At 39.4% G+C, this 241075-nt stretch overlaps 9 protein-coding genes and 2 pseudogenes across 27 annotated transcripts; 10 read left to right on the plus strand and 1 right to left on the minus strand.

Annotated features, from left to right (window-relative positions):
- Positions 1-1329: 1329 nt before the first annotated feature.
- On the plus strand, positions 1330-41939 carry LOC117492943 (interferon-induced protein 44-like). 2 transcript variants are annotated; one of them, XM_034143375.1, is made up of 10 exons: positions 1330-1383; positions 21268-21321; positions 27574-27609; positions 27706-27739; positions 27989-28184; positions 28602-28751; positions 28916-29114; positions 29270-29370; positions 29512-29690; positions 41655-41939. In XM_034143375.1, exons 3-9 carry the CDS (start codon positions 27576-27578, stop codon positions 29671-29673), a joined length of 876 nt encoding a protein of 291 aa, XP_033999266.1. In that variant the 5' UTR covers positions 1330-1383; positions 21268-21321; positions 27574-27575; the 3' UTR covers positions 29674-29690; positions 41655-41939. The 2 variants fall into 2 exon arrangements, with proteins under 2 accessions (XP_033999266.1, XP_033999265.1); XM_034143374.1 differs by lacking the exon at positions 41655-41939 and having other exon boundaries at positions 29512-30540.
- Positions 4234-8826, plus strand: LOC117493465 (interferon-induced protein 44-like; the record flags this gene model as incomplete). Its single annotated transcript, XM_034144029.1, has 4 exons — positions 4234-4359; positions 4568-4736; positions 4886-4986; positions 8282-8826. Coding segments are annotated over 4 exons (558 nt in total), but the record flags the coding sequence as incomplete, so codon positions are not given.
- Positions 11984-16865, minus strand: LOC117493467. The gene is made up of 2 exons (XM_034144033.1): positions 14308-16865; positions 11984-12003 (listed from the first exon to the last, which is right to left on the minus strand). Exons 1-2 carry the CDS (start codon positions 16391-16393, stop codon positions 11984-11986), a joined length of 2106 nt encoding a protein of 701 aa, XP_033999924.1. The 5' UTR covers positions 16394-16865.
- Positions 39865-47114, plus strand: LOC117492947 (interferon-induced protein 44-like). Its single transcript, XM_034143382.1, has 7 exons — positions 39865-40294; positions 44306-44339; positions 44564-44753; positions 45631-45774; positions 45912-46080; positions 46242-46342; positions 46485-47114. Exons 1-7 carry the CDS (start codon positions 40240-40242, stop codon positions 46644-46646), a joined length of 855 nt encoding a protein of 284 aa, XP_033999273.1. The 5' UTR covers positions 39865-40239; the 3' UTR covers positions 46647-47114.
- A 5115-nt stretch (positions 47115-52229) lies between these two features.
- Positions 52230-59137, plus strand: LOC117493469 (interferon-induced protein 44-like). The gene is made up of 4 exons (XM_034144036.1): positions 52230-52259; positions 58118-58289; positions 58559-58659; positions 58792-59137. Exons 1-4 carry the CDS (start codon positions 52230-52232, stop codon positions 58951-58953), a joined length of 465 nt encoding a protein of 154 aa, XP_033999927.1. The 3' UTR covers positions 58954-59137.
- Positions 59138-61159: 2022 nt separating this feature from the next.
- On the plus strand, positions 61160-119051 carry LOC117492942 (interferon-induced protein 44-like). Of its 10 annotated transcripts, XR_004556909.1 has the most exons (13): positions 67335-67383; positions 68446-68481; positions 68578-68611; positions 68869-69064; positions 69480-69629; positions 69793-69991; positions 70129-70229; positions 93385-93452; positions 116230-116263; positions 116511-116706; positions 117122-117271; positions 117790-117890; positions 118032-119051. XR_004556909.1 is itself a non-coding variant. In XM_034143371.1 (10 exons), exons 2-10 carry the CDS (start codon positions 68448-68450, stop codon positions 94506-94508), a joined length of 882 nt encoding a protein of 293 aa, XP_033999262.1. In that variant the 5' UTR covers positions 67324-67383; positions 68446-68447; the 3' UTR covers positions 94509-95229. The 10 variants fall into 10 exon arrangements, 2 of the variants coding, with proteins under 2 accessions (XP_033999262.1, XP_033999263.1); XR_004556908.1 differs by lacking the exons at positions 67335-67383; positions 68446-68481; positions 68578-68611; ... (7 more) ...; positions 117790-117890; positions 118032-119051 and adding exons at positions 61160-61246; positions 61388-61439; positions 62210-62277; ... (5 more) ...; positions 96829-98427; positions 98832-99380; XR_004556907.1 differs by lacking the exons at positions 67335-67383; positions 68446-68481; positions 68578-68611; ... (7 more) ...; positions 117790-117890; positions 118032-119051 and adding exons at positions 61160-61246; positions 61388-61439; positions 62222-62277; ... (5 more) ...; positions 96829-98427; positions 98832-99380.
- Positions 119052-120001: 950 nt separating this feature from the next.
- LOC117492953 (interferon-induced protein 44-like) lies at positions 120002-126273 on the plus strand. Of its 7 annotated transcripts, none has more exons than XM_034143393.1 (7): positions 120002-120346; positions 120780-120836; positions 121312-121345; positions 121691-121801; positions 125036-125082; positions 125174-125207; positions 125436-125987. In XM_034143393.1, the coding sequence occupies exons 2-7, from the start codon at positions 120833-120835 to the stop codon at positions 125647-125649; spliced, it is 444 nt and encodes a 147-aa protein (XP_033999284.1). In that variant the 5' UTR covers positions 120002-120346; positions 120780-120832; the 3' UTR covers positions 125650-125987. The 7 variants fall into 7 exon arrangements, 6 of the variants coding, with proteins under 6 accessions (XP_033999284.1, XP_033999285.1, XP_033999283.1 ...); XM_034143394.1 differs by having other exon boundaries at positions 121694-121801; XM_034143392.1 differs by lacking the exons at positions 120002-120346; positions 120780-120836 and adding an exon at positions 126078-126273 and having other exon boundaries at positions 121229-121345; positions 125436-125631.
- A 5870-nt stretch (positions 126274-132143) lies between these two features.
- On the plus strand, positions 132144-140225 carry LOC117493023 (annotated as a pseudogene).
- Positions 140226-140392: 167 nt separating this feature from the next.
- On the plus strand, positions 140393-142907 carry LOC117493471 (annotated as a pseudogene).
- A 1000-nt stretch (positions 142908-143907) lies between these two features.
- spag9a (sperm associated antigen 9a) lies at positions 143908-170290 on the plus strand. Its single transcript, XM_034143355.1, is given in 33 exon segments — positions 143908-144388; positions 147561-147681; positions 149766-149836; positions 149936-150024; positions 151059-151203; positions 153184-153270; positions 154471-154600; positions 154811-154904; positions 154994-155046; positions 155049-155114; positions 155712-155723; positions 156492-156549; positions 156655-156807; positions 156947-156998; positions 157436-157566; positions 157934-157990; positions 159324-159488; positions 159812-159941; positions 160751-160840; positions 160937-161047; positions 161158-161338; positions 161784-161999; positions 162530-162740; positions 163352-163465; positions 164112-164192; positions 164293-164360; positions 164922-165070; positions 165219-165390; positions 165939-166052; positions 166552-166728; positions 167312-167354; positions 167356-167450; positions 168176-170290. Coding segments are annotated over 33 exon segments (3855 nt in total). The 5' UTR covers positions 143908-144088; the 3' UTR covers positions 168295-170290.
- A 50333-nt stretch (positions 170291-220623) lies between these two features.
- Positions 220624-224606, plus strand: LOC117492940 (protein Tob1-like). Of its 3 annotated transcripts, none has more exons than XR_004556905.1 (3): positions 220624-220899; positions 222386-223707; positions 223743-224606. XR_004556905.1 is itself a non-coding variant. In XM_034143370.1 (2 exons), exon 2 carries the CDS (start codon positions 222602-222604, stop codon positions 223643-223645), a length of 1044 nt encoding a protein of 347 aa, XP_033999261.1. In that variant the 5' UTR covers positions 220624-220895; positions 222386-222601; the 3' UTR covers positions 223646-223724. The 3 variants fall into 3 exon arrangements, 1 of the variants encoding a protein (XP_033999261.1); XR_004556904.1 differs by having other exon boundaries at positions 220624-220895; XM_034143370.1 differs by lacking the exon at positions 223743-224606 and having other exon boundaries at positions 220624-220895; positions 222386-223724.
- The last annotated feature ends 16469 nt before the right edge of the window (positions 224607-241075 follow it).

The following is a 241075-nucleotide window of genomic DNA, read 5'->3' on the forward strand; positions in this document are numbered from 1 at the left end:
TTGATTTTTTACAGAGACCTGTGAAAACACTATTACAGTAGTCAAGTCTGCTAAAAACAAAGGCATGGACTAGTTTTTCGAGGTTGTGTTGGGTCATATGTGATTTCAGTCTGCCTATGTTTTAAAAATAAAATTGATAAAAAGCTGATTTTCTGATTCCTTTGATGTGTTTTTTTAAATTTAAATCAGAGTCCATAACTACACCAAGGTTTCTGACATTGTCTGATGTTTTCAACAGTATTTTTTCTAACTAAGTTCTGATATTGGCCCGATCCTTTTTGGCACCAAAAACTTGACTAACCTTAAAAGTTTATAAAATACAAAAATAGTTCCAATGTAATTGCAAAGGGTTATATGTCATCTGCATAGTCATGGTAGGATATGTTGTATTGTTTCAGGATATGAGCAAGTGGGAGCATGTAAATATTGAACAGAGCTGGACCGAGAATCGAACCTTGAGGAACTCCACATGTCATGGATTTTTTTTGAGATTTGGATACCAAAAACTCTCTGTCCCGCAGATGTGATTCAAACCAGTGAAGGGCTTTGTCAGATAGTCCAAACAAGTTTTCCAATCTGTCCAGTAAAATGTTGTGGTCAACTGTATCGAATGCAGCACTAAGGTCCAGCAATATTAGGACTGATATTTTGCCATTGTCAGTGTTCAAGTAAATGTCATTCAGAACTTTAGTAATAGCCGTCTCAGTGCTGTGATATGGCCGAAATCCAGATTGGAATGTATCATAACAGTTATTCAGTGCAAGGAAGGTGTTGAGCTGATGAAAAACAGCTTTTTCAATGATTTTTCCCAAAAAGGGGAGGTTTGAAATTGGCCTGTAGTTCTGCATGATTGAAGTGTCCAAATTGTTCTTTTTCAGGAGAGGCTTGATTACTGCTGATTTCAGTGATTTGAAATTGCCTGAGATAAGGGATGTGTTAAGCAGCAATGAACTTTACTTAATGAGGTCAGTGAGCACAATGTTGTATATTGATAAAATGCCATTTCTTTTAAACCACATGATTGCTATAACCTGGAAAGAAAGTGATAGCAAGCGGTTAACATATAAAACAGACTTTCTTGAAGTTGAAGGGCATTCGGGCGAGAGGCACATAAGTGGAGGTAAGGACTTTTTATATTTTTTAACAACCAAGTACATTTTCTTTATGCTATCTTAATTTGAGTGTCTTACCAATTTATTGGTAACGTTATTGTTATTATTATAATAAATAAGTAATACACATATACATACACCCAAGAAACTGTGGTCAAGTTCTATTGTCAAAGTAATGAAAAAGAAACTTGAAATACATTATTTTTTTCCATTTCAGAGTCATTACTTGGAGTAAACGTCACCACTTCTTTACACAGACAATTCAGCTGAGGTCATTTATTTGAACTACTTTTTTATAACAATATAATGGTTGTTTTTAAATATAGCCTGATTATAAGGGATAGAACAGGGCACAGAAGGCATTACCGTATAGGGTCTTTTTGCAATGACTGCACTCAAAGAGAACAGCATTAACATGTTTGGGGATAAGTTAAATAATTGATTTTACATTCAATGTCTGTAAAACGTAAGGTGCAGTAAACATGAACAGACTTATACATTTTCACTGAAATTGTAGATAAACTAAATCTTTCAAGTACATTTTAAAACTAGATAGACGTATTTAAAGGGTTTAATATAACACAAAACTGTCCCTATGGCAGTAGTACGCTTATCAAGTATATACTGCAAACTCATAAGCAAGTGCTGTGAGTATTTATTGAGCGGGACAATTTAGCTTTTGATCAAGTGAAAGTAAAAAATGTTTACAGTTTTTAGTTATTTTACCTTTGTACTTTTTAACTTGAACAAACTTTATTTGTTGTATATTTTCTGCAGTAACAATTCAACAGACTTTAAGATATTAATAAATGATAAAAACTTTTCCTGTGCAGCACATTTGAGTCAGTATGAGAAGTTGCCAAACAAAGGGATTTACAATATTATACATAATTATAATAAATACTTTGCTATACATGATGAATGTTGTGAAATATTTGATCTCAAATGATGTATTGATAATGTTTTTACAACAATTTGTTGTGAAAGCCATAGGAAACGACCAATCAAATTCCCCCCCTCCTCGCCCCCCACCTTCTGAAATGTGTAAGTAACTCAACATTTTTCAAAATATTGCCTAATAGAGGTATATAGTGTAAACTGATAAGCAAGTCCTGTGTGGATTTGTTGAGTGGGACAATTTAACTTTTGATCAAGTGAAAGTAAAAAATGTTTACAAGTTTTAGTTATTTTACCTTTGTACTTTTCAAATTGAACAAACTGTATTTGTTGTGTATTTGCTAACAATTCAACAGACTTTAAGATATTAATACATTATAAAAGGTTTTCCTGTCCAGGCTTATGGGATTTGATTAGAGCTCTTGCTGATAGAGAGAAATAATTCTTCCCCACCTCGCGCGGCCACTCCCTCTCTTTTTGTTGAAGCCATGGGAAATTCCGAAAGTTCCCCCGAACCTGCCCCCCCCGAACCTTCCCCAGTGGGACTAATGTTTTACTGCAAATGTTCACTTTACTTTTCAGTTCTGCCTCACGAATGGAGGAACGGTCCTTGGGGGTGAGTTCATTTTTCAGTGTGTGGTGTCTCTGGTGTTTAGTGGCTTTTATTCAAATAACACTTTTGAGCACTTAAAAGCACAACAATGAACCTGCACACTCCTTTGTTGAGACTCACCTTTGTTATGTGGTTCTTTCTATTTGTTGTCACTTTTCATAATCATGTTGGTTTCTTCTCTTGGGTCTCAGTGACACCATTATAGAAAACTGATAATAATTTGATCTAAACTAAAGTCTAATGTTTTTCCATTGAACAGAAACAAAGTGAGAGAGTTGCAGATTGTGAAGGATTACAAGCCTTTTAAAGAGGATGTCCAGCTCAGATTTATGCTTTGTGGATCTGTTGGTGCTGGCAAGTCCAGCTTCATCAACTCTGTGGAAAGTGTTTTACAAGGCAAAATAACTGATCGAGCTAAAACAGATGGGATCTCTGGCAAGAGCTTCACCACAAGTGTAAGAATCCCTTTTCAGTGTTATCATGAATGTCTTACATTGTAACACTTGAAATGTAACAACTCTTTTATCTATTATTTTATTTTAATTTTAAGCAGGAGACAAACTTCTATGATGGCCCTGAAAGTCCAAACATAAAAACCTTTCACAATGTTCAGTTTTGCAAAATGTTTTTGTGTTTTTGTATTGCTAGTTTGTATTTTTTTTAAATGTTGATGTGTCTTGTCATTTATATTTTAATGTTATTGTGTTTTAAAAAATTCCGTAATGTTTTGTTAAATGATGTTATGTTAACTACTAGACTACTGATGTACTGTTTTGACCTTTACGGCAACCTAACTAGCATGTCATTATAATGGCATTTTTTTTGTCTTAGTGGCGAGCCGTCAGGGCCCTCTAGGTCCTCTGTGAGGGCCTAAGATATTCTAAAAAATAATATTTAAAAACATTTAAAAAATATATATTTTTTTTAAATATATATTCTTTTAATATTATTTTTGTTATATTTTTCATTAGTTTTACCGAAAAAAAACTTGATTTAATTGTATTTAAAATAACATTTCCAAAGAAATAAATCCTTCGAATCTGCCTGTTCAGTCTCTGTTGAATGTGAAGGGTTACATGAAAGAAGCTCGTCTGGCCCTCTCTGCGATTCACAGAGGGCCCGTTATAGTAACTCAACGAGAGAGTAATGTCAAATGAGAGTACAATTGACCAATCATATCTTCCCTCTAAATGGGTGGGTTTTATTATCGCGGACTTTATGACAAGTTCCGCCCGCTGTGAAACTTTCTTGTTTCCATAGCAACAACAACTTCCTGTCAACAGCGTGAACTCGCCTTCAAAATAAAAGCATGCCAAATTACACTTAAGACATACAACTGCAACGAAAGTAACAAACACAATGCAATATCATTTTCAATGTCAAAGAACACAAATTGGGTTTACAGGTGTTGTTTTGTGTGGTAGAGGGTCGCTGTCATTGATGCGTTTTGCACCCTGGGCCGTTGTTTTGATATTCCGCTGAAGTATACGCTGTGACGTAATAACTCTTTTTTTTTCTTTTTTTCGAGGGAATTGGTGGGGGTCAGAGGGCCTAGGTATAAAGCTCACGGCTCGCCACTGTGTCTTACAGTACAAAGCCTACAAAATCTAAAAAGGAGTTCCAGGGACACATTACCCTTTTGTCTTCAATGACGTCATGGGCCTTGAGAAGGATGAAGGAGTTTGTGTGGAAGACAGGAAACTGGCCATGAAGGGACACGTGAAGGATGGTTTCAAGGTACAACTGAATTCTTTAACTGAACTTGATTTCTCTTGCAAAAAAATTTGAGCAACACAATCCCTCATTGTGGTCATTTTCTACTATCAATATTATGGATGGAATGTATGAAATGTAAACTATGGAAAACTAACGAGGCTCTATTAGAAACTATTGGATTTGTGCATGCAAATGTCATTTTTTGATATAAGTTAACATTGTTTTCCAGTTCAATCCTCGCTCTTCCTTGTCTGAGAATAACCAATACTACAACAGAGACCCCTCTCTAAATGACAGAGTTCATGTTCTGGTTTGCATCATCCCTGGCAGCATAGCAGTAATGCAGGCTGATTTTGTGAGAAAGTTGAGGGAAGTCAGACTTGCAGCCAGGGACATGGGTAAGGGTTAGGCTTTTACAATAATACATACAATTATAAATGATTAATTATAATTATAAATAATATATTAAGATACATAACATATATAACATTTAAATAACCTGACCAACATGATTTTAACTGATTTTGATTCTGCTCTGTATTGGCAGGGATTCCTGAAATTGCTATTCTCACCAAAATTGATGAAACCTGTCCAGAGGTCGGAAAGGATATACAGAACGTGTATAAGAGCAAGTACCTGAAGAACAAGGTTAGTTTCAATCTGTAATTCAGTTTGTAGAGAGTTGTAATTAAGGTTGGAATATCATTTTGTTTTACTCTGTAATATTGTAACAGCAAAATCTCCTTGGATCATCACTTTTATTTCTTAAATGAAGATCACAGCAGTAGTACGCTTTTTCTAGTATATACTGTAAACTCAAAAGCACGTACTGTGTTAAAATATGTTACATAATTATAATAATAACTACTTTACTATACATGATGAATGTTGTGAAATAATTTATCTAAAATGTTGTATTGATAATGTTTTACAACAATTTCTTGTTGAAGCCATGGGAAACAACCAATCTAATTCCCCCCCCCCATATTCTCCAAGACTTAAGTAACTCCAAATGTTTCAAAACATTGCCTAATAGATTAAATCAATCAAAATGGGACTAATGTTTTACTGCAAATGTTCACTTTACTTTTCAGTTCTGCCTCACGAATGGAGGAACGTTCCTTGGGGGTGAGTTCATTTTTCAGTGTAAGGTGTCTCTGGTGTTTAGTGACTTTTATTCAAATAACACTTTTTAAAAGCACAACAATGAACCTGCACACTCCTTTGTTGAGACTCGCCTTTGTTATGTGATTTTTTCTATTAGTTGTCACTTTTTAGAAACATAATGTTTTTATTTTCTTGGGTCTCAGTGACACCATTATGCAAAACTGATAATAATTTGATCTAAACTAAAGTCTCATGTTTTTCCATTGAACAGAAACAAAGTGAGAGAGTTGCAGATTGTGAAGGAATACCAGCCTTTTAAAGACAAGGTCCAGCTCAGATTTATGCTTTATGGACCTGTTGGTGCTGGCAAGTCCAGCTTCATCAACTCTGTGGAAAGTGTCTTACGAGGGGAAATATGTAATCGTGCTGGCGTAGATGCTATGGTTCGCGAGAGCTTCACCACAAGCGTAAGAATATCTTTTCAGTGTTATCATGAATGTCTTACATTGTAACACTTGCAACTTAACACCTCTTTTACCTATTATTGTATTTAACTTTACTTTTAAGCAGGAGACAAACTTCTACGGTGGCCCTGAAAGTCAAAACATAAAAACATTTGTGACCCGCTCTATCGAAATCAGTCGGATGTTGCAACGGCTCATTTCAAAATAAACGTGGATTTGCGGAAAAAACAATTTTTTCGGGGTTCGGGTGTTTTGTTTGATTTTAAATAAACAAAGTCTTGGCTTTCAGAATATGAAACTTTTATTTCCAAAATCACACGATAAATACATTTGTGAAGCTTGTAAAGGGAAGATGACAGGCACCTCTCAATCGCAATCTGCTGTTCCGTAGCGCAGCTCCCCCTTCCTCCAGCTGAAATTATGAATGTAAGGCATAAGTAATCATAGATAACACGGCAGGGTCCGTTACAGTTTGTTTTCATCTGATTTCAATTAAACAAAGTCTTGGCTTTCAGAATATTAAACTTGTTTCGGCAAATTTAGATGATAAATACAACTATGAAGCTTGTAACGGCATATTTACAAGCGGAGAACGGAGTCATTTAACGTCACAGCAAGCCTAACAACAGCCGGTGTTTCTCGTGAGTGTTTTCCCCGGGAAACAAACACAATATACACAAACGCAAAAATACACAAACACACACACACACATACACTCACACACTCGCGAGCTTCCCCCAGACCAGTAATCCAAACGGAAATATTTTCCCTCCGGACTATTTTGATCATTTGCTCCGCTAATAATCAATCAGATCGATGGATTCCAGAGAAGAGGAAACTTTGAAGGCCTTTTTCTCAAAATGATGACTCGGTAACAGTCATTATATAATGTGACATATTTTGCTTAATATTTGGAGTACAACAAAAATCTTGATATCATTAGAAAGCTAGGAATCTCCTCTTTCCAACAGTGTATACAACTCAAAATGTGTCTTCGGGTCAATGCGACTGATTTCGATAGAGCAGGTCACATTTACACAATGACAATTAATAAACATGAAGAATTTCTTTCTCTGGCTCAGTGGTTAGAGCTGGTGCCCCATGCTCTGAGGCTCAGTCCCTGCTGAGGAAGATGCAAGTTTGAATCTGGCTTGTGGTCTTTTAACACGTCATCCCCTCTTTCTCCCCGTTTCAACACCTGCATTCTCAGATAAAAAGCTAATTTGGCCAAACTGAAATATTTAAACATCACAATGTTGAGCTTTGTAAAACATTTTGTATTTTTTTTGTATTGCTCGTTTGTATTTTTTAAATGTTGATGTGTCTCGTCATTTTTATTTTAATGTTGTTGTATTTTTCAAAATTCCTTAATGTTTTGTTAAATGATGTTATGTGAACTACTAGACTACTGATGTTATGTTCTGACGTCTAGGGCAACCTAACTAGCATTTTTTATGTCTTACAGTACAAAGCCTACAAAATCCAAAAAGGAGGACCAGGGACACATTACCCTTTTGTCTTCAATGACATCATGGGCCTTGAGAAGGATGCAAGTAAAGGAGTTCGTGTGGAAGACATCAAACTGGCCATGAAGGGACACGTGAAGGATGGTTACAATGTACAACTGAATTCTTTAAACTTGATTCCTCTTGCAAAAAATTTGAGTAACACAATCCCTCATTGTGGTCATTTTCTACTTTCAATAATATGGATGGAATGTATGAAATCTGAAATATGAAGAGGCTCCATGAGAAACTATTGTATTTATACCTAAAAATTACATTTTTTAATATAAATTTACCTTGTTTTCCAGTTAAATCCTATCTCTACCTTGTCTGAGAATAACCACGACTACAACAGAGACCCCTCTCTAAAGGACAGAGTTCATGTTCTGGTTTGCATCATCCCTGGCAACATAGCAGAAATGCAGGATGATGATTCTGTGAAAAAGTTGAGGGAAGTCAGACTTGCAGCCAGGGTCATGGGTAAGGGTTAGGCTTTTACAATAATACATACAATTATAAATGATGTATTATACTTTTAAATAATTTACATTATGATACATACCATATGTAATATTAAAATAACCGGACCAACATTATTTTAACTGATTTTGATTCTGCTTTTTCTTGGCAGCGATTCCTGAAATTGCTATTCTCACCAAAATTGATGACATCTGTCCAGAGGTTGGATAGGATATACAGAACGTGTATAAGAGCAAGTACCTGAAGAAAAAGGTAAGTTTATATCTGTAATTCAGTTTGTTTCTATTCAAGTTGGAATATCATTTTGTTTTGCACTGTAATATTGTAACCGCAAAATCTCCTTGGATCAGCACTTTCATTTCTTAAATGTCAAATTCTTAAATGTAGATTGAGGAGGTGAGTGGCATGCTGGGTTTCCCTCCAAGCTGCATCTTTCCTGTGAAGAACTACCACTCAGAGATCGAGACAAGTGATAACACTGATACACTGATACTGAGCGCACTGAGACGGATGATTAAATGTGGAGAAGACTTTGTCAACGACCTGTAAAACTACATTCTGCTGAGGCAGGTCTTTTTTTATAACACTATGTAAAAAGGTCCTGGGAACAAGAATGATAATTACATGAAGTGGGTAATTTAGCTTTTAGCTTTTCATTTGCAGCCTGTAATGCACCATATATATACTATAATAAATGATGGTATCTCTACCATAATGAGTAAATATGAAAAGGCTTTATTTTTTCTTTATGATGTTGTTAGTTTAGTTTTTTTGACTCAAGTGGTAATTTATCCGGCCATCTCCAACTAATCGATAATCTGAATATTAGCAGGTCAAAAGACATAATATTTTTCTAAAGTAAAGCTTTACGTTTAGACTTGTGATTACATAAACTGTACCAGTCACTGATTAAAATATATTTTCCTATTCAATGTTGAAAGAGATTTATGTTTAACATTTTACTACATGGTTCAGATAGAAACACAGTACATCGCAAAAATATTGGAATTAGCTATTTGTCTTCCACACATTACTTTCAAGTAGGTCATTTCACAGCTGTCCACCAGAGAGCGCAATTTGAGAGCAATTTGAGTTGTGTGTCAATGAGGATGCAGATCGAAGCTCCATAAAGGGTCAGATTACAAGGGTCCGATTTGAGTCTTGGGTGCTACAAAATAATAACTTATGAAACCAAAGTATTTCACTAAACAAATGTGAAACGCTTTGTAATGCATTTTAAAGTCTGTAACTCCTTTAAAAAATCTATAAAATAAATAATATATAATCTCTTAGCCCTAACACTAACCATATAGTATATACAAGTGTGAATATAACATATAATTAAAACTACATTTAAGTAAATTAAAGGAGGAAGGCCTTAAACAAGAAGAGACAATCTAACATATTATAGAAAATGAGGACTGTGATATCCACCACTTGCTTTTTTTGTTATAGAAAGGATGATGAGGTTTTGATAGAAAAAATATGGAAGTGTGTCAATACTCTCCTTTTACTGGACCCCTACTGTAACTCTAATCCTCTAATAACTCCTAATATTAACAGTCTCTGTATTGATTTCTAATCTACTGTTCCCAGACCTGCTCTTATAAGTGAAACACTGAGCGGTAAAACACCACAGCAACATGGCAGTCTCTGCTCATGTCACTGCTTAGAGAGAGCGAGGGCTTCATACGTAAGACAATAGAGTGGCGAAGGCACCATGGGACCTTATTTCGGAAAAATAATGTATTGAAGTCAATGGAGAGAGAAAACTTATCTTTCGATCCCGTTTGAATTGTGCCATGAATTACACATATGATGTTTGTCAATCTTAAAAAAGAATTTCCATGTCAAAAAAGTCACAGTTTGTCGTAAAACTGTTGAAATATAAGACTATGAAAAATACGCAACTAGAAAGACTACAAATCCCAGAGTCCTGTAAGTGATGTCACAATAGCTAAGATCAGCGCCATATAGATATAATCTATCTATATGGCGCTGGCTAAGATAAGATAACTTTAACAAGATGCCTGTGTGCTTAGTACCAGGTTGTTATCATACCAGCAATGGGTCTTGCTCATTCTTTCGCTTCCCGTCTGATGAAAGGACTAGGAGTGTCTGGATCAAGCTAGCTAGTAGCTAGCACGTTAGTTAGCATTACAGCCGTGTCATTTTTATTAGCCTTAACATGAAGTAACATGAAGTAACCCAACATGTTAAACAGTATAGTAGTAGTCATATTTCGTGAACCCTTTGAATAGTACTGTCACCGGTGTGATCATTCTATAATACACAATTCAAGCCCGGGGGAGAAATGCTAACGCTAACGCTAGCGATCTTCTCTACTTCATGCTATCTGCACAAATGGTTGACATTAAACATTAAAACGACCAGGCAGTTCAGAGAGAATCGAAGGCAGGCAGGCAGCTTTGCATGACATTCTTCAGGACGTGTTTCATTGTGGTGATAGTGAGGGTAGTCAATTGTTTTGTTGACAGTAGTGACGGCCATCTTGGTGACGTGTGTTGTTCTGTGAGACCAGCGATGTAGTTCATTGAGCGTTTCACACAAACAAATGTGCTACTTCACAGTTTTACGACACATTTTTTTTTTTTTTGACTTGCAAAATTATCTTTTAAATTGACAAACATCATATGTGACCCGCTCTATCGAAATCAGTCGGAAGTCGCAACGGCTCATTTCAAAATAAACGTGGATTTGCGTAAAAAAATATTTTTCGGGTGTTTTGTTTGATTTTAAATAAACAAAGTCTTGGCTTTCAGAATATGAAACTTTTATTTCCAAAATCACACGATAAATACATTTGTGAAGCTTGTGAAGGGAAGATGACAGGCACCTCTCGCTCACAATCTGCTGTTCCGTAGCGCAGCTCCCCCTCCCTCCGGCTGAAATTATGAATGTAAGGCATATAGTAATCATAGATAACACGGCAGGGTCCATTACAGTTTGTTTTCATCTGATTTCAATTAAACAAAGTCTTGGCTTTCAGAATATTAAACTTGTTTCGGCAAATTTAGATGATAAATACAACTATGAAGCTTGTAACGGCATATTTACAAGCGGAGAACGGAGTAATTTAACGTCACAGCAAGCATAACAACAGCCGGTGTTTCTCGTGAGTGTTTTCCCCGGGAAACAAACACAATATACACAAACGCAAAAATACACAAACACACACACACACATACACACACACGCTCGCGAGCTTCCCCCAGACCAGTAATCCAAACGGAAATATTTTCCCTCCGGACTATTTTGATCATTTGCTCCGCTAATAATCAATCAGATCGATGGATTCCAGAGAAGAGGAAACTTTGAAGGCCTTTTTCTCCAAATGATGACTCGGTGATAGTCATTATATAATGTGACATATTTTGCTTAATATTTGGAGTACAAAAACAATCTTGATATCATTAGAAAGCTAGGAATCTCCTCTTTTCAACAGTGTATACAACTCAAAATGTGTCTTCGGGTCAATGCGACTGATTTCGATAGAGCAGGTCACATATGTGTAATTCGTGGCACAATTCAAACGGGATCGAAAGATTATCTTTCTCTCTCCATTGACTTCAATACATAATTTTTCCGAAATAAGGTCCCATGGAGGTCCACCGGAAGGGGAGGGACTTCGCCACTCTATAGGAAGAACACTGTTAAAGCATCAACCAATCAATAACACAGAGACCACAGCCTGTTCCTCTCAGAGGGGATGCAGAGTTGGATGGTGCATGGGTCGAGGACCACATGCAATCACTTGACCCTCTATCTATCTGCAGGAATACTGGTGACATGTTTTGATAAGTCATTGGGTGTGGCTGTGCTAGGCGATAGAGAGAATATATGCAACAGCAGAGTTCAGATAGGCATTGAGCTTCATAGTACTGCAGCAGGTACTGCCACTCTGCTCTCGGAGAAACAAAAATAGCAATCTGCCCGAAAATAGTCACATCAGCATCTATATAGAATTATTTTGGATCCATTGCTAATCCAAAACTGCTAAAACTTTTGAACTGGGGCAATCTGGAGGGTTTTTCTCGCTTATTTTCAACAGGAAGTGTTCATATCCGTTCAATGTGTGCACACCCATCCTGCATCAGATTAAAAAAAATTCAAAAGACAAGAAAAAAAAACTGAAAGGATGTTAAAACATTTATAGCTGCAGGTCCTCACACAAAACATTACAATGTAAATAACACTGAGCAGGATTCAACAACTTACATGTTAAGGTAACTATGTCTCTACATTCACAAGTTTAGGAATGTCAACTTGTGATTATGAACAACTTTTCACTGCTTTTTATTTTCCCCCAAGAAACTGTGGTCAAATGATATTGCCAAAGTAGTGAAAAGGAAACTTAAAAAAATAAATAAAGTGTAATATAGTCATTTGTGAATCACTAAAGATCAATCAGCTTTACCTCAGGAGCTCAGTAAACATAACATTGTACATTGATAAAGGCAATTCCTTTAAGTCACATGTGTGCTATAACCGGGAAATAAAGTGAAAGTGAGCAACTGTTATTATATAAAACAGACTTTCCTGTCGAGTTGAAAGGCACTTGGGTTAGAGGCACAAAACTGAAGGTGAGGATTTTCTATTATTTCCCAATTCAGTATATTCTTGTTATGCTATCATCATTTTGATTATAGTTATCCTTTTTGTGCAGTACAGTTATAGAGATAATTACTGTAAGTATGTTAACATTAGTTTTTATTTCAAACCTTTAATGCTTTGTAGAGCTGCACTTAGAAAAAAGGGAAATATATATAAACCTATATTTGTCTAGCTCTGGGTGTTTATTTGGTTTGATTGAATGTCTTTATAACTTGTACAAAAACTGAATTTGCCAAAAAGCTGCTTCTTTGTAGTGAGCAAGATTAAATTAAATATATTGTGAAGTATATCATTCTCTGGATAAATACAAAATAAGTCATTTTACCAGAGATTGCTGCTTAGTGATTCACTTAGATGTTCGGGTCTTGGTTTGAATATAGCCTGATCATAAGGGATAGAATGCATTATAGGGTATTTGTTCTTGACTGCACTCAAAGAGAAGAGCATTTATGCTGCGTTCACACCGGACGCGATGCGATGTTTGGGGGCGGCGCGATTACATGTAAAGTCAATGCAGAGACGCGGACAGACGTGTAGGCTGTAGGCCGTTGATATGAGTGTGGAATGAGCATATTAGCCTGGTCGACCCGATCTTCATTCAGAAAACAAGCATTTTAAAAGGTTTTTCGCCTGCCGTCTTGTCTGCAGACTTGTCAAGCATTAATTCATGGTTTTTACTAACCGGTATCAGTATGCTGTTACTTCGGCATCATTTAGAAACGTGTATTACAATTTAATCACGGTAAAATATGTTCATGTTGTTGTAGTTGTAGCTCCCGAGCCAGCGCGTCTTGTTTGAATGATGCGAGTAAACACAGCTGTCAGCCGCGGTGAAACTCGAGCGTTTAGAGCGATGCGATAGGAGCGATTAGAGCGAAGCGAATATTCGCATCGCGTCCGGTGTGAACGCAGCATTACACTCTCCTTTATTCTTTAAATAAAAGAAAGGGGATAAGTTACATAATTTATTTGACCTTCAATGTCTGTTAGACATATTGGTGCAGTAAACATAAACAGACTTACACAGTTGCACTGAAATTGTAGATAAACTAAATATTTCAAGTCTATTTTAAAACGACTTATTTAAAAGGTTTAAGATAACACTACCCAGCTAGCGGGGAACGTTCTCACAACTTTGGCTAACGTTACCTATTGGTTCTAATAAGGTTTTAAAGAAACGTTTTAATCTGATGTTCAAAGAACCTTTTTAGGATGTTTATTTTTTCAAATAATGTTCCTATAAGGTTTAAGGTTAACTAAGACATAACGTTTTAACTGCAACATTCAGAGGATGTTTTGAGGATGTTATTAAGGCCTGAGATGACAACGTTTTTTTATAAAACGTTCCTTTAATGTGATATGTTAACAAAGGTGGAACGTTTTGCCTGCAATATTCTAAGGATGTGTTTTGGACGTTGTTGGGGTAACACATTAAAGATGTTCTTTATAAAACATTCCCTCAATGTTACATGATAACCAAAGAAGAACATTTTGAAAGCAACATTTGGATAAGGTTTTCAGGAGGTTATTCTTTTTTTTTAAAACGTTCCTGTGTTGCGAAATATTAACACGGTCATGGTCAACGTCAGATTTATTTGTAGTGCGCTTTAAAATACAAACTTGTTGCATTTGTTTGAAAAGGATGTTTAAAAAAAATCTGATGTCACCACATTTTCCTTTTTAAAAAGCATGTAATTCATGATATTGCATGTTTGCGTAGGCATGTCTGAGTTCCCAGCTAGATATTGTTGGTTCTAAAAACATTCTGAGAATGTTACCATTCATTGTTCTAGGAATGGTTTCATTGAGAAGTTTTATTTTGGTTCCTAGAATGTACTTCTGAAAGGTAGGATAACATTCTCTAAAAACATTCTTAAAATGTTTGGTGATAATATTGTTCGAACAAGGACCAGCGGATGGGGCGGCATCCGTGAAAAGCCTCATTGAGTCTGAGGAGTGCACTATGTCGTTGTAGAAAAAAGTGACACCGTTCCATTGGTCGAGCAGGAGGGACCAGAAGCGTAGGTCTGAGCGGCATCCTTTGTCTAAGGGAACATGATCGTGGAGGTTTTTAACAGCTGATGCTGCGTCCAGGAGGCGGGAGATGAATGAGCGTCCCTGTGGGATGACACGCATGGCGAAATCAAGGTGCCCGAGGAGGGAGAGCAGCTGCTGTTTAGTAATGATGTGTTGTGCACAGTAGGACTTAGTGATGTCGCGTATGCGCTGCAGTTTGTCATTTGGGAGAGACGCTTTCATCTCTATGGAGTTGAGAGTGATGCCCAGAAACTCCAAACTTGTGTCGGGGCCTATGGTTTTCTCCTTGGATAGGGGGACGCCTAGCTCTTGGAAACAGAGTTTCAGTTTAAGCAGTGAAGCGCCTGAGTTGTCCCATGGGGGATCTATGAGGAGAAAATCATCCAGCAGGTGAAGAACGGATGGGATTCTAACAACGTTCAGCAGGATCCAACAAAGAGCCTTGGAGAAGGAATTGAAAATGCATGGGCTACTTCTGCACCCGAAAGTGAGGCGGACGGCGAAGTAGAGCTTGGACTCCCACCTGATGCCGAACATGTTCCACTGGGACGGATGAATGGGAATGATTTTGAAGGCATCGGTGATGTCTGCTTTGGAGAGCCAGGCTCCTTGGCCGGCGAATTTAATTAACTTAATAGCGTTGTCGACCGAGGCGTAGTGAAGGGAGAATGGCTGCGCCATGGGACGGCCGCCGCGCCTGGGGCACACAGACCTCGGGTGCGAGTCCTTGCAGAAACTGCAGAAGTGGAGAAAAGTACAGGCTGAGTAAGTGCAGACATTTTCATTGAAATTATTGCAGATCTGCATCTCACGCCAGCGCTGCACCTGACGGCCTTGTCTGTCATTTGGGGCTTGGAACGCAGAAGGGGCTTTGAAGGCAGAGAGAGGCACTGAAGGGCAGAAAGGGGAGAGGTGGCCCGGGGTCCCGCAGCTGTTGCATGAGATGACTTGGTGGCCGCCTGTAGACAACACGAGCAGCTCGGTGTCCAGCATGGACCAGTCCAGACGAATGTTTGAGTGAGCTATGTGAAGGGCGGCTTTGCTTGAAAAGCTCTTGTGATAAGCGTAGAACACACTTTTCCCGTATTTGAGATTAAGATCGCCGATCAGACCCAGATAAGCGTCTAGTTCTTGCCTCCTTCCCGGGTAGACTGAGCATATTACATCACGATATATGCCGAATGCAACCAGGAACTGGCCTATGGAAAGGTCTCTGTTGAGACGGGGGTCTGATGTTTTGAAAACTGCTGTGATGTTTCCCCCGGTGGCGATGGATTTGTCACACTCAGGGGAAGGTAGGATAAGGCTGACCAGGTTAATATCCTGCCCTTGAAGTATTTTTGCCCTGAGCCGGGGGGAAATATTAGCAGCTTGGGGGATGTAAGGCCTACCTGAAGGAGGGGGTGGGATGGCAGAAGCCAGAGAATGAGGGGAGACATCGGTGTGTGGGACTGAAAGGGCCTGACCCGGCGTGAGCACTGGCTGCGCCATGGCAGAAAGTACGGCCCTGGTGGTTGCTGAAGTGGAGGCTTCGGCTGAAACCCTTTCCAGGGACTGGAGGCGAGTGTCGAGTCTCTGCATGGAATCGGCCAGGGATTGTAGGGTGTTGGCCAAGCTGTTATCCATGTAGGGCTGGTTGAAGGTGCTTACGGGCTGGTCAGCGATGGGGCGAGGCTGGGAAGGAGTTGTCTTCTTTGAGGGAGGAGCTGCTGGAGGGCTCGACTTCCTTGTTCTTTTACCCCTGCGCCCGCGCCCGCGCCCGCGCCCGCGCCCGCGCCCGCGCCCGCGCCCTGGTCTGTCAGAGAGGCCGGCTGGAGCTGCTGGCATGGGCTGGGGAGCGACGAGTGGGACTTGGTCCGAGAGCTCGCGAAGCTGGGAGAGAGGGAGACCTGGGGCTGGTACGATGCCCTGCTGCTGTAGTTGAGAGGTGAGGAGCTCTGCCTCTGCTGTCCGTGAGGCTGCGCCGCTGTGGGCAAGCAAGCGAATGCTCGTGCGCTGTTAGCTTGAGGAAGTAGAAGCTGTGTCAGCCAGCACGTTGGGGCCAGGATCGGGATCGTCCTGAAAGGGATCGTTCTCAGAGAAGTCCGAACTGGACATGTTAAGTTTACTTTTTAGAAGCGCTTTACTTAGAAGGTTTGTTTGCGACTACCAACTACGTAGAGTCACCTGAAATGACAGCTGTCAAAGGGGGAAGAGCAGACTTAAAAGGTTTGACAGAGCGCTATGATAGGCTCTTGGGAATAGAGCGAAGTGATTGGTTAAGCTGAAGAGTGACGCCCCCGGTCACTTATTGAGAGGAGAGAGAGTAGTAACATGGGAATAGAAGTACGTGAATGAGTAAAGACGGTCTTCCTGGTTGAACTTGCGCTGAGCTTCATTTAGTGTTTGTATGTGTTTGTTTCTACTGTGTGTACTACTCTCTCCCCCCACCTGCCTGCTGGTCTGCTCTACACGGCTGGGAGCAATCTCCAATCAACCACACCTGCAAGCTGCTCATCAGCCACACTATGAAAGCCTGCAGCCTGCACTCATTCCCTTCCGGATTGTTGCCGTGAAAGGTTTGTTGCGTGCCGCTCTAGCTTTTTGCCAGCATATTCTTTGACAACTTTGCCTGCTTTTGCCTCACACTCATTTGTATGTCTCTCCCAGGAGGAATCCAAGGCCTTCCACACTCCCAAGACCAGCCAGGCCTCTCCACCCTGGAACAACTGTTTCCCACTGCTGCCATAACCAACCTCCACTCCCAGCTCCCCTTTTCTAATAAACAAATGTTACTTTCACCAGCTGATTCAGAGTCATCCTTTTACATGTGTTAGTCACATTCCAATAGTTAAGTAAACTATCAAAATCATCCTAATGACCACAGTGGTCAGTCCACTTACCCAGGAATTTTGAGTTGAACAATTACAGGAATATTATGTCTTTGTTATAATGTAAACATATTTTAGTAAATTGTTACCACAGAACATTTGCATAATGTTTTAAACATAAAGCATGTTATCCTTCTCTAAACTAATAACATTCTGGCAACATAAACAAATCTAACTTGCAGCTGAAAACGTTTTAAGAACAGTAGGGCATAATGTTCTAACAATGTTATCAAAAACATTTTAAGAATGTTTTTAGAGACCGTTATCCTACCTTTCAGAAGAACATTCTGGGAATCAAAATAAAAGCTTCTGCTGAAAACGTTTTAAGAATAGTAGGGCATAATGTTCTAACAATGTTATCAAAAACATTTTAGGAAGGTTATCACCAAACATTTTAAGAATGTTTTTAGAGAACGTTATCCTACCTTTCAGAAGAACGTTCTGGGAACCAAAAGAAAACTTCCCGCTGAAAACATTCCTAGAACAATGAATGTAACATTCTCAGAATGTTTTTAGAACAAAATAATTCAAGCGGGGAATGCCTCTACTTAAATGTCTTTAGAAATGTCCCTCTAATCACAAATGCTACAAACTCACTCAGATTCATTCCAATTTCATACATTTTCTTTAAGTAGATTTAGAATAAGCAATTTGGAGAAAGATATTATATAACAACTTGTTTTTGTTCAGAAAATGACATCACCTTACTGTAATGCAGCCACAATAACACTGATGCCATATCACAATATTGGGATATGAGATTATACCACTTGGCAATACCATGATATTCTGTGGCAATGAAATATCTTAACTCTCCACTAACACTTTTCCTCCTAAAATATAACTTAATTGACAAGATACATTCCATCAATTATGTTTAGTCTGTAATATTACTTCAATAACATTTCAAACAGTTACATATCTTAATAAAAAACATTGTAATTTAATTTTGATTTATTGCTACATATAAATTATTTGTATTTTTTCCATACTGCTGCTGCCGCTCGAGGTTAAGAGTAATACTACAGCACATAACACAGAATGACTCAGTGCAATGCAGGAAAATAGAACAGGGTCTGTTGAGAAACATCCGTAGCTGCAGCCCTGCAAGCCCGCCCCTCCCTTCTCCCCTGATTCTTTTAAATCACGTGATCTAAAGGAAACTGTAGATACCACCAAACCAGAATCAAACAGCTATACTGGACACACTTCACATTCAAACCATGTTTTTGTATTTCAATAGTATTCTGAGGTAAACTCATGAGAAAGTGTGTTTAAGTTCTAAAGTCACATTCAGATTCAATTTAAAAATGGGTGTAGAGGTCTGCCGTTGGATCTGACACAGACTAAATGCATTCAGTCATTCAGTTGTGACTATTGTCATTTGTGAATGACTAAAGAGAAATCAACTTTACTTTATGAGGTCAGCAAACATTAAGTTGTACATCTATAAAGGCAATTCCTTTAAGCCACATGGTGTGCTATAACTGAACATGAAAGTGAAAGTGAGTAGCTGTTATCATATAAAAGAGACTTTCCTTTTGAGTTGAGAGGCACTTGGGTGAGACATACAGTAACTGAAGGTGAGGATTTCTATCACTTCCCAATTCTTGTTATGCTATCATCATTTTGATTATAGTTATCCTTTTTGTGTAGTACAGTTATAGAGATAGTTACTGTTTGTATGTTAACATTAGTTTTTATCTCAAACCTTTAATGCTTTGTAGAGCTGCACTTAGAAAAAAAAAGTATATAAACCTATATTTTTCTAGCTCTGGGTGTTTATTTCGTTTGATTTAATCTGTTTATAACCTGTACAAAAACAGAATTGGCCAAAACGCTGCTTGTTTGTAGTGAGCAAGATTAAATGAAACATAATTCTCTGGATAAATAAAAGAAAGGGGATAAGTGAAATAATGTATTTGACCTTAAATGTCTGTTAGAAATAAGGTGCAGTAAACATAACTAGACTTACACAGTTTCACTGAAATTGTAGATAAACTAAATATTTCAAGTCTATTTTAAAACTCCATAGACTTATTTAAAGGGTTTAAGATAACACTAAACTGTCCTTAGCAAGGCAGAATTTCGCTTGTTGAAGTATATAGTCAGGGGTGCACATAACTGGTACGCAGGTACGCATGCGCGGCAACAATCTGAAATGCGTAACGTCACTTGTGTCACAACGCGCCTTTGCGTACCTGATAGGTCATCAAAACAAAAACACATATTTCGTCTATACGCAGGGGTGCACATAACTTTTTTAGTGAGTTACTCAGATGAGTACCAGGAGACAGCGTTTGGTACTCACCCCACATGAAGCGTGGTTTTAATAAGTGCAGTCTTCCTCACTGTCCTCCTCAGTGTCTCCTTCACTGTCCTCTATTTACACTTATTGCATGCTAGATGATGAAGATGCACCTCCCTGTCTCTTTTTAAGCCTCCGATTTGCTTTCTCCAAAACTTGTTGCCAAAACTGTGAAGTCCTTGCATTTCCTGAGGCCAAGTTGAAGGATCAAATACTAAGAAATTATCACATGACTTGTAGTTATATCTGATTTCAGAGGAGGGAAGTAACAAAGTACATTTATTCAAGTACTGTACTTAGGTACAATTTATGCTACTTTGTACTTCTACTCCACTACAGTTCAGAGGTAAATCATGTACTTTTCCTCCACTACATGTATTTAATACATTTTAGTTACTTCACAGATCTGGATGAATGATGTGAAATATAATCAAGTCTTAAATCAGACTTTAGTTCCACCTGGAGTAAATTCACAAGCTACCCTGCAGTAGCCTATACAAAGTCATTCAAACTAATTTTTAAAGACTTTAATGATCAATAATTATAAAACATATCATATACATTATTATGAAATGGACCAATCTGCAAAATGACTACTTTTACTGTCGCTACTTTAACTAGGTGTTGATGATAATACTTTTCTAATTTTACTTGAGTAACACTTCATCCACCTAACCCTGTCTGATTTCAAACTCTTCCATTAACAGCCTGAGTAAGTTTGCAGGCAGCTGTGTGTTTTACTCCACTTTGTTGTAAATAAAACTGCAGCAGCTTGACCACAGAGCGTGAACGTTGTGATCAGCTGATTTTGCGCAGTTCTCCAGTGTGTGCGCGGGGCACAGAATGTGCACAGGGGAGTCTCCCACTGCAGCCAGTTGATGTAGTTTTGGTACAATTATGTTGTACACACCGACGTTAACAGCAGCCCCGTCTGTGCACACGGCGACCAACTCTGTCGTCCAGTGATCTAAGCCTCTTTCTCCTGTGAAGCTTCACAGGTCCGTCGGTTATGTCCTGCGCGGCACAGCCAGCACCCAGTTCAATCAGTCATAGAAAGTCCGAAGATTTTTGCAGGGAGCGAAACGGCAAAGTGGCTGCTTAATGTCTTTGTTTTTTTTGGACATGTCTAATAATTTACTCCACTGAGTGTTGACAAGAAACACGTATAGACGAAATATGTGTTTTTGTTTTGATGACCTATCAGGTACGCAAAGGCGCGTTGTGACACAAGTGACGTTACGCATTTCAGATTGTTGCCGCGCATGCGTACCTGCGTACCAGTTATGTGCACCCCTGGTAATGATTATTATTGTTTAACAACTAAGTACATTTTCTTTGCTATCTTCGAGTATGGTTATCATTTTAGTGTCGTACCAATTTTTATGTATGAATCGTTACTGTTATTGTTATTATTATTATAAATAAGTAATACACATATACATACACCCAAGACACTGTGGTCAAGTTCTATTGTCAAAGTAATGAAAAAGAAACTTGAAATATATTATTTTCTTCCATTTCAGAGTCATTACTTGGAGTAAACGTCACCACTTCTTTACACAGACACTTCAGCTGAGGTAATTTATTTTAACAATTTTTTTATACCGATATAATTGTTGTTTTTAAATATAGCCTGATTATAAGGGATAGAACAGGACACAGAAGGCATTACCGTATACAGATGGAGCCTCTTATTTTGGACTCCAGCATACAGCTTCCTGCCGACTGCCAGCCAGTTGCCAGCCAGTTGCCTGCCAAAGACCAGTATTCAGGAATGTTAGGCCCTCCCACTATTCTCCAATTTCAGGGTTTAACCAGGAGATGGCGCTATATATTAAATAACTAAGACTTAGTTTTTCACAATAGAAAATGCAGATATTATATAAAAAACTAAAGTTAAAATCTTGTTTTTAATGCCCCAAGAGCAATAACATCTTGTCACAAGCTTTTTGGAAGAAAAAGACTGACTCAAGAGACCTGTAGTTGACTAATTACAGGCCTCAATAAAGTTCTGCCATTGGTTGTGAAAAACAACGGTGGACATAGTGGAAAGTGAAATTGACATTGTCGAATTTAATAAAAATACAAAATAATGTATCTGTGTACGTGTTTTACTATGTGATCTGCACTTATCAAACATCTAATTAAGGCGAGACACCCCAGGTGAATAGGGTATTTTTAACTTAAAGATATCAGCTAAATATTTCTCCAGTTAATTACTTACAATAAGGCAATTGTTTTTTGTATTACAAGTTTTCTGAAATAGCATGTTTAAATATCCAAATGAACCATTATCTCATGAAATATGCGCATATTTTAACACATTTCAGGAACCGAAATCTGAACTTTGGATAAAGCCAGGATCAAAATTATTGTTTCATTTTGTAGTCATATTAGTATCTAAGGCTTTTACAGAAGGGATTTTGGATATCTCTTTGTATCACTCCATAAATCAGAAAATACTGTCAACAGCCCTAAAATATCAATTTTCACCATGTTTTTAGGTATAAAATGTTATATAATTCAGGCTATGAATTATATATGACCAAACCCTTCTGTAAAAGCCTTCATAATATTGATAGGAATATAACTGGAAGGTTTGGTGTATGTAACTGCTGAGTGATTCTACAATTTAGGGTACATTCCATGTCCATTGATGTCCATTGATGATAATTATAATTATTCTAACTATTTTCTTCAAAAATATCATATTTTGCCTATTATTGGAAAGCATGTTATAATATCACACAAACATTATGTGCATCCTATGCTTTATTTAGCTTGAAATGTGTCATGATGTTCTTAAATTGTCAGTTTTTGCTATGTCCGTTTTTCAGTTGAGGGTGTCTTGGATTCAAAATAATGAATAAAAACCATTAAAGTAAATTTAAAAAATGATTCATTTATTTCAAAAGTCTAAATACTAAAGAATAATAACATATTTTTAATTGATTTCCCCCTTTAAATAATTTAAATATCTTAATATATGAATGTCCGCAAAAGTTCTGTCAACTATGTTTCTAACAGAACTTCCCCCTTTAACTCAAAAATTGTTTGTCCCAATACCATGTCACCAGCATCACATGATGCCATGTTCCTCTTTGGCAGACATTTTGAACACACTGTGGTGATTGTCCTCTACATTTTTACAATATTTTATGTATAATAGCACATGGTCAATTAATATACTCATTGACAATCAACAATGTTACGTACATTGTTATGGTTTACAATTGTTTAATGATTTTAATTCAATTATATGTGCAAATGTGATGTTAACCTGTTCAAGAAAATGACATGTGGTCATCCAGGCAAGGCCTACCATTGAAATGATGGGTCAAAATAGGGAAATTGTCAACTAGGTTACCTGTCAACTGAGTTACCCAGTACTGTAATAACTGTAGTAACTTAGTTGACAGGTAACCTAGTTGACAATTTGTACGACATGTAGACGTCATTACACATCATTATCAATGGAATTTTGCACTTCTGCCTTGAAATTAACATAGTGCTGATGGTTAATAATGTGTCCAGTCAACTATGTTATTTGCGTCAAATGTTTGACTTTCATTGTCAACTATGTTGCACCTCATTTTTTCAAATTTAAAATATCTAAAATAGTGCTTCTGATATCCTTTATAGTATAATGTATATCTACACAGGTTGGAGTTTTACATGACATCTCTTAAAACTATCAAAATGACCTGTATGGTAGTTTTATAATACAAAATATCCCTAAACTTAATGACAGTGCTGAACATATCACATGAAAAAACAAAACTTTAATACAATTATTTTTTAAACTTTAAAAAATCTTTGGATATATGGTAGAATAGACTCAAGAGCCTTTCAAATTTGATTTTACTTGAAGTGCAGGACTTAATCAAATGATTGTAATGACATCAAGTTTGTCCGTAACATAGTTGACAAACTGAGTAGTGAAAACATCCTTTCCCTTAAAATAAAAAAATATATAAAAATGTTTAAGCTTTGCAACTAGTGGATATGTTACACTGAGGAATATACTAACTTGAACCACTGATTGTTCTATCTATACATTTTATTTGGCATTAGTAAATAATTATGCACATTTACAGATATTTTACATGATATGAGTGATAACACGTGTTATAAGGGCTATTTCGCACAATAGGTGTGCCTTGAGATTTTTACTTGTCCTTTGGTGTGCCTTGGGCACAAAAAGTTTGGGAACCACTGCTGTAGAGAAATGTAAACGTTCACCATCCCCCACCCGCCTACTGTATGTTGCTTTTTGACATGTAAATGAGTAACTACCCCCCTCTGAGTGAATACCTGTTGTACCTGTCCGGGGCTAAGCCCATAGGACGATGCTCTGATGTCATCACCCTCGCACATTGGTCATATGTTTACAAAAAACGATGTTAACACTTTCTCGTTCTTAATATATGCTATATTTAGGGTCGATATGTGTTGAATTTACTTTAAAATAGCAGATCACTGTGATTCACTTCTCCGCGGCTCCTCCGTGCAGAGAGGCCCCCCCCCGTTGACAATTCACGAGCGTCTAACTCTCTCCCCCCTGTGAAGAGATATCACAGGGGGGGGTTGGGACACACACATTCCGATGGCCAATTCGTTTTAAACAAAGAGTGGGGTGGGGGCTGGTGAACGGTATGGTCAATGTTTGTAAACACTGTGACATTTTGACTTTATTTGATCATTTCAGTTAAAAACTAACGCTCATATTTCATATTACTGTTTTGCCTGGCTGGACCTGTAATTTACAGGAAAGGAGTGCACGCTACTAAAGAGACACGCTACCATGGAAACCAAACAATGGTGTTGCTGTATTGAAGTCAGAGTGGAAACAGTCATATTTGGAGCGTTATGTTAGAATGAAACAGCGAGGTCGTGACTCACAAAAAAAAAGTGTTACTTCACTAACTGTAAGCTTGTCACTCAGAGTAACCTACAGTTAACTTAACTGTTGGAAAAGAAAGATCAGAGTTAGGAGTGTGAACACACAGCTGAGAGCTGCCGTTTCATTCTGACTGTTTAAAAAACGGTAACAACGGACTATTTTTCTTAGCGGATGCATGTAAATTTAAATCAATACATAGAACTATGTTTTAAATCAATAAAAATATTTTCTAAATCCATAAAAGCATTTTAATTAATATTGGGAGTCATGTCGTTACTTTGTTGAGAATGTGGCCATGTAATAAGCGGGATAATTTGCAGCGACTTGGTCATTATGGGGAAAAATAACACCCAGGGATCAAGATCCCTCCGCGACGCGGAGGGATCAGTAATTTTTAGTGAATTACTGAGTTTAGGCACGTTAATAACATTTTAATGAAGTTGAATACAGTATATTCATATTTGTCAGTGATTTCATGTCAATTCGGCGAACATAAACGATTAAATTAGGATTAAAAATCGAGAGCCGGCTGCTGTTCGTTACGGTAACCCAACTAGGACACTTGACACAGTGGCTTTTGGCAAAGCACACAAAGAAAACAAAAAAAACCGAGAGAGATGAGTTATTGTTATTACAACGTGACTTCACTATTATTTAACAACTATTTTTATTGGGTTCTTTTATTTGGGGTTAAGTACATTGTCAGAATAAGTGAGAAATGGATTTAACTTCTGTTAGACAGCTATCATACTGAATAAATATTTATGCAAAAATGTATGGCATTAATAATGTATATCTAATTACATTTAAAAATGTATGGCATTAATAATGTATATCTAATTACATTAACTGTGAATGTCTTTCATTTTATTTAAAATGAAATAAAATTACATAAAACATTTTCCATAAAAAAGTTGATTCAAGAACAAATCAGTACTTTTCTTATATGACTATTATTGCTAAATTTGAAAGGTCTTTACCAGCTTTGGAATTATATATATATATATATATATAGCACCTTCTGCCATCCCATCTCTACTGACATATGGATCTTAACAAAGATCCGCTATACATTAGTACCAGATATACTGTACACGGACATTTTAGTGAACCAGACCAGCTGTTTCCGCCGGGTCTTCGCTTCCCGGGCATCACGTTGTTTACAAGTGTGTTCAGATGCTAAATGACAAGTGCAAGTGACAATTGTTGTCGTCTTCTCTGTGAACGTTTTTTTCTCCGTTATTTTGCCATTTTCAGATTTAAATTTCGAGCGGAAAGCTAACCAGGAAGTAATAATTACTTAAGCGGAGAACGGAGAAAGTAAACGTTACAGCAGGCATAACAACAGCCGGTGTTTATTTTATTATAATATATATCATTTGTTTTAAAGCTCAATATATAGTTCTGTCCGTGACATATGGATCTTAACAAAGATCCGCTATACATTAGTACCAGATATACTGTACACGGACATTTTAGTGAACCAGACCAGCTGTTTCCGCCGGGTCTTCGCTTCCCGGGCATCACGTTGTTTACAAGTGTGTTCAGATGCTAAATAAAAGTTTAGCTTGTACTTTTGATACCCCGCCTCTCGGCACCACAACATCCAGTTTACTGTATTTCACATGAGCGATGTCGAACATTGAAAAGTCCTTATAAAATCTCTGTTATTAGATCAGTACTTTTCTTATATGACTATTATTGACTTGAACACTGAGAATGTATTTATTAACTTCAGACATTTGAAATATTTGAAATCAGATGAAAACAAACTGTAACGGACCCTGCCGTGTTATCTATGATTACTATGCCTTACTGTACATTCATAATTTCAGCCGGAGGTAGGTGGTAGGCGTTGCGGAGGAGCAGATTGCGAGTGAGGTGCCTGTTCTAAACGAACTATTCCAGCTGTTATAAAGCATTAAATAAAAAGTAAGCAAGGAATACAGAATGTTTCGTTACGTAACTTTGTTGAGAATGTGGCCATGTACATGTAATACATGGGATCATTTGCAGCGACTTGGTCATTGTGGGGAAAAATAACACCCATCCTGATCGTTTCAATGAAGTTGAATACAGAATATTCATATTTGTCAGTGATTTCATGTCAATTCGGCGAACATAAACATCAATGATGATGATTAAATTAGGATTAAAAATCGGGAGAGCCGGCTCGTTCGTTTTTTCCGACTAAACAACATCTATTATTTAGAAGTTGATTTCACATGACTCCAGTGTGGAACCCCACTGCACCCCCTGGTGGATCAATGATCCATTGCAGCTGGCTTCACAATAATTAAATGTATTTATCATGGGGGCGGTATCAAGTCTGACTGGGGGCCGGCCGGCCATCACGGAACGTGCATGAACCGATCACGACCCTCGCACTTTAAACTGTCCAAAATAAGACGCTTCATCTGTAGGGTCTTTTTGCGATGACTGCACTCAAAGAGAACAGCATTAACATGTTTGGGGATAAGTTAAATAATTTATTTTACCTTCAATGTCTGTAAAACGTAAGGTGCAGTAAACATGAACAGACTTATACATTTTCACTGAAATTGTATAAAAACTAAATCTTTCAAGTATATATTAAAACTAGATAGACGTATTTAAAGAGTTTAATATAACACAAAACTGTCCCTATGGAAGTAGTACGCTTATCAAGTATATTCTGCAAACTCATAAGCAAGTACTGTGAGTATTTATTGAGTGGGACAATGTAGCTTTTTATCAAGTGAAAGTGAAAAATGTTTACAGTTTTTAGTTATTTTAACCGTGTACACATTTGAGTCAGTATGAGAAGTTGCAAAGCAAAGGGATTTACAATATTATAATAATACTTTACTATACATGATGAATGTCGTGAAATATTTGATCTCAAATGTTGTATCGATAATGTTTTTACAACAATTTCTTGTTGAAGCCATGGGAAACTCGACCCCCCCACCTTCTCCAAAAGGTAAGTAACTCAACGTTTTTCTAAACATTGCCTAATAGATCAAATCAATCAAAATTAGACTAATGTTTTACTGCAAATGTTCACTTTACTTTTCAGTTCTGCCTCAAGAATGGAGGAAGGGTCCTTGGGGGTGAGTTCATTTTTCAGTGTGTGGTGTCTCTGGTGTTTGGTGGCTTTTATTCAAATAACAATTTTTAAAAGCACAACAATGAACCGACACACTCCTTTGTTGAGACCCACCTTTGTTATGCAATCTTTTCTATTTGTTGTCACTTTTCATAATCATGGTGGTTTCTTTTCTTGGTTCTCAGTGACACCATTATGCAAAACTGATAATAATTTGATCTAAACTAAAGTCTAATGTTTTTCCATTGAACAGAAACAAAGTGAGAGATTTACAGATTGTGAAGGATTACCAGCCTTTTAAAGAGGATGTCCAGCTCAGATGTATGCTTTATGGACCTGTTGGTGCTGGCAATTCCAGCTTCATCAACGCTGTCGACAGTGTTTTACGAGGCAAAATAACTCGTCGAGCTGCTGCAGATTCATTCTTCCAGAGGAGCTTCACCACAAAAGTAAGAATCCCTGAAAGCACAAAAGACACAACAACAATTAAAAACCACAGAACATATTTTTCTCTGGCTCAGTGGTTAGAGCTGGTGCCCCATGTTCTGAGACTCAATCCCTGCTGATGCAAGTTTGAATCTGGCTTGTGGTCCGTTAACACAGTCTTCTTTTTATCTCCCCCCTACCAAGAGGTTGATTCTCAAATAAACCGGATAATCTGGCCCCCCCCCCCAAAAAAATGTTTTGCGTTACAATATTCCGTTTTTTAATTGTAGTTTGAATTTTTTAAATGTGGTTTTTGATTTTAAGTTTTTATTTTTTTATGTTGATTTGTGTTTTTTCTTTTAAATATTTTCTGTTTTGTGAAATTATGTTATGTTTTAAAGGTTAGGGCAACCATAACGGCATTTTTTTTTGTCTTACAGTACAGAGAGTACAAAATCCAAAAAGTACCAGGGACACATTACCCTTTTGTCTTCAATGACATCATGGGCCTTCAGAAGGATGCAGAAAAAGGAGTTTGTGTGGAAGACATCAAACTGGCCATGAAGGGACACGTGAAGAATGGTTACCAGGTACAACTTGGTACAACACAATCCCACATTGTGGTCATTTTCTACTATCAATATTATGGATGGAATGTATGAAATATGAAATATGGAAAACTAACGAGACTCCATTAGAAACTATTGTATTTGTGCATGCAAATTATTATTTTATTATTAACATTTTTTTCCAGTTCAATCCTATCTCTGCCATTTCGGAAGATAACCAACACTACAACAGAGACCCCTCTCTAAATGACAAAGTTCATGTTCTGGTTTGCGTCATCCCTGGCAACACAGCAGGATTGCATAATGATAATAACCCAACACAGTTACTGACTGAGGATTTCGAGACAAAGTTGAGGGAAGTCAGATTTGAAGCCAGGGACATAGGTAAGGGTTGGATAATAAATGAACAAATACAATTATATGCATTGTATTTTAAAAGTATATTTAATGTATCATAATTCTAATAAAATATAATAACACAGTAAAATAACGTGACCAACTTTATTTTAACCGAGTCTGATTCTCCTCTGTATTGGCAGGGATTCCTGAAATTGCTATTCTCACCAAAATTGATGTAACCTGTCCAGAGGTCGGCAAGGATATACAGAACGTGTATAAGAGCAAGTACCTGAAGAAAAAGGTTAGTCTCTATTGGTAATTTAGTTTTAGACAACTGTAATTCAAGTTGGAATATCATTTTCTTTTACACTGTTATATTTTAACAGCAAAATCTCCTTGGATCAGCAGTTTCATTTCTTAAATGTCATATTCTTAAATGTAGATTGAGGAGATGAGTGGCAGGCTGGGTTTTCCACAAAACTGCATCTTTCCTGTGAATAACTACCACTCAGAGCACGAGACAAGTGATAACACAGATACACTGATACTGAGCGCACTGAGAGGGATGATTGAATGTGGAGAAGACTTTGTCAACGACCTGTAAAACTACATTCTGCTGAGGCAGATCTTGTTTTTATAACAACATGTTTTTTACAGGTCCTATTAACAATTATGATAATTACATGAAGTGGGCTAAATGGCTTTTAGTTTTTTTTTTGCAGCCTGTAATGCATCATATCTATACTATAAATGATGGTGTCTCTATGAGTAAAGTATGAAAAGGCTTTATTTTTCCTATATTTGATGTTTTCTTTGCATTATGATATTGTTAGTTATATGCTTTGTTGATTCAGGAGGTAATTTATATTTCCGTCTCAAGGTAATCGAGAATCTGAATATTCGTAGGTCGAAGATGATTTGGTTGAAACGTGTTCAGATTAATGATAACATATGCTGTACCTCTCATTGATTAAAAAGTGTTTTGTATATAATGATAATTTTTTAATATAACCAGATCATATTCATCACATAATGATAACATCAATATTTTTAAATGACATAATAAACATAATTGTTTCAATCAAGACAACAGATCAGAGCAGTTCTGTGATTTGCAGCTCATTCAGATCAAAGCAGCTTCACTTGTCTCTAAGAAAACCCTCGTCAGGTTTTAAAACATGCATGTGATTACACTCTCAAAAACATTACATGGTGTTTCTTATTTTTGCTTGTATTAAATGGTTCAACAATGATGTACATTACTTGTTTAAAATATTTTGTGAATCCATATTTTGTTGTGACATTGGGAGGCTGCAAAGTCATGATAATCAGTGCCTGTTTTATACAGTGTGCCTATTCTAGGATGGTTACATTTTAATGCTTTGATTTCTATGAAGATGAAGCTGTTGATCTACAATCTTTTGATTCTCACCAATAATATTTTGAACAATAAATGCATTCACACATTCAATTGTGACTTAGTGTGTACTGTAGTCGTTTGGTGTAAATCCTCATTGCTGAAAAAGTAAGGTTGAAACATATGTATTCAAACTTTATATGAATGTAAAGGATAGTCAAGGCAGCACATTTATTTGGGTTGTTGACACGCAGCAAATCATTTTTGGGTGGTCTCTGCTGTTTTGCTTCTAACGCTATGGCCTAAAATGAATAATTGTACCGTATGGTTTAACAACAGCAAACTTGACATTTCACTCAGTAACAATGCCTCTACTTAAATGTCTTTAGAAATGTCCCTCTAATCACAAATGCTACAAACTCACTCAGATTCATTCCAATTTCATACATTTTCTTTAAGTAGATTTAGAATAAGCAATTTGGAGAAAAATATTATATAACAACTTGTTTTTGTTCAGAAAATGACATCACCTTACTGTAATGCAGCCACAATAACACTGATGCCATATCACACTATTGCACTGTAAAAATTTACCAGCATTTCACTACATTTAACAGTATTATTTTACAGTGACATATTGTAATCAAGGCCCCCTGTAATATCCCAACAAATACATGTAAAAAGGACTGTATCCTTGGATTTCACAGCATTTAACTATTATTTCACAATAAGATACTGCAATCAAAATCCTCTGTAATATCACAACAACATTGTAAACATTGCAAGGATTTCACAGCATTTAATAATCATATTACAGAGAAATATTGTAATAAAAAGCCCCTGTAATATCACAACAACATTGTAAACATTGCAAGGATTTCACAGCATTTAAGAGTATCATATTACAGAGAAATATTGTAATAAAAAGCCCCTGTAATATCACAACAAAATATCTATAAAACTACAGTAAAATTGGATTTGACATTATTTAACTATTATTTCACAGTAAAGCACTGTACTCAAAATGATCTGTAATAGCACAACCCATTACTGTAAAATTTGAATTGTGCAGCATTGCACATGTGCAGAATAGACTATTCTAACCGGCGTGTGTCCTGCAGCATAGCCTACTTCTCAAACCGTCTGGAAGATTTGAACTGAGACATTCACTGTAAAAAAAGATCCTAATTTTACAGGAAATAATTATTTTTTTATAGTAATTATGTTTTTTTAAATAACTTGCAAAATCCCGTAAAATTATAGATATGAACTATAAATTAACAACCCAAAACATTATTTTAAGTATTTTGACAACAACAAATAACATTTATTTCATTTTTTTTTTAAAGTAAATTTACTATATCATATTTACAGTATTTTTGCACTTTCAGAAAATACATGCAGATGTATGTAAAATTTAAATTATTATCTGCAATTAAATATGTAACTCCTCGTAATATAAAAGTGTATTACTATTATAAGACTTTAAGATATTTCTTTGTAATTTTAAGGTACCTACATATGAAACTGTAAAAAAAAAGTGTCAAACATTTTTACATAAATAATTTTCTCAATATTCGATTGAATCCACCACAAACACAAAATATCCAATGTTGAAACAAAAGTAAAAATAAATATGTTTTCATGAAATTCCTAACTTACTATATTGTAAACATCTACAGTTGACAATATAATTTAAAAAAAAAAAAAATCATAGAAAGTGGAGAAATCTCTGCAGGGAGGACCAAGGTTTAAAACACACACTGTTATTTACTCAACAATAAGTCACAGTTATCCTTATTTTATTTATGTGTTATGTTGCTGTGTTTTTTTTCCCATTGGTCAATATACAGTAATAAGGGTTAGTTATAGTTTTACATGCAGTATAATGTATGGTTTTCGGATTCTGGCCGACAGCCAGAACTACGGCACTTGAAATGGAATTCAGCCATAACACGGCAGACAAGTCAGGTATGTTTGGAATGAGTCCACAACACTCCTGATTGGTTAATATAAACGTCATCGAAGAAACCTGCCAATGAGAACTGTCTGCGCCTGTCGTTCACATTTGAAACATCCACGTCAGTTTGAGCGGGTCTCCTGTATTTCTGCTGCAGGAGTTTATGGATTAATATCGGGATCGTTTTACATCTACACGTTAAATATGAGCATCGGGACGTCGTCAACAAAGAACAGAAGACTTGAGATCTGGTGAGTCCTGCGACTGTAATGGAGTTAAACATGTATTTAGAATATCCTTAGTTTGTGAATGTTTTATTTTTTATTTAAGGTTATGTTTCTTCTTCTGGTTAGCTGAGTTTCTTCCCGTTATGATTAATAGGTTGTTAAATGTTAAGAAGCCCTGAGATGCTGTTTCTTGCAAGATGTTGCGCCCGGGCTTAACAGGTGGCAGCTAACATTAGTTTACAGCTTATTGCAATGCTGCTGCGCCACCCTCTCGTCTCCAACACGGGATAATTACACATAAACATGCAGCGGGGTGTCACAGTGTTGTCGCCAAGTTTATTGTAAAGTTTCACAGCTTTCTTACAGCGGAATCCAGTTAGTTAATGTTCAGTTATAGTTATAGTTATGTTCTAGTTACAGCTAGCATAGCATAAACGGCTAACCGCTAACGTTTAGCTAACTTGCTAGTTAGCTCTGCTCTATATATTACAAGCTAACATGACTAGCTAATGTCACACTGTGAACTAAAATAGTTTTTGTATTACTACATCATACATGCTGGGTCCAAATCACTGCTAAAATTATAGTATGTATTTTTTTTACATGTAACAAATACATGTAAAAAGGACTGTATCCTTGGATTTCACAGCATTTAACTATTATTTCACAATAAAATACTGCAATCAAAATCCTCTGTAATATCACAACAACATTGTAAACATTGCAAGGATTTCACAGCATTTAAGAGTATCATATTACAGAGAAATATTGTAATAAAAAGCCCCTGTAATATCACAACAATATTGTAAACATTGCAAGGATTTCACAGCATTTAAGAGTATCATATTACAGAGAAATATTGTATATATATTACAAGCTAACATGACTAGCTAATGTCACACTGTAAACTAAAATAGTTTTTGTATTACTACATCATACATGCTTGGTCCAAATCACTGCTAAAATTATAGTATGTATTTTTTTACATGTAACAAATACATGTAAAAAGGACTGTATCCTTGGATTTCACAGCATTTAACTATTATTTCACAATAAAATACTGCAATCGAAATCCTCTGTAATATCACAACAACATTGTAAACATTGCAAGGATTTCACAGCAGTAGTGAACTACTACACACTGTGAACTAAAATAGTTTTTGTATTACTACATCATACATGCTTGGTCCAAATCACTGCTAAAATTATAGTATGTATTTTTTTTTTGCATTTTTATCACACTTGGCCTAAACTATTTTAGTTCATCATTTAAGAACGGGAGAATGAAAATAATGATTTGTGGTAATCAAAAACAAGGCATTTAATTAATACTTTGAATATTAATGACTAAAGGAATAGATTTGAAAATGTATAGTAAAGAAACACTCAGCCATGCATGAAATAACATAGCAAAATAATACGGATCATTTTTTACCCATGTTGTGAAGTGTAGTGATACAAACATGATTTGTATTCAAAAAGTAAGAAAGGAAAAATTAAAATTTGGTGTTGATCCAAAACAGGTTAATTAAGGAATACCTGGAATCCTGAATGATTAAAGTAATTTATTGCAAAGATATTTACAATTAAAACTAATTCGGGTCACTTTTGACGCATGTTGGTTGTATGTTGTGTAACAAAGGGTTAACATGACAGCTGTGATGTTCACTCTTTTGACAGAGCACCAGTGGACAGTAAAGACTATGGAAGAGAAGATGTGATGGCTGTGTGGAAAGCTGCTGACGCCAGCCTGTGTTCCTCATCAGTTTCTCCAGGCAGCACCCAGCTATTCTTCCATCTTGCAGATGAAAAGACTTTGATATGTGAGTAATAACTTGTGTCTAACATAATATTCAATGTGGTTTAGTAAAGTATTTAAAAATACCCCACATTGTACATGTACAGGACAATCAGACCTTTTTCAACAAAGATCATCACACTACGGTGGCCCGGAAGTGCAAGACACCACAGCATTTCAGAAAACACAACAGCATTTCAGAAAACACCGCAGCATTTCAGAAAACGCTACAGCATTTCAGAAAACACAACAGCATTTCAGAAAACACAACAGCATTTCAGAAAACACAACAGCATTTCAGAAAACGCAACAGCATTTCAGAAAACGCTACAGCATTTCAGAAAACGCAACAGCATTTCAGAAAACACAACAGCATTTCAGAAAACACAACAGCATTTCAGAAAACTCACAGCATTTCACATTGGACGGAAAGGGTATTCCTTTAGGGAGAACACTTCTTGTTTGTGATTGGACAGAGCCAGCCAGAGAAGCACTGCTGTGATTGGTTGTTTTTGCTGCCAGTCAAGAAATGACACTTCGTGATTGGTCAGCACCCGAGCGCAACATGTCCCAACACATCAGCCGTTAGCTATTTGCACACACTCAGAGCTTACAGCTCCTCATATCTGTTCAGAAACGGGACAAAAGTTAAACAAGTACAAACCACAGACTGTCTGTGTCATGGCGAATACAGTCGCTGCTTTATTTATGTCTGTATGACGCTGTTGTGAGTGTGGACGGAGCAGCTACAGGTTAGTTTAGCCTGATCGATCCGCCCCCTCTCCAGCACGTCTTGTTTGAATGACAGGAGTAAACACTGACAGCTGCGGTGAAACTCGACAACAAAATGAACATATTGACCGTGATTTAATTGTAATACACGTTTCAAAGTGATGCCGAAGTAACTACATACTGATACCGGTTAGTAAAAACCATGAATTAATGCTTTGACAAGTCTGCAGACAAGACGGCAGGCGAAAAGCTTTTAAAATGCGTGTTTTCTGAATGGAATCGGATCCATCAGGCTAAACTAACCTGTAGCTGCTCCGTCCACACTCACAACAACGTCATACAGACAGAAATAAAGCAGCGACTGTATTCGCCATGACACAGACAGTCTGTGGTTTGTACATGTTTAACTTTTGTCCAGTTTCTGAACAGATATGAGGAGCTGTGAGCTCTGAGTGTGTGCTAACAGCTAACGGTTGATGTGTTGGGACATGTTGGCTGTCGGGTGCTGACCGATCACGAAGCGTCATTTCTTGACTGGCAGCAAAAACAACCAATCACAGCAGTGCTTCTCTGGCTGGCTCTGTCCAATCACAAACAAGAAGTGTTCTCCCTAAAGGAATACCCTTTCCGTCCAATGTGAAATGCTGTTGTGTTTTCTGAAATGCTGTGGTGTTTTCTGAAATGGTGTAGCGTTTTCTGAAATGCTGTTGCGTTTTATGAAATGCTGTGGTGTTTTCTGAAATGGTGTAGCGTTTTCTGAAATGCTGTTGCGTTTTCTGAAATGCTGTGGTGTTTTCTGAAATGCTGTGGTGTTTTCTGAAATGCTGTGGTGTCTTGCACTTCCGGGCCACCGTATCAGACAATTGTTTTGTCTTTTGAGGTACAGCCGCAGCAGAGAGTCTGAGTTTGAAGAAAACCCTACAATTGTATTCAGTGTTGTTTAATCAATCAATATTTACTGGTCTTGAATTTCCTCACTGGATTACAAAATGCTCGAATCTTATTGTACAGGGACATTATGCAGATTTCATCAACTGAAGATGAAAATATAGATTCAGCGATATGTACCATTTTAAGGAAATAGACTGTTAGCGGTATTGACCGAAGCTCCGCAGCTGTAGCTAGGCGCTGCTAATGAAAACTCAAGTGCTCAATTTGTTACTTTTGCTTTTTTATTAAGAATTGACCAAGCATATCTTCCTCTTCGAAATCCCAGTTGTACTTCGCTAACACGCAGTGCCTGCGAGAGTGCGTTTGATTGTTCCCACCCTTACCTCATTTATGGACTAGGTCATGGTAGACAAGCAATCCAGTGGTTAGTTTTAGGGTAAGGGTTTTTTTATTTATTCACTTTAAGAGAAAGGGATTTCAGAAACAAGTCTCACAAGTTTGCCTCAAGGTAACATTAACAAAAGCTAACTGTTGTTAGACTATGTTCCCCCCTTCTAAACTTATGAAATGAATGAGAAAAATATGAACAACTCTTCATAGAGCCACATCCACACAGCTTTAAAGTTGTAGGAAGCTGAAGCATTGCATTCGTGCCAGCGCCTAGTTGTAGTTTCTAAGGTATTAGAAAGTTGTTTTTTCTCGAAGGGGTTTAGCATTTGATCAATTTCCTTGGGATGCCATCAAGAACTGTTTTTACAATCAATAGTGTGTTTAAGTTTCCAACCCTGCTTCAAAGGTCCATCATACAAGATGGGGGATCTATTGGCAGCTGCTGATAATAACATTCATCATTATGGTTTACTAATTGTTGTCTTTTTGTCCTCTAGGTTGCACTGCCACATCTACAGTAGCGCAGAATGGACAGAGGAAACATGATTGGGCCTCAAGTTTTTTGCAGCCAATATACATTCTCCTACAAACTTGGGATAGGAGGGTGAGTGAACAAGTTATCCATTGGTTGGAACCTACCATTGTTAGACGTACTAAATCCTGCACACTGCTCCTTCAAATGGACAATGTGAACATATGTCTCCATTTTGTAATTTCTGTTATTTTCAGTTGAGAATGTTTCAAAGTAATCTTAAAAAATTAAACTTACTTTTTGTTTATACTGTTTATAAGTAGATGTTTAAATATTAAATGCTGTATTCATTAATGGTTGTATAATTCTACAAATATTTTTATATTTTAAGTTTTAACATTTTTATAGTAATTGTTCCCTACAGAACATTTTGTGCTGTCTTTTTATTGAACGTCTTTGATTGGAAAATGTTAGAAAAAAGCTGTAAAATAACAGTATTCTACCTGTAGAACTTTAGGTTCTGCATTTACTTTTGTGTTTGATCATAAAAATCTAATAAAAAAAATGTAAAAAACAGTTTTTCTCATCAGAACTTTATTTAAGGTATTTGAATGTAACATTTTAAGACAATGGATTTTGAAAAGAGAGGAAACATCTGTAACACTACAATGTTTTCCTGTAAAATCTTTAAGGACAATTCCTGTTTATTAATTGCTTTAGCACTTTATTTCAGTGAAAGTATTTTACTTTAATTTAAGGGTTTTTGTTTGGCAGTTTTCTTTTTTACAGTGTAGCCTATTTGATTTGACCCAACTGGACTCACGGGTGAGATGCTTTTTGTGCATTTTTGCTTGCTGTATGTGGATGACGTGATTAGTCATGTCATCCAATAGTATTTGACAGGAAACCATTGTATGAGCTTCCTCCAGGAAGGACCGGAGCTGGGGACTACAGTTATGCACGTCTATCATTGTAAATTGATAGTAAATTGCTGGCTACTCATCTGCATTACTTTCACAGTACACATTGTACATTCACAGTAAATTACTGGCAACTCTTTTGCATTACTTTCACAGTACACATTGTACATTCACAGTAAATTACTGGCAACTCTTTTGCATTACTTTCACAGTACACATTGTACATTCACAGTAAATTACTGGCAACTCTTTTGCATTACTTTCACAGTACACATTGTACATTCACAGTAAATTACTGGCAACTATTTTGCATTACTTTCACAGTACACATTGTACATTCACAGTAAATTACTGGCAACTCCTGCATTGCTTTCACAATAGAAATGTAAAAGTACAGGCCCTTGTTGTAATGCATGTACAACAAAATTATGTAATTCCCAGTAACATACTGTAATATCACAGTAATTCCTTAGTCATTGAAGCTGTGAAGTTACAGTATACAGTTTTACCTTTACAACAATGCATTGTAATATCATGGGTGTGAAATTACAATACATTGCTGTGAAGACATTCACAGCAATGTATTGTAATATCATGGGTGTGAAATTACAATACATTACTGTGAAGACATTCACAGCAATGTATTGTAATATCATGGGTGTGAAATTACAATACATTACTGTGAAGACATTCACAGTAAATTGCTGTGAATCTTACTGTGAAAGTCATGCAAAATTTGGCCAAGTATTTATTGTGAATTCACGGTGAATATTTTTACAGTGTGGGATATGAGATTATACCACCTGGCAATACCATGATATTCTGTGGCAATCAAATATCTTAACTCTCCACTAATACTTTTCCTCCTAAAATATAACTTAATTGACAAGATACATTCCATAAATGATGTTTAGTCTGTAATATTACTTAAATAACATTTCAAACAGTTACATATCTTAATAAAACATTGTAATTTAATTTTGATTTATTGCTACATATAAATGATTGGTATTTTTTCCATACTGTTGCTGCCTCTCGAGGTTAAGAGTAATACCACAGCACATAACACAGAATGACTGAGTGCAATGCAGGAAAATAGAACCGGGGCTGTTGAGAAAACATCCGTAGCTGCAGCCCTGCAAGCCCGCCCCTCCCTTCTCCCCTGATTCTTTTAAATCACGTGATCTAAAGGAAACTGTAGATACCACCAAACCAGAATATAACAGCTATACTGGACACACTTCACATTCAAACCATGTTTTTGTATTTCAATAGTATTCTGAGGTAAACTCATGAGAAAGTGTGTTTAAGTTCTAAAGTCACATTCAGATTCAATTTAAAAATGGGTGTCGAGGTCTGCTGTTGGATCTGACACAGACTAAATGCATTCAGTCATTCAGTTGTGACTATTGTCATGTGTGAATGACTAAAGAGAAATCAACTTTACTTTATGAGGTCAGTAAACATGAAGTTGTACATCTATAAAGGCAATTCCTTTAAGCCACATGGTGTGCTATAACTGAACATGAAAGTGAAAGTGAGTAGCTGTTATCATATAAAAGAGACTTTCCTTTCGAGTTGAGAGGCACTTGGGTGAGACATACAGTAACTGAAGGTGAGGATTTCTATCACTTCCCAATTCTTGTTATGCTTTCATCATTTTGATTATAGCTATCCTTTTTGTGTAGTACAGTTATAGAGATAGTTACTGTTTGTATGTTAACATTAGTTTTTATCTCAAACCTTTAAAGGTATTATTTGAGAGGGAGTGAATAAAGTTACATTTTCTTTTCTTTTTTTTTTTACACTTGTACCTTTTAACTTTAACAAACTTTATTTGTTGTATATTTTCTGAAGTAACAATTAATCAGACTTTAAGATATTAATAAACGATAAAAGGTTTTTCCTGTGAAGCACATTTGAGTCAGTATGAGAAGTTGCAAAACAAAGGGATTTACAATATTATTTCACATACATGATGAAGGTTGTGAAATATTTGATTTCAAATGTTGTATTGACAATGTTTTTATAACAATTTCTTGTTAAAGCCATAGGAAACGACCAATTGAATTCCCCCCCACCTTGCTCCCTACATTCTTCAATGGGTAAGTAACGCAACATTTTTCAAAAGATTGCCTAATAGAGGTATAAAAGTATAGTACTGTAAACTAAATGTGTGGGTTTGTTGAGCGGGACAATTTTACTTTTGATCAAGTGAAAGTAAAAGTTTTTAGTTATTTTACCTTTGTACTTTTCAAATTGAACAAACTTTTATTTGTTGTATATTTTCTGCAGTAACAAATCAACAGACTTTAACATAACATGCTTTGATTGTGTTGAATTGAAACCCAAAAAGGCAGACCCAAGAACACTGGCTGAATAACAAAAATATGAACACCATACAAGGGTTAATATATTAATAAATGAAAAAAAATGTTTCCTGTGCAGCTGTTAATCCCCCCCCACCTTCTCCAAAAGGTGAGTAACATGTTTCTAAACATTGCCTAAGATCAAATCAATCAAAATGGGACTAATTTTTTACTGCAAATGTTCACTTTACTTTTTAGTTCTGCTTCAGGAATGGAGGAACGCTCCTTGGGGGTGAGTTCATTTTTCAGTTTGTGGTGTCTCTGGTGTTTAGTGGCTTTTATTCAAATAACAATTTTTAAAAGCACAACAATGAACCTGCACACTCCTTTGTTGAGACTCACCTTTGTTATGCACATTTTTCTATTTGTTGTCACTTTTCATAATCATGGTGGTTTCTTTTCTTGGGTCTCAGTGACACCATTATGCAAAACTGATAATAATCTTAATTAATTAACTTTTCCACGATATTCAAATTTATTGAGATGCACCTGTGGCTTGGCCAAACCAAGTTGAAACCAAGGGATAATTAATAGTAACAGAATACCCAAATCCCCCCTTTAACATGGAAGCAGGTGGTTTGTCCCAATCTGTCCCAATTGGCTCCTTGCAGTATTTATGAGTCCTCAGCGCTCGGCCACACCCTTTGCTGAACCAGGAAGTAACCTCCCCCAACAGCCACGGTAACTCAAGAGACAAAGAAAGTAATTAAAGGTGGGGTAGGTAATTTTGGAGAAACCGGCTCGAGATCGCTAGAATTTGAAAATACACAGCCGGAAGAAATCTGCTACTTCCTTACAGAGCCCCTCCTCCAACACACACGAACGCGCACATGACCAATGAGGGCACGAGATAAGTTTGTGCACAGATGGAAGGCTGACAGGCAGGTAGGCCATCCAGTTATTTTAGCCGGGCCGGCTAAAATGATTGGTCGTACTTTTTACAGTACTACGGCTTCCACAGATGAAATTTTGTATGGATTTTTTGTCAAAGCACTTAAGATATTCATTGCTATCGGGATGTTAAGAGCATTCCATGGAATATAACAAAAAGTGTATCTCGAGCAGGTTTCTCAAACGTACCTACCCCACCTTTAATACAAACAATTTATTCAGTTAATTTATGTAATCAAAATGTCTTACACGTGTAAGGTTTGTAAGTTCAGTACAGGGTCCATTCCTGCATGCATTTGGTTGTTTGTATTCAAAGTGTTTTAAAATATTGTGTATTATCTAAGAATAGTGATAATGTATTTGCCAAACAGTGCCTTTTGTTGTGTCTCATCAAATGTGTTAGTTATGTTTATGTATTATGTCTGTCATTTCATGTTTAGTCAGTTCATGTTTATTCACGTCATGTCAGGTCTGTCTATTTATGTCATTCATCTCTAGTTAACTCCCCGTGTTTCATGTCGTGTCTCGTTTTCCATTTCCTGTTTCATTTTGTACTTACCTCTTGTCTCTCATTTCAGGCCCCGTTACTTCCTCCCTTTGTGTGTTTTCCCGCCTCAGCGTCTGCCCCGCCCCTGATTGTTTCCACCTGTTCCCACTCACCTCATGTTGAAATAGTCCTGTCTCCCCCCTGTCCTGTCAGTTCGTCTTGTTTGTTCCCACGTATGGTCTTGCCAGGCCTCAGCAAAGAGAGGATCGTTTTCACTCATGTCAGGTTTTGTTGTTTTGTTAGTTTAAGTTTATCTTAAGTTCTCTTTTTATTATGCTTAGTTTTTTCCTCCTTGTGAGCGTTTTTTTTGTTATTCCAGTACTTACTCTGTTAAGAGGGATTTTCTGTTCAATGACATTAAAAAGACAATTTGTTACATTCAAGACTGTGTCTCTGGGTCGTGCATTTGGGTTCTCCAGTTTGTGTCGAGGTTGTGACACCTTTTCAACTACAGCACGTCTCTAAAATGGCTTGGCAGAAGAAATGGCTTCATATTTTTTGTGTTGATTTGTTATCGCCACTGTTTTAAAAATGCAATCTCCATGTTTTTGGATATTAATATCGATTGTTTTATGGATGAAAATATTCATCATTTAGCACAAGAAACTACATGGTCTTGATACCGTTCAACAATTAAGAATACATTGTTAAAATGTATTGTTTGCTGTCTCCCTGCAGTTATTGGTGAGCTTTAAATTTGTGTCAAGAATTTCTGGTAATATGTAAATTACCAGCATGACATGAAGTATACAATTATAAATTGTTTTACAGTTACAATACTGATATTGTAACTTAAAATGATGGCATTAAAGTTTCTATTTTACAGTTGAAGCACCATTACCATAAACAAAAATACAGTACTTTTTAAATGGCAGTGTTTTATTTTATAGTTAAAATACTATTACCTTAAACAAAAATACAATGCTTGGAAATTACTGTTTTATTTTACAGCTATAACACTACTGCTGTTACAAAAAATAAAGTAATTAAATATTACTGTTGCATTTTCAGTTAAAACACTATTACCGTAAACATAAATACAGTACTTGGAAGTTACTGTGTTTCATTTTACAGTATTTAACTGGCAACAATTGACAAGTTACTTACTGTAATTCATTTTACAGTAAGTAACTGGCAACAATTGCCAAGTTACTTACTGTAATTCAATTCACAGTAAGTAACTGGCAACAATTGACAAGTTACTTACTGTAATCCATTTTACAGTATTTAACTGGCAACAATTGACAAGTTACTGACTGTAATTCATTTCACAGTAAGTAACTTGTCAATTGCTGCCAGTTAAATACTGTGAATTTTACGGTACGTTTCTTACAGTGTAGATACCACCAAACCAGAATATAACAGCAATACTGGACACACTTCACATTCAAACCATGTTTTTGTATTTCAATAGTATTCTGAGGTAAACTCATGAGAAAGTGTGTTTAAGTTCTAAAGTCACATTCAGATTCAATTAAAAAAAATGGGTGTAGAGGTCTGCTGTTGGATCTGACACAGACTAAATGCATTCAGTCATTCAGTTGTGACTATTGTCATATGTGAATGACTAAAGAGAAATCAACTTTACTTTATGAGGTCAGTAAACATTAAGTTGTACATCTATAAAGGCAATTCCTTTAAGTCACGGTGTGCTATAACTGAACATGAAAGTGAAAGTGCTTATGCTTTCATCATTTTGATTATACAGTAGCTATCCTTTTTGTGTAGTACAGTTATAGAGATAGTTACTGTTTGTATGTTAACATTAGTTTTTATCTCAAACCTTTAATGCTTTGTAGAGCTGCACTTAGAAAAAAGAAAATATATATAAACCTATATGTTTCTAGTTCTGGGTGTTTATTTTGTTTGATTTAATCTGTTTATAACCTGTACAAAAACAGAATTGGCCAAAACGCTGCTTGTTTGTAGTGAGCAAGATTAAATGAAACATAATTCTCTGGATAAATAAAAGAAAGGGGATAAGTGAAATAATGTATTTGACCTTAAATGTCTGTTAGAAATAAGGTGCAGTAAACATAAATAGACTTACACAGTTTCACTGAAATTGTATAAAAACTAAATCTTTCAAGTATATATTAAAACTAGATAGACGTATTTAAAGGGTTTAATATAACACTAAACTGCCCCTATGGCAGTAGTACGCTTATCAAGTATATACTGTAAACTCATAAGCAAGTACTGTGAGTATTTATTGAGCGGGACAATGTAGCTTTTGATCAAGTGAAAGTGAAAAATGTTTACAGTTTTTAGTTATTTTAACCGTGTACTCTTTAACTTGAACAAACTTTATTTGTTGTATATTTTCTGCAATAACAATTTAACCGACTTTAAAATATTAATAAATGATGCAAACTTTTCCTGTGCAGCACATTTGAGTCAGTATGAGAAGTTGCAAAGCAAAGGGATTTACAATATTATACATAATTATAATAATACTTTACTATACATGATGAATGTTGTGAAATATTTGATCTCAAATGTTGTATCGATAATGTTTTTACAACAATTTCTTGTTGAAGCCATGGGAAACTCGACCCCCCCAACCCCCCCCCCCCCACCTTCTCCAAAAGGTGAGTAACATTTTTCTAAACATTGCCTAATAAATCAAATCAATCAAAATGGGACTAATGTTTTACTGCAAATGTTCACTTTACTTTTCAGTTCTGCCTCACGAATGGAGGAACGTTCCTTGGGGGTGAGTTCATTTTTCAGTGTGTGGTGTCTCTGGTGTTTAGTGGCTTTTATTCAAATAACACTTTTTAAAAGCACAACTACTGTATGCACTTGCACACTGCTTTGTTGAGACTCAACTTTGTTATGCAATTGTTTCTATTTGTTGTCACTTCAAAAATAATGGGGTTTTTTCTTGGGTCTCAGTGACACCATTATAATCAACTGATTTTCTTTTCCATTGAACAGAAAAAAAGCAGGAGACTTGCAGATTGTGAAGGAATACCAGCCTTTTAAAGAGGATGTCAGAATTATGCTTTATGGATCTGTTGGTGCTGGCAAGTCCAGCTTCATCAACTCTGTGGAAAGTGTTTTACGAGGCGAAATAACTGATCGAGCTAAAACAGATGCGATCGGTGGCAAGAGCTTCACCACAAAAGTAAGAATCCCTTTTTAGTGTTATCATGAATGTCTTACATTGTAACACTTGAAATGTAACAACTCTTTTATCTATTATATTATTTTACTTTACTTTTAAGCAGGAGACACACTGCTATGATGGCCCTGAAAGTCAAAACATAAAAACCTTTCACAAGACACAACAACAATTAAAAAACATGAAGTATTTATTTCTCTGGCTCAGTGGTTAGAGCTGGTGCCCCATGCTCTGAGGCTTGTGGTCTGTTAACACGTGTCATCACTCTATCCCCCCCTATCAACACTTTCATTCTCAAATAAAATGCTGTCTGGCCCAACAGAAATATTTTTTAAAAGTTGTTTCACATTGTTTTGTTTTGCAAAAATGTACTTTGTTAAAAAAAAGATATTGATTTAAAAAATGTTGTTTTTCATTGTGATGTTTTTTGTTGTTGTTGTTGCGTCCGGCAGTGGCTCAGTCAGTAGGGGCTTGGACTGTGAGCCGTAGGGTCGCCGGTTCAAGTCCCCGAACAGACCTAAATATGGAGTGTGGACTGCTACTTGGAGAGGTCCCAGTTCACCTCCTGGGCCCTGCCGTGGTGCCCTTGAGCAAGGCACCGGACAACCCCCTTCCCCCCCCCACTCCCATTGCTCCCCGGGCGCTGTACAATAGCTGCCCACTGCTCCTAGTACTAGACTCCTGGTACTAGGATGGGTTAAATGCAGAGGCCAAATGTCACTGTGTGCTGTGTGCTCTGCATGTGTGACAATTAAAGAGGGTTTCATCACTCCCATTCTATCTATCTATCTATTATGAAATGATGTAATGTTTTGACCTTTAAGGCAACCTAACTACCATGTCATTATGGTAACGCCCACGGGACTTTCTTGTCTTACAGTACAGAGAGTACACAATCCAAAAAGTTCCAGGGACACATTACCCTTTTGTCTTCAATGACATCATGGGCCTCGAGAAGGATGAAGGAGTTTGTGTGGAAGACATCAAACTGGCCATGAAGGGACACGTGAAGGATGGTTACAATGTACAACTGAATTCTTTAAACCTTATCTCTGTTGCATATATTTGAGTAACACAATCCCACTGCAAGGTTCCAATAGAAACTATTGTATTTCTGATTTCTAATGTTATTTTTTGATTCAATTTAACATTGTTTTTCAGTTCAATCCTCGCTCTTCCTTGTCTGAGAATGATCAAGACTACAACAGAGACCCCTCTCTAAATGACAGAGTTCATGTTCTGGTTTGCGTCATCCCTGGCAGCATTGCAGGAATGCAGGATGATTCTGTGAGAAAGTTGAGGGAAGTCAGACTTGCAGCCAGGGACATGGGTAAGGGTTAGGCTTTTACAATAATGCATAACATTAGATCTGACATAAATTATATATATATTCTATTTTCATATAATAAGAAAAAATATAATAATAATGCAATAAAATAACTGTACCAACATTATTTTTTAACTGATTTTGATTCTGCTCTGTATTGGCAGAAATTCCTGAAATTGCTATTCTCACCAAAATTGATGAAGCCTGTCCAGAGGTTGGCAGGGATATAAGGAACGTGTATAAGAGCAAGTACCTGAAGAAAAAGGTAAGTTTATATCTGTAATTTAGTTTGTAAAGAGCTGTAATTCATTTTGGGATATCATTTTGTTTTACACTGTAATATTGTAACCGCAACATCTCCTTGGATCAGCACTTTCATTTATTAAATGTCAAATTCTTAAATGTAGATTGAGGAGGTGAGTGGCGTGCTGGGTTTCCCACCAAACTGCATCTTTCCTGTGAAGAACTACAACTCAGAGCACGAGACAAGTGATAACACTGACACACTGATACTGAGCGCACTGACACGGATGATTAAATCTGGAGAAGACTTTGTCAACGACCTGTAAAACGACATACAGTACTGCTGAGGCAGGTCTTGTTGTTATGACAACATGTTAAAAGCATGTCTGGAATGATAATTACATAAAGTGGGCAATATGGCTTTTAGGTTTTCATGTGCAGCCTGTAATGCATCATATCTATACTATACCTACATTGCTGAGTTAAGTATGAAAATGATTTATTTCTCATGTATTGGAGTTTTTGCATTATGATGTTGTTATTTGTGCTTTTAATGATTCATGCAGTATTTTATTTTGCCGTCTCCAGGTAATCAAGAATCTGATTATTTGCAGGTCAAGGACTAAATTATGTTGGAAAGTAAAACCTTTTTAGATTAAGGATTACATATGCTGTACCCGTCACTGATTTAAAGGTATTTTCTAGTCAGTGTTGCACTTTATTTATATCAAAATGTTACTACAGTACGGCTGTTCAGGTAAAACCACAATAAATAGCACAAATATTGAAATGTGTATTTGGTCTCCTTTTTCTTAATGACTTTTCTCTAATGCAGGTGCCCCATTTAAGTCTGAGTCTGTAACTTCTTCAAAGTTTTTAGAGATGTGGGTACGGAGGAAAAGAGAAAGGGTTGTATTGTCTGACACTTTGTGAGTCTCCTTACACATCGGTCTCCTTACACATTAGGTCTCCCTTGAAAAAGAGATGAATGATCTCAATGGGATATACCTGGATAAATAAAGGTTTGAAATGAAATGAAATCGGGGACACATATTTATGTATAAAAGACATCAAAAAGTGCATTTTGCATAATAGGAGTCCTTTAACACACATCTTTTATGAATTTCAGCCATTTGCTCTGCAATAATGTCAACATTTTTCTTGAAGATACATTGGGGACAAAAGGTGAACTGCCACTTTAAGGAAAGTCTCACAGTAAGTTCAAAAGCACAGTTTAAAGAGAGAGAAAGAGAAACTGTTGTGGGGTGTGTGATACTTTTGACTTTGAACTTGAGAGGCTGCCACTGACAAACCCCATCAATCAGCCCTTAGTGGGAGGTTATTCTTTAAAATCACATGATCTAAAGGAAACTGTAGATAAGACATAACAAGCAGCAACAACTGCTACTGCACACACTTAGGTAAACAACACATGTATTTGCAACTCAATAGAATATGAACGTCAACTCATGATTATAAACAGACTTATCTGTGGTTATCATCCAGCACAGCTGAGGTAAGTTTTAATGAAAATCACCATCACTACAGCTTTCTACAGGGTGTATAAGATGGTTATACTATAATGCATTTCGTTCTTTATAGGCGTGGAGGCCTGCTGTTGGATCTGCAACTAGACACCTACACTGAACATTAAACTATCCTGTTGTTGTTGGAGGGAACCCTATTGTAACAATTGATGTTCTACATAATTCATGTAATTCTGATTAAAATATTGTCAAGAGTAAATGCTCATTCAGTTGTGACTAAGTGTAAAGTAGTCATTAGGTGTCTCTTTCAGAAATAATTGCAATAGGGCTGTGATCTAAATTCCAGTTTGTAAAAGGCGACAGTTTCAAAGAAAAAAGTAGAGTAAGTGTTCTTGATCAGTCCAAACAGTCCAGTGCAGTTAAAAGTTAAGTTGTTAGGAGAGATGTTGTCAGCAGTTACTCACTGAAAAGCTTATGCAAATGCATTTAAGTAGGTGAACTGTGGTTAATTTTTTTTTTAAATAATGGTGACAACTGCAAATACAATACTGCTTAATCTGAATGTAAAATCTATGTTTTGAAAAAGTTTACTGTTTAGTTGACTGACATGACAGATGCTAAGGTTTGTTATATTATCTGAATTTTTGTGACACTATTCAGCACAAGAAAAGCAATGTCTCACACACACAGCAGGCTGTAAGCAAAAGCCCCTGACATTTCTGGAAGCTTAACGTTTTGCTTTCACTTTGCATTGGTAAGTCCCTCGATGTTCAGTCTTTCCCTCCACAGGAAGATAATGGCCCTTTGAGGAAATTCGTTTTTTTCTCAGCCTGTGGTGAGACCAAGCGGCAAACTCTGGGGAAGAGCCGGGACGCCAATACGGAAGTGCCACAAACTGCAGTTCATATATTGGCCGATAGGCGATGACTGCAGAAAGGAGCAATTTCCATAGACCCCAATGTTAAAATGCCCATTTTCACAGCAGAAAAAAAACGTTTCTAGCCCTGGCTCCAATACATTTTATTATGTATATAGTTAGATTCCACCTTCGTGATTATGAATCTGTGAGTGAATTGTTTTCTAACGCGACCCTTTTATTTATATTAGGTCTTAAAGTCTTTGCATAAATTAGGGCGTGGTCACATTGAGTGACAGCTCTGTCAGGTGACTGCTGCTGTTAGCTTTTTGTCTCTCTGCTAGCTGCTCCGTCCGTGAAGCTACAGGGACACTGCCTGCCCAGTTCATCCAGGGAACACAACTTGATCCCGGCCGTGTTTGTTTGTTCTTCATGCTTATATATCGGACTATTGTGACTCGCTCTGCGGTTAAAACAGACGGTGCATGAATGCCGTTTTGCGGTAAGTGAAATTCGAGTACTTTATTTATGTGTTTATGATACGTAATGAATGTTAAGGCTTGGGTTTGCGTGTAAGCGAGTGGTAGCTATGCTCAAGTATGTAGACAAGCTAACGTCGAAGTAGTGTATGTGAAATCAACCTCACAATAAGATGTGTGTATATTACAATTATTAATGTCATATTTTCAAGATGATTACTTAGATATTACAATATGGTTGGTTGAGCTGGAGTTCATTATTGAGTTTACACATTAACGTCACAGTCATCTGAAGAACGAACCCAAACGTTGTTGTTTTTATTAATTGCATTACCAAATTGGTATCAAATAAACAGTAACACAACAGCATTGGTAACACAACTTCCAAAGTTACAGTAAAATAATAAGAACCCTGACTCGGACAATACACAATCCAACATGTTCAACAGAAGAGAATAAGTTATATTGTTTGTACACATGGTTCTTTACATATATATCTGTTTGTTTAAAGTTTCCAGGTGATGCAGACAGGATGGACCAGAGAGTGAGAGACAGAACTGGACTCCTCACAGCAGTGAACTTCAGCACAGGTACAAATACTCTTTTTTCATACTGTACAAAGAATCAAGAAAGATATTGGTTTAAATAAATGAAGTATTGACTTTAATACACTGATATACATTCCATTAAACAATACTAAATACTAGATCACCTACACATCAGTGAAGTTGAGGGTTTTTTCCATGCAAAGGGTTACATTTAGATGTTAACAAGCAATATGACTGTCAGCTTTCTAATTTAAGGTATTGAAGGCAAAGCTATTTAACGCATAGTGACAACTGCTATTTATCTCGCAATATTGTCTGTAAAAAACGTGGTAAAAGTTATGATTTCAGTGAGAGAACAGAGCAAGCTTCTACAGTTGCACTAAGTTTTGATAACAGTTCAATATTATTTTGATAATAAAATATATTTCAATGTTGATGAATTTCATACTGTTCATTCATAATCTGATTGTCTTTGTAGCTCACTGTTGAAATAAAATAAAACATTACAATTACAAAATAATTATATCTACAGCCCCTAAACACAAACACACCTCTTTCATAAATAACACACTTGTTCTGCAATAATATGTTTTATGTTTCCTGTAATTTTTGTTAGGAAAGGACATGCCTGAAAGACACGACTCAACATTTTCTCCTTCTCTGAGGGTCAAGAAGAACATCCAAGAGGAAAATTAAAAGCTGATGTTATGAGATTTTAAGACCAGTACAGGACATTCACTAAGAAACTACTTTTATTGTGAAGTCAGCTGATCGAATGCACCTATTTCCACATCTACACTCCATCAGCTGATTAATTCTATTTGCCTCACTTTATGAGCTTCACAACATGTACCTTGTACCGCAGAGTTTGCAACGCAAATAAATGGGGCCAATCTTCAGTCGGATGTGAATGTGTAATCTAACATTTTCAGTAAGAATAATGGACAAAAGGAGTGCAAATACAAATTCAATTTATTGAAATCTGAACCAAAAGTTAATCAAACATGTTTTAAATAAAAAAGCACATATGGACAGAAGGTGTAAACCTATTAAATGTATAAGTAAACACATTTAGTCAAATAAAGTGACAGACAAGGCCTGATCAGGTGGTATCAGCTATGCATGGGCTCCTCCATCAGGTCTGATCCTCCTCACAGAGGAAAGCCCCTCAGTCCTCTCCAAACCAACAGACTGGACGTCCATCACACGGAGGTTTCTCCCTGAAGTCTCTGCAGCTCTCTGGACACCACGCTGTCTCAATCCGTCCACACTGAATATGAGAGGGGAAAATGAAAATAATAAATGCTTTAGACAATAAGAAATATAAAGTTGACTGTTGAGTTGCTCAGTTTTTTTAGATTGTCAATACTATTACTGTATAACTAATATCCCAGGTTAAGAGGCACCTTCAAATAAAGATTGGTCTTTAAATACATTTTGTCTTTTGTATTGTTTGTCTAAAGTCAAGGATCTAGAACTGGTACTTATAGTTTTAATGATACAGTCTGGTTATAATGCGGTTTGGAGGAGGCCTCACAGGTAAGAGCACTAACTAGCTACCATCACATGCACCTTAGCTTAACTTAAATGTATTAAACGTATAATTAAGTGATAGCAAAATATAAATAACTAATGTCATACAAACATATTAATATTTGCTTGATTCCAGTGTTGCATTTAGCACATTGCATACAAACGTTAAGGGATTTTAAGATTCTGAAGTATTATGCTAAAAACTCAATAACTTAGATTATTATTTATAGTTTTGCTGAATAGTTTCATGTCCGCTTACCTTAGAAACGTAAAATGTGACGGCAGTGTGCTGATGGGGAAGCATGTTAGCTTAGCTTCTTAGCTTGAGCTAGCTCTGTTACTTCCCAGCTGGAGGCAGGAGGTCCCGCCTCGGCTCCGCCTCTTTGCCCTTATTTGGAGCAGGCTGGAGCAGGCGGGAGTTAGACTCAGACGTCACTGTCGAGCCGTTAGTGGCCGACTCCGCCTACTAAGGGCTTCTCGGCAACTCTGCAGAATCCTATGGGTGACGTCACGGACCCTACGTCCATTTATATATACAGTCTATGGGTGAGACACACTAGGATGGCCTACCTGCCTGTCATATCAGCCTTCCATCTGTGCACAAACTTATCTCGTGCCCTCATTGGTCATGTGCGCGTTCGTGTGTGTTGGAGGAGGGGCTCTGTAAGGAAGTGGCAGATTTTTTCCGGTTTTCAAATTCTAGCGCACTCGAGCTGGTTTCTCCAAAATTACCTACCCCACCTTTAAAGACTATACCTCTTACGATTGGATGGGGGGGAAATAATCTTCACAATGTAACAAGAGATGCACAAAGCCCTATATTAACTGTGAACCATTTCTCTAAATAAAAACATCCCACCCATTTAGATTGGGAGATCCAAAATTAACTCCACGCTCCCCTCTGCTGTCATGAGGTGACATTGCACAACTGCCAAACACACCTCATCACAGATACTAGGATCATTTCACAGAAACTGGTTTTCCAGACGTTAGTAGGGGTAAAACCATGCCGATCCAGGTGGATCCGAGCATGGCGGTAAACTTGCATAGACTCTGTAACTTCTTTTAGCTTAACAAGTAGGTCTAATTAAAAGCCAGAAATTAACTCAGGCCTGCCGACTCCACAATTGTCAGATGAAGAAAAAGAAAAAAAGGGCACAAAACAACAGCAAGCAAACCTATAAAACAGACTAGGACTGTCCAGCTGAAAGGCATTTGAACAAGAGGCACATAACTGAAGGTAATGACTTTCTATTACGTTTTACCAACCAAGTAAATTCTCAATATGCTATCATCATTTTGAGTATCATTTTAGTGTAGTACAGTTATTATGTATGTATAGTTACTGTGATTATTATACTAATCTCTAAATCTTTAATTTACTACAAGAAATACAAATAAATTAAACATTTATTCTTCGAGCTCCAGGTTTCATGTTACTTTATTTATTTATTTGGTTTGATTAAATTATTATTATTATTATACTTTATTTTATTTTACATAACTCAACTATCATTTTATATAGGACTACTGTCTTGTTGTTTAACCTTTGTCTATTGTTAACATTCTGTATGTTTTCTATTAATTGTTGTGTTTTTCATACCATCTGTTCGGTTAGCTTTTGATATTTTTTATGTATTTGTCAATATCCCTTCAAGAAAAAAATAACAATGAACATTTACTGTCTTTACTATAGAAGTCCCTAACTTCAGTTTTTTAATTGGATTTCAGGCAATACAATTATTTCTCTTGAACCCTTTCACGCATAGAGGTCACTACAGTGGACAGCTATTCAAAAGGTGTTTTCTTGTATATGCATGTTGTTTTTGTGCATAGTTGCACCATCAGCCACTACATAGGACCCTATTGCGTCATACCATACACTGCTACTCAGTGGAAAGTCAGTGTAAGTGCATGATACATGTCTCTAAACCAACCAAGATGGACGACAGAAAGCCAGATGGACCAAGTCACCCATCTATATCTTGCCAATCCTTTCATGGAAAGCGCTCCCTGCAGATATAAAACATTTGGTGACATCAAGTAACAACTAAGGAATCATATAATTCATAAATTGTCAAAGTATTGATTTTATGTTTGCAGGAAATCATGATTATTCGCCTGTCCACTACAGTGGACGTCATGCATCACTGGCTATATTTCAACTAAACTTCATACTGTTACTGCTACTGTTCTTCTTGAAAATACTTCATTTGCAATATCTTTTTGGGCCTTATATATACAGGGTGCGTACGGGTGCTGGAAATCCTTGAAAATGCTTGAAATTGTACGAGGTGTTTTCAAGGTTTGAAAAGTGCTGGAATTTTGGGAATGGTGCTTGAATTTGGGATAAAGTGCTTGAAATTGTAAATGCTTTACTTCGCTTTTTAGATTAAAAGAAAATAAAGAAGTCGGAGCGCGCTTAATTGCTTCGCTTTTACATAAAACAGCTCCGCTCCGGCCTTCCCGCGCAATGCGCGTGACCGGCAAGTGTTTTTGTTACGTGTGTGACCTGGGTATTCTGATGAGAGTGATAGATGACAGTATGCCAGGAGGTTGCCGTTTCAACGAGCGTTGGCTAGCAGAAGACAAATACAAGCCATGGCTAAGACGAGGGTCAAGCCCAAGAGTAGCCTCCGGCAAAGTGTGCAACAATAACGATGCGAGAGTCTGCGCTGACGAGCCACACACCACACGAAAGGTACGCTGTAGTAGAACATTTTAGATTAGGCTATCGTTGCATGTAAAATACATGACACTTTTCTCTGTGTGCGGCAAAACAAGCTCGCCAAAATGGCTTCACTAGTCTGGCAGTATTTTAAGTGTCCGAAAATGACAATAAAATAGCGGTATGCAACGTGTGTGTGAAGCAGAAATCCTGCAGCTCCACCCGCTGTGACGGACCGGTGAGCGGAGCAGAACACACATTAAGAGTTAGACCTAACACACTTAGCTATTTTATCTACCTCTGGAACAAGCTAAACTAGTTATAAATATATTTATTCTTCACTGTCGGGTCGCTCATTACTGGATCAGTGAGCTGCAGGAGATACTGACGGGCTGTCAGGAGAGAGAGAGAGGGGGAGAGAGCAATATCGGTATCGGCCGATACTGATTCCGGCGATCGGCTCCAAAATTGGCGATCGGAGCATCCCTAATAATTGTATATGATATGTTTTATAATGATTGATCATGAAAGTGTTATCAAAGCTGGTAAAGGTGCAGCTAGTTTGAATGACTTTGTATACTGCAGGGTAGCTTGTGAATTTACTCCAGGTGGAACTAAAGTCTGATTTAACACTTGATTATATTTCACATCATTCATCCACATCTGTAAAGTAACTAAAGGTATTAAATACATGTAGTGGAGTCAAAGTACACCATTTACCTCTGACTTGTGTTTACTGCCAACCTAAAAGTACCTCAAAAATAGTAATCAATAATATATTGAAAAGTTATTTGGCTGATTGTTTTATATTGGCTCAGCCAGGTTATATGGGATGCCCAGTATACGTACAGATGGGTCACACATTTTGAAATATTAAACTTAGTTTTCTTTTCTAACATTTTTAATTTTTCATCCTCATGTAGAATGCTATTATGAAACACACATTTGGTTGTTTATAGCATAAAGAACATCTGATTTAATGTGAGGTAGGGAAATAATCATTTGAGTATAAGTATGTGTATATAAATATGTAATTTACAACAGCTGTAAGATGCTTGAAAAGCTTGAAAATGCACCTTGAAAATGCTTGAAAAGTGCTTGAATTTGACTTTGGAAAAGGTGTAAGAACCCTGAGTAATGCAAATCACACACTATTTTATTACAATGTTGTTTCTTTGTTTGAAAAGCACCAACAAGGAACATCTTGATTTCATGAAGTGTTACCATCCTCGTAACAAAGAAGTGAAAAATCTCAGAATTCTGCTTCATGGACCAGTCGGTGCTGGCAAGTCGAGCTTCATCAACTCTGTCGAAAGCACTTTACGTGGCAGAGTTACCGGTCGAGTTATGACAGATTCAATCTCTGGAGAGAGCTTTAAAGGTAAGATTGAGATTGAGAAATACATTTTTCCAGGGATGTATTTGTGTGTTTTTTTCATCATCTCTGTCAAATATGATTCCTGCATTCTATAATAATAATAATAATCTTTATTTGTATGCACCTTTCATACAACAAGTGCAGTCCAAAGTGCTTCACATAGACATTTCACGGTTAAAATGCATCGCAATGCATTGAGAAAGTGCAGCAGAGAGCAGGAGTTTGCTTCCTAAAAGGCTAAATTGTACAAATGTGTTTTGAGTTTTTTTTTAAAGACTTCCACCGAGCTGGCTTCCCTGATGTCTACAGGTATTTTGTTCCATAGCTTTGGGGCAAAGTTAATGAAAGCTGCGTTACCAAACTTCTTTTTAACGCTGTTTTTTGGAACTTGTAAAAAACCAGCAGCAGAGGATCGCAGTGTTCTTGATGACTTGTAGCTTACAAGGGAGTTCATAATATAACTTGGACCTTGCCCGTTAAGGGCCTTATATGTCCGGAGGAGGACCTTAAAATCAATCCTAAAAGAAACAGGAAGCCAGTGCGGAGCGGCTAGAACTGGAGTAATGTGTTCTCATACTCTCCTATTAAGCTCTCATAATCCCATACCTGATTTATTGCAAATCATTTACATTACCCAATCAATATTTATTCCTTGTTCTATGTTCATTTTAATCTGTCTTTGTTCTGATTTGTGTTTACTTAGCTTTATGTACATTGCAACCAAGAATAAGATAAGAAGCAAGTACATCTTGCATTGTTATTTTTTGGTAACTGTTCAGGAATAAGGTAGAAACTCAGAATTTAATCCAATATACTATGTTTATACTGTTTATATTGCACAGTTAGCTGTGAATTATAAAAATAATGCAAATAACCACACATTTAGCTTTACAGTACAAAACGTTTAAGATCCGAAAAGACCCTGAGGGATTTTACTCTTTCATTTTCGGTGACATCATGGGCTTGGAAAAGACAGACAAAGGAGTGAATATTGACGACATCACACATGCCCTGAGGGGACATGTGACAGAAGGTTACTGTACAACAGGGTTCCTGCAGGTTTCGCCAACTCAAATTTAAGACTTTTTAAGACCTTTTTAAGACCACTTCGAATAGAATTTAAGACCTATTTCACGGCAAGAAAGTATGAAGGAAAATGGCTATGAAAGAAGAAATACGTCCCATAATTACTTACAAATCAAATGTATTCATGTTCAACATAAGAACAATGACTGAACATAACAGCATAACAGTACAGAACTGTGTTAGCCAAAAAGTGTGTATGTGTCTCTGTGTGTGCTTGTGTGTGTGTTAGGGCTGTGCAATTAATCGTATTTGAATCGCCTTAATCGTGGCCTGCCACAATTACAAAAACAACATAATCGAAAAAAACTATTATTTAGCTTTGCTAGGTTATGACAGTGCACTACAACATATTTGATCTAATTAATTTTAGTCTAATTTATTTTTATTTATCATATTTATATATGTTTAGTAGCTTGTGGAAGTGCGCTCCAAAATATTTGTTGATCTTGTTTATTGGTATTTATTATTTTGATATTATTTATTTAAATATATCATTTATTTAATTTATTTTTGTATTGGTTTTTCAGTTGAATTATACGTTCAGGGTAATCAACAGTTAAAAAGATACTGTTCAAATTATTATTTGTTTTAAAGTTCAATAAATGGATTTTTTCAAAGTCAATGAATAATCTTATTTAATAATCGTGATATCAATTATTGACCACAATAATCGTGATTATGATTTTTGCCATAATCGAGCAGCCCGTGTGTGTGTGTGTGTGTGTGTGTGTGTGTGTGTGTGTGTGTGTGTGTGTGTGTGTGTGTGTGTGTGTGTGTGTGTGAGAGAGAGAGAGAGAGAGAGAGAGAGAGAGAGAGAGAGAGAGAGAGAGAGAGAGAGAGAGAGAGAGAGAGAGAGAGAGAGAGAGTAACAAGAGCTATATTCAGAGCTCTGCTGCCTTGGCTACAATCTTTCATCGTTGCTGTTGTATGATTGGTGTTTAGCTACGGTATTTAGCGTCTACAGCACCTCCGCTTTTAGGGTTGACGTCGAAGACCCAAACGTCGCCCGGAAGTCCAACGGTGTTGTTGCGGGAGCTGCTGCACTAGCTAACGCTGCACTAGCTAACGCTATATTAGCCAAACAAACGCCAATTTCTTTTGCAAAAGGTGCAGCGGGCTTCAAACACGTTCCCCTCCACTGGTTTCAACCAAGCACTAAATTCGATGTTTTCCAACCAAATACGGTTGAACTTACACTTCCCCAAATTTATTTGTAAGTAGATTCGAAGAGACATGAGTTTCTGACTGCCGCTAGCTGAAGCTTGGTTGCTAGGTTACTAGCTGGGTGTTCTCCGTTAAGGGGCCGGGGGAAACAAAGTTAGTGATTACTGGTTCCATGTTGATTTATTTCAATACAAATTGTTGGGGGGAACTGAAAGGCTATTACCGTTACTTTGCAGCCCGGACAAGTCCCCCAAAACACATTTTAGACGCGATCGCAACACAGAAGTACCTTTCAATTCCCATCATTTTTAAGACCTTCTAAATCATATTTAAGACCTTTCTTATTTTTGTTGTCATATTTAAGACCTTTTTAAGGCCTTAAATTCAGATTATCAAATGTAAGACTTTTTAAGACTTTTTAAGACCCCGCGGGAACCCTGTACAAGGTAAAACCCTTTGAACTCTGACATTATTTCACTTTTCTCCTTTATTATTATTATTTTATTCTGTTTGCATTCCACACTTAAAATTAAATAAGTTAAATAAATGTAATTGCATCATTGCTATAATGTAACTGTTAGTATGACTATTTCTTTAGTTTATTCCTGGAAAACCCTTGAACGAGGGTGATAAACACTACATCTCAAGTCCCACTCTGGATGAAAAGGTCCACGCTCTGGTTTGTGTCATCCCTGCCGGCTCAACATCTTTATTAACTGATGAAGTTGTGAAGAAGATCAGAGATGTCAGACTAGTAGCCAGTGATATGGGTAAGAACAGACATCACAGTGGTTTTGACTCTGGAAGTGTTTGGACTGTGTAGATCATTTAAGAGCACAGTGTAGACCTGCTCTATATGAAAAGTGCCCTTAGATAACTTTGTGCTACATACATATTTTTTTTATTCAATTCAATGAAATGTATTTATATGTACTTCATTACGTTATGACTGTGTGGATTTCTGTTGTCATACTGTTAATGATTCAAAATACCAGTAAAACAATTGCTTAAAATACTAATAATGTTTCTGTCTTGACAGGGATTCCACAATTCGCTATTCTCACCAAAGTTGATGAAGCCTGTCCTAAGGTGAAAAAAGACATGAGCAATGTCTATAAGAGCGTGTACCTGAAGGAACAGGTGTGTTTCCATCGAGGATTTTCTAGTTGTTGGACTTGTAATGTTATAGTAGCATTTTCAGAATTTCAGCACAACAATCTCCTTCGGTCACGTATTTGTACTTTACTCATCATCTGAAATTCTGTTTCACAGGTCGATAGGTTCAGCCATTTGCATGGCATTCTACTAAACTGCATCTTTTTGGTGAAGAACTACCAATCAGAGTTCACCACAAATGATGTCATCAATGCGCAGATACTGAGCGCACTGAGACAGATGGTTGACTACGGAGAAGACTTCCTTAACAACCTGTAGTCCCACATACTGCATGAAGCATGATCTAACACACTAACACATGTAACAGTGGAGGGCAGGCAACATTAAAACATGTTATAGATATATCATAGCATTTATATTATAGGAATATAGGCAAAGTGAGACTGTTTGTAGTGTGTATGACTCAATGGAAAATGTTGTGAAATAAATTATCTTAACTTTACATTTGAATTCTACTAACTCATGATTTCTAAGGTTTGCTATTTCAATTAAACAAACTCATTTCTGTTAACTTAGATAATGCTACTACAACACAAAGTAGTTTGTCTGTAAACACAGTGTGTAAACTCTAACAATCCCCCTAAAAATAATGCATTGAAAACACTCATGACTCAGCTGTATTACAACTTTTGTTTTCAAATGCCAAAAAGTAATTAAATAAACATTGAATTTAGAACAGACAGTTTAAGTGAAAAAGTTTTGTTTCCCAGTCCAAGCATTACTGTTTGAATGAATTTGAGTGTATTTGCAATGCATTTTGTGTGATCCAATTGCATGTATATGTAACAGACAAACTGCCTGAGGCAAGTCTTTGTTTCTGTCCATGAGAACACCTCCCTTAAGTACGATGGCAGTGGAGATGGGCTCGAGTTGCATTGTGCTAGGACCCTTCGGAGGACTGTCTTCGCTGAGTCAGCACTCAGCACACCAACAGTGACAGATGCTAGGCCTCATCTCTCACTGTTTTCTGCATAGAAATACACATGTTATTTATAATAGCAAGTTATGTTTGCTACCTATTATATTTGGACTTCCTATGAAAACATTCATGTTGTGTTTTGAAGTATTTGTTAATAATGTTAGCTCCAAGTTTCAAACTGCATTGTAACTTTGTTGCCAAAAATGTTCTGTAAATGTGGTATGAAGAAACCGATGCTATGGATGCATATACAGTTTGGTACGTACATTTCTTTTACACCGACTTTCTGATACACTCCTGGTACTGAAAATGTAGTATACAGTATTTTGAGGAGACCAAATTACTTATTTTTGTTCCAAGAAGGTGTGAGTAGGTATGACTTATCAATAAATGCAAACCAAACTGCTTTTTGTGTCCGAGTTATTACAAAGCATGTCTTGTAGAAATCACTGGATGTTTGAGGTTTGAACACTCAGAGCAGTGGACAGACGATTGGTGTCTAACTTTGATCATGAGCGGCTGCAATTTATATGCGACACACCCAGTCAACCCTTAGTAAGAGATTCATTTTGTTAAATCACATGATCCAAAGGGAACTGGTTTTCTAAACATACAAAGCTACGTGGCCTCACACTATGAACTGTGAAAATAACACCAAACAGGCAGCAACAACTGCAACTGGACACAATTGTAGCAATTGTTTTTCTACTACATAATTCCTTTGATTCTGATCAAAACACTTTGAAGACTAAATGCTTTCACTCACTCTGCTGTTACTTAAGTAATTTGGTGTGTCTTTAAGAAATAATTGCAATGAGGCTGTGATCTAAATTATTGTGTGTAAAAGGCTTTGATTTCAACAAAAACAGCATGAATTTTTAGATTTTCTTTTTCTTTTTTTAAACAGCAACAATTTAAACTGATCAAAGATTCAGAAGAGTTCAAGTTGCAGTTTAAAATGTCAGAGAAAATATTTCATTTTAAGTTTGGAAGTGGAAGCAACAAAGACTTCACATTTGTTGAAGTGGGAGCATTAAAAGTTGAGTTTGTGTACTCACTAAAAAGCAGATGAAACTGCATTTGAACCATGACAGGTAAAAGTAGCAGCATGGTCTTCTCAGAGGTGATGCAGTGTTGGATGGTTGGCAGAGGACAACTTACCATCACTTGACCCTCTGTCTACCTGCAGGAAACTCACTCGTGACATATTTTCCAGGCTTAGTCATTGGGTGTGATAGGTGATGGAAAGAAAATGCAATAGCAGAGTACAGATAGGCATTGTGCCTCATAGTACAGCACTTTCCTCTCGGAGAAACCAAAATAGACATCTGCTCAAAAAAAGTCACCTCAGCATCTTTCTAATTTTCTATTGGATCCATGGCTGATCCAAAACTGCTAAAACGTTTGAACTGGGGCAATGTGGAGGGTTTTTCCATCTGCTTTCGAAAGGATGTGTTATTTTCAATTCAATGTGTGACACACCCGCCCTGCGTCAGGTGCAAATTCTTTCTAAAGAAAGGACAAAAAACAAAACCGAAAGGATGTTACAAGGTTTGTAGCTGCAGGTCCGCACCCAAAACACTTCAATGTAGATAACACCAAACAGGATTCAACAACTACTGACACGTTAAGGTAACTATGTCTCTAAATAAGTGATTAGTGATTATGAACTAATTTTAGCCGCTTCTTATTTTTCCCCAAGAAACTTTGGTCACATTCTATTGCCAAAGGACTGAAAAAGAAACTTGAAAAAAGCATTTTCTTTTATTTCAGTCATTACTTGAGGTAAACCTCACCACTTATTTTCACGGACATTTCAGCCGAGGTAAGAAGTTTTATTATATTTTTTAATATAATATAAGTTATATAAATGTTTGATTATTTCCTAAGGGTGGAAGAAAACAATCAAGGAAATGCAGTCTAACCAATGCAATATTTAAACAATCATATATTGATAAGAGGCAATTTATTTGAATCCACCTGATTGCCTATAACCTGAAAAGAACCGTATAGGGTCTTTTTGCAATGACTGCACTCAAAGAGAACAGCATTAACATGTTTGGGGATAAGTTAAATCATTTATTTTACCTTTGATGTCTGTTAAATGTAAGGTGCAGTAAACATGAACAGACTTATACATTTTCACTGAAATTGAAGATAAACTAAATATTTCAAGTATATTTTAAAACTAGATAGGTATTTAAAGGGTTTAATATAACACAAAACTGTCCCTATGGCAGTAGTACGCTTATCAAGTATATACTGTAAACTCATAAGCAAGTACTGTGAGTATTTATTGAGTGGGACAATTTAGCTTTTGATCAAGTGAAAGTGAAAAATGTTTACAGTTTTTAGTTATTTTACCTTTGTACTTTTTAACTTGAACAACATTTATTTGTTGTATATTTTCTGAAGTAACAATCAAACGGACTTTAAGATTTTCCTATGCAGCACATTTGAGTCAGTATGAGAAGTTGCCAAACAAAGGGATTTATAGTATTATACAACATTGTAATAATAACTACTTACTATACATGATAAATGTTGTGAAATATTTGATCTCAAATGTTGTATTGATAATGTTTTTACAACAAGCTTTTGTTAAAGCCATAGGAAACGACCAATCGAATTCCCCTCACCTCGTCTGCTGACTTCTAAAATGGGTAAGTAACTCAAAATGTTTCAAACATTGCCTAATAGAGGTATACAAGTATATAGTGTAAACTCATAAGCAAGTCATGTGTGGATTTGTTGTGCGGGACAATTTTAATTTTGATCAAGTGAAAGTAATTTTTTACAGTTTTTAGTTATTTTACCTTTGTACTTTTCAAATTGAATGAACTTTATTTGTTGTATATTTGCTGAAGTAACAATTCAACAGACTTTAATATATTAATAAATTATGAAAGGTTTTCCTGTGCAGGCTTATGGAATTGGTTAAAATCTATTTTTCTGGGCGATCCTCCCCCACCTTCTCCAAAAGGTAAGTAACTCAACATTTTTCTAAACATTGCCTAATAGATCAAATCAATCAAAATGGGACTAATGTTTTACTGCAAATGTTCACTTTACTTTTCAGTTCTGCCTCAAGAATGGAGGAACGTTCCTTGGGGGTGAGTTCATTTTTCAGTGTGTGGTGTCTCTGGTGTTTAGTGGCTTTTATTCAAATAACAATTTTTAAAAGCACAACAATGAACCTGCACACTCCTTTGTTGAGACCCACCTTTGTTATGCAAATGTTTCTATTTGTTGTCACTTCTTAGAAACATGATGTGTTTTTTTCTTGGGTCTCAGTGACACCATTGTGCAAAACTGATTTTCTTTTCCATTGAACAGAAAACAAGCAGGAGACTTGCAGATTGTGAAGGAATACCAGCCTTTTAAAGATAATGTCCAGCTCAGATTTATGCTTTATGGATCTGTTGGTGCTGGCAAGTCCAGCTTCATCAACTCTGTGGAAAGTGCTTTACGAGGCGAAATAACTGATCGAGCTAAAACAGATGTGATCGGTGGCAAGAGCTACACCACAAAAGTAAGAATCCCTTTTCAGTGTTATCATGAATGTCTTACATTGTAACACTTGAAATGTAACAACTCTTGTATCTATTATATTATTTTACTTTACTTTTAAGCAGGAGACACACTGCTATGATGGCCCTGAAAGTCCAAACATAAAAACCTTTCACAAGACACAACAACAATTAAAAAACATGAAGTATTTATTTCTCTGGCTCAGTGGTTAGAGCTGGTGCCCCATGCTCTGAGGCTTGTGGTCTGTTAACACGTGTCATCACTCTATCCCCCCCTATCAACACTTTCATTCTCAAATAAAATGCTGTCTGGCCCAACAAAAATATTTAAAAAAAAGTTGTTTCACATTGTTTTGTTTTGTAAAAATGTACTTTGTTAAAAAAAAGATATTGATTCAAAAAATGTTGTTGTTATTGTTGCGTCCGGCAGTGGCTCAGTCAGTAGGGGCTTGGACTGTGAGCCGTAGGGTCGCTGGTTCAAGTCCCCGAACAGACCTAAATATGTAGTGTGGACTGCTACTTGGAGAGTTCCCAGTTCACCTCCTGGGCCCTGCCGTGGTGCCCTTGAGCAAGGCACCGGACAACCCCCTTCCCCCCCACTCCCATTGCTCCCTGGGCGCTGTACAATAGCTGCCCACTGCTCTTAGTACTAGACTCCTGATACTAGGATGGGTTAAATGCAGAGGCCAAATGTCACTGTGTGCTGTGTGCTCTGCATGTGTGACAATTAAAGAGGGTTTCATCCCTCCGATTCTATCTATCTATCTATCTATAAATTATGTAATGTTTTGACCTTCAAGGCAACCTAACTACCATGTCATTATGATTCTATCTATCTATCTATCTATCTATTATGAAATTGTGTAATGTTTTGACCTTCAAGGCAACCTAACTACCATGTCATTATGGTAACGGGACTTTCTTATCTTACAGTACAAAGCCTACAAAATCCAAAAAGGAGGACCAGGGACACATTACCCTTTTGTCTTCAATGACATCATGGGCCTCGAGAAGGATGAAGGAGTTTGTCTGGAAGACATCAAACTGGCCATGAAGGGACACGTGAAGGATGGTTACAAGGTACAACTGAATTCTTTAAACCTTATCTCTGTTGCATATATTTGAGGAACACAATCCCACTGCATGATAAATAGTTTGCACATGAAATATGGAAAACTAACAAGGTTCCAATAGAAACTATTGTATTTCTGATTTCTAATGTTATTTTTTGATTCCATTTAACATTGTTTTTCAGTTCAATCCTCGCTCTTCCTTGTCTGAGAATGATCAATACTACAACAGAGACCCCTCTCTAAATGACAGAGTTCATGTTCTGGTTTGCATCCTCCCTGGCAGCATAGCAGGATTGCAGCATGATTCTGTGAAAAAGTTGAGGGAAGTCAGACTTGCAGCCAGGGACATGGGTAAGGGTTAGGCTTTTACAATAATGCAAAACATTAAATCTGACATAAATCATATATATATTCTATTTGTATATAATAAGAAAAAATATAATAATGCAATAAAATAACTGTACCAACATTATTTTAAACTGATTTTGATTCTGCTCTGTATTGGCAGACATTCCTGAAATTGCTATTCTCACCAAAATTGATGAAGCCTGTCCAGAGGTCGGCAGGGATATACAGAACGTGTATAAGAGCAAGTACCTGAAGAACAAGGTATGTTTCTATCTGTAATTCAGTTTGTAGAGAGCTGTAATTAAGGTTGGAATATCATTTTGTTTTACACTGTAATATTGTAACAGCAACATCTCCTTGGATCACCACTTTCATTTCTTAAATGTCAAATTCTTAAATGTAGATTGAGGAGGTGAGTGGCGTGCTGGGTTTCCCAACAAGCTGCATCTTTCCTGTGAAGAACTACAACTCAGAGCACGAGACAAGTGATAACACTGATACACTGATACTGAGCGCACTGAGACGGATGATTAAATCTGGAGAAGACTTTGTCAACGACCTGTAAAACTACATTCTGCTGAGGCAGGTCTTGTTTTTATAACAACATGTAAAAAGGTCCTGGGAACAAGAATGATAATTACATGAAGTGGGCAATGTAGCTTTTAGGTTTTCCTTTGCAGCCTGTAATGCACCATACAGTATCTATACTATAAATGATGGTATCTGTAATGAGTAAATATGAAAATGCTTTATATTTGCATTGTAATGTTGTTAGTTTTGCTTTTTTGATTCAAGAGCTATTTTATCTTGCCATCTGCAGCTAATCAATAATCTGAACATTAACAGGTCAAAAGACAAAATGTGGTTCTAAAGTAAAGCTTTACGTTTAGACTTGTGATTACATAAGCTGTACCAGTCACTGATTAAAATATATTTTCCTATTCAATGTTGGACGAGATTTATATTTAACATTTTACTACTAGGTTCAGGTAGAAACACAATAAATCGCAAAAATATTGGAATTTGCTATTTGTCCTTTTTTATGAACTTTCTTTCTATTCCACACATTACTTTCAAGTATAATTTCACATCTGTCCACCAGAGAGCGCAATTTGAGTGCAATTTGAGTTGTATGTCAAGGAGGATGCAGATCGAAGCTACAGTATATAAAGGGTCAGAGTACAGGGGTCTGATTTGAGTCTTGGGTGCTACAAAATAATAACTTGATATGACATGAAACCAAAGTATTTTCTCTAAACAAATGTGAAAAGCGTTGTAATGCATTCTTAAGTCTGTAACTCCTTTACACAATCTATACAATATAAAATAATTCATATATAACACCAACCCTATATAGTATATACAAGTGTGAATATAACATATAATTAAAACTACATTTAAGTAAATTAAAAGAGGAAGGCCTTAAACAAGAAGAGACAATCTAACATATTAAAGAAAATGAGGACTGTGATATCCACCACCGGACACCTAACTCTAATCCTCTAATAACTCCTAATATTAACAGCCTCGGTATTTACTCTTATTAGTGAAGCACTGAGCGGTAAAACACCACAGCACCACCTCCCCTCTGTCATGAACCTTGGACTGACCTTTAATAGCGCTTTTAAATTTGATGAGCAGGTCAGCACCGTAGTCAAATCCTGCTTTTTTTAAATACGACTATTAGCTAAAACCAAGTCGTATTTATCTTTTAAAGACCTAGAAAGGGTTATAAACGCCTTTGTTACCTCGAGACTGGATTACTGCAACGCTCTGTACGTGGGTATGGACCAGGCCTCAATTAGACGCCTGCAGCTATTTCAGAACGCAGCTGCACGTCTTCTCACTGGCCATAAAAAGCGTGACCACATCACCCCAATTCTGGCCTCACTGCACTGGCTTCCAGTTCGGTTCAGAATAGATTTTAAACTCCTTTTATTTGTTTTCAAAGCCCTAAATGGGCTGGCTCCGGCCTATATAGCCGAACTCCTCCAGCGCTACACCCCAACAAGAGCTTTAAGGTCTGCTGACCAGTTGCTGTTGATAGTGCCTAAGACCAGGCTTAAAACCCGAGGGCACCGAGCATTCGCAGCAGAGGGCCCCAGGCTCTGGAACATTTTGCCCCTCCATGTGAGGTCGGCCCAGACCCTAGGGGTTTTTAAATCAACACTTAAAACTTACTTCATCTCTCTGGCCTTCACTTAAATCCTAAAATGTGGATCTTACATTGAAAAATAAGAGGGAAACAGGTTTGCAGAGAAGCTCATCTAGGCAGGGGAGTGTTATGATCGTTTTCACAGCTTCCTCCCTACCTCTGCTAAATTCCAACTAAGGCTCCATTCTTTCAAAACAAAAGACAAAAACCGAAAGGATATTAAAGCATATCAAGCTGCAGGTCCTCACACAAAACACTACAATGCAAATAAAACCGAGCAGGATTCAACAACTGACAAGTTAAGGCAACTATGTCTCTACATTCACAAGTTTAGGAACGTCAACTTGTGAATATGAACAACTTTTCATTGCTTTTTATTTTTCCCCAAGAAACTGTGGTCAAATGATATTGCCAAATTAGTGAAAAGGAAACTTAAAAAAAAAAATAAAGTGTAATATAGTCATTTGTGAATCACTAAAGATAAATCAACTTTACTTCAAGAGGTCAGGAAATATAAAATTGTACATCTATAAAGGTAATTCTTTTAAGTCACATGGTGTGCTATAACTGAACATGAAAGTGAAAGTGAGCAACTGTTATTATATAAAACAGACTTTACCTGTTGAGTTGAAAGGCACTTGGGAGAGAGGCACATAACTGAAGGTGAGGATTTATATTATTTCCCAATTCTTGTTATGCTATCATCATTTTGATTATAGTTATCCTTTTTGTGTAGTACAGTTATAGAGATAATTACTGTATGTATGTTAACATTAGTTTTATCGCAAACTTATAATGTTTTGTAGAGCTGCACTTAGAAAAAAAAGAAATGTATATTAACCTATATTTTTCTAGCTCTGTGAGTTTATTTATTTGGTTTCGTTTAATCTCTTTATAACTTGTACAAAAACTGAATTTTCCAAAAAGCTGCTTGTTTGTAGTGAGCAAGAGTAAATGAAACATACTGTGAAGTATATAATTCTCTGGATAAATACAAAATAAGTCATTTTAGATTGCTGCTTAGTGATTCACTTAGATGTTCGGGTCTTGGTTTGAATATAGTCTGATCATAAGGCAAAGAATGCATTATAGGGTATTTGTTCCTGACTGCACTCAAAGAGAAGAGCATTCACACTCTCCTTTATTCTTTAAATAAAAGAAAGGGGATAAGTGAAATCATTTATTTTACCTTCAATGTCTGTTAAACGTAAGGTGCAGTAAACTTAACAGACTTACTCAGTTTCACTGAAATTGTAGATAAACTAAATATTTCAAGTCTATTTTAAAACTGCATAGACTTATTTAAAGGGTTTAAGATAGCACAAAACTGTCACTATGGCAGTAGTACGCTTATCAAGTATATGCTGTAAACTCATAACCAAGTACTGTCAGTATTTATTGAGTGGGACAATTTAGCTTTTGATCAAGTGAAAGTAATTTATTTTTACAGTTTTTAGTCATTTTACCTTTGTACTTTTTAAATTGAACAAACTTTATTTGTTATATATTTTCTGAAGTAACAATTAAACAGACTTTAAGATATTCATAAATGATCAAAGTTTTCCTGTGCAGCACATTTGAGTCAGTATGAGAAGTTGCAAAACTAAGGGATTTATAATATTATACATCATTATAATAATACTTTACTCTACATGATGAATGTTGTGAAATATTTGATCTCAAATGTTGTATTGATAATGTTTTTACAACAATTTTTTGTTGAAGCCATGGGAAACTTCCAATCTAGACCTTCGCCAAAAGGTAAGTAACTCAACATTTTTCTAAACATTGCCTAATAGATTAAATCAATCAAAATGGGACTAATGTTTTACTGCAAATGTTCACTTTACTTTTCAGTTCTGCCTCAAGAATGGAGGAACGGTCCTTGGGGGTGAGTTCATTTTTCAGTGTTTGGTGTCTCTGGTGTTTAGTGGCTTTTATTCAAATAACACTTTTTAAAAGCACAACAAGGAACCTGCACACTCCTTTGTTGAGACGTTGAGACTCACATTTGTTATGTAATCTTTTCTATGTATTGTCACTTCTTAGAAACATGATGGTTTCTTCTCTTGGGTCTCAGTGACACCATTATGCAAAACTGATAATAATTTGATCTAAACTAAAGTCTAATGTTTTTCCATTGAACAGAAACAAAGCGAGAGATTTACAGATTGTGAAGGATTACCAGCCTTTTAAAGAGGATGTCCAGCTCAGATTCATGCTTTATGGACCTGCTGGTGCTGGCAAGTCCAGCTTCATCAACGCTGTCGACAGTGTTTTACGAGGGAAAATAACTAATCGAGCTGCTGCAGATGCACTCTTCCACGGGACTTTCACCAAAAAAGTAAGAATCCCTGAAAGCAGTTCACAACAATTAAAAACCACAGAACATATTTTTCTCTGGCTCAGTGGTTAGAGCTGGTGCCCCATGTTCTGAGGCTCAGTCCCTGAGGTCGATGCAAGTTTGAATCTGGCTTGTGGTCCGTTAACACATGTCTTCTTTTTATCTCCCCCCTACCAAGAGGTTAATTGTCAAATAAACAGGATAATCTGGCCCCGCCCCCCAAAAAAATGTTTTGCGTTACAATATTCAATTTTTTAATTGTAGTTTGGATTTTTTAAATGTGGTATTTGATTTTATGTTTTTTTTGTTTTTTATGTTGATTTGTGGGTTTTTTAATAAATATTTTCTGTTTTGTGAAATGATGTTATGTTTTAAACGTTAGGTTAACCATAACTGCATTTGTTTTGTCTTACAGTACAGAGAGTACAAAATCCCAAAAGTACCAGGGACACAATACCCTTTTGTCTTCAATGACATCATGGGCCTCGAGAAGGATGCAAGTACAGGAGTTTGTGTGGAAGACATCAAACTGGCCATGAAGGGACACGTGAAAAATGGTTACAAGGTACAACTTGGTACAACACAATTCCACATTGTGGTCATTTTCTACTATCAATATTATGGATGGAATGTATGAAATGTGAAATATGGAAAACTAACGAGGCTCCAATAGAAACTATTGGATTTGTGCATGCAAATGTAATTTTTTTATTAACTTTGTTTTCCAGTTCAATCCTATCTCTGTCATCTCTGAAGATAACCAACACTACAACAGAGACCCCTCTCTAAGTGACAAAGTTCATGTTCTGGTTTGCGTCATCCCTGGCAACACAGCAGGATTGAAGGATGATAATAACCCATCACAGTTACTGACTGAGGATTTCGAGACAAAGTTGAGGGAAGTCAGACTTGCAGCCAGTGATATGGGTAAGGGTTGGATATTCAAATAACAAATTCAATTATATATATCGTATTTTATAATTAAGTTTAATATATTATAATTCTAATAAAATAAAAGAACCTGACTAAGATTATTTTTGAATGATTTTGCTCTGTATTGGCAGGGATTCCCGAAATTGCTATTCTCACCAAAATTGATGAAGCCTGTCCAGAGGTCGGCGAGGATATACAGAACGTGTATAAGAGCAAGTACCTGAAGAACAAGGTACGTTTCTATTGGTAATTTAGTTTTAGACAACTGTAATTCAAGTTGGAATATCATTTTGTTTCACACTGTTATATTTGAACAGCAAAATCTCCTTGGATCAGCACTTTCATTTCTTAATTGTCATATTCTTAAATGTAGATTGAGGTGTTGAGTGGCAGGATGGGATTTCCACTAAACTGCATATTTCCTGTGAAGAACTACAACTCAGAGCTTGAGATAAATGATGACACTGATACACTGATACTGAGCGCACTGAGACGGATGATTGAATCTGGAGAAGACTTTGTCAACGACCTGTAAAACTATACTGCTGAGGCAGGTCTTGTTTTTATAACAACTGTGACGACCCCTGCTTTACTGTCTCCTGTGGTGTGTGTATGGCCCTTTAATGTTCTCCCTCTGTTTGTGTCAGCGCTGATTGAGGACACCTGAGGCCAGGGTTGCGGTCGAATAGTCCAAAAATCAGCTCCTAAGTTCTAACCCTATTGTCTATTCCTTGACCTCTGAGTGAAACGTCACGGGGTTAAGGGATAGTGGATAGGAGAATTCAAAAGGACTTAGGAGAAGAGACTGCGGTATCACTGTGTATATCACCATTCAAACATTTTTTTAAAAGTTGAACAAACCCCACACAGCTCAGTAAAGCAGCTTGTTTTTAAAGCACTAAATGGGCTGGCTCCGGCCTATATAGCTGAACTCCTCGAGCGCTACACCCCAGCCAGAGCTTTAAGGTCTGCTGACCAGCTGCTGCTGGTAGTGCCCAAGACCAGGCTTAAAACCCGAGGGCACCGAGCCTTCGCAGCAGCTGGCCCTAGGCTCTGGAACACTCTGCCCCTCCATGTGAGGTCGGCCCAGACCCTAGGGAGTTTTTAAATCTACACTAAAAACACACTTCTTCTCTCTGGCTTTCTAGTTAGAGCGGAGCACGACTCCTGACTTTTCCTTGTGTTTTTATTTTAATTTTGATTTTTATATATATCTGTTGTAATTTATTGTCGTTTATTGTGATTGTAGTAATGTGTTTTTATTACATGTACAGCACTTTGGCTCGACCAAAAATCGCTTTTAAATGTGCTATATAAATAAAACCTGATTTGATTTGATTTAGTAAAGACTGTGAAATGTTGACTGATGAACGTTCAAAACAAAGCACTTTGGCAACTTACCACATACGTTTTGAACCGTAATTTTCATGATATCATTTCTCGTTCATAATCGGTTGTTTCCGTGAACGGCCGACTGTTGTGTGACGGCAAATGCCTGTTTTATACAGTGTGCCTATTCTAGGATGGTTACATTTTAATGCTTTGATTTCTGTAAAGATGAAGATGAAGCTGTTGATCTACAAACATTTGATTCTCACCAATAATATTTTGAGCAATAAATGCATTCACACATTCAATTGTGACTTAGTGTGTACTGTAGTCATTTGGTGTAAATCCTCATTGCTGAAAAAGTAAGGTTGAAACATATGTATTCAAACTTTATATGAATGTAAAGGATAGTCAAGGCAGCACATTTATTTGGGTTGTTGACACGCAGCAAAACATTTTTGGGTGGTCTCTGCTGTTTTGCTTCTAACGCTATGGCCTAAATCAGGGGTATTCAACTAAAATTCAACGAGGTCCAGTTATGGCGCGTTTCCACTACAGCGCGGAGCACGGTTTAAGAGGGCTGTGACGTCAGCGGCCCGTCTTTGGTTGCGTTTCCACTTGGCCTAGTACCGGCCGGCGGGTCCTAATTCACAGTTTTTCTGGCCTCATAAAATCGTGGGTCTAGGGCCAGAGACAACGAGGCTGAGTCGGGCTGAGTATGCTAAACTAGAGAGAGCATCGCTGGCAAGGGGGCTACAACTACAACAAGATGGACATATTTGACCGTGATTTAATTGTAATACACGTTTCAAAATGATGCCGAAGTAACAACATACTGATACCGGTTAGTAAAAACCATGAATTAATGCTTTGTCAAGTCTGCAGACAGACGGCAGGCGAAAAACCTTTTAAAATGCGTGTTTTCTAAATGGAGATTGGCTAAGCTAACGCAGTATATGCTCCGACCGTCCACACTCACAACAACGGCCTATACAGACATAAATAAAGCAGCGACTGTATTCGCCATGACACAGGCAGTCTGTGGTTTGTACTTGTTTAACTTTTGTCTAGTTTCTGAACATATATGAGGAGCTGTGAGCTCTGAGTGCTAACAGCTAACGGCTGTGTTGTTTTTCTGGGGTTCTCATTGAAGATGACGTCACGGCTCCGCCTACACTGCGTTACTATAGATACTACCCCAGTTCCTAAACTGTAATGGAAATGCGCCATAAAGTGAGCCAGTCCTAACGAGGCCTAGCCATACCGAGCGGGGCAGAGCGAGGCCGTGTAGTGGAAACGCGCCATTAGAGAAAACTCCCCATGCAAAGGTCCGGAACATCAAAATGTTTAACTTGCTTTATGAATTAGTGTGATATATATTGAAGTAGCCTGTAGCTTTATCAACGTCTGCATGTAATCAACAACTGACTGCCAATCAAATAAAGAAAGTACAATTCAAAAACAACAATATTTATTGTCAATTAACATTGAACTATACAGATATACACTAAAATACTGTGGATATGTATGTGTAATGTTCCTCTCTGGCTGCATTTAAAAATAAAATAGAGAAAATAAACAAAACAGCTTTTGAAAATATGTGCATCTTAAAAGTGCTTAATTTTAGATAAATAAAATAAAGTGTAGCAGCAGCTTGAGTTTTCCTTTTTCTTTATTAACCGTTTCACATCATGACTTAACAGTTTCAGACGATTATAGAACATATCAGTCTTTACACATCATAACAATTGAACAGTTTTAAAGTTTCTCTTTCTTTCCCTCTTATATCGCAGTCCCTCACTCACTTTGTTTTGTTCAGTGCGAGAATTGAGCTCGAGCTTGTCCTGCCAGGAGTCTAAATCTGGGCTGAAATGGTGTCAGGGCCATTCTCATACACACATGCAGGTGCTCATTGGTTAGCCTGGAACAATATTTAGTTTTAATTTTGATCCTGGTGGACTGATCATATTGGGCTCTGAGACCAATACATATTTAATTTATTGTTTTGGTTGTGTGTGATTTAATTAATTTATTATAATTTAATTAATTTGTTTTATTTATTATATATAATTTATATATTTTAATATTTTTTCACATTTCATTTGCAATGTTGAATGTTCAATAAAATGTTCTGTTTGAAAGGATGTACTTGAGATTACATTTCATTCAGCTGATGCTTTTATCCAAAGCTTTTATCGTGTCATTTCACATTTAACAGCAGTATCTTTACTGAATGCACCAGCTCAGCTTCAACAAAACTCCCCTGCCATGATATTCTGTGGCAATAAAATATCTTAAATTATAGCTCCACTCATACTTTTCCTCCTAAAATATAACTTCATTGACAAGATACATTCCATGAATGATGTTTAGTCTGTAATATTACTTAAATAACATTTCAAACAGTTGCTTATCTTAATAAAAAACATTCTAATTTAATTTTGATTTATTGCTACATATACATTATTTGTATTTGTTTCCATACTGCTGCTGCCTCTCGAGGTTAAGAGTAGTACTACATCACATAACACAGAATGACTGAGTGCAATGCCAAAAATAGAACCGGGCTGTTGAGAAAACATCCGTGGCTGCAGCCCTGCAAGCCCACCCCTCCCTTCTCCCCTGATCCTTTTAAATCACGTGATCTAAAGGAAACTGTAGATACCACCAAACCAGAATCAAACAGCTATACTGGACACACTTCACATTCAAACCATGTTTTTGTATTTCAATAGTATTCTGAGGTAAACTCATGAGAAAGTGTGTTTAAGTTCTAAAGTCACAAAACCCACTTTTTCACGTCTTTTCTACATCAACAGATGTCCCCTCTGTGTAAAGAGATTCTGAACGTTTCAGTAAAAAGCATTCGCTCACTTTTTGTCCTGATCCATTTATATAAAAACCTGTCTGAAAATGAGCCGATCAGATTTTGGCCACTTTATGATGTTATAACGATTTTTTGGCTTGTGTAACCATAAGCCAATCACCAACCAAGGTAACCCCCGCCCACCTTATCACCTGAATCTCCTCCTAGAGCACCATTGTGTTCTTTTTAACCAAATATCTTGCAGAGCGGCGTTGGGAGTGGCTCCTTATTTTCATCTAAAGCAGGGGTCTGCAACCTTTTTGACCAAAAGAGCAATTTTGCCCCCTTTTCCACCAATTGTTTTTGTCTGGAGCCGCAAAACATATTCGATAGCTGGATAGCTTATAAAGTTGTATATGTTGTATCGACAAAAACTACAGTTTTTTTGCATTTATTATTTATTACATTATAGAAAACGGTTTACCTCTAATAATAAACAAATAACTCTTACATGTATAAGGAGAATAAAAAAAAAATACACAGGCCTACTTTAAAATTAATTAAACACAGCACTTGGGGAGTCCTCTGCACATTTGCAGAAAATAAAAATAAATAAAATGGGCCCACTTTAAAATAAATAAAACATATAGCTGCACCCTAAAAAGAGTTAACTGATTGAATTATGACTGAAGATCGTCAGCTGTCTACCTCTTCCGTGTTGTTCCTCGATACGTAAAGGAGCAGAGGGCTTAAAGAGCCGCATGCGGCTCCAGAGCAACGGGTTGTAGACCCCTGATCTAAAGTAACAGACAGAGAATCAGCACTTTTGAAACAGAGCTGAAACAGAGGAGTTTATGGGACGCTACAATGCATGATCTGTTTGGTATTTCGAGCCAAATACTTCAGAGACATGTTTTGTATATATCTGAGACCTATAATATATTGATGAAAAACAGTATAATAGGGGACCTTTAAGTTGTACATCATAAAGGCAATTCCTTTAAGTCACATGGTGTGCTATAACTGAACATGAAAGTGAAAGTGAGCAGCTGTTATCATATAAAACAGACTTTTCCTGTCAGTTGAGAGCAGTTTTTTACTAGATAGGGCTGTGCCACATGCAATCAATTTCAGCAAACATCCCAGTATGACTTAATGCAAAAAAAACAGGAGTTTTCAGTGTTAATTTACCAGTCTTAAATTTGAATGCCTCCATAAACAATTTAAGCATTTGAGACTGAGGACTATATGTACAAAACCTTAAAAACAATGGCATTAGCAATACTGTGGTGAGAAAACGTGGATGTATTTTTGACAGTTTATTTGTAGAGGAATTTTGCTCTTCTCTCCTTCTGGGTGGCAAACCTCTCAATGACCTTCTTATTAAAGTCAGGAATGTCGCTGACAAATTTCTTCTCCATGGAGAGCATAGCCAGAGCATTGAGGCGAACCTTTGACATGGTGTTTCTCAGGAAGGTCTTGCTCCTCTTCCAAGAAGCACCTCTCAGATTCAGCTGTTGTCATGGGTGTGGTGATGAGGATCTTGAGAAGACTGACAGTCTCTGTGAAAGTGCTCTGAAGGTTGTTCTCCATGAAAAACTGGTACAGAGACACTGCACCACTGCAAGCCTTGAACTCGCTGTTATCATAGATGAGGGACAGTTCAGTTTTGAGCTTGGCCTTGTTCAACATGGGGTACACCTGCACGTTTCAAGTGCTACATCAGGGAACTTCACACTGTGTTGTTGGAACAACTCTCCATGCAACAGTGTTGCGCTGATGAGGTGCTGGGTGAAGGAGAACCGCTCCTTGGCGTGCATCAGGATAGTATCACATACCTGTAAAAGATATATCATTATCTAAAATTGCAATAAAGCTGTGAAAGTGATGCTGAACACATACCTATTTCCAAGTCAAGTATATGACTACTAAGGTTTTAACACCATTACTCCTAATCGTACTTCACAGCATGTTTCCTTCTCCTGAACTTTAACTCTCTATTGCTTTCCACAACAAAACAAGGTTTACAGTGGCATTTCAATAAATAAACCACATATTTGCTGTTACATGTGAGGATGCCTTATCCTTTTTGTGACTGCTCTGACATAAACCTGGAATCTACAAGAATAGTAAACAAAAATATGAATGCCAATATATCAATTGCAGACTGCCTGCTGCATCATTCGACCATTGTGGCAATATGCCATCCTGTGTGCAGTGTCGGTTTAGGTTTTATTTTGGCTACATACCACATGCACTGAAAAATATTCTAGGGCAAACACTGACAGATCACAACTTACCTCTGTAGCCAGCCTCTGTTGTTATCCTGCTCCCAGCGTCCTCCGTCTCTTGATGGGCTCCTGCGGCTGGTCAGATGCACTGTCCACACTCAGAGAGGAAATGGAGGCCCTGGTCCAAAACATAAAGTGTAGGTTCGTCATTGTCTTTGTTGTTAAAATGGTGCGCGCAGAAACTGATCCTGGTTATATCAGTTGCTTACTTGGGGCAATATAAGAATCGCCCCTCCGGAAGAAGTTTTGAGGATGCTGATTGGCTACATTTTATGAATCTCGTTCATATCTTGAATCAACAATTGGCTAACATGCTACAGAGACCTGCCCCCGTGGGACGATTTCTCCATCGCCCCAGCACAGTACTTCAGTCATACAGTGTATAGGAAAACCATTTCCTTGTGTGTGTGGTTTAGGGAGGGCGGCGCCCTATCACCCCCTATGGGCCAGTCGCCACTGAACATTCATGAGCCAGATGCAATGAAATGTTGTTCTGCTGTGCACTTGTCCTGTGCAGGGCCGGTTTTTGGCATAGGCGACATAGGCGGTCGCCTAGGGCGCCAGATCTGGGGGGGTGCTGCGCTGGCAGCTCTGGGAGGGAAAAAAACATTTTTGAATGTTGCCGCTCATCCTAATTTTCGGCCTGGATGTAACATTATTCATAATTAAGTAAAGGTTCAAGGTTCAAGGTTCTTTATTGTCAAACTAACATACAGTAGCTACAGAGTAATTATGTCGTTGAAAATCTTAGGTCACAGGCTTCTCCAACAATGCAACATAATAATACAGATAGTAAAAGTAATACAAAAAGAAAAATAGTTCTAAAATAAAGTGGAATAGTGCAGTACGAGTCTATATACAAGTTATTGGAATGATATATATTAGATAGTAGATATATATTACTAAGTAGCAGATGAATGTTATGAAATTGTTTCAGCAGTTCAATTGTTTAACAATCTCACTGCCCGCGGGAAGAAACGCCGGGTTACGTATTGTAACCCTTGTTATATTAACACAGGCGGAGCCCTTTACTGGACTCTATGGGTACTACCTTATCATGCAAGCATTCACCTACTGAGATTTCTATAGACGTAGCCGGCCCCGGGGCGGGCCTACCTGAATGCATGCGCATCTCACTTCCCTATAAAAGGAGGCCTCACCTCCTGACCACCATCCTACACCACTCTTCAGCGAGCGGTATAGGACAGACAGTGCCCCCAAGGTAGAGGGCTCCGCCTGTGTTAATATAACAAGGGTTACAATACGTAACCCGGCGTTATATCTCTCACAGGCTCCGCCCTCTACTGGACTCTATGGGTACAGTGGGCGGAGCCCCGATGTATGCACGTACTGTCGTCCAGCACACCGTTCCACCTCACTGTCCCTGACCGGCTTTAGCAGCCACTGCGCCTCACTCACCTCTCCCTCGGTTGTAACCGTGGAGAAGTCCGGGCTGCGGCCGATAGAGCACACCCTGACGCGCTTGCCTCGCAAAAAAGTGTGCTCAAAAATAGTGCTGAGGACTCCCGTGCGTCTGCCCATAGGCAGACAGGGAAAGTCAGCAGCCCTGTATGGGTTCACTATGCACTCTCCCTCCTGAGTCTCTAAAGAGCACGGGGAGAACGCAAGTGCCCCCTATGTCCCCCCACTCAGCCACTGACCCTGTGCAGAGTGTGTAGGGACTATAGTATGGAGGGCTCTCCCCCTCTTGCCCCCAGGCAGGCGAGGGGAGCCCTTCAGCCCTGTAAGGGCCCAGAGCGCATTACATCACCCTGCGACCCTCCAGGGGTCCGGAGAAATGTAAGCGCATTTACGCCCGGGGAGGGGGTCAGATGCCCACTGACCCACAGCCCCCCCCCTCCTCACCAGTCCTGTGTTGCCCCAGCAAGCACAGACGTTGAGAAAGAGCCAGACATATCCAAGAGATAAAACTTTATGAAGGGGCCTGGCGTTGACCAAGACGCCGCCGTGCATATATCCTCCACACTCACACCGCTGAATAAGGCTGTTGATGCAGCCACAGCTCGTGTGGAGTGCGCACGGACCCCCATGGGACAGGCTCTCCCTGCCTGCTTGTAGGCGTGTGCAATGGCTTCGCAAAACCAGCCTGCCAGGCGTTTCTTGGACAGAGCTTTTCCAGTCACCCCGCCCCCGAAGCACACAAACAGCTGTTCAGTGCGTCTAAGGGTAGCTGTGCGCTCTACATAATATGCTAACGCGCGCACCGGGCAGAGGAGGTGTAATTTAGCTTCCCTAGCCCCACCATGGGGTGGAAGACTAAAACCCCCCAACTGAATAGCCCTCGACCTGAACGCACTCCTTAGGCTTTTGGGCACAAAGGAGGGGTTCGGTCTGAGTGTCGCCCCACTCTGGTCACCCCGAATCAGTAAACAGCTCGGGTGCACCGACAGAGCGGTTAACACGGACACTCTTTTGGCTGACGTTAAGGCAAGTAGCAACGCTGTCTTCCACGACAGTGCTTTCAGGGAGGAGAGCTCAAGAGGCTCAAAAGGCTCCGTGACCAGAGCCTCGAGCACCAGCGGCAGGTCCCACTGTGGGGCGGAGGCGTGCACTACCGGGCGCAGCCTCCTGACCCCCTGTAACAACCGCAACATCAGTGGATGAGAGAAGGCTGACCTGCCGTTGAATCCCTCATGACAGGCCGAGATGGCTGCTGCATACACTTTCACTGTGGAATGAGCACGCCCTCTGTCCACCAGTAACTGTAAGAAGGATAAAATAGAGCCCAACTCACAAGATAGGGGCTCTATTCCCCGCTCCTCACACCAATGCTGGAATCTCAGCCACCTTGGCCTGTAACAGGCTGTGGTGGATTCTGCTCTAGCTGCCTGGATAGACTGAATGCTGTCAGACAATCCACCCTGTCTCAGCCTGTCCCTCTCAGGAGCCAAGCCTGAAGAGGACGGCCCAGAGTGGGTAACGCCCCGATTGCACCTGCCTCTCGAGACATCGCCCCCCAGAACTGGGGGATCGCCCAGGGCTGGCCCACCTTCATCTGTGTCATTTCTGAGTACCACGGAGCCCCGACGCGATCCGGTGCCACCAGAATGACTGCCAGACGTTCTCGCCTCACTCTCCCCAGGAGAGGGAGAATGAGAAGCAGCGGTGGAAAGGCGTATAGCAGCTTCCTTGGCCATGGCTCGTGTGCAAACGCGTCCACCCCCAAAGGCGGGTCGTCGCTCAGGGCCATGGAGAACCACAGGGCACAGTGGCTGTTGTGCCGGCTGGCGAACAGATCCACTTCCGCTCTCCCGAACTGGGCCCAGATCTGCTTCACCACCTCCGGTGAAGCGTCCATTCACTGGCAGGGGGCCGCCCCTCGACATGAGGTCGGCCCCCCTGTTCTCCAGTCCCGGGATATGGAGGGCTCTCAGAGATAACACCACCTCTGAAGCCCATAACCACAGCCTCTCCGCTGTGGCCAACAAGGCGGCGGAGCGGACTCCGCCCTGCCTGTTGATATAAGCCACTGTGGTGCTGTTGTCGCTCCTGACCATTACATGTCTCCCTTGAATTAGGGGCATGAAATACCGGAGAACTAACACTACCGCCCGTAGCTCTAGGAGGTTGCTGTGTCGAGACTCCGTAGAGCCCAGCGCCCACCTATAGCCCTCTTCAGGCAGGTCCCTCCCCATCCTGTTCTGGATGTCCGTGAACACTGTGATGTAGGAGGTCACCCGTCCCAGTGGAGACCCCCTCCGGAGGTGATCCGGGAACCCCCAAAACCGGAGGTTGCCCTCCACTGAGGGGGGGGATGGTCACCAGCCGCCGTTTGTGCCTCTTGGGATCCAAACGCAGGCTGGAGAACCACCTCTGCAGGCGGCGCATATGTAGTAACCCCAGCGGGACCACAATGTGAGCAGCTGCCATGAGACCCAGAGTCTGCATGACAGTTAAAGCTGTCACTGTCGCCCCCTGTCGCAGCCTGTGCATCACCCGGAGAAGGGACGCACGTCTGCTCTCTCACAGGGTGGCGCGTAGCGCGTCTGCATCGAGCACCACTCCCAAATACAACGCCTGTTGGTGAGGTATGGGGTGCTATTTTTCCAATTGATCGCAAAGCCTAATTTGGTTAGGTGTGTGATCAATTGTGCTGTGCAAAACATTGCCTGTTCCCGGGACCCAGCCATGACTATGAGGTCGTCTAGGTAAAAGAAAACTCTCATGCCGTGGGCGCGCAGCGGTTAAAGCGCTGTGGCCACACATTTGCTGAATGTGCGTGGGGATAGGGAATAGCCTAACGGCAGCCTGTTGTACTCGTAGGCTATCCCCTGGAAGGCAAAACGCAGATACTTTCTGTGCTCTGGAGCAATTTCTACATGAAAGTACGCGTCTTTCAGGTCGATGGTGGTGAACCAATCGCCTGGCTGCACAAGCCCAGTAACTGTTTCATAGTTACCATGCGGAATTTCCTGCAGGAAATGTGGCGATTCAGGCCGCGGAGATCTAGAATAGGTCTAAATTCCCTTGTCTTCCTGAAAACCAGGAAGTACATGGAATAAAGACCCTTTTCTCTGTGCTGAGGGTGCACAACAGACACAGCCTGCTTCTGCACCAGAGCCCGAATCTCTTATGAGAGGAAACTCATCTCCTCCTGGGAGGACAGATTTACCTCTCGCATGCCCATAAAAGGAGGTGGGACGCTGCAAAACTGGAGTGAATAGCCCCGTTTCAGCGACCTGTCCATCCACCCTATTAGGACACAGCTGAGTTTCCATTCCCCATAACATTGTGTTTATGGACAAGCCCTCAGCTGTGGGGCCGCAGCTATGAAGCTGTGATACTCTCTGGTGACCCGTTCCGCCGCAAAACTCCCCATGAATGGAAGATTTGCCCATAGAGGGTCGACACAGAAAGGGCCGATTATTTACTGAGGTACCTGAACGCACCGCCTCACGCTCTTGTGTGTGCGCGCGCTCCACCATAATGCTGTTCTCACCACTACGGTAAACAGCATTAATCTGAGTTTTTATAGGCGTAGTGTGTTTTTACTAAGGTCCCTGAACGCACCGCCACGCGCTCTTGTGTGAGTGCGGGCTCCGCCATAATGCAGCCTTTACCACTACGGTAAACTGCATTAACTGGAGTCTTTGCTCTAGGCGTAGTGTGTTCTCTGACAGCAATACGCCGGCCATAATGTCCCTGTAACCGCATAGCCCTTTCCTTTAGATAGCACTCCCTGCGGTTCATCCCTCTCATCTGCGCATGCCCACTAGTCACCTCCTTTACAGGAGCTACAGCTGGGGCAGCGAATGGGGAATTTGTACGGTTAACATTGTGTGTAAGTGTAGCATTTGTGAAAACAAAAGACACCTAGATTTGGATACAGATCAACCTCATTTTTATTTAGAAAACGTAGTGATCTGTGCATTGTACAGGGAGGAGGCGGGATTCGCCCTCTCGTCCCGGGCGGAGAGATTTTCTCCCCCCGCCAGACAGCTCCGTAAAGACGGAGCACCCCACCCGGCCGCTCTCTGCTGCTGCGGAGCCTGCCGGGGCTGGGCAGCCCTTCCCCGTGAGTGCCAACATGCCGGTTCCACGGGGTGGGCCGAAGAGGTGGAGGGCACCGCGGGCACGGGATCTCCATGCTGGCACCTCTCCCTTCGTCTCACCGTCGCGCTGCGCTCTCTCGTCTGCAGCGGTGACTATTCTCTCTACTGAGGTCTGCCGTCACAATGCCCTCTCTTTGAAACGGACATTATGGGGAAAAGTGGAATTGTGGAGAGAGATGACTCTTACTCTGGGATAAATGCAACCGTGTTTACTGAATGCATTTCCCCACACACACACACACACACCACTCCAGAACTAGAGTTTACAAACGTAAACCACCGTTCTCCTGCGGAGGTTCCTGAACGCACCGCGGCCACTCTTACGAGGGCCGCGCGCCCACGTATTAACGCTGTATTTCCCATTCAACGGTGAAATGCATTAATCGGAGCTATTATACCAGGCAAGGTGTGTTTTCTGACAACAGCACGCCGGCAATAGCGTCTCTTGAACCCGCACAGTGCTTTGACAGCACTCGGTTTATCCCACTCACGTGCACATACCCACCTGCTGGCTCCCTATACTGGGGTTTACAGCAGAGGCGGGGAGTGTATGACAGTGTTTCTTCCTCTGGGGATGGGCAAGAAGCAGCCACGCTGCGATTACTCCTTATCCCGTGAGCAAGGAGATCGATCCAAAGAGCCCTTCCGTAAACACGGGGGCTCCCAGGAGATCAACACGGTCCTCTTTGGAAAGTGCCATGCGGCGTGATATCCCAGGGATATCACACGGCAGGCAGCGGCGGCGGCCTGTGATGAAGTAGGGTCGCCCCTATATCATGTGAAGCCACCGAGGCCTGGGGCAAGGCCCGTGGACCAAGCTACTTATTCGGCCTTGCGGCCCAATAATCGCTCTGACCTTGTGAGGCGGGGGCATCTCTAGCAATGAGCGAGTAGCCCACACACCCGCCGCCATGATCATCATCCAGGGAGAGTACAGCCCTGGGCGGTGGACTTCCATGGACGCCGGACCCGGAAGGAATGGTGAACGTGAATTGCACCGCCTCGGCCATATCCTGGCACACTCGAAGCAGAGGTGGTGGGGATCGACGCCCGCTATTTAATCCAGGGCATGATTTCAAAAAATACTCGTTTACTTTCTTCCTTTCTCTCAAATAATACGTCTCGGACTCAGTGCTAGGCTATCACCTCCGCTCGCTGAAGAGTAAAGGATGGTGGTCAGGAGGCGAGGCCTCCTTTTATAGGGAAGTGAGATGCGCACGCATTCAGGTAAGCCCGCCCCGGGGCCGGCTACGTCTATAGAAATCTCAGTAGGTGAATGCTTGCATGATAAGGTAGTACCCATAGAGTCCAGTAGAGGGCGGAGCCTGTGAGAGATATAACTGTCTCCGAATCTTTTTGTTTTTGCCAGGATGCTGCGGTAACGTCTGCCAGACGGCAACAGAAAGAACAGTTTGTGGCTGGGGTGATGGGGATCTTTGATAATCCGTAGAGATTTCTTCCTGAGCCGCTGGGAGTAAAGGTCCTCCATGGATGGCAGCTCCGTCCTGGTGATGTGCTGTGCAGTTTTCACCACCCTCTGTAAAGCCTTACGATTGAGGTCGGTGCAGCTGCCATACCAGGTCGTGATGCAGCCAGTCAGGATACTCTCTATGGTGCACCTGTAGAAGTTGCAGAGTATCCTGGAATCCATTTTGAACCTCCTCAGCCTGCGGAGGAAGAAGAGCCGCTGTCGAGCTTTCTTGGTGATGGTGGTGGTGTGAAGAGTCCATGTCAGGTCCTCAGTGATGTGGACCCCAAGGAACCTGAAGCAGCTGACTCTCTCCACCGTAGTCCCATTGATGGCGATGGGGGCGTGTCCCTCTCCCTGCTGCTTCCTGTAATCCACAATCAGCTCCTTTGTTTTGCTGATGTTGAGATGGAGGTTGTTATACTGGCACCAAGATGTCAGGTTTTCGACCTCCTCTCTGTACGCCGTCTCGTCGTCGTCTGTGATCTGGCCGATGACGGTCGTGTCATCAGCAAACTTCACGATGGTGTTGGAGCTGTGTGTGGCCACGCAGTCGTGAGTGAACAGGGAGTAGAGGAGAGGGCTGAGCACGCAGCCTTGAGGGGCACCGGTGTTGAGAATCAGGGTGGAGGATGTGATGTTTCCCACCCGCACTGCCTGGGATCTGCCCGTCAGGAAGTTCAGGATCCAGTCACAGAGGGCGCTGTTGAGCCCGAGCTCTCTGAGCTTGATGGCCAGCTTGGAGGGCACAATGGTATTGAATGCTGAACTGTAGTCAATGAACAGCATTCTCACATATGTGTTCCTGTTCTTCGGGTCCAGGTGTGAGAGGGCAGTGTGGATGGTGAGGGCTATGGCGTCGTCTGTGGACCTGTTTGCTCTGTAGGCAAACTGCAGGGGGTCCAGAGAGTCAGGGAGGGAGGAGGTGATGAATGATTTGACGAACCGCTCAAAGCACTTCATTATGATGGAGGTGAGTGCTACTGGGCGGTAGTCGTTGGGGCAGGTGATTATTGTCTTTTTGGGGACAGGAACGATAGTGGAGTGTTTAAGACATGTGGGGACTACAGACTGCAGCAGGGACCTGTTGAAGATGTCTGTGAACACCTCTGCCAGCTGAACTGCACACACCCTGAGAACACGGCCAGGGATGCCATCAGGTCCAGGAGCCTTGTGTGGGTTAACCCTTTTAAAGGATTTACACACATCTGCCCTGTTTAAAACAAAAGGGCAGCGCTCTGGCTCCTGGTCCCTCTGTACCTCCACAGCCTGGCTGCTCTCAAAGCGTGCAAAAAAACTGTTCAGCTCATCTGGGAGAGATGCGCACGCAGACACTCCCGCAGCACCCCCCGCTGCTCCTTTGTAGTCTGTCATTGTTCTTAGTCCCGCCCACATGTTCCGGGTGTTACAGCCTTTGAAGTCAGATTCCAACTTATCTTTGTACTGTCTCTTTGCATTGCTCATTGCTCTCCGGAGATCATACCTAGATTTCCTGTACTCCTCCAAATCTCCAGCTCTGTGCGCGATAGTGCGCGCTTTCAGCTTGCCGCGCAACACCCTTTTCACCCCGGTTACACGTTTCATTTGCCCTGTACGATGGGCGCTGTAAGTGAAGATAGTGGGGGGTGTTGGCTTATCAAGCGCCCGCAGCTCACAGCCAAAGTGGGCGTGGGAGCAAGCGAGAGAGATAAATTCAACCTTTATAATTATTGGGATAAACAGTTTTGAAATAATTTCAATGTATACTATAGGACAGTAAACCAAAAATATAGTTTAAAACGGGACAGATAAAAAAATATGCATAAATAAATGTTAACTAAATAAAATAAGATATGAATGAACAACACAAATTAAATAAGTTACATTTATTTGTTATTGGCTATGGTAGGTTATTGGTTATGTGCACACTCCACATTTGGTTATTAAAATGTAAACCGATCTTTTTCATATGGGTGTTTAGAGTTGTACCCCCTAGATCTAATCAATAGTAATTGTGTGCTCAAAGTGCACCAGATTGAAGCATTTTACTTTAAAATGTTCAAACATTTCATTGCTCTGTGATTGGATGTTGGAGTTGCAGTGCGTGAAGTTTACACCACTTCGAGTCAAACAGCACTTTGAAATGGAATGAAACCCATCGCCCCCCCCCCTTAGGTCACAGGCTCCTCCAACAGTGCAACACAATAAAACAGCTAGGCCTACAAAGAAAAAATAGTGCAAGTAAATACAAAGAGAAAAATAGTAAAATCGTAAAATGTGAAATAGTGCAATACGAGTCTATATACAAGTGATTGGAATATGATATATTAGACAAATAATTTCTAAGTAGCAGCCAGATGAATGTTATGGATGTTGTTTCAAAGTTCAGGTGTTTAATAGTCTTCTGGCCTGTGGGATGAAACTGTCCCTGAGTCTGGTGGTTTTAGTCCAGATGCTGCGGTACCGCCTGCCAGACGGCAGCAGACAGAACAGTTTGTGGCTGGGGTGATGGGGGTCTTTTATAATCCTGAGGGCTTTCTTTAAGGTTAACCTGGTATTTTTACTACATTTATTTTAGTTACTTTACAGATTTGGATTAATGATGTGAAATATAAACAACCCTTAAATCAGACTTTAGTTACACCTGAGTAAAATTCAGTGAAGGTGATTGTCAAGTGCAAACAATCAGGCGAGATATTTGATAGTTGGTGCTTTAGAAGACAAAAAATGTATCTGCAGATCCCTATAAAGCATGTTCATTACTCGTTATTCTCTAATTGTTCATCAAAAACTGTACATAATGGCTATTTTGCACATCCCTTTCAAGATTTCAAGATTTTCAAAGGTTTATTGAAATATCATATTCACAACTACGGTGTAGTTATGCAATGATGACAAACTTGGGTCATAGGTTCCTCAACAAGAGATCTATCAATATGTGTGTACCTCCACCATTAAACTGTCATATTCTGCACATTTCTTATTCTATCTTCATACATCTTATAAGAGTATAATAAATATGTATAATATCGGTTAAAATAAATGCTTCAACATAGTTAACATTGCAGGGAAGTTGATTGTCAAGTCCCAAAACAAACCATGCAATATATTAAACGTTAAGTCAGGCTTAATATAGATACCCCCAAAGCTTTTTGCTTACATGTATTTAAAAGAAGACCTTAACCTAAAGTATTATTTAATGTTTAAATAAAGCCTAATTAGTTTGTCTGTTTTGCACATCCTCCTATCAGGCACTAAACTGTTTTATTCTAGATACCATTTACAGTATCTTCTTGATATTTTCTATTCTATATTTCTATCATTGACCTTCTACTTTCCTCCTATTTTGTATATAATCTTAATATTTAAATGTTTTCATAACATATAACACATTCAAAAATGCTTTACAAAAAAGAAAGACATTAAGAAAAAGGCATTTTAAACAGTCATTAAAAAGCAACACAATCTACCTGCATTGCATTACTCTAAACGTGTAATAACGTGCTTTAACCAGTAGGAGGTGCGGGTTAAAAAGCTGTCAAGTTTACAGTGTTAACAAAATAAAATATACTGCTGTTTCCGGTTTAGTTTACGACGGATATATTTAGTTATTGTTTTGATATTTGTAACACAAAAGCGATGGAAAAAACCCACAGCAACACAGAAAAGATGGTCTTAACATGACTCAGCGGTCTAGTAGTTAATAAAAAACAATAATATCAAAACAAAATATTACTACTAACTTTATTGTGAAATTAAAACAGAACGGTAAAAGAATAGTTTCCGGTCGATTCTGAGTCCCGGGTCGAATAGTCCAAAAATCAGCTCCTAAATTCTAACCCTATCGTCTATTCCTTGACCTCTGAGTGAAACGTCATGGGGTTAAGGGATAGTGGATAGGAGAATTCAAAAGGATTTAGCAGAAGAGACTGCGGTACTTTGGAGAATCCGACTGCACTTTCACTATCCAACGTGTTTATGATGCGCCAGCGGACGTCATAAATGTGCGTCTGCTGCTGTGGGGAAACTATGGAAACTACAGTTTTCTATACAGCGGACTACAACATGGATGTTTAATAAGAACGAGGGACTACTGTAAACTCATCTAGAGACTCTGCACCGTGCTCTGATGCTGTTGTTTTATGCTTTATGAATAGGAACAACAGAGAAACATATTCTTCATGACCAAAGTTGTAATAGAAATAAAAAAGGAAAGTGAAACTTATGCTCGTCACCCTCTTCCTCCGGTCCACATTAATACAAATGATCCCAATACGTATGATTGTATGAAAAGATCTTAAAATCAATACAAATGTATTTATTATAAACGTTAGTCCTTAACATCTATCACTGTGTATATCACCATTCAAACATCAACAACAGAACAACAACAGAAGCCTGTGACATAAGATTTTCAACTGCATAATTACTCTGTAGCTATGTCAGATTGACAATAAAGAACCTTGAAACTTGAACCTTGATCTTTTAAAAGTTGAACAACCCCCACACAGCTCAGTAAAGACTGTGAAATGTTGACTCTATTTGATCATTTCAGTAAAAACTAACGTTCATATTTCTCTTTTTGATTATAATACTGATGAACGTTCAAAACAAAGCACTTTGGCAACTTACCACATACGTTTTAAAATGCTTAATAAGCACCGTAACTTTCATGATATCATTTGTCGTTCATAATCGGTTGTTTCCGTGAACGGCCGAATGTTGTGTGACGGCAAATGCATTGTGGGGCAGCATTTTCTCCTCTCCTTTCGGTTAGGGAGGTCCAGTGGTTCCTAAGCTAAAGGAGGTTATAAAGGAAGTTTGAAACCTCCTTTCCTTTCATTTAGAGAATTCGAACGGCACTTATCATGGCTGCCACTGAGGGACTTCCGTGTCATTTCACTCCGTTAGGAAGGTTCCTAAGCTAAATGGACTATTCGACCGCAACCCCGATCTCTGTAGATAAATAAAGAACTACGACAGATGTGTAATATTTAATGCAGCCGAACCATTTATTACAATGCATTCATGTGATGACTTTCAAAGAGTAAAGCAAGCACTGCTGAATAAAGTATGATTTTATCTTTTACGAAACGTTTTTTTTTTCATATGGAATGCAGTTGGAGGTCAACCAATCACAGAGCTTGAGAACTAATCACGGGGTTTGTCAAACAAAGCACATGGTGTAGTCCTAAACGATAGCTGGGGATTCTGGGTAGTGTAGTGTCTTCTGCCATCCTAAACTCCGAAAAAATATTTGTTTCTCCGAATCGAAGGGGAAAAATACAAAAGCATTGCACACAATTTAAACCAATCAATGTTGTGTAATTAACAAGCATAATCTGGTGTTTTTGAGTTGATGAGTTGTGCAGATATCACTGTAAAATCAATCGACAGTAAGGAGAATAGTTACTTCCGGGTGTAAAATCCTCCGTTATCCAATGGGAATGGACGCTCACATTGCCTTTAACTGCCGCCGACATGGACCGATGCGGTGCTTCCATGAGCGTCAAATACCGCCGCCGATGGGAATACATTGCAATCAGTTGAAAGCTCTTTGCGTCCGTTTATGAAGCTGAAGGAGCCTCGGCGCGTCCCAACTGCACGCCACGGAACCCTGACCAAGCGTCGCTCCTGGACGTTTAGGGAGTGAGAGTGTGTTGCAGGGGGGTGCACCAGCTAAAATCTCGCCTTGGGCAGCAAATTGGTTAGAACCGGCCCTGGTCCTGTGTATAGTATGAATAACAACTAGGCCTAAATTAACCTTGAATCAATAATAACTAGGCGTCCTCTAGAAATTGACCTGGTGGACACCTGAATAAGCCTGTTATTACAAACTGTGTTTATAAACTACATTACCTGCATTATTATCCAAATCTGAGTGTCTTCTCTTTCCTTTTTAAATACTATAACAAATATAATTGTGATGTGATACATGATAGCTTCCACCTGTAGGCTCGGGGGGTTAGTTATTTAATCATCACTGATCGTGCTATGTATATCTGTGGAGTGATGAGGCCCGAGCCTAGACGCCAAACTCAACTATATGCTGCTTCTAATAAACATGTTAAAGAAACACGTGAGTTGTCTGACTGAAGCGATGTAGCGTAGCACAAGCACCAGCTGGCAGTAGGTGGAGACGTCCGTCGTCTTGTCGGCTTGAATGGCGATAAAATCAGCGCTGTTTACCTCCTCCAGAATGTAATCCCTCAGCACTGACATGCAGTCCAACAGCTCGTTTTGTACCGTCTTTGAAGTGCCTTTAAAAACGGTGGCGGTCTTTACGTGCTCCTCCAGCACGGTGTCCAGGGAGGAAACAAAATCCACCAATCCCCTGAAAATGCCAGGGTTGACTGAAGAGTCAGTCTCGTCATGCCCATGCAAAGCCAACTCAAACGCCCCACAACGTCACACAATCGATTATTTTGCATAGAATATGCCTGTTTTTGTCCACCTCCTCATTGTGTTTCCTCACCGCAATCATGTGGCCCTCGTCCAGCTGCGTAGCAATGTTCACTCTGCCTAGCGTGGCTAGCTTCATAGCATTGTACATGTGTGCTCTGGTGTTCTCATGCTTCCTCACTTTCTCAGACAGGTGCTTCATATCCCTCACTCCAGTTGTTGTCCATGCTGCATCTGTCCCTGTTGTTTTATAAACCAAGCAAGGAAAGCAAAATAAGGCATTAGCATGACTGCATCCAGCTAGCCAGCTAGCCTTTCTCACTATCCTGCTGTTTGATGACAATATCAGGTTGATCTGGGCCCAGCTCTTTCACCTGAAGTTTGTCTGCCAAACTTCTTCTCTCAAACGGCTCTTGGATGAGAGATTTCACCGAGTTAGGGTTGAGTCTTGGGGTAGTGTTCATGTTCGTCATTGTCTTTGTTGTTAAAATGGTGCCCGCAGAGACTGGTCCTGGTTATATCAGTTGCTTACTTGGGGCGATACAAGAATCGCCCCTCCGGAAGAAGTTTTGAGGACGCTTGGCTACATTTTATGACACTCGATATATTCATATCTTGAATATGTCTTGAGACCTGCCTCCATGGGGCGATTTCTCCATCGCCCCAGCACAGTACTTACATACAGGGTGTTTCTCAATGTCGAGTAAAGCTGCTCCAGAGCCACTATTTCAAGCATACTACGTCATCGAGTGCCGCCGAAGGACTGTTCCAATGTCCAGCATACTTGGAATTCTACCGAGTCCGGCATACTTCGTAGAGAGAAATTTCGAGGCTGCACATGTGTAGACTCCGCGGTCTTAAAATCCCCACAATGCTTTGCGCACAGACCAATTTCCCCAAATCTGTGGCGGAAAATGTAAGGCGGGGCCTCTCATATGACGCACACCTGCACACTTGCTCGCCTGTTCCACTCTTCGTTTTCTGAATGCCAGGAAGTATTCTTGCCTCGCTTCTGAAGCAAGTGACTCGGAAGACATGTGCTACCAAGCAAGCGTACTCGACATTTAGAAACACCCGCAGTGTATAGGAAAAACATTTCCTTGTGTGTGTGGTTTAGGGAGGGCGGCGCCCTATCACCCCCTATGGGCCAGCCGCCACTGGTTGAGAGGCACTTGAGTTAGAGGCACATAACTGAAGGTGAGGATTTCTATTACTTCCCAAATCTTGTTATGCTTTCATCATTTTTATTATAGTTATCCTTTTTGTGTAGTACAGTTATATAGATAGTTACTGTATGTATGTTAAAGGGGACCTATCGTGCAAAATGCACTTTTGTATGTCTTTTATACATAAATATGTGTCCCTGGTGTGTCAGGGAACTCACGCAGCGTCAGCAAATAAAACCCTCTCTCTTTTCCTCCGTACCCAAATCTCTAAAAACGGGGATACAACGAAGCTGATACAGATTTGCGGCCGATATGACGTAATATCGGCGGCGGACCCACAGCACTATCAGAAACGTTGCTATCAGAAACAATGCCTGACTGTTTTGGACGTAATATGGTCGGTGTTTACATTAGCATCGCTAACACTCAGAGCTAACCTGTACTGCAGAGAGCATGTGTGTGAAGAAGCAGGAAATAAAAAGGAACTCACCTTAGGCGCTTTCACACCGGAATACTTTTCCCAGTATAGTTCCGATACAGTTCCGAAAATGTGCGTTCACACCAAAAAAATCCGGAACTAGAACTTAGTTCATGAGAACCTTTTCACCCCCTTTTCAGTCCCTGCTAGAGAGCAGGTACTTTCATGGGAGAAAAAGGTTCCCACGCAAACCACGTCCCCGTAAAACTCCAAAAAAGTTTTGTGAAGCCGCCATTTTATTATCCTCGCATTAGCATTATTAGCATTAGCATTAGCCCAGCGCACAAACGCAGAGAGACCAACTTATGGCAACACAAAAGAAAACATGGGAGCGGTGGAGATGAGGAGGTGTCTGCGTTCTGGCGATTTACTCGGAAGGCTTCAGTTGAAGCTGCCCCAGCAGCTTCTACTGAAGCCAGTCCCCAACTCCGGGGACTTCGGGTGGCAGTATACACCGTGAAGTTGTTTGCGGCCTGCCAGTAAACCCAAAGCAGAAGAAGAAGAAGTGGCGTCAGCGGCTTCATTTGACTAATCCTCCCTCAGGGAGTTATTCCGGTGTGAACGCGATCTGCTCTTTAGTTTATCAGAACTAAGAGTTCATCAGAACTAAAGAGTTCTGATGAACTAAGTTCTGATGAACTAAGTACGGCAAAGTACTTGGTGTGAAAGCGCCTCTTGTGGTATAACCGGCAAAAGAGAAAGCCTTTGAGCTCTATACTGTTTCAGAAATAATCCTTCTTATTTTTAAAAAAAAAGCTTTCTTTTTTTATTTATCCTTTATTTATACAGGTGAACATCTCATTGAGACACAGGGTCTCATTCTCAAGAGAGACCTGTTTACACCCAGAATCAGCACTTTTGGAACAGGAAGAGAAATAGAGGGATATGAGGCATGGCTAGAATGGGTGATCTGTTTGGTTTTTTGACCAAAACACTTCATAGACATGTTTTTTAAAAAAAAATTATATATATATCTGAGACCTATGCTATTGCCTAAAAATATCATGATAGGTGACTTTTAACATTATTTTTTATCTCAAACCTTTAATGCTTTGTAGAGCTGCACAAAAAAAAGTACATATAAACCTATATTTTTCTAGCTCTGGGTGTTTATTTCGTTTGATTTAATCTCTTTATAACCTGTACAAAAACTGAATTGGCCAAAACGCTGCTTGTTTGTAGTGAGCAAGATTAAATGAAAGATACTGTGAAGTATATAATTCTCTGGATAAATACAAAATAAATCATTTTACCAGAGATTGCTGCTTAGTGATTCACTTAGATGTCCGGGTCTTGGTTTGAATATAGTCTGATCATAAGGCAAATAATGCATTATAGGGTATTTTTTCCTGACTGCACTCAAAGAGAACAGCATTCACACTCTCCTTTATTCTTTAAATTAAAGAAAGGGGATAAGTGAAATCATTTATTTTACCTTCAATGTCTGGTAGAAATAAAGTGCAGTAAACATAAACAGACTTACACAGTTTCACTGAAATTGTAGATAAACAAAATATTTCAAGTCTATTTTAAAACGGCATAGACTTATTTAAAGGGTTTAAGATAACACTAAACTGTCCTTAGCAAGTCAGAATTTCGCTTGTTGAAGTATATAGTGTAAATTTAAAGTCTTTTTTGAGAGGGAGTGAATAAAGTTAAAAAAAAATGTTTTTGTTATTTTACATTTGTACTTTTTATATTTTCTGAAGTAACAATTAAACAGACTTTAAGATGTTCCTGTGCAGCACATTTGAATCAGTATGAGACGTTGCAAAACGAAGGGATTTACAATATTATTCATAATTATAATAATACTTTACCATGATGAATGTTGTGAAATATTTGATCTCAAAATGTTGTATTGATAATGTTTTTACAACAATTTCTTGTTGAAGCCATGGGAAACACACATCGACCTCCCCCTCCACCTCGCCCGCCAACTCCCCCCCACCTTCTCCAAAAGGTAAGTAACTCAACATTTTTCTAAACATTGCCTAATAGATTAAATCAATCAAAATGGGACTAATGTTTTACTGCAAATATTCACTTTACTTTTCAGTTCTGCCTCACGAATGAAGGAACGGTCCATGGGAGTGAGTTCATTTTTCAATGTGTGGTGTCTCTGGTGTTTCGTGGTTTTTATTCAAATACCACTTTTTAAAAGGACAACTATGAACCTGCACACTCCTTTGTTATTCAATTGTTTCTATAAGTTGTCACTCCTTAGAAACATGATGGGTTTTTTTTATTGGGTCTCAGTGACACCATTATGCAAAATTGATAATAATTTGATCTAAACTAAAGTCTAATATTTTTCCATTGAACAGAAATAAAGTGAGAGATTTACAGATTTTGAAGGAATACCAGCCTTTTAAAGACAAGGTTCAGCTCCGATTTATGCTTTATGGACCTGTTGGTGCTGGCAAGTCCAGCTTCATCAACTCTGTGGAAAGTGTTTTACGAGGCAAAATAGCTAATCAAGCTAAAACAGATGCGATCTCTGGCAAAAGCTACACCACAGGCGTAATAATCCCTTTTCAGTGTTATCATGAAGAATGTCTTACATTGTAACACTCGAAATGTAACAACTCTGTTATCTATTATATTATTTTACTTTACTTTTCAGCAGGAGACAAACTTCTATGGTGGCCCTGAAAGTCAAAACATAAAAACCTTTCACAAGACACAACGGCAATTAAAAAACATGAAGTATTTGTTTATCTGGCTCAGTTGTTAGAGCTGGTGCCCCATGCTCTGAGGCTCAGTCCCTGCTGAGGAAGATGCACGTTTGAATCTGGCTTGTTATATATATATATAAAATATTTTTAAAAATACAGTTTTTCATTTTAATGTTTTTGTTGTTGTTGCATTTTATGAAATGATGTAATGTTTTGACCTTTAAGGCAACCTAACTACCATGGCATTATGGTAACGGGACTTTCTTGTCTTACAGCACAAAGCCTACAAAATCCAAAAAGGAGGACCCCCTGGTCCTCCTTTACCCTTTTGTCTTCAATGACATCATGGGCCTCGAGAAGGAGTTTGCTTGGAAGATATCAAACTGGCCATGAAGGGACACGTGAAGGATGGTTAAAATATACAACTGAATTCATTAAACCTTATCTCTGTTGCATGTATTTGAGTAACATAATCCCACTGCCTGATACATTTTTTGCTCATGAAATATAGAAAACTAACAATGTTCCAATATAAACTATTAGGGATGTGATATACCAACAACTTTTTTTTTTTTTATTTAAAAATGTTTTACTTGGAAAAATGTTCTTTATGAAATAATACATCTGATTTGTACAGCATTTTAGTAGGATAGCAGTATTGTAAAGTGTCAAAAACAAAGTGACAGTAACAGACTGGAACAAGAAAACCAGTGTTTTTGTACCTACTAGTACTACCAAACAAAGTAGGCATTTTCTTTGTGCCACTGCACCTCACAAATAAACAAGGACATTTAATAATCAGACCCCGCAATAAAATAAATCAAGTTTCACTTTAGTTTTTCAAGTAACTCAACTCAAACTCACTAAGTCACTCACTCAGCATCATCAGACAGGTTTTTAGGAATATGAGCATGTCCACATTTCCAGGTAGAAGCTGGGATGTTTGGGCATTTACAATATCCCCTGCTGTGGAAAAAACTCTCTCGCTTGTGTTGGAGTAGAATACCTCTGCTACGCGCCGTTCATTGGATGAGGCTGGATCTCTATTAAATTAAGAAAGGAATTGAAAACACCGGAATCAAAGTTATAACAAATTATCTGAGTTTACTTCTAGTAGGAAACCAAACACATATACAAGTTATACAGAGTACTCGAGTACTCCGGGCTTCAGGCCTGATGATGCGGTTTTACAGGTAGACAGACCAGCTTTCAGAAAACGAGAAGTATGGACTCCAGGTTTGTGATGCGGTTTACCGTCTTCTAGCACCAGCTTTCAACAGACCAGAAGCATTTTACACTCAAAATCATCAGTATTTCTATCCATTTTTGGGGCGGAGATGGGTCATCTCTTCCTTCCCACTTTTCTCCCAAGCGAATTAGAGAACCCCTGGGGAGGAGCTGTTTAAACTGACCACCTCCTCCAAGTGTCCTGATTGGCTGCATTCGCTTCTGGCCGGGTTCAATCAGAGGTCTGCCCAGCATGTGAGATCCCAAGCCACCCCAGGTCAAAAGTCAATGTTTATCTTTACCTTATCTTACTCTACATTCCTTTCCCAGGGGATCTTTTCCTATTTTACGATGTCTTTAACGACTTAGAAACAGCATCTGGCTCTTAGAGATGATAAGGATGTTGGTGTGTTGAAACACAGAATCTCTGAGCCAGTGAATTTAAAAGTGAGAATAACATTCTTTTTCTAAGTGATTATCTAAAACAGTTCAAAATAATACATGTTTACTTCAATATAGCGTAGAATCATATCTTCTTACTTCACTTGGTACTGATGTTGCTGGGACAGCAGTGGTTGCGTTAACCGAATATTTATTTAACAATGACGGAAAAATCTAAGACAGATTAGAACAAACTCGGAACAGCGCCAAAGTTTCCCCGCAGCGAGGCTCTGGTGTTATGCCGTGTTATGCATGCCCTCCAAAAGGAAATGATATAGTTTCCAAACCGTACTTTGCCGTACAGATCATTGAAATGTCTGGGAGTTTTTGCTTTACGCTGTGCGCGCTCCCGCGAGGTGCATGCATATCTCGGTGGGCATGCATAACACGGCATAACACCGCCCCCCCCCCGTTGACAGTTCACGAGCGTGCTCTCTCTCTCCCCCCCCCCCCCGTGTCAGCGCGACACGTTAGTGGCGAGTTCAGACCCGACGGGTAATAATGGATGATGACGGATATTTTACAATCCTGTCTGTCAAAATTACGGACAGCGAAAAAGTCTAACGCCACCTCAGTGGGACAGAGAGATATGCTTTGGCCATGGGTGACGGCAGTGGGTCAAACTGTGCATTATCTCTCCACCACTTCAAAAACAATACCGTTTTTGCCAAGAAGGTGAGGCTTATTGACAAAATGTAATTATTTATTTTTTTAAATCGTGGTAGATTTTGTCAGTCTCACGACGGTATTGGGACGTTTATTCATCGCGATACCGCGATATTCGATATATCGTTACATCCCTAGAAACTATTGTATTTCTGAATTCTAATGTAATTGTTTGATTCAATTTAACATTGTTTTCCAGTTCAATCCTATCTCTACCTTGTCTGCGAATAACTAAGACTACAACAGAGACCCCTCTCTAAAGAGTTCATGTTCTGGTTTGCATCATCCCTGGCAGCATAGCATTAAATGTCAAATTCTTAAATGTAGATTGAGGAGGTGAGTGGCGAGCTGGGTTTCCCACCAAGCTGCATCTTTCCTGTGAAGAACTACCACTCAAAAGTGTTTTCCCGGGTACTTGACACCTTAGGTATCAAGCATGTGACATCCAGCCCATATCATCCTGAAAGTCAGGGGGGCATTAGAGAGGTTTCACCAGACTATGAAATGCATGTTAAGAAAACATTGCCACGAGTCTCATAAAGATTGGGATGACGGTGTTCCTTTAGTGTTATTTGCTGCCCGTGAAGCTGTTCAGGATTTAGTCCTGCTGAGCTAGTGTTTGGACATGAGGTCAGAGGTCCTTTAAGAGTTCTTAAAGAGCATTTGATCATGCCAACGAAAAACAATTGCAGTATCCCGGAGTATGTCGCCAAACTTAGGGATTGTCTACATCGTGCTTGCTCCTTGGCTAGGGAAGCTCTGACCTCTACCCAGGGGAAGATGAAGAAACGCTACGACCAGAAGGCGGTAGAGCGCTTGTTTCAGCCAGGTGACAAGGTGTTGGTTCTATTGCCTGTACCTGGTTCTGCTCTGTCTACTAAATGTTCTGGTCCTTATGTTGTAGATAAGAAGCTCGGTGAAACGAACTACGTCATTCAAACACCTGACCGCAGACGTCCTACCAGAGTGTGTCACATCAACATGCTGAAGAAGTACTGCTCCAGGGATGACCAAAATGAGTCTTCCAAAGCTCACCAGGTGGGGACGACCGTCTCTCCTATGGCTTCAGAGGGTGAGCTCAAATGAGGATGAGGATGAGTTGGTGATGCGCAGTGCAACACCACAGGGGGCAAGACTAAGCAATACTGAGGTATTGGCTGATTTGCCCAATTACTTGTCTCATCTCCCTGATAACCAAGAAAGTGATATACAGAAGCTGATAGTTGACTTTGCATGTCTTTTTAATGACACTCCCTCACAAACTTCTGTCCTAGCTCATGATGTGGTCTTGACCAACCCTTTGCCGATCAAACAGCGTGCGTATCGAGTTAACCCAGTTAAAAGAGAGGTTATGAAAAGGGAAGTTGAGTATCTACTTTAAAATGGATTTGCAAGGCCTAGTTCCAGTCCATGGAGTTCCCCTTGTGTGCTAGACACAAAGTCCGATGGAAGTCCCAGATTCTGCACTGACTTTCGCAAGGTTAATGCTGTCACTGTCCCCGATGCACACCCGTTACCGCTCATTGATGACTGCATCGATGAAATTGGTCCTGCACAATTTGTCAGTAAGCTGGACATGTTAAAGGGATACTGGCAAGTTCCTTTAACACAGCGTGCTTCCGATATCTCAGCCTTTGTGACACCTGACAGTTTCCTTCAGTACTGTGATGCCTTTCGGTATGTGTAACGCACCTGCCACCTTTCAGAGGCTTGTAAATCTTGTATTAGGACATGTTCCAAACTGTAAGGCATATCTGGACGACATTGTTGTCTATTCTAATGACTGGGCTAGCCAGTATTCTGTGTTGTACTCCTGTTCTTTCTGCACCAGACTTTTCGAAGCCATTCAAGCTCGAGGTCGATGCCAGTGGAGTTGGGGCAGGGGCTGTTCTTCTACAAGAAGATGCACAGGCCATCGATCACCCCGTGAGTTACTTCTCCCGAAAGTTTAACAAACATCAGTTGAAGTACTCTACTATTGAAAAAGAAGCTTTAGCTCTATTGTTTGCCTTGCAGCACTTTGAGGTGTATCTTGGCTCCAGTGTAAAACCTATTAAGGTAAACACTGATCACAATCCCCTGGTTTTTCTTACAAGGATGTACAACCACAATCAACGCCTTATGCGTTGGTCATTGATTGTCCAGAACTACAACCTTGACATAAGCCATAAAAAGGGGGCCGATAATGTTCGTGCTATGTAAATGTTATTGTCATGTCCAAACATACTGTTTGGATTTATATGTGTGGGGGTGTTACGTGCCAGGCAGGCTGTACTTGTGTGGTTCTCCTTCCCTCCTGTGTTTCTATCTTCTCCCTGTCTTCCCCACAGCTAATCAGCAGCTGATCAGTCCCTGCCTGTGCACCTGAGTCTGATGGCTGATTGGATCCTCTCACCCTCAGCTGGCCTATCAGCAGCCAGGGCCGACCATAAAGGAGGCACCCAGGAAGTCTTCTCCCTCTCTCTCACTCTGGGCCTGTTGCTGACGGAGGAGCCTGAATTCGACTGCAGTGTTTAGAAAGTCATTCTACCTTGTTTGTTCTGACCTTTGTGAAAGTGTGTGTGTTGAGAGGTGGGGGAGTTAGGTAAGTCTGGGGTACCCTGTACATTTCTCATCACGTAGGTAACTAATGTTTAGACACTAGGTTAGCGGATTGTTGCCACCCCTGTATTCTGTTTTGTCCAGTTCTGAGTAGTTTAGTTAGTGAGGGTTTTTGTTTGAGTTTTGGTTTCAAAGGATAGATGTAGAGAGAGGCCTGGTTTTGTTATGCTTATTTATTTTGTTTGGCACAGTCTCCTTTGTCTCCTCCTCCTCTTCACACAAAGAGTATTTCTGTTCAGTTCTAGGTTTACAAGGAATAAACCTTTTATCAACCTTTACGCTGACTCCCTAATTTTTATTGGTTGTTGTGTGTTGTCTCCAGGTCCCCTAGACCTTAGTGGGGATGTAACACTAGCTCGAGACAAGTGATGACACTGATACACTGATACTGAGCGCACTGAGACGGATGATTGAATCTGAAGAAGACTGTCAACCATCTGTAAAACTACATACTGCTGAGTCAGGTCTTAAAATGTCAGTCTTGGAATGAGAATGATAATTACATGAAGTGGGCAATGTGGCTTTTAGGTTTAATTTGCAGCCTGTAATGTACCATATCTATACTATAAATGATGGTATCTATCATCCTAATGAGTAAATATGAAAAGGCTTTATTTTTGCATGATGATGTTGTTAGTTTTCCTTTGTTGATTAATGTGGTAATTTATCTGGCCATCTCCAACTAATCAATAATCTGAACATTAGGAGGTCAAAAGACGTTTAGATTTGTGATTACAGATGCTGTACCAGTCACTGATTAAAATATATTTTCCTATTCAATGTTGGACGAGATTTATATTTAACATTTTTACTACATGGTTCAGGTAGAAACACAATAAATCGCAAAAATATTGAAATTTGCTATTTGTCTTTTTGTATGAACTTTTTTTCTATTCCACACATTACTTTCCAGTAGGTCATTTCACATCTGTCCACCAGAGAGCTCAATTTGAGTGAAATTTGAGTACTTTTCCCTGTACTTTCCCCGTTTAGTTCCGTTAGTACCCCTTATGTTGCGTTCACACCAAAAAGAGTACTTAGTGCCGGGAACTTTTACCCCCATTTGTAGTGCCTGCTAGAGAGGTGGTACCAAAAAAGTACCAATTTCTATTGGCTGGGCGAATTGCAAACCATGCCCCGTAAAACAATGCAAAGTTTTGTGAAGCCGCCATTGGATTTGTGGCATTAGCATCATTAGCATTAGCTCCGCGCACCAAACGAGAGAGAATAACTTATGGCAACACAAAAAAAAACATGGGAGCGGTGGAGTGATGAGGAGGTGTCGGCGTTCTGGCGATTTACTCGGAAGGCTTCAGAAGAAGTAGAATTCTACTGAAGCCAGTCCCCAACTCCGGGGACTTCCGGCCGGGGACTTCGGGCGGCAGAATACGCCGTGAAGTTGTTTGCGGCCTGCCAGTAAACCCAAAGCAGAAGAAGACGAAGTGACGTCAGCGGCTCATTTGCGTAATCTTCCCTCAGGGAACTTATTCCGGTGTCAACGCGATTGGTACTTAGTGCCCTGGGGTTCTAAGTGCCGGGGCACTAAGTACGGCAAAGTACTTGGTGTGAAAGCGGCTAATGAGGATGCAGATCGAAGCTACAGAAAGGTTCCGAGTACAAGGGGTCCTATTTGAGTCTTGGGTGCTAAAAAAGAATAACTTGATATGACATGAAACCAAAGTATCTTCACTAAACAAATGTGAAACGCTTTGGAATGCATTTTAAAGGCTGTAACTCCTTTACACAATCTATAAAATATAAAATAAATCATATATATAGTCTTTTAGCCCTAACAATAACCCTATATAGCAGGGGTCGGCAACCTTTTTGATATGAAGTGCCATTCTAAAAAAAAAAAAAAAAAATGTATCAGCGTGCCGACGATCGTGAATTATCAAGGGGGGGGGGGGGGGGGGGGGGGGGGGGGGGGGAGAGGGTGTTGAAGAGCTCGACGAAAACACTCGTGAAAAGTGATGTTTAAAACTCAGTGAATGGGGCTCATTCACTGGCGCTTCCACAAACAACAACCAACATAATTGTTACATTCAAATGAAGTAGCCTATATTATTCAAGTTTACATTAACTTTGGATAATAACACGGGGGAAATGAGCGGAAGCGCTCTCTTTTCCTCTCTCCCCCTCTCTCTCTCTCCTGACAGCCTGTCAGTATCTCATGCAGCTCACTGATCCAGTAATGAGTGACAGTGAAGAATAAATATATTTATAACTAGTTCCAAAGGTAGATCAAATAGCTAAGTGTGTTAGGTCTAACTCTTGTGTGTTCTGCTCCGCTCACCGGTCCGTCACAGCGGGTGGAGCTGCAGGATTTCTGCTTCACACACGTTGCATACCGCTATTTTATTGTCTTTTTCGGACACCTTAAAATACTGCCAGACTGGTGAAGCGATTTTGGCGAGCTTGTTTTGCCGCACACAGAGAAAAGTGTCATGTATGTTACGTCTCACGATCGGCCTTTTTGAGTGGGGCTGCGTTGCGCGCATGGCTTCCTTCTGCAGGTAACGGGGAGACGCGCTCTGGCGGCGGTCTCGTTCAGGATCCGAAAATAAAATAAATATTTTGTACACTTATTCCACTTATTCCTAGTGTGCCACTGGTTACGGTGCCGCGTGCCATTGGTGGCACGCGTGCCAGGGGTTGCCGACCCCTGCTATATAGTATATACAAGTGTGAATATAACATATAATTAAAACTACATTTAAGTAAATTAAAAGAGGAAGGCCTTAAACAAGAAGAGACAATCCAACATATTATAGAAAATGAGGACTGACATCCACCACTTGTTTTTTTGTTACAGAAATTATGATGTTTTGAAATGTTTCAATGCTCTCCTTTTCACTGGACCCCATAACTCTAATCCTCTAACTAGAAAATGCATTTCCTGCAGAGAATGCGTGCGAATGCTGTAAACTGTGAACATTTGTGGCTGAATTTAGCTGAAAATGCCGAAAAAGCTGAATATTTTATTAGTTGAATGGTCTCTGTAGCTGCTTTTAGCTTCAAAAACCTAGTAAGTGTGTTGCTGAACTTAGCGGAGAAATGCAGAAAAGTGAAATGATTTTTAATCAAAATTGTTTCAGAGCTCAAATGCATTGCAAGGACTTTGTTGAAAACGTGAAAGTGAAATGTTAAACTGGAAGAGAAGGACAAATAGTGAAGTAGCTTAATATTTAAAAGAAAAGGTTTAAAAAAGGTAAAAACAACTAAATGTATAGCCTCAATGTCCTGACATAGCTGAATAATGTAATAGTTGAATGGTTTCTGTACCTGAAAGTAGGCTGAAGGAGTTAGCAAACAGCATTCACACTAATAACTCCTAATATTAACAGCCTCTGTATTGATTTCTAATCTACTGTTCATAGACCTGCTCTTATTAGAGAAGCACTGAGCGGTAAAACACCACAGCAACGGAGGTCTCTGCTCATGTCACTGCTTAGAGAGAGCGAGGGCTTCATACGTAAGACGATAGGAAGAACACTGTTAAAGTATCAACCAATCAATAACACAGAGACCACAGCCTGGTCCTCTCAGAGGGGATGCAGAGTTGGATGGTGCATAGGCAGAGGACCACATGCAATCACTTGACCCTCTATCTATCTGCAGGAATACTGGTGACATGTTTTGATAAGTCATTGGGTGGGGCTGTGCTAGGCGATAGAGAGAATATATGCAACAACAGAGTTCAGATAGGCATTGAGCTTCATAGTACTGCAGCAGGTAGAAAACAAAAATAGGAATCTGCCCGAAAATAGTCACCTCAGCATCTATATATAATTATTGGTACCACTTTACAATAAGACTACTCTTATAAAGGATTCATAAAGGGTTTATAATTAGGTTATGAATTAGGTTGTAAACACTTTATTAATCATTAAGAACCATTTATAAACCAGTTCTAACATAGTTTTCATACGTCAACACAGGCTCACTATTTGGCAAGATGACTAAGCCTTATATTGGCTACTTAGCGAGAATCAACTCAGTGAACAACAGATAACAAGGATGCTGGCTGATGAAGAAGATTATGTAAGCTAAGTAGCCAATATAAGGCTTAGCAGTACAGATAAATGTGGGCTCACTATTTGGCAAGCAACCGGTCACAGTTGCCCTGTTTATCTCATGTCTTATAAAAGCTTATTCATGATTTATAAAGTGTTCACAACCTAATTAATAAATGAATTACAAACTATTCGTAAACCCTTTATAAGAGTAGTCTTATTGTAAAGTGGTACCAAATAAGGTATATATAATCTCTTAGCCCTAACACTAACCCTATATAGTATATACAAGTGTGAATATAACATATAATTAAAACTACATTTAAGTAAATTAAAGGAGGAAGGCCTTAAACAAGAAGAGACAATCTAACATATTATAGAAAATGAGGACTGTGATATCCACCACTTGCTTTTTTTGTTATAGAAAGGATGATGAGGTTTTGATAGAAAAAATATGGAAGTGTGTCAATACTCTCCTTTTACTGGACCCCTACTGTAACTCTAATCCTCTAATAAATCCTAATATTAACAGTCTCTGTATTGATTTCTAATCTACTGTTCCCAGACCTGCTCTTATAAGTGAAACACTGAGCGGTAAAACACCACAGCAACATGGCAGTCTCTGCTCATGTCACTGCTTAGAGAGAGCGAGGGCTTCATACGTAAGACAATAGAGTGGCGAAGGCACCATGGGACCTTATTTCGGAAAAATAATGTATTGAAGTCAATGGAGAGAGAAAACTTATCTTTCGATCCCGTTTGAATTGTGCCATGAATTACACATATGATGTTTGTCAATCTTAAAAAAGAATTTCCATGTCAAAAAAGTCACAGTTTGTCGTAAAACTGTTGAAATATAAGACTATGAAAAATACGCAACTAGAAAGACTACAAATCCCAGAGTCCTGTAAGTGATGTCACAATAGCTAAGATCAGCGCCATATAGATATAATCTATCTATATGGCGCTGGCTAAGATAAGATAACTTTAACAAGATGCCTGTGTGCTTAGTACCAGGTTGTTATCATACCAGCAATGGGTCTTGCTCATTCTTTCGCTTCCCGTCTGATGAAAGGACTAGGAGTGTCTGGATCAAGCTAGCTAGTAGCTAGCACGTTAGTTAGCATTACAGCCGTGTCATTTTTATTAGCCTTAACATGAAGTAACATGAAGTAACCCAACATGTTAAACAGTATAGTAGTAGTCATATTTCGTGAACCCTTTGAATAGTACTGTCACCGGTGTGATCATTCTATAATACACAATTTAAGCCCGGAGGAGAAATGCTAACGCTAACGCTAGCGATCTTCTCTACTTCATGCTATCTGCACAAATGGTTGACATTAAACATTAAAACGACCAGGCAGTTCAGAGAGAATCGAAGGCAGGCAGGCAGCTTTGCATGACATTCTTCAGGACGTGTTTCATTGTGGTGATAGTGAGGGTAGTCAATTGTTTTGTTGACAGTAGTGACGGCCATCTTGGTGACGTGTGTTGTTCTGTGAGACCAGCGATGTAGTTCATTGAGCGTTTCACACAAACAAATGTGCTACTTCACAGTTTTACGACACATTTTTTTTTTTTTGACTTGCAAAATTATCTTTTAAATTGACAAACATCATATGTGACCCGCTCTATCGAAATCAGTCGGAAGTCGCAACGGCTCATTTCAAAATAAACGTGGATTTGCGTAAAAAAATATTTTTCGGGTGTTTTGTTTGATTTTAAATAAACAAAGTCTTGGCTTTCAGAATATGAAACTTTTATTTCCAAAATCACACGATAAATACATTTGTGAAGCTTGTGAAGGGAAGATGACAGGCACCTCTCGCTCGCAATCTGCTCTTCCGTAGCGCAGCTCCCCCTCCCTCCGGCTGAAATTATGAATGTAAGGCATATAGTAATCATAGATAACACGGCAGGGTCCATTACAGTTTGTTTTCATCTGATTTCAATTAAACAAAGTCTTGGCTTTCAGAATATTAAACTTGTTTCGGCAAATTTAGATGATAAATACAACTATGAAGCTTGTAACGGCATATTTACAAGCGGAGAACGGAGTAATTTAACGTCACAGCAAGCATAACAACAGCCGGTGTTTCTCGTGAGTGTTTTCCCCGGGAAACAAACACAATATACACAAACGCAAAAATACACAAACACACACACACACATACACACACACGCTCGCGAGCTTCCCCCAGACCAGTAATCCAAACGGAAATATTTTCCCTCCGGACTATTTTGATCATTTGCTCCGCTAATAATCAATCAGATCGATGGATTCCAGAGAAGAGGAAACTTTGAAGGCCTTTTTCTCCAAATGATGACTCGGTGATAGTCATTATATAATGTGACATATTTTGCTTAATATTTGGAGTACAAAAACAATCTTGATATCATTAGAAAGCTAGGAATCTCCTCTTTTCAACAGTGTATACAACTCAAAATGTGTCTTCGGGTCAATGCGACTGATTTCGATAGAGCAGGTCACATATGTGTAATTCGTGGCACAATTCAAACGGGATCGAAAGATTATCTTTCTCTCTCCATTGCCTTCAATACATAATTTTTTCCGAAATAAGGTCCCATGGAGGTCCACCGGAAGGGGAGGGACTTCGCCACTCTATAGGAAGAACACTGTTAAAGCATCAACCAATCAATAACACAGAGACCACAGCCTGTTCCTCTCAGAGGGGATGCAGAGTTGGATGGTGCATGGGTCGAGGACCACATGCAATCACTTGACCCTCTATCTATCTGCAGGAATACTGGTGACATGTTTTGATAAGTCATTGGGTGGGGCTGTGCTAGGCGATAGAGAGAATATATGCAACAGCAGAGTTCAGATAAGCATTGAGCTTCATAGTACTGCAGCAGGTACTGCCACTCTGCTCTCGGAGAAACAAAAATAGCAATCTGCCCGAAAATAGTCACATCAGCATCTATATAGAATTATTTTGGATCCATTGCTAATCCAAAACTGCTAAAACTTTTGAACTGGGGCAATCTGGAGGGTTTTTCTCGCTTATTTTCAACAGGAAGTGTTCATATCCGTTCAATGTGTGCACACCCATCCTGCATCAGATTAAAAAAAATTCAAAAGACAAGAAAAAAAAACTGAAAGGATGTTAAAACATTTATAGCTGCAGGTCCTCACACAAAACATTACAATGTAAATAACACTGAGCAGGATTCAACAACTTACATGTTAAGGTAACTATGTCTCTACATTCACAAGTTTAGGAATGTCAACTTGTGATTATGAACAACTTTTCACTGCTTTTTATTTTCCCCCAAGAAACTGTGGTCAAATGATATTGCCAAAGTAGTGAAAAGGAAACTTAAAAAAATAAATAAAGTGTAATATAGTCATTTGTGAATCACTAAAGATCAATCAGCTTTACCTCAGGAGCTCAGTAAACATAACATTGTACATTGATAAAGGCAATTCCTTTAAGTCACATGTGTGCTATAACCGGGAAATAAAGTGAAAGTGAGCAACTGTTATTATATAAAACAGACTTTCCTGTCGAGTTGAAAGGCACTTGGGTTAGAGGCACAAAACTGAAGGTGAGGATTTTCTATTATTTCCCAATTCAGTATATTCTTGTTATGCTATCATCATTTTGATTATAGTTATCCTTTTTGTGCAGTACAGTTATAGAGATAATTACTGTAAGTATGTTAACATTAGTTTTTATTTCAAACCTTTAATGCTTTGTAGAGCTGCACTTAGAAAAAAGGGAAATATATATAAACCTATATTTGTCTAGCTCTGGGTGTTTATTTGGTTTGATTGAATGTCTTTATAACTTGTACAAAAACTGAATTTGCCAAAAAGCTGCTTCTTTGTAGTGAGCAAGATTAAATTAAATATATTGTGAAGTATATCATTCTCTGGATAAATACAAAATAAGTCATTTTACCAGAGATTGCTGCTTAGTGATTCACTTAGATGTTCGGGTCTTGGTTTGAATATAGCCTGATCATAAGGGATAGAATGCATTATAGGGTATTTGTTCTTGACTGCACTCAAAGAGAAGAGCATTTATGCTGCGTTCACACCGGACGCGATGCGATGTTTGGGGGCGGCGCGATTACATGTAAAGTCAATGCAGAGACGCGGACAGACGTGTAGGCTGTAGGCCGTTGATATGATTGTGGAATGAGCATACTAGCCTGGTCGACCCGATCTTCATTCAGAAAACAAGCATTTTAAAAGGTTTTTCGCCTGCCGTCTTGTCTGCAGACTTGTCAAGCATTAACTCATGGTTTTTACTAACCGGTATCAGTATGTTGTTACTTCGGCATCATTTAGAAACGTGTATTACAATTTAATCACGGTAAAATATGTTCATGTTGTTGTAGTTGTAGCTCCCGAGCCAGCGCGTCTTGTTTGAATGATGCGAGTAAACACAGCTGTCAGCCGCGGTGAAACTCGAGCGTTTAGAGCGATGCGATAGGAGCGATTAGAGCGAAGCGAATATTCGCATCGCGTCCGGTGTGAACGCAGCATTACACTCTCCTTTATTCTTTAAATAAAAGAAAGGGGATAAGTTACATAATTTATTTGACCTTCAATGTCTGTTAGACATATTGGTGCAGTAAACATAAACAGACTTACACAGTTGCACTGAAATTGTAGATAAACTAAATATTTCAAGTCTATTTTAAAACGACTTATTTAAAAGGTTTAAGATAACACTACCCAGCTAGCGGGGAACGTTCTCACAACTTTGGCTAACGTTACCTATTGGTTCTAATAAGGTTTTAAAGAAACGTTTTAATCTGATGTTCAAAGAACCTTTTTAGGATGTTTATTTTTTCAAATAATGTTCCTATAAGGTTTAAGGTTAACTAAGACATAACGTTTTAACTGCAACATTCAGAGGATGTTTTGAGGATGTTATTAAGGCCTGAGATGACAACGTTTTTTTATAAAACGTTCCTTTAATGTGATATGTTAACAAAGGTGGAACGTTTTGCCTGCAATATTCTAAGGATGTGTTTTGGACGTTGTTGGGGTAACACATTAAAGATGTTCTTTATAAAACATTCCCTCAATGTTACATGATAACCAAAGAAGAACATTTTGAAAGCAACATTTGGATAAGGTTTTCAGGAGGTTATTCTTTTTTTTTAAAACGTTCCTGTGTTGCGAAATATTAACACGGTCATGGTCAACGTCAGATTTATTTGTAGTGCGCTTTAAAATACAAACTTGTTGCATTTGTTTGAAAAGGATGTTTAAAAAAAATCTGATGTCACCACATTTTCCTTTTTAAAAAGCATGTAATTCATGATATTGCATGTTTGCGTAGGCATGTCTGAGTTCCCAGCTAGATATTGTTGGTTCTAAAAACATTCTGAGAATGTTACCATTCATTGTTCTAGGAATGGTTTCATCGAGAAGTTTTATTTTGGTTCCTAGAATGTACTTCTGAAAGGTAGGATAACATTCTCTAAAAACATTCTTAAAATGTTTGGTGATAATATTGTTCGAACAAGGACCAGCGGATGGGGCGGCATCCGTGAAAAGCCTCATTGAGTCTGAGGAGTGCACTATGTCGTTGTAGAAAAAAGTGACACCGTTCCATTGGTCGAGCAGGAGGGACCAGAAGCGTAGGTCTGAGCGGCATCCTTTGTCTAAGGGAACATGATCGTGGAGGTTTTTAACAGCTGATGCTGCGTCCAGGAGGCGGGAGATGAATGAGCGTCCCTGTGGGATGACACGCATGGCAAAATCAAGGTGCCCGAGGAGGGAGAGCAGCTGCTGTTTAGTAATGATGTGTTGTGCACAGTAGGACTTAGTGATGTCGCGTATGCGCTGCAGTTTGTCATTTGGGAGAGACGCTTTCATCTCTATGGAGTTGAGAGTGATGCCCAGAAACTCCAAACTTGTGTCGGGGCCTATGGTTTTCTCCTTGGATAGGGGGACGCCTAGCTCTTGGAAACAGAGTTTCAGTTTAAGCAGTGAAGCGCCTGAGTTGTCCCATGGGGGATCTATGAGGAGAAAATCATCCAGCAGGTGAAGAACGGATGGGATTCTAACAACGTTCAGCAGGATCCAACAAAGAGCCTTGGAGAAGGAATTGAAAATGCATGGGCTACTTCTGCACCCGAAAGTGAGGCGGACGGCGAAGTAGAGCTTGGACTCCCACCTGATGCCGAACATGTTCCACTGGGACGGATGAATGGGAATGATTTTGAAGGCATCGGTGATGTCTGCTTTGGAGAGCCAGGCTCCTTGGCCGGCGAATTTAATTAACTTAATAGCGTTGTCGACCGAGGCGTAGTGAAGGGAGAATGGCTGCGCCATGGGACGGCCGCCGCGCCTGGGGCACACAGACCTCGGGTGCGAGTCCTTGCAGAAACTGCAGAAGTGGAGAAAAGTACAGGCTGAGTAAGTGCAGACATTTTCATTGAAATTATTGCAGATCTGCATCTCACGCCAGCGCTGCACCTGACGGCCTTGTCTGTCATTTGGGGCTTGGAACGCAGAAGGGGCTTTGAAGGCAGAGAGAGGCACTGAAGGGCAGAAAGGGGAGAGGTGGCCCGGGGTCCCGCAGCTGTTGCATGAGATGACTTGGTGGCCGCCTGTAGACAACACGAGCAGCTCGGTGTCCAGCATGGACCAGTCCAGACGAATGTTTGAGTGAGCTATGTGAAGGGCGGCTTTGCTTGAAAAGCTCTTGTGATAAGCGTAGCACACACTTTTCCCGTATTTGAGATTAAGATCGCCGATCAGACCCAGATAAGCGTCTAGTTCTTGCCTCCTTCCCGGGTAGACTGAGCATATTACATCACGATATATGCCGAATGCAACCAGGAACTGGCCTATGGAAAGGTCTCTGTTGAGACGGGGGTCTGATGTTTTGAAAACTGCTGTGATGTTTCCCCCGGTGGCGATGGATTTGTCACACTCAGGGGAAGGTAGGATAAGGCTGACCAGGTTAATATCCTGCCCTTGAAGTATTTTTGCCCTGAGCCGGGGGGAAATATTAGCAGCTTGGGGGATGTAAGGCCTACCTGAAGGAGGGGGTGGGATGGCAGAAGCCAGAGAATGAGGGGAGACATCGGTGTGTGGGACTGAAAGGGCCTGACCCGGCGTGAGCACTGGCTGCGCCATGGCAGAAAGTACGGCCCTGGTGGTTGCTGAAGTGGAGGCTTCGGCTGAAACCCTTTCCAGGGACTGGAGGCGAGTGTCGAGTCTCTGCATGGAATCGGCCAGGGATTGCAGGGTGTTGGCCAAGCTGTTATCCATGTAGGGCTGGTTGAAGGTGCTTACGGGCTGGTCAGCGATGGGGCGAGGCTGGGAAGGAGTTGTCTTCTTTGAGGGAGGAGCTGCTGGAGGGCTCGACTTCCTTGTTCTTTTACCCCTGCGCCCGCGCCCTGGTCTGTCAGAGAGGCCGGCTGGAGCTGCTGGCATGGGCTGGGGAGCGACGAGTGGGACTTGGTCCGAGAGCTCGCGAAGCTGGGAGAGAGGGAGACCTGGGGCTGGTACGATGCCCTGCTGCTGTAGTTGAGAGGTGAGGAGCTCTGCCTCTGCTGTCCGTGAGGCTGCGCCGCTGTGGGCAAGCAAGCGAATGCTCGTGCGCTGTTAGCTTGAGGAAGTAGAAGCTGTGTCAGCCAGCACGTTGGGGCCAGGATCGGGATCGTCCTGAAAGGGATCGTTCTCAGAGAAGTCCGAACTGGACATGTTAAGTTTACTTTTTAGAAGCGCTTTACTTAGAAGGTTTGTTTGCGACTACCAACTACGTAGAGTCACCTGAAATGACAGCTGTCAAAGGGGGAAGAGCAGACTTAAAAGGTTTGACAGAGCGCTATGATAGGCTCTTGGGAATAGAGCGAAGTGATTGGTTAAGCTGAAGAGTGACGCCCCCGGTCACTTATTGAGAGGAGAGAGAGTAGTAACATGGGAATAGAAGTACGTGAATGAGTAAAGACGGTCTTCCTGGTTGAACTTGCGCTGAGCTTCATTTAGTGTTTGTATGTGTTTGTTTCTACTGTGTGTACTACTCTCTCCCCCCACCTGCCTGCTGGTCTGCTCTACACGGCTGGGAGCAATCTCCAATCAACCACACCTGCAAGCTGCTCATCAGCCACACTATGAAAGCCTGCAGCCTGCACTCATTCCCTTCCGGATTGTTGCCGTGAAAGGTTTGTTGCGTGCCGCTCTAGCTTTTTGCCAGCATATTCTTTGACAACTTTGCCTGCTTTTGCCTCACACTCATTTGTATGTCTCTCCCAGGAGGAATCCAAGGCCTTCCACACTCCCAAGACCAGCCAGGCCTCTCCACCCTGGAACAACTGTTTCCCACTGCTGCCATAACCAACCTCCACTCCCAGCTCCCCTTTTCTAATAAACAAATGTTACTTTCACCAGCTGATTCAGAGTCATCCTTTTACATGTGTTAGTCACATTCCAATAGTTAAGTAAACTATCAAAATCATCCTAATGACCACAGTGGTCAGTCCACTTACCCAGGAATTTTGAGTTGAACAATTACAGGAATATTATGTCTTTGTTATAATGTAAACATATTTTAGTAAATTGTTACCATAGAACATTTGCATAATGTTTTAAACATAAAGCATGTTATCCTTCTCTAAACTAATAACATTCTGGCAATATAAACAAATCTAACTTGCAGCTGAAAACGTTTTAAGAACAGTAGGGCATAATGTTCTAACAATGTTATCAAAAACATTTTAAGAATGTTTTTAGAGACCGTTATCCTACCTTTCAGAAGAACATTCTGGGAATCAAAATAAAAGCTTCTGCTGAAAACGTTTTAAGAATAGTAGGGCATAATGTTCTAACAATGTTATCAAAAACATTTTAGGAAGGTTATCACCAAACATTTTAAGAATGTTTTTAGAGAACGTTATCCTACCTTTCAGAAGAACGTTCTGGGAACCAAAAGAAAACTTCCCGCTGAAAACATTCCTAGAACAATGAATGTAACATTCTCAGAATGTTTTTAGAACAAAATAATTCAAGCGGGGAATGCCTCTACTTAAATGTCTTTAGAAATGTCCCTCTAATCACAAATGCTACAAACTCACTCAGATTCATTCCAATTTCATACATTTTCTTTAAGTAGATTTAGAATAAGCAATTTGGAGAAAGATATTATATAACAACTTGTTTTTGTTCAGAAAATGACATCACCTTACTGTAATGCAGCCACAATAACACTGATGCCATATCACAATATTGGGATATGAGATTATACCACTTGGCAATACCATGATATTCTGTGGCAATGAAATATCTTAACTCTCCACTAACACTTTTCCTCCTAAAATATAACTTAATTGACAAGATACATTCCATCAATTATGTTTAGTCTGTAATATTACTTCAATAACATTTCAAACAGTTACATATCTTAATAAAAAACATTGTAATTTAATTTTGATTTATTGCTACATATAAATTATTTGTATTTTTTCCATACTGCTGCTGCTGCTCGAGGTTAAGAGTAATACTACAGCACATAACACAGAATGACTGAGTGCAATGCAGGAAAATAGAACAGGGTCTGTTGAGAAACATCCGTAGCTGCAGCCCTGCAAGCCCGCCCCTCCCTTCTCCCCTGATTCTTTTAAATCACGTGATCTAAAGGAAACTGTAGATACCACCAAACCAGAATCAAACAGCTATACTGGACACACTTCACATTCAAACCATGTTTTTGTATTTCAATAGTATTCTGAGGTAAACTCATGAGAAAGTGTGTTTAAGTTCTAAAGTCACATTCAGATTCAATTTAAAAATGGGTGTAGAGGTCTGCCGTTGGATCTGACACAGACTAAATGCATTCAGTCATTCAGTTGTGACTATTGTCATTTGTGAATGACTAAAGAGAAATCAACTTTACTTTATGAGGTCAGCAAACATTAAGTTGTACATCTATAAAGGCAATTCCTTTAAGCCACATGGTGTGCTATAACTGAACATGAAAGTGAAAGTGAGTAGCTGTTATCATATAAAAGAGACTTTCCTTTTGAGTTGAGAGGCACTTGGGTGAGACATACAGTAACTGAAGGTGAGGATTTCTATCACTTCCAAATTCTTGTTATGCTATCATCATTTTGATTATAGTTATCCTTTTTGTGTAGTACAGTTATAGAGATAGTTACTGTTTGTATGTTAACATTAGTTTTTATCTCAAACCTTTAATGCTTTGTAGAGCTGCACTTAGAAAAAAAAAGTATATAAACCTATATTTTTCTAGCTCTGGGTGTTTATTTCGTTTGATTTAATCTGTTTATAACCTGTACAAAAACAGAATTGGCCAAAACGCTGCTTGTTTGTAGTGAGCAAGATTAAATGAAACATAATTCTCTGGATAAATAAAAGAAAGGGGATAAGTGAAATAATGTATTTGACCTTAAATGTCTGTTAGAAATAAGGTGCAGTAAACATAACTAGACTTACACAGTTTCACTGAAATTGTAGATAAACTAAATATTTCAAGTCTATTTTAAAACTCCATAGACTTATTTAAAGGGTTTAAGATAACACTAAACTGTCCTTAGCAAGGCAGAATTTCGCTTGTTGAAGTATATAGTCAGGGGTGCACATAACTGGTACGCAGGTACGCATGCGCGGCAACAATCTGAAATGCGTAACGTCACTTGTGTCACAACGCGCCTTTGCGTACCTGATAGGTCATCAAAACAAAAACACATAATTCGTCTATACGCAGGGGTGCACATAACTTTTTTAGTGAGTTACTCAGATGAGTACCAGGAGACAGCGTTTGGTACTCACCCCACATGAAGCGTGGTTTTAATAAGTGCAGTCTTCCTCACTGTCCTCCTCAGTGTCTCCTTCACTGTCCTCTATTTACACTTATTGCATGCTAGATGATGAAGATGCACCTCCCTGTCTCTTTTTAAGCCTCCGATTTGCTTTCTCCAAAACTTGTTGCCAAAACTGTGAAGTCCTTGCATTTCCTGAGGCCAAGTTGAAGGATCAAATACTAAGAAATTATCACATGACTTGTAGTTATATCTGATTTCAGAGGAGGGAAGTAACAAAGTACATTTATTCAAGTACTGTACTTAGGTACAATTTATGCTACTTTGTACTTCTACTCCACTACAGTTCAGAGGTAAATCATGTACTTTTCCTCCACTACATGTATTTAATACATTTTAGTTACTTCACAGATCTGGATGAATGATGTGAAATATAATCAAGTCTTAAATCAGACTTTAGTTCCACCTGGAGTAAATTCACAAGCTACCCTGCAGTAGCCTATACAAAGTCATTCAAACTAATTTTTAAAGACTTTAATGATCAATAATTATAAAACATATCATATACATTATTATGAAATGGACCAATCTGCAAAATGACTACTTTTACTGTCGCTACTTTAACTAGGTGTTGATGATAATACTTTTCTAATTTTACTTGAGTAACACTTCATCCACCTAACCCTGTCTGATTTCAAACTCTTCCATTAACAGCCTGAGTAAGTTTGCAGGCAGCTGTGTGTTTTACTCCACTTTGTTGTAAATAAAACTGCAGCAGCTTGACCACAGAGCGTGAACGTTGTGATCAGCTGATTTTGCGCAGTTCTCCAGTGTGTGCGCGGGGCACAGAATGTGCACAGGGGAGTCTCCCACTGCAGCCAGTTGATGTAGTTTTGGTACAATTATGTTGTACACACCGACGTTAACAGCAGCCCCGTCTGTGCACACGGCGACCAACTCTGTCGTCCAGTGATCTAAGCCTCTTTCTCCTGTGAAGCTTCACAGGTCCGTCGGTTATGTCCTGCGCGGCACAGCCAGCACCCAGTTCAATCAGTCATAGAAAGTCCGAAGATTTTTGCAGGGAGCGAAACGGCAAAGTGGCTGCTTAATCTGTCTTTGTTTTTTTTGGACATGTCTAATAATTTACTCCACTGAGTGTTGACAAGAAACACGTATAGACGAAATATGTGTTTTTGTTTTGATGACCTATCAGGTACGCAAAGGCGCGTTGTGACACAAGTGACGTTACGCATTTCAGATTGTTGCCGCGCATGCGTACCTGCGTACCAGTTATGTGCACCCCTGGTAATGATTATTATTGTTTAACAACTAAGTACATTTTCTTTGCTATCTTCGAGTATGGTTATCATTTTAGTGTCGTACCAATTTTTATGTATGAATCGTTACTGTTATTGTTATTATTATTATAAATAAGTAATACACATATACATACACCCAAGACACTGTGGTCAAGTTCTATTGTCAAAGTAATGAAAAAGAAACTTGAAATATATTATTTTCTTCCATTTCAGAGTCATTACTTGGAGTAAACGTCACCACTTCTTTACACAGACACTTCAGCTGAGGTAATTTATTTTAACAATTTTTTTATACCGATATAATTGTTGTTTTTAAATATAGCCTGATTATAAGGGATAGAACAGGACACAGAAGGCATTACCGTATAGGGTCTTTTTGCGATGACTGCACTCAAAGAGAACAGCATTAACATGTTTGGGGATAAGTTAAATAATTTATTTTACCTTCAATGTCTGTAAAACGTAAGGTGCAGTAAACATGAACAGACTTATACATTTTCACTGAAATTGTATAAAAACTAAATCTTTCAAGTATATATTAAAACTAGATAGACGTATTTAAAGAGTTTAATATAACACAAAACTGTCCCTATGGAAGTAGTACGCTTATCAAGTATATTCTGCAAACTCATAAGCAAGTACTGTGAGTATTTATTGAGTGGGACAATGTAGCTTTTTATCAAGTGAAAGTGAAAAATGTTTACAGTTTTTAGTTATTTTAACCGTGTACACATTTGAGTCAGTATGAGAAGTTGCAAAGCAAAGGGATTTACAATATTATAATAATACTTTACTATACATGATGAATGTCGTGAAATATTTGATCTCAAATGTTGTATCGATAATGTTTTTACAACAATTTCTTGTTGAAGCCATGGGAAACTCGACCCCCCCACCTCCCCCCCCACCTTCTCCAAAAGGTAAGTAACTCAACGTTTTTCTAAACATTGCCTAATAGATCAAATCAATCAAAATTAGACTAATGTTTTACTGCAAATGTTCACTTTACTTTTCAGTTCTGCCTCAAGAATGGAGGAAGGGTCCTTGGGGGTGAGTTCATTTTTCAGTGTGGTGTCTCTGGTGTTTGGTGGCTTTTATTCAAATGACAATTTTTAAAAGCACAACAATGAACCGACACACTCCTTTGTTGAGACCCACCTTTGTTATGCAATCTTTTCTATTTGTTGTCACTTTTCATAATCATGGTGGTTTCTTTTCTTGGTTCTCAGTGACACCATTATGCAAAACTGATAATAATTTGATCTAAACTAAAGTCTAATGTTTTTCCATTGAACAGAAACAAAGTGAGAGATTTACAGATTGTGAAGGATTACCAGCCTTTTAAAGAGGATGTCCAGCTCAGATGTTTGCTTTATGGACCTGTTGGTGCTGGCAAGTCCAGCTTCATCAACGCTGTCGACAGTGTTTTACAAGGCAAAATAACTCGTCGAGCTGCTGCAGATTCACTCTTCCAGAGGAGCTTCACCACAAAAGTAAGAATCCCTGAAAGCACAAAAGACACAACAACAATTAAAAACCACAGAACATATTTTTCTCTGGCTCAGTGGTTAGAGCTGGTGCCCCATGTTCTGAGACTCAATCCCTGCTGATGCAAGTTTGAATCTGGCTTGTGGTCCGTTAACACAGTCTTCTTTTTATCTCCCCCCTACCAAGAGGTTGATTCTCAAATAAACCGGATAATCTGGCCCCCCCCCAAAAAAATGTTTTGCGTTACAATATTCCGTTTTTTAATTGTAGTTTGAATTTTTTAAATGTGGTTTTTGATTTTAAGTTTTTATTTTTTTATGTTGATTTGTGTTTTTTCTTTTAAATATTTTCTGTTTTGTGAAATGATGTTATGTTTTAAAGGTTAGGGCAACCATAACGGCATTTTTTTTTGTCTTACAGTACAGAGAGTACAAAATCCAAAAAGTACCAGGGACACATTACCCTTTTGTCTTCAATGACATGATGGGCCTTCAGAAGGATGCAGAAAAAGGAGTTTGTGTGGAAGACATCAAACTGGCCATGAAGGGACACGTGAAGAATGGTTACCAGGTACAACTTGGTACAACACAATCCCACATTGTGGTCATTTTCTACTATCAATATTATGGATGGAATGTATGAAATATGAAATATGGAAAACTAACGAGACTCCATTAGAAACTATTGTATTTGTGCATGCAAATTATTATTTTATTATTAACATTTTTTTCCAGTTCAATCCTATCTCTGCCATTTCGGAAGATAACCAACACTACAACAGAGACCCCTCTCTAAATGACAAAGTTCATGTTCTGGTTTGCGTCATCCCTGGCAGCATAGCAGGATTGCATAATGATAATAACCCATCACAGTTAGTGACTCAGGATTTCGAGACAAAGTTGAGGCAAGTCAGACTTGAAGCCAGGGACATAGGTAAGGGTTGGATAATAAATGAACAAATACAATTATATGCATTGTATTTTAAAAGTATATTTAATGTATCATAATTCTAATAAAATATAATAACACAGTAAAATAACCTGACCAACTTTATTTGAACTGAATCTGATTCTCCTCTGTATTGGCAGGGATTCCTGAAATTGCTATTCTCACCAAAATTGATGAAGCCTGTCCAGAGGTCGGCAGGGATATACAGAACGTGTATAAGAGCAAGCACTTGAAGAAAAAGGTACGTTTCTATTGGTAATTTAGTTTTAGACAACTGTAATTCAAGTTGGATTATCATTTTGTTTTACACTGTTATATTTTAACAGCAAAATCTCCTTGGATCAGCAGTTTCATTTCTTAAATGTCATATTCTTAAATGTAGATTGAGAAGATGAGTGGCAGGATGGGATTTTCCACAAAACTGCATCTTTCCTGTGAATAACTACCACTCAGAGCACGAGACAAGTGATAACACAGATACACTGATACTGAGCGCACTGAGAGGGATGATTGAATCTGGAGAAGACTTTGTCAACGACCTGTAAAACTACATTCTGCTGAGGCAGATCTTGTTTTTATAACAACATGTCCTATTAACAATTATGATAATTACATGAAGTGGGCTAAATGGCTTTTAGTTTTTTTTTTGCAGCCTGTAATGCATCATATCTATACTATAAATGATGGTGTCTCTATGAGTAAAGTATGAAAAGGCTTTATTTTTCCTATATTTGATGTTTTCTTTGCATTATGATATTGTTAGTTATATGCTTTGTTGATTCAGGAGGTAATTTATATTTCCGTCTCCAGGTAATCGAGAATCTGAATATTCGTAGGTCGTAGATGAGATTTGGTTGAAACGTGTTCAGATTAATGATAACATATGCTGTACCTCTCATTGATTAAAAAGTGTTTTGTATATAATGATAATTTTTTAATATAACCAGATCATATTCATCACATAATGATAACATCAATATTTTTAAATGACATAATAAACATAATTGTTTCAATCAAGACAACAGATCAGAGCAGTTCTGTGATTTGCAGCTCATTCAGATCAAAGCAGCTTCACTTGTCTCTAAGGAAACCCTCGTCAGGTTTTAAAACATGCATGTGATTACACTCACAAAAACAATACATGGTGTTTCTTATTTTTGCTTGCATTAAAGGTTCAACAATGATGTACATTACTTGTTTAAAATATTTTGTGAATCCATATTTTGTTGTGACATTGGGAGGCTGCAAAGTCATGATAATCAGTGCCTGTTTTATACAGTGTGCCTATTCTAGGATGGTTACATGTTAATGCTTTGATTTCTATGAAGATGAAGCTGTTGATCTACAATCATTTGATTCTCACCAATAATATTTTGAACAATAAATGCATTCACACATTCAATTGTGACTTAGTGTGTACTGTAGTCGTTTGGTGTAAATCCTCATTGCTGAAAAAGTAAGGTTGAAACATATGTATTCAAACTTTATATGAATGTAAAGGATAGTCAAGGCAGCACATTTATTTGGGTTGTTGACACGCAGCAAATCATTTTTGGGTGGTCTCTGCTGTTTTGCTTCTAACGCTATGGCCTAAAATGAATAATTGTACCGTATGGTTTAACAACAGCAAACTTGACATTTCACTCAGTAACAATGCCTCTACTTAAATGTCTTTAGAAATGTTCCTCTAATCACAAATGCTACACACTCACTCAGATTCATTCCAATTTCATACATTTTCTTTAAGTAGATTTAGAATAAGCAATTTGGAGAAAGATATTATATAACAACTTGTTTTTGTTCAGAAAATGACATCACCTTACTGTAATGCAGCCACAATAACACTGATGCCATATCACACTATTGGGATATGAGATTATACCACCTGGCAATACCATGATATTCTGTGGCAATAAAATATCTTAACTCTCCACTAATACTTTTCCTCCTAAAATATAACTTAATTGACAAGATACATTCCATAAATGATGTTTAGTCTGTAATATTACTTAAATAACATTTCAAACAGTTACATATCTTAATAAAACATTGTAATTTAATTTTGATTTATTGCTACATATAAATGATTGGTATTTTTTCCATACTGCTGCTGCCTCTCGAGGTTAAGAGTAGTACTACAGCACATAACACAGAATGACTGAGTGCAATGCAGGAAAATAGAACCGGGGCAGTTGAGAAAACATCCGTAGCTGCAGCCCTGCAAGCCCGCCCCTCCCTTCTCCCCTGATTCTTTTAAATCACGTGATCTAAAGGAAACTGTAGATACCACCAAACCAGAATCAAACAGCTATACTGGACACACTTCACATTCAAACCATGTTTTTGTATTTCAATAGTATTCTGAGGTAAACTCATGAGAAAGTGTGTTTCAGTTCTAAAGTCACATTCAGATTCAATTTAAAAATGGGTGTAGAGGTCTGCCGTTGGATCTGACACAGACTAAATGCATTCAGTCATTCAGTTGTGACTATTGTCATTTGTGAATGACTAAAGAGAAATCAACTTTACTTTATGAGGTCAGTAAACATTAAGTTGTACATCTATAAAGGCAATTCCTTTAAGCCACATGTTGTGCTATAACTGAACATGAAAGTGAAAGTGAGTAGCTGTTATCATATAAAAGAGACTTTCCTTTTGAGTTGAGAGGCACTTGGGTGAGACATACAGTAACTGAAGGTGAGGATTTCTATCACTTCCCAATTCTTGTTATGCTTTCATCATTTTGATTATAGCTATCCTTTTTGTGTAGTACAGTTAAAGAGATAGTTACTGTTTGTATGTTAACATTAGTTTTTATCTCAAACCTTTAAAGGTATTATTTGAGAGGGAGTGAATAAAGTTACATTTTCTTTTCTTTTTTTTTTTACACTTGTACCTTTTAACTTTAACAAACTTTATTTGTTGTATATTTTCTGAAGTAACAATTAAACAGACTTTAAGATATTAATAAACGATAAAAGGTTTTTCCTGTGAAGCACATTTGAGTCAGTATGAGAAGTTGCAAAACAAAGGGATTTACAATATTATTTCACATACATGATGAAGGTTGTGAAATATTTGATTTCAAATGTTGTATTGACAATGTTTTTATAACAATTTCTTGTTAAAGCCATAGGAAACGACCAATAGAATTCACCCCCACCTTGCTCCCTACATTCTTCAATGGGTAAGTAACGCAACATTTTTCAAAAGATTGCCTAATAGAGGTATAAAAGTATAGTACTGTAAACTAAATGTGTGGGTTTGTTGAGCGGGACAATTTTACTTTTGATCAAGTGAAAGTAAAAGTTTTTAGTTATTTTACCTTTGTACTTTTCAAATTGAACAAACTTTTATTTGTTGTATATTTTCTGCAGTAACAAATCAACAGACTTTAACATAACATACTTTGATTGTGTTGAATTGAAACCCAAAAAGGCAGCGGGTCCACCAGACCCAAGAACACTGGCTGAATAACAAAAATATGAACACCATACAAGGGTTAATATATTAATAAATGAAAAAAAATGTTTCCTGTGCAGCTGTTAATCCCCCCCCCACCTTCTCCAAAAGGTGAGTAACATGTTTCTAAATATTGCCTAAGATCAAATCAATCAAAATGGGACTAATTTTTTACTGCAAATGTTCACTTTACTTTTTAGTTCTGCTTCAGGAATGGAGGAACGCTCCTTGGGGGTGAGTTCATTTTACAGTTTGTGGTGTCTCTGGTGTTTAGTGGCTTTTATTCAAATAACAATTTTTAAAAGCACAACAATGAACCTGCACACTCCTTTGTTGAGACTCACCTTTGTTATGCACATTTTTCTATTTGTTGTCACTTTTCATAATCATGGTGGTTTATTTTCTTGGGTCTCAGTGACACCATTATGCAAAACTGATAATAATCTTAATTAATTAACTTTTCCACGATATTCAAATTTATTGAGATGCACCTGTATATAGTGGCTTGGCCAAACCAAGTTGAAACCAAGGGATAATTAATAGTAACAGAATACCCAAATCCCCCCTTTAACATGGAAGCAGGTGGTTTGTCCCAATCTGTCCCAATTGGCTCCTTGCAGTATTTATGAGTCCTCAGCGCTCGGCCACACCCTTTGCTGAACCAGGAAGTAACCTCCCCCAACAGCCACGGTAACTCAAGAGACAAAGAAAGTAATTAAAGGTGGGGTAGGTAATTTTGGAGAAACCGGCTCGAGATCGCTAGAATTTGAAAATACACAGCCGGAAGAAATCTGCTACTTCCTTACAGAGCCCCTCCTCCAACACACACGAACGCGCACATGACCAATGAGGGCACGAGATAAGTTTGTGCACAGATGGAAGGCTGACAGGCAGGTAGGCCATCCAGTTATTTTAGCTGGGCCGGCTAAAATGATTGGTCGTACTTTTTACAGTACTACGGCTTCCACAGATGAAATTTTGTATGGATTTTTTGTCAAAGCACTTAAGATATTCATTGCTATCGGGATGTTAAGAGCATTCCATGGAATATAACAAAAAGTGTATCTCGAGCAGGTTTCTCAAACGTACCTACCCCACCTTTAATACAAACAATTTATTCAGTTAATTTATGTAATCAAAATGTCTTACACGTGTAAGGTTTGTAAGTTCAGTACAGGGTCCATTCCTGCATGCATTTGGTTGTTTGTATTCAAAGTGTTTTAAAATATTGTGTATTATCTAAGAATAGTGATAATGTATTTGCCAAACAGTGCCTTTTGTTGTGTCTCGTCAAATGTGTTATGTTTATGTATTATGTCTGTCATTTCATGTTTAGTCAGTTCATGTTTATTCACGTCATGTCAGGTCTGTCTATTTATGTCATTCATCTCTAGTTAACTCCCCGTGTTTCATGTCGTGTCTCGTTTTCCATTTCCTGTTTCATTTTGTACTTACCTCTTGTCTCTCATTTCAGGCCCCGTTACTTCCTCCCTTTGTGTGTTTTCCCGCCTCAGCGTCTGCCCCGCCCCTGATTGTTTCCACCTGTTCCCACTCACCTCATGTTTAAATAGTCCTGTCTCCCCCCTGTCCTGTCAGTTCGTCTTGTTTGTTCCCACGTATGGTCTTGCCAGGCCTCAGCAAAGAGAGGATCGTTTTCACTCATGTCAGGTTTTGTTGTTTTGTTAGTTTAAGTTTATCTTAAGTTCTCTTTTTATTATGCTTAGTTTTTTCCTCCTTGTGAGCGTTTTTTTTGTTATTCCAGTACTTACTCTGTTAAGAGGGATTTTCTGTTCAATGACATTAAAAAGACAATTTTTGTCACATTCAAGACTGTGTCTCTGGGTCGTGCATTTGGGTTCTCCAGTTTGTGTCGAGGTTGTGACATCTACAGCACGTCTCTAAAATGGCTTGGCAGAAGAAATGGCTTCATATTTTTTGTGTTGATTTGTTATCGCCACTGTTTTAAAAATGCAATCTCCATGTTTTTGGATATTAATATCGATTGTTTTATGGAAGAAAATATTCATCATTTAGCACAAGAAACTACATGGTCTTGATACCGTTCAACAATTAAGAATACATTGTTCAAATGTATTGTTTGCTGTCTCCCTGCAGTTATTGGTGAGCTTTAAATTTGTGTCAAGAATTTCTGGTAATATGTAAATTACCAGCATGACATGAAGTATACAATAATAAATAGTTTTACAGTTACAATACTGATACTGTAACTTAAAATGATGGCATTAAAGTTTCTATTTTACAGTTGAAGCACCATTACCATAAACAAAAATACAGTACTTTTTAAATGGCAGTGTTTTATTTTATAGTTAAAATACTATTACCTTAAACAAAAATACAATGCTTGGAAATTACTGTTTTATTTTACAGCTATAACACTACTGCTGTTACAAAAAATAAAGTAATTAAATATTACTGTGTTGCATTTTCAGTTAAAACACTATTACTGTAAACATAAATACAGTACTTGGAAGTTACTGTGTTTCATTTTACAGTATTTAACTTGCAACAATTGACAAGTTACTTAATGTAATTCATTTTACAGTAAGTAACTGGCAACAATTGACAAGTTACTTACTGTAATCCATTTTACAGTATTTAACTGGCAACAATTGACAAGTTACTTACTGTAATTCATTTTACAGTAAGTAACTTGTCAATTGCTGCCAGTTAAATACTGTGAATTTCACGGTACGTTTCTTACAGTGTAGATACCACCAAATCAGAATATAACAGCTATACTGGACACACTTCACATTCTAACCATGTTTTTGTATTTCAATAGTATTCTGAGGTAAACTCATGAGAAAGTGTGTTTAAGTTCTAAAGTCACATTCAGATTCAATTAAAAAAAATGGGTGTAGAGGTCTGCTGTTGGATCTGACACAGACTAAATGCATTCAGTCATTCAGTTGTGACTATTGTCATATGTGAATGACTAAAGAGAAATCAACTTTACTTTATGAGGTCAGTAAACATTAAGTTGTACATCTATAAAGGCAATTCCTTTAAGTCACGGTGTGCTATAACTGAACATGAAAGTAAAAGTGCTTATGCTTTCATCATTTTGATTGTACAGTAGCTATCCTTTTTGTGTAGTACAGTTATAGAGATAGTTACTGTTTGTATGTTAACATTAGTTTTATCTCAAACCTTTAATGCTTTGTAGAGCTGCGCTTAGAAAAAAGAAAATATATATAAACCTATATTTGTCTATCTCTGGGTGTTTATTTCGTTTGATTTAATCTGTTTATAACCTGTACAAAAACAGAATTGGCCAAAATGCTGCTTGTTTGTAGTGAGCAAGATTAAATGAAAGATAATTCTCTGGATAAATAAAAGAAAGGGGATAAGTGAAATAATGTATTTGACCTTAAATGTCTGTTAGAAATAAGGTGCAGTAAACATAAACAGACTTATACATTTTCACTGAAATTGTATAAAAACTAAATCTTTCAAGTATATATTAAAACTAGATAGACGTATTTAAAGGGTTTAATATAACACTAAACTGCCCCTATGGCAGTAGTACGCTTATCAAGTATATGCTGTAAACTCATAAGCAAGTACTGTGAGTATTTATTGAGTGGGACAATTTAGCTTTTGATCAAGTGAAAATGAAAAATGTTTACAGTTTTTAGTTATTTTAACCGTGTACTTTTTAACTTGAACAAACTTTATTTGTTGTATATTTTCTGCAATAACAATTTAACCGACTTTAAAATATTAATAAATGATAAAAACTTTTCCTGTGCAGCACATTTGAGTATGAGAAGTTGCAAAGCAAAGGGATTTACAATATTTTACATAATTATAATAATACTTTACTATACATGATGAATGTTGTGAAATATTTGATCTCAAATGTTGTATCGATAATGTTTTTACAACAATTTCTTGTTGAAGCCATGGGAAACTCGACCCCCCCAACTCCCCCCCACCTTCTCCAAAAGGTGAGTAACATTTTTCTAAACATTGCCTAATAGATCAAATCAATCAAAATGGGACTAATGTTTTACTGCAAATGTTCACTTTACTTTTCAGTTCTGCCTCAAGAATGGAGGAAGGGTCCTTGGGGGTGAGTTCATTTTTCAGTGTTTGGTGTCTCTGGTGTTTAGTGGCTTTTATTCAAATAACACTTTTTAAAAGCACAACTACTGTATGCACTTGCACACTCTTTTGTTGAGACTCACCTTTGTAATGCAATTGTTTCTATTTGTTGTCACTTCTTAGAAAAATAATGGGGTTTTTTCTTGGGTCTCAGTGACACCATTATAATCAACTGATTTTCTTTTCCATTGAACAGAAAAAAAGCAGGAGACTTGCAGATTGTGAAGGAATACCAGCCTTTTAAAGATAATGTCCAGCTCAGATTTATGGTTTATGGATCTGTTGGTGCTGGCAAGTCCAGCTTCATCAACTCTGTGGAAAGTGCTTTACGAGGCGAAATAACTGATCGAGCTAAAACAGATGCGATCGGTGGCAAGAGCTACACCACAAAAGTAAGAATCCCTTTTTAGTGTTATCATGAATGTCTTACATTGTAACACTTGAAATGTAACAACTCTTTTATCTATTATATTATTTTACTTTACTTTTAAGCAGGAGACAAACTGCTATGGTGGCCCTGAAAGTCAAAACATAAAAACCTTTCACAAGACACAACAACAATTAAAAAACATGAAGTATTTCTTTCTCTGGCTCAGTGGTTAGAGCTGGTGCCCCATGCTCTGAGGCTTGTGGTCTGTTAACACGTGTCATCACTCTATCCCCCCCTATCATAACTTTCATTCTCAAATAAAATCCTGTCTGGCCCAACAGAAATATTTTTTAAAAGTTGTTTCACATTGTTTTGTTTTGCAAAAATGTACTTTATTAAAAAAAAGATATTGATTTAAAAAATGTGGTTTTTCATTGTGATGTTTTTTGTTGTTGTTGCGTCCGGCAGTGGCTCAGTCAGTAGGGGCTTGGACTGTGAGCCGTAGGGTTGCCGGTTCAAGTCCCCGAACAGACCTAAATATGTAGTGTGGACTGCTACTTGGAGAGGTCCCAGTTCACCTCCTGGGCCCTGCCGTGGTGCCCTTGAGCAAGGCACCGGACAACAGAGTTCATGTTCTGGTTTGCGTCATCCCTGGCAGCACAGCAGGAATGCAGGATGATTCTGTGAGAAAGTTCAGGGAAGTCAGACTTGCAGCCAGGGACATGGGTAAGGGTCAAGCTTTTACAATAATGCATAACATTAGATCTGACATAAATTATATATATATTCTATTTTTATATAATAAGAAAAAATATAATAACAATGCAATAAAATAACTGTACCAACATTATTTTTAACTGATTTTGATTCTGCTCTGTATTGGCAGAAATTCCTGAAATTGCTATTCTCACCAAAATTGATGAAGCCTGTCCAGAGGTTGGCAGGGATATAAGGAACGTGTATAAGAGCAAACACCTGAAGAACAAGGTAAGTTTATATCTGTAATTTAGTTTGTAAAGAGCTGTAATTCATTTTGGGATATCATTTTGTTTTACACTGTAATATTGTAACCGCAACATCTCCTTGGATCAGCACTTTTATTTATTAAATGTCAAATTCTTAAATGTAGATTGAGGAGGTGAATGGCGTGCTGGGTTTCCCAACAAGCTGCATCTTTCCTGTGAAGAACTACCACTCAGAGCACGAGACAAGTGATAACACTGATACACTGATACTGAGCGCACTGACACGGATGATTCAATCTGGAGAAGACTTTGTCAACGACCTGTAAAACGACATACTGCTGAGGCAGGTCTTGTTGTTATGACAACATGTTAAAAGCATGTCTGGAATGATAATTACATAAATTGGGCAATATGGCTTTTAGGTTTTCATGTGCAGCCTGTAATGCATCATATCTATACTATACCACTACATTACTGAGTTAAATATGAAAATGATTTATTTTTCATGTATTGGAGTCTTTGAATTATGATGTTGTTATTTGTGCTTTTAATGGTTCATGTAGTATTTTATTTTTCCGTCTCCAGGTTATCAAGAATCTGATTATTTGCAGGTCAAGGACTAAATTCTGTTGGAAAGTAAAACCTTTTTAGATTAAGGATTACATATGCTGTACCCGTCACTGATTTAAAGGTATTTTCTATTCAGTGTTGCACTTTATTTATATCAAAATGTTACTACAGTACGGCTGTTCAGGTAAAACCACAATAAATAGCACAAATATTGAAATTTGTCTTTGGTCTCCTTTTTCTTAATGACTTTTCTCTAATGCAGGTGCCCCATTTAAGTCTGAGTCTGTAACTTCTTCAAAATAAAATGTCATGTAATATGTATTTATATATGTACAGTATGTATATATATATAAAAAGACTAGGTAATGTCAGCGTTAGTTCAGTGTGTGTGCAGTGTTTCTATAAGGTGTGTGTATCTTAAAAATATGAATGTCACATATCACAATGGTTCCAGAGATAATGTTAAGTAGATATTGCAATTTGGTTTGGTTCAGCTCAAGTAAGTTATTGAAGCGGTTCAGCATTGAGGTAATTTAAGTTTTACTGCAAGAAGTCAGTGTCAGTAACCTTACACATGGTACTTTATATATTTCTTTATCTGTGTTGATTTTTCGTCAGGGAATCCAGACAGGCTGGACCACTGGATGCTCAACTAAACAACATAAACTTTTAAACTTTTAATTGGTCTCCAATTTAGAACCGGATTACTTCTGCTGTGAAGAGTCTTAATGATGTTTTGACCATAATACATTCATATACATATATATCCCATTACACAAAACCTTACCAAATACTTGATCCCTGACACATCAGTTACGTTTTGTGTTCTTTCTTTCAATGCAAAAGGTCAAATTGAGATTTTGCCAATAAGCAACGTGACTTTTGATACTCTGTTGTTCTTTTAGTACACTCTTAATTTACAACAGAATACAAACACGAAGTTGAATATATGTATGGAACTTAGACACATTAAAGGTCACCTATTATGCTATATTTGAACAATATATTATAGGGCCATATCTATACAAAACATGTCTCTGAAGTGTTTTGCTCAAAATACCAAACAGATCACCCATTGTAGCATGCCTCATACCCCTCTATTTCAGCCCTGTTACAAAAGGGCTGATTATGGGTCTGGCCCTTTCAATGTAACCCAAACTGCTGCTGGCCACACCCCTTTGGAGCTGCTGCTGGCCACGCCCCTTTGAATCGTCCGCATGCAAGCGGTGAGCTCTGTGAAGAGAAGGGTGACTACCGGCAGAAACTCAGCTAAACGCTGCCGTGATTCAACACCATATTATGTTCCAAATCACATCAAGCATTATTTCTGAAACAGTATGGAGCTCAAATGCTTTCTCTCTTGGGTTTACCACAAGGACAGTACCCTTTATATCCGGCTTCTTTACACATATTCTCATATATACATATAGTGTTAGATATGCTTGCTAATGTAAACACAGACCATATTGCTTCCAAAACACACTGTGCATTGTTGCTGACACAGCACATAGCTTGACATGTTCTTTATTCAGTGTTTACCGCTAGAACAATGCAATTATATGTATTATATATATATAATAACTTCAACTCTAAGTCCCTCCCGTAGACATCCTGCTGAATGACGTCAGGTCCACAGCAAATCTGGATCAGCTCCGTTGTACCCCCGTTTTTAGAGATGTGGGTACGGAGGAAAAGAGAAAGGGTTGTATTGTCTGACACTTTGTGAGTCTCCTTACACATCGGTCTCCTTACACATTAGGTCTCCCTTGAAAAAGAGATCAATGATCTCAATGGGATACACCTGGATAAATAAAGGTTTGAAATGAAATGAAATCGGGGACACATATTTATGTATAAAAGACATCAAAAAGTGCATTTTGCATAATAGGAGTCCTTTAACACACATCTTTTATGAATTTCAGCCATTTGCTCTGCAATAATGTCAACATTTTTCTTGAAGATACATTGGGGACAAAAGGTGAACTGCCACTTTAAGGAAAGTCTCACAGTAAGTTCAAAAGCACAGTTTAAAGAGAGAGAAAGAGAAACTGTTGTGGGGTGTGTGATACTTTTGACTTTGAACTTGAGAGGCTGCCACTGACAAACCCCATCAGTCCTTAGTGGGAGGTTATTCTTTAAAATCACATGATCTAAAGGAAACTGTAGATAAGACATAACAAGCAGCAACAACTGCTACTGCACACACTTAGGTAAACAACAAATGTATTTGCAACTCAATAGAATATGAACGTCAACTCATGATTATACACAGACTTATTTGTGGTTATCATCCAGCACAGCTGAGGTAAGTTTTAATGAAAATCACCATCACTACAGCTTTCTACAGGGTGTATAAGATGGTTATACTATAATGCATTTCATTCTTTATAGGCGTGGAGGCCTGCTGTTGGATCTGCAACTAGACACCTACACTGAACATTAAACTATCCTGTTGTTGTTGTTGTTGGAGGGAACACTATTGTAACAATTGATGTTCTACATAATTCATGTAATTCTGATTAAAATATTGTCAAGAGTAAATGCTCATTCAGTTGTGACTAAGTGTAAAGTAGTCATTACTGTAGGTGTCTCTTTCAGAAATAATTGCAATAGGGCTGTGATCTAAATTCCAGTTTGTAAAAGGCGACAGTTTAAAAAAAAAAAGTAGAGTAAGTGTTCTTGATCAGTCCAAACAGTCCAGTGGAGTTAAAAGTGAAGTTGTGAGGAGAGATGTTGTCAGCAGTTACTCACTGAAAAGCTTATGCAAATGCATTTAAGTAGGTGAACTGTGGTTAATTTTTTTTTGAAATAATGGTGACAACTGCAAATACAATACTGCTTAATCCGAATGTAAAATCTATGTTTTGAAAAAGTTAACTGTTTAGTTGACTGACATGACAGATGCTAAGGTTTGTTATATTATCTGAATTTTTGTGACACTATTCAGCACAAGAAAAGCAATGTCTCACACACACAGCAGGCTGTAAGCAAAATCCCCTGACATTTCTGGAAGCTTAACGTTTTGCTTTCACTTTGCATTGGTAAGTCCCTAGATGTTCAGTCTTTCCCTCCACAGGAAGATAATGGCCCTTTGAGGAAATTCGTTTTTTTCTCAGCCTGTGGTGAGACACACTAGATGGATGGCCTACCTGCCTGTCATATCAGCCTTCCATCTGTGCACAAATTTATCTCGTGCCCTCCTTGGTCATGTGCGCGTTCGTGTGTGTTGGAGGAGGGGCTCTGTAAGGAAGTGGCAGATTTTTTCCGGTTTTCAAATTCTAGCGCACTCGAGCTGGTTTCTCCAAAATTACCTACCCCACCTTTAAGGACTATACCTTTTACGATTGGAAGGGGGGGAAATAATCTTCACAATGTAACAAGAGATGCACAAAGCCCTATATTAACTGTGAACCATTTCTCTAAATAAAAACATCCCACCCATTTAGATTGGGAGATCCAAAATGAACTCCACGCTCCCCTCTGCTGTCATGAGGTGACATTGCACAACTGCCAAACAAACACACCTCATCACAGATACTAGGATCATTTCACAGAAACTGGTTTTCCAGACGTTAGTAGGGGTAAAACCATGCCGATCCAGGTGGATCCGAGCATGGCGGTAAACTTGCATAGACTCTCTAACTTATTTTAGCTTAACAAGTAGGTCTAATTAAAAGCCAGAAATTAACTCAGGCCTGCCGACTCCACAATTGTCAGATGAAGAAAAAGAAAAAAAGGGCACAAAACAACAGCAAGCAAACCTATAAAACAGACTAGGACTGTCCAGCTGAAAGGCATTTGAACAAGAGGCACATAAGTGAAGGTAATGACTTTCTATTACGTTTTACCAACCAAGTAAATTCTAAATATGCTATCATCATTTTGAGTATCATTTTAGTGTAGTACAGTTATTATGTATGTATAGTTACTGTGATTATTATACTAATCTCTAAATCTTTAATTTACTACAAGAAATACAAATAAATTAAACATTTATTCTTCGAGCTCCAGGTTTCATGTTACTTTATTTATTTATTTGGTTTGATTAAATTATTATTATTATTATACTTTATTTTATTTTACATAACTCAACTATCATTTTATATAGGACTACTGTCTTGTTGTTTAACCTTTGTCTATTGTTAACATTCTGTATGTTTTCTATTAATTGTTGTGTTTTTCATACCATCTGTTCGGTTAGCTTTTGATATTTTTTATGTATTTGTCAATATCCCTTCAAGAAAAAAATAACAATGAAGATTTACTGTCTTTACTATAGAAGTCCCTAACTTCAGTTTTTTAATTGGATTTCAGGCAATACAATTATTTCTCTTGAACCTTGTAACCCTTTCACGCATAGAGGTCACTACAGTGGACAGCTATTCAAAAGGTGTTTTCTTGTATATGCATGTTTTTTTTGTGCATAGTTGCACCATCAGCCACTACATAGGACGCTATTGCATCATACCATACACTGCCACTCAGTGGAAAGTCAGTGCAAGTGCATGATACATGTCTCTAAACCAACCAAGATGGACAACAGAAAGCCAGATGGACCAAGTCACCCATCTATATCTTGCCAATCCTTTCATGGAAAGCGCTCCCTGCAGATATAAAACATTTGGTGACATCAAGTAACAACTAAGGAATCATATAATTCATAAATTGTCAAAGTATTGATTTTATGTTTGCAGGAAATCATGATTATTCGCCTGTCCACTACAGTGGACGTCATGCATCACTGGCTATATTTCAACTAAACTTCATACTGTTACTGCTACTGTTCTTCTTGAAAATACTTCATTTGCAATATCTTTTTGGGCCTTAAATATATATACTTAAGTTATTATAATGTAATTTTAAGTTTGCAAATCTTTATTTATACAAATGTATAAGTTTTCAGTTTAGACTTTAACGCATACCTGAGTGGACATATAAAACATTTTTTTCCTAAATTTGAAAAAACTAGATATAACAAAACTAAAGTTAAAATCTTGATTTTCATGCCCCAAGAGCAATAAAAACACTTGGTAAAAAAAATCCTGAGTGAGGCTTTCATAATTCATGCATGAAAGGGTTGCATTCACATTTACATGTGCATTTCTTACATTACAGATATGGGAGGAGGTAAGTCTTGACTCTTGACCTATCACAATTTGAGCTTGTGAGATTGTTACGTGCCAGGCAGGCTGTACTTGTGTGGTTCTCCTTCCCTCCTGCTTTTCTCTCTTCTCCCTGTCTTCTGCACAGCTAATCAGCAGCTGATCAGGACCTGCCTGTGCACCAGAGTCTGATGGCTGATTGGATCCTCTCACCCTCAGCTGGCCTATCAGCAGCCAAGGCCGACCATAAAGGAGGCACCCAGGAAGTCTTCTCTCTCTCTCACTCTGGGTAGATTTCTGATGGAGGAGCCTGCAATTGACTGCCTTGTAAACGACAATATTTCTCTTTGTTTTGTATGACCTTTGTTGAAAGTGTGTGTGTTGAGAGGTGGAGGAGTTAGGTAAGTCTGGGGTACCCTGTACACTTCTCATCACGTAGATAACTAATGTTAAGACACACTAGGTTAGCGGATTGTTGCCACCAGCTGTATTCTGTTTTTGTCCAATTCTGAGTAGTTTAGTTAGTGAGGGTTTTTGTTTGAGTTTTTGTTTCAAAGGATAGACGGAGAGATAGGGTCAGTGTATGTTTTGGTCATTGGATTTTCTTTTCACAAATGGAAATTCAAAAACAAAAAACGACTGGATATTTGATTTTCGTTTTCAAATTGAAAAAACCAAAATTGAAATACAAGGCGTTTTTCTTTATCACGGTCAAAAAGGGATTTACTAAACTTAAAAAACGGGATGATTTTCATTTTCTACTTCTCAAAACAAAAAATAAAATCACTAGAAAACAGAAACAAAAAAAACCCCCGTTTTTTCATATTCTGCTACCGGAAGTTACCTTACAAAATAAGAGCGCAGACGAAACTCACGGAAGTGATTTCAAAACAAAAGCACTCGTAGGCTATGCTAAAATCACACTTTGAATCACTACAGTATCCTGTTGAAGGAACTGTGATTATTATAAACGAGGGGAATTTAGCGATCACAATGAAAACGGCCAAGACACACTTTGAGCGTTGACTGGGACTGATGGAAGGATGAGGCTGATGAGACTGAAGAATCTGCGAGGAACGAATTGGCGGCTGAAAAATAGTTATATATTAAAAGACAGCAGCATCATAAGAGGGCAACCAGAGTGACAGAGTGTGTTACTTTGCTGAAGGATATTACTACTAACAATACATTGAAGTAATTTTACTGTGTCAAGCCACTTCTGCTCTAGAGTATGTTTGTGTGGGACAATGTGGCCCGTGGGACATGTAAATGCAATGTCGACGCGTGAACTGTCAACGGGGGGTGGAGAGACACTATGGACGCTCGTGAACTGTCAGCGGGCCTGTGGCCTAGGCTCCACGGGAACGAAAACGGGTTGAATCCGCATATTTCTCTTGCGTATAGCCCTTTAAGCTAGACGCCGCCGTAACGGAACGGTAGAAACGGACCCTGCAAACGACAATGGGTCCAAAGGTGGATAGATCTGGGAACGGAGCGTTCTGGGGGGTCCAACGGGGCCGTGTGGTAGCCTATACGGTCATCCGTTTCTGATAATGACGACGCAATAGCCCCGCCTCTCCCCGCCTCTGCTGCTCACCCCCGCAAAAGTACACTGCACACTGAATTCAGATTATTTATCTTTATCTCGATATGGACATAAACGCGAGTGAAGTCTAATCTGACAGGACGGAGACACGCAGCTCCTCCCGCTGTGATGCAGCGGGAGCAAAACACACACTTCAAGTCAGATCATCACCCTTAGCTATTTTAATTACCTCTCAAACTACCTAAACTAGTTATAAATATGTTTTTTTTTACTGTCGGGTCACTCATTACAGGATCAGCTGCTGCATGAGACAGACACTGACGCTGTCAGAAGAGAGGAAAAAGAGACAGGCTCCGTGTATTTTATGATTATATATCGTCGTTATTCATTTGTTTTAAAGCTCAATAAATAACAATGAAGACCTTTGACCGGCACTTTTATAATTTTGTCCGGAAGATTTCAACTTTAACACACGTTGACCGGCGAAAAACTCTGCCCGGTTCCGTCGGCCCCCACCAAGGAGAATAAACAGAAGTGCAGCCATGACAACCATTCTTCTTCGCTGCTTTTGTGGAGGAAGTTGCTGCTTTTGTGGAGGAAGTTACAGCGCCACGTACAGGTTCGGCATATGTACTGCAGCTTTTCCAGCGGTTGGATGTAAACGGAGCTGTCTCGTGTAGCGGACACAATCCGGTGTATATTGCGTGTGGGCGGAAGCTTTTTGGCGTTTGCGTTTGCGTTACTCCTATGCGTTTTGCCGTATGCGTTCCCATGGAGCCGGGGCCTGTGAACCTCTGTCGCCTGTCAGCGCAACTTACATGATGCCGTTTAAAACCATAGACTGTATATATAAAGTTTAAAACATATAATAATAATAAAGGGCGGTGCCGGCCGTCAGCGAACCGAGCCGGCCTTTCTCCGCATCTGATTCATGTCATAAATCAGATTTTAGAAAAGCGTTTTAGCCAATCAAAATGAAATATGCGGGACATCGTCTCAATTTGCGGGACTCACCAAAAGTCGTGAAAATGCTGTGCAATACTGCACAAAGCGGGACATCTGGTCACCCAGACGGCTGAGTTGACCGCAGTGCAGAATCGCTGTATAGTTGAAATCTCCTAACAATGTTGTCTATTTTAGAAATAGGCCTATTATATTTACAGCCCTTTATAACATTCATTTTCTGGGCTCAAAGTGTGTCTTGGCCGTTTTCATTGTGATCGCTAAATTCTCCTTGTTTATAATAATCACAGTTCCTTCAACAGGATACTGTAGTGATTCAAAGTGGCATTTTAGCATAGCCTACGAGTGCTTTTGTTTTGAAATCACTTCCGTGAGTTTCGTCTGCGCTCTTATTTTGTAAGGTAACTTCCGGTAGCAGAATATGAAAAAACGGGGGTTTCTTTTGTTTCTGTTTTCTAGTGATTTTATTTTTTGTTTTGAGAAGTAGAAAATGAAAATCATCCCGTTTTTTAAGTTTAGTAAATCCCTTTTTGACCGTGATAAAGAAAAACGCCTTGTATTTCAATTTTGGTTTTTCAATTTGAAAACTAAAATCAAATATCCAGTCGTTTTTTGTTTTTGAATTTCCATTTGTGAAAAGAAAATCCAATGACCAAAACATACACTGACCAGATAGGCCTGGTTTTGTTATGCTTGTTTCTTTTGTTTGGCACAATCCTTCGACTCCTCCTCCTCACACACAGAGTATTTCTGTAAGGTTTTCTGTTTAGTTTCTAGGTTTACAAGAATAAACCTTTTGTCAAACCTTTACGCTGACTCTCATTTTATTGGTTGTGTGTTATTGTCTCCAGGTCCCATATGCCCCTTTCACACCAACGCAACTCCGGTTCAAGCTCCGTGCTAGAGCTTTTCAGGTTCAGAACCGGTACTTCGGTTTAGCTCCGGCTCTTTTCACACCGCTCAGAGCCCGACTGGTGCTGCCGCTGCTGCGTCATGACGTCACAGTTTACGTCGCTGATTTTCTCCCCAACGGAGCTCACCTCACAACAACAACGGGCCGGGGACTGCGTCGGGTCGATGATCGTGTTGCTTTTAATCATACGAAGCCAGATTAAATTAAATAACGACTTCCCCAACCTTATACTTTTCTCCAGAGTGCCGTGGTTCATTGTTTATTAATGTGTTTCAGCGGCATTTACCGACCGCTGCAGTGCTGGCTGCTCTTCCACGGGAGTTTATTCTCCCGTTAGCTCCGGGTTAGCTCACACGGCTCTAAAGTATTCACTGTCTGACTGTCACACAAGCAGCTGATACATATCCCCAGTTCCCCTTAAGTGAATGTGTGTCAGTCTGAATTGACGCTGTTTGGCATCACAACGCTGTTATGAAAGTTTCTCTGGTATAACATGGGTGATGTTAGCATAGCAACCGAAGCTAAACTGACTACTTGCTAAGCCGTTTTCTACAGGCACTTTTTACCGGCGTATTTTTCATTATGATTCTACTTGTGATAGTCGGACATGACAACCTGTGCAGCCCATGTATTGATTCCATCCGATAGCTGCTATAATAACAAACAAAACGTCTGCCTGCTCTCCACAATGATCAATAACAGCGAACGGATGGTCAAAGTAAGGTACAAATAAACAGAATCACACGAAGCCTGGTTAGTGTTGCCTGACTTTATAAAGCGTGTTTTTTTTTTTTACAAGTGTGTGGTTGAGTTCTAGTCACTTTGCTCAGCACTACTGCTTGTTACAACTTGTATTTGCCGTACTCGCCTTAACTGTTAGCTCAGGTTAATCTCGCCCCCCTCCGACGTAAGCGTGACGTATGCGGTTCTTGCTTCTAGACGGACAACTTTTTGGTGCTCGAAACGAACCGGATTCCGGAGTTTAGAGGCTGCTCCGCTGCGGTGTGAACAGGAAAACCCGGTGCTTTTCAAGCTCCAGCTCCGAACCGGCCCTGAAACACCGTTGGTGTGAATGGGGTATAAGAGTTCTTAAAGAGCATTTGATCATGCCAACGAAAAAAGTTTGCAGTATCCCGGAGTATGTCGCCAAACTAAGGGATCGTCTACATCGTGCGTGCTCCTTGGCTAAGGAAGCTCTGACCTCTACTCAAGGGAAGATGAAGAAACGCTACGACCAGAAGGCGGTAGCGCGCTTGTTTCAGCCAGGTGACAAGGTGTTGGTTCTACTGCCTGTACCTGGTTCTGCTCTGTCTACTAAATGTTCTGGTCCTTATGTTGTAGATAAGAAGCTCGTGAAACAAATTACGTCATTCAAACACCTGACCGCAGACGTCCTACCAGAGTGTGTCATATCAACATGCTGAAGAAGTACTGCACCAGGGATGACCAAAATGAATCTTCCAAAGCTCACCAGGTGGAGACAACCGTCTCTCCTATGGCTTCAGTTTCAAGGGTGAGCTCAAATGAGGATGAGGATGAGTTGGTGATGCGTAGTGCAACACCACAGGGGGCAATACTGAGGTATTGGCTGATTTGCCCAATTACTTGTCTCATCTTCCTGATAACCAAGAAAGTGATATACAGAAACTGATATTCGACTTTGCATGTCTTTTTAATGACATGGTGCGATGGCTGGGATATAAATAATGCCAGCATTCTCAGAAAAAAATGCATTTATTTAATGAAATGTAATGTACAGCCTTGTTTCACTGGATTTCAACAAATGAAACTTTCTGTTTAGCACAATCTCTTTTGAGTGAGCCATGGAGGGATGTGGCACAGTGAGTATGAGTGGTGATATGTTGTGTATTCAGTAATACAAATCACACACTATTTTATTACAATGTTGTTTCTTTGTTTGAAAAGCACCAACAAGGAACATCTTGATTTCATGAAGTGTTACCATCCTCGTAACAAAGAAGTGAAAAATCTCAGAATTCTGCTTCATGGACCAGTCGGTGCTGGCAAGTCGAGCTTCATCAACTCTGTCGAAAGCACTTTACGTGGCAGAGTTACCGGTCGAGTTATGACGGATTCAATCTCTGGAGAGAGCTTTAAAGGTAAGGTAATTTTTCCAGGGATGTATTTGTGTGTTTTTTTTATCATCTCTGTCAAATATGATTCCTGCATTCTATAATAATAATAATAATAATCTTTATTTGTATGCACCTTTCATACAAGTGCAGTCCAAAGTGCTTCACATAGACATTTCACGGTTAAAATGCATCGCAATGCATTGAGAAAGTGCAGCAGAGAGCAGGAGTTTGCTTCCTAAAAGGCTAAATTGTACAAATGTGTTTTGAGTTTTTTTTTTTAAAGACTTCCATCGAGCTGGCTTCCCTGATGTCTACAGGTATTTTGTTCCATAGCTTTGGGGCAAAGTTAATGAAAGCTGCATTACCAAACTTATTTTTAACGCTGTTTTTTGGAACTTGTAAAAAACCAGCAGCAGAGGATCGCAGTGTTCTTGATGACTTGTAGCTTACAAGGGAGTTCATAATATAACTTGGACCTTGCCCGTTAAGGGCCTTATATGTCCGGAGGAGGACCTTAAAATCCACCCTAAAAGAAACAGGAAGCCAGTGCGGAGCGGCTAGAACTAGAGTAATGTGTTCTCATAGTCTCCTATTAAGCTCTCATAATCCCATACCTGATCTATTGCAAATCATTAACATTACCCAATCAATATTTATTCCTTGTTCTATGTTCATTTTAATCTGACTTTGTTCTGATTTGTGTTTACTTAGCTTTATGTACATTGCAACCAAGAATAAGATAAGAAGCAAGTACATCTTGCATTGTTATTTTTTGGTAACTGTTCAGGAATAAGGTAGAAACTCAGAATTGAATCCAATATACTATGTTTATACTGTTTATATTGCACAGTTAGCTGGGAATTATAAAAATAATGCAAATAACCACACATTTTGCTTTACAGTACAAAACGTTTAAGATCCGAAAAGACCCTGAGGGATTTTACTCTTTCATTTTCGGTGACATCATGGGCTTGGAAAAGACAGAAAAAGGAGTGAATATTGACGACATCAAACTGGCCCTGACGGGACATGTGACAGAAGGTTACTGTACAAGGTAAAACCCTTTGAACTCTGACATTATTTCACTTTTCTCCTTTATTATTATTTTATTCTGTTTGCATTCCACACTTAAAATTAAATAAGTTAAATAAATGTAATTGCATCATTGCTATAATTTAACCGTTAGTATGACTATTTCTTTGGTTTATTCCTGGAAAACCCTTGAACGAGGGTGATAAAGACTACATCTCAAGTCCCACTCTGGATGAAAAGGTCCACGCTCTGGTTTGTGTCATCCCTGCCGGCTCAATATCTTTAGTAACTGATGAAGTTGTGAAGAAGATCAGAGATGTCAGACTAGTAGCCAGTGATATGGGTAAGAACAGACATCACAGTGGTTTTGACTCTGGAAGTGTTTGGACTGTGTAGATCATTTAAGAGCACAGTGTAGACCTGCTCTATATGAAAAGTGCCCTTAGATAACTTTGTGCTACATACATTTTTTTTTTATTCAATTCAATGAAATGTATTTATATGTACTTCATTACGTTATGACTGTGTGGATTTCTGTTGTCATACTGTTAATGATTCAAAATACCAGTAAAACAATTGCTTAAAATACTAATAATGTTTCTGTCTTGACAGGGATTCCACAATTTGCTATTCTCACCAAAGTTGATGAAGCCTGTCCTAAGGTGAAAAAAGACATGAGCAATGTCTATAAGAGCGTGTACCTGAAGGAACAGGTGCGTTTCCATCGAGGATTTTCTAGTTGTTGTTGGACTTGTAATGTTATAGTAGCATTTTCAGAATTTCAGCACAACAATCTCCTTCGGTCACCTCCTTTACTCATCATCTGAAATTCTGTTTCACAGGTCGATAGGTTCAGCCATTTGCATGGCATTCTACTAAACTGCATTTTTCTGGTGAAGAACTACCAATCAGAGTTCACCACAAATGATGACATCAATGCGCAGATACTGAGCGCACTGAGACAGATGGTTGACTACGGAGAAGACTTCCTTAACAACCTGTAGTCCCACATACTGCATGAAGCATGATCTAACACACTAACACATGTACTGTAACAGTGGAGGGCAGGCAACATTAAAACATGTTATAGATATATCATAGCATTTATATTATAGGAATATAGGCAAAGTGAGACTGTTTGTAGTGTGTATGACTCAATGGAAAATGTTGTGAAATAAATTATCTTAACTTTACATTTGAATTATACTAACTCATGATTTCTAAGGTTTGCTATTTCAATTAAACAAACTAATTCCTGTTAACTTAGATAATGCTGCTACAACACAAAGTAGTTTGTCTGTAAATGCAGTGTGTAAACTCTAACAATCCCCCTAAAAATAATGCATTGAAAACACTCATGACTCAGCTGCATTACAACATTTGTTTTCAAATACCAAAAAGTAATTAAATAAACATTGAATTTAGAACACAGTTTAAGTGAAAAAGTTGTGTTTCCCAGTCCAAGCATTACTGTTTGAATGAATTTGAGTGTATTTGCAATGCATTTTGTGTAATCCAATTGCATGTATATGTAACAGACAAACTGCCTGAGGCAAGTCTTTGTTTCTGTCCATGAGAACACCTCCCTTAAGTACAATGGCAGTGGAGATGGACTCGAGCTGCATTGTGCTAGGACCCTTCGGAGGACTGTCTTCGCTGAGTCAGCACTCAGCATACCAACAGTGAAGCAACAAAGACTTCAAATTTGTTGAAGTGGGAGCATTAAAAGTTGAGTTGGTGTACTCACTAAAAAGCAGATGAAACTGCATTTGAACCATGACAGGTAAAAGTAGCAGCATGGTCTTCTCAGAGGTGATGCAGTGTTGGATGGTGGACAGAGGACAACATGCCTTCACTTGACCCTCTGTCTACCTGCAGGAAACTCACTGGTGACATGTTTTCCAGGCTTAGTCATTGGGTGTGATGGAAAGAAAATGCAATAGCAGAGTACAGATAGGCATTGTGCCTCATAGTACAGCACTTTCCTCTCTGAGAAACCAAAATAGACAACTGCTCAAAAAAAGTCACCTCAGCATCTCTCTAATTTTCTATTATTTACATATTCATTAATAATTTGCTTGTGCAGCAAACTTGAGTCAGTTATACTGTGAGAGGTTGCAAGACATCTACATTTACAAATAAATAATGTGAAATATTCTGACTCAAATATCGTGTTGATAAGGTTTCTACAACAATATCGCGTTGAAGTCATGAATTTTTTTTACAAACCTTCCCCACCTTCTCCAAAAGGTAATATACTCAAAATATTTCAGAACATTGCTTAAAATCATAAATAAAAAGAACCGTTTCTTTGTTTAGTGTTTCCTAAAAATGGAACTCGTGTTTAACCGCAACATCTGTACTTTACTTTTCAGTTTTACCTAAAGAATGGAGGAGCGTGCCTTGGGGGTGAGAGATTATTTAATGTGTGGTGTCTCTTTTCGTTTAGTGGCTTTTATTCAACGATGCAATGCAAAACTATGAACCTGCAATCTCCTTTGTTGATACTGACCTTTGATATGCCATATTGTATTTGTTGGCAGTTTTTTCAGTTACATGGTGGTTTAAAATCTCGGGTATCTGTTACACCATATGTGTAAAAAGCACAACAATGAACCTGCAGACTCCTTTGTTGAGACTCACATTTGTTATGCAATCTTTTCTATTCATTGTCACTTCTTAGAAACATGATGGTTTCTTCTCTTGGGTCTCAGGGACACCATTATGCAAAACTGCTAATAATTTGATCTAAACTTAATCTAATGTTGTTTTTATTGATCAGAGACAAAGAACGAGACCTAAAGTTTGTGAAGGAATATCAGCCTCCTGATAAGGAGGTCCAGCTCAGATTTATGCTTTATGGACCTGCTGGTGCTGGAAAGTCCAGCTTCATCAACTCTGTGGAAAGTGCTTTACGAGGCGAAATATCTGATCGAGCTGGCGTAGATGCAATCTCTCACGGGAGCTTCACCACAAAAGTATTTATCATGAATGTCATACATTGTAACAGTTTTTCTTTAAATGCTGTTGTGTTTTCTTAAGTTTTTTTATGTTGTTGAGTTTTACAAATGTTGTAGTGTATTGTTTCTCATTACAAGGCATGTTCATGTTTAACAGTACAAAGCATACCAAATCCAAAAAGGAGCACCAGGGACATATTACCCTTTTGTCTTCAATGACATCATGGGCCTTGAGAAGGATGCAGGAAGAGGAATTTGTGTGAAAGACGTCAAACTGGCCATGAAGGGACACGTGAAGGATGGTTACAATGTACAACTGAATTCTTTAAACGTTTTCATATGTTGCAAATGTATTAGAAATGCAATCCAATGTTCTGTTTCTACTAGCACAATTGTATTCAAATGAAATATAGAAAACTAACAAGGCTATATAAGAAACCACTGAACTGTACTACTTTGCATGCAAAATTTACTTTTACATTGTTTTCCAGTTCAATCCTCTCTCTACATTGTCTGAGGATAAACAAGACTACAACAGTGACCCCTCTCTAAATGACAGAGTTCATGTTCTGGTTTGCATCCTCTCCGCCAACACAATTCCTGACTGATGATTTAGTGAAAAAACTGAGGGAAGTCAGACTTGCAGCCAGAGACATGGGTAAGGGTTTGGCTTTTACAATAATACATTTAATCAAAATAAAATAACCATACCAACATTATTTTTGTTTGAATCTTGATTCTGCTCTGTATTGGGGTTCCCGAAATTGCTATTCTCACCAAAATTGATGAAACCTGTCAAGAGGTCGGCAATGATATAAGGAACGTGTATAAGAGCAAGTACCTGAAGAAAAAGGTACGTTTATATCTGACATTCAGTTTGTAGAGAGCTGTAATTAAGGTTGGATTTTGTTTTATACTGTTATATTTTAACAGCTAAATCTCCTTTGATCAGCACTTTCATTTATTAAATGTCAAATTGTAATATGTAGATTGAGGAGTTGAGTGGCATGCTGGGTTTTCTACAAAACCGCATCTTTCCTGTGAAGAACTACCACTCAGAGATCGACACAAAAGATGACACTGATACACTGATACTGAGCGCACTGAGACGGATGATTAAATCTGGAGAAGACTTTGTCAACCATATGTAAAACTGCATACTGCTGAGGCAGGTCTTTTTTTATAACAACATGTAGCAAGTCTGTCTGGAATGATAATTACATAACATGGGCAAGATAGTTTTAAGGTTTTCATTTGCAGCCTGTAATGCATCATATCTATACTATACTACCTTGCTGAGTAAATATAAGGCTTTCTTTCTCATGTATTTGAGTCTTTGCATTATGATGTTTTTAGTTATGTTTTTAGGCCAATCTTGTTTTTATATCACCATGTGAAATGTCAGTGGGGGAACAGGAAAGATAATTACATAAAGTGGGCAATATGGTTGTTAGTGTTTCAGTTGTAGTCTGGTATGCATTGTATGTACTAGGGATAATGAGAAGAATTTGTCATCGGCCTCCGTTTATTTATTTATTTGTATTTGTACACACACTTTAGCTACTAAACAGTAATGTATCCTCTGTTCTTCAGAGAGTGAGGACATTTGAAGGTATGTATCAATGAAAATAAAAAGTAGGCCTATGCAAAGAAAAAAGATCACGTTTGTGTCAAATAGTAATCACGTTAGCATGACGTGACGTCGTCACGTGATCTGTTCAACGACTCAGCTGTTGTGATGGTGGCTTCATGTACCGTCGGAAATCTTGATATCTGGATGAAAAATATACGAGTTTCCAACAAGGAACAGCTCTTGATTCTTTACAAGATCCCAGCTGATCATGCATATGTTATCCTGTGTTCAATTATAAATGCAATCTGAAATATAACATATCAGGCTACTTATACTTATTAAAAAACACGTCTGACAAGTCTCCTGTTTGTTTTGTTAGTGTTGCACCAAAAACCGTCATGATTACAACATTACTATTACATATTAGTATAAGATGTGTATATGTTACTACCAGAATACAATACAAAAATGATATTTATATCACTTTAGAGATTTATAATTTGCCTTGTGATATCGGTTTTCCAGTAAAACTGCGAAATAAAAGCTTTTGAGGAGCATTTGAAAGCAGCATGGGACAAGTGAGGGGAAAATAGGAAGAAATCCACGTAGCCTATTTTACATCGTCCAGCCGTGTATAATGTCCTCAATTTGTATCTAAAGAAACGCTGCTTTCAATAAGGTGGATAACATTATTCATAGTGGCGGGGTAAGGCGGAATAGCCCATATTGGTGCAGTTTGCTGAAAGAGAGAGGACTAAAATGGAGCTGGAAGACGGAGTTGTGTACCAGGACGACCCGGGGACATCAGCGGTGATGTCTGAGCGGGTGTCGGGCCTGGCCAACTCCATCTACCGCGAGTTCGAGAGGCTCATCGGTAAATACGACGAGGACGTGGTGAAGGAGCTCATGCCGCTGGTGGTGGCCGTGCTGGAGAACCTGGACTCGGTGTTCGCGGAGAACCAGGAGCACGAAGTGGAGCTGGAGCTGCTGAAGGAGGACAACGAGCAGCTCATCACACAGTACGAGCGGGAGAAAGCGCTGAGGAAACATGCAGAGGAGGTGAGTTGAATGGAGCTGGGGAAAAACGACCCTTAAGGGGAGGAAACGGGGGCTGCTTCAGGTGTTTGTCCCTCCCTGCATCCCTGGATTAATTCACCGTATACACGTGGCCTGGCAGCATCCCCACCGTCCTGACACGGTGATGTAAACAAGGCAGTGTCATGGCTAGCTTAAATGGCCCCGTCTTTGTATTAGCTGTGTGTCATGGGATGGGAGTTCATCCTTCAGTTAATCCCCTCTCTTTCAAATACATATTTAACCACCAGCTCGCATTTTGCATCAGAGAGTGAAGTAAAGCCTGTGAGACCCTGGCAACGGCAGATGATGTGACTCAGCTTTTTGGAGCATTTCTGTCTCATAACATAAGTAAAAAACCATACGGGGACAAGATGATACAGACAGACAAGCAGTCACAATGATGAGATATTTGCTTGTAATAGAAAGTGCTTCACCCAAGCTATACCCTTATGATGAGCATATAACCTCCACTACCAGCACTCTGCACTACTAGGTCACCATGTCCACTGTTCATCCCTGTGTAAAACACTTTAGCCATATCACCTACATGATCACTCAATCATACATGGCAAACGGACTGCATTTATAAAACGCTTTTCCAGTGTCTTTGCGTCTCCTCAAAGCACTTAAATCAGCATTCACAGACTCATTCATACAGTGGTACAGGCTGCCATACAAGGTGCAACCTGCTCAGGGAAACTTTCACACACATTCACACACCATGTCATCTGGAGCAACTTGGGGTGAAGTATACTGCCCAAGGACACATCGACATGTTGACTGCAGGATGAAACACAGACTATCCGATTGATAGACTATCTCTCTACCTCACACAGCATCCGCCCATATCAGGCAGAACACTTCACAGTGAACACAAGAGTGTATTCAGGATAATGTTGCATCTACCATCAAAGCTGGTCACTGTGCTCCAATTGCCTCTAGGGCAGGAGACAGTTACAGAACCCAGTCAAACTTGCTTTAACAGGTTAATGGCGGAAAAATATTAATAGATCAGTTTCCCTTACTTAAAGGAATATAACACTCCCATAAAGTTGAGAGACTTAATATAGAAAAAAACATGATATAAAAATAGCTCTGATTTAATGCAGGAGAGGCTCACCTGCCTTTTAGTCCTTAGTGTGGTTAAAGGTTCATAAAACGTTGGATCTGAATCAACTTCATAGCTTGTCTCATTAGATTCACCATAAATGCCTCAAATCTTTCAAACTTCATTTCTTCCGTCATTCTTTCTGTTATTAATGTGTACTTTCCTAAACCCAAGCGGAGATGATACCAGATTGTTATTTATTCGTACTCCTCAGCCACGTAAGACATTATGCAACTGTTACAAATATGAAATCACGTCAGCATCTTCTGCTACTCACACGTTATGATGTGGAACACCTTCCATCTAAATGGGTGTATTTTGTAGCAAAAGGCTAAATAAAAAGGGGAATTTGTGTGTGTGTGTGTGTGTGTGTCTGGCTTCTTGTGTTTTGACTGCAACAATGCCCACATTCGTGTGATTTACATGTGTGAATCTGTCTCCTAGCCCTTATGTCAAAGGAAAATGTGATATGACTCAGACCTTCTGTTCCTGCTTGCTTTGCTCTTGTATGTTATGGACACATAGGCCCCTTCACACACACACAGTGACACTGAAGCAGTGTGACAGCCATGGACACAAACACTCATACACATGCAGAATACCACTACTACCGCATCATCGTTTGTTATAGTAACCATGTCAAATATATATGCACAGTGTTGAGGGGGTTGTCCTGCGAAAGACTGTTTGACCACTCCCCTGAGCAGGAGCGAGCAGGGATAGGCTGAGCCTGTTGGAGATATTACTTCCAGGTCAAGTGATCCTTTGTCAGAAACAAGCAGAAAGGGAACTTGCATTTTGATTCCTTTCCCCTTTTTTTTTGCCTTGGTTTGAGTGTCAAATGCTGGTGTCTCAGGCTGACCCGGTCACATTTCCAGAGTAGTGTAGTGTAGGGTGTCCCCTTACTCTTTAGGAGGCTGACTCCACATCAGATTGATTGATTCTTCAAAACCTTCTTGACCATTCATGGCTTTTGTCTCATAGATTTCACACAGACATAAAAAAGACAACATTTTCAACCTCTCATTCCGCTCTGTTGTTATTGCTCTCCTGTTTCCATTAGTCTCCATTGTAATTTCGAGACATAGACATGAAATGAAACATTGCAAATTACTTATTTTTATTAATGACTGACATTACATTTAATAAAGTCTGAAGCATCCTTCATAACATTAAAAGTAATTCACAGCCTTTTCTAGTTTGCCATTGCTTCCAAACCTGCTTTGTCGCTGGTTTCTTTTGTAATATACGTTATCTAAACCATCAATCATCACTTTATGACTATGGGGATTGCCACTGATGAGATTTGCTGCATATAAATACATTGTTAATCAGCAAACATTAATACATTATTATGAAGAAGATCACTTTAATCTTGAGCTTAGTATAACATTGTAATGTAACCTACAGTAGGACAACGTGTCAAGAGGGAGAGGGCAGTCCTGTTAGGACCCTGGCTTTCCCAAAGGGACAGGATGTGGACGCTGACACATAAACACCGGAAGGAAACACAAAGGAGCTGGAATTTCCGGATGAACGGATAAATCTAGATCCTTTCTGTTTTAATGCCAAACCAGACATTTCTTTACATCCACCACTACAATGGTAGCCTACATGTTGTGAAAATGATGTCACAGTGACACATGTCATCTGGGAAATGATGTCATGCACTGTGTCTAATGCTATTATTTCTTATTATTGATGAATTTGCTGATTGTTCTTTATCCATCAATAATTTTAAGCAAATGTCAAAAATAAGTTGAAAATGTTTATCAAAACTTCCCAGTTTTTTTAAGGTAACACTGTCACTTTGTTGAGGAGTAAACCACTGCAAGCTAGGTGTGTGGGAGAGAAAGTCCCTCTGTAGGAAACCTTGGGATTATAGCCATTTCCATGCACCAAAACCTATATAAAACACTACAGGAAAAGAAAAACTCCAAAAAGCCTAATTAAAACAAATGCATTTTGATTTTGGGTTTCCAGTTTGGTGCCAATGAATCTGACCATGCTCTGTGTGTTTGTGTTTCTGTGTGCGTCTCTGAGCAGAAGTTCATTGAGTTTGAGGACACTCATGAACAGGATAAGAAAGACCTGCAGAACCGCGTGGACAGAATGGAGTCCCACTCGCGGCAACTGGAACTCAAGATCAAAAACTACGCAGACCAGAGTAAGCACAAACACAACGCACACACACAGCTACATTTCCCTGCACATTCAATTCGATGATTTATAAAATACCATATAGCTCTCAATACAACCACTGTTCTCCATTGAAGAAACATTTAATTCCTTGCTATAAAAATAAACGTTCTCAGTATGATGTTGTTGTTTATCCGTGTGTTCCCATGTACAAGTCTTTTCATTTCTCCCCTCTGCTTTTGAGGTTTTCTTTACTCTCTTTATTTGATATTTCACATGGCTTGTTATGATTACTTCCTCTCTCTGCATACACACACACACACACACACATACATACACATACACATACACTTATGCAACTGTACGTATTCACACTCTCCCTCTTTGCAAGTGTAACAGTTATGGGATTATAGGATTTCTGTTATTCAAGTCCTCCTAATGTCACAGTGCATTACCGCCCATCTTATTGGTAGATTAAGGAATGGTGGCAAAGTGATTGGCTCATACAATATGTCTTCTTAGAAAGAGTGGATTCACACAATGACCGGTCAGTCCAGTGTCTAGTGACAGAGCGACACAAAAAGCTGCTTAAAAATGTGTGTTTTTTCACACAAAGCTGTTGAAGTGAAGGAAATGCCAGCATTAAGTTCTTCCATTGTTAAGCAGAGCAGCCATAAGTAGCTGAGGGTTTGTCTGTTCTGAAAAAGAAGTGCTCAATCCACCCTCTGCCACTCCCATTGAATAGTCAATCATTCATTACTGTATGGTGCAGCACGTCAGCTTCGTGCGTCCTGAGGCATCGAGGACAGAGTCCACATCTGATGACGGACAATTACACTATAGCTCAGATTTTATAGGCACAGAAAAGACCAATCATTTACCAGTTTAGTTTTTTTGGAATCAGTAGTTATATTCATGTTGTTCTGCACTCCCATTGGGCACAATCTCAATTTGTATCATTATCTGTTCCGTGAGATCAGAGATTGTGCCTGATGTTGACGAGTTATTTTGAGATATAGGACGCTGCTTTGTATAAAAGATGAATTGAATCACAGTGAGGCCCTTTTAATGGTTGATGAGACAGCAGTAACGCTTCATCATGTTATCCTCTGACCAAGTAAAAAGCATTAAATAATCTGATGAGGAAGATTTAGACATAGATACACATCTCACCCTTTTGGCTTCCCAGAAGATGTGTAACATCAGGTTAAATGGACTTTCATGGATAATCAGGGAAATCACACTGTTGGCTTTTCTATGGACTTGTATTACGAATCGAAACATCTTTCAGTGTTAAACAGCTTTTTAGGGTAAATTAATTATTCATTAAATCAATATCATTGGCTTAATGTTCAGCTGCACATTCAGCTTCTCCACTCAGTGATTTGTCAAACGTGCAAAGCACTAATGCGAACACACAGGAGGGATTAGCCTCCACTGTGTAAATCCTTCCTTACTTCACTTCAATGCATGTCTCCATCCCGGGGTAATGCCAAAATACACACACAGGCAAAACATCATCACACGACGTGCAGAAGCTTCAGCTGCTGTAATTGATAGTATCCAGCCTGTATGCTGTATATCCGACTGTCGCAGTAGCTCTCCGCGTGGCTTAGGCTAGACCTGACGAGTTAATAAGGGATTAGGGTTCTTTTCATTTCACAAGTGAGCCCAACATTGAAACCCATTTGAGTAAGATTACCCCCTCTGCCTTTCCCAGTCCCTTCATGGTAGAGCAGACTTTTGCAAGTGGGATATGCACACTTTTGAATGCACTACAATGGTACAGCAGATTTGAAGCTACTGCTAGCAGCTGGCTAACCTCATTTAGCCTAAATAGGGGACAGAGGGGGAAATCAGCTCAAGCTCATTATTTCTCATGTATAAACTTTGTGTTTTAATGGTTTAATGGTCTGCCACGTCACAAAATGACTGTGCAAGAAAACATAACCCCTTTTTTAAAACGGGGCATATGACACTTTTGGTTTGTGTACAAACAAGATAATGATGTATTACTTTTATTGAACAATAGTTCCTAGACAAAGTATGATCCTTGTCATGTGCCTTGTAAATGAGTCACCCTATCCTGAGCTGTGTTGTGTTCTGTCTCAGTTGCCAGGTTAGAAGAACGGGAATTGGAGCTAAAGAAAGAATTCAACTCCCTGCACCAGCGACACACAGAGGTGAGGACAAAGAACGAAAGAAAATAAATGTTGCCGAGTTGTAATTATTGAGCACCTCCATCAACTGTTTCCTCTGGATCTTTGCTTTGACTTCTGCAGATGATCCATAACTATATGGAGCATGTAGAGAGGATCAAACTGCAGCAGATAAGTGAGACTTCAGAGTCAAGCGCTGTCGGCAGAGTCAGGTAAGACCGCATCAGATACTGACGTTTTTAAGCTTCATATGGGATGGATGGTAGAGATGGGGAAGCTAACCGGTCAAATACTTGCTAACCTCATGAAGACGGTTATACAATTAGAGAGTTGGTTGTGGGAGTTGTAAAATACTTTGCATTGACGATGCATCACCATATCCATTTTTTTAATTTAATTACAAAAAGATAAGAGGCTTTAGCTGATGTGATGCTTCGCTATTTGTTTTGTTTTCAGACACTTGGTTAAAGGTAGGGTAGGTAAGTTTGAGAAACCGGCTCGAGATACACTTTTTGTTATATTCCATGGAATGCTCTTAACATCCCGATAGCAATGAATATCTGAAGTGCTTTGACAAAAAATCCATAAAAAAATGTCATCTGTGGAAACCGTAATACTGTAAAAAGCACGACCAATCATTTTAGCCGGCCCGGCTAAAATAACTGGATGGCCTACCTGCCTGTCAGCCTTCCATCTGTGCACACACTTATCTCGTGCCCTCATTGGTCATGTGCGCGTTCATGTGTGTTGGAGGAGGGGCTCTGTAAGGAAGTGGCAGATTTTCTCCGGTTGTGTATTTTCAAATTCTAGCGATCTCGAGCCGGTTTCTCAAACTTACCTACCCTACCTTTAAGTGCCAACTTGGAAATATCTGAAAAAAAATGTTGTTGACGTGGACATCTTTTTCATAAATGCTCTGTAAAATAAATGCTCTGCTTTTCAGGATGAACCCTTTCTGTCATGGCTCACCACATGACCTGTGAACAAGTTAATGTCAATTTATAGTAGAACTTATTTTTGGGGGCGCTCAAATTCAAATTATGTTTCACTATTGAATAAGTTTGTACCAATTTTCCAGTTTAGTTCCAGCAGGAGAAAGCATAGTTTTACATTAAATAGTGTTGCAGTTTTTTTTAAACTTTTATAGTATTTTCAGTATACATATCTTTTTTTTAAAGTTTATAAAAAGTTAAGTTTACCAGTAAAAGAAAACAACCTGCAAATCAAAACACTAATGTCCCTCCAGGAAAGAGCGGCCTCTTTCTTTGTGCGTCTTCCCGTCTGCTGGCGGCGCGCCTGTGCTGACCCCCAACCCGCAGGCCAGAGCAGAGACCCCGGGCACCGAGGGCTGGAAGTTCACCGACCCAGCGCGCTCCAACGCCAGCCTCAAGGTGGGTGTGTGGACGCACAATAGGTCAAAGGTTATGACTTATTCTAGTGTTTCTCATTTCCGCAAGGAGTGCCTGCATCAGACTAGTTGAGAGCAGCCTGAAAACTGCAGGGATTCCAAAACACAAATGAGCTTCAGATATGCAGTTTAGTATAGTGAAAGATAAATTATTTACTGTATCTTCCTCATTATCTGTGGTCCATGGTATCAGATCTGCCTCCTTTCTGGTGAGATGTTGAATTCTGATTGTCCTCTCTAAACTATCATGATATTGAATAAAAAAAAAAAGTTTGCATTACATTTTTTCATCCCTTAATATTAAGTACTACCTGAACCCTGGCATCATTTAGCAGTTTGATCAAAATGAGCAACATACAAACCAAACATGTAAAGAATATGGTGAATACTCTGGGGGTTATAATCCCTTTTTCTTAGCTGAGCATTTCAAGACATCCTGCCAGTGCTAGAATATAGAGCAGTTTTGGCTTTGGATCCATTTAAAAATAGAGAGCCTTTGATAAGGCTCCGGCGTGCTTAAGCGTATTTCAGTAGGCGTCTGACAAGGCCATCTCTGTTTTTAGACATCCTCCTCTTTAGCCATTGATGAATATGCACGCTTGTCTGTTCTCTTGATGTAGCAGTCGGAGCAGATCATTAAATGTTTCACATGAATATTCACAAACAGAATAAATACAATTATCTACTTGATGCAGTTGTAAATTATGATACCAAGCTGTGTGATAATGATGTTTATTTTCAGTGATTTCAGATCATGTTGCAGTGCCTTAAATACTATCGGAAACAAGTCATTATTTAGACGTGATTATGGTTATGTTCTGACGGATACAGTGACTGGGACTTGAAATCAATTTGACGTGTGTGTTATGTTTGTATCTGTGGCAGTTAAAACCTGGAGGGTGACAATGTTACTTCATCCCACTGCACAGTCTTTGTTAAAACTGGGACATCAGCTCTGTGGCGCAATGCATGATGGGAGTGATGCCGCTGTATGGCTCGCAGCCAGTCACTGAGGGAAATAAGGCTAGCTGGGATGTGATTAGTTCTTATGTAATCACTGCTACAGGACGCTTATTGTTAACGGCCTTTTGAACATGAGTGGCTGTACTATGCAGACAGAGACGTCATACTTATTTACCAACATGGATGTTGCTTCAAGTTAAAGAGACGACAGGTCAATGAGGTGTTTATGCTCGCATGCCAGCCATGATCTAATCTTCATCCACAATATGCGTCATTTAAGGAAGAACATCCCATTAAAGCTGGCATTATTATATCGTTTTTAAATCACTGCTTTTTGTCTCATTAAGGGTTTATTGATAAAGCAACTTCAATGAAAGTTGCACTCAAACTTTGTATAAAGGTCATGGGCATTACAAATACTACTGCTTGAGTGAAAACAAATGTATAAAGCCTGCACCAAATCTGATGAATGACAGCTGGGGCTGAAGAGTCAATGCTTGAAAATAAAGTGAGACCTCTTTAGCCGCTTCTCATCTCTGCTCAAAGCTTTTTTAGCTGCTACTAGCACATCACACCCAATTGTCCAGCCAATGTTTCACATCACGGACCTTGATCAACTAGTTGTTTCAGCTCTACAAATGTTAACTTTGGACACTTTAAAAGTATATGTATTTTAAAGGGGTATCATATGCAAACAATTATTAACAAAATTAATGAATTAGCTTTAATTCATTTTTTTATTCCATTTGAATGTAACATGAAATGTATTGCTCTATTCCTTTTAATTCTTAACTAGACAATCTACTCTTTGACCTACCAATGTACACACACACACACACACACACACACACACACACACACACACACACACACACACACACACAATAGTGCTGTTCCAATCACACCACAGACATGCACACTTTGGGGTGTATGCATTTCTGCTGAACTGCTTCTGCACACGTGAGCTTCATTCTTACTCTCCCCCCCCCCCCAAAAGCAGTTGGACTTTATCGACCCCCCAAAGGAAAGGGAGGGTAAGAGTGCGCAGGACTCTACTTGGGAGAATTCAATGGCACACGACTGCAAGGTAGTTGGATGAGCGGCGGAAGTGCCAGCGGCGGCAGCAGCAGCACGCCGTCTGTGTTTGCGTGTGTGTGGGCTTCAGTAGTCCCCCCCCCCCCCCCCCCTCCCCCACTATTCTGTTTCATCATTTCAAAAGCGTCGCCTCACTTTGTTCATTTTTAGAACCTCACTTCACAGACCACCTGCGCTAGATGGTGCCACATGCAACCATGCCCTGTATGAAGGCCACAATGACGTCTTTTAAAAAATCTTGTTGCAAAAAAACATCAGCTGTGTCACAGATGGGTTAATTGTTAATCTTTTAAAATCAATAACGGCATGGTTGCATCTGGTCTTTGATATCGTTTTTTTCTTTTAAATGCATGACTTTTAGATTAAACATGCTTCTTTGTATTTCTGTTTCATTCATGCAGATCTTCCACATAGCAGTAACATCACTCATTGTACAATAACATAGCGTCATTCGTTCAAATGGTCTTCTTTTTCTGTCACCGCTGTATTTGTGTAACATTAGGTCTTTTGATGAGTGGATTTATATTTCAGTTGTTTCTGTTTACTCGTCTGTTGTTAAGTATTATGTGGGTTTGTGTTGTTTTGTGTACTAGATTTAGATAGACAGCTATGATTGTGGTCATTTCTAATTTCAGTTAACATCGTGTGAAGCCCCCCCCCCCCCCCCCCGCGCGCAATCTGTGTGCGGGCTCTTCCTTGTCTGTGTCTGTGTGCTAACTCTGTGTTGCTAATGTTTTCTCTCTGCATCTGACTTTGATGCAACTTTAAATTGTGTCTATAATGTTTTATGGTTCTTTAGCTTTTTATTTTTCAACTTCCTATTGTTTTCATAAGATCCAATTTCGCAAAAAAAAAAAAAAAAATGTGTTTAGGGGATTTGAGGTAGATTTTTACTTGAGATACTTATAATGCTCATGCTCTTCACAATGTAAGAGCTGAGAGAAATTGGACTCTTGTGTTTTGTGTAACACTGCATGTAGCGTCTGTAGTGAACATCTTACCTTCCCTAGTTTGTGTTTAGCGCCTGTATTCAATGTCTGATCGTAAACTGTGTTGTTATGCTGTTGTTATCTTTGTTCTCTCAATGTTTTTTGTATTTTATTTTGTAAACGTTTTGGCACTGTGTCATTATACCCGACTCTTTGAATGGCTATCTGTGTTTTTCCTGTTATTAAGCTTCTTTTTATTGCAGGAAGAGCTGTTGGACTTTAACGGATCCAAGTCAGCCACACCAGCAACAGCTTCGGACATGGAGCGGGCCGATGGGAAGAGTAAGAACATGGAGGTGCAGGCTGCACCGGGGACCGGCTCCATATTAGTGGGTAGGGTCAAACATCATGCATTAGTGAGAGAATCACACTCATTAGTCATCCATTAGTCTCGTGGCCTTCATTTAGGTCGCTATATTTTACGACATAGGGGTTTGGCATACAGTGGGTTTTTTATCACATATTGTTGTTACTAAACATCCTGATCCTGGTGCATGTTTTTGCAGAGTTTTGGTCATACACTTTCTCTTCCTTGTCTCGCAGGTTTACCTGAAAACGAGGACAGCTCAGATATGCAGGACATCATCGAGTCCACCCCTGAGCTGGACATGGATCTCATTGGATACAAGCCCGGCAGGTAGTGTAGAGACCACGCAGTCTGGCCAGGTTTAAGAAAAGTTTTAGCACGTAGCATAACATCACCTCCTGTTCCGTCTGCTCTTCCAGTACTCCAACTAAAGGGATTGAGAACCTGGCGTTTGACCGAAACACAGAGTCTCTGTTGAAGAGCTGTCGTCAGCGGGCACTGGACTCATAGGGGATGTGGATGATGGGGCCGACCTGCTGGGTGAGTCACAAATTCTATCTTCATTGGAAAAAAGCAGCATTGAAATGGAGTCCTGCAGCAGCAATCCTGTAAGATCCTCTATAAACAATAAATCTGCTTTGTGTGGTATAGTCTTTATGAAGTATTTTAAAATCACTGAATTATATTGAATGTCTTTCTCTGTTTTTTGCGTATTTAATATATATTAGTTTTATACAGTTTTCAATGTTTTGAATGTTGTGTGAAGATTCATGTCATGGTGATTTGTTGAAAAGATTATATGACATCCGGCATTTTCTCAAATTAATCATTTAAAACTGTTTAATTTGTTGAATTAATGAAATGTTTTACATACAAATTAACTGAATAATAACTGTGAATAATTCTGAAACATACCCATAAGGCACTTTTACCGGCACTCTATGCTTGACTAGCAGCTGTTGCTCTCCTGATGGTACAAGTTTAAAACTCATTGTTACTCCAACGCCTGCTGTTTGCTACAATGCTACACCACTTGCTTTGGTTCAGCTGTTATACGCATTGTTAGCCATTTACCCATGTTAACATCACCTCTCTCTCTCCCGTGTCTCATCCTCTGGCTTTTGTCCATAAACCCAGTGGAGTACTCTGGTGTGTATGACCTCAAACCTTTCCATAGTTTAAAACCTGTGTAATGTCCCTTTTGCCTCTACTCATGAATCACTTTCTGCCATATCCATTACTCAAGGCTTCTTCTTGATTATGTTGATCAACAATATGCATACAGTTGGTTCAGTAATGTGATGTTTACATGTTTTTAGCAGCCTACTAATGACAGTTTGGTGCATGGATGATGGAGTACCATGCTTCCTTTTTAGGCCTAACTTTTCTTTTTACAGTTTCAAATCTTTTTGGCCCCTCTTTGTTTTCCTGTTTTCCTTCTGTGCAAATGTCTTATCTAACTAGCTTTAGAGACCCAGCAGCATCTTTAGCTGGTGGAGTCAAGAGCTACACGTTTAGCTCTGGCTCCTTCCTCATTTTGGTCATCCCACTGTCTCACACTATATCCGCATCTCTCTCTCTCTCTCTCTCTCTCTTCCTTGCTCTTTCCGCCTGACTTGGATTGCATGGTTTTCTCAGACCTTAGTTTGATTGGTAAGACCCCACCCACTCTATCCATCCTTCTCCTGTCAGTCATGTGACATGTGCTGTGGGTTTGTGTGTTTGTGGTAGATTAGTGTGATGTGAAACCTACAGTGACAAATATCTCACTTGGAGATATTTCACATACTATGTAGTGTCTTGTTTGATTTCCACCCTAGTATAAATAATCTGTAGTGATGCATATTAATCCGTAGCGTTGATGTAGTTGTTGTTTTAATGTAATAAAACTCAAACTAAATCATCATCTCTGTTCAGGTATGGGCCGGGAAGTTGAAAATCTAATTCAGGAGAATTCACAGCTGCTTGAGACAAAGTTAGTACATTCACTTTTTTTTTATGTGATATCTTCTCAATCGTTCCTGTTAGAACAAGTGGAAAGTATTTTACGCATGAATTAAAATGTTTTTTTTGTGTCCAGGAATGCTCTGAACGTGGTGAACAAAGACTTGATACTGAAGCTGGACGAGTTGACCTGTGAGAAGGAGATGCTGCAGGGAGAGATGGAGGCTGTGCTGCAGGCCAAGGCCAAGATGGAGGACAAGAACAGAGAGGTGGAGGAGGAACTCAAAAAGTAGGTCAACAGTCAGCAGGAAGCCAGTATCAGCATGTAACAACTGGGCTAAAGTATATTGTAAATGAACAGAACTGGATTCTTTAATTGGATATTTTTCCCTACTTTATTCGTTTCCTGTATAAATGGTGTTTTCCAGAATACGACTGGAGGTGGAGGAAGTGAAAAGCAAAACTAAAGAGGAGGAAGACGTGAGTGTTTTTCAATTAAAGAATAATGTCTGCGATCACAGATATTATTGGGCGTGGGGCCTTGATGTTCCCAGCAAAACAGTTCTTAATTCATCGGGATATTATCCAAATCATTATCAAAACATGCATAAGATTCTTCAGATGCCAGTAAAACACTGTGATGTCTCTTAACCTTACATTTGTCATGAAACAAATGGTTTCATTGCATCACAGATACAGTAGAACCACACATCTAAAAAAACACAATCCGAAATGTTTCAAGTCTAAATCATAGGGTCCCCCTATCAATAAAGGATGGATAAATAAATAAAGGAGGAATAAAATAAAATAGCAACATTTAGTGAGTCTGTACCGGATGTTCAAGATGTATTGTAATCCCTTGTTGATAAATGTGTTTCTGCGTGGTCACGTGTGGGTTTTATCGTGTTTTGCCACAGAGTGATGTACCTACCGCCCAGAGGAAGCGCTTCACCAGAGTGGAAATGGCCAGAGTGCTGATGGAGAGGAACCAGTACAAAGAGAGGCTGATGGAGCTGCAGGAAGCTGTGCGGTGGACAGAGATGATCCGGTACAGAATCAACAGCCTGCACATTTACACACGTACATCATGATATTATAGTTTGCACTAAGGTTATTATTGGAGTGTGATCACAGATTGTGCTAGACTGTGGTAAAGTGTCTTACACTCATAATTACTTTTCACCACATTAAAACAGTTTTTCTCATTTTGTGAAAACAATGTCTGCTTTTGTATTCACTCAAATCAATAAATTATCAAACTGACACTATGATCATGAAACATTATTATAATATTTGAAGGAATTAAAAGACTCATGCAACATGCCAAAACATTTTCATTATTTTTCAGACGCCCTCAACGTGTGTGTAATGACCCTGACATTTGGTAACATGTTATTATCTTGTCTTTTCTCCAGGGCCTCGAGAGAAAATCCAGGACTGTCAGAAAAAAAGAAATCCAGCATCTGGCAGTTGTAAGTCCTCCCAAGTTGAATGTTTCTTTCTTTCTTTACCCATCTTGATCAGGGCTTTCATTTGTTTACAGTCTGTTGAGGTCAACACCTCCTCTAATATTTTCGTGCAACTATTCAAATATATTTTCCTTCTCTCTTCCTGGGATGTGCTGTTGAATTGGCAGCATTAGGTAAAGATGGTTTAATAAACATTCACCCAGCCAAACCTCTCTTCTCCCCCCCCCATGACACAGAACTGCTCCTCCATTACAAATGGATCCAACTTTGATGTGTCTTTATCCATGACTTTCTCTCTCCGTGCAGTGCATCAGTTGTTGTTATCAAACATTGCTCAGACATGACTCTCCTTGTGCCCCCGGGCTTTCCTGCCTCCCGCCTGCTGTGTGCCTTTTTTTATTTATGTTTTCCTACTCTGTCTGCTCATAGGGAGCTACAGATGGACCGAGTCTCTGCAGCAGGCTGAATACATGTACATGATCTGTTCAAAGTCACCTGCAGATCAGTATGCATTTTAATTAGAAGGGATTTCTAACACATTAAGTCTCTTTCTTTTACTCGGCTTATTTTAGTTGACATCATTAATATATTGGTTGAAAATATAACAAGCAGTTAATACCTCATGTGTTATTTGATTTTACTTTCAGCTCAATTGTCCTTCATAAACTGATGGAGAAGCATCAGTGCTCAGTTTGTTATCAGTAGAAATACATATTTTTAAGGATGCATTTTGTATAAAGCGATCAGATTTCCCCACTCACAGAGTTTGGAAAAAATATCAATTGAAGGTACATTTATAACGGAAACAAATATATGTGCAATTCATTTGCGAGTTAACTATGGACCTCATGCAATCGATCAGGATTCAATATTTTACTCGATTGACAGCCCTGGTGTTGTTATATTGTTTTGATATTTCTGCATTATATAGTTGATGTGGAAACTATAATTCAACTTTCATTATGACATAATTAATTGGACATTTTCGGAAACTGACAAATGAATTTGATTTGTTTACCTGTTTATTTGAAACTTGCATTTACACATGCTTATTATACATGCTAAAAGTGAATCTATCTACTTTGACACTTAAGATACTGGTGACACTTGGTGCTAAAGAAACAACTGGGTTAGTGCTAAAAAACATTGATAATTTCACAGTCAGTGAAATGTGATGGGAAATGTTTAATTATTCCAGAACTCCCAGCATGCATTGTACAGTAAATGTTGGTGTCACTTCCTTGGTTGTCTGGTTGGTTGGTGACCCCCCCCCCTTCCTTGCTTTGTCCCTGCTCTCCTGTCTGCTCTTGGCTTTCTGTAACTCTGCCACCTGCAGCTTCAGCAGACTGTTTAGCTCCTCCTCCAGTTCCCCCACCATGAAGAAGGTGGAGTGCCAGTCCATCATGAAGTACAACGCCCCGGGCGGCATGGTGAAGAGAAGCAGCACCTTCTCCCAGTTCCCCACGGAAAAGTCCAAGACATTCGACTTCCTCAATGAAGAGTGAGTCAAATAACTGAGTTATGTGTAGATCAGCTTCATTTGGAGTTTATCGAACTGAACATGCTGAGGGAAATTCAGAAAAAGGCCCAATATGTCAAGCGTGTATTAATACAAACCTTAAAAAGGTATAGAAAATCAATGATTACATTCCAATTAGTTAAGATTTCTAAAGCAGTGCAAGCAATATAGGTTTGATGTCCTTCATAACTCATTCCAGATATATTTCTAACAATATTATTTTCACGTAAAAGTCTGCAATAATGCACATGTATCTACAGCATCTGTAAGCTAATGACATTTCTCTATCTTTGCTCTTCTTGTAGAAAGGACCTGTGCAGCTCTCCATCCCGTAAAGAGCAGAAGAAAGCTCAGTACCGACAGGTCAAGGCCCACATGCAGAAGGAGGATGGACGAGTCACCGCACACGGCTGGAGCCTGCCCAGCAAATTCAAGGTAGGAAATGAAAGTTCGAACATGAGTCACACAATCTATGGCTTTTCTTCCTCACTGTATAATTATTGTCATTCTAGACCGTGATTTGGTTTGGTTCAGGTTTTTACACTTTCTTTAAAAAAGAAACATTAATTTAAGTTGTCCACCAGATGGTGCTCCACCTTTATAAGATTAGACATACAGTATGTGTCGGAATATTTGTTGTGTCCATTAAATTCACACTCTTGAATGTATGTGTAGTTTCTATTTTCTGTCCCTATATGGGCTCTATGTTCATGTTAATGCCAGTAAATGTGGTGGTGGTCTAATGGATAGTGAGGTGGGCTGAAGATCGGAAGGTTGTGAGTTCAAATCCCACCTGGAACACCACCACTAGTGTGCCCTGAGTAAGGCACTTAGCCTTTAGTTACTCCAGGGAGAATGTCCCTGTAATTGGTAATTGTAAGTCGCTTTGGATAAAAGCGTCAGCTAAATGTAATGTAATGTAATGTAAATGATGTCTGCCACACTGGGCTAACCTCAGACAAAATAAAAAGTGCCCCTACCTTATTTAAAAACCATCCCCTTGAAATCAGGAAGTGACTTATACATTCTGATACCAAGACGTTTTAGATATGACTGATAACGATTAAATAGACGGGATTTTGTGTTTTAGACAGGTCAAGTGCATTGCAGTGCGAGCCATCTTTGCCCTGAGCCTCTTCCTACTAAACCAGGAGCTAGTCCTTGCACAGTTTTAAAAAAAAAATGTATGTGATAATGTGTTTTAAAGTCTCATCCCTTTGCCTGTGCTTGTTATACCCTGACAGGTAGCAAATGGTGGACAAGTGGAGAACAAAATGAAATTGCCTGTACCAGTATACTTGAGACCTCTGGATCAGAAAGATGCTTCTATGAAGGTACGAAAGTCAACAACTTAAAAGCTTTAATACAAGAAGAATACTGTGTATCCTTTTCTTGAAGAAACCTGACTTGTATCTGTCTCTGTTCCCCAGCTGTGGTGCGCTGCGGGGGTCGACTTGTCCGGAGCGAGAACGTTACCGGAGCTCGTGAAGCAGACAAAGGGTTCTCAGAGTAGCCTGGACCAGTTAGAGCAAGAGAGCAAGGTAAGAGTAGGTGATCCAAGAAAGAGGCGTTACTTTAGAAAGCTATCTTTCTTACATTTTGGTTTCAATTCTGTTGAGTCTATTTGCTGATCTTAGTGTTTGTCTTTAAGGATCCGGAGAAAGGGGAGAAGGAGCTGGTCCTCCAGGACGAGACGTCCAGTCGGGTGTGGGTCTGCACCAGCACCCACTCCTCCACCAAGGTGATGGTGCTGGATGCCAGTCAGCCCTCTGACCTGCTCGACAGCTTCTACGCCTGCAACACACACGTCGTCTGCATAGCCAGCGTTCCAGGTAGGCTGAGGGATTACTTATTTATCTATTCTGCCTTTTTGTTTTAAACATTTATGAATTAGTCCCATTGAGGTCAAAATATTTCTTACAACAGAAACCTAGCCATACAAAAATCACATTATACAAAACAACGAGATATACAAAAATAACAATAAAAACATAACATGCCCTTAAATTCGATGACCTAATCTTTTATTTACAAGGAAAATGTACGCTAGAGGGGGTAGGACCAGAAACGTTTTTTTAAGCTTCTTGTTGCCCCTGTTGAACATGACAGAGACTATTTGAGAATGTATTTATTTTTTTAAGAAAAAAAATATATTATTATTATTATTGTTGTATGTTTTGTTTCTGACATGTTCAATAAATTGAGAGAAAATTATTATTCCCAACGTTTAAGGTAATGCTAAAGGTAATTTGACTGTGAGGTCCTTTGTGTTTGCAGGTGTGTTGGAGACTGACTATACGGCAGCTGAGGAGGTACCTCAGGACTCGGAGGCTGTCCAGGGTGACAGGGTGTCTCTTGCCGGCAGCGTGGCCAGTGTGGGCTCTGCGGGCAGCGACGGTGCCGTGGCAACAGAGGGGACCACCGCCATCCCGCAGACGGCCAGCGTAGGCGTCTCCGACCAGCCGGCCGAACACAGCGGCATCTCTAGCTCAGGTAATTAAAAACAATGCTTGGGTAAAGAGGGTCCTTAATTGTTTTACTGCTTGCATCAAACACTATAGGGGGCCAACAGCAACAATGTAAGGATCCACAAGGGGGCAGTATCACAGTGCTAGTTAAATTAATAGATAAACTTTGGATAATTCAGAAACTTCTGATAATATTCAAAATTCCAACTCCATTTGAATGATAATTCCCGTAAAGAATAATGGGATATTGTTCTTTATATTTTGTTACCTCTCTATGCTAGTTGTGTGATGATATTCTATGTATTCTACCTTGTTTTGAATCATTTGTTTTCCCCCAAATATTCTTATTTCATGCTGATATCACAGTTTTATCTCATAGAATATTAATTACTGAAGCTATAGTGCTGTAGATGTAGCCTGTGATTTACTCCTGTGAACATGCTCATAGCTAAATACAAAAATACATGATAAAAATATATTATACCAGGGGGAATTTCTGACTCAAACCTTCCTGTATTATTTGTTTGACATCTGATTTACCCACTATGCCCACAGTTGAGCTGTCACGAGAGACGAGTCCAGCAGAAGACGGCGTTCCCGCTGCAGAAGAGGCAACAGAAGCCACGGAGGCTAACACTGGTGTGGGCGAAGAAGGAGAGGAGGAGCAGGAAGCGGATCAAAACCAGCCGGGAATCTACACCGAGCACGTGTTCACCGACCCACTGGGGGTGGGACCCACTGACTCCCCCTCTGCCGACTCACAGAGGTGAGCAGCAGTGTTCTTGTTGCCAGTCTCGCTCTCTCTGTCAGACTCAACTGGCAACATTTGTGCTATAAGTCCCTTATTTAAAAGCAATCACAAACGTCAGGACACTACGGTTTTTGATCAAACAAAAGGCTTGAATAGGCAAGCAGCAAGCATGGGATGCATAGTTTTTTTTAATCATTTATCAGAATCACTTTATTTATGTAATGTATAACATATTGTTTATAGGTAAACGTCAAAGTAAAGTGCTTCCTCGTCCAGTGTGGCCCAGACATCGCTTTCCTTTATGATTTGAACACTTGATTCTACAGTTCAAACAAAGCCTCAAAAACAGAATCAGCTACATTCCTTAATTATTAACGAGCCTTTAAAGTACTTTTTTACCTTCTGATAAGAGTTGATGCTTAACTGGCAGTCCATAGCCAATAGTTTTACATTCAATGTTTCATCCCTATTTATTGAATTGGTTCTTACTTGGCCCATACTTGTCCCTCTAACTACGTTTTTGGGAAAATCAGCCATTGTTCTTTTGTCTGTACTCCTGCATAAAAAACATAGTTACATTTTTGTATGAATGAAAACACTTGTGCATCTTCTTCCTGCTGATCTAGGGGCTGCGGGTACGACGGGGAATCCTTTCCAGAAGAATCGGAGCCGTCAGACGGGGAAGTCCTGAGGATGAGCAGCGCCCTGCCCACCATGTGGCTGGGAGCTCAGAACGGATGGTGAGCAGTAGAGCAGACACTATTATAATAATAATAATAATAATAATAATAATGCTTTATTTATATAGCACTTTTCATACAACACATACAGCTCAAAGTGCTTTACAAAATGACACATCACAAGTTAAAAAGAAACAACAAGAAATTCCCCTCAGATTATGTGTTAAGAACTTTAAAGGTACATGCAGAAAATATAACATCTGAACAGGTTAATAGACACAAGGAGGTGAAAGGTATGATAATACAAATAAATAAAAATTAAATAAATACAGATTTCTCTCCGACAGATAAGACACAAAACTGAATCGATGCAACGATATAAAACCCCATAAAACAAAGTGAACATATAGGTACAACAGAAATAAAAATAAAAAGATAATAGAGGGCAGTGGCCAAATATAAGGCGGGCGCTCACACAACAAATATTACGAGTGCTTGTTTTAGTGAACATTAACAGTGCTTTTTTAATATGTGACTGAAGATCAGGCTTGTTTTAGTCCAGTTATTGTTGTTTTTTTGGAAAATGTGTCCATACAGTCATACTTCCAGCTCTATTTTTACAATTGAGTTCAATAAATCCACTCCTCATGAGCCATTACAGCCCTCTGATCAGCCTTTGGTATCTCCCTGTCTCTTCCCTCCTCAGTCTGTATGTGCACTCGGCTGTGGCTCGATGGAGGAAGTGTCTCCATGCCATCAAGCTGAAAGACTCCATCCTCAGCATAGTGTGAGTACACGTGTAGTTTTTCAAAGACAAACACACCAAAGATAAATTCATACAAACAGGAAAAAGTGTGTGAACATGGTTTGTTCCTCTCTTTGTACAGGCATGTTAAAGGGAGAGTCCTGGTGGCTCTGGCTGACGGGACATTAGCAATTTTCCACAGAAGCATCGGTGAGTCTGTGGGTTAGCGCCCTTTGTTTTCACAGACAACATGCAGAAATATGACCATTTGAATATCCTGTAGTCTTCTCAGGTTGATATAAATATACATGGTCCATATTGTCACAGTTAGTTCTACTATCGTTTGGTAAATATTTGTTAAGTTTCAGCAATTTGAAGAAGACAAATCAGAAGGTTTTTTTTGGTAAAGGAGGTTAAGCCTCAACAATAGGATTCATGTTGGAGTGCTAAACCCAAAGTCCAGTAAACATAATCTAAAAAATAAATCTGAAAGGGCAGCGCATCACAGTTTTTAACGTCAAAGAGGAGAAATGACTTTTATTCCAACGGTTTATCGGCCAAAAAGACAGTGAATGATTTTTGTCTTCTTGACTTTAAAAACTGGCATGTGCTACTCTTAAAAAAAAAAAAAAAAAAAAGTTTTATATATATATACCTAAAGAAGTCATTTCACAGTTTTTAAAACAGTATTTACACTTTTGAAGATATTAGGTTTTATCTTCTGATGTTATGCACCAAAGATCATAAAGTGTTTGTGTTCCTCCCACGCAGACGGTCAGTGGGATTTAACCAACTACCACCTGTTGGACCTGGGCCGGCCACACCACTCTATCCGCTGCATGACGGTGGTCTACGACAAGGTGTGGTGCGGCTACAGGAACAAGATCTACATCATCCAGCCCAAGGCCATGAGGATAGAGGTACAGCTGTCAATATATTACTTAAATCTCACTCAAAACAGAATATTGTGTAATGTTACTTTCATCTAAAATATGTTTTATAGTGACATAAATCAGAAATCCAATCCTACATATAACGACACATTCTCATTCTGTCGTGTCTGAGCAGAAGTCATTTGGCGCCCATCCTCGTAAGGAGAGTCAGGTGCGGCAGCTGGCCTGGGTGGGGGACGGTATCTGGGTGTCCATCCGACTGGATTCAACGCTACGCTTGTTTCACGCCCACACCTACCAGCACCTCCAGGACGTGGACATCGAGCCCTACGTCAGCAAGATGTTGGGTACGCACAATTCATTCTGCTTAATAATAATAAAGCTTTATTTATATAGCACATTTCATACAACACATGCAGCTCTAAGTGCTTTACAAAATGACACATCACAAGTTATGTCAGATCCCCCTCAGATTATTTGTTAAGAACTTTACAGGTACATGCAGCAAAATATAACATTTGATCAGGTTAATAGACACAAGGAGGTAAAATGTATGATATTAAAATAAATAAATAATGGTTTCTCTCTGACAGATATAAGACACAAGACAACTGAGTCGATGCAACAATATAAAAAATTCAAAGTAAAACAAAGTGAACATATAGGTACAACAGAAATACAAATAAAAAGATTAAGACCTATAAAACCAATAAAACAATATAAAGGTGGGTAAATAATAAAGACTAAAAGAACATTTAAAGTGGGGGGTTGCTAATAAAAAGCTTAACAACTAGTAACGTCTTTAGAAAGCAGCATATGTATATTTCAGGTACATACAGAATTCTTTCCTCAAGATCACATGGAGTGAAACAACAAATAAGTGTGTGTGTTGCAGGTACGGGTAAACTGGGCTTCTCCTTTGTGAGGATCACAGCTCTGATGGTGTCCTGCAGCCGGCTCTGGGTGGGAACAGGAAACGGCGTCATCGTCTCCATCCCGCTGTCTGAAGGTATCGCACACTTGCACCACCCACTCAAGTCGCCCTTAGTTTTCAGAAGGATTTGTTTTAGAGTTAATGTTCAAATAGGTATAAGTATTTACTGAATACACGTGTGGGCTTTATGAACTGGACTTCCTGTGCAGTTCGACTAAATATCCCTTTCTTTTAAAGAACTTGTTTTCTCTTTTCTTCCAAATGATGTTTGACTTTGATATTTTGAGACAAAGCTCTTCTTTTTAATTAATTTTAAGTTTTGGCAAAATGTAACAATGAAAAGATGTGGCTAGCAGTGTGCTAGTTTGCTTATGCTTATAGAACAATGACAGCACATTGACACAAACCTACAAGCAGCTCTGCTCACATCTCTGCTTTGTCTTGTTTTAAGGATAGGAAGTCAGTGTCACGATAAATATGTCTATGTGAGTGTGAGTGTGTGTGTTTGTGCTTCCTCCCACATATGTCCTTCTTGTATTATATATAATAAAATAATATCCTTCGTATCCTGCAGCCAATAAGACAATGGGAATAGTGCCAAATCGTCCCGGCAGTGCTGTGCGGGTTTACAGTGATGACGGTTCAGACGGTGCCGTGCAGGGCAGCTGTGTGCCATACTGCTCCATGGCTCACGCCCAGCTGTGTTTCCACGGACACCGAGATGCTGTCAAGTTCTTTGTCACCGTGCCAGGTAAGCAACAAGTGCAAGTGACAGAAACTGTGAACAACACTGCATAATTATTAACCATAAACCATTGAAAATTGCCCGCAATGTGCATCAGATAAGATCTTACAAACCAATAGGCAGTTTATTTATATTTGTGGAGCTGCATCGATAAATAAATACAAATAAAATCTGTTATGCAACTATTTTTTTATAATGGTAAATGTGTGCAAGCAAAACTGTTCGTTGCAGCTTCTCACCTTTTAATCATTTGTGTTTTATAACATTGCACATTAAATATCTATGGGTTTTGCACTTTTGGATCAAACAAGACATTTGAAGACGTTTTCATGGATGTGTTTTTTTTTAGCTACTTTGACATTTCATATGATTAAACAAGAAAATATGCACATGAATTGATCATGAAGACAGTTGATCAATTCCAGCATATAAACATCTTTATAATGCAAATTATCCTGTCAATGTTTATGTTGTTTATGTTGTAAAAATGGCAGCTGCTTTGTGATTATAGATTCCTCATTACTGTAAAAAGATAACTTACTTTAATGTCTTTTTTATTAATGTAATTATTTTTGTTTTTGTGTCACAGGTCAGGCGATGCCCCCTCCCGGCAGTGCAGATTCGGGCTCTGATGACCCCCCCCTCTGAATCCTCAGACACAGCAACCTCTGAGCCCAAAACCTTCCTAGTGATGAGTGGAGGAGAAGGGTACATTGACTTCAGAATGGGTGAGTATGTCACAGCATTAACGAAGTGTATACACAAGTTGCATTTCCTTTTGGTTTAATCCTAAATATTAACGGTTGTATCAGAATCTACTTTAACAATAATGTTTACTACTACGACTACTTTCTGACTTAAAGGTCACCTATTATGAAAAATCCACTTTTTCATGTCTTTTATACATCAACATGTGTCCCCTCTGTGTAAAGAGATTCTGAAAGTTTCCAGAAAAAAGATTCTCTCACTTTTTATCCTGATCCATTTATATAAAAACCTGTCTGAAAATGAGCTGATCAGATTTTGGCCATGTCATAACGATTATTTGGCTTGTGTAACCATTAGCCAATCACCAACCAAGGTAACCCCCCCCCCACCTTATCACCTGAATCTCCCCCTAGAGCACCATTGTGTTCTTTTTAACCAAATATCTCACAGAGGGGCGTTGGGAGTGGCTCCTTATTTTCATCTAAAGTAACAGACAGAGAATCAGCACTTTTGAAACAGGGCTGAAACAGAGGGGATTATGGGATGCTGCAATGCATGATCTGTTTGGTGTTTGGAGCCAAACACTTCAGAGACATGTTTTGTATATATCTGAGACCTATAATATATTGATGAAAAACAGTATAATAGGGGACCTTTAAAGCTAATTTAGCTGGTGCATACTGTAGAGACTACACATCTCCACTGTTATGCCGTTTGATTGACACATCGTCCTCCTCCCCTCTAGGTGATGAAGGCGGGGAGTTGGACGGTTTATCAGAGCCAGCAGCCAGTCAGCAGTCTCCGCCCACCAAGGTCGAGCGGAGCCACCTCATCGTCTGGCAGGTGTCAAACTCTCACGATTGAAGAAATAATAATCACAGACTGTTGGGCCGGCCACCGAACCCCTGCATGTCCTCCTCCAAGTTTTTAATTTGATATTACTGATTGTTTTTAATGCCTGAGTAGTTGAATACTTTGTAAAAAAAAATATTTTTAGTCCATGTTTTGTACAGTTTATTCTTTATGAATTTGAATGAGTTGTGGTGAGGTGTTAACTTAAGGAATCCGTCCGAGTGTTCCCTGCTGCTGGGTCGCGTGTTGGAAAAGCCGGTGCACCCTGGGAAAAAGCTGAGTTGGCGCAAAGAAAGCGGTGAGCATAGTTTGATCAGGTAATGAATGGAAGTTGGTTGTTTCCAAAATGTTAAAAAAGGGATCGATATGGAAAGTAAAAGGGAAAAGCGCTTTAAAAAAAAAAAGGGAGAAGAAAGTTGAACTGAAGTATATTTTATATTGAACACATAGAATTTTACATTTGTAAAACATTGTCTGTGTGAGCTTCAGGTGTGTGTGTGTGTATGCATTCAATGAGCATTTTTATTATCTTAACCATTACGGCTGGGCGTCAAAATATGTTCCCTTCAAGGTGTGTTTTCTAAGGCTGATTACTCTACTGTGATTACTAGAAAGCAGCCTGCACGTACCAGTGGTAAATTAAATGTGCTTTTGGTCAGCAAAAGTGCTTAAACATCTTGAGAGGTCGTATTAATATTGAATGAAACCAAGTCCTATTGGCCACTGGTTTGTTTTTAATCACCTAAATAATGTCTTAGCAGTTTGGGCACTGCTACTGAAAACAATAACCATCTCACTGTAGCGCAGGTTAGCATTAGCCTGCATGGGGGAAACCATTTCAAACTATACTCCTGTTTGTCGTGTTAGGGAAAATCTGTCCGTGCCACCAGCTTGGTGCTTCAACTCATTGGCACTTTAAAATGTAAGTTGATGTTTGGAAGAACACTCATAGTTTTGTACTCTATAAACCACTATGTTCTAATCATGTGAAGGAAACAAATGTAAAAACTTGTAGCACCCCAGTACCCAAAGGACGAAAGAAGAAGCACCGTGAAACTGACTTATTATTTTATTCATCATTCCAACCTAAAACGTATTCAATAATTTAAGGGTGTGTTTTCAGGGTGTCATTTTACTGGGAAATAAGCTTGAATAATGAAATCTGACTAAACATTTTTTGTGTGGCACCTTCTAACGGACATGCGCACAGCACTAAAGGGAGACTTCCTGATTGCTTCATCATTCCTTGTTTTGTTACAAATGCATTTGAAGGACTGGAAGGCAATTCATTGTTTGTGTTTTGTATTAATGCGTAAGACACTTTTATTTGCAAGATGTCAATATTAAGCAGGTGTTTTAATTTGTTTTTATATCTTAAGTTGGACCAAGATAGGTCTTCAGTCCATTTTAAAATAGTAACTTTCTATTTTGTTGTTGCCATTCCAGTATTTATTTCCTTTGTTGACGAGCCTACCTTGGTTCAGAATGTAACTTTCTACATGAGCAAAATAGGCTATTGTAAAAAATAATAGTCAGATGGGTTTGAGTGATTGTTAATAATGGACAAATAAACATTATCAATGTAATCATGTTGGACATTTTTGACAAACCATGACATAAAGTGTGCAAACAATAGTTTTCCGATCAAGATTCATGTACTATGCATGTTTTGTTTTTTGTGTATTATTTTAAAAGAGGACACTGCTATGTTTTCAGCTCAGTCTGTTTATTGCCACCGTTTTGGGTGGGGTGTGTGTTTGTGTGTACATTACATGTGTACATGTAGGAGTTTGAACGCAGGACACAATTTCCAGTGTGTGTGTTTGATTTTGAAATGTGCGGTGTATGTGTGCTCACTGTTTGTCCATCTGTAATACTCCAGAGACTGGTCACACTAACCTGGTGCCTCTCTGGACGCCATAACAGTGATTCCTCCTGGTCAATGTTTGCTAAAACAGCATCATAGCCTTATTTTTAACAATCTATTAAACTCAGTTTCATGGAGACATTTCTGTTATCATGTGTTTCATTGAAGAAAAAAATACCGTTACCACGGAGTGGGTAAGTGTGTCAAAGGTGAAATGTTATGTTTGTTCTCAGGTTCATACTTTACATGTTTGAATGTTCACAAACCAGAGGCCTGCGTCAACACAGTCATACTATCTGATATACTTTACTGTGGCAAAAATGTACATTTCTAAACGTCTCTTTTTTTTAAGTCAATAAGCGTCTCCCTGCCCATTTACAAACCCCAGATATGCGCACACTTTTTCAAAAAAACTATGCGTTCTTTATGAAGTATTTTGACATACTATCAAAAAATGTTTGGGCATTTTAATGGCTTTTTTTAATGGGACAGTTTACATATATTTGAGGTTCAGGTTTAGTTTATCTACACCCGTAGGCAGATAAAAGACAAGGGATCTATTGTGGCACACATTTTAATAACAACACAGACAACAAACCTTTCTGGCCGGTCGCAGCGTGCAGATTCACCCTTATTTATTATTATTTTATGAACTTTAATGAAATACTGTGGCTTTTTATGGCTTACTATACCATAGCCTTTTATATGGATTTTTTTAAATTAAAAACAATATGACTTTTTTTATAGAATACTATACTATGACATGCCTGTTGGTTATTGGTAGGTGCTCCAGAAACCCAAATGTGAGTTGAAATTGTATTTTTTAATCAACTATAACATTAGTAATGAGGTCTTATGAACACAAATATTTAGTGTTTTTATCTTTTTTTTTAAAGGTTTTAATCTGGCGGAGCTCTATTGGTGCTTTCTTGCACCAATCAAGATTTGATTCAGATTGAAGCCATCTACCGAATGTTAAGCATTTAATATATACTACCTTTACAGACAAAGAATCACAATATGGTAAACTTACTTACCATTTACTGGGTGTCTTATGTGCTTATCTGAAGAAATATTTGTGACAATGTAACTAAAATCCATCCCACTACCTACTGTACAGGCCTAAGGACGAATACTCAGTTCAGATTTTAAGATAACTCATTGCTTAAACTGACAAGTCACATTGTAATGCTAACAATTTAAAAACACAAGAAATGTACCCATATCACCAGCGGATGGTGCTATAGGTTCATTTTCCAAAATGGAGTGTCCTCTCAGTTCCACAGCGGTCACATTCGGATAAGATTATCATCTCGGTAACAAAGGACATAATGCCTTTTGTGGAATGTCAGGCTTCATCGTTGACCAAGCTTTTATGATTATATGCTTTGTTCCATCATCTCGTTACAGCTTAAGTAAACTCATGTGATTATTAGGTTACATAACAATCAAAGAATTAGTACAATGAATGAAACTTCCACGATATATGTTCAACATTTGCTCTCAATATTCAATAGAGCATATATAAACTGTTTAAATAAGATGTGCTTGTTGCTGCCCAGGATGAGGAAACACTGCTGCTAAATTGAAGGTGGCAACACGAACATATTGTCCCAGTCAGATACACTGTGCTGTGCTCATCTTTTCTTCAGCCGGTAGGAGGCTGTGTCGCTCAATGCTGCTGTAAGATGCAGCATCACCCCACATAACAGTTTCCATCAAATTACATCACAGCGTAAAGCCCACCTCCGTCCCTCCATCCCACCTCACCCACTCCTCCGCCATGCGTGGGCTGGCGGTGAGGCCTGCACACGCATACAAAGAGCTTTCTGACGTCACAGAGTGAGTTGCAGTCCAGATGGGGGATTCTTGAGACTCTGACATGCCAGGCATGTGCTGCATTTCAGCTTGGATGGGAGAACTGATCCTAACTTCCTGTATATGTGTCTGATGGAGGGGAAGGGGACAAAAAGTACTTTCAGTTACAGATTGTAGATCAATTTTTAAACAGGAGTTTGAAAGCCTCGGCTGATGTTGCCGTCTTTAGATTCAAAGGCAGGGAGACCTACAGTTTGGATGATCCATTTTATAAAGATGAAGCAGCGAGATTCAACTTTTATGGCTACATTAATGTTGCAGGGATAACAAAAACAAGTTTAAAATTGCTGTGTCGCTGCTCTTTATGCTAACTGTTTAGCATGGAGCTTTACAGGGACACAGATAACAGTAACATGTGCCAAACAGGCCCCAATATGTGGAGGAGAGTTAAACTGTTACTCCCTCATGCCCTCTGTGTGTCACCCTCTGTCTTCAGATCCATAAAGCCTTGTCAAAGAAAAACTATTATGAGGAGCCTTGCTCTCTGTTGCTCAAAAAAACCATACTTCACTCATCACGAGGAGGTCCCTTTTGTGTTCTTTCTTAGTTTGATGAAGTGGGAGTTCTCATCTATGGTTCTTAGCTTGGTACACATCAGTGACATGAAGAGAACTTCAAGGAGAACAGGAACTTTTCTCCAGAAGAAAAGAAGAATGAGTTGTTTCTCTCATAACATGTTGTGTTCTGACAAAAAGCACCTTTATGAACGTTTTAATGATGTGCAGTTTGTTTATTTTCAAGGAGGCTGTATTCTTAAATAGCTGTGTAGCAGTTTGTTGAGTCTTTTTGGCTAGTGGTTAAGCAGGCTGGGTGAAAGCAAAGTGGGGAAGGTGAGAAATCCAAGAGGTCTATAAACAGTTGTTGAAACGAAAATGGAAAGGATGAAGTTAAAAGAGAGAGGGGGCCCGGCAGATTACACTGGAGTGGAACATATATACATATTATCAGGACTCCCCCCTACAGGGAGTGCAGCTGGAAGGCTTGGTCAACAACACGTACGTACGTGCGTGCGTGCGTGCGTGCGTGCGTTACATTTACCCAGACTCAAAAGTATTCTTTCTGCAGGCTTGAGGAGAGAGATAGTAGTATTACACTTATTAATTATTTGGTACATTTGAATTAAAACATGTTCATAAGTCATGAATATTAATGTATATGTAACTTTCTGAACGCAGTCAAGGCTCTTCTTCCTGTGTTTACATTTCCAGATAGCCCTCTGCTGCTTGTTATAGATACAGCAGCTACAGCAGCACAAAGTCACATTACTGCTACACCAACAGAGTGAAGCTTTTTAATCTGGAAGATTATAATATTACAAATGTGTTTCTTTAACCCTCCTATTGTCTTTGTTTCCCCCCCCTTACTTTGGTGTTTGTGGTCAAATTTGACCGGTCCTGTTTTAACTGCTATTACATTAACACAAAAACCATTAATCATCACCAAATTTCATTTAACACCCTTTCAAACTGTAAATATTGTATCAGACTACTGGTATACATGAAAAACTGCAGTAAATATACAGAGAATAGACACTCAACATGTATTGCGTGTGCCAGGTGTGATCCATGTGGGGGGATGGGCACATAAGAGCGGGAAATGTGTCAAATTGTTCTGTGTGTGTGTGTGTGTGTGTGTTTGTGTGTGCCAGGTGTGATTCACATGGGGGGATTGGGCACATAAGGGGGGGGGGGGGGACACATCTAGAGTATGTGTGTGTGTGTGTGTGTGGGTGTTTGTGTGTGTGTTTTATCTGATCCGGATGGTTACTAATTCCTTTTCTTTATGGCGGTCATTTTTGACCGGGAACACCATGGGTGTTACAAAGTTGACTAAATCATCCAAAATGCAGTGAACGTGGTGATCAGCAATTGTATATGTTCAAATGTTTACTGTGAAGGATATCATAAAGCCTTAATGCAATCTAATATAAAACAAAAAAGTTATGATTGATGATAGTAGTAAATCGGTCAGATTTGACCCGAAGACAACAGGAGGGTTAACATCCAAAAAATGGCAGAAAATTAGCTTGAATGGCCTTTAACTCTTATAATGAGCCACAATGTCCTTACAAATAGCATTGGTGTCTTTTCCTTTAGAAGACAACAGAACAGTCTGTGTCTACAGTGTGTGCCTTTGACCATAAATGTGTGTCCAAGTGTGTGTGCACCTATGATGGCGTGTATGATTTAAAAGCTTCCCCCGGCCCCGGTGAGAGCGCCCTTGGCCCTCCCATGGAGGTGCGCAGTATTTCACCGTGATGGGCTGGGCTAAGCATTATCTGAGCCAATGCAGCACAGCAACACAGGCTTCTCAGAACGTGCTTTGCACACCGTCAACACAACGCCAGCCCGCAGGTGAAGTCTCATCACCGCTGAAATCTCATTAGCTGAAAATAAAAGTAGACAGGCGAAATGGGCTGTTGGCTGAGGTGTTTGTGTCAAGGCCTATTAATAGCAAATGACTAAAGTGCTGAGGGTACTGAAAGTGGGGACACAGTTTAGTGAGACACCATGTGCTAGCAGTGAGGCAGAGGTTATACCTGTATATGGGTGCAAGCCAGTCAGATCCTCGTCCTCTTTCTTCCTCTCTCTCTCCTTCTCCTTTACTATATTTAGGTACAGCTTTTGTAGTGTGCGGTCTACCCTTGTTTGCAGAATGGGAGGAAACCTGAATCTTATGTCCACCCTGCTGCCCTCTTTCTTTCTGCTGAATTTGGACTTTAGATGTTAGAAATGGGTCGTTTTTCCCAGCATTTGTAACTGGGTGCATGTTTTGCATCCACATATGTAGGAGAAGAAGAAAAAAAAAACATATTAGGGGCGTAGTAATAAGAGTTTAAATATCGTATATGTTTAATAATTTAGCATCTGCAGTATGTGTGTGCCGCTTTTTAAATACTTGTGTGTTTGTGAGTGACATCACTGCCCAGCAAGACACGACAGTCGGCCACAAGCAGCAGGAAGATGTGGGTAATATTACCCACACCCCTCCTCTATTTATCCCCTCTGCCCCAAGGGTCTGGTTACTCTTTCATCGGTGACGTAGCCCTGATGCTCTCCTCCTCCCTCTCTGTCATTTCTTTTTGCACTGTTGTGTTTCTGCATGCAGGCATGGAGGATTTTAGTCGAATGAGTCACTCTCAGCTTCTCTTTTGAATTGTATGATTCATAGGCATGGTAGTTATGTATGAAGAGGCACATAAAGCTGTCATGAACAATGCCTGACAATAATCACACTTTTGCTATCCAGCTTTATATCTAACAAATCATACACTTCTTGGTGTAGGGTAGGGTTTTGCTTTTAAGCATGAGTACATTAATGGATAACCAAGATGCACCCTAGTTATGCCAAAATAAATGTTTAGTATATCCAAACGAATACATTTGTCAAATAAATGTGCATTCTTGCTGTAGAAAAGGAATATCAAAAGGACTACACTGCCTGATTTATAAATAGCGATGTATCCACTAGCCGTTAGCTTAGCAAAAATACTTAAAACAGAGAGAAAAGCTCTGTCCAAAATGTACCTGCTAGCAACTCTCATTATGTAGCATAATGCCATCACACAAACAGGGAAAGTAAATAACCCTTTTTGATTTGAAAAAGAGTAGGTTAGGTCCGATCCTTTGGATTTAATTCCAAAGATAACATGACAAAGTCAAACTGCATCTTTCTATAAAGTAATGGACAAGTTGGTGTAACACTAAATTCTACGCTCAGATAATTTCCTGTGAAATGGAAATATATGGGTTGTGCTTCTGCATAAGGTACTGTATGTGAATAATTAAGCCGTTGACATACAGGTGACTCACAATGTGCCCAGCGGTGCGAGGCTGCACTTCCTGCTCATGTCCCTGATGTCTATCCTCCCTCGATCTCCACCAAACTCCTCCACTTCTCTTTCAGGCTGTTCCACAACACCCTCTCCTTGTCGTCTTTCATCATCCTCCATCTCCTCCATCTCCTCCAGCTCTCCAGGATCCTTTAGACCCCCCACAGAGAGGTCTCACTGTTGGGCTACATCCTAGCTTTTGATCCCTCAGTGTTGTATTTGATGAAGCTCCACCCGGGCTCTGAGCTGCACTGACCTTTCCCATGGGCCCTCCCATGCCACGCTCATCTGAAGACCCTGGAGAGAAGCCCATGGAAATATTGACATATCCTATCATTCAAAGTCAGCTGACATATCTTGTTATGTGCTGTGTGTGTGTGTGTGTGTGTGTGTGTGTGTGTGTGTGTGTGTGTGTGTGTGTGTGTGTGTGTGTGTGTGTGTGTGTGTGTGTGTGTGTGTGTGTGTGTGTGTGCGCGCGCGTGCGACGTGTGCGACGTGTGAATATGTTGCTAGTGACCTGCAGCCTACAGATGGAGGGGTCTGTTTCGAAGTGATGCATTGCTGATTAATACTGATTAGTCTGGATCTCACTGACGTTTTTTCCCCATGGTCTTAAATCTCTAAATGCTGGTTGATTCATTGGCTCCGTGGATGAAAGGTTAATTAATACGACTAATGTATGTAGGGCTACATTTGTAATATACAATTAAAACATTTCCAGCTAAAAATGACCTTTAATGATGTACCTTGATTATATGTGCTTTAGCTTGGTGACTCAGAAGGATACCACACGCAGAGTCAGTTCATGCTTGTCAAAAACAGGAGGTCCATAGAAGAATCAATTAGCAGTGTAAAAAGTCTGTTTCATGTTCTCCAATAATCAGTTTAAAACATACTGCATGATCAAGTATAGATGGATATAATTCAGTGAATGTAAAGCTCATATAAAAAGTGCTCGAGGGAAAGACTATTCACACATTTTCTCAACTGAGTTCTGGCACAATTAAGAGTAATTATTACAATTTCTATATCATGACTTCTGTTTTCTGATATACATTATTTTAACATGCAAATGTATATTTGAACATAGTGCAAAGTGAGACATCAGGCATGTTGATTCTGGTTAATGATACTGTGCTCTGTAGGGGCTGTTTATTCAGTAGAACGTGTTGATAAGTGAAGTAGTGATTATGTGTGCCCCAACTAAATGTACCCTTTTTGCTGCCAGGACACAGAGGGATAAGCAAACCATGATGTCAAGGTTACTGTAAGACAAAAACATAACAACATTCCCTTAAATATTTTTCTTCTTTTATCCGTTTTATGTAAAAATGTTTGGTGTATTTAATGTTATGATGTTAAATTACCCTCCAGGGCTCATCTTAGGTCGCTTACATTAGATGTTTTCTTCTTGTGTGCACTAAATGTATTGCATAACAGATTTCCTGTTGTGAAATGTGTCTTTCATAAGAGCTGTGATGGATGTTTAATTTAGCTGGTGCAAAAACAAAATACATTTTGAGAATCACATTTCTACAAGTAAGAGGAGAAGATGGTGCCTTTGTACTTACAGTACTCTGTATATATGGTAAGAACAAAGGCACCACAGTTTTATGGGGGTATAGAGTATGTATTGAATATTTCTTAGGATTTGTTCTTGGCTGGGAACAGTCACTTCCTGTAATCTCCACTAGTTGCCTGGCAACTGGCCTTATTTTGTGTAATGGACCTGCAATGGGGTTGTGGCGCTCATGGTCACTGGGAGTTTCATTATTTCTATTGTTTGTTAAGGAGCAGAACTGGACCCTGATTAATTAATTTACTAATTCAAAATAGGGGAGACTTCAGCCATAAGTCCCCACATGATGGATGAATCACATTTTATTATATAACTCTCTATTAACCTTACTTCATTCACTGTTGTTCGGCTTTCATGGAAAGTTGTATAATATAATGTCCAATTTTGAGTTGCCGCACACACTTAAACTCACATTTCATTAATTCATTCATGTGCTACATCAATGTTTACCACTGTGTACTAGTAATGATCTGCAAAATGTATATTGTGGGCAGTATCATGTTTTTTGCAATATCTTATTTTCATATGTGCAATAATTGACTTCTGCCACCCTCCCATGTTATGTTTTTCTATGGCTATAGGCACAGAGAAGCTGCTCTTCAGTTATCTGCTAGTCTGCATTAACTCTGCGACCTCTGTTGAGAAAACCATACAGTTTGTATTTCACATTTCTGGGGACCAAATGGAAAGGAAAGCGAGGGCAAACACATAGTGAATAGAAATCCACATTTCCGTATATCTTCTATAGTGTTAGAGAAATTCATTACACTGTAGGCTACTGTATTTAGATAAAACTGCCTGAAACGCAGAACATTGCTGACTGCATGTTTTATATTAAAAAAATTAAGACATGATCATAAATCATCAAAAAATACACAACATACTGTGTGCAATGTGTTACTTTGTTCACAGCATGCCAGAAAAACTAAGATGATAAAATATCTGCACCACTTTTCGCCCTGTCTGCTCTGATTGGTTGGCTTGCATGCTTTGTTATGATTGGTATACAGCTTAGGGATGTCCCGCCCCTTGGCCAATCACTAAGAATGTGTTTGAGCACTAATAGAAGCCTGAGTGTAACTTAGTGATGTCAGGGAACTTTGGGATTTTAGCCTTAAAATCCCAAAGTACCCTAATATTATACAATTGACATGCACACAAGCCTATATAACACACTACAGGAAAGGGAAACCCCCCAAAAAGCACTACCGGTATATGAAAAGACCTATAGGCTACCACTCTCTTGTCTGCGGTAGATACAGTATGTAGCTGGAGTCAGCAGCTAGTTAGCTTAGCTTAGCACAAAGACTGAACACATGGGAAACAGCTAGCCTGGCTCTGTCCAAGGTAACACAATCTCACAATACCAGTACCTCTAAAGCTCACTAATTGGATTCTTGTTGGTTGTGTATTGTTGTTTTACCACAGGTTTCATGCCAGACTATTTCTTGGCCAGCACCAGTAACTTCCTAGAGACTCCTCTGGTTGCCTGGCAACTGGTGCCAGCTGAGAAATACATAGAAAACATGTATTGTGTTACTATTGGACAGACAAGCTGTTTCCAGAAGTTTCTAGTCTGGGTTAAGTCACGTTAATGAAACAAACATGAGAGTGGCATCAATGTTTGTGCTGCAAACCTAAAATAAAGGTTGAAAAGTGCATAGAAAACCGAACCTAGATTGTTTAAATTAAGTTTTTGGGGAAATCAGGTAAATCTAACTCACTAACTTGACAGTCACAGTATCCGGATTCACTCAACTGTCCGTCACTGATGCCTCCTGATGATGATGGGTTTCACTTCTCCATCTGATGTCTGCACTTCCTCTGGCCTCTGAGTGAGTCTCTGTGTTTTTACTGCGAGTGAGCAGAGAAAACTGTCAAAGATGTGTTCCCATGACAACCTCCATCCAGTATTAGCAACTTGAAGTGTCAGGGTTATTCTAAGTGTGTGTGTGTGTGTGTGTGTGAGAGAGAGAAATAGAAAGTTGATGTGGGTGGGAGCTGTTTTAAATGAAGCAAAGAGAAACTTGGATGTAAATGTGAGGGAAAGATGACATGATAGAATAATTTTCTTATAAATAAAAATGAAGTTGAAGTGTTAAAAAGTACACACACATATATATACGATGAATTATACTTTCATATGCAACTTATTTTCCAATATTTTCCTTACCCCCTACGAGGGCTCCTTCTATTCATATTCTAACAGCAATTGGAAATTCAGCACAGATGAATTTATGGAAACAAGAAACAAGCATGAAAATACACACACAGTGCACACACACAACTTGCTAGCACGGTGAAGTTGTATCAGTCTGAGAAACCCCCGCAGACCGGTCCTGCTGGATGTGTTTCTGTTGTTATTTGCGTCACGTCCAGCTCAGTTCTACAAGTGTTGCCATGCCACAAACATTTCCTCACTGAAAACCTTAAATAAATCAGAATTATATATATAAACAATGAACATTTTAAACAGTGGATGGGGAAAAACTGATGATATAACATCTTTAGGTTGTTATTTTGTGTATATTCCCTGTGAAATAAATGGTCTTGAGACATGTGTCTGACAGCTGTCAGCTCATGGCCTGAAGATTTCACTTACACTGTATTCAGCACCTTCCGACTACCTGCATATCTGTATTTGGCATTTTCTCCTTCACTGTAAGAGTTTCTATTCTCCTCTACTTTTCCGCTTTTGCATACAGCCTTCGCTCATTCTTGTTTTCATACCTCAAATACACAAAAAGAGCAAGATATTCAAATGGCTATATCTGTATATCTTTGGTCTCCTTAAAGCTCTCAAAAAAAAGTGTTTTCTTCTTTGACCCGCAACTTTTGAAGACCAAGAACATCTTCAGATTTGCAATTTGGAGATACAATCTCTCTGAAACTACAATTTATAAACCCTCCCTTCAGGGACGTGGACCTGTATTTCATGCATGTCAAACTAAATGAATCCCTGCTCTCTCAACCTCTTTCTCTCACTGACACATTTGAAATACAGCAACAACGGCTTCTTGGCTTTTACTGAACCCTACACACACAACTAAAAGACATACAGCAGGGCAAAGGGGAATTACATTTACTAATGTATCTGCCAAGGTTGAGATGCAGAGGTTGAACATGACTGCCTGACCTCTGGGACGCTCCGCTGGAACATCAGTCTCTTTCATGACAGGTTCAGGTGAAGAACTGGTACATCTTGGCCAAAGGGGAGAAAAGCATTTTGGAGTGCGCCGGCATCTCGTTTTTTTTTATGTGACATAGTACCTTGGTCTTTACGAGGGTGGAGAGTGCACATCATAGGATTGATGATATACTGGAAATCAGTTAGTGTGCTTGAGAATAGTTGAATGCAGTTATTTGAAACGTAATTATTGGTGATGATAGACTTAATTGGATTATGTTAGAAATGTGATAGACTGATGATCTAGTGTTTGTGTTCAAGCCAAAAGCCCGAAGAGGCAAGAGATAAACATATTTTTGTATTAACTAACCATAGAAAAAAACATGGGGTAGTTGTGTAAGTCAGAGTATCATGGCAGAAATGAATATTACAACAACAACCGCTTGATAATGACAAGTACATTTTTCCACCTGCAAAAGAAAGAAGAAGCAAAGGGCCTAAAATTAAAAATGAACTTAATTTACATATGATAAATAAATAACATTTCCCTGTCCAAAGAACACGTTTTTAGCTTGTTCTTAAGTCACATAATACAGGAGAGAAATCTATTTGGAACAGACATCATTTTCTTTTGACTAGCCTCTCTTTTCATAACAATACCCATAGTACAAACTATATTTCCAATAAACATGTCGACCTTCGCTAGCCTCTTTCTACAAAACTGTACGATTGCACTGTTTTTCCCCTCCTATCTCTCTGTAGAGTTTTACTCGTCCTCCTGCTGGCCTTTTGCACACTGCCCTTTCAGTAAGCTGTTGGGTCTGAGAATGCCAGTGTTTGTGGAGCTTCTTATGCACCCAGCTGCGGGGGACACTTCTCACCCTGAGGGACTTTTTACCTCTCTAGGAATGTAGGAAGCATACACCCATTGTTAACCTTTTCCGGGGGGGCGGCTGAGCTTTCAATGTGACTGCTCCTGACAATGCTGCACCAGTGATTTTAGTTTTCTAAAAGGATTTATCTCTTGAACTTCAGAGGAACGGCTCCTGTTGGTGTGTGCAGAAATATGCTGCAGTATCAGTGTCAATGAAGCTAAAACCACTTTATCAATAAGAGAAGAGGCGTGACCTTTACATACAGTAGTAGGCCAATGTTGTGTTCAAACCTGTGTGTGCTTTGTGAGCTTGGATCTGTGTTTATGCAATCGCTGAGGGCTTGTCATGTCACTATGCATGTCTCTACCACAGCTGTGAGCCTTATCACTCTGTGGTTGTGCAAACTTGTTTTGTTATGAAGCAAAGCTTTGCTGTGAAACCAGCTAAGAAACACACAGTGTGGTTACAGAGCATTTTTGACGAGACTCAATATTCCCAAAAGTGATACCTAGATCTATTATTTAAGTAAAGTACCAATACAGCGATGTAGAAATACTTAATACTAAGAATATTATTATTATATTGGCTATGGCATAATGAGATCGTTGGAACTGATGCAATAACGTGTGAGTAGCTTTTTGTGTCAGTGTGCAGATGCTTTGTATGACTTTAGTTGGCTAGTTTAATTAATGCAGTAAGTTAATTTGGTTCCCAACCTCGAATAATGAAAAAGAATACAAGAAAGATGAGCAAATATTTTTCAGTTGTATAGGCTTATTTTGAAATATTTACTTTGTTTGGCACATTTTTGAGTACTTTGACCTCTCAAAGATTGATTTTTGGTTGAGCAACATCTTGACACCTGAAACAAGACAGGACACTGTTTATAGGTCAAAGGCCAAAAGTTAGTCACTGATTTTATTTGTTATAATTGCATTTCGACTCTTATCATATGGTTGTTTGATGAAAAAGCATCATCCGTCAAAAAGATGTAGTGTTGTTCAAAAGGAAAGCATTTCCCTCTGCAATGTATTTTAGACAAAATGGAATATATCGTAAAATAAATATACTTATATACTATTTAGCTCCTTTTACTGTGAGTTAATGTATTTGGTTACTTCCTGTATTAATAACAGACAACATGAAGTGAACTGTTGTCAGCGGACTTCATGGAGGTCTGTAGTCTGTTGATGATCAGGATCTCTAAGTGATCTTAGTAATGCTGAAACCTTGACGGTTTCCTCTTTGAAAACATACAGTGCTGAATGACAAAGGCTTGCAAAGACTCTATAGTCTAGATATAGACTGTTTTAATTAATTCCCATGGTAAAAGATTGTTTTCTGTTCAGACATGGCTGCTGTGAAGTAACAAGAAAGGGAGAGAGGAAGGTTCAGCTATCTGAATTTTAAATGCCAGATCTGTGGGTGGTTTATGAAAGAGATGGAGAGAAAACACCTCACTCCTGTAAAGGTACAGGAAGTGTTTTGTTGCTGAGAGTTTGCAACTTTATCTACTCTTTGTGTGCATGTTTGAGAGCCGTTGACTCTTCCAGACAGAACCGTGCTAATCAGCTGCTTAGCTGAGGTAGATCTTTGACCAGTCTCCTCCTGAAGGAGAGCGGCTGAGGAAACAGACTAGCTTTGGTTGGGTATGAATAGCAAGGCTTATCTGCCCAGGCCATGGGAACTAGCTAGCTGCAGGGCTAAGAATATGCCAGTTTGGTGCTTTGTGTGACAGCCGGAGAGCTGCTCTGCCGGCAGGGCGCTGACCCACAGTGGGCGGGATTTAGGTCAACTTGACACTTTCTGCTACCAAAGCTAGCTAAAGCTTGCACAAAGAGAAGAAGGAACACTGGGAGTTATGTTGGTGTATGTGCAAAGCAGGAGCCGTATTCACAAAGCGCCCTAGCCAAACTGAAAATGTAGGTTTTCCAAAAATGTCCACTTAAGGTTAAGATTATATCCTGCTAAAGATCAAAGTTATTCATGAAAAATCGTAGAAAGAGTTTATAAAGGTGAACAACTGTTATGAGTAGGGAACATGCATTTTTAAAGGCTTAAGAGTTTCAAAAGCAAATGAGGAAAAAGCAGAAAAAATACGAGGTAAGGGGAACTATTCTCAAAGCTCATTAACAGTAAATCAATGATGCAGATTAAAATAAAAAAGTACAGGTATGGTTAATATACAAGAGCAAATAAAAATAACAAATACTGTCAGCATGTGAGTAATCTGCTGCACAAGTAGTAGTAGCCTTTATTAATCCCTTTTAACTTAATAAATTAAATGCAGAATCTGTTTTTATACACAGTGCAAATACACACAGGCATCTTATATTGAAAATTCTTCAATAAGTGTAAACCAGAAAATGTACTATCTGAACTTTCAGTGAAAACATTGGCCATGTATTTCTTTGCTGTGCCTTTGCCTACAGAATCCCAAAGCTGTATTGTTTATTAATAATGTATGTGCAGTGTTCAGAAATGCTGGTTGTGCTCAGTGAGGTCATATTGTCTTTCACAGCGTGTTCGGCACAATTTGCAGACGAGCATTTTTTCCATCTAAAGGGAGCCATGTCTGTGTTTTTGCACTTTTTTTTAGCTCATTTGCTATAAATCAATTTGCTGACTAAATCCCTAAGGATACCATGGTAATTTAGATCTGTGACTGTTTTTTGCCCAATTGTCATATGAGAAGCAGAGATTTCAACTTCCTTCGTAAATTCCTTACAGTTGAATTCACCCAGTTTTTTCGCCAAAGGGAAAAGGCTCATTTCGTGTTCGCCTTGCATTAAAAAGGCTGCAGTTCAAGATAAAGTATGATCCTTGAAGGGCTACACACGTAATAGTCTCTCTCTTGATGAACTACTGCTGAACATCAATACCCGCAGTAAGAAAATCATTACGCAGCGACGCTCAGTTACTCCGTGATCGAAGAAATCCTAACAGCATATGACCTTCAGTCGCCACCTCCCAACCAAAAAACATGTTGGTTCTAATTGAAGCCTGTCATCCTGCACCTGATACAAGAGCATGCATCTCACCCCATCTAACCAGTCACTATCCATAAATATTTCATTTTCTATTGACTCTCACTGTCAATACGTAAAGGGGCCGTTAAAATTCATGAAGGGTACGAGTGCATAGGTCAAAGAGCACCATTCTAATAAGCCCTGCGGACATGTTTTTAGATAAGAACTGCACAGGATTTTGTGAGAAAAAACCCAACCCGTGTCTGGAGCATCATCAATTTATGTCCATCTAATTTTTTTAAACATGAAATGCTGTAAAACCTTCAACGAGAAGCACCTCTGGGCAAAAATCTGTCTGCTTCTTCTTGTGAGTCTGTGCATGGATATGAGAAATGACCTGAATTGAAATGACAGCGAGTGGAACAGGATCCATAACACTGAAATATAATTGCTCATATAATAAGAACTCAGTGGTTAATTTGTAAAGATAGCGATGGTAGTTGTTGGCTGATAGCTTGACCTTTTAATGTGCCAGGTCACTACACACTGGGAGGCGTTAGTAGAGCTATTAACGACTAACTAAGCTCCATCCGTCCTCAGATTAGCATCGGCCAGGGTGCTTAAGAAATAATCAACACCAGAGAGAGGTAGCTTTCTCTCAGACAGCTGCATCTTCTCTATCTTCTGTCTTCCTTTCACCCTTCCCCCAATCTTTTCTGTCTCCCCTTCTTCTGTATATAGAATCATACCTTTCTGATTTCCATTGCAATTTCCTAAACAGATCTGTTTCTTTGTCCCCGTTGTCCTGTTCTCTAACTAGCTGTTTCCTTTTTTTCTGTGTCTCCCCTCATTCTCTACTCATTGTTTTTTTTACTGCCTTAGCTCTCAAAAAGGCAATATAGTCAAGCTGAGTGATCTTAAAGAATCCAGACAGATTGGAACACACTGTGACTGAGTAACACTTTCTCTTTTCCTCTTTATCGCAGTCAGGCTTACTGTAAGGACATCTTTTACCCTTCAAAAGCAGTCGTTATCGAGCAGTGACAGGAAAATAATTGAGAATGTTAGGACAATTTTAGCAGCAATGAACACATTTGTGAAGCGCCATGCAAGTGTGAAAGGCAAATTGCAAGTGTGAACGAGTAATGCTGCAAATGTAATGTTGTAAAATCACCCATCTGAAAAAATACTGAAGAACTGAAATTACTTTTGATGAAGAACATTTGCTTCTGCACTAGCCCCATTTACTTATTTCCTTTCCTGCAGACAGTCTGCATTTATGTGCTGTGTTGACAAGGGAAACATGAGGGGGAGGCGGGTCGCTGCGTCAGTAAATGCCATGACCAGGTCGCTATTTTAATTCAGTTCACATTAGCTGTTATTCTGCCTGCCTATTCTGCTTGTGAGCTAGAGGAAATATGATGGTGTAAAGCAAGGTAAAAAGGTAAAAATAAATGATGTTATGTCATTTGTAAAGCACTGTGCCCAGATATATTTGTGCATTATTGACATTCAGATTCAACTACAGATTCCGGCTGCTGGTGTTGTTACTATACTGGGGAAAAAAAAGCCATAATAACAGAGTAATAATGCAATGTGATGCTATAGTTATATGCTCAACTCAAAAAGCATATCTGGCATCAGGTTTCCTCACTTTGCTGACGCTGTACCTTCCAATCTTCGTTTTAAACGGTCTAACTGGCGCCTTGCAGAGTGCAAACATTAGTAAAACTGATTACATTTTCACTGTTTGACTTAAAGGTCCCATGTCATGCTTTTCCGGTTATTACCTGTCCCCTTGTGTGTTATGAAGGTTTTTATGCATGTAAACTGTCTGCCAAGTCACAAACCCTCCAAGTACAGCCTGTAGCGAGTAAAACTCTAACACAGAAAATACCTGTCTATGCTGCCCCAGAACTCCTCGTTGGAGATTTCTCTTTTTCTTCCTGGGTACAGTGACGTGCCCATACCCAAATGGACCCATTGGTCCAAATGGACCAATCCGTGGACTTCCTCACACACAAACACTCAATCTTTTCTCAGCTGCAGCTCCGCCGATTTCTTCTCCCTGAGACGGCGGGACGCGGCGAGGCTGTGAGTCGGTGTGTGTTCGGGCTGGTTTCGGGCTGGGTTTCGCTGTGTCTCGCTGTCTCGCAGACAGCCACTGGGCTCACAGGGAGGGGGGGGGGGGGGCAGGAGCTCAAACAAGCCGTTTAGGACAGAGAGTGAATACACATACTATACAGAGATGCTGTATGAGAAACCAATGTGATTTTGGAAAATTGCACAATATAAATCTATTTTAGTATAACTCAACAATGGAATTATGATCAGTAGAAATGGCCATGACATGGGACCTTTAATAAATGTCTAGTCTTAGATTATTTATTGAAAATACAAATGTAATTCCTCCTTTAAGAACATTCAATAGTGTATCCTGTCATGCAATAATGCAGAAAAATATGGGCTATATGAAAATAATGAAAGAGGTTGACCTGGCCTAGAAAACAGAACTCGCACATAAAGGACTCACATTCAAAAGAGTCAGTTTCGAACCAAGAAATAACATTTTTCAAGTCTTTCTGCAATATATTCCAGGCGGAGGGTGCAGAATACACAAATGCCCTTTTCTAATTTCCGTATACGGGCATCTGGGACAGAAAGCCTAAAGAAATGCTGGGAACGTAAAAGTATTGTCCAACATTATTTTGTGCTAGTGAAGGTGCATACTGTAGTGAGTATGAGAGCAGAGGATATAGTCCCTTTGTATATGCAGTGTCCATTTCAGTGTGAATTTCAGCCCACGCAGATGTGCTGACGTCAGTGGCTGGAGACTATAGAGCTCTGTCAGAGGAGGGAATCTGTAATAGAACATAAACATGCTGCTCAGTGTACAGTCAGTCATGTTAAGATGCTTTTTTTTAGCTTTTTCTTTTACGGCACATCATAAGTCTCGCCCCAACACCTCGCACCCTGAGGTGTCAGAGCTGTGAGTGTTTTATGACGGTCTCAGGGGAGACTGAGAGATTGGATGGCTCGCCCTAATACCATGAAGGTCACCATGTTGCCTTTGTGTCATTGTAGAACAGGCATCAGACTATACTCTACATCCACTGTTAAAAAACGGTGGATTGGACAGAGTCTGAAACATAAGTCACTGTTGTTGCTCGGAGATAAACAACAGAAATAGCCTGTTGTGTGCAGAGTGTTTATTAATGGGTTGTGTTGAGAGAGCTATGTGTTTTTCCAGAAATGTTCATCAGCTGTGTACCGTGGGATTTATGCCACCCCTGTCTGAAAGTGCCCTCACCCTGTGCTTTATGGCACTGATATGAATCAGAGTTGGAGTGCAGAGAGTATAGGGAGTGTAAATATTCTGTTTGTCCAGCGCCTCACCTATAGCCAGCCACTCACTGCAGCTCATAGTATTAGGCTAGTCAAATGTATAAGCTTAAAACACAGTGACTTTAAACCCTACACATTTCATACTGCATAGAATTACAATTTAATCTAGATGACATATGTGATTATAAATGATAAACACAGCTATATGGCTCTATGATGGAATTCCACCAATGAACAAAGATTGAATTATCAGTCCTTGGACACTAAATAACTATTTCCACAGTTTATTCATTGCATTTAGGTGACTATTTCAACAGGTTTTTGTACGCAGTTTGCTATTTTAACAGTTTAATTACTTGCTTTCAGCTTACCTTTTCACTAGTTTATATATTGCTTTAAGCTAACCTTTCAACAGTATATCCCTCACATTGAGTCATTCTTTTCAGAAGTTTATTCATGGCTCTTGCTTACCATTTCAATATAGTTTTCTTCTTGAAGTGAGCAAACCAATTAAAAAGTGTATTCATTGCTTTATGCTAACTATTTTATGTATTGCGTTTGGCTTAAGAGTTTGTCCTTCTCTTTTTGCTATCTCATTAGTTTATCCCTTACCTTCAGACGTTTAAACTGTTCATTTAGGAACAAGCATTTAACTGCTTATCCAAAACATTTAATTACGTTTAATATTCATACTGCTTGATCTGCTTGAGTTTGGTTGATTGGCAGCTACTTTAATTGTAAATGTAAGCCCACAACAGATCAGCCCCACACCAAGGGGGCCCTGATGTACCTGGTAGTGAATTACTGCCATATGCCAATATAATTATGTGATCAAAGGAAGTACGATTGGACACTAATGGTAACAGACCAGTAATATTACTGTTGCTAAGCCTATTGTTTTGACATATTGGTAATGTGCCCGTATAACTTTATTTTGCAGTGTTTTGTTGTTACATTATTTATTACTGTGTTATCAGCCTCTGTAAAACAATGCCGGCTGTTTGTTTGGGGTTTAGGGAGCTGCTGTCAGATCAGTGAATCAGAACAACACCGTGGTAACACTGTTGCCAAGTGATCACTGGGAAATGCTGCCCAGGACACCACAGCGATGACCACATATCACCAAAGATGTCACACAACGAAAACAAACAGAACGATAAACCATAACAAATATAAGACACTCACGCACATGGAAGTTCTTCATTTTGATTTCTTTATTTGTTTGAAGCTAAATTCGCAATATCGTCTGTTTTCATGGAGGCAGTCTTATCATTTTTTTGTGGGGGTGGTGAAGGGCAAGCATACCGTCTATATGTTAAGGGAAATGTTAAGCTTTTATGTGGGTGGGAATAAATAACGTTTAAAATGAACATTACAAATCCTTAGCACATAGATGTATAGCTCTGGATGATCATGACAATAAGCAGGCTGTTCTTATACACTGTTTGTTGCTTTACCTACAGAAAATAATGACTTTAATATAATCACTGGCTGTGAACCAGTATAAAGGTTGGATTGGTAGATTAAAAAACATCAGGCTTAAACCCAGGAGAACATTATTTGTGTCCCTTGTGAAACCATAAAATGTGTTTTTTTTTGTCATGTAGGCTAACTTCTGTACTTCAAATAAGCCAATTACTTTTGTAAATGTAACCCTAAACAAGTGGCTTTGTTGTTTTCTGGAAAGATGGAAGAGAACATTTGAAAAGACTACACGTTACAAGCTAAACATGACTTATATTGGCAGGAGCTTGCACCAAAATTGAGGAATAACTTTTGCAATGTGTGTTAAGAACCATTTTATGAGGATATGTTGCAATAAAAAGCTGCATAGTCACATCTGGCTTTGTAGAACTACATGCTCGCAACATTATAGTCCAAAAAGACAAAAGCATGTCTTTTAACTCTTCTGGTCTTTGGTCTCTTGCTTTATCTTGGGAATATTGAGGAGACGAGCATTCAGATTTGTGAGACTTTGATGGGAAAATATGAGTCTCATCTGAATTGTAGCATGTGCCCTGCACTCAATTAGAGTGCTACTGTATGTTACCACAGAGACTTGCATAGGTGAAGCAAAACAGGTTGCACTAAATGAATTTATTATGCAAAAACAAAGTTGGAAAAGCTCTTCATCTACACACCAATCTTGTTATCTTTTGATCACCCTACAAACGTGGCAAATTGAACCTCTGACAATCCGTTCAAAGATACATTTGTAATCCCTTGATGTGCGGCCTGTGTGTTTATTAACACCTAAACTGATTAACATTTCTATGGCTGCTGGGGAATATGAAAGTGAGGGGAAAGAAAACACTCGGATCACTTCAACTGCACATATAAATTGAGACATTAAACTGCCAGGTCGTGTCTCTGACATCAGAGACGGGTAATTAGAATTCTGCCTGGTGGTGTTGCACCCAAACACACACTCTCAAACACACACACAGTCAGTGTTGACATCCACTGAATGATTAGTGTGAACAATTGTCAGTACATGTTGTGCCCTTCAAGGAGTCATTAGTTCAGCTCCATGTAACGCACCACCCATCAAGCGAGCAAACGTTGATTATGCATCATATGTCTGACAACATACAGTAGTACAAACACGCGAACACACACATTGATTGCATGTCTTACGATCAGCTTGCATATTATAATTTTCAATTACAGCAATGTAGTCACATCAACATGCTCTATCAGGCGCACTTCATTTAACATCCTGGTCAAGACCTCGACATCTCAAAATGAAAAGCCACTTTCTTAGATTGAATCATAAAAAGTGACGGATGGCATTCAGATAGAAAAGCTGCTTTAATCTTAATCAATATGAAAACCACTGGCAATCAATAAGTTGGGAGGCACATTTCAACGTGTGCTTTTGACATTTCTTGTGTGCAGGAGATAGAATGTATCTTATAGCATTGATTCTATGGTATTCAGGTTGGTCTCATTTGGACATAAAAACAATGCTGTTGCAATACAAATGACTTTTCTTTCAAACTAGACCTTAAATCCAGATTTCTCTCTTTCCTCAGACCAAAACACAAGTTAATAATTGCTGATTTTGTTCCTCACATGTTATCGTGTTGTGCTCAGGCTCTGTGTTCATCTAAAGCTGATAAAAGATACTCAGCTGCTTTCATTGCTGACCTGACTGTTTACTTTTCCTTCTCCTTTTTTTTTTCCAAGCCCTCATCCATCCATCTGTCCCCCAGTCTTTCCTCAGCTTGAGAATAAGAGCAGATGGAAAGGGAGCGTGCTGCCTGATGCCAGGTGGCTAAGCGATAGAGGGAGGGAGGAAAAGAGGGATGGAGGGAGGGAGGAGGGGAGAGAGGAGAAGCCAAAGTGTACTCCTGCGATCACGGCACAGCGGTGCAGTCCGCTCTGACCTGTGATAAGACGGCGGTGACCCTTCCCTGAGCAGCCCCACAAAATAATGTGGATTTTTCCAGATCTTTGACCTTGCTTGCAGTGGACGACTGAGAAATCACCTGATGTTTTCCCATGTCTCTTTTACTCATTACATTCTCAAAATGTTATTCTTTCCTAGTCTTAAAGAGCTACCCTAAAAAGAAAAGGCAGCTGCTTCTCATAGCCTGTACTCGACTGATTTCATACTTTTACAACACTTTCCCTTGTTTCATCTAATAAAGCAAAGGCATGCCCCATGATGAATAAAACATGAGATGGATGTCATGGCTAATTCTGACTGCTGGCTTTATCTCCCTGTCGTCTAAAGTTAAAACACTTTACTCTGCTGTACATTGTTAGATGTAATGCATTGGATTTTCATGAAGGTATTTTGTCTCGACGCCTAACACCAGCCACTGCCTCTAGCCTCTAGTTGAGGATCAGGCAAAAACCCACACGCAATATCTGCTGAAACCGACTCTTTTGCCCAAGATATTTTCCGGGTGACATTCGTTGCTTTGGTCCAGTTCATACAATGGGTTAAAGTTCAAACTTTGTGCTTGTAGAAAGGTTGTTTATTTACCCTGTTCATGTGCATGGAGGTGAGGAAGGCCGCTGGTTATTGAGGCTGCCAATTGAGAACAACCTGGCGATGCAGTCAACCCTCACTTCAGGACTGAAGAGTGTGTGTGTGTGTGTGTGTGTGTGTGTGTGTGTGTGTGTGTGTGTGTGTGTGTGTGTGTGTGTGTGTGTGTGTGTGTGTGTGTGTGTGTGTGTGTGTGTGTGTGTGTGTTAGTTTAGAGGGAAGACTATGCCAATGTCATGCCAAGTGATGCAGTGTCCTTTGGAAGCGGGCCCGTTAAGGAGGGAAGCAGAACATGTACCAGCAGGGAACAACTTCTACTTACATGGACTTGTTTAGTCAACTGGGACACTTGCTGTTATTTACCTAATGATAAAATAAAGATTAATCTATGTGGAAATTGCAAATGCAAACATGACAAAATTAGGTTTGGCATTTGTTTAACATTTAAAAGCTTTACAGGCAGCTATATAATTGACTTTATAGAGCAAACTAATTCTTATTTGCTCTTACCCAATCGACTGTCAGTTCTACATTTGAATATGCAAATCCATTGTGCAATTTATGAGTGAGATGTTTTTTTTATTCATTCTTTGTGACACTATTTGTTCCAAACAGCTTCTCCGTGTGTGTCTGGCAGATCAGGCTTCCCTCCCACCGTGCTATTTCAAATGTTTGATTTTCAGATTCAGTATTTGCAGTGCTGTTACAGCCAGTGTATGCGCAATAGTTTACTTTTTTCAGGACTTTGACAATTTGTTAATGCATAAGGCAAATAAATTCAACAACTATATCAGAAAGCAGGCCTCCTGAAAACGAACGGTGCCCATTTTTGAAAGAAGACTGGGTTGTGGCCTGTCCCTGTTCCTGCCTTCTGATACAAACTCTCCCCGAGGACAGACAAAGATAGCACTGTCACTTTTAATTCTGTGTTTTTTCTTCTGCTTTTAGACAAGTTAAAAGTCATGTTCTGTGCTGACCTGAATCAGCATGTTCCAGATAACAACAATGCAACGGAATAGTCTGCAGGGAAACACAAATAGAAAAGCTATAAAAACCATATAATGTTCTCAAACTAATAAAGCATTAGTTGCAAACCATTATTTGATTACATTTATATTTATGGGAAGAGGTTTAAAGGCGAAAAAGAAGCGGTGCATCCATTTACAGCGTGATGTAACATGATTATCAGTCTTTTGAATCAACACTGGCCTGATTTTGAGAGATTAGAATTCAGAGAAGCATCAACATGCAGCCTCTGTTTTCCTCAGCGATACAACACAGATTGCTGGGATAGTCATGCCAACCAATTTGAGATAGAGAACAGGGGATTAGGATGAAAGGAAGAGTATGCGAGGTGAGATGGTGGGTTGCATGTCGTGATGGAGGGGACAGATGGCTGAGGAGACAAGCTAGCGTGTACAAGATTTACAACAGGAAGGAGCACCTCTGTCACAGAAATGAGTCTCTGGAAGCCCTGCACACATAAAAGGAGTAGGTGCATTTTGAACGGAGGATTATATTATGAAATCTCACACATTGGTGCATCCTAGGTCAAAAAGCCTTGCAATGTGAATATTACAGAATTAAAGGAAGGGAACAGAAAGCTTGAATCCCGCCCAAGATCACATTATTCGTCGTGTAATACATGTTTGAGCTGTCAAAGTGAAAATGTGACGAATACTTTTAAATAATGCCTGCAGTCCAATTAGCTGTTCAACTTCCCGAGACCTATTGTACATGCTAGGTGACGGCAGAGCATACTGAGTGGATCAAACAAACCACTGGTGTAATTTGTTGCACCTGTGCTTTTCTTCACAACATGACTGCTATTCTCTCATGAGCATATGTTTCCTCTTAGTTGAATAATATATCAAAGCAGCATAAACATGTACTGATGCACGCGAGATAGAAATGTTTGCTTACACTGTCTACTATCCAGAGATCAAAAAATGCAGTCAGTCAAGTGATTTCAGAGGAAACTACGCTGGCTATGCTTATTGTAAATAAAGAATATGAGGAATGTGTCATTGTCGTAAAGTTATGTATTTAAAATAATTACACATACCTCAGTGTTTTTGATGGTTATTTGGTGGAACATTACAAAGTACATTTACGAAAGTACTGCATCTGGATTATAATGACACTTTCTTACTTTTCTGAAGTACATTATGTGACTACTTACTCACCACTGTATTTGAGAAATGACATTCACATGAAAGGGAAACGTCAAATCCTTTTTAAAATGTTTTCTTATACTTCAAGTTTTCAATCACTGTCTCCTTTGGCATTAGTCTCAGGCGCTTTCACAAGCAAACTTGTAGTCCATTTCACACGATGGGCGACACACACAAGTCACAGGTTACAAGTAATGTTTAACAGACACGTGAAGCTAAAGAGTGACACACAACTGTTTCCAGCTCTTTGGAAAAAAGGTAAAACATCAACTAAATAAATAGCTGGCCATCTTTGCATTGGATAAATATAACAAAGAACACTCACCTGAGTATTGAACTTATGTGCTTTTAAAAAAAATACTTGTACTTTACTTGAGTATTTCCAGTTAATGATAGATATTCTACTACATTTTGGAGGCAAATATGTTTATTCACTCATTGTTACTATAGCTACTTTGTACTGTACATACATAATACTAATCTACCTTGTATTTAAAAGTAACTAAATGTGGCTTAACATTGTATGTATGTATATATCAAAGTTAAATACAGAATATTATTGTGAAAAGAGGCATACTGAGTATTTTTACTTTTGAAGCTTTTTCTGATAATACTTCTACTTAAAGGTGGGGTAGGTAACTTTGGAGAAACCAGCTCGAGTGCGCTAGAATTTGAAAATACACAGCCGGAAAAAATCTGCCACTTCCTTACAGAGCCCCTCCTCCAACACACACGAACGCGCACATGACCAATGAGGACACGAGATAAGTTTGTGCACAGATGGAAGGCTGACAGGCAGGTAGGCCATCCAGTTATTTTAGCCAGGCCGGCTAAAATGATTGGTCGTGCTTTTTACAGTACTAAGGCTTCCACAGATGACATTTTTTTATGGATTTTTTGTCAAAGCACTTAAGATATTCATTGCTATCGGGATGTTAAGAGCATTCCATGGAATATATCAAAAAGTGTATCTCGAGCCGGTTTCTCAAACTTACCTACCCCACCTTTAAGTTACATTTTCAATTCAGAAGTTTTACTTGTAATGGAATATTTCAAGAGGATAGTATTTCCACTTTTACTTAAGTAAAGTGCAGTAAAGAGTACTCATGCCACCACAGTTTGGCATTTTTCCAGCTTGTGGGCCTCGTATTGTTTCTTTGACTCAACGACATCCCGGCTACTCCGTCATATCTGTACCGATTGAGTGCAGCAGCTGAGGATGAACCCGTTCGGTTCGTGGCAGCTGGTACATTTCTCATGCTGGATTTGTCTCAATCATTTTATCACCACTAATGGAAGGCAAGAGTGACAAGTGATAACATTTATTCTCCCCAAAATACCAGAGTTAGACTTTCCCTCTCATTTGAATGAGTGTGGCACTACCTCATTCATTATCATTTTGATTTTGCCAACCTTAATAATCATTATTCCAGAGCAGGCTAGAAAGGGAAAGTGGAAATTAACCACCTGAACACACTGCCTCTCTCAAGAGAACCCCAGAGGGAGCAAAAGAAAAACAAACATATTGAAAGATATCTGAGAGGCCATGGATGATTAACTCCCCTAACAACATGTTCTCTCCCTCACTGTCAAGGGCCTCATTGTGAGGGTCACGTTGTCTGCCTAGCCAAACACACTGATGGTACATATAAGCGTCTGTCATCAGAGGAGGAAGTACTTAAGGTTCAGGCAATTTTCACTCAGATGCAGCAGGAGGGAAGGAAATTAACGGTTACTTTTACAAAATAAAGTAGTTTTTTGACACTTTTGCGTCTGCCTGAAATTAAGTTGTAGGATCAGATTACCTAACTGTGTCCTCTAACTTTAGCAGCAAGTAAATCACAAATACCTGGCCAGAGAACAGTTAGGGTTTGTGACAGACAGCTGTGGCAGACAAGACACCAGACTGTTTCAACCAATCACAGCGAGGGGTGGAGATGTGTTTCTACCCGGCAACAGACGCAGAGGACTCAGGTGGGCTGACAGAACAGCCGGAGAGGAACTCAGTCAGCCCCTGTCTCACCATGTAGGTCATTGTACATGTCGATTGCTGTGACGTTGGGCCCAAGGAGGGAAAACACTTGTCTCGCTGAAACTATAAAAAATGCTTTTAAGCTCTGATTGGAGCAATAGCGTGTAAAGGTAGTCGCTGAATTAGGCTTCAGCATTTTCAATCGGGCTGATGTGTGTTTTGCGTTAGCCGTGTTGACACAGCAAAGAGGGTAAAGGAGGAAACATGAGGCAGCAAAAGTACATATTGCAGCCCATGAGGGACCATTATTGAAAGTGTCAGGGAGGGAAGAGCGAGTAGTTGTGTTTGCACAAGCAGTTTTTCTCTTACAGTTGGCCCTACAGTGCAGTTTTGGGAAACTTGGCAGGGAGACTGGCAGAGTGAGTAAAACATTAACACTCCTCAACCTTTGTTACTGCCAAAGGAATTACAGCTGGACTGAAGACAAGGAGACATCTAGTACGTGTGTTCTACTGCAAATATGTGGGTTATGTTTGTGTACCTGGTTGCCCAACTACTGCACATCTGCACAAACTAAAGGGTTGAAATGTAGAAAAAAGAACATCTTTCTATTTGCTTTCACCACCAGTTCACCCTCTCTTCCTTCACATCTCTTAACAAGAGTCAAAGAAACCCAAAGCACCCTCTGGTATAATCTTGTTACTGCTACAGGGTTTCAATTATAACTCTGAAGTTTTCTATTGGGTTCACTTTTTGCGAGACATTCTCCCATTAAAAAAGGGCTTTACTGCATGCAGAACACTTTGTCCTTGAAAATAAAGCTCATATGTACACGCCAGCATATTACCTCCTGGACCATTTGTTTTTGGTGTTGACACCTCTCTAATGTTGAAACTGTAAATCACTGAGCGAGGGTGACAGCGGTGACATTACCAATTCATGCAATAACGGAGATTGCTGAGCACACACTAAGAATATACAATCTAAACATTATACATTTTGCAAATGATGTTGTTTTTTTTCTACCATTCATGATATTGCATAACTCCAAGCAATGCAATCACACTTCATCAACACCAAGTTTTTTTAGTGTCATTAGTCTGAATACGATCTGTGCATTTGCAGTGAGGCGGTGCTCAGATTTGTTTTAATTCAGCTACAAAGTGAATGCTTTACACTTTGTTGTCTCAGCAGAAACGTCAGTAGCCTTACACAGTAACTACTACATCAATCAATGATACTTAGGGACACTCTGCTGGAGCAGATACAAACAGGAATGCAAGGATAGGATGAAGCAGGATAAATAGCTCAGAGGACTGTAACAAAAAAACTTGGTTGGGTGATCGACCGATCCCTTGAGAAGAAATTAGAAGCACTCCCATAGTTGGTCCTACTTACATTGGATTCCACAGTCTGATCACGGACCCAGTGCACTACATTTACATTTTTCAAGCATATCTTTTGTAATTTTCTAAACGTGTGGGCGGCTTTCATCGAGGCTGCCATTTGATGGTGTGGACACAGTCATGGTCTGATGTATATATGGAGTTTAATTTAGATCTTTATAGATTTGATAGATCTAAAACATGTCTTGGGATGGATTTTGTTAGAATAATGAGCTTTGCAAACATTCACCAATGTCGTACTACAGTTGGACTGCAGTTTCTTAGCATGGTAACAGAATATGTTAAAGCTTCCCTTAAGAACATACAAAGAGAATTTGTCTGTGGCGTTGGCATGTTAAAATAACATCGTTTTCTTCAAGAATGAAAGGTAACACAGGGTGATTCATTGATTTACAAATGGTCATTTTCTGGGTGAACAATTCCTTGGACAAAAATAAAGTCGAAGTTGGATAGCAAGAGATTGAGTCATTTCTCAAATGGAAGCTTGTTATTTTGTTGACCCTATGGAGACTTTTGCCTTCATACCGTTTCCTTAACAAGCTCCCGTCATAATTACTATGAGCACTTGTCATGTGGACGTACACACGTTTTGTTTCGGAGCGCTCGCTGAAGCTGTTGTTCCCCTCGGGAAGACAGTCTCCACGTATCTGGTAAAGCCAATCATGTCTGGCTACTACACTGTGGATTTGGAGGAGGCACATGATCGTCCTCAGGCCAACAGTGGACTGAGTTAGCTGTGAAGGGGGCAGGGTAATTGGACATTGCAAATTGAGGGGAAATGTAGTGTAGGAAAATTCAGCCAGAGGTGTCACTTTATCACCAACATTTTTAGATAGAGTGAAATGTGTTGCTGCAGTCTTTCAATATTCAGTCAAGTGTTAGGACACAAGTGTTTCAGTACAATAACTCATCAACTGCACAAGAGCAAAAACAGCTGCAGGCTGCAGTCTGGATATTCCAAAAGAAGCCCGGACAGACAGACTGTGTCTCAGAAATAATTGACGCTATAATATAGATTGCTGCCTCAGGGCTGCGAGCACTGAGTGCAGCCCGAAATTAATTGGAAGGCAACATTGCTTGAAAAGGCTCAAATGCTCAAATTTATGGAAATGAGAACACTTGTGTCACCCAGTTAGTTATTTAGGAATAAAAAGTAAGTTTGACTCTTTAGATGCTGGCTAAATATAAACAGCACAGCTTGGAGTTCTCCTAATCAGGTTGTGAGGACTCATAACTTCAATAATAAAAACAGGTCTGTCTAAGGTGTTGCACAAATTCAAAGACTCTATTGTGTGAATGTGGAGGCGGGCGGCTTCTTTATCCTTATCCAAACACAGCATAGGCCTGAGCTTTAGCTGTATCCTCCACACACAGAACTCTTCAGAAGAAAATAGGTGTAGCGGAGGGCCACTTCCTAAAATGCCTCCCAAGCACAGATCCTATCCTTGACTTGTGCCTGCATATTTCACAGTTTAAAATGTTAACTTAGAAGAACTTTGATATTTAAAATTTGAGAGGGTGTTATTATGGCAAAAAGTGCTCCTGGAGACTCCTACTGTAGTGGGAAATAACAGTTTGTTGTGTTGCTCATGAGTACTTGGACAGGTGTTTATTTGTCTGACTGATTTATTTCACTTTGGTAGTGTCGCAAACACGCAAGTTAAAGCCTCAAACTTGTATAGGTGTGTGATTGACCAAAATAAAGGTCAAATCTGAAGACAGACATGGTCATGACGTTTCTTGTTGACCTTGTTATAATGCTCTTTAGCCAGAATGTATACAGGTTGTCTTTTAGATCCGTAATAACTGAAGGCTAATGTTATTTGCAGCATGACTGGTGGATGTGAATCAAACAACCTCATGTATGTGATGCTCCATCTAAAATGAATTCAGTGATGACACCCTATGGTTTTAACATTTGAATGTATTTGTTTTATCTATTTGATTCAACACATTTGTTACTACTGCTTTGATTAGCGTGCACAGCCCTTAGCTGATTTGAAGTCCTTTTGCCACGTATTTATCTAGGAGTAGAAGCATAACGACATGACCATCATTTCACTGAAAGAACCAGTGTCATTGAAGATGCTGAATGTCTCTGTTCAGTACAGTGAAAACAAGAAGGAAGGATCTTTTTGGATACTTTTGCAAGCACAACCTCATTTACTATTCAGTGTTTCTGCACAACGTCTCTGTGGTTTATGTAACCAGACGTGTTGATACAATCTTCCTTTGAATGTGTAACAAATGGTCGCTTGTTATGAGGACATGGCAGTCAAATATAATAGGTTTTTAAGAATAGCATCCTGACCAAAACAATCCTGCAAATTGGCCACATTAGACCGGCTGTGCTTTTAGAAAAATGAATAATTCCCTCAGTTTACATCTTGGTTATATGATTTGCAAAAGGTTCTAATGCAACACATTTGTTTTCCTGCCAATTTCCTCTTTCACATTGACCAAAATGTTGAAAACAAGTTATATGAAGGCAGTTGCTGCTTAGGAAACCCTTAAACGTTGGGTTCAGAATTAAGACGACTCCTCAGGTGCCTTGTTGGCACTTTAACAAAGCAAAAGGCCTCTAAATGCAGTATACTCTTGGATGCCTCAAGTGCCCCGAATTATTATATATTCCTGGAGGGCAATAATGACTCTGCATTTTCCTCTCCTCCAATGCCCATGTTGGCCCATCTCCCTTTCTGCCTCTGTCCATGCTGTCCTGTCACACAGCCTTTATACATCATGTAGTGGAAATGGTAATGAAAAGCAAATAACTATATTATGTGTTTATATACTATGTTGAGATTTACAACCTTGTCAATTGGAGGGTTGCCATTTTGTCTTTCATACACTTACTGTAGGTACGCAGGCCTCGTCACAGCACATTTTGCCAGGGCAGGGGATCATCATTAGTCATGTTTTACCTGCTGCTGTTCACTCACTGTGGGTAGAAGGTAAAAAGGAGATACATCTTATGTAAAGGGATGCTAGAAAAGTGTAATAATATCTGTGAACGATGTTGCGGGAGCCACGTACACATGGAGTGATGACAGAGATGTGGGCGCTATAGCAGCAGCAACACACTGCAGGATTTCTCATCCATTTTAATGGGGTCGTTATCGTCCTTGGAGACAAGGTGGACTGTGATGTAATAAGTGATCTGGCCCGGCCGAGGCGGTAAATGAAATAATCTCCGGGATGAATGACATTGTGAACCCATGATGATACGCCACAGGGCAGATTATTTGGACCCCTTAGTATCCTCCCTCCAAGGACATCGTGGTGTATGCATTGAACATCATCAGACATTGCTTTTATCGGCGCACTCTTCTATCACTTGGCATGTGGTACTCGGTGTGTAGGTGTGTGTGTGTGTGTGTGTGTGTGTGTGTGTGTGCGTGTGTGCGTGTGTGCGTGCGTGCGTATAAAGAGATGAATGAAGGGTGTCTAGGTGGACATTTCATGGCTCTTTTCACAAAAGAACACTGGGAAGATGTTGTCCTTCACAGACAGTGCTGTAAAACGTGTAGCTCTTAAATCTTTTAAATCTTCCGCACAATGAGAAGCACATGTAAATAGAATTTGAAAGATAAAGCCTTGTTTTTTTCCTCTCTCTGCATTGATAATTTCTCCTCAAGCCTGTTGCTGAAAGCCTGTCTTTTCAAAACATTTTCTACATCGCTGTTGTTCTTCTCAACCACTCGAAGAGTACATACGCACTATGGAAATATGTGTCTGATGTGACCCTCTGCAAGGTAACATGAAGCCTGTGGCTGTAACCTAGGCTACGGTAAGTGTTACTGAAGGTCTCTTTTCAGCTAAATGAAAAAGCATATCCCTCTTTAGAACATGAATTTTGCTGAACAGCTTACAATTCTTAACTTGTTGTTTTTGTTTCATATGTTTGCAGTATCCATACAGTAAATCATGACTATCAAAAGCTAATGTGACTCAAAAAGAATGTTAAATCATCTTAAAATTATCATTAAGCGTGATACAAATTGGAGATTTATTTTACTTCACAATTTGTATTTATGTTGCTTATTTTAATTATTCTGGCGCTGATCATAAGGTATCAGTGTTATGACAAGAGGTGTGACCCAAATAATGTGTGTGCACTTGTATTTGTACATAAAGCATAAACATTGAAAATAGTGATAATTCAATTTGCGCATACAGTGTTAACAATGGAAACAATGTAAATGTGATTGAAAACAAACAAAATAGCCCCAATAAATGTTTTATTTGTGCCTGACTGAGGGAGAAAAGCTAATGAATGAAAAAAAGGCAAATGCAACAAAGTGCAATGGATACAGATTTAGGAAACAGGTGGATCTAATGAACAAAAATGTATCCTTTAAAATGTATGCTGCATTTGGATGAAAACCTAACTAATGTGTTGATGGTTTCAAACAAACTCAAAGTTAACCTAGTATTGAGTCAGTGCTGTGTTGACCCACACTGCATCAAATTGTAACCCATTGTTTTTTAGTGGGTACTGTGTCATAGTGAAGAGAAAGAAAATCCTAATATGTTGAGTTATAGAGCATCAGGTAAGTGCCAAGGAAGGGTAAAGTAAGTGTCAGAGAGAGAGAGTGTGAGGCTGAGCAGAGAGAATGAACCTCCCTCAGCAGATCTGTGCACCAGGTGTAGAGAGCAGCCGGCAGATGAAGTGCAGGAGGGACGGCTCCATCATGCACACTTTAGGGTAACACTGGCCGCAACATCCTGGATGAGCTGTGAGAGCTGGGGGCTATTCTCTGGAGGAATGAAGTGCTTCAACAGGGCAGTGAGCAGAATCACTGATGGAAACCAGGAGTAAAGTTCAAACTTTTTTAAGGTAACTTTTCAGAAAGCACATACTTTATCCCTTAGATAATATGTAACTCTGCAAAGTCCTAAAGCCAAAAGTTCTCTCGAAAAAGTTTCTCTCTCGAACACTCCTCCCCCTGCCTGTAACGCCTCGATAGGACTCCTTTGTTTACTTCCGTAACATAATGACATCATGTAACCCTTGTGCTTCCATGGCTAGCGCTTCAACACATTGTACCTGATAGGCTAAGAGGTGGGACATCTCTAAGCGGTGTAAGAAATTAAAATCAATATTGAATGACGTAATTTAGCTTAAACACACAGTAAGCTTAAAACTGTTTTATTCTGAAAACATTTCCGGTTAAGTTTACTTTGAAAAGCTGTATTGAAAGACGTTGCCGTTGTCAACAGTGACCACTTCCGGTTTTACGTTAACAACGATTACAGCCGTTAAAATGCATTAAATAAAAAGTCATGAATGGGTGTATGAGGAGAAAAGGCGTGTGGAGTTATACAATGAACACACTACGTCTAAATCCTCTGTTTCACGCGATATCGGACACAGAAGAAAGAGGAGGGCGGACCCCCGTCATCACAACCGCCATTGAGAGGAGGAGCAAATGATGAGATATATACAGAGGTGACGAGGCTTGTTCGCTCTCTCTTCACCGCCGCAACTTCGAGACAACAGCTGTTGTCCCAATATCGCTCTGTTTGTTTCAGAACCACGTTACTTAATTAAAGTACCAATTTGAACCTTTGCCGAGACTACATTGTCTCTTATTTTTACTTCCTCCTGGACGCGAGAACAACTAACACAAATCAACAGCGGTTGACCAATCACAACAGAGCCGGCCAGCTAACCAATCAGAGCAGACTGGGCTCTGGTTTCAGACAGAGGGTGAAAAGAGGTGCTGCAGCACAGGCAGTATGAGAAAAATTAAGAGCTTTTTGAACATTAAAGCATGGAGACATGTCACAGTAGAGACACAAAATACAAATGTTTTTTGGTGACTATGTTCAAGGACATCTTGTGGTTGAGGTGATTCACAATTTTGAAGACAAACAATGTTTGTGTCTGTTCCATCTCTAAACTCCTCTTCACCAACTGGTAGTGGTGATAAGTGATCGCTGCAGGAGCCTAAGTGATTTCTGGGAATTGGCTCGGCTCAAACCGTCATTACCAAGTCTATTGCTGGCCACATTTTCACCTCTGTCGGGGCTGGCTTTTGTGGTTATTCTATGCATTGGCTAAGGTGTAATAAAAGATCGAAATTCAATCTGCTTGCTCTAATTTGATCCTCATCAACAGTGAGAGGGGACAGAGACTATTTCAGTAATAAATGTGTGACAGCACACAGCAAACGAGATATAGGAGATGGTTTCACATAAACGAGGGGAAGCGTGTTTATTAAAGCCTGGAAAAGCTGAGATAGATTTACTACTCCAATTACATTAAAATAGAGTCTTACGGACGCTGCACAGTCTCACCAATTGAGTATTCATTCAAAGCCCATTCATAAGAACGCAGTCTATATACATTTGACACGGTATTATTAATAAGGAAATTCAAGTTTCTTATTTCATAGCTGAATCAAGCTCTTTCATGTAAGGCACGTGGAAGTCAAGATGTAAATGGAGCCCTGGTGTCGTCAGTAATGTGAGAGCGCGCTGTCAGATCACTAAATGCCACCTTATTGTTGTCCCTTTCTAATTTTGAGCGCTCATGTTTCACCTCGTGGCTGCTTGGCCGCACATATTTTTAGCTCCAAGCTCCATTTGGTATCGATCGTATCTGCCCTAGTGTTTTTGTGTGGGCAACTTGGAGGTGAGCCACATTCCTCTCTCCTTCCATTGTCCTTGAAGGTGCCGTGTCATTATGGGATCTTCATATTCAGGTTATCAAAGCCACAAGACATTCATGGTTCCTTTCCTGAGCTGGACATCTTGTCAGAGTTGCCATATATTATACATTTTTAAAACGACTCCCAAAATGCTGTGTAGGTGTTAACCTGTGCATACAAACTTTGTGTAAACACTGCAGTTAAGGCCCCACTCACACGGGAACGTTTGCGTTTATGCACAGTATGCGTATTCAAAAAAGTCTTCCGTTCACATGCATTCGTTTCATTTAACGTGTCTGTTCAAACGAGGCCGCTGGAAACGCTGTAGTACATATGCCGGGACTGTAAGTGGCGCTGTAACTTCCGCCAAAATACACCAAAAGCAGCGAAGAAGAGCAGCCCGAGCAGCCCCGCAGCAATGTTGCCATGGCTACCCTTCTGTTTAAGCCCCGCGGTGTATTTAGCAACATGTAGTTCATGTAATTCTCCATGTCCACTTGTTGCTGATGGTTGTGGTAGAGGAGCTGTAGATTTTGCACTAATATCTGTGGCATGGTCAGTAGCAGTAGCACTAGCAGTAGCTACTGACAGGAGGAAGTGTGTGTGGCGATTGCTGGTATTCAGCGGGATATAGTAATTTCCTCAGCATATGGATAAATGCAACGGGGAAGTTAACTGAAAGAAACCGAATCTGTGGATATTGCATCGACCGACCAAGAAGCACGTCTCTGTGGAGAGGACACGCTCAGAAAGAGAGATATTCTCTCCAAACACCGGGTGAGATCGCTCCTTTGTCAATATAATGGATCAATGCATGAAATCTGACTCTGTTTATTTTGTTTAAGGAGTATATTGGGCGTTAACAATTCTGGTTTGCCTTTTATAATATTATTTCATTCAAGAACCCCTTGTGCGTTTAATTAACACAGCTATTTTTGATAGTTGCTACAGCAGTGAGCAGGAGAGGTGGGGCTATCGCTATTTTTTCAGGAAATATTCGTATAGAGGCGATTACACGGACTCGTTTGACCCCCCAGAGCGTTTCGTTTGCAAATCTATCCAGCTTGGGACCTGTTATCGTTTGTGGGGTCAGTTTCTATCGGCCTCGTGTAAATAATAGGGCTATACGCACGCAAAACTATGCAGATACAAGCAGTTTTCTCCTCGTGTAAACGGCGCCTAAGTCAAGCAACAGAAATGTGTTTGGGTTCAGATGCGGCCATACTTCATAACAATAGGATCCAGCACATTGTACACAAGATGCAGATGTGCCAGAATAGAAACATAATAATGTTTGCTACAGATTCCCAATAGGCGCGGTGATATCTGGCATCATCAGCATCACAGATACTCCTCCCATGTCCTCTCTGCTCCTCTCCCCCCTCCTATTATCGTCACTTTTTTATCCCAAGCTCCCAAGCAAAGAAGCACAGGTATTATTCATTCATATAGTTTGCCTTCCTCTTTTCTCTCTTGTCCTCATTGATTCATAACATGCTGAACGATACAGATCTCCTTCACGTCTCCACTCTCCTTCTTTATTCCCGCTACCCCTTTTAGTTTTCATTGCCGGTAATAAATGTGACCCGAAACAGCCATCATTGCTCAGATAATGATTATTCCACTTTCTCACCCTCTCTGCTTCTTCGTCTCCTCCCTGTATGGTGGCAGAGTTTGTATTCACGCTGATTATTCACAGAAGGACCACTCTACCAGTGACCTCTCCTCCTTGTTTGTTACTTTTCATCACTCTGTCATCCCTCCACATCCATCCATCCATGTGTATGCACAAAGGAACAAGTTTAAATGCTGCTTCCACTTCTAGGACACTGGCTCTAAACAAGGGGGCCATTCAGTGGTGTGGAAGCGGGAGGGGGTTGGTGGGTGGAGGGGTAGGGTGGCTGGCATTTAGTCTAGCATTTGACAGAGGGCTGATCAAAGGCTGTGAGACTCTATCTGTAACTCAGGCTGCAGGATGGGGGCTAATGGGAGATATGCATGCCTGAACTCAACTGGGCATGTGTAATGTCAGATTTGTTTTGGGCAGTGAACAAAACTGTTATAATCACTAGTAATGTGGTTGTATGTGTTTGAAAAGAAAATATATATTTAGGTTATTGGATTTTTCCTTAAAAAAAGCCATCCAGGTGTTGGTTAACCCATTCTGTGAACTTGTGAGGAATATTATAGTATTTCTTGTGGGTTGTAAATGCATCAAAATGTGACTTTTTATGGCTTGTTTTTTAATTCTGTTCACATGACCCTTGGTTGACCCCCACTTTAATGTTCTGCCTCTGTGTGCGTGTTCATATTCCCTCCCTCTTTTTATACCGTGCTTTATTCCTCCTGCGTGCCGCCCCTGTCTCTTACCTCTTTTTATGTTTTCCTCCCCATCTGTCTGTTCACTGCAAATGTCTCCTCCGTTTTTCCTCCTGGGAGTCTGTTATTTGTGTTCTCTTGTCTGACATTATTTCTATATCTAATGGCTTCTGTCATATTTCTACTGTCAATATTCCAGGTCTCCGTATTTATCTACCTGAACAATACATATTGCTAACAAAAATGCATCAGGAATAACTGCGGCAAAATAGTGTAACCAGGTCAGTGTGTGTTCCCTGTTGCATAACACACGAGCAGAGTTTGACCACGGCCACTGAGACCTGACCTCTGAGTAACCGCTCTGCAGTTGCCATGACCCGGGCTTTGATAAGAAAAAGGGAAAAGCAACCAATAACAGGATAGTTGTGAGTGTGCATAGTGGTTGCCTGTTTTCTGATTCTCTTAGTCAAGTAATTGAGGTTAATAACGGCATATATCAGTTATTTCATCACTGTGACTCAGAGTACTCCACTTACATACTGCCAACATGTGATAACACTTAAATGTATTGCGATATCTGTATAATAAATTCACTTTCCCCTCAGTTTCACGCATTACGCTGCAGCCAACACAGCATGTAATTAATATGTTCTGCTTCTCCCACATGATGGAACCAGCACAACTGGGCCAAAGCCTGGGGTGGGGAAGAGTGGGCGTTTCCTCTGATAGCGCTCTCTAAAAATAAACCTGTGCCCTTACATAATAACGGAGTCTGTGTGAGAGCGAAAGTGATCAATGCCAGCAGGTCTTCACTACTACCAGCTGCAGTAGGACGTGACACGCACAAACAGCTTTGTTCTGGCAGACTTTTTAGATAAACAAAAGCCAGGGGGAAAAAAACGATATCTCGCAATATATGACACATTGCCTTCATTGGGAATTAACTGGGTTTTCTAATCTAGTGTACTGAGGCTCCAGAGTTGAACAAAAAGACACAGACTAAAACTTTGCATGTTATCATACAGTATTCCAGCTGCTAGAGATATGCAAACTGAGTGTAAAGGGGTAGTGCAAAGTATAATACTGCTCTTGTGATTTCAACCTTGTCCTTCTCTGTCCACTGTTACTGTCTCCCAGACAGGGCCAGGGGTGATGGGTAATGGTGATGTAGATCAGGATCAAGTTTCTGATGCTGAACATGAGAACATTGTTTAACATCTCTGTATACGCCCCCTCCCTCCTGTCTCCAGCATTTCATCTGAGCAGAGTTCACCACTGTTGAGACCCTCATCAATCACCACTGCCTCTCCATCTCATCCATCTTAAACGCCGATGTCCCCTTCCTCATCTCTCCCTCATAAATCAACAGAGAAATGCATGCTAAACAGCAGCTGTCTTTCCTTTTTGTTTTTACTCCTCCGTTCTGAATCTAATCACCGGATAGGTTTTTGTTTTCTTTGTAAAATGAATTGCAAATGAGTAGTTGTTGAGTGACTACCTGTGTGAGTTGTTAGTGCATGATGTGATTTTTCCTGCTTTTCAAACGTATGAAAATGAGCTGGAAGTGACGTTCTTGGCAACATTAGAGTTACACAGTATAGCCTTTACTTTGCAGGAGGACGCATGAAAGAGAGGCAGACAGATTGAATGTCACTCTCACTCTGAGGAGATTTAAAGGATCAAAAAGGGTGAAGTGGAAGGAGGAGAGGGGGGGGTGGGCATGAGAATGGTTACCATGGTGATCATGACATCACCGGAGGCTCGTGCGCTCTTCCTCAATGGGAGTTTTGTTTGTGTCGAGGTGGAGGCAAACAACAATCTCGATACGACAGAATAAGGCACTTAGTGAAATGTAAGTGACATAAATGTGCCTCTCATGGCTTCTGGATATTGAGGATAATCAGGACAATTTTGCTACCCCCCCCCCCCCCCCCGCTGCTGTCTCTCCCTCTCCCTCTGCATCTCTGTGTCGTGGGCGGTTGCTGGAACAGATCCGAGTTACGTCAACATGCTAATAACACAGCGTGCTTGTGTGGAGGTGACTTGCATGTTCCAGTAAGCTCAGTCATTTTTAATTGAGTTATTACTTTGAGGGACAGAGATAGATAGAGGGGAGGAGAAAGAGAGATGGGGCAGGGCAACCGGCAATATGGTAAATGAATGGATTTTGTATTGTTGCCCACATAGGCGAAAATAAATGATAAATGAATACAAACCATTGACCATAGTGCTGTGTATACAAGGTGAAGGTAAAACATATAGAAGCTAGTATCTACCACAACCAAATCTACAGTTCATATTGTCTATAATGTTCAAGAATCCACATATGGTAAAGGGGAAAGGATGAATATTAACTACATGCATGTTGCCTCCTTGCTTCTGATACGAATTTTGCCACTTAAACAAAAGAGAGACATTCACATTTGTGCTACTTCTACACCAGAATACTTCAGAGGCATTTCATGTCAAATCAACTAACTGAAATCATCATAATTTGTAAAGCACAAAAGGAAGAACATTGGGTTCACTTTCCACTCCACCCAGAACATTGGGTTCACTTTCCACTCCACCCAGAACATTGGGTTCACTTTCCACTCCACCCAGAACAAACAACTCCCACATTGTGTTTTCTTCCTGCATGTTTTTTAATCTACCAACCTCAATAACCAAAGGAAGAATACCAGCTCTAAATATGTGTAACTAAACATCTCTGGTTAATAGATTAACTTCAATTTAAGTTTAACATTACAACACAAGGAATTCCTGAACAGATATCTCATATCTTAAACGATTATGCTGGGCTCTTTAGTCCAGAGAAAACGGTGTTATTTACAACGCGTTAAATCCACCTTATTTATTCTATCCATTTCGTAGTATATGTATGCCAAGATCATAACGTCTTTTCCCTTTGTTAATGACTGATCCTAGATCTCGCCAAGCAAAGTCAACAGAGGATCCAAGCATTCTGTCAAAAAAAGATTTGTATGTATATTTGTGTATGATGGGGCAAAGGTCAGGACAAGAGACCTGACCAGGCTGTCCCACACAGGGGAAACACCATATGTGTTTCCCCCCGGATCAAAGGGGAATTTGTAACTGATTCTGTGTCATGAGCCAACACAGGTCACTGAATTTCAGACTACGGATACAAACCTCTGAGGGTGAAATGCAGCAGCTCGTTGCTTTCTTTTAGTAGCAGGCGAGTAGATTAAGGGGAGGGACAAAGTGTTGTTTGGTTTGGGGGGCAAATTTGAAAAACTACAGCTTAGTAAAGAAAGAAATGGTATGGAGTTATTTTGCAAGGTCAGGATATCTGAACCGTGAAGGGGATTGGATTTAGCTGATCTTATCTTGGTTTGTCATTGTTAGCTTTAAAATATTTGAAAACGCAGTAATATGGCAAAGTAAAGTATATATATAAACATGCATGTTTCACATAATGTATTTTCATGTGCAGCTGCATTCAAAGACAAGTAAGATAAAAGGGAAGGAGGTAAAATTATTAAAGGGGAACTCGGGAACTGAACTAATGACAACCTTGCTATTACAGGATTATGGGTAGTGTAGTACTTCTACATAACATACAGGAGTGTTTACAATCTCAATAGACCATGGTAAGTCTTCCTTGTGTGGTTATGACAAAAGGGCAAATAATCAAAAATCTTTTATTCAGAATATATTAAGGATTTTCACTTTGAGAACCAACTGTCAGCAATCGAGTTGCATTGGGGGTAATGTAGAAGAACAAAATATCTCTGGTTCTGCTGCACTAATTAGCATCTTATATTTGCCATCCGTCCTGAGTCTGACCATGTTACAGGATTGCCATGTTGAATATGTAGTAGTGTTTACTTAGGTTTATTGTGTGTCAACCAAAATCCATGCTTTTTGTTTACTGACCGTATCTCTCTATAGGTCCACCAAACATCCACACACACACGATTAATCCACTGCTGTCTAGTTCTATTTGCCTGCATCCTGATGCTCATTCAATGCCAGTGGGTATGAAATCTGATCACCTCGCTGACTCCCCAGGACAAAGGCTAAATAAAGGGAAGGTTAATGTGCTGTACTCATTTTAAATATGCATTAGCCACTCCATGATACCATATCTGTTCCCAAAACAGGTACAACATGGGAATCATGCGCTGTTGACTGTGTGTGTGTGTGTGTGTGTGTGTGTGTGTGTGTGTGTGTGTGTGTGTGTGTGTGTGTGTGTGTGCGTGTTACTTAGTTTGTGTGTTAATCACTGATAAGGCAGCAGGAGATCTCACATAGAGTTGCTGACACACACACACACACACACACACACACACACACACACACACACACACACACACACACACACACACACACACACACACACACACACACACACACACACACACACACACACACACACACACACACACACACACACACACACACACACACACACACTATAGACACCCGTTGTGCTGAGGCAAGAGAGGAGGATGTCTGGAAACACTGTAACAGAGCAGCATAGTTTCTGGACTGTGAATGAGGATGTGTCTGCTCCAACCAGATGCACCACAGGGCAAAGTGTGTGCAAGTGCCCAGTCTGAGATAAAGAGTCATATACCCAGAGCTACGTTTCTCCACTACATTAATGATACAGTGCACAAACGAATGTGACATTTAAACTGCTCACACTTTTGCAGTGAATGCTTCCGAAGTAAGGTAATGCGTTGTGGCTATGTTTCTCAAGTCATTGTGTTTTGAAAGAGGAGAGCAGCTGTTTCAGATGACATCGGGGGAGAGAAAAAGGCAGACCTGTTCTAATCTTTATCTCTCTGTATGGCTATGGTTCAGGACCAAAGCCAGGAGAACAGGGGGAATCAAGTGTTGGCCCATCAGTCAAGGTGTTGGTGATGTGGATGTAGACGTGGAATTTGAACCAACATAACAACTCTTATCCTGGTACCATAAGGTGTTACTAGCTAAAGCATTTGATGGAAATTGATGGGCGCTACAAAAAAATGATCTGAGAGAAAAATAGCTTAAATGATAATATAGAAACTTGTTTTTCTTATTTGCCCCTCCGGAAGTTATGTTATCTGGTTGGTTAGCTTGTTTGTGAGCAGGATTACTGAAAAAACTGGCTTGATCAGATCTGCGTCACGAGGCGAATACACAAATGAAAATGCACTCTCATTAACATTGCAAAATAGGGCATTTGGCCTTGGCGGATGTCGGCTTTCTCTGAGTGCTGGTTGCATACTGTTCCTGGCCTCCAAATGTCATGTTAAAAAGGGTAATCATTTCAGCAGTGATAATAATAACCTTTCCTCAGCCAGTTTTGGCCACACACAATACAATAAACAGCCAAATTAAATCTGTTTACACAGGAAAATGCTGTTAATCTTGGATCAGTGCGTCATTTAACTAGTACAGTGTTTACTTTTGTGTGTCATCAATTAACATATGAAAACACATTTAAAAAATGCATTTCACGCACACGTAAATTCATGTTCTGCCTTTTGACTGAGGGGCTGATGTGCTCATATGCATCTGAAGCGGGAAGACTGGAACATCACAATGGTGTGTGAGTACATGAAAAGGCCAATTTACCCTTATACTGTACATCTTTTTATTAAATGGATTCACAGATATTTAACATCTGTTCGTAATAGAAAAGCTACACAATCTAATTTTGCTACTTTTGGCGCATGATAATAAGTTGAGTAATCTTGTAGAAGAACCACAACCAGAACATATTAAGGTAATATGGGTGGTTTAAAAAAGCTATTAAAAAAGCAGAATCCCATTAAAAGGGGGATGAGATTTGCACTGGTGCGTGACCACTTCATCTCCATCAATTACTAAACCCACATGTAGAATGGACTTAGGCACATATGGTTAAAGAAAATGGATGTGATAACATAGTCAGAGAAGGTGAAACATGCCCTGTTGGGAGATATATATGTGCAAGTGGAAGGGTGGACATACAGATTCAACAAAGTAGTTATATACAGCAATGCATACAGAGTAGCCTCCTTTGATTAAACACAACAGTGGGATTATTACCGCCCCTCTTTCTTTCTTTCATCCCCTCTGTTGTCTCGCTCTATCTCTCCTCTCATATATGAGGCTCACTTCTGCGCAGACAGTCCCTGCTGTTTACTTTTAATTTATCTCTCTGAATCCTAATTGCACGCTGTGTCTTCCCAGGGTCAGTTCTAATCAAGAATTATGACAAGTGCATCAGACGCGCCAGCTATCGCCTCCAAACCGCCTGAAGTGTTTTTGTTATGGACTCTTCTGTTGTCAGCGGGGAGTCTCCCGTTTGCTGACGTTGCTTTTACGAAGATAAAAAAGATCTGTCCTTCCAGCGATGAACAGAATGCATTTCAAGTTATTTGTGTTCTTCTACATGGAGTATATTTTGTCCCAGAATCAATGTTGACATTTCCACCCCTTATTTTCATCTATACCAGCTCTGTCTTCGTTTATTTTCCCTCTCATCTCACAGACCCTTTGAGTTCACGCCTTCCCCTCAGGGCACAACTGTCTTCTCTTCCTTCCTTCTTCCTTCATATCCTCCCAGCTGTCTTTAATTCCTTAGTATTCCCCCTCTTTTCCCACACTGTTTCCATTGTTGCACCTCTAAACTCTTTCCACCTTGGTTCCCCCACACCTCAGAGTGTGAATATACCCACTAGAATTCCTAAAGCCACGTTTGGAGGTGGCCGAGGACATAAAAGGCCACACAGGTACTGTAATGGAAATGGGATAGGCAAATTCATGTGTGCCAGGAAGTTTTGGAGAAGCCAAAAAAGCAAAGAAACAGAGGTCAATCTTATTTTGATTTTGAGAGCACGTCATAGATACAGTACAGTACAGTATGTGCTCATCTGCATACTGAGTTTGAAAACGTATCCCTTGGAGACTCAAAAGGCATTTGAGATACTCACCAGTGTGGCAGACTGCAATCAAATCTAAACCAAACAAAATAACATGGACATATTCCAATTCCCAAAAAGATTACATATAAAATAAACAAAGAAATTATTCTGCGACAACCCGGGATGCTTAAAGGCAACCGCAGATCTCAAATGTGTTACTTTACATGGAAGATAAAAAGTGCATGTTGTGATTTTTGACAGTGATTAACAGATATATACCTTTGTCACTCTTTTTTACATGAATACATTAACATTACCATTGAGATAATTCAAAAACTAATGCACAATTTTCCAATCATTACACCTAAACGTTATAAATTCAGTTTGGTGGAGTTGAGTTATTTCTCATTTTTGGTTTCTAAAATGTCAAATACAATGACACAAGGCAGAAAACAACCTAAGAATAAAAAACATTAAGAAATGAATGTATGTTTAGTATGTATATATTTATTTGAGAAAACAGTCAGAATTTAAGACCTTGTCTTGAATTGGCTGTATAAACTGTGCCTGGGAATTTATTATTCATAACAACGTTTTTTTTTACCTCAGATCCTGCAGAAAGTCTACTCGGCTTTCTTTTTCACTATTTTGATCACTAACTTGGAGCACATCCACTCCTGCTGTGTAAAACTCATCCAGAGGATGTAAAACATGAACAAAACTACACGAAGACTTTCCAACCCCGCAGCCAGATCAAAACACATGGAGAGCTGCTGTTTTGTCTGAATTAAAAACTCATGAATGATAGGAGAGAGGTGTAAAGTAGTCAACATAATGTCACATACTAAACGACAGAAAGTGATGTACTACCTCACTTCCACATACAGTATGAATCAAAAACACCTCAACACCTTTCCCTTATCTTTCCATCACAAATCCACGTCCTATTACTAAATTGATTCCCATGTCCTTGAGGCACAGGAAGTGTCGCTCTATCATCTCAGACAGTTTATATTCAGAGAGTCGTAGGGGGTGCGATACAGAGCACATACAGAGCTATTCCATAGACTACCTCCCTCCCTCTTTCTGCCTTTCAATGCATTGAGACTGGTGGAGTGGATGCGAGTAATGTGGGAGGGTCAAATTAGGAAAAATGTAGGATAAAGAGAATTAGCATTAAAATAAGAACACATGTGACAGTCCATTCATGGGAACGTACGATACTGAGGGATATTTACCACTCTGTTGTCTGCCTGGACGTTAAAGCTAAAGCATACTTGTATTGTTTTCCTTGAGTCAATGTGAGTGAAAAGAGGAGAATGTAAAGAACACATTATAAATTAGAACCAGTAATTAAAACTACTTTTGTGCTACAAGGTTTTCATTTCCAAAGACACCATCACTCATTTGCATGTCTCGAATACTTAGGACAAATATTTCTCCTTTTTCTGAACCTTACCATAGATCAGTAATGAGCCATTTCAGCCAGACTAAAGTTGGTTATATTAGGATGCTCTTGTGTATTTCCGCCTTTTTTCCTCTCTGCAGATGGCCAACGGATCTATTGATGTTGTCCTAGTGAGCTGCCGTCGGATGAATTATGTAACAGCCTCAGTGGGTTATAGAGGCGACAGTGCAGAAGAAAAAGTACCTACGCTGCTGTCGTGACGACTGATAACATAACCTCTGCATTTACATAGACTGCGCCATGTAAATCCTCTGTGTGTGTGCGTGCTGTGCTGCTCGCTGCAGGTCACTGAGGCGTTATTGTTAATGGGCAGCCACAGCTGATAGACTGTTCCAGAGCAAAGAAAAAGTACAACTTGTCATTCCCTGATAACACTGTGAAGTGTATGTGTAAAAACCCGGTCACTCATGAAATTTAGTAAATTAGATTTTATACCGGGCTGGCAATTTCATGAATCAATGACAGAATAACGGATGTACTGACTCATTTGAAGGTTACAGGGAAGATTAGTAGTGTTTATGATTCAAAAGTGAGCATGTATACTGAATGTAAGCTATAGGACACAGAGGCACACTGCTCTTGAAGCTTCAGTGCAGTTTTAGCTGCTAATGCTAAGTGATGTTGATATATTCTATGTTTTGTGTTGTGTTGTCACGCTATGCTAAAAGAGAGAGAAACTATACCTACAGTCTACTAGGGCTGCAAAATATGAGGATGCCATAATTCTGCACGATAATGATATGACTTGCGATTAATAAACAAGCATTAAAGTACTGAGGTCTAACTTTCTGCTGCTTTCAGTATACTGCTTAAATATAAATGCTTGGTGTTCAAAAATAAAGAATATTGTTTCCTATATAATTGTATTGATGTAGAAAGTCAACATTTAACTGAACTCAAAAAGCATCAATATTAAGAATAATATTGATATGTTGAGTTAGTTGTATAGAATGACATTCAAAATACAATATACAGTATTTTGCAACTATAAAGTATACCAATTGGATTAGTTTGATTCATTTTGTGTTCCCAAGCCTATAGATATATACAATTAGACACTAAGATAATTATCCTTTTCCTCATGTTCACAAGATTGATTTGGTCACTCTAGCAAATATATCAAGTCACAGTAAACATTCGAGACCATCCCGTCTGTGTAGGCACATGTTTCGACATTTCAGTAAAAATAAACAAATGTGGTTTTGTAGAAAGTTACAAAGTAGGTTCTAGAGAAAAATCCTCTTGTCAAGACGGTGTTTTTATCTGTTTGCTAGCCGTTTTTGAAAAGATAAAGATCTACATGAAAGGTCTACTTCTCAGTTTGAAATAAGTCCCTTCATTTTGACAGTACAGACGCAAAATTAAAGTCCCAATCTCAGAGCCAGGGTTGCACACGGTATTCCTCTCCCTTTCTCTCCGTCTCCTTCACTGCATGTCTCACCCACTCCCTCATTTACTCTTCAAAGGGAGAGCAAAGCATCTGTCTATTACGAGGAGCCCAGGGCGCTCTGCAGAGTTGTGTTAAGTAATAACAACCAGTGACGTCAAAGGCTCTCCGTCTGAGCTGGAGAGAGGGAGGGGGAGGAGGGGGGAGTGAAAAAAGGGATAAAAGGAGAGCAATAGCGTGTGAAAAACCTCCTCTACTTGTGTGTCAGTTGCCCTTCTGTTGTTTATGTGTCGCTGCTGTGTTACACCAAGCCTAAACACTGTGCCACAACTAATTCTGTAATCACTAGACTTCAACACATATGTGATTTATGTTCCTTCTCTCTCTCATCTCTGCATTGATTTTTCCCCTGGCAACATACTTATTTTCCCCCCCACTGGTTCAGAGAAAAGCGGAAGTGGTCTATTATGCTTCGTCACATGTCTGCTGCTGAGCATAATTCTGTTTATGGTCCTATCACAGAAGCCTATATGTTTATGTCATAGGCTAGCAGCGAAGGAGGACTGCCTCTGTTGTCAGGGTGAGGTTTTGGATACAGGGATGCTAAACTAATCCAATATAATTTTGTTCACTGATGGTTTTTACTTCATAGGATTTTATTACAACACTCAGGTGAGCAACATCATTAAGTAAATTACTAATTTAAGTTAATTACTCCCTCTATTCAGTTTCCTAGAATCAAAGCACAGACTCTGACTGAAGACCGATTGGAGGATTAGAGATCTTAGGGTGTTACAGTCCTTCATAAGCACAAGTGACAGGAGCGGCACTCAGTGCAGGATACATTAGAGGATTACACACTAAGACAATATAGCAGTCTTAACATGCTTCATTATGGCTGCTGACCTTGCTCTGTCAGGTGACAGCTGTTTGTTACGACTGCAAACACCACAAGCAAGCGTGCACTTAGGCCTAGGGGGAACGAAAACGGGTTGAATCCGCATATTTCTCATGCGTATAGCCCTTTAAACTAGACGACGCCGTAACGGAAACGTAGAAACAGACCCTGCAAACGACAACGGGTCCAAAGGTGGATAGATCTGGGAACGGAGCGCTCTGGGGGGTCCAACGGGGCCGTGTGGTAGCCTATACGGTCATCCGTTTCTGATAATGACAACGCAATAGCCCCGCCTCTCCCCGCCTCTGCTGCTCACCCCCGCAAAAGTACACTGCACACTGAATTCAGATTATTTATCTTTATCTCGATATGGACATAAACGCGAGTGAAGTCTAATCTGACAGGACGGAGACACGCAGCTCCTCCCGCTGTGATGCAGCTGGAGCAAAACACACACTTCAAGTCAGATCATCACCCTTAGCTATTTTAATTACCTCTCAAACTACCTAAACTAGTTATAAATATGTTTATTTTTACTGTCGGGTCACTCATTACAGGATCAGCTGCTGCATGAGACAGACACTGACGCTGTCAGAAGAGAGGAAAAAGAGACAGGCTCCGTGTATTTTATGACTATATATCATTATATCGTCGTTATTCATTTGTTTTAAAGCTCAATAAATAACAATGAAGACCTTTGACCGGCACTTTTATAATTTTGTCCGGAAGATTTAAACTTTAACACACGTTGACCGGCGAAAAACTCTGCCCGGTTCTGTCGGCCCCCACCAAGGAGAATAAACAGAAGTGCAGCCATGACAACCATTCTTCTTCGCTGCTTTTGTGGAGAAAGTTGCTGCTTTTGTGGAGGAAGTTACAGCGCCACGTACAGGTTCGGCATATGTACTGCAGCTTTTCCAGCGGTTGGATGTAAACGGAGCCGTCTCGTGGAGCTTGACACAATCCGGTGTATATTGCGTGTGGGCGGAAGCTTTTTTGCGTTTGCGTTTGCGTTACTCCGATGCGTTTTGCCGTATGCGTTCCCGTGGAGCCGGGGCCTTAGGCCTAGGCTCCACGGGAACAAAAACGGGTTGAATCCGCATATTTCTCATGCGTATAGCCCTTTAAGCTCGACGACGCCGTAACGGAAATGTAGAAACAGACCCTGCAAACGACAACGGGTCCAAAGGTGGATAGATCTGGGAACGGAGCGCTCTGGGGGGTCCAACGGGGCTGTGTGGTCGCCTATACGGTCATCCGTTTCTGATAATGACGACGCAATAGCCCCGCCTCTCCCCGCCTCTGCTGCTCACCCCCGCAAAAGTACACTGCACACTGAATTCAGATTATTTATCTTTATCTCGATATGGACATAAACGCAAGTGAAGTCTAATCTGACAGGACGGAGACACGCAGCTTCTCCCGCTGTGATGCAGCGGGAGCAAAACACACACTTCAAGTCAGATCATCACCCTTAGCTATTTTAATTACCTCTCAAACTACCTAAACTAGTTATAAATATGTTTATTTTTACTGTCGGGTCACTCATTACAGGATCAGCTGCTGCATGAGACAGACACTGACGCTGTCAGAAGAGAGGAAAAAGAGACAGGCTCCGTGTATTTTATGATTATATATCATTATATCGTCGTTATTCATTTGTTTTAAAGCTCAATAAATAACAATGAAGACCTTTGACCGGCACTTTTATAATTTTGTCCGGAAGATTTCAACTTTAACACACGTTGACCGGCGAAAAACTCTGCCCGGTTCCGTCGGCCCCCACCGTGGAGAATAAACAGAAGTGCAGCCATGACAACCATTCTTCTTCGCTGCTTTTGTGGAGGAAGTTGCTGCTTTTGTGGAGGAAGTTACAGCGCCACGTACAGGTTCGGCATATGTACTGCAGCTTTTCCAGCGGTTGGATGTAAACGGAGCCGTCTCGTGGAGCTTGACACAATCCGGTGTATATTGCGTGTGGGCGGAAGGTTTTTTGCGGTTGCGTTTGCGTTACTCCGATTTGTTTTGCCGTATGCGTTCCCGTGGAGCCGGGGCCTTAGTCTACACACTACTAGAGGGTGTATACTAGCATTAAAAGCAGCTACCCAAGAATGGCTATGTGTTTCTTACTCTATAGAGGACGTGAGGAATTATATTGTGCTGAGCTGCTTACAGTAAACAACCCAGAAGGCCTTGCCAGGACTGTGGAAGTCACTGTGATGTTGACAGTCAACACACTCTTCCACCCACTTCCACTTTAAGCTATATTGTTCTGAAACCACAGGGCAATGTCAAACCATATAATCTCTCCTCTGTTCTGCCCCTGCCCGATCTATCATCTGTCTGCATGTATTTGATCCCTACAGCACTTTCCAGGCGAGCCCTTTCGCACACATTTACAGCTAGCACATGACTGCGCTTGGCAAATCTAAGTGCTTCAGGAATGTCTAAAAGTCCACTCGGTCAGCAAGCATACAAAACTTCAACAGACTTCCTTTTCCATTACAGGCACAGCTGCTGTGATGATAACACAATATCACACTGAATGATATCAGGGAATATGAATAGAAAAGAACAGAAAAGGATCAGTAAGTCCTTTATCTATCAATAAATGACGCCAGTTTTAGGAGACATTATAATTAGAAAGAACACTTTCTCCTCTGTGACACTTACAATAATCATTAGGAGACATTATGTTTTGTTATTGTTCTTAAATCCAAAAATATGTATATCTTAAGACGTCCCCTCTAGTCAATACAAAAGTTAGTGTGAAGTTACATTGACATTGTAGAGCAGTGACTTCATATCATGAACATACAACTATGTGTGTTGGTGCACTTTAAATTTGGCAACAACGTGCGTTCAGGCGAGCGATGACGTGCACAGCCTACATCAGCACCTTGGATACGGGCACACCATTCACCGTAGGGCTCCTGCCCCGTTTTAGACCAATCAGCGACTGTGTTTTCTAGATAGCATTCAGCACCACCCACACTGCTGCCAGCTGTATTGTTCCGCTATGGGGAATCTCCTCTCAGGCAGTATGCATTCATCATAACTCCTGCAGATTTTCGTGACCTGTCACTGCTCTATGTGAATAATCTAAGACAAAAATGAAGTAAAGCATACGATGAAGCCTAAATTAGATCATAGTCGCGTATACGGCTCATTTTTAGTTGTAGGCTAGATACTCTGTGGTATAAACAAGGCACATGCATTAAAAGAGCAGCGAATCATGAATACAGTGCTAACGTTGATCAGTTTATAGAGCGTCCCTAATGTTGTCTAATTGTGATAGTTAGAGCAATTTATAGGCTATTCTGGTCCTCGAAAATAGAGATGGTTTAGTCGGAAAACAATCTACAATACGTCTTTTTCATATTGACACATCATTTTGTTTCAAGACAACTCAAGACCGTCAAGGTTTTTCTTCATAGAACACCGTTTCTGTGTTCAAAATAATTACTTTAGCCTTTCACTGTCAGCACAGACCTAGGTTATCTCTGACGCAACCGCTCATCACAGGCGTCTCTCCCATTTCACAGAATCATATGTCAGGGATTGACATTTCAAGTCAGCCAATCAGCGCATAGCTCCGGCACCACTCACGGGGCGGAACTTTCCCTGTGGGCCAATCACAGCCGCTAGTATTGTTTTGACCTCTGAAACCGCATCACCGCCTACCTCGTGCCCATGGCGGAGGAAAGCTATAAATACAGGCAACGCTGTACCAGGAGTGGGACGAAGTAGCATAACTCCCGGCGAGGCGGGAGCTACTCTGCAAGCCTGCTGAAAGAAGAAAACAAAAAAACTCAAAATAACCTTAAAAACAGAAACCGAAGCATACGCCAAACCTTCGAAATGTACATGTACTGGACTACTTTTTTGTAACGTTGATAATATATTCTATGTGAAGAAAGTATTTATACTTTTTTTTTCTATTTGCACTAACTAACGGTACTTCAGAACTACTGAGAATCTTCATTTTTTACAAAAAAGTAAGTATTTCCAGCTGACTTCCTTCAGTTACATGTGATGCATTCTTTGATATGACTGTCTTTATTTAGCTTGCTGTCGTACTCAAGCTGTACCCATACTTACTAAGCTGATTTGCTGCGTCAGTACACGAAGTTAGGGAGGGGGGTGTGTGTAAGTATTGTGTGTGCAAGTGTGTGCGTGTGACAATTTAATGTTCTTTTTGTATTACCGAAGATAAAAAATACAACATGTTTATCTCCCAGAGACTCTCTTAAAGTGCTCGTTAATTCACACTCCAGCCTACCATATTGTACGCCATTGTATTTGCATTTTCATGGGTGTTAGGCTTAAAGGCAGCAGTGAGCTATCATTATAGTTTTGCATATTTTGTGAAATTGCAACAGTGTTCATCTTAAGCTAACTAAACTGATAAGACTGATCAAGACCTGTAGCCATTTCGCAACAGTGAGGAATCTCCTCTAGGCTGTTTTTGAGTGCAGTTGAAGGAAGGCGATAAATGTAGCAGTTATAACGTTATCCCTGTGCCGTATTTATTTCCTTTATTTTATAAATGTATCAACTTGTATGTATTTAAATATCCTCGACACATACACTCTGCTTTCCTCTACTGAGCTCTTTTCCGTTGCAACGACTAATAGAGCACAGAATATGTCCTTTTAATTTGGTTTTATAGTTTCTGACATTAACATGTTATTATCCAATGTCATGTTGTAACTCTTAAGTATTTCGTGTGCAAAATTGCTAAACATACGGGTGTAGCCACAGACCGTTAAGTCTTATTTCAAAACTGTTTTGTATTGTGACAAACGCTCCTATACGAAAAAAACAAGCCCCAGTGACACGATTTTACCCCTTAAAAAACACTTTAACCATTTAATAGCTAATTCATCCTCAAGTTATCAGTATTTACCATGCATTTCCTCAGTTGAGTTGACCTTTTCCTTTGATTAAATGCAACAAACCCGCATTAGTTTCCCTGTCTCCTGCTGAATAGAGGCTATCCGGTATCCTATTATGTAACAGGATTCTCGAGTATTAGTGCGAGGTTAACGTTCTCAATACCTACTATTTGACATGTACGTAAACCCAGTTTGCCACATTAGCAAGAAATATATAGGTTGAACACAGATCAGTGGGCTCTGTGTTTGATATTTGTGCAACAGCTGCACATTTCCTATCTGAGTGTTGTGAAATTTTGCTTTGGTTGACAGTTTCGACATTGAACTTATGATATTTGAGCTCACAGCAGTCAAAACAGCTACATGCACTGGTACCACAGACAGTCAGTTAATAACTAAAAGACACTATCTTACCATCTCCTTTTATAAAGTCTTCAATAGTGGTCTGTATCAGCCAAAAGGTTTCATGACCTGATCTGGCTTTTTAAAATGATGGTGTTGAATATATATTTTGAGTTCACTTTTGATTTTGTGTAAACATTTGTGAACCAAATAATTAAGAATGTTTTTTTCTCTTTCTATTGTTGCAGGAAACTATTAATCACACCCTGTGGGAGGACATCACTTCACTTCAAAACCAGCACTTTTTTTTAACCTGTTTTATCAACATCTACTGGTTGCTTTGACCATCCTGCCTGGAGAGCATCTGTGTTGCCAACCACGGATAAACAAAGCAGCCCCAGTGGACACATTCAAGGTCAGAAACACCCAATCTTCACGCACCTGGTAAACTTCGGCAGTTAGCTATGCAGCTTGAAATCCAAGTAGCTCTCAACTTCATCATCTCCTACCTTTACAACAAGCTGCCGAGGCGGCGGGTTAACATTTTCGGCGAGGAGCTGGAAAGGCAGCTGAAGCAGAAATATGAGGGACACTGGTACCCCGACAAGCCATACAAGGGCTCAGGATTCAGATGTATCCACGTGGGGGAGAAGGTGGACCCTGTGGTGGAGAAGGCAGCCAAAGAGAGCGGGCTGGACATCGAGGATGTCCGCAACAACCTGCCTCAGGACCTCAGTGTCTGGATTGACCCCTTCGAGGTGTCCTATCAGATTGGAGAGAAGGGGCCCGTCAAAGTACTGTATGTCGATGACACCAACGAGAGTGGAGCTACAAATGGGGGGATTGATCTGGACAAGGAGATCAAGAACAGTTTCAATCCTGACGCGCAGGTATTCATGCCCATCAGTGAGCCTGTGAGCAGCGCCTCTCCAGGCTCCACCTCACCCTCTCCTCCTTTCGGCCACTCGGCGGCAGTCAGCCCCACCTTCATGCCCCGCTCCACGCAGCCTTTAACCTTCACAACAGCCACCTTCGCCGCCACCAAGTTTGGCTCCACTAAGATGAAGAGCAGCGGACGCAACAACAATGGCGGCAGTGGTGGCGGCAGTAGTGCTGGGAACAAGGTGGCACGCACCTCTCCCACCAACCTGGGCCTGAATGTGAACAGTCTCCTGAAACAGAAAGCCATCTCCACCTCCATGCACTCTCTGTACGGGCTGGGCCTCGGGGTGCAGCAGCAGCAGCAGCAGCAGCACCAGAAGCCCTCGGCCCTGTCCCCCAACGCCAAGGAGTTTGTGTTCCCCAGCCTTCAGGGCCAGGGCAGCCAGAGCGCTCTGTTCCCCGGGGACAGCTCGCTCAGCCTCAGCCCGTTGCAGTACAGCAATGCCTTCGACATGTTTGCGGCCTACGGTGGCCTTAACGACAAGTCCCTTATGGATGGCTTGAATTTCAGCTTAAACAACATGCAGTATTCTAACCAGCAATTCCAGCCAGTTATGGCCAACTAGTACACGTTAAGGTACTACTTAAGCTACTACTTCACACAGAAACGACCAGAGATAATGTGATTGGGGGGGGGGGGGGGGGGGGGGGGGGGGGGGGGGGGGGGGGGGGGGGAGGAAACAAACATAAATGCACATTATGAAAAATGGGGAAAAAAAAAAAAACGTGTAAACATGTCATGGATAAAAGGAAAAAGTGACTTGTCAGCTGTAAGATCTATGTAGGAGTCTAAGAGCATGAGCCCGAGGGTGAATTACTTTGCCCCCTTGAGTTATACCTTTAGTACAAGATGTCCGAGCTTGGTTACCTAAAACTTCAACATGCATCATTGTTATTTCATTTGCCAACCAAGCACAAAATATTTTTTTTTATGTGACGAAATGTTTTAAGATATAAAAAAAAAGACAAAAAAAACACCACCACAAGTCATGGCCTCTTTCAGTATTTAAACATAACTGGACAACGCCAATTTTTTCAAGAAATTGGCATAAATAAGTGGGATTTCCTGGTCTTTTTTCTATTTGTATAATTTAATTTAGTACAGAGTTTGTAAAATATCAGAGTATCTATTGTTTCTACGACATGGTATTGCATTTATATCTTTTTACTACTCCAGTGATCTGTGATGGCTGCAGCAACGTTATGTTTTCTTTTTTTATTGAAATTATAAAATGAATCCATCTTTAAGAAACACATGACTATTCTAAAGATTGTGTACAGAATATTCCGTAGTGGTGGGATTTAAGAATATTTGCTTTTTTGAAAAACATAAGAGTTGTATTTTCTGTTAAGAGTTTAAAGATTTTTGCTATATTATGGACAAAATGTAATCGTATATTAATTTTGTACCTACATTGTGCAATACTTGATAAAACAAACGGTATAACAAAGTATTTGGAGTCAGTGTCTTACATGTTAAGAGGAACTGATAGTTTATTAAGTTTGTATTAAAAAGCTTGAAAATAATTACACCTTGTCATTGATTTTTGTGGTGGAGCTGGTTGACTTTTTAAAGGAGTCATTTAGGGTTTTCTAACATGTCCGGACATATCCTGTATAGTATGCTGAGGGCGGAACAATCATGTTGTCCTGAATGTCACTGAATGCCTCATTGGTATGCCCCAGCAAACAGTTCGCTCACATTAGGTCAGGTTGAAAGAATGATTTTACTATTGTGTAAAATACCATGACACATTTCATAGCATCTGCCTGTTACTTCATATATTAGTACACAAGCCTCACCATGTGACCTCAGCCACATTTGTTCACACCATGCAGGTGCTGTTGCCCTTGGGCTAAGTGTCATCACACATATGGATAGTGGGAGTGTGATCGTGTCAAGCCTGATAACCTCTTGAACTAAAAGCAAGGCCTTATGTATGACGAGGCTGTTAGCGAACAGGCTGCTAACCCTCATTTGAGAAGCACAAACTACACAGCAGGCAGATGGAAACATGGTATTCCACCTCCAGGGATTCAGCATAGTCACTTATTAACTTTAATAATAAAATACATCATGCAATGCTGGTGGAAAACGGTACTAAAACATGTTCTGGGGAGTGTGTCTGAATGCTAAGCTGGTCAGTTACATTTCACCCAGTGTCCTCAAGGATGTGGCCTGTTAATGGATAACTGGCAGTGTTTTTTATGAAAAGAGATCCAAGCATGTAGTCCAAGGGGAGTATACTGTGGCTGGAAAAGGAGAAATTGGGGCCCAAACTCAAGAGGCCATCTACTGAAAGATTCATTGTTTATTTCAGATAAACTACATTTCAAAAAGTGCGTGTTTCCATCTTGTAAACCCAAAGTAACACTAGCTTTGCATTTTTCTTGATGCTGAGACGTTATCGGTTACTGCTGGTTCTGGTGGTAAGAGGTTGTTGATGCCAGCGCTGGCTGACTAACATCTCCCTGACCCTGCTGGCACATGGCGGTCCCTCTGGGGCGGGCTCATCATCGCCTGTCAGTCCGCGGGTCCCCTGATACACTTGGGGCTTGATAGGCTGTGTAAAGTGTGTGTGTGTGTGTGTGTGTCACTTGCTGATACTGTGAGTGTTTCATAGTCGAGTGGGACTGTTTGTTTATCGTGGTCTGTCACACTGTGTTTGTATGTATAATCCCCAGAGTGTGGAACAGGTCGTTCTGAAAACACCTTTTGATAGATTATTATCTTTTGCACATTCCTGATATATATCTGCAGCTTCTCCTTTTTTTGTTGTTCTTCTGAGCATCATAACTCAGGACTGTGACGAGGGGATTCATAAACCTAAGCTCTGTGTTTACCCTGTTTATGTTATTCTACACAGGGCGAGAATCAATAAGTTAGAGACCAGTGATGTCCTGTAGCTGTAGAAGAAAATAAGCGTGTAGTATAACCTTGAGCCACCATGAAAGGGCATCTATCAGTGTTTTTCAATCTCTATACCTTGAAATGAGGTTCTTATCGTTCTACTTGATGTTTCTATGCCTGATATTGAGCTGAAATAAAAGTGAAACTATTTCTGCTAGAAAAGCTTTTATATTAAGGGATATTGTATCTAGAATACAGTTTGATAAGGATTACTGATTATTTTGTTGAAATAATTTTATGATAATGTAACCTTGATCCCTATAAATATAACAGCCATGTTTCTGTTTGTGAAACAGGCACAGGGTCTTTCTGAGTACATTAAAACAACAAAGGTTACCATACTAACATTTTAAATATAAAAGTCTTAACAGCAAATAAGACTAATTGGTTGTTTAACTCATAGTCAAATAAGATTTGAATTAGTCATTTTTTTATGCTTTTTCCCAGGTGGACAACACCTAGTTTTTGTATAACTATTTGTGGATAAACAGATCTGTCGATTTAAATCAACCAATCCAAAAAGAACATTTTCTATAGTCCAGGACAGCCCTAAAGGGAGGCACAGACAAAAGAGAGTGAGGAAGTGTTAAATGGAGGATGTGAATGCCATAAAAGTATTGTACTAAGAATACCAGTGAGAAGAATATCCAAGTAAGACCAGGCTGAGAGTGGGATCAGAATAGCACAGAGACAGAAGCTTGATGAAAAGAGAGGGGATGGAGCTCTGAGCCTGGGAGAGAGAAGGAGTGAGAGTGAAACATTGCCAGCGCCACTATTGATGCTAATCCGGTGCCAAGCGCGCCCTCGGCCCCCTCAGCCCCCCCCCCCCCTGCGCTCGTCATAGAAACAGGTGGAGCTCAGCTCAGCTTGTGGCCGACAAGACCTTATGGTAATGTCATCCTCCTCAGCAGAAGAAAAAAAAACAGTTAATGGCTTTTCAGTCCCTCGCCTTAGTCCAACCCCTCACCCTGTCTATTTCTGGAAACACACTGCAGCTGATTGAGCGACGATAAGCTGGAGGGAAGTTTGCTTTCCTCTGAACATGACTTCACCACATGTTATCTCTATCTCACAGAGGACCGTAAAGAGGTTCAAAACACCATAAAAGAACTATCTATCATTCTTCGATTTGTTGCTTTGTAAATGTTTGAGAGGTGTGCAACAAGTACGAGGAATTAGACTTCTTACACTATTCAGCAGTAGAGGAAATTAACTACCTTTACTGAAAGAACTTAAGTAGAAATTATAATTACTTGTTTGAGTATTTACAGTATTTTCTACTTATACTCCACTACACTTTGGAGGAAAACGTTTTTTTTACTCCACTTAATTTCTTTGTTATCTTGCAGATTGACATTATCAATACAACAATGTCAATCAACATATAAATGATGTAAGTTTAGGCAATCTGTAGTATATAAGTCATTAAAACTAGCCCCACCTTTACCAGCTGAATCATTAAAGTGATTAACACGTGAATGCATCAATAACTACAATACAGTGATAAAATACTTATAAATGTGAGATGTGCCATTCTGTACTATGTTTGCTACTCTATTACTTGTAATTTAGTAGTAGATTGAATGCGGCACTTTAACACTGTTGCATTGCTTCTGTTAGGATGTGAAAGATATGAATACTTATTTCATCGCTGTTAATAAGTTAGAACATAACATGTGTTGACTGGTCTAACAGTCGAAGCTTAAGTGAGTATCAAGGGTACGGATACAGTTGCTGTAAACAGTTGCTCACACTGCCATTTGTGGCACACAAGCTGTTGCTGGTAGGCAGACAGGACACAGTTTACAGTCACTCAAATATATTCTGTACTAATACACCCTGCAGCTGGCGGCTGGCGTCTGCTCATTCAAACACAGCTAGGAAGGTTCAAGTCAAAATCAGGGTTATGGTCAAGTAGATTGTCACTCACAAGGAATTTACTTAGGTGTCTTCGTCGGTTACAAAATATATTTTAAAATATGTACAATGTAACTGTTTAAAATAGTATTGTGGTATTATAGAGTATTAAGAAAACGTGATTTTGTTCATGGTATCTGGTAAAATGTGTGTCTTGTTCGATACATTGCATGTCTGGTCTATCTAAGTAGGCAACTGCGCTCCTGTGTATACACAAAAACACTGATGCATCGTGGGAGTTGTCCAGTTTGCACACTGTAGATATCCCTGGCACACACTCAAGTGCCCAGCCCTTTAAACTGCAGCTGCTCTTATCTGCAGAAGGAAACCAAAAACAAACACAAAGTCCTCCACCTCCCCTCCATCACCACACCTCTCCGCCTGACGTACTTTGGCTTCCAGTGCAGTCTATCACGGCACTCCCATACCTGCCATGGGTCCACACGACACTTTGCAGCTAAAGGGTGGGAAAAGAGATCTAAGCCGTAATATTTGCAACAAAATAGCCCTGTGTAATCCGAGTTAACATGCAGATCAACTGTGGCTTTCTGCTGTTGTTGATACTTACAGCTACACGTGTTCTGCCTTATCAGGTAGAAATTGAGATTTCTCTCACAACTGATTGTTTAGATTGAGTCATGGTCACATGTCTTTACTGCTTTTGTGAACCGATAAGATAGTTATGTTCTAGCACAGACGTGTCAAACTCAAGGCCCGCGGGCCAAATGTGGCCCGCCACGTCATTTTATGTGGCCCGCGAGAGCTCGCAAAGAATATAAACAGTTTATTATACGGTTACATGCCGTTTAAGCACGTTGCCCATAAACTGCATGTCCCAAAATGCATTTCGTTTTGTGACGTGCGCACTGAAGCGACTTCCTATCAGCAGCGGCACTCTGAGGCGGTGAGTGAGCAGTGTGTGACTGTGAGTGACACAGAGTTGAAGGAACATAATTTACAGCGGCACAGAGACACCAAACACGGAGCAAAGTCTGCTTCAGCAACCGAGACAAGCAACTCCAGTCCCAGAACAAACAGACAGAATGACCCGCTCTTTAAGAATCAGTCGGTGTTGCTGCGGCTCAGAGACACACATGGATTTATTATGTTTTAGAAAAACTCGCGTTACGGTTATTTCCGGTTTCTGGTTGATTAAAATATATGAGGTCTTGGCTTGCAGAGTATGAACGTCTTTTTGCTATATTCAGACGATAAATACTTATAAATACTTGTGTAAAGTTTGTAAAGGAAGGAGGAAAACTTCCGCGATCCCTGTCCCCTCTCACTCTGTTCCTCCTCAACACGCCGCCGCCCCCCCCCCCACTCACTGCTTACTGAAATAGTGAGTGACAGGTGATAGTAACACAGCAGGATCTGGGACAGGGGGTTCTCAAAGTCTTGGCTTTCAGACTATTAAAATATTATTGCTGAATTCAAATGAAATATAGCCTTCTTAAATAATGCTTGATATACAAAAGAAAAATACTTTATTATTCACAAAAAATAGATTTCACAAACATTGTATCTCTTTTTGATAAGATATGATGAGGCTAACTACATTTCATAAATTCATGGGATTTATGTAACAGTAAGAGAGTGAAATGTTAGTCTGAGCCCACATACAGTATTTTTGTGTCTACGTGCACAATACATTAATGCACAACCATGTGCTTTCAGACGTAGTTATTGCCAAAACCAATAATACTCCAATGCAGAGGCAATATTGTTATACAGTATAAAACATTATTTTGATATTTATATATGTATATTTATATAGTGTTAAAATTACAACCGGCCCTTTGAGGGCAACCATAATGCTGATGTGGCCCGCGATGAAATTGAGTTTGACACCCCTGTTCTAGCAAGTCACAACATGTGTTTTACATTCAGTAAAACAAGTGAAATCAGCAGTTGTGGCCTAGACATTTTTCGCCATTGAAAATAATAAATATACTATCTGAAAATAGCCTTTGTTTTCCATGAAATAGAGGGATAGTTAGGGTGTTTTTAAGTGGGTGTGAATGAGGTGCTTATCCATTGTTTGTGTGTTACTTACAGTAGATGGCAGTTGGAGGCGCCCTGTTTGGAGACAGGAGTAACTATGGAAACTACTTTATGTACTGCTGTGGATAAAAGCAGCAGCACAACTTAGTTTAGCCAGTTAAAGAAGGGCAAACCTACAACAATCCTTATCACTTTAAGAGTATGCTATATAGATAGATAGATAGATATAAACTTTATTTATCCCGATTTGGGAAATTATTTCGTTACAGAAGCAGCAGTGTGTTCAGACATTAAAATACAAATACCTAAAAAGTTAAATAAATTAACAATTGAAAAATTAAATGAAAATGAAAAATATTATATAAAATATATACAATATAGAATATTCTGGATAATTAAAATGTTCTAAAAAAAGTCAAAAAGACTGCAGTATCAGGAATATAGGCTTATACTAAAAGGAGCATAGACATACTGTGTATACATACCAATATACCTATATTTTGAGCCCTTTCCGACGGAAGTCATTATCTCCAAAGCCAAAGCCACCAGACTCCATTGACCAAGAGCATACTTTTTACCTTGCAGAACATAGGAGTAGCTGGAGACTTTGATGATTCCAAAAGTCACACAAGCTCTTCAAAAATGTAAAATACCTTTTCTCCATAAGTCTGCAACACTGTACCACACAACTTGGCTCAGCATTTGTGAATAATTTGACTGCTTTGGGCAGTGTCCAAGCAACATGAATCAGACTCAGCTTGTCAAGGGTGAGATTAATCAGCGCTGTGCAATCTGTAGATCTGTGGCACTGCTGGTGATGGTGGGGGAGTCGAGGGGATGGGAAGGTTTGAGGTATGGGGGATGGACACCTGCTATTCATCACTTTCTGGTGTGTATTATGTGTGCGTTCGAGTGAGAAGGAGGAGGTTCTAGCAACAAAGGAATCTTTTGGTGTATCTGCCCAGAGGACCTGATTTGTAACCAAGAGGGAGAGAAAGGCATGCTGGGAGTGGAGAAGAATACAACAAAACAAAAAACAGGAAGTCCAACCAAAGAACATATTAATTTGAAACTTTCTCTCAGAACCACTTAATCCATATTATCTCTCTCCTACACGTCACTAGTCTCCTCTGTTGCTGAGGAAAAAAATAGCTATTGCTTTCTAAACACGTTTTCTGTCTACTTAGAGTCAGTGTGGATTTACCTGTCTTATGCCTCAGAATGCTTTGAACACTTTCATGAATAATATTTCCACACATTAAAGAAAGCCTGGTGACGACTGGCCATGCAGCTTCTGACGTAAGTCACAAGACTTTGTTCTTTTTATTTCCGTAGCTGTCTGTGCAGGACTAACATAGTTTGTCAACACCGTTAATGTATTCTCAGACTCTCAAAGGAAGCTCTTTTTCCCCCTGTGTGTCTAAATGTGTGAGGATGGGATTGTTGGCAAGCACAGCTCGCCCTCATATGGATCAGTGGGACAGGAAGTCAAAACATGCCGAGATAAAGCCATCTCTGTAGCGTTTACTGGCAGTGCTGAAGGGCAGTACGTGAATGAACACTACTATGGTGGTTTTGTGCCCTTGAGAAATGTTAGAATTAGGTTAGCTCCAGAGAAAAAGAGGGTGTGTGTGTTTAAAGCTGCACAGGAGAGGAAAGGGACTATCTTCTAAACCTATTTTATCATAATTAGAGTGGCAAAATGTCACTTTTGACTGTAAGTAATTACTCAAGAATGTAATGGCTTCTCGACACTTGTTGACAATTGATTTGCGAGTGAGATTATAAGGCTTTTCCACGTGAACCTGTTTGGACTGAACCAGAAAATGTCTGAACAGCTGGAGCAGCCCCGACAGACTCAGAACTCTGGAATTTCAAGGATTCTTCTAATAAGGCGGCCTGGGACCCACATGCAGGCCTGAACACACGCTTTCACTTTCTCTGACATGCACTCACATGACTGCTTTAAGTACCAATAGCCGCATTTTTACTTTAACTGATGATTTTGAAGTAAATATTGACAATGTAATGGCTATACAGTAGTAGGATGAGCCCATCTGCATTTAGATTGGTTAGATCCATTGTGCAACCAAAACAGGAAGAAGATTGCACTTTTGTTTCTACCAGTAACTCCCCTAAGTATCAGTGAGGTATTGGCACATATAATCAGAATGGAAATGGGGGATGGAGGAACAACTGTAAAACACAAAATGCAGTGAGACCTGTTGTGTTATTTGCCAAAGACTGTAATTATAAGGTATTTGCTAGGCTCTGAGGAAAACAAAGTGATCTGGTTGTGTTTTTGAGAAGTATTATCGCTGCTTTTGCAAAGGAGCCAGTTTCCAACAATCCAATGGTGCATTTGATCAATTGGGAATTGAACACGTCCCTTTTAAAGGTGGGGTAGGTAAGTTTGAGAAACCGGCTCGAGATACACTTTTTGTTATATTCCATGGAATGCTCTTAACATCCCGATAGCAATGAATATTTTAAGTGCTTTGACAAAAAATCCATAAAAAAATGTCATCTGTGGAAGCCGTGGTACTGTAAAAAGCATGACCAATCATTTTAGCCGGCCCAGCTAAAATAACTGGATGGCCTACCTGCCTGTCAGCCTTCCATCTGTGCACAAACTTATCTCGTGCCCTCATTGGTCATGTGCGCGTTCGTGTGTGTTGGAGGAGGGGCTCTGTAAGGAAGTGGCAGATTTTTTTCCGGCTGTGTATTTTCAAATTCTAGCGCACTCAAGCTGGTTTCTCCAAAATTACCTACCCCACCTTTAAGGGGAAAAAAGTGTCTTTATTCATAGTTTTCTGAAAGTAATAGAAGTCCAACTTTAAGATGAGGATAGCTGTATTAGAGAAATGTCAATAATCCTCCTGATAGAACAAGTTCAGTGTTAACTTGATTCTCCTGCTTGGGCGGCTCTATATACATGAACCAGTCCCTTTTTAGATGTATTTACACAACAGTTAATGCTCATTTGCCTGTGTCAATCTCATTTACATTGCCTATTTTCCCCTAAGAGTGTTACTTCCCAAGGCTCAGGTGTTTGCACTTTAACCTCAACTGGCTTCAGAGTTTCCGATATATTGTTGTCCCTTGATTTTCCTTTTTATTTTAGGCTCTCTGGGATGATGGAATTACCAGAACTTGATTTGCATGTGAGGTGATATAACATCTGCTGTATAACTTGAGTCGGAACAAAATAATCCATTGTATTCACTCAGGCTCCCTCAATGTCCTCACAGAAATATGGCCCAGTGTGTGCAATGATCTGGGGAATTTACCACACACCTGTCAACCAACAGCACTGCACAGAGAGACTCTAATGAAGCCAGACTTAGTGGTTATGATAGAGATTCCACACTATTTTGGTGGGTTGACCATTAGCAGCAGGGAACATTTATATCTTATTATTGGTGGATCAGGATTCAGAAAATTGTTTTTTAAGTGACATCAAGAGTTATTTATAATAAATCCACAAAGTGCAATCCTGACATACTGGGTTTCTTTTATATATATATATATATATAACTGAATATAGTGAATCAGCCACAATAATATGTTTTCCTTTGTCCTAGGGTTGCTTTTCAAGATTAAATGTAATATATTTCCAATTACCAAGCCCAAATGTCCCTGGTGTTGAAATTAAATTGGGAGCTGAAGGAAAACAAAGTTGTTTGTGGTAAACATATTAAAGCAGAATAATAAAAGAAGACAGATTTCTGTAATTGCTCCAAACATTTTGTTACATTATTTTTAATTTTCTGCTCCTCTTCCCAGTCCTTTAATCAGTTCCCTAACGGCGTAGGATTAATTGCATTGTGTATCGCTGCGTTGCTGTGTGCGAGACATGCAAGATTGTGAAACTAACACAAACTGTCAGGTATCATCCAGGGATATTTACAAGGGCTTCATCATCTGTCACGTGCTAAAATGACACAAATAAATAGAGTGAAGGAGTTGGACGCTTTTAACTTGCTGTGGAATCCAGTTTGGGCTGAGGACGCATCTGAAATAATGGCTATATAAATCACTCTGTGTGGGTGACTTGTAATGCACATTCCTACAGTATGCTCGTGGCAATAACCACTGATGCAAATGAGAACGGGAACTCTGGAAGAACCAGTTGCTCTTCACCTCATCGCAAACATCAACCAACATTTGCACTTTTTTCACACAGCGCTTTTATCATGCTAATGAGAGTAGGTTTCTGATAGTTGTCATATATATCTATTACTGTGTTGCACTCGGTCATGGCATTGCACTGCAGGGTCTTTCTCCCACACATATCAACACTTTCACCAATCTCTATGATCCGATTAACATAATACTCTCAGAGCAACAGCAGCATTGTGACAAAAAAGGGCTCAGTAACACATTACATTACAGAACACTTGTTCCGATACATAATACAACTACAGTCGTGTCCTTATGCTGGGCGCTTTGAAGGAGAAATGTGTGAATGTGTGGTTTGTTTGTCATCACATGGTTCAGTATTATAGATTGTCCCATTGTGCCCGAGGTGCTTTGTGCATATTTATAGCGCTAATTTCCTATGGAGCCTAAAGATTATCGCTTGTGTTTTCCATTTGAAACATTTAAACATTACAACATACACATCATGTAATGTTTAGAGAACTTTCTTCTTTAAAACACTTACAATATACTTTGTTGTGGAAACACAGGTTGCAGATAATGCCTTCTAAGTGTTCACTATGATCATCTAGCTAAAACTAATGCAACCACCCTAAAATACCTTCATGTACTGTAGGTTGCGTACTCTTCTGCTCACGATACAGAAATTGTTATACTTTTTTTGGAAATATCTTCATTGTTTTCTTAATGACATGGTAAGGTCATTCAAGGCGCATATGAGGCTACAGCCATTGGCCAGTTAACAGAGTTTACTACACAGGTAAAAAGGAGATTTGTATATTAGATGTTTTAAACTTCAGAGGTGACGGAAGGTGGATTCTGTGACATTTGGACAGAACATGGCTATTTCCAGTCTTTACGCTAAGCTACTCGGCTCCTGGGAATACTTTCATAGTGTACGGACATTAAAGGTGGGGTAGGTAATTTTGGAGAAACCAGTTCGAGATCGCTAGAATTTGAAAATACACAGCCGGAAAAAATCTGCCACTTCCTTACAGAGCCCCTCCTCCAACACACACGAACGCGCACATGACCAATGAGGGCACGAGATAAGTTTGTGCACAGATGGAAGGCTGACAGGCAGGTAGGCCATCCAGTTATTTTAGCCGGGCCGGCTAAAATGATTGGTCGTGCTTTTTACAGTACTACGGCTTCCACAGATGACATTTTTTTATGGATTTTTTGTCAAAGCACTTAAGATATGTATTGCTATCGGGATGTTAAGAGCATTCCATGGAATATAACAAAAAGTGTATCTCGAGCCGGTTTCTCAAACGTACCTACCCCACCTTTAAGTATTGTGTGTAGCCAAAATGTTTTATGTTTGCATTTAGAACAACAATACACAAAAGCATCAATAATGGTTCACATTAAAGGAATTATTGCATTAGACTCTTATTCCCTCTCTGAAAGTGTGGTGATTAGTAAAGTCATTTGGGACATAGAAAACTAGTGCTAATTAGCATAGATTGCCATGCCTGAATCTGTATTTATGTTGTAATGTTTGTTTTGTACACGCACACAGGTGGACTTAATGATGTCACTTCGCTCCCACACACAACAAATATGCTTAAGGCTACTCATTGTGTGTAGGCAGATTATATGTTTGTTTGTGTGGGAGGTGCTAATGGATCCTCAGTGGGTGGCGTTGCATAAGGACGTAAGTGCAAGGTTAGATAGACAGAGAATTAAGACGAGGGGAGGGGGCCTCTATCACTGAATCTCTCTTTCTCTCGCCTTCTCTCCCCCTCTGTCTCTCAGCACAAACACATGGCCTGAGCCCAGCACACAGTGGTGTCTGAGTCAACTGCGTGGTCGACGATTTGTAGAAAAAAGCCCACTGAGCAGCGGCGGCGTGTAAACACAAAACTACACCAGACCAACATTACAGAGTGAGACACAAAAATAGGTAGACAGGGAGACAGCAACAATGCGAAAGAAAGAAAAGAAGAATCCCCCTCTCAAACTAAGTTAATAAGTTGGAAAAACTCAATATCAATTGCAACAGACAGTTGTTTTCTGTGACATAACACATTATTAATTTCCCAACATATCGATTATAGAGCTGCAACAGTTAGTCAATCAACTCAAATATGTCGATCGGTTAAAGTAATATTTTCTGCAGAAATGGCAGAAAAGGTTTCTAGCCTCTCAAATATGCTTTCTATCACATTAAACAGAGGAACGTTGAGTTTCGGTCTGACAAAACAAGACATGGACTTTAAGAAACTGGGAGGGACATTTTACAGTTCAAACAGTTATTCTAGAAATATTTGGCAGATTAATCCATAATAAAAGGCAATCGTTAGCATCAGCCCTCATAGATTGGTTTGTTAGCCTCACTCTGCTCTGTTGATACACCTTATCTAATGAAATGTATTATCTATCATTAAACCAACAAGTTAAGTGAGAGTCACCACCATTATTCCCCAGTTGATAGACTTGATGACGTTTGTGATGAATTGGGAGGGACTGATGAATTATCAAATTCAGTTTGGTACATTGTGTTTCTGTTAAGGCTTTGTGTGAATGACAAAGAAGGGAGAAAGGCCTTGACCGTGAGATGGAAATAACAGTTCTGCAATCACTTAACAACAATAACATTGGGAGACAATAACAGATGCAGTTTTGTGTACTTATGTGCTCTGCTTTCTTGGCATGAGATGAACCAGACACTAGTTTAATTGTATCATAAGAATATAATTTCACTGTATATAGAAGTACATCATCTCCCGAGTACACTTTGGATTTTTAAATGACAGAAATTGCTTGTATTAACCAGACAGAATTGAGATATGGAGTGAATCATTAAAGGTGAAATAATTACCACCTTCAAATCAGCTTAGCAAACATTAATCTTTCAACACAGATATGACATAATTATGGTTGATATAAATGTTGGTTTATGAGTCAATAATTTGGCCTGAGCTTAAATGTCTGACTGTTCTGCTTCCAACTCTTTAGACGTGTTAACACCTGCATACAGGTGAAGACTATACTTAAGTCTACCACAAATCACATTACTTTTTTTCATTTATCACCACAAGTAAAGAACCTCGCTGTGTCTGCCTCCAACCTCTTTCAGTATGTTGGTCTGCTGTCGTGTTCCCTCTTGTAAAAAGTGCACTCGCTGTCATGCTGTTTCTTTGCTGACGCACAACTGTGCTAAAGAGGGGTACTAACTGAGCTCTTCAGGAATAATTAGAGGGTCGTAATGTGTTACTCTTTATCTCCCCCATAACAATCCGTGGAGTTGAACTGAGCTACACCAGCAGCTATAAGAAGACTGAAACAAAGACTGTTTTACCTTTTACATGATTAGGGAGGAAAAAGAGGTTAAGGAAAACAAGTTCAGTTATCTGGTGATTTACATTCAAATCAAAATAGTTGAACTTAAGGCTGCAGCACTTCACAATGCAGTGCTATTAACAGAACAAGTGTTCAGTGAGAAGACCTAAACACACTCTTGTATAGGGTGCTGTGGAGTTTTACAGAAGCCGCATTTCGGTCCTGATTTATACTTCGCCCCTCGCTCATGCCTCTCCCTCCCTTAGGCTGATAGCAGTCCACAGTAGACCTATAAAACGTCAATCCCCTCATGTGATGTAGTGCGTGCTCTGCTGTCAGCCATCGCAGAGGATTACTGGCAGGGTTGTGAGTTTTCTGCCGGCCGGCTGCATCCAAATGAGGAGAAGAAGGAGGAAATGGAAGTGGAGAAGCTGCAGAGGGGTCGACCGGTGTCACTGAAATGTGATCTTTAGGTCTCACAAAACACTTTTTTTGATTATTACACTCTGACCAAGTATACAATGTCCTGTAATGTGAAGATATGGGTCAGGTAACAAAGATTTATGGGCTCAGGGGAGGGGATGTCCGATGGAAAATGGAACAGACGGGCTATGTTATGTGTGCAGTATTGAATCAAGCGCCAACAAACTGGACAGTTTCCAGCTTCTATAAAAAAGCAGTAGGTGAGATGAATCCCTCCAGTGTGAGGCTCTTTTAGTAAACAATGTTGTCTTGGCATGCTGTCGATATTTGGAGACAGAAATGCACCCGGAGATTTCATATACATTTGAGAGGCATCAGAATGTAAAGAAAATGTTTTTTGTGTAATCAGATGTTCTCAGCAAAGAGCTTTTTTGATGGAAAATTAAAAAGAAAAACCTCAAATAACCACAAGAGATATGTTTACTTGAGAGGGTAAACGTTGCTTTATTGAAATTCTCTTGCCACAGAAGACACGTTAAAATAGGCCATATTTCACTGTTTGCTCAGCAAAGAAAAATATTCCAGCTTCTAACAAGGAGCATCGTCAAATATGAAGCATTAAACTGTCTGACATTAAGTGTGACTTCCTTCCTTTTCTTTTTTGTATTTACTTATATTGGCATTTACTATCACACAAAGTTTGCAAAAGGTATTTGTACATATATATGTGTTCTTATGAGGAATCCTGGTATATGTTATTTATGTGTGCATGTGTGAGGGCCTACAAATGCCTGACACACTCCTCGGCTCACATATGTGCAATGTACGTACGTGCTTTTCATTAGGAATCGGTGTGATTTAAGGCAGTACTTGGCAGCGCTCCAAAGGTTCTGCAAACGTCAGCAGCTCGGCCAGCTAGCTGAGAAGGATGGGGGAGGGGGGGGGGGGGAAGAGAGCAGATGGAGAGAAAGAGAGATGGAAAGTTAGAGGTAGGGAGGAAAGAATAGAGTGGTGACGTGATGGAGAGGTTAGCAGGGATATGGATGGATGGAGAAATGAGGGAACCGAGGGAGAGATATAGGAAAGGGCTGAAATATTAAAGAGTGATAGGCAACGCAGCAGGCAACACACTCTCACTCCCTAAACGTCCAGGATCTACGCTTGGTCAGGGTCCTATGGCGTGCAGTTGTGACGCGCCGAGTCTCCTTCAGCTTCATAAACGGACGCAAAGAGCTTTCAACTGATTGCAATGTATTCCCATCGGCGGCGGTATTTGACGCTCAGGGAAGCACCGCATCGGTCCATGTCGGCGGCAGTTAAAGGCAATGTGAGCGTCCATTCCCATTGGATAACGGAGGATTTTACACCCGGAAGTAAGTATTCTCCTTACTGTCGATTGATTTTACAGCGATATCTGCACTACCCATCAACTCATCAACACCAGATTATCCTTGTTAATTACATAACATTGATTGGTTTAAATTGTGTGCAATGCTTTTGTATTTTTCCCCTTCGATTCGGAGAAACAAATATTTTTTCGGAGTTTAGGATGGCAGAAGACACTACACTACCCAGAATCCTCAGCTATCGTTTGGGACTACACCATGTGCTTTGCTCGACAAACCCCGTGATTAGTTCTCAAGCTCTGTGATTGGTTGACCTCCAACTTCATTCCATATGAAAAAAAAACGTTTCGTAAAAGATCAAATCATACTTTATTCAGCAGTGCTTGCTTTACTCTTTGAAAGTCATCACATGAATGCATTTTAATAAATGGTTCGGCTGCATTAAACATTACACATCTGTCGTAGTTCTTTATTTATCTACAGAGATCGGGCCTCAGAATCGACTGGAAACTATTCTTTTACCGTTCTGTTTTAATTTCACAATAAAGTTAGTAGTAATATTTTGTTTTGATATTATTGTTTTTTATTAACTACTAGACCGCTGGGTCATGTTAAGACCATCTTTTCTGTGTTGCTGTGGGTTTTTTCCATCGCTTTTGTGTTACAAATATCAAAACAATAACTACATATATCCGTCGTAAACTAAACCGGAAACAGCAGTATATTTTATTTTGTTAACACTGTAAACTTGACAGCTTTTTAACCCAAAGAAGGTCAATTATAGAAATATAGAATAGAAAATATCAAGAAGATACTGTAAATGGTATCTAGAATAAAACAGTTTAGTGCCGGATGTACAAAGATATTAATAGGAGGATGTGCAAAACAGACAAACTAATTAGGCTTTATTTAAACATTAAATAATACTTTAGGTTAAGGTCTTCTTTTAAATACATGTAAGCAAAAAGCTTTGGGGGTATCTTTATTAAGCCTGACAAAGTACTTAAGTTTTTAATTCATTGCATAACTACACCGTAGTTGTGTATATGATGTCAATAAACCTTTGAAAATCTTGAAAGGGATATGCAAAATAGCAGAGGTGGGAGTAAGTCCTACATGTGCAAGTCATGAGCAAGTCTCAAGTCTTGACCTACAAGTATCAAGCAAGTCCCAAGTCACTGTGGTGAGAGTCAAGCAAGTCAAGTCAAGTCATTGCTCAGGTCAATTCAAGTCAAGTCAAGTCATACGAAATTCTGATGAATAAGCCCAGTTTCCGTATTTAAATCAGTTAAAAGACAGTGGTTATGAAAATGGATTTAACCCACACTATGATCTTCATTACATACACAGTTAATCATTTGAAATCTAATTTAGACCGATGACAATCATATTAGATTCATATTAACCCTAGAACTGCAGACAATATAGCTAGGACTCAATCAAAAAGTCTGTTCAAAAAGGCAGAATTCCAGGTAAGAAAATCATATATGGCATTTGCCATTACACATATTTAATTTACATTTCTGTTAACACTAGAACCGCCAACAGCGTCAGCACCTACATAGATATCATTTTCAAATAATTTAATTTGTTCCTCTTCATCATTTCCTTATAAACTAAGTAGGACGATTTAAAACTCACTTAATTGGGTTAATTTTGAAATGGCTTCAGTTTATCATCATAACAGATCAAAAAGTTCAGATTCATTTTTACAATAAATCAAGGAATGATGCACTTCTACAAACAAAAACAACATAATTAAAACATTTAAACAAACTACTAAAAGTAGATGAACTACATTATTCAAAGTTTACAGTAACTTCTGATAATAACACAGGGGAAATAAACGAGGCATCTCTTTTCCTCTCTCTCTCTCTCTCTCTCTCTCCCTCTCCTGACAGCCTGTCAGTATCAGGGTTAGTCAAAATGAAGGACACGTTCGATTC

This window comes from Trematomus bernacchii, unplaced genomic scaffold, assembly GCF_902827165.1.
Source record: "Trematomus bernacchii unplaced genomic scaffold, fTreBer1.1, whole genome shotgun sequence".
NCBI classification, from domain to species: Eukaryota; Metazoa; Chordata; class Actinopteri; order Perciformes; family Nototheniidae; genus Trematomus; species Trematomus bernacchii.

What these genes read in the sequence shown, in the direction of transcription:
- LOC117493467 (XM_034144033.1), bottom strand. Translation starts at nt 16,393, where the DNA reads ATGCCAGCAGCTCCAGCCGGCCTCTCTGACAGACCAGGGCGCGGGCGC. An exon ending in CATTCCTAGAACAATGAATG is followed by an intron (nt 12,004 to 14,307) that starts GTAACATTCTCA and finishes AATCTGATGCAG; the next exon opens with GATGGGTGTGCACACATTGA.
- LOC117492943 (XM_034143375.1), top strand. Translation starts at nt 27,576, where the DNA reads ATGGGAAACTCGACCCCCCCACCTTCTCCAAAAG. An exon ending in TGGAGGAAGGGTCCTTGGGG is followed by an intron (nt 27,740 to 27,988) that starts GTGAGTTCATTT and finishes TCCATTGAACAG; the next exon opens with AAACAAAGTGAGAGATTTAC. An exon ending in ACGTGAAGAATGGTTACCAG is followed by an intron (nt 28,752 to 28,915) that starts GTACAACTTGGT and finishes ATTTTTTTCCAG; the next exon opens with TTCAATCCTATCTCTGCCAT.
- LOC117492947 (XM_034143382.1), top strand. Translation starts at nt 40,240, where the DNA reads ATGAAAAAAAATGTTTCCTGTGCAGCTGTTAATCCCCCCCCACCTTCT. An exon ending in TGGAGGAACGTTCCTTGGGG is followed by an intron (nt 44,340 to 44,563) that starts GTGAGTTCATTT and finishes TCCATTGAACAG; the next exon opens with AAAAAAAGCAGGAGACTTGC. An exon ending in GCAAGAGCTTCACCACAAAA is followed by an intron (nt 44,754 to 45,630) that starts GTAAGAATCCCT and finishes CTTGTCTTACAG; the next exon opens with TACAGAGAGTACACAATCCA.
- LOC117493469 (XM_034144036.1), top strand. Translation starts at nt 52,230, where the DNA reads ATGCCGATCCAGGTGGATCCGAGCATGGCG. An exon ending in AGGTGGATCCGAGCATGGCG is followed by an intron (nt 52,260 to 58,117) that starts GTAAACTTGCAT and finishes CTATTTCTTTAG; the next exon opens with TTTATTCCTGGAAAACCCTT. An exon ending in ACTAGTAGCCAGTGATATGG is followed by an intron (nt 58,290 to 58,558) that starts GTAAGAACAGAC and finishes CTGTCTTGACAG; the next exon opens with GGATTCCACAATTCGCTATT.
- LOC117492942 (XM_034143371.1), top strand. Translation starts at nt 68,448, where the DNA reads ATGGGAAACTTCCAATCTAGACCTTCGCCAAAAG. An exon ending in ACGGGACTTTCACCAAAAAA is followed by an intron (nt 69,065 to 69,479) that starts GTAAGAATCCCT and finishes TTTGTCTTACAG; the next exon opens with TACAGAGAGTACAAAATCCC. An exon ending in ACGTGAAAAATGGTTACAAG is followed by an intron (nt 69,630 to 69,792) that starts GTACAACTTGGT and finishes TTTGTTTTCCAG; the next exon opens with TTCAATCCTATCTCTGTCAT.
- LOC117492953 (XM_034143390.1), top strand. Translation starts at nt 121,269, where the DNA reads ATGGGACTAATTTTTTACTGCAAATGTTCACTTTACTTTTTAGTTCTG. An exon ending in TGGAGGAACGCTCCTTGGGG is followed by an intron (nt 121,346 to 121,690) that starts GTGAGTTCATTT and finishes TTAACATGGAAG; the next exon opens with CAGGTGGTTTGTCCCAATCT. An exon ending in AACCTCCCCCAACAGCCACG is followed by an intron (nt 121,802 to 125,035) that starts GTAACTCAAGAG and finishes TTCTTGTTGAAG; the next exon opens with CCATGGGAAACTCGACCCCC.
- LOC117492940 (XM_034143370.1), top strand. Translation starts at nt 222,602, where the DNA reads ATGCAGCTTGAAATCCAAGTAGCTCTCAACTTCATCATCTCCTACCTT.